This window comes from Platalea leucorodia (assembly GCF_965183815.1).
Source record: "Platalea leucorodia genome assembly, chromosome: 2".
NCBI classification, from domain to species: Eukaryota; Metazoa; Chordata; class Aves; order Pelecaniformes; family Threskiornithidae; genus Platalea; species Platalea leucorodia.
Genome location: NC_138824.1, coordinates 95,454,564 through 95,742,921, shown reverse-complemented (window position 1 = coordinate 95,742,921; position 288,358 = coordinate 95,454,564).

Sequence of the window (288,358 nt, the reverse complement as noted above, 5' to 3'; positions counted from 1 at the left end):
GCACAGAGAGAGAAGTTTTAAGTAGAAAGGAGAGCAAAACCTTCAGCGTGTATTGAATCACTACTGTCATTAATGATTTTCAAAACTGAACTTAAAATTAAATGTTTTATGAATTAATGTGAGTTATAGTCAGTTGCTGGCATATCATGAAAGAATAGAACGGTACATATGAATTGAGTGATATAGAATTTCTAAACAATGCTTGAAAATTCCTAGTTATTCTCTGTTAAAGAAACAAATTTCAAAGTTTTTATTCCATGGGAAAATTTGGAAATTCTATTTTTCTTTCCCTTTGAGAATAAAGCTCCATTGAAAAATATGGAATTTCCCATGAAATAAATGCTAAATTTTGAGAAACTTCAGCTCAGAGTTTGAAGGTGACCCACCGAAGAGTTTAGTTTCCTGCTGGAAAACAGGAGTTGAGTTCTGAAATCTGTGGGCTCTAGTAAGAGAATTCTCATCCGGCTGAAAAAGAAAGGAGAAAAGAGCCGTGGTTGAGAACTGGAACATCCCTGAAGATATCTCTCAATGTGCCTGCTGAAAACTGAGCTCATCCTGTTGTTTAGGTTTGGAGCCCAGAAGTTTTGGTTCGGTGTTTGTGGCAAATGGAGGCTATGACACCCATGTCAAAGTCCTACTGGCTTAAGAGAGAGGGTGCTTGCATGGGAACACCGCTATCCCAACTGATTTAGGTTCCTCTCAGCTTCTCCGGGCATGGCAGCTCCTTCACAGGAGTCTTAAAGTTTGGCAAACATCTGCTAGATGTGGTCTGAGTGCATGTGATCCTTCCTTGGTGGAGGGAGGGGACACTAGATGATCTGCAGATGTCCACCCTAGCCCTGTCTTTCTATGAATTTATTGCACATAGGTGGGGGCACAGGGAGCAGACAATCTGTGGCCTCTCAATGCCATGTTGTTCTGTGGTGCCTGTTACTGTGGCTGAGTTAGACTGGATGACCCTGGGGGCCCCTGCCAGCCCTGTATTTCTGTGTTTTTGTTGGAAACTTGTTCCTTCAGACTGTTTCTTCATCAGTATTCTGGGACGTTTTGTCCAATCCTGCTCATGTCTTCTCCCCAGGAGTTAATAAATAAGTTACGCATGTTAGTATGTATAAAAGGAAAGGAGACCTTTGTGGCAGTGAAAAGGTGAGATGTCTCTGTAAAAGACTTTTTAAATTCCATCCAAATATAGCACAGTGTTGACAGCTCTCGTGACTTCACGTGATACGTATGATGTCAGCCTTGGTGTCATGCGATTGTGTATTTTAGCTTGCATTTACACAAGTGAAGGATAAACACTTAGGTTTTCTTGAAATTATGAAACATAAGGGCTCCAAATTAAACAGCAAATAAAAATAGCCCACGTTCCCCTCCAAACTGTCTTGGTTTGCAGTCAGTGCTCCAGTCTAGGGGAAGCTGCTCTGCATCACCGAACCTGGGGAGGCAGTTGTAGGTGCCAAGGGAGGGATGCTCTTCTCCTGTCTCTTTTGTACTGAGGTAATTCCTCTGGTTTTAATTACATTTCTCCTTCTCCTGACCCGCGAGATCAGAACTGGAACCCCAGTATCCAGTTGCAGAATGGCGACATACTGAGGAAATTGCAGCCTAACTGGTTAATCGATATAGTAATTCTATATCTTATACATTTATCTCTTCTGCAGTACTGACTAGTACAGGAATGTGGGGAAAAAAAAAAAAAAACAGCCCTTGGGTAAGAAAGTGAAGTTTCACATTTCACACTGCTTCTGAAGAGCTTCCTGGTGCTCTGCTGGCAACAGAATTTGCCACTCTGCTACTTCTAAATGTAAGACTAAATATGCTATTAGTGGTGAGCTGTTATGTTAATTAGTTAATTATATAATTGTTTCTAATAGCCATTTCTATTGGTGCAAGGTAAAGGGATTTACATTGAGCTATGCGTATTTATTTACAAATCTGGAAGAGCGGAGGGTTTCCACCTGGATGCATGTTTCTAATTGGGTGGATTTTCCAAGAACCTGATTTATGGAGAAAAGATGATGACGATAGCCTTCTTTAAGCTTTTTCCTTTTGGGAACCCCAAATCACTAATTACTTTTCAATTCTGCCTGTTGATTTCTTTATTTCTGTTGGCCTTTTTTTGAAGGGAACATAAAATAACTCAAGTACATTGTGCTTTAGTGTTTGTAAGTGATTATACTCCTGCACTTAATTAATGAGAAATTAGGGTAAATAGCTCTTACTGATCAGCATTCATTTAAACAAATTCCTGGCAATAATAGAGGCCAGATGAGGGGGAGAGAGAAAATTGAAACTATCTGAAAAGTGTCTTGCTGGGGCAGCTGCTTTCCCAGAAGCATGTATTCAGTAAAAGCAGCCATATTCTATAACCTAATATATGCTTCTTATAGGTTATTTATTTGGGAAGTAGAAAGTAGGTTAATTTTAAAAGGAAAACCCTGTACTGAGGAAGTTAAAGTCTGCTCTTACATCCCTATTGTGTGTCACAGCCTCGCCTTTTCGTCTTCAAAATTTGGCTGATCTTGCAATGTGTTTTGCAACTGGGCAGCTTGAATTTGTGAGGGTGGGGGATTCCTCTGGAGTTTGGGTGATCGCAGTGGGTGTGTGATTCCTGCACGAGGGGATACAGGGTAGCTCTATGCCGAAGAAGCACAGAAAAGCGTGTATGTAGCTAAGAAGTTTTACAGATTGCAGGTAGAGGAATAACGTTAGGTTTTTAAAAATACTGAAGGTAGCTCAGGTGCCTCAGTTCATTATCTGGTGCTAAACACTTATATAGCATCACAGCATATGATGCTCTTTATATGTTACAAGAAAAAATATCAGCACCAAAGCATGCTACTATCTTCCTTTAGTGTTTTAAATTTCGCCACTGGGTTTTTTTATAAGGTTCTATTGAACTGAGCTGTATCTGAACAGCACAGCTAATTAAGTTATCCCTGAAGTGTATTCTGGCTCCAGATACATGCTACATTCAATAAGTTCACAGCGTGTTCTTGAAATAAATGAAGTAAGATTTCTGGAGTCTACCTGCTGAAAAAATGCATTATGCATTGCCAGCTAGCTCTACCAGTCGGATTTATGTTGTTCATATACGACTTTGTTTGTCTCAGTGTGCTCTTACTGTTTTACAAAGTAAATTGCAGATGTCTGAAGTTTAAAGACCTCCCAAATGCATGCTGATATGCAAGAAAATTTAGGAGAGAAACCAACACAAGTGGGCATTTTAGGAACTCACTGCTGTTATATCACTGAATAAAACCAATTTGATGTCTTTAATGAAATGAGAAAGTCTGAAGGCAGAGAATAGCTGTTGTGTTTACACTGTGGGAGCATTGCAGAAGCTGTCTGTTCCAAAACTCAGGGTGCAAATTGTTTTGCAGCTAAGGGTCAAGAGGAAAGTACCCTCTTTTTCCCCTCTCCATATCCTGCAGGACACTATAGAAAAATTAAGTTCATTGCGGGGGGGTGGGGGTGAGGAGGATTAATCCTTTCACAGAAACATCTGGAATTGGTAAATAGGTGAGGCAGGACACCCTCTCAGAACAGAGTATGAGGGATTTCCACAGTGGAACAAACCATCTTTTATCCTTTCCTTTCTCCTCTTCTGAGCTCTTTGTTAAGAGAAAGATTTTAAGATCTGAAACATAGAAAAAGTGTGTCTGTGCTTAAAGGGGAGGTTTGAAGTAAGAACTTCTGCCAAAATGAATATTATAGACCAGACAAAGGATTTGTTTATTCAGGGTGGGATGAAAGAAGAAAATCTGTATCAAGGGGCATGAGACCATTTGATCTTACTTGGGAGTAAGAGAAAAATAAAGTGGAAGTTTCTTCTAGGGAGTAGAAAAGCAGGGGAAGGAGGGAAGAGGTTGGTGTGTCTCGAAGGATGTTTCCCCAAACGCAAGTTAAAAATGTTGAATAAATGACAGATACTTGCTGCTTACTTGGAACTAACACTTCTTTTTGTCTTTATTTCTCTGTAATGGCTTTCAAAATGCGTGTAACAGATATGTATTCAGAAGTGCTGATTTTTATAGACCCTCATGTTTCCTGGCTGAGAAGTTATTTTAGAGCAGAAAACCTGAAACTTCTCAAGTCTCAAGCAAATCAGACCTGTATATGAGAAACTCCTCCAGTGTGGTAATTCTACATGGATTATTTGGCTTGTGCTTATTATGATTTCTGCATGCTTTTCTGATGAGTTGAAACAGAAGAGATTGATTCTGTGGAAACACTCTCTTCCAGTAGAGAGTAATCAGTCTTTGTAGCTATATACCCATTATGATAATTTTCCTGCAGGGAAATGGTTTGTCTTGATGTTTTTTCATCAAGGCTAAGTGGGAGGAAACAAACTGAGTCTGTCTCAGCTGACGTTCTGAACTAACTGAAACCTGCATACCAGACTTAAGGAATTTATTAAATGCGACTTGTGTGGTATATACTATACTTTTAAGCTTCCTGTGTATCTCCTGCCAAAAGCAATTTCAGCTGGAGTACTTCATTTCAAAGACTTCCCCCCCACCCTTCTTTTTAATGTATCTGTATTTGACAGTGGTATTATTTTGTAAATATATGTATGGGTTTAGCACAAACTAAACCAGAACTGTCTGTGCTGGAGAAGCTAGAGTTCTCTTTATACATCTGTTAAAAGACTTTCTTTCCGCAAGAAATTATGAATTTGTTTTCTGCTGAAACTCAGTGTATGTGGCTTCAGTGATAAGTTGACTTGATTTACTTTAGATTTGTTAAATAACATTTTATTTCTATTGAGATTGTAATGTTGGATACAACCTGATTCTTTCTGTGAATATCCTGTTCTCAAACTTCTATCAGCATGTTTATTATAAATTACTATTATCAAATTAAGCTGTTACAGTTTAAAAATGTCAAAGAAGTTTTTTTTCTTTCATATGTAAAGTAAATATTGTGACAGCTGTCTTACCCCCGCCGTCTTCATAATCCTTCTTGTGGGATTTCATATTAGTGAGATTTTTCTGCCTATAGGTTTGATTTCATAGATGTAGGGCTGCCTGGATGTCTGACTGCTGCTAACTGCCTGGGCTTATTACTGTTAGCTTGAGCATAACATCAACCCATAAATATGCCACCTCTGTGTGGCAGCTGACTAGGGCCAGGGCAAGAAAGTTGGTGCCTGTCTTCAAAAGACCATGAGGACATAAACACCATCTCTCACGAACATCTGAACCACTAGAGCATCTGCTCTAAGACCCAGTGTAATACACGCCCCACAGCTTCAGCTGTACCCTTTGCACTGGGTCCAGGGTTTTCTGTTTGATTATTGACACGGCTTTTGTGAGCCACTTCAGCCCAAATGCCAGCTAGGATGTTTACCTGCTTGAGATATGGATGTAAGAAAGAAAAATAATTCTCTAAAGGGTTATCTGATGCTTCAGAGACCAATTGGTATGATACCAAGAAAGGGCAGTTAGCTGTAATTACTCCTTACCAGTTCAGGAGAGGGTGAAATCAAATCTCTGTTTATTAATCACTTTTTCAATATTGCAGTGAAGTGTGTTCTTATTTTGATGCCTATGAGAAGTGCTATAAAAATTGAAGAGTATTTTGTAATCTCAGAGATATTTCAAGTCTCCATACACATGTATAGAAACAATTTGTCTGTTTCCAGGTGTGATCCCATTAGATGCGATGGAGTACCCACTTGCAAGAAAACTGGTCATTTCAAAACCAGTGGAGAAACAGGAAAGGGGTTCAGAATAAAGCAAACAAAACAAATGAAAGGATACAGCAGCTATTTCAAAACTGCAGCTAAAAGTAAATTCCTGTTCTGACACAAGTATCCAACCTAGTCGGTCTCAGTCTGGGGGGCAAGGAAGGATGCCGAGAACTAAAAACCTGCAGCGGTTGAAAACCAGAAGTAGCTAATAAAGCACAGTTATTGGCTGTGGTTTGTTACAATGCTTTAACACAAAAAAAGGCTGACCTGACAAGCTAAAATTCCTTTAGAAACCATCTATAATCTTTTTACATTACCACTAACACTTTGCAGCACTTAGCTAATAATTAGGAATTCCTCTGGTTTTCACTGTCACTGTATGAATCATTTGGTTTAAATGCGGATACCTTAAGTAGGTCTGAACGATTCTGCTGGAATCAGCAAATTAACTAGACCATTTAATCTTCTCACCCACGTTTACATGGCTATAGGAACTGTGGTACAGACATTTCGAACGTTAATTGGAGACCTGTAAAAATGAAGGTTCCTCTTACTTTTGTAAAGGTCAGCAGAATGAATGGTACAATTCACATCACTTGAAAAAATGAAAATCATTTTACAAAGTGTCAGAAGTGAAAAAATAACATTGAAATGAATAAACATGTGAAGGAATTAAGCGAAATGGATACAGAATTTGCTTTGGGAATAGGAATGAGCAACTAGTGGGATTTGTACAAGGAAATCTATTGAAAATGAGGAGATAAATCTAGATTGGGGAAGCTAATTCTGAATACACAATTGCTCTGTAATGTCTTTTTTTTTTTTTTTCTTTATGCATATGTGGTCATTGGTCAACCAGCATTTTTAATGAGTAACAGCATATATTACACACTTTAAAGAATCAGTGGTGAGGCACAAATAAAGTAAACCCTATGGCTGTACTCTAAAGGTAAAATATGTTATACTCGTAACTACAAAGTGTTACATATCCCACCACTTTTCCACTGGTGATAAAATAGGTGGGCTTGGCAACTGTATCAAATAATTAAATGTAGGATGCATTGAATTATTTAAGTATCTACTTGAAAGTAGTTACCATTCTGTTGCTTAATAGGAAAAAAGAACTTTCTTTGCTTATCTTCTGGCAGGTCCCTTTGAATGTTGCATTTCCCATAATTTTCCTATTTTACTAGTTTTTTAATTTCTTACTTGAAATGTTAGTTTCTGTTTTCTTCTTTTAGTTTTTCCTCCATGTAACTGCTTCAGTGCCACTTTCCTCCCTCCCTTTCCTGTGCTTTGTGCAGACCAGTAAGGAATCACTGTAGGTGGCAGAGCTGGCTGCTTTGTGTGGAAGGAAATGCTGTGGCCACTTTATGGAAGCAGCTTACGTTTCTCACCTGAGGGGCTACCAGTGGTTAAATCGGTTCCATCGAGCTGCCTATGGATTCAGAGGCCTGCATTTAGTCAAAGTGCTCTTAACCAGAACCGGCATTTAACTTTCTTGCTTATTTGAAGTCTAAGACTTTGAGGCCATCTGCTCTAAATGAACCTGCCGATATCATTATTAAAATATCAGCAAGGGATATCACTCAAGACTGGAGTGCCCTTGCTCTAGGTCTGTGAAAACACTGACAAGGAAATACTCCCTGCCCCAAAGAATGAAATGGGCAAGACAAAGCAAACAGAAGCACCTGGAAGGGAAGGAACTTGGTTGCATTCACACAGAGAATCAATCCTTGGCAGACCTTGAGGTCTCTTGAGTTTTGTGTGGTTGATTTTTTTTAAAATACATGCAGCAGTGATTTGAAATGGTATCCACAATGTAAGAAATCCCGTTTTATTTCTGCTTATTGGGCTATAGCTGGAAATAGCCTTTCTGCCATATCAAGGGATCTCACGGACCTGCTGCAGTTCATAAGCCCTATCACCTGCCCTCTTCCTTCACCTACCCTGTGATCTAGGCAAGGCATGAAAGAATAGAACATTTGTTACCTTGGATCAATAGCCATTTATCACAGACAAATGAACTCCAAAGGGGGGGAAAGTGAGATACCTTACAGTGGCCTAATTTATAGAGATGGTAACTCTTTTGCAGACCAGGAATTTGGTCAATTTCCTTTAATAATGAACAGATCCAACTATAAATCAGTTTACCTAGTGTCACAGATAGGTAAGAGGAATAGAAACAGTGGAGACCACAAACGTACTGTGTTTTTATACTGCTTTTTCATCTGGTTTCCAGTTACCTTTTTTGCATATTTGTTTCCTCACCCATCTTCCTGTCTGCCATGGTGGTATTTTGAAGCACTACTGTACACCTTTGTGTAGGAGGCCTCCACTGAGGTGAGTGAGTGGAGCTGTAGAAGTACCACCCAATCTGCCTTCTGCTGGAACGCGCAGATCCCACTGCCTTCAGCCCGGCTGTGTTCCCTTATCTTTCATACCTGGCACCCTCTCTCCACAATTATGTGGAAAAATAATCATTAGTACTGTCAGGATTTATTTTTTTTAATTTTGGGCCAAGATTTGCACATGTAAACTTAGGATTTAGAAGCATTTGCTTTATAGTGATTAGGTCCCTGTTTCGAAAGGCACTTTGGGGTCTCGCTCGTGGAGAAAGCCATGGGAAAGCCACTGCAGCCTGAAATGACAGCAGTCACCAGCAAAGCTCAAGGCATTAGTGCAGGTTCAGGGACTGAATACGTGTCCATACACCATGCAACCAGTCCTGCAGCATAGACAGCAAATTGCACCCTGGATGCAGTATCAGCCTGGCACTGCCCCAGGGCTCTAAGCAGGACTAAAGAGACCAGGGCCAGTGCCACGGTGAGATGGATATGTTGATGCTTGTCCCATGTGTTGTGCACAGGCTGCCAGGCTGAGGCCCTATGCACACTCCCGCACTGCGTGGCAGAGTCATGCTGTCAGCCACCTCGCTCCATGTACCGTTGGCTTGGTACAGAGTCTGAAAAGGGCTTCCTGGCATCTCCAGGGGTTCCCTTGGCCCAGCAGGAATGTGGCTTTGCTCACCCCCCTTACAGCTCAGCCATTACCAGCTAAAATCAACAGTTTCCATTTTGCAGTCAAAACAGAATTTGGGGATCACTTTATGTGGAAATCTTCATGTACCATCTACAATACGTAGGTTATATTATTGCCATGAACAAGTTAGCAGTTCTGGAAACAACTGAGTACTAATAGCAAACTAACCCTTAATCAAACATGTTTTGCATTGTCGGGGCTCATTAGGCTCATGGTGGTTGAAGGGGAATAAGGCATCTGCTTCTAGTTTCTTTCCTAAATCTATAATAACTATTTTAATGTATGTAATCGTGATAGACCCTGTATTGTGGTGTTCAGTCACATCAGCTGACTGGTTCTGCCTGTTTTACAAATAATCTTTCTTTGGTGAAATTATCTACTTTTTCTACATAAGTATGAGGCTCCATCTGCAGTAGTGGATGCATTCAGGCATTGTAAAATGTGTAAGTGACCGCTTTTTAATTTAGTAGCACTTAGAGGTCTAAGTTAGGGTCAAAGCCCCATTGTGCTAGGCACTATAAAAACTCACAGTAAGGGAAAGCTTGACTGGAAATTTCTCTTATCTAAGTATGCAAGAAGAGCCAAATTTAGGTGAAATAGCAGGGCAGAGAAGAAAAGCCATGTCCAGGTTATGTCTCAAGACAGTAGAAGAGATAAGAAATTGAACTGTAGTCCTTATTCAGTGTCTTATGCAGAAACCCTGTTGTTTTCAATAATTAAACTATTAAAAAGTAAGATTAAATATTTAAATGAAGACAAGGAATAAAGTAGAACCGTACACCCCAAATCACCTTTCTGCTTTCCGCCGTGCTCTGGGCTTCTCTTTGCCACTGTTTGCCTGGTATTTGGGCCCAGAGTTGACTTGGGGAACGTGAACTTTCACTCTGCCCCAGTTATGGGCTTTTAAATCTTCCTATTCTTTCCAGCATGGAGACTTTTGATTGCCTGTGCTCTTCTTTCTGGTGGGGGAACTGACTGCTGTTTCGTCCAAGGACACACGTTCTGCAGGGCTTTCATGTTGCTGACACATCTTGCTTCTAACTCAGAGCAGCTGGAGTGCTTTTACCTGGCCTTGGCATTTTCCACAGACTGCCTGTCTACGTGCTCAGGCTTGGTTGTTTCCACTTTCCGGTTACCCTCACTTCTAACCCTGTTGCTGTGGCTGCCTGCTGTAACCTGTGTCTTGCTGCAGACTCACCTGGCACCTTTTCCATTGCGTGCTTGCTGATCTGATAGTTGGACCCAGGTTTCCCATTTTTGTGCAGTGTCCTGGGGCTGGAGCTCCTTTGTTGTAGGGAGGGTGATTGTGTTTGGGGCTCATTTGGTGCTGGATCCTGGCCATTGCTTACACCTGCGACTGCTGCTGCTGAGGGACAAAATCCTGGCATTGCAATCCTAGGGCTGGGTTGCCCCAGATACCCCAAAGAAGGGACCACAGCCTAGGAGTGCTGAGTTAAGAAATCCTTTCAATAAGTTATAGTTCGTTCAGGATGACTCTCTCCTGCCTTTATTCCTGCCTCTGCCTCTTCTGACCAGAGGAGGTAATTTAGGCTTCTTGCCCCTGTTGCTCACAGGCAGGGTATTTTTCCCCTTGCTTTTTGTATTGCTTTGTGTCACTTTGTGCTTTGTACTGTGACATCCCCACTCTCAGCCAGTCGCAGGTCCTTTACCTTGTTCTGTGCAAGTGTCTGTGCATAGCATGATTTTTTTCTTGCAACAGTTCAGCTCCTCTTGCTATCTGCGTGCCTTTCCCTTGGGTTGGATCTCAGCTGCCTGCTTTACAAACTAGAAACCTCTCTTGTTGGCTGGAATAAGTGAGCCACAAATGTGCCTTTCCTTTATTAAGGAACCTTTAACATCTCCAAGTTACATGTTGGTGTGTGAGTTCTTGGGTCAATGAGCATGCAGCTCATATTTTGCTGCTTAACTTCTAGTTCAAGGCCTCTTCACAGCCCTATTCTGTCACAGGAGTCAGAGCAGTGCACAGTTGGCTTTGTGTTAACTCCTGGCAAGAGCATGCACCTTTTATGACCTTTCTTCCCAGCAAGACAGCAAAAGCTCCACCTTTCTTTTCTCTGCCCTGCTCCTTATCAACAGGTTTGTTTATGGGCTTTATTGTTACTCTTCAGTGCTTGTGCAGGTTTGTAGACTCAGAAATGTAAGCGTTGCTTTGTTTGCCTGTTTAATCATAAATTCTGTCCTGGTGTGTGTTCTGCCTGGCTGACCATTGGCGCTGTGTTTCTCATACATTTATTAAGGAATAATAAAAGAACCATAGTCTCTGAAACTACATTCACTCCTTGCCAGGGAAATTATTTACAGAGATGCTGCAGGTGCTGCTAGCTCTCCATTTGAGCACACCCCCCACTGCCCCCCCCGATTCCTTGGCCTCTTCCATCAAACTTTTTTGTTTAGGGTTTTACAGTTTTACAATATAGCAGGAAAAATTAAAGGGTCCTGATGAGTGGGGTCCTTACCTACTGTTTACTGTTGCTCCTTCCTCTCTAAGGCAGAAGAAGGGCTGAAACTACACATCAAATGGTGGCGTGATGGTAAAAACAGGGGCAGGAATACAAAGCAGTGAATGCCATGCAATGCTGACTACAGTGTGAAGATTTCCAGGGTAACAGCATTGCCAATGCCTGAACTAGGAACCCGAGGATTTAGGAAGAAAAAGGTTCCTCGGTAGCGGATCATGATTTCCCTACGTATTCAGTTTCTTGTGCTGGACTGACAGGTGCTTAACATTGATAGCACTAGTAGGAAATCCCTAACTATACCCTTCTTCATCTACAATTAGACAGACTATATTTATTGCTGGTCAAGTAACTAAAACAAAATAAAACCCTTTGTGATTACTTATCTCTTTGAACAACAATTTTTTGAGGTCAGATACGGAGTAGGGTGATAGACATCTCCATGAGCACTATCCTTACACATTGCAAATCCTGAGGGCTTCCTTCCAAGAAAGTATCTCTGGAGATAGACTGCTTTTTTTCTGACTCAGGAGACTTAACTATGCTGATCTTTCCACTGATGGCATTTTAGATTGGGTTCTTTTCCCCATGCATATCTTTTGATATTTGCGCGACATCTGCTAGTACAGAAAACCAGGTGTGGTGTGACGAAGATAAGGACTATGTTACTTGACAAGCTATATAATCTTAAAATCTGTCATAGGAACGTAAAATATTGGAGTTAAAAGATAGACTATTTGTAAGTCTGATTAGATGTTTATGTTTTATTTAGAATAAATGTTTGGATGTTTTCACAAAATGACTGGAATTATAGGCATTCTGTTAAACTCTTCGGCTCTCCCACTTGATTGCTTCATGAAAAGCACCAAAGTTTTTCCAGTGCATAAAATGATAGGCTTTCCTGTTGCAGCCACGTTGTGCTACACTGCTCCTCAGACAAGTCAAATCTTTGGGAAGCGACACCCCCAGCAACTTCTTCACTGAGCACATGCAAATGTTGCAAAGAAATTTCTGTGCTGTGTGGTGGTGTTTTTTTTTTTTTTTTAAGGCTGGCTGAGGCATGAGATGGGCTCTGCTTTGCTGCTTTTCCATCTGGGAACCTCAAACATATTTCTAGTCGTTGTGCTCCTTTATCGTATCCACTCTGTCTGATCATCTGCCTGTGCTTGTTGGGCATGACGAAGAAAGCTTGTTGCTGGCAACAAGTGGTGACAGGTCAAGGCCCTACAAGACCACTGCATCACAGATCTCCAGTGTGGTCGACCCTGAGGGAAATGGTCCAGATGTCTGCCCTGAGCATGCTCTGACAACTCTCTGCGCTAAGTCCTCCAGGTGGCTGGCTTGAGCTCTGAGATGCCTCCTCTGCAAATGCTACCGAATCCAGGCAGAGTGCAGGGAGATACGAGATATCTGTAGCTTTTCTGCCTGGCATAGGCTGAACCCTAGGCTTCATTATTGCCCCTTTGTAAGAGCTCTTAAAACCCTGATGATGTCCTGCCCAGCGTGGATGCCATAGGCAGACTATGTGGCAAGACACAGCTGATCAGAATCGAAGGCAATCTTCTGTGGGAAATGGTCTAGAAGCTGGTTTGCCTTGTGTCCTCAACAGCCCTCTACTGAAGAGGGTGTTTGCAGAGATGAGCGTGTGTTGCTGTTACTCACTGTGCTCACACACTCACCTGAGGGGTGGGAACACTCACCTGAGGGTTTTCTGAAACGGAGCTGTAGTGGCCTGAAGAAATGTAAGAGAAGCGGTTGTTAACATTACAAAGCAAACTCAAAGTGTAATTTCTGTGACTCTGACTTTGCCAACTATGAAGACAAGTGTGTTCTGTGACCGGACATGTATTCTTGCATGGCTTCAAAAATCAATAGAAAAGATGGTGTGGTTTCACAAATGAAAAGAAAAGGGTGCTCTATAAAAAGCAGACAAACCAAACGTCAGGGTTAAATCTGGGCTCTGAGGGGGTAAGTCAGGTGAGAGGGCAGCTGAGGCTGAGCTTCTCAGCTTGCCGCACCGGCAGCACAGTTTGCACGCTAACAAAACGTTTTGCTCTGCATATTATGCTGGTTGTGCCAGGCTCTGCATCTCATGCTGGTTCCCCAGAACAGCAGAGACACCTCCCTGGCATCGTCTTGGTACCAGCCAGGCTCCCAGCAGCAACGGGAGGCAGGAGCAGGGGTTGTACAGGCAAGGGTCCAGAAGGATGCAGTTATCCTAGTTCAGGGCATGTATGATCTTAGAAGTAAATAGAAAAGATTGCATTGTTTACTGGCCTTTTTCTTTTTCCTTTTTTTTTTTTTTTTTTAATGTGCAATTTATATCTCTTTTGGAGTCAGTCCCAAATGATGGGTGTTTAGTCATTTCATGTCATGCCCACCTGCTATTTTCAGACATTTCAGAAAATGACTGGTTTCACAATAGGATTGCAACATATGTCAGAGAGGGACAGGGACATTAGGATAGAATTGAAGAGGGAGGAAAATATAAATGCATCCAGAGCTGTTATTTCATGTTAATAAGCAGATGTTTTTTATTACGTAAAGATATAGGGAACTGTGCAGAACTTGCTCTCCTCACTCATTTTGTTGTGCTCCTATTCTCCAATTTTGCTTTTTGTCTGATTGTTGCATCTTCTTGTAACCAAGACTGTGTATTATCCTTGAGGCACCATCTGTTAACTTTGTATCTGTATGACACACCACCATGGGACCTGGCACTCACGGTCTCTGAATGGTCTGATGACACATATTAATAGTCTGATGCAATAAGGTAGTTCTGCAGTTCCTTAATACTCCTGGATGCAGAGCATGAACACAGGGAGCTCTTAATTGCTCTTCAGGCAACAGGAATTGGTGCTGGTTTGGAAAAACAGGTGAAGATTGTAATAAGGCACTTGGATCGCTACAGAAGGTTTCTGTTTGGAATGTATTTGGAAAGCGTATGTTTTCTCATGTAATGCAGTCTGAAAATGCAGTTCTTATTGCTCATTTCAGCTGAGTTGGAATCTGATCCAGCTGTCTTTGAGTTGCAACTGGATTAGCCCCTAAATCAGTTATACCCCACCTTTGCAGTGTGATAAGAATGCTATTTTCCCTGATGTTTTCAGCCCATCATCAGTAATTCAGCATGATCTTCTATGAAGATATGGCAAACTCAAATTTTCCCCATTACAATTTAGAAATGGCCTCTTTAAGCATGAGCATTTTTCTCAGACCATATTTCTTGATTTGCTTTACATAGCCCAAAACGCAAAGCCACAAAAGAGTAATCAGCAATATTGGGTTTTTTTGGAGCCCATATTTGGTGTGATTGTGTATGCCAGCATCCTTCTTTTCTACTGTGCAGTAGAGCAGAGATGAAGCATACCCAAAATCAGGCCTACCAAACATCTTTTCGGTATTTAAGGAGAAATATATATTTTTAACAAGTTATGTTTTCTGAATGAAAGCTGAATTCTGTTTGCTCCAAGCTTTCAGTTTTCTTTCAAAAAACCCTGAACTTAAGCTACGAAAAGAACGAAGCAGCATTGTCAGTGCCTGTAGAAAGAAGAAAATAGGACACCACTTGAGGGCAGCAAATAATCAGCTTCTCTCTTTCACAAGCTAGCAAAGTGTCATGAAGATACTTTGTACTTTTATTTTGCATTTGTCTTGTAATTTTTTACTTGTCTTGCAAAGAGTATTGTTTCCAAATAATTGCACTGATAGAAAGAAAAGTAATATCTGCAAAAAGAAAAAAGGAGGTTTTCTTCTGGGTTTTTATTTTTTCTTTGGAATTCAGCAAAAATGCAAAGATGCATGGAATTTTTTTGAAGGTGGCAGAGAAGGGGTCCAGCCGCAGAAGCTCATTTTCACCAAATACATCCTCAGAATATGACAGAATTTGTGCAAAATCTTCACTCTAGAAAAAGCGGAAAAAACATATGAACTTGACAAAATGTATTTTCAGTCAATATAAATGATAATGTGAGATCATGTGACTTTCAGATACATAAAGGATGAAGACAGTGTCAAAACACACGTTTGAGGATGTCAGATTAAATCTGCACAAGAACCTTTAATCCTAGCATAGACTAAATTCTTATAGCACTTGATTTCACAACCATATCTTTTTCTCAAAGAATGCTCAGTTTTAAAATGCAGCAAAATAATAAAACAAAATCCATCATCTGGAACTAAATTTATGCTTTCATGTTCCATTAACAGCCATTTCAGATGTAAAGCAGAGAATTTTACTGATTGATGTAACAGATTGATCAGCCATGAGGTTATTTGGGAACTTGATGGATAAACCCATGTTTTGTTGTTGTGCTTCACAGTCTGATGATGATGGAGAAATACCGGGTTTCAGTCTAGGTTTTTACTTTCTTCCTAGTGCCATCTTTCTTCAGCTGATCCATTTTGCACCTTCTCTTGTGCCAGCTGCTGCCTTCCCCATAGCCCTTTCATCCTCATTGAATGTCTGTGTTCCTCCATTCCGCAGTTTGGGCTGCTACCCCTCAGCCCCTCGCTCCCCTTTTGTCGCTAAGCCTCTTCCTAGCTCTTTCTCCATGCCAGCTATGCTGCTTCTCCTCCACGTTGCTGAAGCATGAGAATCGGGGTGGGGCAGAGTGCATTGGGAGGCACTTTTGGCCTCAGCTCCTCTGCCCAGTGCTGCAGCATCCTCATCTTGTTGGAAGATGGTGTGAGCAGGGAAGTTCTGCTCAGCCCCATCAGCTGTGAGTGTGTGTGTGCTTATCTTGGGACCTCAGGGTCTTGTACAGAGGAACCCAAGGGGATTTTCACATAGGTTGTAAATACTAGCACTGGTTTCACCCACATCTTTGTTGAACTTCTAATCTCTGGTAAAAAGCACAGAATAACTGGAGAGTTGTAGTTTTATGGTGGTATTTATTTTAATGTTGAGGTTAGAGAAAAAGTGAAGTTGATTTACCATTTTCAGAAACGAGTGAACTGTATAAGCTAACTAAAAATATATCCACATACAGAAATAAAATTCAAATTCAGCTTAATGCAATTCAGCACAGTAATAGGCAATTTCAGTGTATGTGAACAAAGCTAGTGAGATTTAATTGAAGGCAGGCTTATGTAACGGAAAATGTAAGAGGTGTTTTACCTGTAGGTATTGTTATTGGTGTTACCTCTGCTCTGTTTGTCTTGTCTGAGGTTGTGTTGTCCTGTGGACATACAGGAATATTGGAAGGGAATAAATGGAAGAATGTCTCTGTTTCACAGATAGGAAAGCTACTGCTCAGAAAGACTGTTGGTCAGTTTTCAAGATTTGGCACCACTTTTAAGCTTTTAAATTTTCAGCTTTTGTTATCCAATCTGAGAGAAAGAAGCTGTCTTTTCAGAGTGGCTTTACATTTGTCCCTCCCACTGAAAGTAAACTGGGGGTCCCAGTCCGCTTCTCTAAAAATCAGGTCTTAAGTGTTTCACATGAAGTCTGCAAAAGCTGGCCACTACTGAAATGTTGATTTTTTGCCCTATGTTGCACAGGACATCTGTTTCAGAGCCAGAAATATAGATTGAATCTCAGGACTTCTACACCTTTGGTTCAGCCACATGACCATCTGTCACTTCTGATTCCTGCTATGAAAAAGACAATCTAGTTATCTTTGATGGAATAATTCTGAATTTGCAAGCTACATTCTTCTCCCTTTCCCCAGTTAGATTTTCCTCCCCTCATTCATACTGGAATTTCTATTTGAAGGTTCAGCCTTGGATAAAGCTAAACCCAAAGAGAATGATCCATTTTTAATCACTGTCTCCCCATTGGATGTGATATAAACTTGCAAAACATGCTAACTCCTCTCACCAAAGCAATCTTGACTCAGTTTCAAAAGGGAGAGAAATCTGAGAACAGGTGAATTCTTTGTCACTTTAGATTTCATTAAGGATGTGCAGAATTTTTGCTCCATTTTAAGCTTGATATATGTTTTGGAAGATAGAAGATGTATAAGGAGGGGCTGGTTATTTTTTCAGACATGTCTACATCTTAACTAGCATCTGCATATCATTCCAAGACTGCTCTTTAATCTACTGGGTTCTCACTCAACTTTGTTTAACTCTCCAAGGCAAAGTACTCTTTCTCATAGCACCATTAAAAACATGACTAGATTCTGTTTCATAATGAGGAAACAAATCAAGTTTCTTTGGAAAGAACTATCTTCATCCTCATCTGCGTAAAGATATGTTTCCTGAGATCATAATGTGTTCAGTCTTTCACGTATACGTTTTCATGGAGTAAATTACAGATAAAAAGCACACGATACATCAATTTCATCATTTGAGTGGCCTTATTTTTCATGGCTGTAGGTGAGGGAATGTCTCAGGCAGCTCCTTCCATCCAGCTATTGTTTTTCCCACCCATGTATACATAAATACATTCCTGAAGCACAAACTCAATTGTGTTTGTATAGTTCAGGACATGTCTCCGCTGTTAAATTTTAATGAAAATATGATTGAAATTTTGAGGATTAATGATCGCTTGGCAAAAATTCAGCTGATATCTACTTTATCTGCACCAGTTCTTCCAACCTTCTTTCTACAATGAATAACTAAAAAGGACTGAGGAACTGAAAGCTGTTTCTAGGATACAATGTGCAGCACTTCCTACTCTTGGCTCACTCTAACTTCAACCTCTCAGCTCTGTCATTTTTTTCTGTCTATGAATTTAAAATAGTTTTTGCCACCAGATAGTGAGGTAAAAGCAATAGCATTTGTCCCAGCTGTGGGTGGGATCACCTTGCTACCATGGTAAAATTGAAGGGGCTGATCTTCACGAGAATTTTGCAGTAGGGTAATTTCCACACATTACTTATCCTGCTGTTTGGAAAAAACCCTTTCCTGCAGTGAGTTCAGAGGTTTTGTGCGTGTATGCGAGCACACATATGTCCCCTATGCAAAGCGTGGCTTCTCTGCGTTGGCATTCCAGCTGGCAGTTCCTGGAAAGCTGTCTGGAAAGTCACCATGTAGCCCCAAAAGCTGCTGCAAAAAGGAAATGATATGGCCTCCCTCCTGCCGTTCGTACCTGTACTAGCCTTTCTGTGCTCCAGTGCTTGCGCATGGGCAGAATGAGCAAGAGGTCGTTGCCTTTTTGCTATCCTTCTTTGAGGGGAGAACAAATTCCTTACGGGGCTGCTTTCTTTGGGCAGTCCAGCTGAGGGGAAGAAACGGTCTTTAAACTGTGTCGCTGCAGGCTGGTCTGGGTATAAACACTTTGGGTACATTGATCCATTGTAAACTCCTGGAACAGGAACAGGATGCAGGTATAGCGGACAATTATAATAAAACAATTGCTACTCTATAAACAGCCAGTTTACAGCTTTCTGGTGTCCCCGAGTTATAGGTGTTGGTTTCATGTTCTTGGCAGCCCTTCACTCTGTAAGTCAAGGTCCCTCTTTTTGACCAGGACCTGGCAGGAGGCTTGCAGGTCAGTGGTAAAGGGCTGCTGGGGAAAAGCTACCCTAAAACTGGAAAACTGAAGAAATTTTTTTTGTCATTTAGGTTTCGGAGACAAACCCCCCTTGCCAGCATTTTGCACTTGCTGTACATGATTACTTTGAGATTTAGAAAGCAAACAAACAGTAATCATTAAGAGCAGTTTATTAAATGAAATAAATTTCTCCTTGTGCCGTTGACTAAAGAGCAGGCAATTTAGCTGTTTCTAATTATGGGATTATGCCTAGATTTTTTCTAAACTGAAATGACAGTTTATATACACTTTTTTTTGAGGTATGCGTGTACTTTTCAAGGATTTTACACAAACGAGCTCTTTTACCTCTCTTCTGTCCACAAGTGCCACCATGTGCAAGTGATTGAAAATGGTGGTGTAAATCTTGGTGCTGCTTTTAGCCAATTGCAGAGGCTTGAATACACGGTACATACCCACAGGCAGTGATCTGCCCTGGTGTTCAGCAGAGGGGTGTTTTTTCTCAGCCAGTTCAGGCAGGGCAGATACACACATTCAACCCAGGCCCGTGTTTGGGATGGTGAAATAAAATAGTTCCCATAGTTATTCCTAGAAGTTAATTAGCTGTGACAGTGGGAAAGTGACAACCTCATGATTCTTGGATATTTATAACGAGGCTGTCACTTGGTAGGTTAGTCAGGTCATAGAGGAGACAAGTGTGTGAAGTCAGGTTTCTGGCAGGACACAGAGCTGAACCTGCATCGTCGTGCTTCCTTGCCATTGCTTAGATGTTGGCAGAAAGGATTTGTTGGTGCAGTGTCTGTAACACTACACCAGCCTGTGATCCGTATCTTTGGGAAACGTGGCTTCATTGTGCTGCAGAGCTCTGTAGGTGCACATGCATTGCCTTCATCACATGCCTTTAGAGTTTGATCTGGGATTATTGAAACCAAGGCATCTTTTCTGCTCCTGCTTTCATGAGTGCAAGGTCAGACTTCCAGGGACAAAGCAGAGCTGTGGCATAGGGAGGACACAGAGGACATGAAGAAATGCTGTGGTGCACGAGGACGCAAAGAAATGCCCTTGGCATGCACGGTCTGCTTCGGTGGGTGCTACAGCGTTCACCACACCTGCACCGTAGTGCCCTTCTGCACCATGCACTGGCTGCTCCATGGGTGACATAGACAACTGGTTTGGGGTCTTTTGCCTCTACTCTGTGTATTTAGCAAGTGGCACTGCTGCTATTGTGCTTCCGGACTTACCGTAGCTATGGAGTTTCCTAATGCAGGAGGACATGTTTGAGTTTGTTTGACTGTCTATTTTTACCATATAATCAAGGCTTAACGTGTTAAATGTGTTCACTGTACACTGGTAATAGCACAGCCGAGCATGACTTTTTATGACTACCTAGAGAGCTGCTCAGGTCCAGAAAGGCTGCTGGGAATATTTCTGAGAGCATTTTTTGTATTTTTGAGAGTTAAAAGAGCAAAAGAGTTACACCAGTGGAAAAAAGCTCTCAAATTACATATTTTGTGCAAATCACAGGTATTTTATTGGTAATGATAGGCTAACCTGGAATAGATTATTTCAAAAATCTCTCTCATTCAGAGTACCATTTATTAATGTTGCTACTGCTCAGAAAAAGAGAGATCTCATGTTGAGAAGTATATGAGTTACCATTGTGATAAGGAGACACCATAGAATTCGGTTCATTTTTGTCTGTCTGTCATTCCAGTCCTTCAGTTTTAGTAAGAAAAACTATCATACAACTTTAGCATGATTTCTAGAGTGTCATTTCTCTGTGAATATTTCCTGCCCATAAATAGTGTGCCAGATTTTGTAGTGGGTTTGTCATCTGCCCAATATTCTTCAGAGAAAGCAGCTGGCTTCCCTAATTATTTCTTCTTCTAATATTGTTTCCTCAGAGCTAGCTTGAAGGGGGAACAAACCCCAACTATATATAAATAATCAACTAAACCCAGACATTTCTGTCAAAAAAATGTAAAGCTTTGGAACAAACAAAAATATAAAAATAGTTTCATGCAAATTTCTCTCTAAAAACTGGCAAGATTTCAAGAAGCGTTTTCTGAGAAATATTTCACTGAAAGGTGGGACGCTGCTTTTTTGCATTGCTACAAGCCCCCACTGGAGAGCAAAGCTGGGAAACTGCCAAACATCTCATACCTGCTGTGACAATGGGTAGCCATATCAACACACACAAACCCATATTTAACTAAACTGTTCAATTGAATTCTAATCTCCAGCTAATCGCTAAGCTTAAAAAAAATATCTCCCTATTCATGTTTTATTTCTAAAAAATACCTTTATGATGTAATGGAAGTGAATGAATGGATGAGAGACTCAAGCACAATATGCTGTCTACAAAGCTAAATGAGCTACGGGGCTCATATTCTATTAAATATTTGACCCATGAAACTCTCAGTTACAAAGAACCTTTAAATGGAGATTGGGAAGTCACTGAAGGGCCCTTTTAGGGATCCTCAGAATAGAAGGTGATACAGAGAAGTGTTTTGGTTTTGCGCTATGACATGCCAGGAAGAAAGCACTCCAGGCCTCCATAAGCCAGACAACGGAATGAAATTATAATTGGAGAATTACCAGTGGTCACTGTTTTGTGCATAGTAGGTATACTTTATGTTCAAAGCAGAACTGCAACCTCCTGAATGAAGTGTGTGTGAGTGTTGTAGGGGATAGGGAGAGCTTTCATCTTTCCTACCTCAAGACTATATGCAGAAGAAATCATGTCGTCTCTGGGTCTGTACATCAGACTTGGCATCTTCTGTGTGACTGGCAGTATCCAAATTAATTTCTTCTCAGTATTTCTTAATGGGGGATATTACAAAAGTGAAGAGGTGCTCCTCCCTTGACTTCTTTGGGACATAATTTGAAGTTAATAATGGGGGAAATACAAGGTTAAAACACACAGTCCCTAAGTCAGGACTTGTAACACAGCACCTCATCATCCTTCACAAGCCTCAGTGGGGTACCCTGACCCAGTTTTACCCAGGAAGCACTGAAGTTCCCAATAAAAACCACTTCTGTGAAGAAGATGCCGACCTGTTACAGAACCAAAACATAATTTCAAATGAGAATGCTGTTGAGCAAGTGTAAAGAATGAGACATTTGTGTACAGCTGGTTCTCAAGCACAGCCCCTCAGGTCTCTCATACACCAGAAAAGTGTATGAAAACCAGAAAGTCTTCCCTGGACCTCCTTGCTGAGTTTCAGGTGCTTACCTTCTACCCGGGTCTCAATTTCCATTTTTTTGCAGACCTGAACATAAGGGCAGTCTGATCTGTGCTAACGTTTGGTTGGGGCATCCAGCAAAACTCTCTGTAAGTATGATGGCTCCTTTTTGCTGATTTTAAGAAATTCATTGCAGGTGGCTCATTCTCATTCTGTTTTTCTGTGCTGCACAGCAAGGCTGGGCATATCCTTAATTTAACCTGGCAGTGAGAAGTACAGGCATGTACTTTTCACTGAAGTGACTCTCCCTGACCCAGGTTTTATGCTTGCGTGGAAACCCTGTCAGTGAAAATAATTTTCCAGTGTCTTTCCATTTGTTGTTATTAGACTGTGTCTTCAAATCTCCACCTTTTGAGTGCAAATAGGCCAATGTGACCTTCTTACCAAATGATTATTGAAGACTAACAGCTAACAAAGTGTTCTAGGAGGCTATCAAATGTCTCCAAGGTAAGGCATGCATAAAACATGAGCACATAGTCGTAAATAACCAGGCTCCTCTTCATTTATTTTAAAATAATGCCAGTTGTTTAACTGGTTCGAAAGGGTTACTCTTTCACCCTTAGCTTGTTCTGAGCACCGTGGGAAAATGACATGAGCACTGTTTAGTTTAAGGGACGTAGTCATGCAAAACCTTTGCTTTGCTTGTGGAGGAAGCTGGAGTGTTTCAAGAAATAATGAAGGTGTGAATCATCACAATTCTGAATTGCCTGATAAGAAAATCTTTTAATCTCTTGTAGTAATGTAAGGACTCCAATTGCTGCAATTCTCTCTATAAATTGAGCAATAAAATATGGAATAAATCATTGCAAAAGAATCCAGGATTATCAGCAGTCTCTTCCTTTGATATCAGTATTTCTGAACGGTGTTCTTTAAAGGATTTTGCTTGTTAGTTTAGTTTTAGGAGACAAGTAAACTCATTAGTTCTTTTTTTTTTTTTTTTTTTTTTCTACTTTATGGTCTGTTCTTGGCATGCTTAGAAAACATTTGAGCTCAAACAGTTCATTTTCAGTTGTGCCCGTTAGCAGGAAGGATTTCCATTTTTCCAAAACAACTTGAGAAAACAAGGAGGACGAGATAATGCTTTCATTAAAAGTATATCCGAAGGATGAGGGGTTTGGTTGCTTACTTCTTTTTTTTTTCTTTAATATATTTTAAATGGCTTTCAAAATCTACCAAAGTATCTTCAGTTTTATATGTGTGTGTTCAGTCAAAAAACCCTCAGGAGTTCCCTTTTGAAAAATATTCTCATTTCTCATTGTTTCTGGAATTTGGCTTCACGTGCTCTATGTGATTTTTACATGACAACATCTATGGTCTTTTACCAAGGTTTTATGTTTTCATTTATACAAAAATCACACAATGCAGTAGAATGTCAAGAAAGTGAACAGCTTGGTAAGATTTAGGCTTTTGAGGTTCCTTTTATGATCAAGAAAGATATAAAATCATGTAAATCACTCAAATTGGAAACCTCAGAACCTAGCTTTGATATATGACTCTTCTCATAATATACAATAAGACTTTGATTACAGCTTTATCATTTCATTTATCATTTCCTAGGCAGCAGCTGCCCATTGGCTAGAGAGGAAATCAAACGTTTATCCACGGCTACCTTTGCCTGTGGACGGTAAAAAGGTATTTATAATATATGACAAAGTCCTGCCATAAAAGATTAGAATAGTGGAGCTAGACAGGAAGAATGAACTACAGCCATAAAGAATAAAATTTAAAATGTTTGGGTCGGATTCTGTTGTGATTTGTCCACCAGCTCCGTGCTCAGGCTGTGGTATGTCCCGGCAGCCCACCCTGGGTAAGAGCTACAGAGCACGGCGCAGATCCTTGCTGGGTGCCTGTGAATGTCCTCCATGCACACCGTTTTCAAAAGGTGCGAGAAAGTGACAAAGCAGTTTTTGGAAACAGCATGTGCATGTGCATTTTGGATGTTTTTTTTTTATCACTGGAATATGTTTTATAAATATTTGATGAATGTCTGAAAAACTGTGAAAAATCACATTAGTAGTAAGATTGCTTACGGTGCTTTAATGTATTTGGTCTATTTACTTTCTACAGAAAGTTATTAAGTAAAATACCTTTGTGTATGGATTAAAGATATGTGACATGCTCTGGCTAATTGTCTAGACGTGTAGCTCAGACAAGAGGGACAAGCTGCCTAGCCCCTTTCTCTGTCACCTCCCTCACTTCATACAGCTGTTTACAGCCAGTAATTGGCTTGGGAAACAACATATAGTACAGCCACTGTTTGTATGTCAATCATGAGTGATTCCTTTCCACAGATAATTCCCAAACTGGCTTATGAAGGTACCAAAATAAAGCTACTTGAGTGCTTGTTTAGCCCAAATTGCTTCACTTGCTGGGCTTTGGATGCTAGAGGGAAGAAGACAAGTGACTGCGAGCTGCTGGGGGGTGAGTGGAGAGCAAGTGGGTTGGTAGTGGCATGGGGAGGCCACCTCTGCCTGAGGTCCTGGTCACGTCTCTCGGGACTCAGACATAAGACCTGTAGCAGGCTGAGTATAGTGTCCCTAGGTGGCCGAGAGAGGTCCTGAAGGGGAGCTGAGACCCCTTTGTAGCTGAATAAGGGGATCTTGGTAGGTGGTGAAGGCACACCTTCAGGAAGAGGTAAGAGGACTGAGGATATGACAAGGAGTAGGTGAAAGACAGCATCTAGCTGTTTTATGTGCAGTTCATAGACTGAACTGGAGGACTTGATGGGCCTGAACACTTCTCACAGCCTCCTGAAGTGTTGAGATGGGGAGTATGGTGATGGACCTGGGAGGAAAAGGGTTAGCTTCTGCGCAGATCTGCCTGGTGGTGAGGTCAGCTGGCCATATCTGGAGCTCTGTGATGCAGTAGTGAGGTCACCTTGCTGTTCTCCTGCTCTGGATGCATTCATGACCTCATGGTCCCTGTCATGTGGAGCAGTGAAGGAGCTGCATTGCTGCAAAAATGATACGGATGCCTGTGCATGTGCGTGACCATATTCTAGCTATAATGGGCTTTAAATATCATCTGATTCAGACGTAATCTAATACAGCGTTTTGGGCCGTGTGTGAACTGCTTGATTTCCCCTTAGGTTTCTTTAAATATGAGGCAATTGCACAGAAATCTAGAGATAACCTAGTGTAGAAAACTAATAGAGATGCTTCTGTTGTTCCCTTGCCATTTTTACTTCCTTTCTTTTTCTTCGAAACAACCAGTTATTTCCCTGTAGAGCTATGAAGTACCAGGAAGCAAGAACCCCCCCCAGACAAGCAAAGTCCCTTCTGCAGAACTACAGGAGATCACATCCTGCAGAAAGGTTAATGAGGAACTGAGACTTTTGTGTGTCAGGATAAAGAGAATTGCTTGCTTCCCAGTGCATGAGAAGCATTCGTGAAACCTTTTAGGAAATGGCATAATGTATTTTTAGTGCAAAATGAAGCCAGAAAAAGGTTATAAAAAGCTGTACCGTCAGTCCGGGATTTGATACATCAGACACACAGCAACTGCAGGTTTCTTGCTTCCTTATTTCATTGAAAATGGATGCAGAGGACTTTAGAAAATATCCTTCTTTTCTCATTTCCCCATCAGGCTGTCCCTAGAAAATGCACGTCAGCCAATGTGTGCGAGCCAAGCTGGTGCTGGACACTGGTCCTGCTGGACACCAAGCAGAGAGCACGGCACAGCCCTCCCTTACCCACCTCTGAGAGGACTCTTATGGCTCAGTGCCCGTTGCCATTTCCCTGCCTCCCTCTCCTGGCCCACAGCAGCCACTTCCAGGGCTGCTACTATGCACACTCAGAGATTTTTTTTTTTCCCCTCAATCTCTGTATTTTAATTACATGTCCTCCATTTCAAAAGGCTGGATGTTTTGAGATAACAAAATATTTCTACAGGTCATGCTGCTTTCTCTTCCTCTGAATTCCTCTATTAACAGAAAGCTACTGGTTTCCAGAAGGAAATTGTCGTGATTTCTTTATAGCCTCAATCTGTTCTCACTGAAGCCACTGGCAAACCTTCTGTTTATTTTTCAGGGATACAAAACTAAGCCAAATGCCATCAGGCAGACATCAGTGCATATATCGAACCATGAGCAAGGCCTGGGGAGCCTAGTTAAGTCATTCATTAGAGCTACTTTGAAATTCCTCACTACATAGGTTTGGGTTTGGTTTTTGCCAGAAATACTAGCTCTCTGAAATGGAAACATTTTGTGGCAATGTATCAATTTCTGCTATCTGGAAGGTTATTTTTGGGTCCCAGGTGAAATTTTATGAGGAGAAAAGGAAGCAGAGAAGGACTTTTTATCTGTGATACTTTACTGAGCAAATGTAGCTACCGTGGCTTCTGGGTTAGAATTGTGTGCAATTGTCTGAACACATCTGGGTAGATGGACTTAGCCCTTGATTTCTAAATGTCTAGATTGAAAGGCACTTGAAAGGGGATTGGAAGGGGGTTGGACTGGATCTTTAAAAAAAAAAAAAAAGACTGGATCTTTAAAGGTCCCTTCCAGCCCAAACCATTCTGATTCTATGAAGTATGTGTGTTTGCAATGTGTAATTACTAAATTCCTATTTACATCTGGTTATGAAAAATAATGTTGGACTGGAGAGGGCCATCAACCTGGGGAAAGTAAAAGCATCATTTAAGCCCACTTTTTTTTCTAAGGAGTTGGATTCCACATCGTGATGAAGTCTGACACTCCCTGACACAGGGCACAATGTTAATTCAATACTCAGAAAGCAGTTAGAGGCATCACAGAAGATGATCTTGTCAAGAACTATAAGCAAAAACTGCTTTTAGTTCAAGAAATTGCTGGAAACTGGGAGAGTATGTTGAAGGAATACCATGCTATCTTCACCTTGTTCTCACACCTTTATCTAGGCACGTGGTCACCGTCCAAGCCAGGATGTTGGGCTGAATGCATATTTAGTTCACTCTGATACAGCTGGGCTTTTTATGCTATTTTAACGAAAGTTTACATGAAAGCACCAGAGAAAATCATTCCTGTCCCCCTTCAGCTGTTCCTGCTCTCTGCAATTAGTACTGTGTGTCTGTAGCTGCATCGGCTTTTGCAGCTAAGATCTTCCACAAGGCTCTGAACGCATCAGTGAAGGAAAAATTATAAATAGAGACATGAGAAGTGCTGAGACTGGAACAAGACGAAATACCCATTGACATTCCACTGTTTTTGATCCATCACTGATGATAAACTGAACTCAAGGGTCCACATTATTAAAGGCATTCAAATACCTAAAGCTCACCGAAATCTCTGGGAGTAAAGTATCAGAATATTTTTATAATCTAGGTCATAATAAAGCCAATGAATAATGTTTGTGTTAAAATCAGAGGGGTGATCTGGTTGACATTCGGGCCTGATGGGAATACAGCAAAGTAATAAATACTCTCAAAATGTTTAAAAGATCACATGGTTATCTTGCATTCGAAACATCACTATCTGCTTACCTCACCGTTGTGTTGCATTGTCTTGATGTCACAGGCAGTACACGAGCATAAAAATGAAGTAACTAATGATGAGTCCTTCCATTACTCTTGTATTCCAACACAAAACAGAGAAAGATTTGCCTTGTATTTTGATTACAGTTTTCTTTATAAGTAGAAGATATTCTAAATATTATTAATATTAAATGAGCTAGTCTGTCCAACAGCATAAATATTAAATTCCAGGTTTTTTGCTTAAATCCTGAGTCCACATCAGTTGTATCCATGGTGATAGTAGGACTCTTGTTCTGATTCCTTTTCAAGTCAGTGTTGTGATTCTTAGTGATTTTGAAACTGCTTTTCAGTAATTCTAAAAATTAATGGTTAGGCAAATAGCCTCAGCTTTGGCTCAGTCTTCGGTGTGCATGCACCCATTATTAAGTAACAATCTACAGCAGCAAATCCTTTCATTATCGTTTGGGTTCTTGTGTTGTGTCTGTAGGGATAGGATAATCTATTTGAACAAAATCTGGTGATATTGCACCAAAGCTTGCTACAAGTTTTATTGGGAAATATAAAGGTCAAGCTCTTTCTCTGTAGAGATTGCTGTCTGGTATAGCTTCGGTAGTAGGAGTGAGCAATAGGAATGAGGGAGTGAGGTAATAAATCAGAGGAACACTTGCTTCAATAGATATCTCTCTTACAGTAATTTGCTCTTGGTAAGATATTTAGGGTTTGTTTATCATTCTGTCTTTTCTGTGGGTGTGCAGCCTGGAAAATTTAGGGGAAAAAAAACATAGAGCAAAAAGATGGGACTATAGAGAGAAGGCAGATTATATAGATGGGGATCCCCATGCATATGTTGCAGAGGAAAGGAGTGAGGAAGGCAGGTGATGGTAGTGCAGGAAGTACAGCAGGGTGTGCAGAAGCAATACCATGGAAAGCAAGTGAGAAATATTCTCAATTTTGACAGCTGTGGAGTGGGAAAACTCTGGTTGGCCACCCCACGCAAGGGAGGACATGGAGGATTATGCCAATGTGACCAGCAAGAGCCTGGCTTAGCCCAGAGTGTTGGACATACCAGTGGGAAAACCGGTGCGTGACAGCTACAGCTCTTCCTCTTGGTGTCTAGAAACTTTTCCCAAAGCTTGGACTGAATCAAATTAATCCATGTCTGATAGGAAACTTGAAAAATCTTCCTGGTATTCATGAGGAACTGCAGGTTTCCAGAAACCCTGTACTGCTAAGCTCAGCCTGAACAAAATGAGGAAGTGCTCCAGAGATTTGCTGTACTGTGCCCTTGAACAAAAGTGAAGTTTAAAAAAGCTTTAACAAACATTCGTGCTTTTCAAATGCTTATCTGGAGCTCTCACCTCCCCCTTAGCTGTATAGACTGAAGATGAGGAGGGAGGAGCCTGCACTGTGATTATTCCTCCTAACAAGGACACCTGGCTAAAACGATTCTTGACTGAAAGAGCCCAGTGAAGGGTCTGCGCTGACGCTACATGCATGGTTTGTTATTAATATACATTAACAGTGACTTACAGTTAACCTGAAGTCTTGTTTCTGTGATTGTGTGGGGCTTTTAAAGTTTCAAGTATACAGCTGAATGTTTTCTCTCTTTCCTCTTCAAGTGAACGTGCAAAACGTTGGACTCTGGCTGTTCCTCACACTTGCTGTGAGTGAGCTCTCCTCCGAGTCAGTGGTGACAGAATGTGGTCCATTTTTTAAATGGGGGTTTGCAAACTCAAACACATTCACAAATGTTCAGTTCAAGAGATTCCTCGCATTCCTGCCCTGAATGGTCTCCAGACACTACGAAAAATACAACTGGTGTGCACTCCATATGACCACGGTTTTTTAGTTTGTTCATGGGAATGCCAAACGATAATCACTGTCAGCCAGTTTCACAAATGGCTAGAAATTATTCTCAGAGAAGAGAGTCAGTGCTATCAAGCTAGAAGGCATCTAATACATCTTATGCTACTTCTGATGCACAGTGAGATGCAAAAATATCTCTCTTTTTTACAAACAATTTGACTGATGGAAGAGATGCTTTTAAAATTTGCCACTTCAGTTGGTGGTGTTGCAAGATCTTCTGGAGGACATGATCAGAGTTCGAAATGAATTTGATCAGACAGAGAGATGAGTAGGTGAATAAACAAAAGGATGTTCAATGTACCCACTGAGACATTTAGGAAGGGGAATACAAATGCCAGGTGGGTAGTATCTGCTAAGCAGTAGTATGGCAGAGGAAGATTTAGAGGTGAGAGTGGAACCATAGTATGTATTAGTCAGCAACATGGTATTGTAAAAAATGGAAACGTCACCCTAGGCTGAAGTTGAATTTTAAATAATTTGGCAGTCTTAGAAGTCCTTTACCAGTAATTCTGCGATAAATATCTCATTTAGTCTGATGGCTACTTATTCTTTCAATAGCTGCTCCATTTATTTTTACAAAGCTAACTCATTCATTATAGCTAGCTCTTAGTAAAGTGAAGCATTCAACTAGGTAGGTTGGCTTATGACAGTCAGCTTAAAGAAATCTCCAAATTTGTTTTGAATTAGTTGATACAGGCCCAGTGCAACAGCTTATAAAGCCCATGTGTAGCGTGGAGTGCCTTGTCTCCTTGAATTTGCTCTGTGAGAGTGAATTGGTCAGTGGAGAGAGACATGCTGCTGCAGAGGACATCCCAGGGAATCTTCCTAGGACTCTTGTAGACTATGGAGCAGCCCAAGGAAACCCACCCAGGCTAAGGTAATTTTTTGTGGCTGCATCTATCCAAATGATTGACTGACATAGATGGCTGATGAACACATGATTTGTATATTGAATTCATCTGAATTCTGCACTTTATTAGCAGCAGTGTGGACGAGCAAAGAATGGTCTTGCATATAGACTCTGTTTTTCTTTTTTCTTAAAGCACAAGGAACACAGATAACTTCCTTAGTTTCCCAGGGCTTTCCTTATCTATACGTAACTCTTTAGCTGGTACACACTTAAACAGAAAAAGCTTCTTCCCTGTGTGCTGTGTATTGCACAAATTTGCCGATAGTTTAGCTTTTCATTTTAGCTTCTCAAAGCTTGGTTTAAGCCCTTCCACATTAGCACCACAATCTACTGAAAACAATGAACCCCGTGACAGTTACGAATGCACAGATGACTTGATAGCCAGGCCACATTTAAGATATGATGGTGTATCATTTGCCTGAATTAGTGCTAGTGATGGAGTTGTATACCTAGCTGGAGTTATACCACCTTAAGCAAGTAAAAGTGGAGAGGAGAACAAGATAACTGGTGGCAGGGTTAGCTAACATGACCTGTGAAGAAGGCGGAAGGAACTAGAGTTGTTCAATCTAGAGAAGAGAAACCAAAGGGGGAGCAGAAGTTTTAAAATATGAAGACCTTTTTATAAAGGAGATGGTGATCAGTGGTTGCTCACAACCGCTGGAGAAAGGACAGGATAATAGCAGCTTGATTTACAGCAAAAGGAAATTTAAAGGTGGATTTCAGTGGGAGCAGAACAGCCTGTATGATGAAAGAGTGGAATGAATTTATCTGGGCGGTCTGGGGTCCCTCTTAACGCTAACCTCTTCCTTTAGGAGTTTCACAAACTTCTTTTAGATATAACCTATTAATATTTAGTCCTGACTCATCACAGGAGGGCTGGGCTGAATTACATACTTGAAGTCCCTCATGGCCTTTAATTTCTATGACTCCTTCATTTCTGTTGCTTGCAATAATGCTGTATGTCTTCAAACTTCTTGTAGATTTGTGCACACTGAAAAGTGATTCCTTTGCTAATCTGAATGCATCGTCAAAATTAATCAAAGCATGGAGAAGCAGGCTAGCTGAGTGAAACATTCAAAATCTAGTAGCTACTACATCTTATCTGTCCGTGGACACCCTCTGTGTTGCAGCCTCTGATCACTGCTTTGTTTGCAGAGATGTTTGTCTTATCTGGAAATATCTCCATACTTACTCCATACTTGATGTTTATAAGCAGAGCAGATGTACACACCTCCTCATACTATAAAGTAATCTGTAAGGCTGGACTATCTGGTCTCATAAACCAGAAGCTATAATCAATAATCTGCTTTTTGAAGTTGCTGCATGGGTCAGCTGTAGAATGGTATCTCCCGCTGAAGATAAGATCTCACACTGGACCTTCTCTGCAGCTGTAGTTAAATGTAACAGGCAAGGTTTTTTACTTTTTTTCCTCCTTTCTCTCGTACAACCACATACACAGGTAAACAACACATGAGAAAACAAATGGAAATAATTGGGATAAAACAATCTGATATAAAATCATTACCAACAGCCTCGGCCTCTGCAAAGCTTTAAAAGCATTTCTGACTGCCTTAGCTGAAAAAAACCCCATCACTCCAAATCTTGTTCCTGGTATTTTTACCTTAGTAACCAGGAAGATGTCTCCCAGAGAGACTATTGCGCTTGTTTTTCCTACCAGTAGTGCACAAATTACATAGACCTACAGCACTTCTGTTCTAAAGCATCGCCTGAAGTCAGAAACAGGACTTAATGCACAGTCCCCAAGGAAAGTTAAAGGCAGGGGTGGGTAGCTCTTGAGATGCGTGGAGTTCACGGGCAGTTCCAGCACAGATGTTATGCCTCGCATGTGACTGGCAGCAAGGTTTTCTACTGAGTGTCTACAGGGTGAAACCCATGCCCAGGTGTGGGGGTAAGTGAGCCAAGCGGAGCAGCTGAGGCCCACGTCCCTGGTCTGTCCTTGAGCCCCATCTCACAATGGAACACCAAACCCCCCAGGAGCTGCTGTCATTTCCTGCCTCCACGCTGTTCCCAGGGTTTCCCAGGCTCGCCAAGGTATAAGAAGTGTGTCTTGTGGCTTTTCTTCCTTAGAAGAGAAATGTGAGATTTCTCTGACCTTTGGAGAAAATTATGGCTTCTCCACAGAGTGTAGCTGGTTGGAATATTCTTAGGGTCTGTCTTTTGGTTTGATCTTCCCAAGATCAATCAAATCTCTTCTCTGGAATTCAGTCCTTTCAGTCTGCAAGATCCCTGGCCAATTAATTCTTGAGCACTTTATTATTACACTTGTCTGAGCTCAGTAACTATTGAAAATTCTCTTGGTATTTTGGATAAATTGCAAATACTTTTTCCTTATACTCTGGAATAAGCATGCATTATCCCTAAACCAGAGATTTCTTATATTTTTCCCAAATGCAAGTTTAATATTTATTGAAATCTTCTTTTGATTAAATGCTCTGAATAGTGTATCCACAAGACTAATCGATATTTTAAATGCACTCAGACATATTAGCTGCTTACTGGTTATACAGAGAAATAATGAACTTGCTGTATGAGAAGGTAAAATTCATGAATAATTCATAGCCATTAATTTATTCAGTTTTGCCTTTTGAATTGATTTGGCAATTATTCTTGTACTGCACATCATTTACAAATGCTTAGGTATAAATATTTACAGTTGCAAATTTGTGGTCAAATCATTTCTCTTCTCTGATTGAATGGCTTCTGTAGCACACCAGGCAGTGCAAATTGTGAATTTTACTGTTAAACATACAGCTCAGTAGAATGTGGGTGCTTGAATGATCAAATAAAGTGGATATATACTGACTGTAAATATGGTCAAACTGATGTATTTCAAATATGAATAAATATTTGCAGACAGGTTTTTCTTCATCACTTACTGCAGTAAGAATGAGGGAAAGATCTTGTGCGTCGTGCTGCCACAGACAACAAAGACCAATGTCCTTTGGCACTGATATTTTCATTGTTTATTCAGGTCTTCTCTCTTTTTCCTTTGTTTGCAAGTTTTTTTTCCTGCTGATTGTGTTCTACATTTTTCAAGGATGATCGCAACATTTCGGAAAATGAGAATTCACTCTAGATGTGGATGACTGGCAAAAAGCCCTCTGTTTCCCTTAACCCCATGGTGAAGCTATGTAGCTAGAGGATCCACAAGCAGAATATTATGGATCTGTGAGGGAACTGATGGTCTGAGTGGAAGGGCTTATTCACAATGGCTTACTTCAGCCAAAGGAGACTTGCCTCCTAAACTCCCCTTGAAGTTATTGGAGAAAGGAAGACTTCTCTAGAAGATGATTCAGAATGGGAGCCTAATTTTAAGTGCTCTGAATCACTCTGCTAGTCGTCTTATTTTGAACAGTGCAGTTTATCTTCCCTCCCTTTCCTACTTGCTGCCCTGATTGATGAGTCAGGATTTATGCAGAATGAATGAATTTCACCTTTTGTGAATAAAGCATAGCATTGTAATCATTTAAAGCACTTGATTTGAGACTAAAGAACTAGTGAAAGCATTAAGGTGCATTATGTTATATATTTCTTTCTCTGAACACTTAGAAGAACGTTGACAAATTCCAGCTTTAAGCATTTAAGTCATTTAATACATTGCAACAATTCCAAGTCACTTAATATGATTTTCAGTTTTCTTGAAGTACTCTAGAAAATTATTTTTCTTAAGTTCCTTCACTTTGAAATGCTTCCACAGACGTACTTGAGGCTGAAAGTAAAGTTAATCCATTTACAGGTAGCACCTTCAGAAAAGATCAAAATCTGTGAAACTAAAAACAGTTTGTTCTAAAGGAATAAAGACGAATGCATTAGTATCTGAAGCAATCCTAAAGTAAAATTAGGTATTTGGTTGTAAACACGTTTGAGAAATGAGAGCATATGCTCAGGCGGTCTTAAGGCCAGGCCAGTGGTAGCCTTAGGACTCCTGTGTAGGAATGTAAGGGGTGATCATTGTGTGCAGCTCATGAATGGGCATGAAACCATGTTCAAACTTTTTGTGGCTATTCTCCTGGGATGAAGTGCTGTTGCTCACAGCAGAGCTTCATGACCACTGCAAAACTGCTGAAGCTGCCACTCTCAGCTCTTCACTGCTGCACTTGGGAGCAGCATCATGGGGCTGTGTGAGCACCTCCCATCTGGGTAAGTGCCAGGTCACCTTGCTGAGCTGCAGCTGGCACCCAGGAAGGAAACTCCTGATCAACAGCCTCCATGTAGACACAGGGCCTGCTGTAAGTGCTGTCCACAACCTTGCTCTCCTTGGTGGACCCTCTGTGTCTTTTTCTGTGTGGCGTTGGGGATGCACAGTACTGCAGATGTCATTAGAATAGAACAGAATAGCTCAGCTGGAAGGGACCTACAATGACCACCTAGTCCAACTGCCTGACCACTTCAGGGCTCACCAAAAGTTCAAGTATGTTGTTAAGGGCATTGTCCAAATGCCTCTTAAACACTGACAGGCTTGGGGCATCAACCACTTCTCTAGGAAGCCTGTTCAGTGTTTGACCGCCCTCTCGGTAAAGAAATGCTTCCTAATGTCCAGTCTAAACCTCCCATGGTGCAGCTTTGACCATTCCCATGCATCTTATCACTGGATACCGGGGAGAGGAGCTCAGCACCTCCCTCTCCACGTCCCCTCCTCAGGAAGCCATAGAGAGCAATGAGGTCGCCCCTCCGCCTCCTTTTCTCCACACTAGACAAGCCCAAAGTCCTTAGTCGCTCCTCACAGGACATTCCCTCCAGCCCTTTCACCAGCTTAGTTGCCCTCCTCTGGATGCATTCAAGGACCTTCACATCCTTCTTAAATTGTGGGGCCCAGAACTGCACACAGTGCTCCAGGTGAGGCCGTGCCAACGCTGAATACAGCAGGATAATCACCTCTTTTGACCAACTGGTTGTGCTGTGCTCAATGCACCCCAGGATGCGGTTTGCCCTCTTGGCTGCCAGGGCACACTGCTGACTCCTATGGAGCCTGCTGTCGACCAGCACCCCCAGATCCCTTTCTGCAGGGCTGCCCTCCAGCCACTCCTCTACCAATTTATACTTGTGCCCAGCATTACTATGTCCTAGGTGCAGGATCTGCCATTTCAACTTGTTAAATTTCATCCCATTAATCGTTGCCCAATGCTCCGATCTATCTAGATCCCTCTGCAAGGCCCCTTGTCCCTCAAGAGAGTCAACAGCACCTCCCAGTTTGGTATCATCAGCAAACTTGCTAATGGTGCATTCAACCCCTGCATCCTCATCGTTTATAAATATATTGAACAGAACTGGCCCTAGAATTGAACCCTGAGGAATGCCACTGATGACCGGTCGCCAGCCAGATGCAGTCCCATTCACTACAACCCTTTGAGCATTGCCCTTCAGCCAGTTCTTCACCCAGCGCACTGTGAACCCGCTCATCCCACAGCTGGACAACTTGTCCAGAATGATGCTGCGAGGGACAGTATCAAAAGCCTTACAAAAATCCAGAAAAACTCCATTCACTGCCTTCCCTTCATCCACTAGGTGGGTGACTTCATCACAGAAGGATATCAAACTAGTTAAACAGGACTTTCCCTTTGTGATCCCATGTTGACTGTGCCCAATGACTGCATTATTCTTTAAATGCCTTTCAGTAGTACCCAGTATAATCTTCTCCATGATTTTTCCAGGAACTGAGGTTAGACTAACAGGTCTGTAGTTCCCTGGGTCTTCCCTCATGCACTTTTTGTAGATTGGAGTAACATTGGCTCGCTTCCACTCAGTAGGGACCTCCCCAGACTCCCCAGACCTTTGGTAGATGATCGAGAGGGGTCCTGCCGCAACATCCGCTAGCTCCTTCAGTACTCTGGGATGAATCCCATCAGGCCCCATGGACTTACGAACATTCAGCTGATACAGCTGGTCCCTTACAATTTCAGCATCTAGGACACATTCTTCTAACACATCAGCATCTTGGGACAACCACTGATAATGCCTCTGAATTGAAATTAGGTGACTAACAAATGCTTCTACAGATGTTGCATGGTGCATCTATGTATGGTGGCCCCCTTACAGGACAGTTAGGATGGATGTTCCACTCAGGACATCCAGCTGCCAGGGGCTGCTCTGCAGGGACCTCCTGCCCCAGGCACCTGCAGGTGGTCCCACTTCCTATGCTAGTTGCCTGCTGCCATCTGCCGGCTTTTTTCCAGTGCTTTTGTCACCCCTGTACTCTCTGGGGACTTCATAGGACCTCCAAGCACCCTTCTGAATGGCTCATCATAAAATGACTATTTTAAATACAGTTTCCATCGTGGGCAAGGTCCATATGGAGTTTGCTCCAGTTTAGAAATGCCAGAACACGGGGAGCTCCTTATGGCTGTGCCAGGTGCCTGTAGCGTGTGTGCACTTCCCTTCGGTCACAAACATGAATTCAGAAGAGGGGAGGCCAAAGGGGTGTTGCACTGAGGTGAGAAATTCTGTGCCGGTGGGTACTGTGACAGTATGAAGGATGCTTGAACTTGGCTTTCTGCTCATGATGTGGTACGTTGTGGGATAGTGTGCCTGTGATTGACTCTTCCACCCTTGGGTGAACAGACAGAAATGATATTTGCTTCTTAGTGTAGTGCTAAAATACCTTTGTAGTTTCTTCACATTTTTATTCGAAAAGTAGGAACAAAATTCTGCTGTCAGTAAAATGAATTGTCAGAACAACTGCATGTACTGAGTTTAATTTCATTTAATATTTAATGACTAGCTAGCTTTTCCTGGGATAATGATTTCACAAAAAGAGAAAGATCAGAGCAGACCTCCTGCGAGTGTAGCACAGATACAGCAGGAACTGCAGAAATACAGGGTCAATTCAGCAGAATGAGATTCTGCTATCAGTAGTCATCGTGGATAGCACTTCACTCCTCAAGGGTCTGCACTTGGGTCAGTAGGACTGCTGTAGAGGAAAGGACACCTTCAGTATGCATTAAGGCACAGAATTTGACCCTAACTGCAAAATGCTCCCTCCCTTGGTAAGAATAAACTGGACATGGTTTAAGGCAATTGTCTCTGTTCTCCTGCTTTTTATGAAAGAGGGGTGGGATGTCTCCTCCCAGGTCTTGCATATCACAAGACTGTGCTGTCCAGCCCTTTCCACAGTCACATGAATTCTTTACTCAGCCATGTCATGGTGAGGTTATTTTATATAAAGAGGACTTTTCTACAATAATGTCCACAACGTGTTTGGAAGAGCAAGCTGCCTACGTTTCTGTATGGCAAACTCAATGCTAGATACCCTTGACCATCAAATAGTGTCTGTAGGGTTTTGACATCAATGTCAAAAGTAATATTTCTACATTCAGTGGGTTGGCAGATGTAGGTGTTGGGGGTCCACACAGCAGAATAGGCACTGATTTGTTTTCTCACAGTTGTATTGGCTCTGTAGTCCTAACAGTCTTGTTAGTTCTTGTCTTTGGTATCCTCAGATGCATTCCTCTGAATTTTGAGAGTTAGAAGAACCATTAGATACAAGGAAGGAACAAGAAGACCCACAGCATATGTTCAGTCTGCAGGCGAACAGTACTGCCTGTGCTAACCCTACTCTATGTGTATAAAGATGGTCTGGGAAGCTAATTATGACAAGCAAAAAAAAAAAAAAAAAAAGAAAGGACTGTAGGCATTTGCTCAGATGACAGCAAATGCAGTTGGCAGAATGACTGAAGCTCGGTCCCTGTAGATTCCCTTCAGGATATGTAGCTTTCCTGACACAAAGTGAGTGGGCTTATTAGGTGGATTCAATGCCTTTAGAGTCATTTTCTACCCATAGCCAGACTAATACCTGTGTTCTTCCTCTTCCTATTTTTTTTCTGCCATTGGATAGGGTCCAGCTCTATAGATCAATTTGTTTATTTGTGTTTTTTTTTTTTAATGACGGATGAAGTGACTGATAATGTCACCACCACCTTGTGAACCCGAGGATAAATTCACAGGCTGTTAGCAAAAGCACTGCCTGATGCCTGTCATCTGTACTAAGCAGGCATTGCTCCCTCCTCCTGAACCTCTCAGGATGGCTTGAGGCTCCTTTTCCTTTAATGTTTTATTTTCCACCGAACTGCACCCTGTGGTTAATTTTCCCTCTTTGCAGCTTCTGCTCACCAGCCTGCACTGTTGTGTGGGTATATTCCACTTTCACATCTCACAGTTTGACAAGCTCAAGGCACAGTGAGAAACAGTGGCACAGATTTTAGAGAACCTGGCTACTTTCTCTCCTGGCTGGCATTAAGGAGCAAATAACTGAAGATTTGTACCAGTTCATTTTAAATAAATCCCAAAAGATTTCTGAAGACATAGGAAAGATGGTTTTCAGGTATTGTCCTTGCTTGCCTACCAGATGCCAACAGGGGGAGTTTCAGCTCTGTCTCAGATTTATGCTTCTGACAGTATCCTTGCCTTTAGTGATATTGATCATGAGGGATAAAAGTTATTTATTTTCCCACATTTCAATAACATTTCTTAACGTCTCTTTCCTTTAAAGAAACACTTCTGTAGCTCTTCTATAGATTGAAAATGAAGGCACAGTTCATATCTCTTGCTGAAATCCTTTTAAAAAGAGACCAGTGATGGAATGATTCTACACCTTGCTTTGCTAGAGTGAAAGAAAACTAATTTGCCTCTGAGATGAATCAAAACCAGATTTTAGAAAACTATCTCCATTTCTCCCTTCCCCCTGAAAACCCTGATGACTGAGGCCTAGTTGACTTCTCTTGCTTATTTTGTATAAACTAAGATTTGAATGATAAGATCTTAGAAAACCAAAAATCTGCCTCTGGCCTATCAGTTTAAATCAATTAATTCATAGCCAGATAGAAAACAAATGTAGAAAAAGTATCTCCCTTTGATTTGTTTGTTTATTTGTTTAAGGAGGAAGTAAATGGGGAAGAACTTCACTTGTGAGGAGGCAGAACGACGTCTTAGGGAAATGAGGCTCTGTCCTTAGAAGGGGAATGTAAGCCATGCTGGCGTAGAAATTAATGGAGGAAAACTTTTTGGAGAGACATTTTGTTTCTTTATAAATAGGAGAGAATATGTCTGTGCAATGCTGCAGTCAATTCTGCCAGGTCCCAGCAAATGGCAGTTTCGTTTCTTTTCACAAAATTTCTCATTTATTTCTTATGTGAAAAATTGTTTTTGAAATTGTCTTCAAAGAACAAGGACTTCATCTTTTCTGTAACATAAGCATGATATTTTTTGTTCCTACTGAAGAAGATACCTTCTGTATATTGAGCCTCTAGGGTTCACTCAAGTTGCATTTCAAGCATTTTTTGCCGCCATCCAGAGCAGACTTCAGCTTCTGAATGTGCTTCATTTTTGGGTGTGAAAACATGAACAGATTAAATTCAAAGCTCTTCAGGAGAAAAACTGAAATGTCCTGAGTCATCTAGTGAGAGTTGACACTGTCTCCTCTTTTCAAAGTCTTTTTACCTCTGTCTCTGAGCTGCAAAACTGTAGCTGCTTTCATCCATGACGTCTCAGCTGGCAGGGTCCAGAGCCATGATCTTGTCAACAGAGGCCAGGGTGGAAGAAATCTCCCTTAGGCAGTCTGTTCTCTTTGGAGAAATCCTGCAAAATTGACTTCCTCCTAGTTTATGGAAGGAGCGTTTTTAAGGGATTAAAAATTGTTTAGCTTCCATTTGGTATCTGAATTTTGAATTCACAGGCTGTGTCATTCTCTCCATACCCACACACAGGAGGGCCATGCTCTGTGTTATATACAAAACTGTGTAAGTAAAGATGTGTATATATATATATAAAAACCACTTCAGAAATCCAAATTAAAACTCCTGTCTATAGCAGCAACGCTCATCATTTCATTCAGTTCAGTTTCGCAGTCAGTTTAAAACCTTTTTAATTAGTAGCTATCAGCAATTTGGTGAGTAAGTTGCTGGAGTGGAGAAGGTTAATGCTGTAGGTGGGGGGGAAGGGAATCAACTTACTGCTGTAGGAAGTAGGACATTTTTCTTGATTTGATGAAATTATGTTGGAGAGCAATCCACTGTGTCTTGATATTGACATAATTGCGTTGCATATGCTGAAACGGCCCTCTGTAACGGGCTGATCCTGCGCATGTACCAAAGGGCAAGGATGGCCTGCTGTGGCTTGCTGAGATGCTCTGTCTATTCCCATGCCAGCAGCCCAGCCAGAAGGGGTGAATGGTTCCAGGGGTATTAGGAGGGGTGCCAAGATCAGTCAGGGCTGGCAGATTTTACTGGGACAGTTGCAATACTGCAGTAATACATCTGCTTGGGCCTGGCTCTTGAGTAAGAAATGGAGAGTAAAAGTAATTCCCAAGGATACTGAAGTAGGTCGTCTTCATCACTGACTGTGACCCAAATATCTCCCCTGAGAATGAAGCCTCATTTCACACCCTAGCCAAACAGCATGAAGACAGGGCTGGAAACCCTTCCGTTTCTCCTGTTACTTCTGGTTAAAGCCCAGACTGGTTGTTCAGACAACTGGCAGAGAGTGAAAGAGAGGAAAGACATGTGGATGTAAGGAGGGTGTTTAGATCAATAACTAAGAGAGGCTGTGTCACAGGACTAAGGCAGCTATGCAAGCTTGCATGGCTATTTCCACTTGCTCTGTCCTCATACCTCCTCTGAGAGATTTTTGTCCCGAACGCAAGGGCTGTATGTACATTGCAGGATACATTGCAGCGCACCACACAGCCATGGCTTCTGGCCACATGTCTGCTTGTGGGGACATGCCGGCTTGCACCACGCCGGTGTGTGCCCTGCTTTCCTTGAGAAGGAAGCCCGGGTGCACATGAGCAGGGAAGGAGCTGAGGTGTAGCAAGTATGGTGGTCAGGATGGCTGTGGGATCAGGCCCGCAAGGTGCACTGGGGAGTTCACCGTCCCATAGGCAGCACGCAGCCAGAGGTCATGCCGGGGGATCAGGGCTGCAAGTGCATCAGTGCCCAGTGAACACAGCTTTGAGGCAGTGCTCTTATGGCTGCATGAGTGGGGCTCCCAAGGCTATAATCTGTAATTGTGGGATCTGGTCTGTGTTCGGGAAGTGTACAAAATGTTATGGCTGCAGTAGGACATGAAATATGTTTTCTGTGCTTTTGACCAAGAAGACAAAACTGGTGGCTGGTATATAAACACCATATAAGGCACTGAGGATCACGCTGGTGTTTTAAACAAGATAACTGAGTCAATGGGTAGGCTGCTGGGTGCACCACGTGCACAACTAGCTTTGTATATAACAAAATCAAAAGCCTTGTGAAAGAGTAAGTAGGAAAACTTAATTTAACTTATAGTGTGGAGGTGGACATTTGAGGTAAGTACATTAAAAACTTCTTCCTGGTAAATTAAATATCAATGGAAAATGGTTTATGTCTCTATCTATGATTTCCAGGTAGGCTTATGTGGACAGTAAATAAACCAGTTTGCTTTTCTGGAGTAAGGCCAAGATGCTGTCAAGGACCATATATCTTTTAGTCAAAAGTGGTCTAAGATCTCACTGTCTCTAAAAAGAGAAGGGATGTCTACAGAGGGAAGTGGAAATATCTGCAGAAGAATTGTTGTTTCCAAGAGCTGTGTGTTTAAAAAACAAAATCCCATGAAACGTTGCCAGGAATGGCAGAGGAATGAGAGGCAATGCTATAGAACAAACCAAAACAACAAATAAAGAAGAAAGTAAGAGTTGTGTCTACCATGAGCTTAAGAACAATAGCACTGAGTCAAAACCTGCTGGACTCAGTTGGGAATGCTGTGGTTTAGCTAGCCCAACTGAGCTGAACTGGAATGCTCTTTTTGTCTTTCAACAAGCCTGTAAAAGTTGGCAGAGATCTGATCAGCTGTTCAAGCCCTGCTGAACAGCCCTTGGAGTTCAGCTCTTATATCTGGTTAGGGGCCCAGCAGAAAAATTAAGAGTCAAGCAGGTTGTAGGCTTAGCTGGTGGTTGTGTTTGAGAGGTGTGTGGAATAAGATATTTTTTCCTGCATGGAAGAAAAATGTTTGTTGCCTCAGAAAGATGTGTCCTCATGCACTCTTCTTTTCTGAAGCAGGGGCTTGCTGTGTAAATAGAAATGTGAGCAGTTGCTTGGGGAATTATTTCATGCTTGTGATGTTACGCAGACTAGCTTAGCTCTTTGTCTAGGGGTGCATGTCCAAGGCAATTCAGGTCTATCTAAGTCAGAGCTATCACGGTTTGGTCCTGAGCCTTGCTCCCTCTCTCCTTGCCAGCATTGATATTTGTCTGATCTTGTCATGAGCCAGTTCAGGGAGCTAAACTGATTGAAGACTACTGCTTTTTCCTGCAGAGTTACTTCTTACCTGGTTTAACTCCCCGAACCAGCTCACGGCAGGGTCATAGCAAGGCCTAGTACTGGCATGCAAGAGCTAGCTGGAATTTGTGGCTGGGGTGAGAAGGAAATGGCAGGACTTGGGTTAGTTGAGCTCTTGGGGAATCTCAGCCTACAGCAGTTTACCCTTCCTCCTGCTCCACTGCATCTGCTTATAGACCTTGAGTTCCCTTGTATGTTCTATATCCAAGTTTATCTGAGTATGGACTCTTTAACTGATCTGTAGTGCATCAGCATATTGCTGGATCTACTTTCTCCTTCACTGTACTCAGAAAGGCTGGACTTTGCACTCAGCAGCATAATGTGTCCACCTGGTTTTGTGAAATGCTGTGGGTCCTAGCTTGGAAGGCTTAAATCCCACCGCCCCAACAGCTCCCACTCAGGTCAAGGCAATGAAGGCTTATAGAGAGGTACAAAGACACACTGCAGTGCAGCTGGGGTGATGCTAACTTAATTTGGGCGTATCTTGGGAAGGCAAATATGTTGATGTAAATGTCTCGGCCTCATCCTATGCTGGCTGGTCCTGAGGTGAGGTCTCACCGTCCCCAACCCCATGGGCTTTCTTCTATGCCCTTCACTTGGCTGTTTTGTAGCCTGATGTATGCTACACATTTGGTGTTGGTGGAGGCAAGGCTGACAGAGGCATGGAGAGTTTGACTGCATGTGCTAAAAGTGCTTGTGGTGAATCTTAGTAACATCACTCATCCTCTGGGCATAGGTAGGCTATGCAGTCACTTCCATTTTATGTTAGGAAGATGGCTATGTGAAAAAAGCAATAAGGCTCAGTGTGGTAATGATTTTGTCCTGTCTTCTCCTTTAAGGGGCCCAGAAGTATCAATAAAAATGTGCACTTTGGGATTACTAGTGGGAAGCAGTGCTTCAGAGCATGGTCTCAAACGGTGCCCCTGGGAACTTGCCTTACCAAACGATGCTGACTCCTTCAGCTCAAAGAAAGTCGAAGTATTTTGAAAATTTGGCATGTAAGTAATAGTTGTAGTTGCTGCAGAGATATTGAGCAATTGTAGCCAAGCGTGGGAAGTGGCCTGTGAAATCATGAAAGGTGGGGAGAAGACCCAGGAAACAATTTCTTTCCTAAGTATGGGTTCCACATTTTGTGGAGGCCTGAGAGCCTGCCTGTAATTTCACCTTCTCTGACAGTTTGACTTTTCTTTCCACTTGCTGACCATTGTCATTATTTTAAGCTTCTGTCTCTCATATGTTTGCCTTAGCAATTTCTGTTAACTCTAGCCCAGCCTACATGTTTTAGCTAGTAATGGTTTCAGATGGAGGGACGTGACCTTCCTTCCATAATGTTTTCTCAGTGTTCCTTTGTTGCTGGGTATGGGATGCAGGAAATATTTTCTTTTCCTCAGAATGAGGCTGTAGTTACCTGAGGGTTGAAAAAATGAACATTGTAATTCAAGGCAATAGCACACAGCAGTGAAGAATGTAAATGGTGCTTTTCACCTGGCCTGGTTTCTTGCAATCCCTTTTTCACCAGGAGCAGACAAATGACTATTCCAATAATTAAAAGGAATACACCTGGAGAATTAGCTGTATAATGAATGCCCCAGAAGCTGAAACTTCAGCTCTCTGATTGTGCATTCAGTCCCTACAGGCCTAAAATGCAGAAGCCAGATTCCAGTTTAGAGCTGCTGCTTTCGGATGGCAGCATGAGCTCTGCTACCAGCACCATTTAAAGAACATCTTCTTCTTATATTAATTATCCTTTTCCAGTGCACACCTTAAAGTGACATTTAATGGGAGCAAGAATAGGGCAGAAATAAATGCTGAAATGTGATAGCATGCATTTTATGTGGATTATCCATGGTCAGAAGAGGAAGTAATGATCTGATAAAGGTTTCAAGTTCTAATATACCTGAAAAAGGCAGAGAATAACTCCCACAATGGAGTTATCTATGGCTTTTCTTGGTCATATGGGAAATACGTAGCTTCTATGCCCCTAGGTGATAGGACAAAATCTAGAGTAGCTGTACTCCTTCATGTATGAGTAAACTGGCTGTATTTCTCTCTTATTCAGAAGATATTCATCTTGCTCTTTAATCTTAGAATATAACCAGTGCTGAATCTCAGAGAAAAGGATTGAAAAGGTTCTTTTTCATGTTGTACAGCTTTAGACACCCTTTTAGGAACAAAATGACACAGCAAAGTGTGAAGTAACAAAGGAGTTGTAAGCACTGGCCAGCATGTGGAAAGTCAAAACTATCTACAGCTGAGTAACATTCTTATTAGAAATGAAGGGCAAACAGGAGTATAATTGATTATTGCCTCTCTATGCGGCTTCAGAGATCACATAATCCAAAGTTAAAAATGGCATGCATGTGTTCCCTGAGATACTCTTCAGAATGGAGGGTCTATATATCAAAACCTTATTTCCTGGTAATGAATTTTAAATAAGTGCCCAGGGCATCAGGTCACTGATGTTTCCACTTTGCAAACTGGGTGGGCTATGAAAGCCCCTAGAGCCCTTCAAAGGCGCCTTAAAAAAGATCCCTAGCTTTAACTGACCAAACTTTTCAAGAAAAATACCTGAAACAATTAGGAGAATGAAAACCAGGAGGTCAGATTACTTGGCCCATGGCTGAGGATTTACATAAATAGGCCTAACCTTTGACTTGAAAATAAAAGGTAAGTACAGAGCCCTGACAGAACAGCAGGTCATTGGTATTTACTCTGTAAAGTACTGCCTCTGATGCTATGACAAAAATGCCAGGAATTCCACTGATCACTGTGTGCTGATAGGGCTCAAAGGTATGCAGCCAGCTAACAGAAACCCAGCCTACCTGACTGATCGAAACTGCATTGCTCCCACGCATTTATAACCTGCAATCTGTGAGCGTGGGAAAGTGTGCAAGGCCTTAGACTAATTCCTGAGAAAAAAAAATGGAGAAAGTTGCTCTCTTTAACAGTTTTTTGAGTGTTTTGTGGTTTGGGCAACACATCATAAAATTAACAAAAAGTCTCCAAGTGAGCATCTTAAGATGTTTTCTTCACTGTGCGTGCTGCTGTTGAAGAGAATCCAGAACTGGTGTTGCACGTGCAGGCTGAGATTGGTACCATGCTCAGCATCATACAGATGTGGGACTTTGTCAAAAATAATCTGTGCTTACAAGCAGTCTTCAACTGTCAAAATGGTAACAAGCTGTAGGAAGCCAGTATCCTGGCTCAATTTTTAACTGATGAAACTCTAGGCAGTAAACCAACAGGAGAAATTGTATGCTGTCTGTTTGTGTTACATTTTGTCGAGCAATGGCTCTGCACACACAGGTCAGAGAGGGAAAGGTGAACCAAAAGATTTTTTTTGCAATTTTATGTCTAGCACTATAACAAAAATGTTCTAGATATTTTTTCTTTTCTACATGGATAGCAGAGAAAAGTGTACCTGTGAAAGTGGAAACAATAAGTGCAAAGTTTTTATGTTTATGTTTTATAGAGAGACATTCAGTTTCCTGTTCCAGTTTGAGACACAAGCACACATCAAGTATCCTGCAGGCTGTTTCAAACTTGTTTCTCTAATTAATCAGAAATGATCCATTACAGAAAACCTGCAGGAATGTCAGAGATGGATGCTTCTGCTGTGCTGTTTTTGACTTGCTTGTTGCAACAGAGGGGGAAGCTGTTAGTGCCTGTCTAGTAAATTATTGAAGGATGGTGTAAGAGGGCCTGCCGCCTTCCTCTTGAAGGGCCAGGAAGCCTGGGGCTAGCCAGCCCTGTGCTGCTTTCCCTGTCTGCTAGACGGCTGTGGGATTTTGGAGGGAGGTGGAGCAATATTCCACAGCTGGGGATTGATCAGGGGAGAAGACGAGCTGGCCCCGTGCCCTGGGCGCTGCCTGGCTGAGTCCCGTGGTTGGGAAGCTGGGCAGGCAGTGATGAAGCAGGAGGAGCTAGTGTCCACTGGAGGATGGTCAAGCAGGGTGTCCTGGTGAGGAGCCTGTTGTCAGTCCCCCTGTGCCCAGTGAGTTTGAGCACTGTGCGAGGAGAAGCCCAGCCCAGGCCCCCTCTCTGACCAGCATGACCTTCACAGGGTACCGCTGGGCACATCTCCCTTCCCTCTCTGGCCAACAGGCTTGAACCCAAGGTATGATTTTGAAGGGAGATGAAACGCGCTTGAAGGACATCCAGTCTCTGGAGGGTGTTCATGGTGACCTAACTAACTAACACCCCCTTTGGCGTTAGTTCTGGTGTGTCCCCTTGCCAGGCTCAGCTGCCTCCTCCTATGACCTTGCCTGCCCTAGGTCTTCCTGGGCAGAGCGGTGGCCAAGTGTCCCCTCCTCTGAGTCAATTCTGTGATTCCCCCTGTGGGAAGTGTAGGCCAGTCTGCTTTTGCCTCTGTGTATAGTGGTGCTGTGTTGTGCTGGCACTGTTTCACTGATGCACTGGACTCAGGCACTGGGGCAGAGTCATTACCTATCAAGTCCCGTACTGCACTATAAACTGCTTGATGTCTTGCATGCTGAGCTGTGGCTATCTGCCCTGCTCTGTCAGACCGACTGCATCTGGCAGAAATGGATTTGCTATGTATAACTGCAAGGTTAGCCGTAGTGAGGCTATCTCAGGGAATTGAGGGCAAGAGTTCATAAACAAGCCATTTCCAAGAGGTGTGCAGTCCAGGACAGGGAGCTGCCACTGGTGATAACGCTACCTTGCAAAATGATGTGAGTGAATCCCTGATTTGGGGTAAATAAGGAGTACTTCTGCCTTGCTTGGGGGTGAGGAAAGGAGAGTTGGAGGCCTAGACAATTTCCCATGGCCTGTCTTGCTCATTTCAATCGGCGTTTTGGTATCTGCTGTGAACCTTAAGAGCGCTTTCAGTGCTGATCTTCACAAGAGCCTGCTCTAAAACACCTCTGGACTTTCTTGATTTTTCAATCTCTAACCATCGTAACTGCTATTTAACCATTTTTTCCTCTAATCACCACCCCATGTCTTTGAACACAACTCTGTCTAGTATTGAGTGCTCTCCCTTACGTGGGTAACAGTGCCAGGAGCATGCCATCACAGCCCCTGTACTAGTAGCTGAAAGACTTTGTACGTGGTCTTGTCCTCAGCAGCCTCTGTGATAAATGTTGTTCATGTTTCATTCTGAGGCTGGACAACCTTTTTCTTCCTTCCCTTTTAAACTGGTATGTATACAGTTTGGGTTGCAAAGTTTGCTTTGCTTTTGACAAAGCAGTTTCCCAAGTGTAGTTTGCTTAAAGACTTCCTCCATAGTCAAAGAATGATGCACATCCCGTCAGCATGGTGGTGCAGACCCAGGTCCATTCATATGCCAAAGAGGAACAGTGCCTGCAGTCCTTTTGCCTCCAGAGAAATCATATCTGAGAAGATATTTTTTCTCTTATTATATGATTTTGAGATGGTTTCAAAATTGTGCATTTGGGAACTCTGTGCTTTAAAGAAAGTGACCAGGCTTTTTTTTCCTGAGCTCATATTCCGTTTCTGGTTCCTACATTGTAGCTATAGGAGAATACAACTTGGGAGGAAGGTGATTTGCTGGGGCCATTTTGGCAATGGCAACAAGTTGCATATAGGCAGTCTATATACTAGGGCCAATGCCCCCTCTCCTCCTTGACCATGCTGTTTCCTAGGTTTTTTTAGTGTGCATGATGCAGACCATGTCACCTCCTAACTTGAGCTGTAAAACTGTGGGAGGACAGGATCAATCCTTGGGGGATGTCTGTGGACAAATTAATTTTGTCCATATTGTCATCTCACTCCTGGTCTTCAGGTTCTCGTCAACTACTCCTGTTTCTCAGGCAGTCTGTTAAGAGCTGCATCCTTTGTGGACTGGCTATCCCTGCAGAGTTTGCTCACAGACTGCTCTTGAGTACTCTCAAACTGAAATTTTGGGCAGTGAGATAGATTTTGTGGAATGATGAACTTTGTACCCCTGCCTTGACCAGTAGGGCAGCAGCCTTTGGCTGTACTCTTCTTCTGTTTCTCTTTTTATTAAAATGTCCTGTATGTAAATCCTCTTACCCATTATGCCGTCAAAAACGTGTTCTGGCTTCCTGTGAAATGCCTAAGGGCAGTACTGGATTAATCCGTACATGATCTCTGCTGGCAGGGGACTTTTTATTATTTTAATTGTTTTTATTGTGCCACTCCATTCTTGCAAAAACACAGGAAAATACCTACTATGAGAGAACTTTCAAAACATTATGCTGCCATTTGCTTCCTTCACATAATTAGCTGCTTCTTTTTGGACCACTTATAAATGTGGCATTCACCTCATTGTCCTGTAGTGGCTGGGAAGTTCATCCATGCAGTAGCTGTTTCTTGTGGCTCTGTACCTAACAGAGCAATGCACCTCCTTTTTTACCTCTGTTTCCTGTCTGCTGGCACTTCTCTGCCTCCTGGAAAGTTATCTTCAGTCCCTTCAGTCTCCTCCAATACTGTTTTGTCCCCAGCCAATATGTTCTGTGCCTCTCTCCCCAGATAAAACCAAGAATTTGATATAATTTTAACTCCAAGGAGATTATTTTCTTCCCCAACTCTCTATTGTTTCAACATGTTATTTATTCCTCCATTTATCTGCTTTCTGTAGTGCCTAATAAGGGTAAGACCGTCCCTGTAAATCCCAGATCAGTCCAGCTTACCTTCTTTTGTCTATAGATTTTCCCTCAGACCTAGCAAGACCACAACCGAGACCACAAGTTTGAGTACCTACATCCACCTGGAAGTTAAGGTGCCCCTTTTGCTCAGGTTGGTTGCCTGTTCCTCTCCAGGCACAGTGCTGTCCCCAGATCTGGCAGAGGACTCCCTTGAGTGGTACTGTCCCCCTAGGTTGCTGTTGCACATGTTCTCCAAGCATTTGTAAACTCTCCCTCAACAGCCTCGTGGAGTTCAGGCTTGTTAGTTTGCTTCCCACTGCACAGAAGAGCTATTTCATATATTCACTGATAGCTGGGAAACATAAACGTTCAGAAGCAAAACATTACTCAAAGTCATAAGGAAGGAAGGCTGCTTTGTAAAAATCTTGTGTGGAGAAGCCCATTTTCTCTTGTGAAGAGCTCTCAGGCACCATATCAAGCTTGTGTTTTGCTAAAGGAGGCATCAGCTGAAACAGCTGGAGCCAAAAGGCTTTGATTCGTTTCATTTATTTTTAACTTTCCCATTAAAATGCCTGAGGGGAAAAAAAAAAAAAATTACTTCCTTGGAGAGCCCTTCAGCTCTGAGAAAGATACCTGCTGCAATCTAGAAACAGTCTTGTTCTGGGAACAGCCCAGCCAAGCACTGCCCGGGGGCTGTAGTTTGTTCTTTCTTTCTTTCTTTATTAATTTTGACCCTGAACATAGCCACCTCTTTCGAAGGCTGCTGTCGTGGGCTGGGTTTTTTTAGTGAGGCGTGGAGCGGGCTTCAGCTCACAGGAGCGGAGCGCAGCAAGAGCTGGGAGAGCCTGAGCGACGGCAGCCTGGGCTGCGTCAGTCGGACAGTCACAAGGATGCCTGTCATGTGCTGCTGCTCAGACAAAGATCCCTTTCTTTCCATGCCTGGTGGGTTCTCCATCAACGAAAGGACCTTGTTCTACAAACAGAAATCAAACCTCCGTAATTGCAGTGTCACTGATAAAACATGACTTCTTTACCAATTTGTACAAGCACTTTGACCTCTTGCCTTGGTGCCACAGACTTTGAAGATTTTTCGTCTCTAGCTCTTTTTATGGTTTTGATGGAAATGCTGTAGGAAAGTTTATTTTGGGAGTATTTTTGATCTATCTCAAGCAAGAAGCTAAGCTTGTGAACTTACAGTCAAAACTGCTATGAATTGTGTGGAGTGATTGTTAGCTCTAAATAAAAATGATTTCAGGTTACGGTTTACTTTTCATTTAAATTTAGAACGACTTTTGCATGAATAATCAGTGTTATGTGTTTTCAACAAAGATGAGAACAAAATTTCAGTTCCACACAGCTTCCATTCCTAAAAAAAGTGAAAAATTTAAGTAAGAAGGCTGAAAAAAAAAAAGCGTAGTGCTGAATAGGATGGCTAAGCAGCTGTGTTATTTTTTTTCTTCCCCCAATTGAATTATTGCTATAACTGTTCTTTCGAAGTTAAGATTTCACTGGGGGAAGGAAAAAAGTTTCTAGGTTTCACAGCAGGAAAGTCTTTAACAAGAAGTTAATGTAGGATAATGAAGGGGTCAGGAAAACCGTAAGCACAAAGGGATTGTCCAGAAGACTGTGTAGAGATAAAAGTGCGAATAAAGATACTAAAAAAGAGAAGAAACATGCAGCAACCAGTTGAATTGTAACCTAGCTGTTCAGTGACAAATACGTACTGTATCCACCATGGCATATTAGCCTGGGCACAGTAATCAGCAGCAGTCATGGTCACCGTCCCAAGTTATCAGAGGGAATGAAAATTTCGTGTTTGTACACGTGTTCTTCTTTAAAGGGCAATATCTTACATGTGACAGGATTTAAAGACTACAAGATACACGGGAAAACAATACTGTTTAAATAGCTGAACTGAAAATGAAGAGAAGCAGGTATTTGTGGGATTCTGGGATTGCACTTGGAGTTTCTAATATTTAACTCCTGCAAAAGGGAGGTATATCAGAGAAATGAACTGGGCTAGCAGACCAGTTAGCTTTGCTGTTGCTTTTCAGTCAATAGGTCACTTCCCTGGGTTACGGGTTGTGCTCTGCCAAACAGCATGATTTTTTCGCTGGTCCTATATCAATGAGAAAATAATTTTCTGTTTCTATGATGTCATAGGTCATCAATAAAATAAGAAATTATTAGATTCTTCAGTACTGCAAAATTGCTGCCTTTACTATTCTTAGAATATTAGATTATTTTAAAAATAAACTAGATCTTCTTCAAATGTATTAAAACCCCACCTCAGCAATGTATTTTTGCAAGGGATTTTATAGAAGTTAGCTTCTGAATTACATATGAGATGCTGCATACTAACTGTGCTGGTAGTTAATTCAGATTTAGTAACTAGAGTGTGATTTTGCCAGTTAGCTCTGTTTAGGGTCAGGCTGGGACACACTGAAGTATTATGGCCATAGAGACTATTTCATCATACAGAGGTAGGTACCTCTCTGATCTCTGTAGTTGTGTTTGCATTGATATCTTTAACAGTGAAATAACTGTCAGCTTTAAACACTGCATATGATGGACAAAAGTCAGCATTCGTAGCATTGAGTTCCATGAATAAATCTGTATTGCTGCCATGAATTAAATGAACGATTAGCAACAGAAAAACGTTATTTCCTCTGCCAGTTTCTGGAGATTTTATTATTCTCTCATAGGATAAGCAGATACCATGTTCCTTATTTCAGAGAGAAAAGGAATGTTTTTATGTGTGAAATGTCCTCACTTCTCAAGAAGTAGATATCACAGGCTAAAGTACCTGAACACTAAGGAAAATAACAGCTCTCACCTTTCCTTTTGCCCTCAGCAGAAATGAAGTTTTGGCTAGCTACTGGTATTTTGTAGGAATTATGCCTGCTCAGTTATTTATTTTTATATTGCTGCAACTTTTTATCCTGATTCCTGCAGAAGCAAGGCTTATGCAATCCTGCTGCGTATGCTTGTATTTCCATCACTTCCACACCCCTGAAATCTTTTGAACCTATTGACAAACTTCAACCAATTGATCTCTTAAAGAAAATCAAGTTCATACAAGTTTTGCGAAAATAACCTGCCAGGTAGTGTTCTCACAGAGGGGTAGGCTGTAGTGTGAACAGGCACCATTTCAGACAGCAGAGAACCCACTTGTAAGAAAGTGTTTATTTATAAACGCCTGTCCATGGGGCGCATTTCAGGGAAAGCTTGTGCCGTCTTTGATCTGAAGTCAATCGAGTCTGAGGCTCAGGTCTTTCAGGAGCCAGGCTTCATAGTACTGATCTCCACAGCACGTGGGGATGCTGCTTTGCAGTAATGATTTACCAATTTACTGGCATTTAAAGCAAATGTTTTTAAAAACCACTTAATTTTCCATTTCTTTTCCTTTCTTTTTTTTTTTTGGTAAAGGACCAACAACTGCCCAATAGCTTGTCTCTTAAGACCAAGACTTTTTCTATCACCCTAGAAGTCAACTCTTGAGCTTTATCACTGTCACTTTTCTCCATGGATTCTCTGAGTTTAAAGTTACAGAATTGCCGAAAGAGATAACAGAGTGCAGAAGGCTGAAAAGTGGCTAGGACGAACCTCCAGGGACAAAGTTTATCTGTTGGAGCATTTCCTGTGTGTACTTTGAAACCTCTCAATTTGACTTGATCAAAGCACGAGCCGACGCGTTTCAGCTCCCTACTGAACAAACAAATTTACTGCTTACCATTGTTGCCACCTCAGTCTTTAATTTACTTAGTAACCCAGTACATGTTAAATGAACAACCTGGTTATTACAAATGCTAGGTTCTGGTCTTAAAAATAGGCTACGCTTTGCCTGATGTTACATTACACAGCACGTCACGGACTCTTTCCTTCCCCACCGTCCTGATGTAAAAGGAAGCTTAAGCGATATATAGCCAGTGTGGGCAACAGTGGCCTCTTTGGGACCACAATATCCATCAGCATCTGATGGATTTTTTTTAATATCTTGGGCTTCCTCCTTTCTTTTTCATTAACTTCTGTAGGCCATATGTGGACTGAGAAAATAAATGGTGGTGTTTTCAAAATGCATTAGTTAACTCACATTAACACATTTCAAAGCACAGTTTAGCACATATGGATTAACAGATCATTTTAAACATCAGGTTTTTTGTCAACAGTAGTAACTAATATTTTTTTTTATGTTTTGGTAACTGGGATTTTTTTTTTCCCCTGAAAAAAATCTTAATAATAACAATAGTAAAGACTATTGCGAGGTGTTGCATGAAGGGAACATGGCCAGACAGCCTGGCTCGTAGAAGATAATGAGGTACAGTGGCTGCCTTTCTGTTTTTAAACCAAAACAATTTGGTGAGTGTTTTTAAATCGTGTCTACAATATTTTAATCGTTTTCCACTTACTTAAAAATTTTGGCCCATATTTTCCAGCCTATGTGGCCTTATTTATTCTCAGGGAAATTGAGTCCAAAAGTTATGATTTCCTTGGTAACTGTTGTTTATCAATAGCGTGTTCCCCTGGAATAAGAGCCAGTGTGGTACTTGAAGGGAGGCTGCTTCTTTTTCTGGAGGCACCTGCAAGGGCAGGGACGAGTGCCATGCATTTGGTGACATTTGTCCTCAGTTCTTGAATGCTTTTCCTGTGTGACTGCAGAACCCCTGAACTAGAGAATTGCTCCTGTCCCTCCAGGGTGTATGTTTCTGGGTCCATAATGCAAACGTCGAAATATCCTGGGTTAGAAAAAAACAATCAGTCAATAAACCAGCCTCCCAAACCAGCCTTCCTCCCAGAAAAACACTAAAAGGGATTTTTACTTGATATAGGTAGATACAGATATAAACTATTCTTCAGCACTGCAACCCATGGTTGCCTTTGTTGACTGGCAGTTTCTTTCCTTCTTTCAAGCAAAAATAACTTCTTCAAACATTCTGCAAGCTCAGATATTAACCATAACCAGTTTTTATTCTACTTCTGTGCTATCGCTCATTGAAAATGCAAAATGCTTAGACAATGTAGGTTATGATGGAAATGTTCAAAAAAAGTGCAGTGACATGTCTCCTCTTAGAATTAATGGGACATGCGTGACGATCTCCTGCACAGCTTGGTAAATGTCACTCAGAGACTTCAGAGCATCTATGTAAGAAATGACAGGAAAGCCAGCCACATATGGCACTGTCTGCTGACACAGATCATCCTCCACACTCAATTCAATTAATAAATGTATCATGTCTTTTCCCATAATAACCACAGACTAGGGATAGTTGAGTTTAGGGTTTTGTGAAGCTTGCAGATGATATTTTGGTTTTGCTGGCTTGTAAAACTATTTCAAATCCACAAAATTCCCTCACAATTTGGACTTGCATTAATTATTTTTTTCCTCTAATATTATTAACTTAAACAAGTTAGATGACTTGTTTTTCCGCCTAAATGAAGCCTGTGCCAGACATAGAAAACTCCTTGCCTGAAAGATGAGTTAACACAAATGAATGTCCTGCATTTTATTATTAGCTGTAATGAATTAGCTGCAATTATTGAGATAATCCAAGATGTATCATTTTGCCACCCTGCTTTTAAATTTGCCAAAGGAAACTTTGGTGTAACTGGTTCTGCCATTTTCAAGAACAAATTTAGACAACAGAGCAGAGTGGGAAATGTTCCCGTGCTATTCTGGGATGAAGCAGATCTCTAGAAGCATTCTCCAAAGGGGGAAAAGAGCACATTTGTTCTGGACTAGGTTATAGCCTCGTGCTTCACACTGGGACTATTGGAGAAACAGGTTTATACCCTTCTTTGGCTTGAGCTGGGTTTCTCATGTGCCAGGAGGGATTCCCCTGACACCAGTTCATCAGCTGCTCTGTGATAGGTCTCCTCGAACATCTCTGGCCATGTAAGTTGTTTGCGCTTCTCTAAAAGATGTTGTCTGTGTGGGTGTGGGTTTGAGGAGGACTCTGGAATGAGGGAGACTCAGATGCATGTTCCTGCTCCAAGTGATTTTATTTATAAAAAGTGGCAGCTACTCCAGTGGGTGGGCTTGGAGAAGATGCCTTTTCCTTTCCCTAAAATGATGCTGGTCAAGAGCACACCTAGTCCTGAAACTGAAACCCCTAGTCCAACTCTGGCAGAGTAGATATCTTGGCTCCTGGAGCAACAGAAGCTGTTATTTTTAATGAAAGTTTCACTTTAACAGCTGTATTTCTGTAAGAATCTCTATTTTTAACAAGTCAGCATTTTGTAACAGGAATTATTTTGTAGAAATTTCCATAGCAGCTCTAGAGAATAGGAGGTAGAACGACCAGTTCCTTGGGCTGCTCTGTGGACTTGGACCTTCTCAGTCAGTCTTTAATAAAACTTCATCCCTGTGGCTCCTCTTCTCAGCCCAGCTGCTCTTGGCACAGATAATCAGAAAAAACCCACAGCTGATGCTGTCTGGAGCATGCTGCTAATTGCTGCAAATGCGCTTGCAGGTATTCCTGACTGTGCTGAAGCAGCCAAATGATTCAGGGCCCTTAAATGAGTAGGGCTGCATGGAGGGCAGTAGTCCAGAGGTGATGTATCCTACATGGGGAGCCCTTACACTGTGGTGTTTTTTTTTTAAAGCAGAATGGAAACGAAATGTTTTAAATCCCCTATAAAGGAGTGGCCATTGGGTGCTCAGCTGTATTGGAAGTCCTGTCTTGATGGCAGTCTGGTTAGATGGCTGGGAAGTGGAGAAAACCTGCAGATCTCTGGCTGCTAGAGGAGTGGGAGCCAGGATCTGGGGGCCTTTCATGCTCCTCAGTCTTCCTCTGCTGGATGGATATTACTTACACTTTTCTAGACAGTTTTATGGGTGGGTAGAGACAAAAGGGAAAACAGACAAGAGAAAAAAAACTAGCTATTTCTGTGACAAGGCCACCTGCTAATCTCTTCTCAGGATGGTGGCCTCATTGTGGGTACTGCTCTTTTCCTCTACAGACAGCCAATGTTTCAGATGTCTGCAATTTTCCAATGATGAGTTATATTAAATTCAGACACCAGTTTTAGTTTTAAAAAATTAATCTCTGCAAAGCATCTATGTCAGGAAAACTGCTGTCCATTAGTAGGAAATTATTCAGAAAAAGGAAGACGATTTGCTTATTTGTGTAAGAAACTGCTGTATAATTAAGTACAGATATAGGTCAGTAAAATAAGTTCTTTGATCTATTGCTACAAGGAATCAGTGTAAATACGTTTCCTGATAAGAGTTGCTACTGCGTAATTGCATTTTACAAACTGCATAGTGTGCTATTACTCAGGAAATGTGTTTACTGATATGCATGTCTCCACTCAGCCTCATGGCTGAAAGGTTTGCTTTTTCTCATATTTATAGTTCTTGCACATTTTTAAAGAAGGCGATTAAACTTGTGAAGGGATGGAAGAGAGTATAAATAGGGAAAATTGATTCTAGAGCATACAAAACCACTATTGAAATAGAGACCAGTTGATTGTTTTTAAACAAATGTAGGTTAGTGGCATTTGAGATTAAATTGCAAGACAAATATTAAGAAGGATTAATTTATGCTGTCAACTCTGACTGTTCCAGACTTCATCCTTTTGTTAGAATAAATGAGAGTATGACTCCATCACAGCTGTAAAAAGGCTTGCTCTTCATGGAGTTTTGTCCTATTTTAGGGAGAATAATACTCACTGTAGAAACTGAGCCCCTCCAGAGCTTGCACAAGAGCTGCTAACTGAATGTCAGTGGTATTGAATGTTCACTAGTTGCTCACCTAAGGATAGAGTTGTCTTGGGCTTTAGTGGGATTGCTGATATAGGAAGATGGGAATCAACATAGTGTTGTTATAACTCTAACCATGATTCCCTGTTTATAGGGATGCTGCCATAGTAATAAAGGGTATCCAGGTAATTTAATTCTTTTCAAGCTTGGGTTTTAATCACTGCGAACCTACCTAAGCAACGCCTGCTGGATAGAAGTTGTTCAGGTAGGCAGGACTGAGCTCATTAAACATTGTCTCAGCATGAAAATATGTATATTAATGTACAGGTTTAAGTGAAGCCATCTCATAATTTTTTAATCTAGGGGATATGAAAAGACCATTGTCTAGTTACAAACAAGAGGGGCAGAAAAGTGGTTGCATTTGTATTTCTTTGTTTTCAAGAGCACATTGTTGAACTATCAGAAGCAGAAAAGTGCTGCAGGATAGGAAGGGAGCCCTCACAGAGCAGGAGAGCATCTCTGCACTCCGGTTACAGAGGCTGTGATTTGACTAGTTGTGGGCTGCTGAAAAATCCCACTTTGCTGAGGCATGGTATTCATAACAGGGTAAACAGTCCCTTTCAGGCTGGAGTGGGATGTCCACCGTTCTCGTGGTCTGTAGTAGGCAATAGAGGAAAAAACAGTGGGTCGTTCCTGAGAGAGAGGATGTGGTTCTGGGTTCGTGGCGAGGGTGGGAGGCAATTCCCGCATCCTGCCTTATCTTTGGGTTCTGGAGCCAAGCATGTTGCTATGAACGTCATGTTTTCGTTAATAGAAAAATGATTTGTACAGCTTTATTCTCTGCAACAATTTCAGGACAAGGCCTTCCTGAGGGAGCATGGGGAAAGCCCTTGCTTTTTCTTAAGGGAGGTACAATATGCAGTCACGTGCAGGGCAGCCTGAAACCAAAATGAAATTGAAATCCGGTTTGTCTTTGCCTGGTTGCTTTGGAAGAGCAGTGGGAGCCATCATCATGTCCTCCATGCTCAATGCATGGAGAAGGAGGTGCTGCAGTGTGGTTGGAGCCCTGCTTTGGGTGTCCATCAGAGGCCCGAGTGCTGCCTTAGGGAGCAGTCATGGTCTAAAGGGCCAGTGGGCCTGGGCTGAGTCAAAGCTATGGTGCTTAGCATACAAGTGGCACCATTCCTTTTTAGTTATGTTTTGTGCAAAAGTAGGCTGTGGTTTACATGTAAGTCAACTACAGAGCAGAAAAAAAATTATTAGGAATGAGAAGGCCCTCCATCTCATTCTTCTTGCTTTTACTGGAATGGAGTGAGGTGCTTTAACAGGGTGGTAGGATGTCCTTTGATGACGGAAAACTCTATAGGAGGCAGCATACTCTGGGGGATGGTCATGTGCTGGTTTGGGATTTAGGTGTGCCTTGTGCTTTTCCATGACTTTGCTGCTCCTGACCTCTCTCCTCAAGATATCTCCCTTCACTTCTCTGGAAACCAGTACCTTTGTGTGAGTGTGAAATGGGGGCAGTAATATTTGCCTTTCTTCCTAACTTACTTTGGGATCTACTGGTGGAAAGCATTTGCTGGGACAGTCTAAGTTCCTGATGGTAGTTCAGGTTATGATCAGGTTCTGCAAAGCTAGAAATGGTTGTTGCTGGTGTTGTCTTTGGTGTGTTTATAGCTCCCAGAGTGTGCAGAAAAAGACCTTCTCTCCTGTCGATGTTTAGAGGTATGTAGGATTGGCACTGCCATGGTTGTTAGGAGAATAGTTTTCTTTTTTACCCTCTGCATCTTTTTTTTTTTACTTTTAAAATATCTTAGAATATTGAATAGGAGAGGGGGAAAGAAACCTATAAAAGAGTGCACTAAGAATATATTTTAAGCAGATGCCAGGAAACGACAATGTTCAGGTTGCACACAGAGTCTGAATTTGGCTCCCTTGTGACAGTACAGTCTCTAATTACATGAACAAATATCATTTTCGAAGTCATATGATATAAAAATATGGACTATTTAAAACCTTAGATAAACATGAAAGTCCCACCAATTATGTTACACTTATGCTGCTTTATTGTCAGAGTGGTCCACTTTATTTTTATTGTCTTGTGGGTATGGTACTCATTTTCTACAAGAGTTCATTGACAGTACAAGGGGTCTGCAAGTGAGTGGAAATGTTCCTGACTGCAGTGCTGTCCTGAATGGGGATAGATGTAAGAAGATGTTGAAATGCTTTCCTGACTCAGGCCCATGAAGATTGCTAGCAGGGGTCATAGCTGGAGAGCAGAGACCCTTGGCTGGTAGGAGGATGTCCCCTTACCTACTACAAGAGCAGGGCTTATCTTTTTCAGATTTCTGAAGAGAAATCTGAAGGGATTTCTGAAGAGAAATCTGAAAAAGGGGAGTAGTCTCTCCCAGACAGAAAATTGTTTTCCTGATCTGCATGAGGCATCTAACCTGAACCATCCTATTTAGGGAAGAGAAACTGGAAGAAAGGCTCCAAAGACTACAAGATAAGACAACCATCTCAGCTATCGATAAGGTACCTGAAAAGCACAGAAAGGAATTAGGTATCTGCTACAGACAGCTGCATCAGGCTTCTCCTCCCTCTCCTCCCCAGCAGTATTACATGGAGGAATTCTTCCTTCTGTACAAACAGTTTTTCTAGTACTTGAAGGCATTAATGAAGGCTGAGACCTTTAAGTCCTGTTTCTTGACTGCTCCTAATGGACTGTATGAACTCAATCACATAGTTTTAGTTCCCTAAATTTCAGTTTATTTATCTGTAAGACGGCCTTCTATATTATATACCTCACACAGCTTTGTGAGGACAGACTTTATGTAAAGCCAACAAGGATCTGCTGGGAAAAAAAGTGGTGTAATCATGACATATTATAGTTATTATCAGTTACCATTAAAAGAATTGTACTTTTGCATGTGAGAAAGGGAAGAAGGAAAGATGCTCATTAGCAGCTTCCTTCCTCAGGCTATGAGCTTCCATGGGCTCCTCTCCGATAAGCATGTACACAGCTGCAGTCCCACAGCAGCCTAAGCTGATGTAACAGCTCTGCTGCAGCGCAGTCCCACTGTCTGTCCCTCTCCCACAGTCCCTCTCCATCCCCTACGTTGGCTCAGATGTTCTTTGCTCCTTCACAGAGTTGTTTTGAGGTATTAACCTGAAAGAAAACTACCTGTTACTTTTTTTTTTTTTTTTTGTGGGGATGGTTTCTGCTGAGGACTGCTCTGAAGTTTGGCAGGACACTGTCAGAGGGGCCCTGGAGGTGCTGCAGGAGAGGGGCAGTGCTGTGGGGCAGAGGGCAGGGCAGCAGAGGTGGCTGTGGTGGCTAGCAGCCACACTGATTGAGGCTGCCAAGGAACTGCAGCCTTCCCCTCCGAGCTAGAGCTTTCTGTTGCCGTGATAGCTGCTGCTGAGTCTGTCTGTCTTACCATACAGCCCCACAAACACTGGTGTTACCCCAGCTGATGGGAAGTGCAGGGATGAAGAGGAGTCATGGGGAAAGAAGAGGAGTGAGGATGCTATAGATGGGACTACAATCAAGAACAAGTTCAAGAGAGAGAAATAGGAGTCATTATGTAGAAAATGTTGGCTCATGGCTCAGTGGCTCTCAAGAAGTTGACCACACTAGGATTATTAGGAGAAGTCTAGCTAACAATCTGAAAATACCACTTTCCCATAGTAGAAAGTGCCTAGTTTGCTTACCTCTTAAACTGCAGAGAGTTTTGGTCCCTCCTCCCTGCCTCAGAAGGGATGAAATAGAATTAAAAAAGGTTCAGAGAAGGGGCAGTGAGGATGAGCAAAGGTACGGAGCACCTCCTCTATTGGCAGAACCTAAATAGAATAATCCCCTTTTGAGTTTGGAAAGGAAAGGCCTGGCAAGGGCAGAGAGGGGCTGTTGGTTTGTGGTACTTCATGAGATCATGAATGACACAGTGAGTGGATAAAAAGAAAGCAGTGCTTCACTATTTCATGCTAAAAAAGGTGGTGGACACCTTGAGAAGTTATAAAGACAGAACAATTTATGTTGGAAGGGATGCCTGGAGGTAATCTGGCCCAACCCTCTCTCTAAGCAGGGCCAACTTAGATCAGGGCTTTGTGTTGCCTGATTTTGAATACCTCCAAGGATGCAGATCCTACAGCCTCTCTGGGCAATCTGTTCCAGTGTTATCAGTCATAAGATTTGAAGCAAATTAAGAAAGTGTTTTATGCATTGTATGACCATTGAATATGTTTAACTCATTACTTAGGATGCTTTGGGGTGGAAAGTCTGAATTGCGTCATAAAATGACCAAAATCCTAGAAGAAAGGCACTTCCAGAGCTATTAAAACTGTGAGCACATCTGGCTTGAGAACTCCATAAGCAGCAGATTGAGGGAAGGTGGGAACATAGTGTGGGGGGAATCACCACAGTTTGCTTGTCCTCTTCCCCTCTTCTCCTCCAAGGTACCTACTATTGATCACTGTCAGAGATGAAGTACTGACTTTGATGGGCCTTTGGTCTGCCCAGCATGATGGTCTTTGGTCTGATCCGTGGGTACCTAAGCCTGACAACACATCAGGTCAGGTGAAGATTCATTGGAGCCCTTAACGCTGCCTTCAGTTTCACAGAACAGCTGCCCAGGCAGGTTCGGACCTATTTCCATCAAGTATTAAAAGTTGGTTTCATAACACGTATTTTTCTGTCAAACTTTGTGAGTAAAACAGTGCAGGAAGATGTCGTGACTAACGCAAAGCTTTTTATTCAGGCAGCAGATGAAGTGGGTTAGTTTTAGAAAGGAGTAGGAGTCAGAAGAACATTCAGCTTAAGCAGACAGACCAACCCTGGTTAAACTGAAGGAAAAAGCGGTGACACTGGGTCTTGCATATCTGATGTGAAAGACTAGGAATACAATACTGGATTTATTGTTCGGGTTATACATTATCCCAGAATACTGTGGTTTTATAGTGGTGACATCTGACCAGTTGCTATCAAGACAACTTGAAAGTGCCGCACAATAGGAAAACTGTTCCTTTCTTGTTGCAGTTATTTTTATTGACGAGCTTTCAGACACAGTGAAAGAGTCCACTGCTACACAGCAGCAAAATACCATACAGAGCCAGTCAGAGTAAGATTGAAGGTATGAACAATAAAGCAAATTAATACCCTGCTGCCTCTCTGCACACATAGCTGCTTATTCAGCCTTCAAAAATAAGTAAATAAAATGCACAGATGTTTGGATTCAGAGGTAAGATGATCCCATAGTGCAGGGACGTCTCCCATTTTTTGGGAGAGGTGGATGTGGGGAGTGCTTCTTTCTGCAGCATGTCGTCTGCAACACTCACGTCAGACCCCTCCTTTCCCACTCATGAGTTGATAAGCTCTTTGTTGCAGAAACATTAATTGATTGCTTGTGGGGAAAAAAAAAAAAAAAGAATACATTGAGAAGGAATGCACTGCTTTATTTTTTCTTCCTGTAAAGTGCTTTCATTTCTGGTGGTTGATTATTGAGAAGAGCAATGGTGTGATCATGGACCCTGGGCAAAGTCTTCCTGGTGTCTTTGTCTTCTCACTTAATTTGTGCTGTTCCCCATGCAGAGCTCAGCTACAAAGGGAAGCTCTGCAGCAGCCAGGGTGGAGGCCTGGGCTCAGGATGGCACAGAACAGGGAGTGTGCAGGGCAGAGGGCTCAGCGGGCAGGTCCCGGGCATGGGATGAGCGTAAGGACCTGTGATGGGCGCAGTGCCTGGATCTGCAGCTCCGACTGGAGAGGCTTAGTGTACCCAAGCATGCCGTGGCCAGGACCCGGTGGATGGCCAGGTGGGCTGCGCTCAGCCAGGTGCCATCAGAGCCGCCAGCTACATCAGACTACGCAGTGTCTAAGCCTATTTACGAGCAAAAAGATACCCTCCTTTCCCCTCCCCACGCACTTGGGGAAAGGGAGAAAGCATATACTGTGCATCCAGTGGGGGGTCTGTCTCAGATGAGTGACTCTGAAGCCAGTGCCTCGCCTGGTGATGGCAAAGAAAGAGCAAGCCCGCTACCCAAGCTGGCACATGGCAGGGATGTGAACATGCACATTATTTTGGTTTTGCAGCACGTATCTTACCCAAGCCTTTTTTTTAGTGATCTCAGTAAGAACAAGAGAAATGGCAAAGCTTTTAGTAAGATCAGTTTCTCTAATGACTCACCAAGTGCTACAAAGTCAAAACAGGTTGCTTGTGCTTGAAAGGTATAAAACAACCGTGTCATTTTTATGGTTACTGTACAAAACACTGCATATGTGCACGCAAGGGAACATTTTAAAACTTCATATGGCTTTTTTTTTGCAGCTAGAGGCTCCTTTCTTCTGGTTTTTATTCATGTGTCATGCTTTGTATTAAGCGTTATTGCTTTAGCAATTAAGCTAATTTCCTCACTGCACTCTGCCAGTCAGTGTTGCTCTTTTGTATTCCTAAAAGAAAGGAGGAATTAAGCTGAGGTACCAGTGGCCCAAACCAGTTCCCTCTACAGTCCACCGAAGTTCTTCCATTGGCATTAGCAGGGGCAACTAGTTCTGTGAGCATTGGGAAATGACTAATAACTATGTCTCATGTCCAAAAAAGACTTACAAGTCCATCAACTTTCTGTTACATAAAATTATTTTCAACAACAACAATACACCTACATTTCTGTAATGTCTTTCATTCCAAATGAAATTTCACCACCATAGTGTTTCAGGAAAATGTGCCTTTTTTTTGTAGTCACACAAGATTTGACAAGAAAAATATCCCTTTCAGTGAAGTCTGACAGAAAAATGAAATTCCAAGGAAATAAAATATCTTATAATGCAATTAGAGATTTTTACAAAAAGTTTTGAGAGAGATAAATACTCTCATTTCTTCGGAACAAGACAGCCATCTTAGGATTTTCCAGTAGTTTCTCAGTCTCTATCCCCCTTTTTTTTTTCTTTTTTTATTTTTAAGGAACAGGAAGCATCCAGAAGTATCCGATCCCCTAGAGGATATAAAAGAATATAAAGAGTAGCATGTGATATTTTCTTGGGTGGAGAATAATTCTTATACATCACATTCCTTTTGCAAGTTACGGTATGCCTCTGCTACAGAGCCTGGGTCGGTCCCAGGATGGTTAATCCAGGCCAAGCTCCCACTTCCACAGCAGCACCTCTACCCAGGCCCCCACAGCTGGTGTGGAGCTTGCCCCGGCATGCTGGTGTGAGCTGCAGACAGAGGATGCTCTAGACAATCCCAGATTGTTTCTGGAGCTGCCTGAAATGGACTCTGAAGGGAGCTTATCTTGTAGCTCCCCTCAAGAAATAGCTCACATCACACTGGTTTGTCATTGTACAAAGGTACGTTACAAAATTCCCATTAGGACTCAGTAAGGGGTAGCATACACTCTGTAGCTGAAATGGTCTTTTTCCTCCTCTTCCTCCATGCTGGGGAACTGTGCCAACTGTTTACCTCAGGGACTTGTTCTTCTTACCATCCTGGTTACAGTATGAGGATTGCTGTCTTGACGATGGAGATAAAGTCCAAATTTTAACCACACCCTTCCCTTGCGCCACTGGCTTCACAAGGGCACCTCCCCACCCTGTGCTGTCACATGGGGAGGTGGCATAAGGACAGGTGGAGTTGCATCACTCTTATATGGATCTGTGGAGAAAGCCAGCTTCTCTGCCTTTTTTTCTACACTGTTGCTCTGTGACCTGCATGAGCTGTCAAGAAAATGGAGGGAAAGAGTTAACTGTGATGGCTTATGGGAGTGCTTTCCCAGCTTGATGCAGGTATTTCCTGCCCAACAGCTCAAAAATGGTAATTCATAGAACAGGATGCACATTTCTTTCTGCTTTCTGCTCATTAAAAAGTCAGTGATGACAGACACAATCTCCAGGACAGCTGCTCTGTGCCTTGCCATGGGTCTAGCCTGCCTCCATGCGGGAAGGCTTGGTGCTGGTGAGTACCAGCGCACTTCTCTGGGGCCCAGCCACACTCATTGCAGGGGAGAGACGAAGAGGTCTGGATGGCTTTTTGACCCTCCAGTCCCTCCTCTTGTTCACATCCTCACGTGGTCACAGAAGCCCACAACTAAAGCAGTCTTCGAGTTACGGGAGAAACGTGCTGATCTATGTCTCATGCAATGCCACAGAATGGGGGAGGAGTTGTACAGGCAGGATGATGGAAAGGTGAGCTCGCTGCCCATGGATGACTGACCCGCACCCCAAACTGTCCCAGGACTGTCCCAGTAACTGCTGTAGGCTCGTGCAAAGATGGCTTTCTTGTCTTCCTCCAGGACTACTGAGCTGCTCTACTTCTTCGAGCTTTTTAAATTTGGGTTTCCCCACAGCCAGACCTTTCTCAAGCTGCTTAGCTTTTTTTCCTAGTACACCCACATAATTACTCCAGCACAAAGAGTGGGCTTGTGAAGCAGCAGCATTTTGAAAAACCACAAACTCTGATCTCAAGGCAATCTTTCCCTCCCACTTCCTCCCCCTTCAAGCAGGGGTGTCAGCCGTGCTGTTTCTTTCAAACTTTCTCTGAGTCATCTCATCAGGCAGCTTGTAAATACTTGAATGCATCCATCAATGTCAAGTCCAAGTAAGTAAGTAGCAGCATATGCTGTGCAATGGAGTTTCCCTCGCTCACATTTGTCTCTTTTTTGGAGGTGCAGAGAATTTAAGGGTGGCCCTATCTCCCCGTAACATCAACATACATACATAGATGTCATCAAAGATGTTGTCTCATCATGAGAACAAGACACAAGATACAAGATGAGCTTTGGATAGTTAAGAAAAATTACACTCTTCTGAAACTCCCACTACTGTATGATCCAGAGTGGAATGCCTTCATGCAAGATGCTCCATTCTTTTCAAGCCTAAAAACTAGGAATTAGAGACTCTGAGGAGCTGCAGTACCAGCAGCCCTTTGAGAATGTACCATGGCTAACCATTTTGGGCCAGCTGGTCACAGACTTATGAACTGTTGCTAGAAAAATATTATCCTTTTGTATTACAAGGGTGTAATTTGCTGTGTCATCATTGCATACCAAAATCTAAAAAGCAGAATGTGATTCAGAGGGTGTATGGAACAACCGCCTCCTCAGAAGGAGAAAATCTCTGCTGAAGAGCAGTAATGCTCCCAAGTATGACTGATAAACATGTGAGTTTCGTCTTGAGCTAAATGGCAAAACATGGACCCTGCACCAAAGCTTTGCTCAGCATGGGGCAAAATTCACTGGTTTGTCTGCTAGCAGGCTGGTTTATGGTAGTGAAATCATTACAGTGGGAAGAAAGGAAAAGCCTTGCAAAATTTCTGAGTTATACCTCCCAGATAGCTTGGAAGGAAGGTCTGGTGTCGTCGTGATATTTGCCTAATAAACACAAAATGATCAATTCAGGTGGATGAGTGTACTCTCCAATATGCACATGTGTGCAAATATGCTCCTCCCCAACCCTCCACCCCAAATAGGTAAGCTACGTGTGAAAATTACACTGGGAGCCAGGAATTCAAGCTTAGTGCTACCTTATGGAGTAGTCTGGGGGAAAACAGCTGAGCGAGAAGAACGCTATTCTGCAAAACGTGAGAGAAGATGCCCTGAAAACTCTTCCTCCCCTCTGCTACAGTCCACAGTGAGAGCTTGGCAGGAGTGGTGCTGTAAGGGGCATCTCATTTGTATGTTATGCTTTTAAAACATAAGGCATCGGGATCTCTGGATTCAGTGGCTTGCCAGACTAAGATACTGGTCAGGGTGAGTACAGATGGTAGTACTGATCCGTAGGCAATTTTTCCCTACCATGACCAAGGGACATTTCAAGCATTGCTCTTCCCTCTTGTTTCTCAGAGAGTGCAAGTTGAGAATCAGGATAATCGCACAGCAAAAATGCTTTCCATCTCACTCCTTTATTTACTTCTTTTTCATGATTTCCTTCCACTCCCAGGTGAAGGAATGTAGGCTGTTTGAAGAGCTAATCTGCTGGGGTGGGGCATTAACTTAATTTGAAGCATTGCTGAATATTTAGTCATGTTCTGTAGGAGTATTAGAATCACAAAATTCTTGGATTCCTAACAAACTGTGCACGTGTACACAATCTCCAGAAAGAGAGCAAGTGTTTAAAAACAAGGCTCTATACACAATTCTAAAGTAATTTAAATATAAGATATATATATATAAAATTCAAGTTAAAAACATCTTGCAGTACATTACTGACAGCTTAAAGTCAGACACCAACTGTGATGGCATAGATCTGTAAGCTGCTTCAGGGAAAAATTGCTAACTAGTATAAATCTGATTTTAAAATAAAGATAGCACAGAGGGAAATTTGAGTTAATTTAAATAGGAACATGTCATTTATAAACAGAAGTCTCTTCCCAGTGGTCAAATTGGTTAACCAATTGGTCAAATGGTGGTTTAGGAAGGTAGCTCTCTTACTGTTAAAACCATTAGCTTGTGCTGTGGCACGTGGGCCCTTGCTTTTTTGACTAACGTCTTCAAATTAGGATGCTTCTCTACGTCTGCTACTGGCTATAGCTGGGTCAGAACCAAGTTTCTCTTCTCTTGAAGATTTTGTGATTTCAAAAAAAATTTCACATTTTGGACAAAGATGAACATGAGCCCTTAACTGACTATTTCATCCAATGCTTACAGAAGTGTTTTCAGTATGGAATCACTTCATCTCCCATTTTTAGCTACCATGAAAATACAATGTCTTTCCACTGTTCAGACGTGGAGTGCCTGTCATTGCAGTGCTGATGAGACACCGATGGACAAGCTCTTGGAGGCTTGTGAAGGCTGGCATTAGCTTTCTGTGCCATCCAGTCCACATACACACAGATGGAGATCACCAAGGGAAAATCCACTTAATTTTTCTCAGAGTAATAGATGTACATGTTCTTTTAGAAAAGCATGACTACCTGATCAGGTGATGGCTTTATAAATGGGCCCATTTCTGATCCTGCAGACTCAGACTAGAAATCAAAGTCACATGATATATATTGGAGTGATGTGTAACCAGAACAAGACCCATCATTTTCAAACCAGGTCCACTAAGGGTTCACAAATATTAGCTTCTTGCTCTTTCGGTACCAGACCTCAGAGGATGGCAGAAATTGTTTGTAAGGCACAAATATTTGTATGGTGAATATACCTTCGCTGTGTGAAAAATGAGCTCAAAGCTGATGCTGGATAACAAATCTGGAATCGACTGATTTATCCAACTTCCACGTATAGTTTTCCGGCTGCAGCTCCAGAGCCATAGTCAATGATATTTAGTCATCTAACTACTTCCTTGATAGGCATAATGAAGTAATTAGCTGTCTAAGCGCTAACAGATATACTTGCCTCTATGTGCCCACAAAACTGCTCCTTTGAAAGTCTAAACACAAACCTGGAGGTGACTTCGGACCTTAACGCTGTGTTCACAGTCAAAGTGAGGCAAAGACATCTGCTGTGTCAAAACTTCCCCTGACTTCCATTGTCAAGGGCAAATTGGCTTGCAGGTCTTAATGATCGTTACCCAATTCCTAGTCATTCACAGTGGTTGAGATGCAGCTCTCCCACAAAGCCACACAAGCATCATTCACTCTTACATACCATGTTGGCTTCAACAGCAAGGTACATCTCATGCCCATGACATGCCCTTTGTATATGTTGTCTATGAATAATTCAGGACATCTCCAGACAAGTTGACTGTTTCATTCCAAGTGAATAAGCACCAGCAACAAATCTGATGTGAAAGTGTAGCAACAGACTGCATAGCTAGTGTAAAGCAAGAAAGGTTTCCATGGACACCCTTTTGCTCTGATAGGCGGCTTTAAGAGAGAAATACAGTATTAGCATAGTGGTTAAGGACATAAGAGGAGACAGACTGTTCCAGAAAATAGCATGCATCAATCGTGTTCGACTGGTCAGTTGGGCCGGCATGTTTAATGAGTGTTGGAGGCAGTTAGTGATATAAAAGTTGCACAGTATGCCAATCCCTACAGTCCTGGGCTGGTCTGAGCTTTGCCAGGGTGCTGCACCAATTAATTGCTACTGGCGTCATGACTCGTAAAACTCCTCCTGTGACATGCACTGCACTTTTGACATTGCAGGTGTGCCAGCTGCTCAGAGCTTGGGTGTCAAGTCACTCTGTGCAGGACATGGACACACAGATAGACCTATGCACACATATATCCTTTGGGAGTGGAGACACTTCATTATAATTTTACATTGTTGCTGGGTATTGATAGTTTGCTGATTTTTTTTTTTTTTTTTTTTTATTTTATTTTTGGCCAGAAATTGTACCAACCAGTTCAGAGACTTTTGTTAGAAAGAAGCAGAAGTTTTGTGACAATATGTTTGGCAAGGATAACACTCAGCAGATTTCAAGGACATTTTGACAGGAAACTTTAAGATACATTGTCAGTGATGTAAGGAGAAAGAATATCCTCTTATTAACGTGTATCTAGATTTTGTCCTTGATTGTTTGGTTAATGATCCTAGCCTTGTTAGCTGCTATCAGGGAAGATCCAGCAGCTAGAGATCTGAGATGAAGATGATGAAGAATCATGGATTTCTAAATTAGAAAAGTTCAAAGGTAGAAACAGGTAATAAGGAAATAAAAAGAAAAATCTTTGTGATCATCATCCAAACTCTAGGGGGAAATAAAGAAATCTGCTGTAGATAGGAGGTACTCTTCATTCAGCCCTTCAGGTCAAAGGGTTTTCTGAAGTTTCCCTCTTTCAAGAGAGAAAACAAAATGAGCATGGTTTAGGAATATGCGGGAAAGCCCTAAGTGTGAAGAGGAAATGGGAAGATTTGGAAAGGTTGTGGTATTTGGGTCCTCATTGGCCTTAATCAGTGGGGAGGGGAATGCAGTCCTCTGGGCAGCATGACTTTTTACCCTGTCAAAACTTGTCATACCTAAATTACTCGACTATTCCTGTTAAGCTTGTCCCTTGTACTATCTGAGTAGCCAAAAGCTGGGCCAGATTTATAGGTGGATTTGTGAATTTCTTGGGCTTCAGGGCTTGAACTTTTAAAATCTTTTATTCTCATGTTTTTCAGCACAGCTTTTCTCTTCTTTCCGCTCTTTTCTGCAAGTTCTCTGAGCAAGGATAGCCTCCTGCTATGCTAATATATCCTCCCTGCTATGATGGGTCCTGCTCTGGGGCAGGGGTGCCTCTCTTGCACAGAACATATCTAACTTTTTACTTTTACAACCAGCTTCTAAAGGTCTTGGTTGTCTTTTATCTGTTATTTAGGTAAAGAATCTACAGCAAAGAAGTCTATAAGTCTTTCCAGTTATCTGCCAAACTAATTGAAAAAAGACTCATTAATTTATTTTGGGTAATTATTACACAGTGAATAATGCAGTACGTCACTACAAGCTCCTGTATAACGTTTTCTTGCGTTATGGATTGTTTCCTAGCATGCCTGCAGCAGAGCTGTTTATGTTGTTTTCACTTTGTAATTTTGTGCATGAAGAACTACAATAAACATAATTAAAACCAAACTTCCCTATCTCTCCTCCTATTTTTCTTCTCGTGACTCTTCCTTTCTCTTAATCTTCTTCATTTTCCTGTTTCCTTTCTCTCAAATTTTTCTTTCTTTACTTTCCCTGCTTTGTCTTCTGCTTCTTCTCCCTTCCCAGTTCTTTTCTGCCTTTTTTGTATTCCATGTGTTTTCAGAGACCTCAAAGGGCCTACACTTAGCATAAGCTGGGGTTTCCAAAGATGACAAGTCTGTGGGCAGAAGCCAATAAGATTTGAAGTTGAAACACAATCATAAAAAAGATCTACAAACTCTTGCAAAACTGGCTTGTATAGACTCATACCTGTGAATGACATATGAGCAGACTGTCTACATTGCTTGTATTTTCCATTTAAGGTGATCAAATGTCATCTTTCCACCATTCATCCACCTGTCTTATTTCGTATTGATCAGTGCTCTTCTTTTTAAGGAGATAGTTTTGTGATATGGAAAGCAGAGCTGGAATTTGTTCCCTGAAATGTTCTTTCTGCATCTGGGTTTGTGGATGGAGCCCTCTGTTAGGGGTCTAGACTTTAGGGCTCTCCAGGCTTTGCTGCTGGGTGATGCCAGTTCGATCAGTTCATCTTTGGTCTTCTGCTCTCCCATCTGCAAGATGGACATACTGACTTCTTTGTAAATTACTTGGAGACTACAGATGACAAAGGTCTTCACTGTAAAAATCCTTTCTTCTTTTATTTACACTAAGAAAGCACCAAACAGTTCTTGACGGGCTTTCAGTCCTTGCACGCAGACCAGATGAAAGCTGATCAGTGTAGTGAGAGGGGTGAAGAGTTTTCCTTAAGATTTAGCAGTTCATCTGAACAATGTGCAGAAGCTGATCAGCATTACCAAGTGGGGTTTTTTGAATTACTTCTTTCTCTGCATCTCAGGAAATGCCATCATATCTCATTATGCAGTTTCTGCTCACTAAGTGGGAATAATTGGCTGTTGGAATGACACTGCCTTAGACAGGCACTGTCCATGATGTTATGACAGAAAGCGTATCCCTTTGTTAGGAAGAGATAATATCCTGACTGTGCTTAACACCAACATTGGTTTGCATTTTGCTATCTTTCTAAAGTGTCCCTGTAGCACTAGCTCAGAAATTTTGTCTGGCCACTGGTAAAGACTGTAGGATTTGGCTTTTAATGAAGATGATAAAAATTTCACCTTGCTGTCTTTCAGAAACATCATATTTGCGGTTTCAGGAGAATGTTCCTGCTCAGCACAGGTTTTATCCTTATGAATCCTGTTCTGACAGACATAATGAAACATAGATTAATGCTGTCATTCTAAAATGCTCCCTCATGCACCTTTTCTCACTTTGCATTAAAAAAAAAATTATCTCAAGGTGTAGAACAGGATCATATTTTGTTCTTACAACTGCATAGCATCCAAGTTGTTTTTAATATTATTTACCAAAGAAAGAAAGGTTAGTGTGTCCCTCCTCCCGCCTCTGTGCTTACTACTGTTTGCAAAATATCCCAAATGAAGAAAGAAATCTAACATCCAAAAATTCTCAACAGCCATCTAGGCACTTAGTAGCTACAGAGGGGAAAGTGTTAGCCTGTTGTAAGCTAAGAAGAAAAGGCAGCTGTTCTTAGGCTGCCTTCAGTGGGCAACCAGGAGCTGCATGGGCAGAAGCAGTCATATGCAAAAGCTTCCATTCCTGGTACACAGCAATTCCCGACACTGAGCATCAATTTTTCCTTCTTTGGAGAGGCAAGCGGACCAAAGGGTATGATATCTGTGATAGAGGAGGGTGATATTTTATGATCAATTAATAAAGTAGGTCACAGAGGAAGTTTGTTCTTTTGTCCATGTACTCAGGCAGTGCTGGAGAGGCCTTTGTAAATGTACACATACCTGAGTGGTCCCATTTGGAGAAAGGAGCATGGTTTTCCAACAGGCTGTATGTGACCATGTGTAGATGAGGACAGTCAGAAAAAGCAACATGCAACCCAGTGGGACATATCTCTTCTTCTTTATGGTGGTATCTAGTGGAATACAGCCTTGGAAAGGAACTTTTTGAGTCCAGTGGTCCACTTAAACAGTATTTTCCTGGATATTTTTCCAAATGATTAATTTGGTCAAGAAGACAGTCAGCCTCTCTTCTGCTCATAGATAAATTCGGTTTTATGCAGCAAGTCATCACTAGGTACAGCTTAGCCCGATTGTTTATTGGAGGGGTATGATGAAGGTGAATTAACAATTGGGACTTTCAGATACAACTATGAAGAGAACTTGGAAAATACGTAGACGGCTGGGAGAATTAAATCCTATGTTTGCCAACAGCTGAAATGGGCCCACTTACAGGAATTAGCACCAAAAGATACCTTGCTTTTTCAAGTCCAGAATGTCTGCACTTGTAAATTACATGGTACAGGTGGCTCAGCATAAATACAGATGCCACTATTTTTTTAATGCTGTAGACATTTAAAGACTCTTGTAGCACCAAATGCAGCAGCTGTCTTCACCTGACAAATTTTTCTACCTGCTTAGTTGGAAGGATCCTTGTTCACTAGAGGGGAAGAGATAGGGCTTAATCCAGACTTTGTGGAAATCGGCCCACAGACTTCCCTTAACTTTGCTGGCTCAGGCCCCTGGGGACCACACGACATTTCTCGTACGTCTCCAATCCAAACCAGGGGTCTCGGCAGTGAGGCAGCCTACAGGGGTGACCCAGGTTTGATCTCACACTGCACGAAGGGCAAGGCAGCTCTCTGTTTCCATTTTAATTGTGTCAGTGTTGAGCCAGGGCTCACGTCTGCTTCCTCTCTCACCCCACAAAGGGAAAATGTGTGCCAAAATGCTTCCTGTTTTTCACTGCCAGCTGAGTCGTGCGCTTGGGGTGAAGCTCATTAAGGCAGTGTGTGGCATTAAAAAACGGCAGCCTCCAATAGTGGAAACAATCACGTTTCAGCATCCTATTCCTGAGTGGACTCAAGTGGGAATCAGGCTGCAGAGCACAATCAGTCCAGAAACAAAAATTGGAAGAGGGAAGGCAGTCACATTTAGTCATCTAAACTGGGGAAAGTGGGCATGTATTCCTCATAGGCAGTGTAATTGTTCTTTGCTTCAGATGAAGTAGGAAAACGAATCTGATAGGAACACCTAATGGTACAAAATTGCTTGTAGTCAGAGGGGTTTGTCTTCTTTCCCATAGTATGAAGGGGTTGTCCATTTTGGCAACCCTTTTCTGGTTGATAGTGCCAATATGTATTATAAAAACATTATCCTGTTAATTAACCTTCTAAGAAAGAAACCATTTCTTGACAAAAGCACACATCTGTGTCCTTACCACACTTTTCTGCACTTTATTTTCCTCAGCTGTGATGTTTCTCCCTGCCTCTTTCTCAGCTACCTTTTCCTAAGCCCTTTCAGTCTAAATTGTTTGAATAATTGCTGGTCATTTCGTCCTATAAGGGTTTATTTTTCTCCCAGAGCAGGTTACAGGGCTGTTATGTCTAACTCCAGTCTCACAAGTGGAATACAAGACACAGAAAAGCTGTCTAGTGTTTCAATCTCTCACCCTTCTTGGTGGCTAAAACAAGATTTCATAATAATGTTTATGTTTAGAATTTCTGCAGTAATAAGCAGATCAGTATCAGTGCGTATGTAGTGAGTTTAAAGAGCTGTTAATAGACAGTTGGATGGCTCAGGAATTTAAAACCTTCATTAATATGTCATCAGTTCAAAGTCAACTCAGTTTAGCGGGGATCCCTGATAGCATCAGTATATCCTTTCCAGATGAAGCAGGTATGCTTGTCCAAACTTAGAATTGCAATTCCACAGAAAATTCAGAAATTGAAAATTTTTCATTCTAAACTTTCCTACAAAACAGCATTTTTTAAAAATGGTCTTTGGTCTACAAACATTGCTGTGTTTTAAAGGGAACATCTAAAAATGCTTATCTATGGGAAAGTTTGAAAAATAATAAATGTGGAAACAATTTTGGTTAATGTGTTTTGAATGTCCTTCTGGTTTTGTTTGTATACAATTCTTTAGGATGAGGGGAAGGGGAAGAACTGGTTACCTGGAGTATTCCATTTAGGATGTCCTAATAATTTGCTAGTGATCTTGTGATCATTTTCCACAGCCACCAGTTGTGATCTTGCAAAAAAGACTATAACAAACAAGCAAGGAAGGAAAGAAGGAAGGAGTGAAGGAAGGGAGAAGAAAAAGAAAGAAAGAGAAAAAGAAAGAAGAAAAGAAGAAGAAAGATACAACACAGTGTTTCTTTAACAGTGTAAATACAACACGGTAACTTTCCGTTACAGACTGCTTTTCCCCACCAAATGCTCCATGACGAGACAGTGGGTCTTTAAAAATACATAATCGTAGGTTTTAGATACTCTCCTGACGAGTCTCACCAAGCAAGGCCAGAGGGCTGGAATGTAACTTTTTTTTCTCTTCCCGTTTCCACCAGCATCAGGAGAAGCGAAAAGTTATCTACAAGTGATCGGTTTCTGCCTTCCAAAGCCAAGTGAGGAGTCTAGAGATGCTAGTTCTTTTCTTATCTGTGAAAAGTCATTTTGCCTTTATCTGTGTTGCTCTCCCAAGGGAGGATTTTCTTAATGAATTGGATTCTGGAGGGTGAGAATGGGTAAGATAAGGGTGAGGTAAGTCCAGTTTTCAGCTGGTGAAGTGCTTGGGAGAGTGGTTGTATTTACTCCTGTATTAAATATGGAGAAAAATTCATTGTCTCTTTGATTCTGCCAATGTCAGTTGGAATGTAGGTGCTAATCTAACATAAATAACAATAAAGGAGGCAATTTTCTTAAACCACAAAACTTGAATATGGAAAATCTCCGCTTTCATTCCTGAGAAATCTCTCTGCCTTTATTGCTTTTTTATTGAAGATTTCCTAAGCTATGGCTCTTTCCTCTAGTGCCATGGTTTTCAGCTCTTTGTATATGAATGTTTCATGGTCCAGAAAGCATTTCTAGGGCTCAGGAAAAGGTGAATAAGTAAAGTTCATATATGCTCTAGAGTGACCTATACACATGAATAGTTGTGGAAAATTGAAAAGGGTTGGACATCCATGAAGCAAAAAATTGCACTTGCAGTCACTGGATCTTGGAATCTTGGACATGGATATCTGGGAATGATATGTTCAGTCTAAAAGACTTTCCCATAAGCTACTTTACAAATAAGTTGAGATGATGTAGGATTGTTTCATGATACTTTTTAAAACATGCAATGAACTGATAAACTGATATTCACTTCAAACAGAGTATCTAGGAAAGCCAGACAAGTTTGGAATTTCGTACATACAACATGTAGGTCCTGCTTCCCTGACGTGAGAAGTTTTTACTTACATACTTCTTGAGTAAGCATGGAAGGAAAGATTTTTTTTGCCTTAGAAAAACTCATCGTTAAAGACAATACCCAGTGAACCGAATCACTTGTTAATATTCTTTCAAAAGAATGAAGTAATGATGGAAGTGCTTCATTCCAATGATCAGACTGTAGCTTCCTATTTTTCCTTTTGTATTTTTCAGAGCTACAATAATCGCATATTTCTCCTGGTATGGTATCTGACATCAGACTTAGCCACACACTCTGAATGCTGGGGAAATTTGATGGGTTTTGGTCAGCTTCTGACATTCTTCCGTATCTTGCTGTGGGAATCAGGCCTCATCTCTTCCCTGGTAACACACCTTACGGGAACAGGGACCAGCTGACCTGCGTGCTTCTGTATGTAAACTGTTCCTTATTTGGAAAGCTTTGTCCCATTGGTGAAAGAGACTTTTTGGCAATTATGATGATGATTACTACTACTACTACTATTAATTTTTTAGAAACAGAAAAACTCTCCACCTTTTCTGCAAGGCTGTAGTTTCACTGTGTCCAACAAAGTACTCACATTTTATATCATCTGAGGGCCTGAATCAAAACACCCTTATACTTATGGTTATGTAGTTTACACCCACACGTGCACGCATACATGTGCACACACACAAACAGATATATAATCATATTCACATTTAAGGTGAATCATGGTGTATATAACTAGAAATTACTCCCTTTCCCAGTGGTTTTAACGAAGGGAGACAAGGAATGAAAATCATTTTCTCTTTGACTATATCACATCAGTGGTAAATGTAGAGGGACAGTAATAAATTCTTCGTGTTAAGCTCTGCATCTCCAGTGATACAGTACATCTGACTGAAGGGAGTAATTTAGGGAATGCCTACTCTTCTTCTTTGGAAAAGCCAGCAGTCTGTTCCTGTTGCTGAACTCTGAGTTCACCCACAGCAGGAGGCAGCTCCCACATGAGAGATTATGATGACGTGGGAGATAATTCCCCATCACTAATTTCTAATTTATACTAAACAAAGAGAGATAGAGCAAGGAAGCATATTTGCTTCCACAGCACAGAATTCTGCCTTTCCAGGTCAGTGTAGCAGTGTATTGGGGTGTAGCTTTAATGCAAAATCCCAGCTTTAACTTAAAACTAACTTCACTTTCTGGGTCAAGAGTTTCAGATTTTCAGATTGGCACCTATACAAGTAGCCTGATGGCTGGAAACACTAAGAGACAGAGATGCTTGAGTCAGTGAGAGTTATATGCATTGAACATCTTTGGAAATCAAATTACTTGTGCCTCTCTATCCTAGAAAAACATGCACATGTGCTTGATGCATGAGCAGTCTTGTTGATGTCAGTGGGGCAGCCTCCATGCATACAATGAAATATATAAATATTTGCAGTTGAGACAGTTATTTTGTTATTTGCATGTCTTGATCTTAACTTGAAACCAGTGAGGCTTGAGAATATTGTCTTTGCTTCTTGTAAGAAACGAGGCTAAAAAAATCTTATTGAAGTTACTGTTTATACTGAAGAAATGTCTGAGTAATCTCAGGACAAGGTAAAATAGTTAAAGCACACGTTATCTTAAAGCAACCAAATATCGTAGCCAAACTATGAATCATATTTCAAGTTCAGCATCTTAGAACTTACAAATAGCTGCAACTTCATCAGAAAACCAGCTGAAGCTGGAGATGGTGGCACCTTGGAGAATCCTTCTGTGACAAGGAGGTGATATTTTCTAGACTGCAGCGTCACTTCACTTGCTTGTTATTTGCGGATGCCCATAGCTGAGGCAGTATGAGTCACCGAGACACAGAAGTGTCACGGGAAAGTTTGTATTTTCAAAGGAACCGAGTAGTGATTGCAAATCATTGTGATTGTGCAAGTATCTCTGAATTTCTCACAACTTCATGAGTGCAAAACTGAAGATCACAGGAAGGTCTGAACTGGAAACCAGTTATGATGTCACTGGACACATGCATTTAGAGAAAATGGTACTGTGTCATCAGTTCAGTCAACTCAGTTTACCAGGGGTCCCTGATAGCATCTGTCCTTCTCAGATGAAGCAGGTATGCTTTCCAAACTTGGAATTGCTATTCCACAGAAAATTCAGAAATTGAAAATTTTTCATTCTAAACTTTCCTACAAAACAGCATTTTTTAAAAATGCAGAGGATTTGAAGATATTCAGTGGAGCATCTGCCTTACTGGATGCAGCAGTGGGCACATATCACTGCTAAAGTGACATGGCAAGGCCAGGATTGGGGCAGTCTTATGCGAGAAGTTATTTTGTTCCTTCTTTTCTCAGCCTGATTTTTAGCTACACACAACCAGGAAATTCAGCAACCTCCCTATCTTATATATATAAAAATACATATATACTGCAGTTTGTTTTGGCGGCTGTAATACCATGTGCTTGAGAATCTCAGCTGTGAGCATCAGGAGTTTCCTGCATGGCAGACTTGTGCACGGAGAGTTTTAATGAGCTTTTGATATGAAAAAACTGTTCCTTAAATCCCTGCTATGAAGACAGAGAGCATGAAGCACAAATACACTCTATGTGAAAATTATTTGCCCTTATAAAGTGAGACCTTGGCTTTAGTGGCCAAAGGAATGGTTTGTACAAAGGCAATCCAGTGAAAGATAGAATGAAATTCTGAGTTCCCTGTGGCTAAGTCTCTTTGGTCTCAAGGACATCCTTAAGTGGTAATTACAGAAAAGAGCTCTCAGTGATTGTTTCAATACCTGTGCAACAGAAAGTATATATCACAACATGTTTTATTAAATGCTCCCTGGGTAATATGTGGAAGTTAACTTTGCAATATGAAGGTAAAAGTTCCCCTCCTGTTTGGAGGGTTTCATGAAAAAAAAAAATGGATCTCCCACTGACAATTTCAAAGACCAATTTAAACAATATCACACTTTTGTTTGTTTATAGTAAGGCTCTTGTCTAAACTTGAAGATTCAGAGTTGTTTTGCCCTGGAGTAGTTTTCTTGGCACTGTTCATAATCTTTTAAATTCCAAGGTAGATTTTGGAGGAGAGTCAATGTATTACTTCATACGAAAGCTATTATTCCATATGAATAATTAGCACTCCATCCTGCAGGACGATGAATGTGAGGCTTAGTGCTGAGCTGCTGCTAGGAATGCTGACTGTGGTTTTCATAATTTGCAGTCCAAAGTGGAATAAACTATGGGCTTGGGCTGCCTGAAACATTGTACCCAGGTACATGGGCTGCTCACTGAATGAGTGCTCTTTGGAAGAAAGCCGATGGAAGCCTTTTTGTGCATATGGATGTCTGTCCTCCCTGACACGGGGTACATCTGCAGGAAGAGCAGCTTGCAAAAGTGAAAATGGCTGCTGTGTAATTTCTTGCCTTGTGGAGGATTACAGCCTGTAATGTGACTAGACCGCGGGCACTCGCCCACCGTTCTCCTGTCGGTAGCAGTGTCACTGCAATTTTTGTCCATTCCCAAAGAGGTCAGATCCTAAAATGGTAAAAGGCTGATAGAGAAGAGCAGGATAAGGCAGATTTTGTTTACATGCTATGCTTTTCAGGTTGTCAACCCGCAGTTCTCTGTGCTGTGAGATAATTTCTGCTCAGACTTACAGGAGCTTCTTGTTATCCTGACTAAAACTTTATTTCATCTGTTTTCTGAATTAATCTGTCATAATGATGTAGGAATATCAGTTGGTTGCTGTAATCTACATAATACAGCCTAGATGTCTTTACAGATGATTAATTCTAGTGTAAACCATTTACCTCAACACCCATGTAACTCGTATGTGAGATACTGATAGTGTTGGACACTTCTAGAGCACGGGAGGCTATTGTATAAAGAATCTAGTACACAAACCTAAAATATTGAAAAAGGTAGTGTGTTGTTGGTTATGGAGGTGCAAGCAGTCATAGCAACCTGCAGAAAAATTAAGCCATCTCTGACATTAAAAAAATGTGGTTATTTCTAATGGCAGGCTATGAAAACAGTTTTAATTCCAGGACTTTTCAGAGTGCTCCCAGGAGTTTGAAATATCTCAGGAATGACATTTCCACACAAATTGTGGAACTTGTTTATGAGAGTCTAAGGTTCAGACCACAGGTATTTGCACATGACCTCAAAAGTCAGCGAGTTTACTTGTGAGACGACAGGTAAAATGAACACTTCACCATTGATCTGAGCTATTTTTACCCAATGTCAGATGTTTTCACAAATCTTGTCTAATTAGTCTTTCTATTTTTTTTTTCTCTGACTTGAATATTCTGGTAAAAATGTGGAGTCTCAACAACGTCTAGCTGTTTTGGAGAACAGAAGAATAGGAATTTGCACCTAGTGAACGCTAAACCTTTGTACGCACACTATGGTCATATCACGTTTCTTCCTGAACAGGCATGTTTTGAGAGAGGGAGAGTAAAAGAGACGCTTCATTGAAGAATTTCCAATTTAAATACTCCTCCCTTTATGCCACTGGAATTGAATGCTCGGCATATAGTTTTAATGCCAGAAAGGACTATTTTTGATCATCTCGTCTGACAAAAGCCATAGATTTTTATCAGCTGGTTTCTTCATTGAGCCTCTAACTTCTGTTAGTAGGGTACACAGGTTCAATTTCAAGGCTTCACCTGAGAAAGAATCCAGCGTACCCTTGAGCAAGTAATTTGGTTGAAGATCCTGACTGTCAGGAATGCATGCCTTTGCTCCCGAATGTAGTTAGCATACGCTCCCGAATGTAGTTAGTGTAGTTGCCAGATGTTGGATCTTGCTCTATCCTTTTCCATTACTTTAAAAAGCCCTCTGCTATCAGAGGTATTTACAGACCATGTTCAGATCACTTTTTACCTTTGTGGGGATAAACTAAACAGACTGAAGTCCAGGAGTCATAAAATGCCCCCTCACAAAAAGCTTTAACTTTAGATTGTTGCTCCCTCTGAAAGGTGACTGTAAAAACAGTACTGTGGAGTTTCATGTTTATGACTTTAATGGTTTCTATATAAAGAGCTTCGGCTTACCCGTTAAAATGCAGTGTGACTGGCTGCCAGACCTTTCGGTTTTATCATAGTCTCCAAGGGAAGTTGAGATTTTTGCATCCTGTCCGTCATCACAAGCAGTAAACACAGATTAAATCAGAGCAGGGCTTGAAGAGTGGTGTCGAGGTCCATGGCCTACCTCCCTCTCCCCTTAGAGGAAAGGAGTCACATGCCTGGTGAGATCATGCCGTCTCATGTCATGCGGTGTGACTCGGAGGGTTCTCAGTCCCCCCCTCTCCTGGGTCCCTCCTTGCCCCCTGCCAGCAGGAGCCATGCCCACTCCAGCATCTTCTCTGGGTCATGCTATGCCCTCAGCTACCCCATGTGATGGCAGCGGCGCCGTCAATACCCTTCATTGGGTCGGCAGCGAACGTGGCCCCGTGAAGCCGGGCGGGTGGCCCTGTTAATGAGTCACAAGATGGAGCAGAGGTCTGAGCTCACTACTTCAGCTGTGCTAGCTCTCCCCTGCAAATATCAAGTGAAGCAGTATGCTGCTCTCCAAAAAACCCATAAATGTCCCTTCACACAAAAAGTGGCAGTTTTGTTCAGTGAGAGGATTTCACTTTTACACAGTCATTTTTTCACAGCAATGCTGTCTTTTGAGGCAAAAGAAACCTTTTTTTTTTTTTCCCTCTTGTTGCAGTTGGTGGGTGTAAGTAAAAAGAAAATTCCATACTTTAAAGATAGGAGTTACTAACACAGTCGATTAGATTGGTGACTATAGGGAGGAAAACCTAAATACAGAAGGAGGGAAAGAAAAAGGGAAGAAGAAATGAAGGCAAGCAACAAATGTTAGAGGAAAGAATACACAGTGTTTCTTTTTCTCTCTATTATTCTTTCTTCCCACCGCTTCTTCCAGTTTAAATCTTTCCTTTGGTTGTAGGCACCAATCCAGCAACTATACAAAGCAAGTAATTAATGCTATGTATGGAAATAGCGTTATTAACTTAAGTGACCACAGTCAAGATCAGATTTCTGTTCCTTTTTTCTATAATGTACATGTAGAATTATATTTCCCATGATGGAATATTTCTTTTGCAATTTGTTAATTGCCTTTTTTATTATGAAGAGAATTTGTACTCTGAGAGCTACAAAAGGGCATGAGGTTCCAACAGCACTTAGAAACACAGTCAGATCTGCAGCAGGAAATAAAGAGTTGAATAAAACAATCCCCAAATGTTTTCTGAGCCTGGAACACAAGCTATGGATGTGTCTTTTAACAAGGTAACTTCTCCCTAAACGCATCCACGCTGTCAAATAGGTAAACCTCAGACTGCGCCCACAGCTGAGGAAATCCAGGCTCTTGCCTGTTAGAGATGCACATGCCAGACTGAGAGATGCAGCAAAAAACACCTCCAGTTGTCTTCTAAGAGGTGGGGAGCTGGATGCTAGGTCTGGGGAAACTGCGTAATTCCTGGATTTGCCTCAGTTGCAGGGTAACAGGTGCAACACCACTCCTGCTGGTCTCTAAAAAATTAGCTAAAGACAGTAATGCTTTTAGCCTTCTTCCTAAAATGCTGGGAATTCAGGCTGCAATGTTCTAGGCTGGGTAGCATCAGCATCTTTCTTCTGTCTGTTGTTTTTAACATATGGAAAAGAGACTTCCAAATACATTTCACAAGCTGTGTCTTTTCCATTACCATTAATGATATTTAATTCCTGAAAATATATGTCTGCTTAAATATTTATTATAAATAAGCCTGCATTATAGAGTTATAGTCCATTTTAAAATGCAGATCATCTCTAGAAAAGAGATTTAATACAGATCTTATGCAATATTTATCAATTAAAACTAGTTTCAGGGAATCATAGTTGCATAATGATTTATAAATAAAAAATAATACTGGAGGATATGTTTCATTTAAACTATTTTTTTAAAAATTCAGTTATATCTAATATTTTGGTAGTTAAATTGAAATCCTGCTACATAATTTACATCTGAGAACTTAAGCTAACGTCTAATTTAATTTCATCTTCTTCAGGATAGATATAAACTATATTCTACATATTCATAGGAACATTGTATTTGTGGGATTTGTTATAATTAACCTGGGTATAAGACATGGCATAAGAAATACAGGTGTGGTAGTCATCAGCAATTCTCCACCATGGCTAAAGTCTTCTTGGGAAGAGATCAAGAATGATATGGATTCCTTAAGAAGACCAGAGAGACAGGTCTTCGGTATTATATCTTGTAGGGCCTCTCCTTGCTCTAGCCAGCACAATGCCACCACCGACATTTATGTACACTATTTTCTGAAGGCCATGCATATTTTTTGCAAGTGTTGTCCAGACCTGGCCCTACCTAGACTGTGAGATCCAACGCAATTCTGGTGCCAGGCTGTATTGGTTCAAAAGAAAACAGCAGTTCTTTATCTTCTGCTGATGTCTGAAATGTTTGGTTGATATGGCCAATCTAAACTGAAAGAAAGCCTTCGTAGGATTTACCTTCCTGTACGTTACTATTTAATAATTTAATAATTTTGCATTGTATTAGTTAACTCTTCCCCCATCCCCCCCAAAAGAACACATTAGGAAGTTGATATTAGTATATTGTATTCATAGAATATTTGAAACTTGCTGAGCCTTCAGAGGATCATAGTGTCTTAAATGCCTTTACAGATTTAGAACTATGCCTTGGTATTGCTGTGTAGTTCAGTTTGCCCTATTTTCCTGTATCCCTCTGTTGTTTCTTATCTCAGTCTTACACCGAAAAACCCTTCAGGCACAGGCCAACTTTTGTGTCCACAGCAGGGTAGTCTTGCACCATGAAGTCTCAATGATACAAATAATCATAGCAAAAGGCCATTGTGATCATCTGTTTAGGTTTCCTGTAGTAACACAGGTCTTAAGTCTTCTTTGAATTGATTCTTGTTTGAATTACAATGAGTCTTTTTGGAAAAAAAAAAAAGTACCCAATTGTGATTTAAATATTTCCCATGATGGAGAATCCATCACAATCCTCTGCAACTGATAAATGTTAATTATCAGCACTTCTATCAACCATTACCTGTTAGTTTAAAACAACCACAACAAAAGCTACCTGTATGTTTACTCAGAATTGCAGGTGAAAAAGATCTTTTCAGTTTAGTAATCTGCAAGGACGAAGGTATCTTCATGCCATGCCCCTCCATCCAAAAGGATATCCTATTTCTCCTTATTTCACCCCAGACACATCGAAGGGTCCTTGGGGAGATTACTTCTCTAAACAGCTAGCAAACAATAGGACTGAACAAACAACTCACAGTGAAATATGTAACACTCTGGATTTCACTTTTTCCTGCTGCAAAATGTCCATGAGCAGCTCATACATTATTTAATGTGGCTCTTCAGAATTACTCCATGGAACTGTACGTTTGTGTGTGTGCGCGAGAAAGAGATTATTATTCCTTCCCAACAAATTGCTTGGAAAGTTCCCTGTAAACATTTGGGTCTTGAGAAATATTAACTATGATGGATCGTATCAGTATCTTGGTATTATTTCTGGACTTGACAGGTACTATCAGCAGGTAGAAAGTATTTGGACTTTGGCTCTGCCATGCAGGCACATCGTTAGAAAATTCAAAAAACTGAAACAAAACAAACCAAATCTCCTCTTTCTGGGCCAGTCAGGCCTTAACTGAGACATCATTATTACAAATCTTGTGTTTACTGGTGAAACCTGTGGACAAACCATGAAATGGACGCACCTTACTGGAGTCAGGCCGGCCCTGGGCACCTGCAGCATGTCTCCATATGTCCCACCAGAGGTCTGAGACCACTCTGCCAACAACTGCCTTGGTAAGGAGAAGTGGGTGACAGGTTCATATTTCACCTCTCCTCTTATCCTCCACGTAGACACGCACGCCCCGTGGCTTCACAGCCTTTAGCAACTGGTAAAACCTCAGGTAGGTGGTATAGGACAGCAACCCCTGTAGATACCCTGGTCCACCCGCTGCCTCCAGCTAGCCAGGAAGGGACCGCTCCTCAGTAACAAGAATGTAGACTGGGTGCCTGCCAGGCAGAGCAGCATCTAAGATTTGAGGGCATTAAGTAAAGATTGTTTTTTATTAACAATCCTCTGTGAAATAAGAACCTACTTTTTCTGAATGATTGTTTGTTTGTTTTTAAGTACCTGAGACTGAAATGCAGCTAGCAGCCATTCTTGGTATGGCTTGTATTATGAAACAAGAAATTATTTTAATTGCTCTAGCAATTCCCTTCCCATTGCTGTAAACAAAATTATTTCCTTCAGCAGCAGTCTGACTCACGTCGTACTCGACAAAAGAGCTGCTTGTTCCAATCAGGGCTGGTGCAAAGGCTGCGTGGGGGCTGTAGCCTCTCCCCTCGTGTAGACTGCAGAGCACTGGCTGGGTCTGCAGTCAGCCAGGTGATGCTGCTGAGGCAGGGCCTTCTTGGCCCTTTGCTTCACCCCGTTCTCACTTAACTCGGTTTATACAGACTCTGCTTCTCTCCCTCGCAATGGCATTTATTTACAAGCCATTTCAATGTTTCATGTTTGGAAACAGTTTTAGCATAGGGAAAGGCAAGAGCACTGTGCTGGAAAAGCTCTGAGAGCCCTGCTCTGTCTGAATGATTTCTAGATTGAAGTACCTTTGTGAGGTTTGGAGTTTTTTTTCCTTGAGCAAGTGCATCCCCTGTAAAGGAATTAAAGTCAAGACAGAGAAGCAGATTGAATCCAAAGGAGTAGGAAAGGGATATATTTTCATGGGAAAATCCTGTGGATTTTCTCTTCAGATGTGCTGATCTATAGATTGATGCACTGAAGGCAAGACACAGCTATTATGAAAATGCAGCTCTGGCACTGCATAACCTGCAGAACCTCCTCTGCTGGTGTTGGCTTTGAGCTTACAACTTCAAAATTATTGATTCAAACATTTTACTATTGATTGCACAATTAAAGTGTGAGTGGAGGAAGGAACATGCAGCCAGTTATGGTAGTCAGCTTCACTTTATATGACTCAGAGACACATTATTTATTTGTGTTGCTGTTGGATGAGATTGAAGTGTGTCTTTAGACATGATTTTGGCCCTTGGCAAGTAAAATGCCTTGGATGAATATCCAGTCTTAAACTGGTAGCACTATTATATGAAGACTGCACTTACTCTTTCATCTTCTGAGTGCTTATTCATAATGCTGTAGTTAACTAAATGCCTGTACCTTTCTCCATAAGCCTGAGAAGTTTGTATTATTAATAAACAAGTCCTTCATTGAGCCTTTGAAAACTCCTCTATATATTCAATGCTCAGGTAAAAAAGGGAGACGTGAAGAAAGGTTTTCCCAGATGTTTCAGGGTGCAGAAATGACATCATGTTTTTTTTTCTTAAATTCATAATAATTTTCTGTAGGCTACATTCTGACCAATATACAATTTAAATTGTGTTAAAAAAAATAGATATTATTTAAGAGACACAGTTAGGTTGCTACATACCTGGAGAAGTATCTATTTTTCCTTCATGTATGTCTCATGGTGTTAGTGGAACTGCAGAAGTGTAGGGATGCCCCAGTTAGAATTTGCTCATAGACTGAAGAAATCCTTTGATAGTGATATATACACATTTTAATTAAGTAAAGAGAAATGCCTTGGAACTGATTTGTGTAGTAGATAATATAGCGAAACTAGACAAGGTACTTCTCAAAAGTGTGTAGTGAGTATCTTTGAATCTGATGGCAGCAAAAGTAAAATCTTCCTGATGCAGTGGAAAGTGATTCAGGGAGCATTTGGGAAAGAATGGAATGCAGATTCAATGATGACAATTATTTTCTATTAAAATGAGATATGAGAATGAATGATAATTTTTTTGTGTGTGTCAAATTTTATTGTCAATGCCAAATAAGCTAGAACTGCATGAACTAAGAATTCTTTAAAAGGTACCTCAGGTAACTCACAATATTTACCCAGGCATAATCTTAGCAGCATTTTCAGTTGGGATATAATACTGGTTTACTGTGGTAGCTGCACTTATTCAGCCTGAGATAAAGCAGAAGAGATGTTATTTATAATAACTCCTTCCATTAAACTCTTAGCTTGTACTCTGTACCACAGATGAGCGTCCAGCAGTCTACATAGTTCAGATTACTAACCGTTCAGACACCAGTCTGGGCTTCGTCCCATAATCAATAATCATCCATCCTTCATTTTTATTGCTACCTAAGCACAACAACTAAATAGATATGGTGAGAGATGTATACCACTATCACCACTAAAACATCTTTGTTCGACATCCTGCCCATGACACAGCAACACTCCCTTTTTTCTTATCCTTTGAAAATGCTTTTGAAAAGATTTGCTATATTGATGAAGTGGATTTGCCCTTAAAAGCCTGCAAACCGTGTTGGGAAACCTCGTGTAGCTAGTTTACAGAACATTTTTTCACTTACTTATTTTCTAATTGCATATAAATCACAGCTGAAAACTTGATGTGTAGGTCTGAACACATACAGCCTCTGGAAGATGTGATCTGAACTGAAGATTGGATCAGATTGCGAATTTTGCAAAGTTTTATTGTTTTCATATCATAAAATTCTGAAGCCAAACATGCTTACCTTGAGAATACTCCAAATTATGTGGGACAAACCCATCACTAATCAAAACCTAGAATTTACAATCTATTACAAAAAGAGTGTAAGAGTCTCTTGGTATTGGTATTGTTGGTATCAGGATTAATTATTCAATAATTAATTACATTCAGTTTATATTATTAGCTTTTGCTTTCTGTTCTTCATTTGTTTGCATACCTGTGCCAGCTCAGGTTATATAATTGGTCATACAGATTGCATAGGATTAAGTTTCTTCATTTGGATTGCCTGATGCTTATGAACAGGAAAATTATGAGCAAAACACTTTTGGCTTTGAATTTTCTGATACACAGTCCTTTGAACTAAGATACGTAATACTCTAGGGATGCTGAGAATTCTTAAAAAACACTTTGCAGTTTTGAATAGCTGGGGTAGTAAATAACACAATCCTGTCATTAGCCTTAATCCAAATTAAAGGGAAATATTTTTTTCAAATATACCAACCTTTCATGGAAAATGAAATGGCATTTTGGTAGTGTTGCTAATTTCTAGTTAGTGACCAATAATTGGAAATCCTAATTATTCAAGGTTGCTTTTTTCTATATTCAGGATGTTTATTATGAGTTCACTGCTTAAGAGTTGTGCAGGAATATTTTCTTGTCTTTAATGTAAGTAGTCTTTCACCTCCTGAATTCTGTTCAGATTTCTGAAGACCATTTGCTCCTCGAAGGTGAATCCACGCAGAAGCATGGACTCGATTGCATGTGAATAATGTTGAGGGCAAAACTTGACCTCAAATTTTGATTTTGTTCAAAACCAAAACCCAGATGAGAACACCAGATTTTCTCTGTTAAAAATGAGCAGTGTTGAGAAATCTAAGTTACTCAGGTGCATTTGAGAAGTTCACAGTGCAGTCAAGGAAGATAATGTAGTTTTCAGGTCTGTAGGTTTAAACCCAGGCAATTTAAAGGAATGTTGATTAAACTGATCATCTTCTAAGGAAATATGCTCAGTAGCTTCTCCAAAATGAAGATTCAGCTGGCTTATCAGACTTTCCAGTAGATAACTATCTACAGATCAAGAAGAAAAGTTCTTTTATCAGCCTAAAATTTAGGCAAATAGGACATATTGGCAGTAGGGAAGGGTTGAAAGGCTTGTGCTTCAGTTGAACTCAAGATGGTCACCTTGGGGCTGTTCACAGCAGGCCTGGGTTACAGCAGTTCCCATATTATTAAAAAACTATAATCACAGATGGTTGCATTGCAGACATCCAAAGTATCAAGGAGTTTATGTCACTAAACCTCACACCGTAAGTACTTCTTGGTAGAATTTGGCATTTTAAAATCTTGGATATTAAACGTAATAGATAAACTGAAATAATTAAAACATGCTAAGGAATTCAGGATTCAAAATAACTCAGTTCATTAGGATGAACTCTGCCTGGCACTGTACAGATTGGGCAACATGGATTACTATTCCTTATTTATTTTCTGAATATGGTCTGAATATGATCTGAATTTCTACAGTAAACTCCTGAGTTAGGAAGAATATTTTCTGTTTTTGATCAAATTAAAATCACATGTATACGCCTCATATTTTGACTGGGTGTATTAAGCATTCAATTTCCAGTTAATCTTGCACATCAGAGCACTTACAGATCATCTCAGATATGATGGGAAAAACATCAGCTCCTGGGTAACCGAAACCTGTCCCAGTCAGGTATCTCTTCCTTCCAGGCTCACTGTATCATGTTTCTACGTAAAGAACAACATCCTTCCTGGAATGCTCCCCCTTAGGGGGAACAGCAAGGAAAAAAAAAACAGGGAACTTGCATGTGAGACAGTGGTATGTCTTTGATTCATTGATCCTAAGGAGGGTGCTGAGACATCCTCAAGAATTCAATGGCTTTGGAATCTGAGTTCCAGCTTGCCAGTGGTTTTGATATCCCCAAACCATAGAAAGTTGAAGAGTTCTTTTTTTTGCTTTTTTTCTTTTTTTTTTTTATTTTCTGGCAGTGAAAATGTTGGTTTAATGTTTTTCATTTGGTTGGGAAGAACAAGAATTAGTCCTCCTCTCAATAATCTTATGTTCACCTACATTATGGCAGTATGAAGTCAGTAAACGATGTTGGTATTAAGAAACTGAATCCTTTTCCTTTCCTGTATTTGGATCATCTGTGGATTATATCCCTGCAGCTGCACTGAGCCCCCAAAAGTCCATAAAGCTGCACTTAGTGTTTCCACATGTCGTCTGATTGCAGGGTCACCTTAAATGTAAATATATTAAAAAGAAGATTTCAAGAGCATGGCCTGTCACTCTTTCCTGTAAGTTTAGAAGATAATCATATTCTTCTTCTTTTATTCTAACTGTGCTGATATAACTTAAGATTTATTTTGAGCATAAAGTCTATCTTAAAAACTTCATTTATTTATGAGTGATGTTATAAAACAAGTAATATTTTAGCCTGGAATGTCCTTAAGCATGTTGAAACTGTAAAATCCTATTCAAGCTGTCTCTTCTTTACTTCAGTCCATTGAAAAAAACAGTGTCTAAGACTTCCAAATACTGACAGAAGTGCTTGTTAACTTCATAGAAAACATCCAAACAGTTCCTGGAATTTTTGCCTTGGGGAAGCATTTGTTTTTCTTGTTTGGTCAATTAAACACTGCTTTTCCTAAAAGGGGGTGTATTGTAACATCAGACATGATAATAACCAGAAACACCAATGGGTTGTTGCAAAAAGTTTGGGTTGGTGTCCGTGTTCCAGCTATGCGTTTGGAGAGCTCAGGCACTCAAAGGATGGGAAATGCAAATTAAGGATCTTCTGCATAATTTTCCTTGAGATTATTCATACTGAATAGCTCCAAGCAGATAAAAAGCTGCTTTCTTATGAAGACGATAGTGCTCTAATGGCAAGGAGCAAAAAACTTAAGCTATGTGATTATTTTTTCAATGTAAGTAAAGGGAATTTTAGATAGAAATGCTATAAAGAAGTTATCATGGTGCCATCAAAAGCATTGGGAAAACTTTTCTGTTGAAAAGGAATAGATGTAAAGAGCGTACAAAGTCTTGAGCTGGATGAACACTTGGAAAGTGCTGATTCAACACAAATTGGTAAATTTGACAGAACACAGTGATTTCACCAATATCTTCATGCAAAATTTTGTTTTATTTCAACACAATTGAGATACATCACGTTCACTTTATGTTTTATTTTTCTGCTTACATTTTAGGTTTATCTTTTTTTTAACATTAGAATAGAAATGTCAAAATGATATGAAGCTGCAGTGAAGCATTTTTGTAAGTCTGAAGTGAACCATTGATGTTAAATTATTTCTCACACAAAATCAAGGATCACAGATTTTGAAGCCTTGGACTTTCCCATGCGGTGGGTCTCAGGTGGGAAATCATCTCTGTGCTGCAAAGCTTTTAAACACACACTTAATTCCTTGTCTGGGAGAGGAAGAGTTTAAGCATGTCCTTAAGTGCTGTGGTTATCTGAAGGCTCAAACAGGTGTGTCAAAGGAGTTGTGAAGGAAACTCAGCTCCTGAGAAAAGTGGGATGGATCCATCTCAAGCAGCTGTGGGCACCTGCAGCGCAGCTGCCTAGGGTTCCTGCATGCCTACTGGGTGAGGAGAGGATGTTTCACCTGGCTGAAACCTCCGTGATAGAATGAGATAAATTGTGCCTGGGAGGTTCCTAGCTGTTTTCTAAATTTCACACAAAAAAGCCCATCCAGGAGGGAAATCTGCCAGGTAGTACACAATCTGTTTACAAAAATAGGTCTTACAAAATTTTACAGATGTATAATTTCAGATGGCGTGTTTCCTTTCGTTGGTACCATTTACAGATACTGCCTTCACAGTCACTAACACGTCAGGTCAATCCAGCATTTGCTCTTTTCAAGAGGTCTGGTTGGAGAAGTGCATTTGAGGAGATCTGTCCTGTTCCTCTGTCTGTATGTGAATGGCTTTTTATTGTGTCACCAATTATTTAAAATAAAATATAAGGTGTATTCGTCAAAGTTTCAAAATAACTACTGGTGAGCTTCCTCTTTTGATTTTGTACCTACCTTCTTGTCCTCAATCGATTATGTTAAGGATGGAGTTGGAGATGGCTAGAAGAATAGCCATGTCTATGCTCCCTTCCCCTCTCCATTGGGCTGGTGAGCACATACAGAAACCCTGGACTGCAGTCCCCAGCAGGCTTGTGGCATACCATAAGTAAGTAGGACATGTTAACTGCAATTCTCTCACAAAGTCCTTATTAGGCTAAACCAGCAGATTTTACTCTCCTCCTTTCTCCAGTTTGCTGTGGGAGTGTAACTGATGCGCCTCATTAGAGTTTGAGATTGTGTGAGTAATCCTATTGTTTCTATCGTTCTGTGCAAAGTGTGTATAATCACCCTGCTTCCTCATGATGGTATGAGTAACCTCATTTTATGACACACTTTTTCCATATTCTCTATTTTTTGCTCTTTAACTTGTGATTCTACTTCTGTAACTTTGGATTGATTCAGGTGAGGGAGGAGGCTGGGAGGTGGGAAGAAGGAGGGATGCAAAGGGAGAACAAAAGCACTTTTCGTTCCCTCACCTGTAACCCTTAAGGTTCAGTTTGACTGTGGTCTAGAGATCAGACGATAAGCTGGAGGAAATCACACAGACAAAATTCACGTGGCTCAGATAGCGTTGCCTCAGAGAGTAATGTCTCTGTGTTGCTACATGGCAGAGTTCAGGTTTGTCTTCTGCTGGGGGCCTGGGCTGCACATGCCCCAGAGGAGCCCGGGTGAGAGAGTTTGCACCCTTTTTCATGGGCAAGTCTGACACGACTCGGCTTTGGAGACTAAGAGGGTGCAAGGAGCTTGTGCATGGGCATTGCAGACCATGCCCTCTGACAGGGTGCCTCTGGGAGTGCAAGGGGAGGGAAGGGAGAGCCCTGCACCTGGCAGTCACTCCTTCTCCCGCAGGGAAGTTCCCTTCTGCCCTCCGGCTGCTGCTCCCTAGGCTGGGGGTGGCATGGGAGGCGACCTGAACCACCGTCACGCAGCTTCATCCTCCCTTTCCTGCTTTGTGTGAGAGCCAGGGAGGAGGCAGGGTGGCAGGGATGTTTCTCAGAGCTCCTTCTGAGTGAGCGTGCAGCATCACCTGGCTTGCAGGGTGTGACTGCCGAGGGGGGTAGCAGGGTGCCTTGTCCTGTTCCTGGCGGGTGGAAGTGGTCGCTTGGTGAAGGTGTTACCATCCTAGGGGCCTTATCTGTGTTAGCTCTGCCAGTGCTGCTCCCACTGGTGGAGCCAAACCACTGAAATGGCAAACCTGGGGCCAAGAAATCAAGTGTAGGCACGGTCTAGAGTTTGTTTACAAGAAGTTTGCTACCTAGATGACTCATAGTGTAATAAATTACTCTCTTAAAAGGGTATACAAATCCAGCCACTGGCTGAGCATTGTTGCTGTGTCCTGGCTAATTCCATTTAAGTGATGCTAGTCTGTCCGTCTGAGTCCTTTCCTTGTCCTCTGCTGCTCTGCTCAGTCCAACACCTTCCATCATTCACCATACAGATGTTTTTCTTTTGAGTTCTTTTGAGGTCTCAGTGAAGAAGGACCTGAAAAACAAAAACTTGGACTGGCTTTGGGCACAAGGATAGCGTTGCTCTTTACTAATGTCTAGCAGTTACCTGAAAGCAGTGAGCATATTTAACTTCGCTTCGTTATTTCAGATGATACATTTGTTTTCCTCTTGCCGCATATGCCGTGTTCTTGCAGCTACTCGGTATTCAGTAATGCCGGCACATCCAGCACATTGTAGTGCTTTTCTCAGTGTGTTCCTGTGTTCATGTGCCCCAGCCAGAGAAACAGTCATATTGGGTTCTACAGTCACATGTAATTTGCAGTATCCCTCTGCCCGTTGTTTCCACCAGTACTGCGTCTGTCTCTGCTGCAATGTTTTGCTGCAGGAGATTGGCAGTGTTGTTCAGAACATTTCCCAAATGCTCAATAAGACTTTCTGTTTCTACAATTTAAGGTTTGTTGTATTTCCTGCGGATGAGACAGTTCACAGTTTCTCGGAAGCGCAGGGAAGCAGATATATGCAAGTCTGAGGGAGAGAGGAGGTTAAACATCAGCCACTGGATTGGTGGATTGGCTTACTTTACTTCCTTCTTAATATGTGGACATAAAACAAAATCTTACATCTTGCACTTTGACATTGTTGGCAAACATCAGATACAGACCAACACAAAACCAACAGGAGCACATACCAGGAGCCAGTCCCACAAAAATCAACCTTTTTTTACCTTGCTGCTACAAGACCCCAATCCTCATATTGTTAAAATATTTGCCTCTCTTCTTTCCTCCACACAAGGTTAGCCCATTTGATAGATAGTCCATTTCTTTTTAGTGTCTACTGACTTTGTGGTAACACTTTTATTTGCAGGATGAGAGGGGAGGAAGACCACTGGTGACTTTCCTGTTGCTACTCATTTTATGCAAAATTTCTTCAGATGCTATAGCAATGGGTGTCTGGACATCTTTTCTTCTGTAGTATCCAGCATGGAAGGGCCTTGATCCTTGTTACCCATACAGTAGATACTCATCATTAGCAATGTATCAGTGCTTAGTTGACCTTAAATGATTGTTGTTGCCACTGGCTGGATCACAGAATAAATGGCAGGGAAAGAGTACCCTGGGCAAATATTGATTGCTGTTTCAAAATATTGCCAGAAATGAGATCCACAGTAACTATGCTAAAACATTACAGTACAAGTTGGTGAGACACCATGTTCTGAACTGTTTTCAACTTTGTCGAGAAGATTATTGATCATTTATAACCAAGGGGACTTACTTTCCTAAGTGCTCTCGTTACACTTGCTGGCTCACCTACAAGCACACTAAACTGAGTATACTTTGTCTGGGGAACTAAGTGGTCTCAGGTGTGCCTTGCCCTTGAATTGAAACCGCCTTCTAAGAGATTTCCGCAGCCCTGACGTCATCAGCAGAGAACAGAGCTGTGTTGGAACATGAGGGAACATTAGATCATGGAAATTAACTAAGTGGAAGGACTTAATCTAATTCCTTCATTCCTACGTTGTTTTATTTAAAAGTCATAACAAATTAGGAGGACTATCTAGTGTAGGGAAAAAAAAAACCTTACCCAGAACAAAACCCTAAAAAAAACCCCGGTAGTTCCAGGCTCATGATGTCTTTGCTTTATGTTCTGATGTGTCCCTACTGATGTGATTTTAATATATACCACGTATTTTTCAGAATATGCTCTCCACTGTCTTGCATGGAACCGTGGGTTACTGATGCCACTGAAATGTGGTAGAAAACAGTTTTAAAATTCCTGGTAAAAAGGATTGTGCTGGATATGGTCATAGGCTAATGAGATGATCCAGAAGTGGTGCTGATGATCTGTGATTTCGCTATTTTGGGAACAGATATCCTGGGAGCAGGGCTGATAGAAACAGCTGTAAATAATAGAGCTTTTATTTTAACAGTTAATGAAAGATGATATAAGGCATTTATTGCAAACTGAGGCTTGTGAACACATTGGTTGTGTAACAGTTCTGACACACTGGCACTGATTGCAGCGTTAGAGCATCCCTGAGTCTGAGGACTGATTGGGGCAGTTTCCCAGCTGCCCTCAGACAGATGGAGGAATGGATGGATGCCAGACCTCTCTGCATTTTCTCTACAGGTTTTATGTGACCCAGCAGAGCCTTACTGAAACAACAGGTCCTGTACCACTCATGTAATAAAGGCTAATGGGTTTGTTGCTGAAATTTTTAGGTTTTCTGTGTGCAGTTTGTCGTGGTTTAGCCCCAGTCGGCAACCAAGCACCACTCAGCCGAAACCAGGACACAGTTGTAAGCATCCCATTTATCCAACAGCTGTGCTATTGTTCTTTATGACCACTGACTTGAATGAGTTACCAGGAGCTTTTTCAGAAGGGGCTCTTTGCTGCCTGTGGCTGTTTTTATCTATGCTCTTGTGTCCCTCAAAACGAGCTGGGCTTTAAAAAGGTGTGACTCAGCACAGTCGTGTCATGTCACTTATTATTATTTCTTGCTGAGAGCCTTGGGCATTACCTCAACACAATTATGAAACATGGCCCTATTGTGGCTAGCCCTGTACACAAATAAGCTGAAGGGTAGTCCTGTTACAAATTGAAAAGTACAATGAGAAATACCAGCTAGAGACAACAAAATGAGTGCAGAAAAACAAGATAATATTGTAGCTATCAGTGGTTGGGTTAGTCTGCAACTGCCACAGCTGAAAACACAGGATTTCTAGTTTGCAAAAAGCTCCTGAAAAAACAAACAAACAAACAAACATAAACCTTACACCATATTTATGAGTCAAACAGAAACAAAAGTTTTGAAGTTGTGAACTAATTGAAAACATGGTTGCAGAATTATTGAAATAGGGTACTAGCAAACCTGGACTTGCATCTCATGACCCTTGCTGCTGAAGAACAGGTCTGTTTCTGTGGCTGGTGGTTGTGCTCCCAGTCCTGTCCTTCCCTGACAGCACACTTCTGCAGACTACTTCATGGTGGGACTGAGAGTGTGCTGAGCCTCAGACCAGCTGGCTCACCAACATGTCCACTGCTCTGGAGAGGACTCTCAGAATCCAGCCCTGCTCCCATGGGAAAGTACATGGCCACCAAAATAGACCCCATTAAAATAAAGATTTCAGAAATTTCCAAGCTCTCTGTTGCAGAGCTTGAGCTCAGTTAGATTAAGAGCTCCAGGACCTTTGGTTTGGCTCCATGGATGACTATCTCCAGGCAGCATATCTTGAAAGGACTGGAAACATACCTTGGACCCTTTGAGCACAGGAGTCCCTGGAAATGTGCCAAGGGTCCAGGCAGAGTCCATGTGAACCGTGTCTTCAGTCTCCCAATGTTCACTGAGTATACACTATCTGGGGGTTCAGTTCACCTCTCGCTATTGACAGAGCTTTCCTCTAGCAAATCTCTGACGCTCTTTAATCATAACATGTAAGTGTCTAACCCCTGCCAGGTGTCTGATAGACCTTGTGGCTGCAAAATGCATTTGATTTTTGGGAAGCTTTGAAAGGGCAGCAGTAATCCTGCTTTGTATATTTTCATGAGAGCTCCATTAAGACTTAAGGGCCATATTTGATGAGAGAGGCATGGTGGCTGAGGGAAAATTAAATTGTTGGGTCAAGAAGATGGGTTGATGTAAGCATCAGCAGCTGGGTGCCACAGAAATCGTGAGAACCCTTTTCAAGATCCTGCCATTCACCTAATGATCTATGATCTGCTATCTAGATTGTGGTATTTGTTCTTTTTGTTTTAGCTTGGAAGGAAATAATTAAAGGTCTGAGTATTAATGTCAGCTGACAGGTTTCCATGTCTACCATGGTCTTTGAGTCCACTCAGATTTGAAATGTTTGGTTATCTCTCTGCAAGAAGGTGGTACATGTCCAGGAGCGGTTGTATTGTCCTTCTGGTCACTGGTTTCCTTTGACAAACTCCAGCAAGCTAAAAGGTTTTAATGCCCAAGTCAGCACTAAGGAAAAGAAAAATCATTTCAAAAATATCCATTTCTGCCCTGCTGAAGAAAGCTATACCTGATGTAAGGGTATTGACTTTCTCTAATTTTATTTTTTGTAGCTATTAGTATTTACATTGCGAGATCACTAGAAATTGAGGAGATACAGGATTTGGAAAGAAAAGCATAATGATTTTTGAATCTTCAGATTGAGACATACAGGAAACATGCTTCGCAAATAGATATCACATAGTACAGAAAAGATATAGGTAGAAGATGATATTTCACTGGGACTGAGAAATTTTGTATCCTTTCTTAGAGCCAAGGAAAAGAAAAGGAATGGCGATAGTGGAAAAAGCAAAATAAAATAGCAACTCCTCTCCTCTCCTGAATGTCCCCTCTCCCCAAATTCTTGTTGAAAAGGTTGGGTGTGAACACGAAAGGTGTGATTAGGCAAAGTAGGCATTGAAGCGGCATTGAGATAAAACAGTTCACTATAGGAAATTAACAAATCAAGGTAGAATTAACAAATAAAAACTCACAGGGAATGGCAAGGCCAGTGCAGTAATCTACATATGGAAAACCTCTGAGTGAAAGGGGTTGCTCACAGCAGGTAGAGTTGAACCATGGGGAGGAGCATAGCAGGGTCCATGAAGAGGCATGAAACCCTAGATCAACTCTTTTTACTAGTCCTTTTCCAGTTTAAGTTAGTCTTGTGGGACATAGGCAAGGAGGGTTTGCCAGCTGAGGGATGAGGGGTTGGGGCATGGCAGCAGGGTGAAAAGCCAAAGCCCACAGCCACCCCAGGCACCTGGGTCTCTCTCTGGGCATCAGCGGCCACCATGACCAGCAGCCTCTTGTCCACCTGCTTGCTTCTGCTGGTTCCCTTTCCTGACAGGTTGCGGAGCTGAGCTACTTTCTCAGGGGCCACACAAGGCTCAAGAGTCAATGCAAGAAAAGCTGCAGCTATCACGGTTAGGAGGGGGAATTGGGAGTGCCTTTTTCAAGCTGTAAGACTAATTTTATCACTAAATGGCTGCCGGGCAACAGCTTGGACTTTGAATGCATTTAATCCAAACCATACAATCTGAGTAGAGCTCAGAAAGAGAAGGGGACGTGAAATGGACATTACAAAAATAACTTAGGTGGAGGGAATAGAAGAAACAAAAGAGCACAGGAGAAAGGCCTGATTGGTTGCCCAATGTGTTTTGAACACCTAAGAACATCCATGAGCTCATGAAAAGCTCCTAACAAAGTCTGCTTTCTGTAGAAGTGAATTGCGCACATTTCTGGCTGGTAATATCTGGGCTGGGGGTTCTGTGTGAGAGCGTTGTAGGAGCTGCTAATGTCACTGGGTAAAGTGTGGCATACCGCCATCAGCCATTCATGAGAAACAGAAATAATGTATTAGGGTTTTAGTTAGTAGGCAAAAGGAGGTGCTTGAGTATGTAATTTTTACATCTCTGTATAGTATGACACCCTTTCACATTGATCTGAGAATACACAGAGCTTCCCAGTAAACAAGTTTTTCCCTGTGATTATGGCTTTCTCCTTTACAGTCCTCCTCCCACCTCCCTTCAGGTATTCAAGGGACCAGACCCTGCTTCTGCTGCATAAAGCTGTTCAGCTGAAGTCTGTGAGGCCATGCCAAGTGACCACAACTGAGTATCTGTCCCACGGATTGGTTTTTCTTTGATTAACAACCTGGCCAAATTTTTCTCCCCATAGTCCCATATGTAGTTCCTGGGAAGCTGAGACACCTGCCTGCGTGTGCAAGGCAGGCAAGCAGAAACTTGGCCAGGACTGCCCTACTCCAGTGTCTGGTAGATGGCTACCACAGTGGTGGGCTCCACTGGAAACAAATCATGCTGCTTTGTAATAATAATACTTTTAAACAGAGCATTAGAAGGTGACAAACCAAACTTGTAAGTCCTTTAGAAAAGCATGAAGCTCTTTTTTGCATCTTCCCCACTCCTGTATAAAATGCCAAACACATTTCTTGCTCCTCTAGTGTTGGGAGCTGCACAGCCTGGAACTAAGGCTAGATGCAGATGGGGAAGCTTTGCTACCACGTGCCTGCAGCCCTGCAGCTTGATCAGGGCTACACACAGCTGCTCGGGGACATCTGGTCCAATGGCCCTGTGGTCCCCCTCCCCACCTCCAGCCCCTGCATTGGTTTGTGCTACTTCTGTCACTCCTCTTTTGCTGTTTATGGCATGACCTAACGAGCAAGGCTTGTTAGCCAAGGCATTGCACTTTTCCCACTCTTGACTGTACGCTTCAGAAGACTGAGTTTAACCTGGTGCTCACTAGCACACATATTGTCTGCTTATTTTCTGGAGCTGTACTTTGGTTTGTTCCCTCTGTGTTCTAGCTGTAAAAGCTGTAGAAACAGAATATTACTCCTCATCAGGATGAGTTCACATGTTTGTTTGGGAATTGATTCAGTGATAGGTTGGAGTTAATCCCCCAAAGTCCCATATCAGGTCTATGTACAAGCACACCAGTTCCTCATGAGCAATTTGAAGCGACACAGAACCGCTCTATGCTACACTCAGCTGGCGATGTTGCAAAATGAAGACGTAATTTAGCAGCTCTTCCTGAAGTGCCACAGTTCTTTTTTGAAAATAGGAATAAAAATTTTGCTATGACTCAACAAAGTATGAGCTGGTGCCTGCCCTGCTGAGGACAGCTTCTGAGCAGGTCAGTGGTTTCCAGGCCAAGTGAAGGCTGCAGCAGAGAGGCAGCCCCCACTGGTCCATGTAGGAACTCCAAGCAGAACATTACTGCTTATCTTCCAAGCAGTGAGCTGAACCAAGCATGCAACAAATTTTGTGTGGTTGGCTGTGCAGCCTCAGAATGAGTATTTAACCTAGGGGAAAAGGCACGACAATGTGTGTGTGTTGGGAGGGGAGGTAATTATTTTTACACCAAGAAATACAGTGTTTGGAAAGAAGTGTTTGATTCACATGGTTTTTTAGAGTTAGAGGAAGGATGTTCATTGTTTGGGTCCAGGGAAGTCTATAATTTTGGGGTGCTATTCTGAAAATAAAAAATGACATGATTAGTACAGGGATTCTCTATCTGCCTATCCATAAGACTTAAGCATACTTTTTTTCCTACTTAGCCATGCATAGGTTTTTGTGCTGAATGGCTGCTTTCAGGGGCCTGATGATGCCAAGGGTCTAGGCTGGCTGTCCTTTTCTCTCCAGTTCATACATCTGGAGAAGTCCTGTCAAGAACTATACTGTGAAAACAATAACATTTTAATATTAGATTCATCACTAACAGCTTATAATTCATGTTATGACAAAAAATGGTTCCAGATAATTTAGCAAGTGGCATCTGTGTTGTTGCCAGCTGCAACTGGATCTTGTCTGTCTCCCAGTTGGGAACTTTCCTTTCAATTGATACAGTAGTTGAAATAGCTGAGACTCAGCTCTAGATAACTTACTGTTTTCTGGTTATTTTAATGCTGGCTGATTCTCCTGGATTCCCTACTCTCCTTATTAATTATACATTGAAAAGATAACAAAATATTACAAAGCACTGCCATGTCTGTGGAATCCAGCATATTGGATTTTTTGCCTGGAGTGTCAAGCAAGATTAATTATTCTGATAATAGCAGGATTAATCCATTCATCCCATATAGTAAAAAGAAGCTGTTAACATTCGGACCGAGTTATTCTTGGTCTTGAGAGGCGCAAATGGCAGAGCTGGCATTTAGAGGGAATTTGTGCCTTTAAAAAAACCCCTTCCCCTGTTACCTTCTCCTGCTTCTTGGGCCAAATTCTTGCTGCAGGGCTGGCTGTTACCATGGGGGCAGGAGGCAGCCCTGTGGAGGGTTGTGTAGGTATGAATGTTTGGCAGAGCCCTTGAATTTTAGGTTGATGGTATAATTACGCCATCATTCAACACACACACAGAAAAAAAAAAAAAGTAGTTATTTGTATTTTCTCCGATTGCCTTAGTTCCTCCTTTCCTATGGTGAGATTGTCAAGATGTGTTGCACAGCTTTTGAAAGCTAATTTGAGGTCAGACAGTGAGTCAAAATTGATTCTTGATTTTTGTCAACTGTGAGCTGCAGCCGAAGGGTCTGATTTGGGAAGAAGGTGAGTGGCCGCGCTGGTGTGCTGCCCTCGCTGGTGGTTCCAGCTGTCAGCATCTTCTGGACCAGCGTCCAAGTTTCTGCATTTCCTCTGAACTGATAAAACTCAGGGGCAGGGTCCTTTCAGCTTAAACCCCGCGTGTTCCAAAATTTCTTCTATTTTAGTATTACCACAAAGGAAAAGAAAGTTAGATATCTGGAATGCGCCCTCATTAAAAGGAGGCTGGTAACCGGCCAGCTGCACGACCAGAGCCCGTCTCAGCTCATGCATTTGTAACCAAAACACCTCAGCTTTCCGGAAGTCTCTAAATGGATTGCTTTCAGTCGGGGCAGTACACAGACATTATAAAACCTGCAATTACTTTTACTGTAGGGCCATAAAATATAGATCTGTTAAAGTCTGGGTGCAGAAGACACGGGCGTCCTACAGTTCCGACCAGCGCAGATGAGAGTCTATTATGGATGATGAAAACAAGGTACTAGAAAATCCATTAGAGCTATTTGTTGCCACTTGCAATGATAGTCCCTGTAACCACAGTAGATCAAAGCATCTCTGGGACTTCATTACAAATTTCTCATATCAATACCATATGCTGATATAAATAATAGCATAACAAAATCAGGGAGAAGAAATTACATTGCATTGTATGGTTTAGGGATTTGTGATCAATTATTTAGCATTTATATCAGAGAAGCACTTAATGTTTTCCATTGGGGTGGGACCCTGTAATGCTAGGGACTGTGTACATATTGAGCGAATGAAAATCACTGTCCCAGAGTGCTTTGACCATCTAAATTGGGTTAAGGACATATAAGTGTAAAATGAGAGAGTAAAAATGATTAAACTCCTCTCTAGATACTGCCGCTCTGGGATTGAAACTATACTCATATCCAGTAAGAGAATGGAAAGAAGCATCTGCTTTTGAACTCTAGGAAACAGCAAAAAAGAGACCGACAGAAACCTGCAGTCACTGTGTGTAACACAGCTCTTTCCCCGTGCTGTTCAAAGCCCCCTCCATTTCTCATATGCCATCTACAAACAGAAACAAGACTGGCTGGTGTCTCTTCTGGAAATAACGAGGCTGGCCAAGAGTGGTTCGTGAAGAGAAGCAAGAACAGCATGTTTTTGTGGTAATAAATGGAACAAGATTGTCGTCATGCTTTAGACAAGCGTCTGGAGGGAAAACCAGCCTCGCTCTTCCTGATCTGTCAGGAGGTTTGTGTTTGAGTTTGCAGGCTCTATGAGCTCAAAACATAACAAGGAGATATGAATCAAACATGCCAGTAAAGTTCAGTGAAAGTAATATGAACCCAAAACAATGATTTCCCCCCCGCCCCTCCCAGCTCTGTTTGCAGTATGTAATTATCATGAGCTGGTTGGCAGTCCTGCAATAATTAGGCACAACAGCATGAGTTAGGAATGTATCATCAATCTTAGCTTACAATTTCTTTGCTTTTCTTGGTTTATGCGAACCTCATCATACTTAAATAGTGGTACACATCTTTGTGAAAAATGTTCAAAATGAAAAAGTCCTTGATATAAACTATAGTGGATCCCTCAATTTCTAGCATAAATAGGCAATTTGCAGTTTAGAAATCTAAGATTCATACAACCTTTGTTGACATAGATGAGCAGATATATCTGTGTTATAAGTCATTGGTTTGAAAATAATTTTAAACAATAAATCTGAAACCCAAACTTGTAAAATGCTACATTTGCAGGGACCGCTTGTGTGGGTGCAGTTCAGATAATGAGGGCAGAGACTCTAAGTACCTAAAGGATGTGAAGATCCAGTTTTTACTCAAGGTGGCTTTGCAAATCTCAGCCTGTTTATTCAACATATTCACCTCCATGCATTTATCCATGTGAAACAGATGTGTCAGGGAAACGTGTTTCTGTCCTGAAGGGTGATACTGCTGTAATGAAGACAGCTTTTCAGGAGTTTTCTTTTGGGATGCATGTGGGGAGAATGGAGTGACGCTCTGGTCTTCTGTGGACTTCAAATGGCAGAGCACTGTTTGCCTCTGTCCCCCACCCCAGCAAGAAAGTCCTGGAGCCCTTCTCCAAGCTCTGGGCAGCTGGAGTTGATGCCATCCCAGCACTCCTGCCTGGACCGGAGCAAAGTCTTAATACAAGCAGCAATGCTTGTTCCTGACTCAGGTCCACAGTCTTCCTATCGGCCACAGGGGCTGGTTGGCCCCAAGACAACCTGCAGCAGCTGATCGTCTACCCTTCTTTGAAAGTCTGGATTTTTTGTATCATCTTCATTCTTTAAAAGGAGGAATGGAGGTGAGTATCCTAATCTAACAAACAGAGCCTTTGGGGCAGTTGCTGTTTCTATTTTGATCCTTAATCAGTCCAATCCTGGAGAGGGGCTAAATACAGTCTGTCTACATTGCCGGCATATATATGGAAAGCGGGGTGCCCTACAAGTGGGTGTTACAGCATTATGTCAGTATTGAGCCTTTTTCTCTTCCACTTTACCATGGAGTGGTACCAGAAAGGTGGATTTATCAATTATTTACCATGAGGCTATAGATTAAATAAACATAGGTCCTCCTTGCTCCCACCAGCCTGTGACTATGGGCTCTCCAAACTGCTTGTCTGCATGCCATATAGCAAAGCCAAAAGGCAGGAAAGTTTCCTGTCCTCACACTGTTGGTATGATACAACCAATGCTTGTGTCTCTAGTATCCCTGAGAATAAAACTTATGAGGTTTAGCTGAAACTCCTGAGAACATCCATGAATGTAGCTTCTGAACACCTAAGTTGCAGCTTTTATGTGTGTGTGTGTATCTGTGTACCTATTTATTTATATATAAATATAAAAAAAGATTAAAAGTCCTCTTCAACTTCCATTCCTGGAAAATGGAATATTTCCATTGGGTTGAATAGGAGAGTAGAATTAAGTCCCAGTTTAGGAAAGTGCTTCAATCCGAGCTTTGAGGAGGTGACTTGTCCCAGAGACTTCATTTAAGCATGTCAGCAAAAGCTTTGCTGACTAAGGACTTCCACAGCTCAGCTGGTGTGGAGGGCAGCATCCAAGCTGGATGCTATAGGATGTTGACCTCTCTCAAGAACCCCGTGCAGCAGCCAACCATCTGCAAAACATGCAGAGTAATCATAATAATTCCCTTGGCAGCCTCTTTCAGAGAGGAAAGGGAAAAGAAAGAGTAGAAAAAAAGAAGGAAATTCATTTTAGTTAGCATTGAAATACTCCTGTGATTATTGCCTTCACATTTTTTAGTTTGGGGCTATATATTAGAACATTTCTACTCTCAACACCAAATGTTGTAACAAGGTCCTCAGGGCTAATGAGTGGTAAGAGGGGAAAAAGAAAACCTGTTATACTAGTTTTGTATTCTCTCCCATCGACAAAGGTAAATCTTGATCCTTAAGGGGAAACGTGTTTTAGGGGTAGTTAGCATTATTCACTAGTTGCCACAAATAGCTTTCATGTCTTATTGTAGGGATGGCCAGCCTCCCTGGCCACATGAGCAATATACCAAAATCTTCATATGCCTGAGAGCCTGTACATGCCCCAGGATTTATATGAATCCCTTAACTGGGGAAGGTACAAATATTAGAGTTGTGTCTGTCTTCTTTCCAGTGAGCTTTACTAAAGCTTTTTTTTGGTTAGTTTCTATAGGGAAAGAGGAAGGGAAAGAAGGTTGTGGGTTTTTTCTTTTCTTTCTGAAGCACTGATATATGCGATACACCAATATTGCTATGATTGCTATACACCTGATGCACTGAACTTGTTCACTCCTCTGGAAGCGCTGGTAATGGCAGTTGTTGTTTAGCTGAATGGCTGCCTCTGGTGAGTGACTACTGGGTAATAAGCAGCATGATCAGGCCAAAGTTGTTTTACGTGGAAGGCCTGTTTACACAGGAGAGGTCAGAGGGTGGTTGTGTCCCCATACAGAGACAAGCCTGTGAGAGTCCGTGAAGCTGACTTTAAAGTAAAGGCACGCTTTAGCAGGTTCAGTTCTGAAACACATTGCATGTACAAATAGAGGAACAGAAAGTAAAATGAGAATATTTTTCACGTACCATGTGTAATAACCCTTTAAATACTTTGTGAGCCCTCTAGTGGTGCTCTCCATGCCCTGGAAACCTCCAGGAGCCAGCTGGAGCCAGGTAGCCCTTTTGCCCATCCCATTAGTACCAACACTGCTCTTCAGGGTTCAGCGTGCACATCTCCTTATTTCAGATTACTATTAAAACCACAGAGATGAGAACTTTATTTCTGCCTACCCATGATAAAACATTCTTCAAAACATAAGGGTGAACTCGTTGAAACCTGTTTCCCTCTTTAGTCCTCCCTGTACAATTTTAGTTCATCTGCAAGAGATGTCTGTTCCTCAGTCGATGTCCTGGAGCTCCCCGGGTCCCTCCTCGCAGCTACTGCCACACTCCCATGGCATCCTTCAAACCTGTAGGTGCACACGCTGTACTTCTGCAGAGGTGACATTATAACGAGCCTCTGTGCTGCTGCCTCTGTGGGGTGGAAGCCATGCCTGCCTGCCTTGCGTGCGGTGCTGCTGCCGGCCAGCTCGCGAGCCAGGGCCGTGCGAGGGCTCTGCTATCACAAAGGTGTGTGGCTCCTACATCCCAGGCAGCCGTGGTGGACAGTGTAGGCAACATCATGCCTACCATGGCAGCTACAGGTCCGGTTTTCAGCATGCCATGCTATGTAGGGTTTGCCAAAGCAACGTGGTAAGAATACAGTGCTGCAAGCACGAATTCACCAGAGAGGAATAATTTGGCTGAAAAATCCTAAACCCATTTCTGAAAGAGCTCAGCTATGGGATTTCTGTGCGGTGAAAAGCATCACTCTGCTTTTATTCTAAACACAGTTTGGAGTGCTCCTTTATTTTTCAGAATTGACTCATAAAGACTACAGGAGGGCACCAATTAGTGAAATAAACCTCTAATCCTCAGTGCAGTGCCTGCTATAGGACTGCTGTTTAACAGCCTTCTTGCTAATCAATTCTCTTCAGTCAGCTAAATGCCATAGATGCTATGTAAATAAATGCAAGTTTAAGAGTGTTCTTCAGTGAGCGGTTAAAGCTATGTTCCTTCTACTCCACCATAAAATCAGCATGCATGTTAACAGATATCTACTCCACCTTGTACAAATGACTTTTCTTGTTCATTTGATTGCTGCAGCTTGGGAAAAACAGAAGCAGGGAACAGCAATAAACTGCCTGTTCTTCTTGGGCAACATTTTAAAAATCTGATACCTCAATGGCAAATAAGGCATAGGACAAAGATGCATATTTTAGAGTAAAAATAATGTCCGAAGTATAGGTTGTTATTTTACTTCTGTTGTAAATTTTAAGCCAGACTGCCATCCTTCAGCTTTCTGGATAAAAGGTCTGCTCCTCATAGCCTTCTTCATGTGCAATATTCATCTGGAGGAGGTTTTTTTTTTCCTTACAAGTTGATATATTAGTGAAATACATAATAAGTGTAGTTTGAAATGAGGCGGTGTGCAGAATCCTAACAAAGACAAATGAAAGCCATGTCCGTCAAGGATGATGGCAAAAACCACATTGTCTTTAATGAAACTAGAATTTCACTCCTAGTGTTTGGTGTGTCAGTGAGCAACACGTTTTAACTGACAAAACTTTTTTCCTAAGCAGGGTCAAAGAAAGCTGGACAACAGAGTGTTTTTGTCATTTCTCTTCTGTGGTGTCCTGAGGCAAGAGCAGTGATGCTCAGGAAGGGATAATCAAACACTTAATAGTTTCAATACTACATCCTAGTATCCTTTAACACAGAGACCAGTCTATTATTGCCAGGAGAAAATGAAGACATGAGGAGATGAAATGACTTGCCCTGAATTATCCAGCAGAACTTTAAATAAAGCACAGGTCTTGTGTGTTCATGGCATTGAGCAGACATTTAAAACAAAGTCAGTAAGATGATGCTGTGTCCTGCAAGTTTCACTGAGTTGCTCACATAACATTTTTAGTCTGTCTTCATGCTAATGTTGCATAATAAATCTTGAATAAATTTTCTTTGAGTGTCTAGCACTTAAGAATTTTCAAAAGCTCCAAAGTTCCATTATCTTGCTTGTGCAAGAAAATGTATCCTTTCCTCTATTTTTGGGTTTTGGGTTTTTTTTTTTTTTCAGTGTGGGTTTTGTTTATCATTTCTTATGATGCTGTGTGATACATATCATAGGTGACTTCAAACATTCATTCTTTTTACAGATAAATGATCTTAATTATACAAATTCCTTCTGTATAATGGGAACTTATTAATCTAGCAATGTCTTATACATTAATAGTAACTAATTTCCACATATATTATTTATCAATATTTTAGCACGTAGCACAGGTGATGAGCATTTCTCTGATTAAAATGGTGAGTCAACTGAGGTAAACAATACTGACAGACCATACGCATCTGAGATAGGACTGTTGAAACCTAAGAATTTCATAAAGCAGAAACAAACATACCACATTTTTTACTCTCCAAATGGTACCAATGTAGGAGCCACTGCTCATTTTCTCCTGTGCACACAGACACACAAAATTTTCAGCATTTTATTAAGTATAGAGAATTGAACCTATTGACATACTGCATGTGCAAAGCACTCATGAAATCTTTAGTTTAATTAATAGGCAGTTAAATGATTTCAGAATATGTTTCTAACAAGCAAGATTGCTTAAAGAAGAATCCTCCTGAATTCAGTAACAGAAAAAGGTGGTAACTGACCCTGCAAATTCAGCCCAGTGCAAACTAGAGGATAAAAGACTGGTTATGTGAAAAACTAGAATTGAAGAGAACTCTGAGTGCTGCTGAAATTCCAAGATAGTGAAATATAGCAATTTCTTTGGAGAATATTTGAGAAGGTTTTTTTTTTTTTTTAAGTTTATTTCATTTTTAGTATGAGAGGCTCAGAAATTGGATTTTTGGTTTTCTTAACTTATCAAGACCCTATCCATTTAGAAAAACATTGGGGCTTTCTCTCTTCCTTGCATTGGGCTGAAAATATACATGTTTAGCATAAAACAGCTTTAAAATATGTAGCATATTTTCCTGCCAAAGATCTGTGTCTGCTGTTACTAGGGCTAGTGGTTTGTCGTAATAAATCATACAAGTTGTCATGGGGAAAGTGCAAGGCAAGCATCATGAGTGTGTAGTAAAAAACATGGATCATTTTATTTAAATACAGATATTCTTTATTTTTAAATACACATATTTAAAAAAAAGAACAATTTTGTTAACTATTTAATTCAGTGGCAGCAGTAGCACAGAACCATTATTGCTCCCTCTTCGTTTCTGCTGCCCTGCCTGTGTGGAGGGAATTGAGTGTGTAGTTTTGTGGGGCTGGGGGTTTCTGCCTGTGGTTCACAGACTCCTGAGCTCACAGATGACTTCTGCAGGGGCTGCCAGGAGGCGAGCCAGCCAGGCAAGCCCCTGGTCAGTGGGGTAAAGCTCATCCTACCGGCCTTCAGCCCTCCGATGGAAAACTGTAGGGATCTGTCATGAGACAAGCTGAAAATCATTGATATTACAGATTTTCACAAAGGCCACCTTGTCCCTAGGGGAAATAATGTCTCTGGGCTCCGTTCATGATCACAGCTGAGATAAGGGCGTCCTCAGTCACTTGCCCAGAGAAGTCCATTTCCCTCCACTGATTAGAGAATCAACCCTGGTGGATGAACCTCAAGGAGCTAAAATTTGCCTTTATTAATTTTGCCCCCTGTTAAGCTCCTCTCCATCCAAACCACAGGTGTCACAGAACCGGAGGGAGTACCTTCATATTAAAAGCAGCTCTGTCAAGCCAGCGCCCACCTTCCATTGGAAAAGAAGGTCCTGCTCCTTCTCCCCTGCGCCCTTTCCCCAGCTGCAGGTACCCTCCTCCCTCCTCATATTGGCTTTGGCAATTGTGTGGCCTTAGGGCGAGTCAGCTCAGTTGACAGATTGACATATCTGGCAGCAAACTGTTCTTTTATTTGCATATTTATTTATATGCAGTGTTAGATTTCCACTGGGTCAGTTCTCTGAATTGATTTGCCCCAGGGCTCTCTGATTGCTAGAGCCATCCCAGGGATGGCTAGAGCACATCCCAGGAGCGTGTGGCTGGGGGAGGAGAGAGGATGAGGAGCAGGATCTCCTCCCTCTTCCTTGGCACGACTCAGCGAGATGTGAAACCATAACCAGAAGATGAAGGTCAGTGGCAGCTTGATGTCCTGCACACTCCCATCATGTATTTCTGTCCTGTCCTTGCACCAGCTCTAGGGCTCAGCTGCATGGGCAGTGAGCCGGCTGCAGGAGATGACTTTGCAGAAAGCCCAACGCTTCTGAGTTTTCAGCTGCATTGGCAGAAATGCATTTCCCTACTTGCTGCATAGGCAGGCAAGAACCCACCCACCCTGGTGGAAGGGAGCAGGCAGGGCAGGAGCATGGGACCACAGCAGATAGATAGGGCGCAGATGGGCTTGAGCTACTTTGGAAGAGCCTCTGCGATATCTGGGGGAAATCATGAGCTCTAGCTGTGACATTGCATCCTTGAGAGCCCCCCTGAAAGTGTTCATGGTGTCTCTCTTCCCACATCATTCTCCACATCATTCTCTTCTTAAGAAACAAATGTCTCCTTATGGTGAGAGCTGTGGATTGATTTTAAAACACATGAAGCCAGCTGAAAACAAAATGTATGCAACAGCTATCACAAAACTGCAGCTTTAACAGGGATGGCAGCCTAGATGTCGAAACAGTGCTGAAAAAAGTCAGATGCACTGCGGTGGCAGTCGTCAAACCCTGACATGATGGGAGGTATCCTTTCTGTACGTACACACACGCATCCCAGAAGCCAGAACTGTCTTTCTGCATCTGGCTTCTAAAAACTTACTTCTTATGCTACACATATCAATTCAGTTTTGTTTTCTTCTCTATGATGAGCAAATGTTAGCATTTGGGTTTAGTAAGCCACAGCTGTGAGATACCTCTGACAGGGAATCTGCAAAACCAAATCCCCCAGTCTAATGAATATTCTCAAAACCAAGCAAATTGAGGCTTCTGTACGCTGGATATCACACAGGCTTTCACAAGATGTAAGGGACTGGCAAAACAGAACAGTAAGTTTAATTAAAAAACAAAAAGCAACTATGAAAGCAACTATGACAGTAGCTAAGAGTACCTAAAAAAACAGAGAATAACTATGCCTTCTTGAGATATGAAGGATTAGCTGTTACAGGCCTGATTTATCACTGTATTATACTGATTTTATGCTGGTGCAAAAACAGGATGGTAGAGCTGTGCTGAATATCACTAAGTATGCATCCCTTTAGGTTCTGTCATACGCTCTCACAGGCATAAAACCAGCTAATCATTAGGCAAATCAAAGGAAAACCTACTAAAAATGAAATGGAAGAAATGTCAGGTGCAGGGAAAGACAATCATTATACCCCTTGATCAATGCAGTTTTACTGCAATGATCCGGCCTGAGGGGCAACAGAAATTTATTGAAAAGCTAATTTTCAGTAAGATAAAGACCTCTTGCAAAGCAGCATTAAAATGTCTTTGATAAGTAATTAAACCAGGCTGAAAGTTTCTCAAATACTCCACAATTAAATATACACCTTACATATTTGACCGTCACTATCTTACCGTGTTATTTAATGCTTGCAGCTCTTTGAACCCTGTTCTGTTATTATTGGGCTTGTTGTACAGTACTTTATTGGTTTAGGAGACCCTTTGATTCACAGTGACTTACCCACAGAATAATATCCTATTCAAGAGAAACAAGCGTGTGACCCTCTCCATAACAGCAGCATATTCTGAGTGGATATTATGTCACATGTTGCAAAATTTATATTCTTCACAAGGCCTATGTTTCATGTTGTGAGAATTCATATTCTTTAAAATTACACACGAGGCTTTCTTAAGTGCAAAAAGCATTAGGAAGTGCACTTGAAAACACTCCGAAGTTCTGGAAATGCCAAGGAACCTCATTTCTAAGCGTGTTTATTTGAACAGAAACGTCAATACGCAGAAAGATTGCTAGGCTAGAACAATGCAGGAAAAGAACTTGCAAAAAGGGGGCCAGCATGGCTGGGATTAGCGTATTGTGAGAAAAGTACACCTTGCGTGGTAGCAGGACATTCGAATGATGCAGTAGGAAATGGCTTCGTTTAATTATATCTATGATCTGTTACTTTTAGCTATTTAAAATATTGCAAATGTATTCCTTATGCGATTGTTTCAAAGAAATATTTGGCTTGCATTCCGTCAGTAATAATCAGTGGTAATGTTACTTTTACAGTAAACGTACATGAAGTTTATGAGCGACTGCACAGTGGGACATAAAGATATCTATTTGGCATTTCCAAGTTTTATGAGTTTTCTCCAGAAGAAACTTCTGAGAAGCCTATTTACCCGTGTAGATATCTATATACACTCATTTACTGTAAGTGAAAGCAGATTTGTGTCATCTGTTACGTTTATTTTGATTGACTATAGATTGTTTGCCCTTTGATTGCTGCTAATGTTCTGTGGAGCCATTTGTTTTCCTGCAGAGTTAATGGTATTAAAGGAGAAGGTATTACCTTCTTTTTAGGATGAATTACTTTTAAAAGTGTTTTTGTTTAAAAGGGGAAAAAACCCCAAACAAACAGATTGCCCATTCTCTCACCTGTCCACTTTAGGAGTGTGCACAAACGCAGACACCTGGGACATGGGGCTTATTACAGATTAAGGGAGAATATTTTTGCGAGGAGCCCTCTGTTAAATTATTGGCAACAAATCACTTGTCTCTCAGGACACATATCACTTGTGTTTCTACTGGCAAAAACTGGAGGGAACCTGGTCTAAATTTATCTACTATTTATCCTGAAAAGTTTTAAAAAAGGCTTAATTGTGAAGGGGTTTCCAAGTAATGACTTGTGGCTGGTGAACGTATCCCAGTCCAGGGAAAATAACTGTTCTGCTGCATATTTCAGAATCTTTGGGATTAGGAACGTGGCTGGTGGAATTTATGAAAAGAAGTGTAAATAAACACATCGAGATGTGATCATTTGGAGATTGCTTCTCATAATTGCTCTTTCCCCTCCTCTTGCCTTACTCTTCCCCATTGCGCAGCCCCGACTGTCTTCCTTTTGCGAAAGCGAGGCGGGCTGGGGAGCCGGTGCAGAGACCTGGGGGCTGGCTGCTGGCTCACCCACAGTTGGGATGGGCTGGTCCCACCCCACGTGCTCAAAGGGCTCCAGCCTTCCTGGAGAACCCTCCAAACACACCTTCTCAGGAGAAATCAAAAAAATGAAGGCTCGGGGTTTCATTATCTGTGTTAACCGAAGAGAGATGCTCTACCTGCTGCAGACGAGGGCTTCATCACCCTACAGCGCTGCTCTGACGATGATCTTCCTTCATTTTCTGTGGAGGACTTTGTGGACAATAGGCTGTTCTCCACCTGAAAAATGGAAGCAGCTTTGCTATTCATCTTTCCCACCAGAGTTTTTCAATCGCAGGTGTGCTGCAGCAGCACGGGAGAGCTTGAAGAGTCCACTGCTCTCATACCACAGAGATAGAGAAAGGCATGTGGGCTTGAAAAGCCTTTCAAGAGACTCTTGAACCTGAACTTGGTTGCCTCTGTGCCTATTTTGAATGAAAGCAAAGAGCCAATCAGTCCTAATGAAATTGGTATTGCAGCAAAGGGAATTTAAATCCTAAGCGTGTTTTTCTTCAAGACTATGCAGACTTTTCCATTTGGTCACTGATCTGCCTTTTAATTCCAGCGCTGTTGTAGGAATGTAAATTAGGACTAGCAAGGAACAAAATGGCTTATGTTCCTAAGTAGATGGTTAAGTTATGGCTGTCAGATGTAACTTTTAATTATCATTGAGGGAATAGAGTACTAACATTTTTTCTTTTGTTTCAGACTGTAATTATCTCATTTTACACCTTTATGGTCATTTCTTGTTTTCACGAGCAGATTTTGTGCAGTCCCTCATACTGTGTTAAAAAAGAATCTGAAATTACTAGCACCATAATTAGGACTGAAACTAGGAACAGCTTTTCCTAATAACTGTGGATATGATGAATAATTGTAATTTATGTTGGCTTTTTATGTCGCCATGAGTTTTACAAAAAGCAAACAAACAAAAACAGGTCAACAACCCCATGCTTCCTTTTTGCCAAACCTGTCCCCTCCCCTCCTGGTTTCTGTGAGCTGTGGCCACACTATAGGAAAGCTGTGGGCTGAGCATATCTGTCTATCAGGTGTTTCTGCATCTCTCCAGAGCATAACATGGGCATGAACTACACTTACCCGTCCTCCTTCTGTGCCACATCCTCAAGCAGTGTCCTGACACAAGAAGAAAATTGCACGTGTGCAGAAATGAAGTGGTGCCTCTCCTTCAAGTGGGGCTGAACTCTTTACTTTTATTCCTCTTTGCCTCATAGGAGGAGAGAAACCTGCAAAGCAAATGAATGCAGCTTTTAAAATAACCATTTTAAAGCAAGGCTGAAAGGTGCAAACAAGCTGGGCTGACTTCCACAGAAGAGAAAGGGAAGCGAGCTCTGGCCACTTTCTCCTTCTGCCTTCTCCTGTCCTGCAAAAGTGGCGCTGCGTATTACTGCCTCCCGCCAGGCACAGCTAGCCTGGCTGCCTGCAGACCCCTGGTTCAAGGGGGAAAGGAGCCCTGTGCTCCTGCTCAGCAGCTCACAAGGGTGTAATAACTGAGCTGGCAAGTTCAGAGGACCCAGTGGATGGGAACCCACAACGCTGAGTATGTTGCGGAGCTACAAGAAGCCAATGCAGAGATGTTTGGCCTGAAATCCTCCTCGCAAAGCATGTCTGCTGGGAAAGGGTCCACTGCAACCTCCCTGACTTCAAGATACTGCAAAAGTGCTGTAAGCAATTAAAAATGATAACAGTTTTTTCAAAAATAAGTGTTTATATTGGGGTGGGTTGCAAGCTTGCTTTTTTAGACATAATTGTATAACAAACCAGATGTTTCATGTTGCAATCACTTATCAAGAAGCTTGAGGTCTCATGCTGCACTCAGGCAGATCTTAAGGCTTAGAGGTTTGGGACCATCTGGTAGAACATCCAGGTGTTGTCATTCTGTCCTTTCAGTGATGACGCAGACATAAAAAAATTCTCACTTTTATGATCTTTCTTTTAGTTTGGTTTACATTAATATTAACACACAAATAAAAACCAGAAAGTTATTAGCTATATTAACATATCATTAATACCAGTGTTGAATGACTAAGATAAAAGTGCTTTGTCTCCTCCCCTGCATTTCCAAGGAATAAGAAACTGGTAATATGCCTGAAGACCCTCTTTTAAAATGTTGCTTCACAATCACTGACTAGAAAGATCAGAACATTTCCTGAAATGTTGTGGTTCGCATAAGGTCACAGTAAAGATCAAATGGAAAAATTTCACCATGTACCAGTTGAGATATGCGAGTCTTGACCACTAAATTTGCTCTTTTGTCATCTTGAATATTTCCTGGCAAAAGAACATAATCAAGATACCTCTACATATTTTATTATGCATATATCTGTATTTATATACATACCCATATATATAGTAAGTGCAAAGATTTTGGTTTTTTCAGATGCAACTGCAAAAGTGGTTACTTCAGAAAATTAACCAGTAATAAAATGTTATCATTTTTCTTTGCAAGACAAGAAAGCATGAATAAAGATTAGATTTAGAAAAACAAAAGTTCACCTGGAAAAACGTGCCATTACAGTAAGCACTAACTGTTGTTCTTTCTCACAGCGCGGCTGGATAGTCACCTACAGCTACGGTAGCGTGGCAGGTGTCCTTGAACACTACTGAGGTCTGCATGGTAATGGCTCATACTTTTCTCAAAGCTTAACTGAAATATATAGGAAGGAAAATTGAATAAAATAAAGGGAATATTGGAGTACCAGTCCTAATAGAGCGTTGGAAGCCGTAGAGTTACAATGCGTTGTCTGGCTTAGAGTGTATCTGAAGTTCATCTGAAAGTTGGAAGGGGCCACAGGAAGTCATCTAATACACCTAAGAGATAACAATGTAAATCAGTTTTTGTGGCAATTAAGGTATGTGTAGTGAAAACAGAGGCAGATGCATGTTTAGATTAGTGAGCTACGCTAGGTATGACAGGTGCTGAAACTTCAAGGATTGATTGCCAAATTTGTTGTTATTCACATTCAGGGCAAATATTTGGGAATATCAGAAGAGTCATTAACATCCCTTCTCTCAACACGTACCAGTGTAATGATTAGCAAAATATCTGAAAACATGCTATGCAACCCTCTGTAGAACTGGCTGCTGACGTGACCCAATAATTTTGTCTTGCATTTTGTCATATTTTGTCTTTTATCTCCTAGTCTCCTAGAACAATATTTTCCACCTGTTTTCTCCTAATCCTTGATGTTGGAGACTAAAATGAAATACATGATGGAGCCTTCAGTTCTCTGGGTCAGTAGGAATATTCACTTGTTGAGAGTTAATCACACATGAAAGAGGCATTTTGAACGGTCATTTTAACCCTGCAATACTCTGGCACTTACCAAAGAAAACTGTATTGGCAAGGATCAATGTTATTCACAATGTTATCATTCCTGCTTTGTTTATGGCAAGAACCTATGCTTATAATTTATCATAGTTCACTTCTGAAGTCTGGTGTTGTCATGCAAAGCCAAACAGAGCAGATGTTGTTATGATGATGATGATTAACATTATTATTGATGTTGTTTATAAATTAAAGCCTGTTTAGAGAGCAGTTACATGCATGCTTTAGTCCCATGGAATGGAAAGGACCGCTGAGCTACCCATGCTTGTTTAAATGCTATTCTAAATAGGGATGAACCTGAACATACGTTTAAGTGCTTCACTGAACTGGAGCTTAGTACAGATATGGAAAGTCTCATTTTCTTCATGGGATGAACCTTTGTTCATTGCAGCTAGACCATGCAGGCATAAATCATGCTGAACAGCCGAAGAAGTATCTCCCTGCATAAATTCCTGGATTGCTTAAACTTAACACCTAATTACAGAGCTGGTGAACCTAGATACACTGAAGGCGGTTTGAAAGGCTGCCTGAAACATCATGGGTTGAGATGCCTTTGTCGGGAGCATTGTGCTGTGATGTGTAACGTGGGTAGATTCCTGTGGGATGTTGACAGTTTGTGGGAAATGCATGTAGGAGGAACTGGGTTACGAAGACCAGGGTTTTAAAATATTTTTTTTTCTCTCTCATTGTACTGTTTGTGGACTTGAGGATTTTTGGGGGTTTGTTTTGTTTTGTTCTCTTTTTAAGGTAGGGGGAAGGGAGAGCTGCTGATTTTGGAAAAATCTGGCCAATACATGCAGCATGTCATGAGTCACTTGTTCCTGGAGGTTCAATATTTCACTGGTCCATCCCTCCCAAAACGACACTGGTCAATGCTCCTGAAAGATCTAATGTTTCTTTTTTGCTCACGGTATTTATATGGAGTGATAATCACTTGATAAGCCATGGATTTATGTAATAAATTAATTAGCTCTGCATTTCCTCCACTCTCCGCCTGCCAGTCTGTCTTTACTGGGACTTGTTCAGTTTTTTTCCAAACGGTTACAAATAGCTCTCAGTATTATTATTTTCTTTTAAATCATTTGTCAGGAAAATGTTTTCTCCTCCCCACACCAGAAGTGGATTTTCTCCTCGGTGTTATTCTGGCCTGAGGCATAGGGCCGGCACGATTCAGGTCTGCATGGGCAGTGGGTTCTCTGCACGCAAACATGCAGAGTTTAAAATTCATTGGCTTGCAGCAATGCAAGGATAGGGCCAGAAGCTTTGCCATTGGAAAAGGGTGACTCTTACCTTCATGAAGAACTTGTGACTCTTGCATCCAATATCATCACGGCATGAGATATCTTATTTGAAATAGCAATGCCATTTGTTACAGAAAAACTATTTTCATGCTATCCTCCCTCGCGTACTTCCTTTTTCCTCTTCTGACTGTATGCTGGAATTGGCATATGATATCAGACCAGGATCTGTTTAATCTAAAGAGGGTGTATATAACTTTGTGAAAAATATTTCTTGAACTTAATGAATTTGCATATTCTGATTTGCTTTATAAGTGTTCAGTCCATTTTAATCCTGCTAGAACAGAGTTCCAGAGAGTAATTTTGTATTTGTGTTGTGTGAAAAAATCCAGTCTTTTATCACTTTTTATGGATTTTTATCATGTAATGTTTCCACTTTTTGAATGAGAGAAATGTTGAATAGGAGCACAGGATATTTCATTTGTATTAGAGTCATCATATTGCAACCTCTAATATATTCCTTCTTATTTTGTCTTTAAATTAAATGGACGTAATTCTTTTTATCTTTTCATATAGAAAATTCTTCATTCCTCTACTTCTTTTAATTATTTTTATCTGAACCCCCTCTGTTACTGTATTATCTCCTATAAAAGCACTGACCAAAACTGAACGCAGCATCCCAGTTGGCGGTGTATTATTCATTTACCTATCACATTACAGTGTTTCTAATGTATTTTCCACCCTGTTTCTTACGCCTCATAATACATCATTTGCCTTTTTTTTTTTTTGCACAGATGACATACTCTACAGAAGCTTTCCTGCAGAGCAGTTGTCCCGAGTGATCCAGCCCTTTTCCGGAGTGTCACAGTTTATAAGTCAATAAAGTGCCTGTGACTTGCCAGTCACTTCTTCTAGTGGTTGCTGCTTTTTATTTATCAGTATGTACTGGGCTGACATTCACCTGACCTTGTTAGCGTCCTCCCCGTGTTTTCCCTCAATTTTCGCCAATACTCTGTGTGTGTGTGTTCTGCAGATGCTCCCACATAACCACATAGCCCTTTCTTGGGTTCATTCCCATTGACAGCCCTGCTAGAAGATATGAGACACTCTGCCTCAGTTTCTGTCAGGCCATCTAGGTTGTTTGTTCTTACCCTTCATTTCACGCCTCTACGCTGTGCTCCAGTTGTTAGTGCAGAGCTGTTACGGGAGCTCATGCAGGCACATCCGAGCTGCCTTTGAACTTGTTAGCTCAGGTGAAGCTGGCAGCAGTAGGTAGTGTGGGAGGCTGCGAGCCCTCCTGGTTTGCACAGCCTCCGTTGGGTAGCTGTGATGATCTCTGTGCTGATACACCTACCCTCCTGTGGTACGGGAACTACGCTAGCAAAAAATGACTTGCGTAAAGCTCCTCAACCTTCAGCCGCACCTCTGAGTGCAACTTGTTCATGGCCTTCATATCTCAGCCACGAGGAGGGCTTCTCCTGCATCCCGGTCTGCCTCGCCTGTTAAACAGCCTTTCTGGAAAAAAAAAAACTTTATCAAAGGCTTTTTGACAGTTCTAGTGCATTATATCCACCGATTCCAGCTTTTTATAGGCCTCTGTCTAACAAAACTCATAAGCAGTTGCTTAGTATCAAGCTACTGCCAGTGGGATTTTTCCTATGCTCAAATGCAAATGCGTGCTCCTATGCTATACGCAGCGACGGCTCTCCGTTTAAGTATTTGGCTGAAGAAATAGGCTATTTTATGGGATGTAAGTCTTTACACTTTAATTTCTAAAAAGCTGCTTTCTGTAGCATGCAGAGCAGGTACAGGTTCCATGGTCCTGTGCTACAAAGCCTACTCACTGATAGCTGGAAATATTGGCTGCACTATCTTTATAAACTCATGCCAAAAGAGCATTCAGATTAAGCAATAATTTGAGCAAGATTAAGAGGAAGGGAGAGAACACACGGCCAGTTAGTCACCAGAGGTACGCACGTATGCATGAAGTAAATCCCCAACCTGTTATAGTAATGCACTTAGTTACTGGAAATGCAATACGAGCTTCATTTCATGAGCAAGGATGAAAGAACTTGTTTAACCTTTGTACAGCATTTTCCACCCACACAGAAAAGTGACATCAGATGCTTGGTATAGGTAAAAAACAAGTCAGCATTTGGGAGACTCCCGAACAAGAGACAGAGATACCTCCTTACCACTAAGTTTGTTTACTTCACTTGCTGCATGCTTACGGTGGGTCACTTGAAACTTCTTGTTAGTTATTTCTGGGTCTTAATGACTTCGACGCAGAAAGAGAACCCTTCAGCCCTGTGTGTAAAGCACTAGACATGAAGCACTTGCTAGAAGGTATTTTATATTCGTGTATGCAGTGTAAAGTAAGGCTTTTGCATTTAAATTGGGGAATATTTTACTTTTCAATATGCTGCTGATCGAATCATTGGCACTGAGGAGGGATTTTCACAAGGTCAGTCATTAGCTGGCCTTTAAGTGAGAGCATAAAGCCTTGGAATAGGAGTTTAAATGAGCAACACTGAGACAGCTAAGTAAGACACAGCCTGGAAGTATCTACCTCTGTGCAACACCTGGGTGGACTTCAGTCCACTTCTAGTGTCACCTAAAAAGTACTGTAGCATTTCTGACTTTCAAGATTTCTAATCTTTGCATCTCCACGCTAATGTTTTGTGTTACTTTCAAAACAGGTTGGGGCTTAGTGCCTGCATGTCCCAGCATACAACAAGAAAGGATTTGGTTTTAATTGACATTTTTGACCTATGTGAACACACTTATTCCTCTTTCCTCCCTCCTGCCTCCCCCCGCCCCCCAAAAAAAGTGTTTGAGAAATAAACTTTGAAGGCCTGGGAGAAGTAGCATGTGTTTGTGAAGGGAGAAGGTGGGGGTGGCGGAGGTGGTGGAAGGAGTTCAGTTTGTCAACATGACAGCCAGGAAGCAAGTTATTTATAACGCTTGTGGTGGAGAGGGGGCCAGCCCACATGTTTTTAAAAAAGAGTTTAACTAATCGCATGGTACAGCTAATTCTGTTATTTGTAAATAGATTTCGCTTGCAGCCTTGGTGGACAGAGGGAGAGTGAAAAGAGGATCCTGGTACAGGGCATGGCTAGTCTGGCTCAGCGCGTCTACGCCTGGGTGCTGCCTGCAGGCCACTGCCCAACTCGCTCTGAACTTCAGCGATGCTCCTGCAAAGGACTTTGCTGTCCCTAGAGAACGCAGGAGCAGAGGCACGCAGGAACTGACGCTTTCTCAGAATTCAAAAATCCTTTATTTAAAACATGGCTCTGACAATGCGCAGCCTAAATTTTGAACGAGTTCTTAAACCACAGAATATCTCATTTTCAGCTGGGTTTCATGACTATCAAAGAGGAAGTTAACTGTGAGAGGCATATGACCATGAGACTATACTTAGCTGGACTGACATCAAAAGAAGTGAATTTTGGACACACAAAGATTTTTAAAATCACTGCTTCAGTACAGCCACATTTAGAATTTATTTTTTCTTCTGTGTAGCGCATACAGTGAGTTATTCTTGTGGACTGAACGACACTCTAAGTCCCATGATGTATGCATGACACGGACTTGACAATGCTGCTACATTCCTTCAGTTCAACAGCCGTGTGAAGGATGTATCATCCTGAGCTAAAAAAGGTCAAAAAAATAACTTTATCTCAAGAAAGATAGCCTGTAATTTAATGCTTGGCCACGCAAACTCAAATCACATGTGTGTGTGTTTGTATGTATATATACATATACATATGCATACACACGAACAGATATATATACACACAACAGTATTGTATTATTCAATGCAGCTATATTTTAATTCCATTTTCTTATAGTAAAAAAAAAAACAAACACAAAGAAGTTCTCCTTTTTTTTCCTTAAAGAGCAATAAAAGACCTAAGCATATGATATAGCAGATTAAATCTTGGGGAATATGCAAGTATTTGTACCTTATTTTTATACTTAGAAAAGTAGATAGAAGATACTTTTTTAATTAAAAAAAAATAGATAAAAATCCATACTGAGATCTAGCTTGTTAAAGAAAAAGCAAGAAAAAAAGCTTGTTGAAGGCAAGAAGAGAGAAGTTGCAGGAGGTATTGCTGTAGCAACCTCTGTGACTTACATCGATTTAGTGGTTAGAAAATTAAAATTACTTAAGGGTATGCCCTGCCCTTCTTACTTTGTGAGTCCTTCTGCCGGGATCCCACAGAGCCCTGGCAGTGCAGCGGTCGGAGGGCCAGCTGGGGACATGCTACGCACCCTAGTGCAGAAGCTTCACAGGTAGCGTGGAGTGAAATTTCTGGGTAAAATTCTGGTCCTATTGAGGTTGGCAGGTGTTTTGCGACTGGCTGCAATGGAACCAGAATTTAATCCTCTTTCTCCAGAAGGGAAGCTAGGAACCAGAATTAACACCTAGGTACAGAACTGCAGCAGTTTTATATTTTTTAGTATCAGGGACCTGTACTTGGCCTGGAAGATCACAAGATGAACCAGGAAAGGAAATGATGGAACAAAAATCAGTGGCTATTTCACTGGTTTCCTGGTGTTCCAGAGAGGCGGGAAATTAGGATTGGTGGTAATTTATACATACCTTGCTGGTAAGATTTACCAGAGCTTTCCCACACCTGCGATTCAGAGAATGTATTAGTCAACTTTTGCTCTCATTAAAACAAAACAAAAAAAGGCAAAGCAAAACAAAACAAAAGACATCCAAGAGCCAACTTGGAAAGCTACATTTTGAAAGCAAAAAGTTTTGAAAGGAAAAGATCTTTTAGAAGACAAACACTTCAGTACCCCAAAATGCAGGACACCCTGTGCTCTTCCAATACTGCATACAATGATGGCAATTGCTGCACCCTCAGCATCATCGTGAAGCATCTTAGTTCATAGGCAGCAGAACATGACACTGGTACGGCACTAAAAGGGGCACTTACTTAAAAGTTACAATTTGCATCCAGTCTGTGAAGTCTTACAAATAGGAAAAGATTAAATGGAATTCCCATTAGATTAATACTTATATGAAAATATATATTTTAGCTAGCAACTCTGTTTCACTTCTCAGGCCAATTAGACAGAACAGAAACCTATTTAGGGATGCATAGAGAGAGAAATTACATTTCCATTTTAGTAATAATAACAGACCGTACAAACTTCCATTTCAGCTGTTAGTTTATTTTTTTAGTCTAATATTTATATTCCTGAATAGAGACAATGTATCAGCAAAAGCTGTTCTGGCCCTACAAAATATAAAGACTGGCTCTCCTAAATTGCAAAGGTGTCTGAGCCTATCATTCCTCACCGGAGGGTTTGTTCAGCGTAACATAGTGTAGCTCTTCCCAGTGGACCATAAATAATGTTTTCTCCGGGAAGCACAGGAGGTTTCTTGACCTTAATACTCTCCCACATTTATGTCAGGCTAATCTCTATGCTATGTCCTTGTGTTACCTAAAATAAGTGATAGCAAGCAACATCTTCTGCGTCTCCCAACTATAATTTCTGGCTGATAATTTTCCCAAGAATATTGGCAGTCAAATCCCAGCACTCCTCTCCGGTTCAGTTGTAATAATACAATTTTACACACTCAGTGTTGGATTGTAATTTCTTGGGATTGTACCTATGTTTTGAACCATGATCAACAAATGAGAAATTGATATCATCTGCAGATACTCTCAGTCTAACATGTTGCAATAGCTATGGCTAATTATTGAAATTGGTTGCAAACAATTTTATAGGACTTTTTTTTCTGTAAATTTATTTTTAAATGATACATAACTATCTTAAACTGGGAAAAGTGTTTAAACCAGCAAGCAAACTAATTGAGACAAATGTCTCAAAACCATGATCTCTTTTCTAGGAGAGGAAATGCTATAGTAAGACTGGCAGTGGATGAAACCTTATAAGATTTGTACAACTTACTTATACCGAAAGCCCATAATATCTTTAACAGCATTAGTCAATCTAATTGAAGCTACTATGCCCTTTGTAGACTGAGTATGGATCCAAACCAGAAATCTGTGCTTCCCAAGTTTCAAAGAAGTTTGGTTTCAAAATTCTGGTTCTCTATGCATTTTATGGACTTTGAGTAGAACTGGATCAAAAATTCCAGCAAGAGCAGTTTCAGCACCAGCGATCCATACATGAAGCTGCGTGCTAGCATTGATCAGGCTGTGTTGCAAGTATTGCGAAACTGGAATATTTGTTTTGAAATAGCCCAGATCCTGAAGCTGGAAAGTCTCAGCCACTTCTTTTGGTTAACAAATTATTTCTAGGACTAACACACTAACTTTTTTTTTTTTTTCTGTACAAAACGTGGGCTTGACTCATTAATGGAAAATTATAATTAGCCTCAAATTCATATTTTCTCATATATATATTTGTAGGGCAGAGGTGGCATTTAATCAAGAAAGGAAGCGACCAGACTTTTTCATTCTCAACCTACCAAGCCGTGGTGCTCCCCGGCTGCCCTGCAGGAATTTCTCACGTCTCCCATGCACCAGGCAGCAGCAAATGAGCCCATTAGGTAGCTCTTCCTGCTCAGGTGACCAGCTGGGTAACAGTTAATCCTGACATTTTAAACAGAACCGACAATCCAACAATAATCTCTACAGCTGTGAGAGAGTTCATTATGTCAAGGGACTGCATCTACAACGCACAATGGAAGTGAATCTAGGGAGGCTTTGAATAAAAAGGAGACTATGCTGTGTATAGGGACAACGTGGAAAATCAAATGGAGTTTGGAGCATGAAGGCTGCCTTTCTGTAAATATGAATGTATGAAAAGAGACTGTGGATGGAACTGAATTTCACCAGGGAAGTGGATTCCCCATGTGCAGGCACTGTGGGCTAAGCTTTGCTATCAGACTTGGATTTTGCCAAAATGCAGCACAGCGTGAGGAAGTTTCAGGCAGAGCTGTGATACAGAGAAGTAACTCAGGAGGCCAAATAAACTAAGAGAGTATTAGACACCTAGAAAGACCATGTTTTTGTTTTTGTTTTTTTTTCATTTAATGAATCCTAGAAGACAAACTTTCTGTTCAAGGTCATCTGTCAAAGTAGATTTCAACCATGCCATGCTGTCATGCTCGGAAAGTCCTCACCTAGATGTTGGTTGATTGTTAATATTAAAAAAGGTGGGCACCCAGTAATGGGCTGCAGGGCACAGGCTAAAAAACATAAATCAAAACTATATAACTATATATTAGGCTATTGGGTGAGCTGTACAGCACCCTGGTGTTGCATGACCTAGCCGAACGAGAGATGCATGCAAACAAAACTTGCAGGTAGAGTCCTTAGAAGGCAAAGAGCACATTAAACCACATCAAGGCCTCTGTGAGCTACTTCTAAAATGTTAACAAGCATCTTGCTTAAAGAGCAGTGGCAATGATAAGAGAGACAGAGATAGAGCACGTAATTGGCTAAAAATAATTTTACTGCCTGAATGCTCTTTTGAACTGCTTACTATAGCTTCACAGCAAGTTATTTGCGATTTCAGGCTGTATTTAGCAAAGTTTCATTTGAAACAAAAAAAGAAGAGCAGATATAATCCTGTATGTCTACTAAGTAAATAGTACTAGCTGACAAGAGGAAAATATGACTGGGCCAGCAGCGTTACCAGCTTTTGATCTTTTGGAAAAACTTAGAATGGATGAAATTAGAGGGAGGGTGCGAAAGGTGTCTGATGGTTTGTTATTGAATGGTGGGTGGGCGGGTTGTGGTAGTTGTTGTTTTTAAATTGTATTAATAAAATCGTTGCAAGCATGACTCACATGGCAGCTATCTCCTTCCTGAGCTAAAAGGAAGAAAGAGAGCCAGTCCCACCTGCAGCCCATCAGCTCCCATCACAGCTGTCCAGGTTGGTGGGATACAGGGTTGCAGTCCCAGGTGAGATGCTGAAGATGAGACTCTCGGAGGCATCACAGCAGCCTGGCTTCAAAACAGACGGTAAGCTGCAGTATCTCACTGTGCCAGAGCTGTGCTTGCAACAGGCTTCTCCTGAAGAGCTCGGACCTCCTCGAGCTGAAACAGACCCCAGGTGATGGCCAGGGTGTGCCGCTGGTCCACGGCCCTGCAACGCACGGCTCAGCCCTGCCACCCTTTCACCCCTCTGGCCCAGGGTTTGCTCCCCCAAAGCGGGAAGATCAGATGGCCATGGTGCCCTGTGGCTCCTGAGACATAATCTCCCCACTTTGGATCAGCCAGGACTATGCTTTAATTAGACAAAGTAGGATTGTTTGAAAAACTCTGCAACACGTTGGCCATGGCTGATGTTAAGAGAAACTAGAGAATTACAAGACGGGCTCTCACATAAGGCTTTTTTTAATTGCTCCCTATGCAACCCAGTGCCTTCAGAGAGTAGCTGTGCTGTTTGTTTACTATTGTTATTAGCTTTTATTAGATTCAATGCAACGTAACTCAGAGTACCCCCTGTTTTTCAAATTCTGGTTTGATGACATTATTTGTACTGAGGAAAAGTTCGATATATTGTAGAAATTATTATAAAGTAAGTTATTATATGATAAATTATTAAAATTTCTTATAGAATATTTTAATAAATAATAACCAAATGTTGAAAAATATTAAATGTGAATACTTTTGCAGCTGGCTTGGGGAGTAGCAAGCAATTTTAGCAGCTCTGAAATGTTTATGCTTGTGGTATCTATAGGAAAACTGTGGATTTTTTCAATACAAACTAAGCAATACCTTGATTCAGACAGAGTTTTGAGGTGAAGATCTGGAGCAATTCTAGCAATTGGTTGACACTGCATCTACCTACCACAGTAATTGGAATACTTTCTTTTTATAAATGTTACAAAGCTATAGAGATTAATGATATTAGTTTGCTGTGCAATTAAATAGCTAATGTCAACATTTCAATTATCATCATTAGCCTTCAGCCTGAACACCCTACTGAGACAAACAGGATCAGCTTACAAACATGCAGAGGGCCCTCGCTTCAGCCTGTCTGAAGAGTTGGGCATAATTCCCTGTGCTGGGCTCCTAATATCTGGAAGGTTGCTTCCATCACCACAAAAGGCAGAGTCTGAAATAGGATGCAAATGATGGTTTAGTTCCTGGTACAGTTCCACTTTTTCCCACTGCAAACAATTAAAAAAATTTCAGGTGCTGAGAGCTGTGATGCCCAGTTGTGTTCACTGCATTTCTTCAGATAGGACTCACGTCCCCCTGTTGTCGCCTTCTCCCCACTCTCACTAGAAACTTTCTCCTCCGTGCCTGTACTGCCTGTTCCCAAACCTTCTTTGCTTCCATGTCTTGTTGCACATCTGCAAGACCAGGGCCCTGTCCTCCTGCTGCACCTGCTGAGTGGAGTGAGGCTGCGACAGACGTGCAGCCAGGAACGTGCATCTCCTGCGGGGGGCTTACCTGGGTCCTGCAGGACAGCCTGTGGCTCACAACGTGGCCCAAAGCCACTGCCTCTCCTCTGCTCTGTGCTATGGTGTGATGCATCTCCATGATCACGTCTCCTAGCCAAGCAAAGGTGTGGTGATAAGGATGGTATTCAAGGTGGGGGAAGAACAGCCAACTGACAAAGGGGAAGGTGGCACATCCAAAGTGGAGTTGGCAGCTTTGTAAAGAGGCACAGGTGACACCAGTAATGTAAATGTCCAGATGGATTACCCGATACATCTCAAAGTTTTCCTCATGAAAAGGCAAGAAACACTGGTTTCAAGAACGGAGAATTTAAAGCAGTTTCATCCTGTATGGTGAGATTATACAGTCAGGAAAGCAGATGCAAAATTGCAGATTTTTATAAGGTACCTCACATTTATGCATCATATCTGATGCTACCACTTGGCTTACACGCAGTCCAGGTGGTCTTCCCAGCTATGAAGGTACCGTCCATACAAGAGTCAGATGGTGGACCCACACACTGAACTCTGCCCGAGCCTGCAGGCAAACCTGTGCAGGGGGACTCAGTGTGGCTGCAAACCATCCTCATTCAGGATGCCTGCCACTTTTCCTCTTCTTCTTTATCTGTGGCTTTTTTTCCTAGTTCCCCTCCTGCGGAGATGGGATGAACATAGGCTGACTACATTTTATGTACATTTTAACAGTGCAGGACTGGGCCATTTGGGAGATTTTACTACATTACCATTGCAGCCAGCTATCTATTACGTGATGTGAGTAATCCAGATTGTCTATTGCTGGGTGAAGAGATGGCCGGCACCTCCGCACGAACAATTTGGGTTCTAGCTAGCCTCCTTGGCTCCAATTTAAAGCCAACTACGGATGAACAGCGTGGCTGCCTCTGCACTGTGCTTCCAATACTTGCATCACCCCAGTGCACAACTTGTCCCAGTCCCTGATCCTAGACAATGGGGACTTGATTGTAGCGCAGATTTACACTACAAGCGTTGCATTGGCAGGACTGCCAGTGTGGAGTATCATATTCAACATGACAATAACCTTTTTTTTCCCCTCTCTCTACCTTACAGGTATTTTTCTCATTTTACAGTCTGGCAAAATTGATGCAGAGATAGTTTAGATGACTTATACAAAGTCAGTCATCAGGAGTGTATCAGTCAAAATATAGACTAAGTTGTCTGAATGCCTTTATAAGCAGCTTTTGTCTTGTATTTTGGTCTGACTTAGCATCATCTCACATCGCAAGGACTTTTGAGTGTATACTGTCTTGAACAATGCATGACAGTGGCTGTGTGACATTTGCCAGACCCCTGAAAACTTCATGCAGAAATCTAGTAGTGATTCTGATGTGCTTTTATGTACACATCCAATCAAACCTCGCTTTAGTACACAGTCACATTACACTAAGTCAGATTTATCCCTGTCATAACTCTGCTGGCTTTAATGAAGCGGCACCAAAACCTAGGTTTGTCTATGAAATTTTAAAGCAAGTTTCAGAAACACAATTTTCAGCCCATGTGCAACTATTTTCCACAGTGGAAAGAGTACATTATTTGGCCATTGAATGAAATATAAACACCAACAGTTTGAGTGTAATGTTGAAGAAAGTAAGGGTTTTTTTCATCTGTTCTCTTCATGTCTTGAAGGAAAGTGAACTGGCTGTGTTTAAAAATGTGGCCAAGGACATCCAAAGAGTAATTAAGTAACATATAATATACCTCAAGAAAAAAAAAATAGGACATCTTCAGCATTGCTGGTGATATTAAAAATACGTATTAAATATTTCAAACTCAGATATGAACTTTCTTTTTTTTTTTCCTTAATTTCTTACCTGTAGAGAACAGTAGAAAGACAAACCCATGTTTTTAGACTAGAATTCACTCTAAATCCAGGTGGATTTTTTTTTTTTTTTTAAATCTGACTCAGGTTTATCAGAACATGGCAGAAAAAAAAATCCTGTCAATAGCATTTTTCTTTGCGAGGGCGGTCAGGATGGCAGAAATTTCACAAGAACAACTGGCATCATCAGATTTCCACCTTTCAATTGGTTTGGGGCCAAAAGGGTCATTGATTTTTCAGTTTCTGCTGGAGCTTGTAAATAATCATAGTGTCTTTTTTTCTGCAATAATAAAACTAGTGTGATACTAATTAGATACAACAAAACTAGTTCTGATCAATTTTTAATTTCTTCATCTTGTCGTTAAATATAGTCATCTCTATATTTTGTACATTCAGTCATATCTGAACTCAGATAAGATATCTTTAATGAAATATTAAATAAATGACAAAGAGGTATGGAGGATTTTTTGCGTGCTATTATGAGCGGTAAAAACAAAGCAAATTGGTAAATGAGTATTCAATTCCTCTATTTAAATATCTATAGAAAATAAGGTAAATAAAAATATATTTGACAGTGAGTATGTCCAGTGGGAACACTTCCTTGTGTTTTACTTTATAGTGGCTAAACATTAAGTCAAGCCTTTAACTTGAATTTAATGTATTAAAGCAGTAACAATCAAGGCACAAGGCATTTCCTGGGAATTAATGACTGACTGGGAGAGTTGAGGGGCCAATGAGAAGCTGAGGGCCATTAACCTCAGCTAGTCATTAATTTCCCTGAAAATTCCCTGTGCTGAAGTTGTTAGTGCTTTTTATAATCTTCTTATATATTAAGTATATATATGAAGATTTTCCCTCCTGTCCAAGCAATTTTTAAAAAGATATCATAGGAAGGAGACATTTGGGCAATAATGCTGTTTCCCTTGGCTTTCCTGATAAATTCCTGATAAATTAAAAAAGAATGGCAAAATTAAAAGAGAAACAAGTCCAAACCATTTTAGAAGCAAAATATTAATTCCCTAAATGCACACTGTAAGGTTTGTTTGAGAACTCTAATACAGTCATGCACAGGGAGTGAGGCAGACCATCAGCTTCTGCAGTCAACAGTACCCGGACGGCTACAATGGAGCTGCCAGCAGCAACGTGCCTCCTCATTTATTCCAGATGTTCCACAAAGTCAGGTCTCTGATGTCCCCTGCCTCGACACTGCTCACCCCCGTTCATTGCTCATATCTCACTTTTGCACGTTTCCCCAGGAGTAGAAGATACCAAGACCCCTCCAAATTATTTTTTAACACTTGGAACAGAAAATGTTGATGCAAAATCACCATTTGCCAATCACAAGCAGGTGGAGGGAGGTGATCCTTCCCCTCTGCTCAGCACTGGTGAGGACACACCTGGAGTTCCCCAGTACAAGAGAGACATGGACATACTGGAGAGAGTCTGTTGAAGGGCCGCGAAGATGTTTAAGGGACTGGAGCCTCTCTCCTATGAACAGAGAGCTAGGACTGCTCAGCCTGGAGATGAGAAGGCTCAGGGGGATCTCAGAAATGTATATAAATAGCTGAAAGGACGAGGACAGAGACAGGCTCTTTTTGGTGGTGCCCAGTGACAGGACCAGAGGCAGTGGGCACAAACTGAAACACAGGAGACTCCATCTGAACACCAGGAAACACTTTTTCACTGTGAGGGTGACCAAGCACTGGCACAGGTTGCCCAGAGAGGTTGTAGAGTCTTCATCCTTAGAGATATTCAAAAGCTGTCTGGGTACGGTCCTGGGCAATGGGCTGTAGATGGCCCTGCTTGAGCAGGTGGGTTGGAGAAGATGACCTCCAGAGGTCCCTTCCAACCTCAGCCATTCTTTGACTCTGGGCAAATCAAGAGGTTTGACCACAGAAAAGTTTATTTCTCTGGGCTCCTCAGGAAATCCTTATGAGTAAATGCCCAGTTTCCAACACATTCTAGTCAGACAAAGTACCTGCATGGTGACAGACTCATAGAATCAGATACTAAGATATCCCATTGAGTTTAAAACCAAAAAGGAACAGTTGTGATCCTGTGTTCTGACATATGATATTATGGTCCTATGTGTGCTTGACAGGTCATCTTTGTGCATTATTAGTTGTTATTAATAAAGTTCATTGCAGTAATATCTCAGGGCCATTGGGGAATGGCATCCTATTGTGTCAAGGGAACAGAATGGACTGCTAGACATTCCTATGGCACTGACAATCTTACTTTTCCTACACTGGTTGAAACCATAAATAGCAGCTCTAAGGAACAGAAATAGTGATGGCATTCTTTGTCCAGCTTTCATTTTTTGCCCTTGATGGTATTGATTTAACCTTTATGAAAATTAATCTCAGGAGAGGAACAGACCCTGAAGATTTTACTTTTAAGACTTGCAATTTCCAAGAGCAATTGCAAGTTGTTGCTCTTCCTGGGTTTTTGGTTTGGTTTGGTTTGTTTTTTTTTTGTGGATTGATTTTCTTATTTGATAAAGCGGTTACCAGCCAGTGCCTTGTAACTTGGCCAACCTGTTTTCAGGAGTCATTCATTCATCTTATAACCGACAATAAAATGTTCCATCTCCTACTGCAGCCTGTTTAAAAATCAGTCATTGCTAATAACAAATGAAAACTCAGCATGTGGAAGTGTTGGAAAAGGATGTTGAACCACGTGTAGGGAATTTTATTCATCTTGATATTTTTGTGCACCTGTGAAGTAATTGGGGCACATGAGTCCATGATTAAATGTAGGTGGTAAAGTAATTTCAACCCTGTATTAGACCTAGTGTTGAAATTACCCTTCACATGAGGAATACCCTCTATGTTAACATATTTAAGATATAACCCTTCAGCATGGAGAAGAAAAAAAATCCACAATTAGGAAAAGGCCACTCGTAAATCTGAAGCCCAACTTCTGTTTAGGTAGCATTAGTACATGTTTTTCCATCGGTATGCTGATTTTCATCATGAATGCAGCCCTCACAAGCAAGCAAGGAAATTAAATGCAACCTTGGCTTGACCTGATCAGAAGCAAAATAGGAGATACCACCTCTCTCTTTGCCCTGTTCTGGCTGCGAATAGGAAGAGGAAGTCTAAAGAGGATCCTAAACCAAAAGCACCGATACAGACATTCAGCAGACTCCGGGGAAGTTGTGACCCAAGTCACAGTCTGAACTTTGTGGCTGATGTTTCCCACTTGAACAGGCTAAATTAAAATCTACAACCCAGCAAATGAGGTTGAATTGTCAGAGAGGAAAAGACAATTCAAATATATACTGTGTTGCCTCAAACAGTGGCACATAATCCAGTATGAAACTATAAAAAGCTGTATCAGTGCCTTTTTTTTTTTTTTTTTGGCAAAACACCATATATTTGACAAAACTGTTTCCACTAACCAAAACAATTGCCAGTGAGGAGGCTGTATTTTATCATTTGAGATGCCACCCCAGCTTTTAGAGTTCTATTAGATTGTCTTGTCTCAGTGTTTGATATTTATTCTTATCATTTAGGAGCATCAGATACTCATATCTTGGAAGATGTCTATTGAATGGTGATAAGTGTTTGGTACTCTCACAACAAGTGATATCACTGCACTGGAGTTAACTCAGTTTCACAACCTGCAAGTTCAGAGCATTATCACAGAAAGAGCTGGAGTTTTATTTATATTAAACTGACACATAATTAAGTTTGGCACTTGCTTATATAAAATTTAGGATTTCTCTAGTGCTTTCCCTCCAAGATGTTCTACAATTCTTCCTTAGGCAGTTAACCACGATTATCCTATTCATTGCTATTATAAAATACTCACTTTATAAATGTATATATTGCATGGAAAGTTAGAGGCACAGTCATTAGAAATAAATTTTAAGAAAATATTCTAAAGGCTTATAAAGAGATCCAAACTGTTGGAAGACAATCAGTCCACGAATTGCAGTGTTATGAGCTGCAATGACTGCAGAGAGCAGAAAGAGGGGCCCTGTAACTTCTCTTCCATCTGGCTATGGAGTTGCTAGTGTAACCAGGCAGAAGGAGATGTTTACAGAGAATTGCAGTGACTTGTTAGCATGGCAGCTATTTGGTTAATGAATTAAGACATTATATTGATTTGCACAGCAGTTTTTAGAAATACATGCCAGTTTTATTGCCACTGCTTTTAATAAGCAATGGTGCCTCTCACTAGGTCTGGTCCAGGGAAATGGTTGCGTTAGGAAACAGGTTAATAAGTGCAGAGATAAACATCATTTCAACTGTTGATGTGGACAAAAATGGATATATTTCCAAGGGAGTTATGTGGTCATGGCCATCTAATTTGTAAATCCATAGTTAGCTATGATCAGTTGCAAAGTAGATAAAAAAATCAAATGATTTCCCAGTTTGCCAGAACTGAGCTCTTCTATTTTAAATGAAAAATACATGTTTTTTTAAAACCTACCTGTAAGCTGTATTGCTTTTTGGCTTCCTCTTAGAGATGGTTCCAGCAAAACCTGCATCTTTTTCTGTGAAAAAAAGTGACTTGAGATCCACTGAAATCCACTGGGAGAAGAGCATGGTAAGGGCTTGAGCAGAGCTATGGTGAAGACCATTCTAAGAAATAATATTGATTCTACTACATGTGTTTAATTTACAAGCTGCACTGATCCTGAACCTGTTGCATAGACTGCAAAGGAAACACTTTTAAAGGACAGCAGATGAAATAGAAGGGTTTTACTAAACGATTGTGTTTCCATGGAATTGACACTCTAGCCTTACTTTGCTCGAGATGGATGGTTGCTAGCATGGTCATATTCATTGTGAAGAGACCAGAAATAGTCAGTAATTAAGAAACTGATATGAAGGAAAATCTCTCTTTCTTGAACAGATAATTGCAGAGTTTGTATATCTGAAACAATGAGGTTGGAAAGATTGTAACAACATCAAATCGAAGCAGCCAATTTCACTAAAGCCTCATCTCTTAAAATGTTGCCCAGGTTTTTTTAACATTTTATGACTGAACATAACTCTCAGATATACTTCTCCAAAGAAGGAGAAAAAGGCTTTTGAGGGTCCTATTAATAGAAGGATGATAATTTAACCTGGGAGGAAAGATGTAACGTGAGGATATTGGTTGTCGTTATAGGCAACTGTTATTCGTTCCCAGTGATTTCAGATAAAGCAGATTCTTCGAGGGAGGACTTGTTCTAGGGGAGCTGATCAGCTGCTGCCTTCTGGGGTTTCTAGCCCTGGCTGGAGTCACAGCCTTTGTAGTGTCATTTGCTTAGACATAGTATGTGTGATTACAACATCTTCTTACCCTTGCAGAGGTCTGGCCGCACTTCTCCTACTACCACCCCGAACCATTCCTTCCCACTGCTGGCTCATTTCCTTTGCTCTTCCGAATCCCACGTCAAGGAACTTAATCTCTTCTCCACTTCTGCAGTTCTGTGGGGTGAATTTCAGTGCTTGCTGGCAAATGAATGTCTCTAGATGTTAATGCTAAATTAAAAGTTCTAACTAGAGCATCAGTTTTACTCTTGACTGCCATAGCTCTGCCCATTTTTCTTTTGTCTCTGATATCCATTTGGGAATGTTGCAGAGCTTTCACAGACGTTCAAATTATTAAAGTACCCTCATTGCACTGTGTTGATTTTCACTATACATAGCAAATTGAAGCAAGAAGAGTGCCTGAAATTAGGATAACTTTCCAGCTGCTTGCAATACATTTTGCAATGCATAGTTCATAAGGGCTATTTAACACAGATTTCTCATTAGCATAATATTCTTGCATGTTAAATGTTTTATATGACATTTTTGCAGCTACTATGGGCAATAAATAAAATGGCTTTCCGATAAGAAAATATTTTCTTGGTAAATGTACTTATGAAAGTGTTTTAACTCCTTACTGCTACTCAGAACCATCATGTGCTATCCTAACTTTGTCTTTGATTGTGCATTGTGAGCATCAAATCGCCCACACTGTTATTCTTCCTCAACCAGCTGTTGGCTTTATTATGCCAAATTCTGGTTTCTGTAGCATAAACTGAAGTCATTCTTTTAATTAGAAATGGATCAAAATTTGCTTCATCACCTCACTGACTCTTCGAAGGGATTTTGCATGTAGAGAAAAAAACCCCATACTTTTCCCAGAAGTAGTTTCTAGAAACTGCCTTGACACAAAGTGAAAGAGCTCTGCGTCAACCGTTCAGACTTATTTAGCCAATAAACAGAAGTACGGTCCAGGCTGGACAGTGGGGAAAGCAGCATTTAAGGTGATGACCTGCACAGCCCATGTTCTCAGAGGTGTAAGCACAGTTGGGTAGCAAGTGAAATAAGGAGCTGGTCTAGAAAAAATGCTAGAGTAGAAAAGCTTTTACCTGATCAGGTCTAGGACGGACGAGATGATAGAACATGGTGTGGCAGATTAGACCCACAAACACAAGATGGTGTTTAATAAGTTCTGGTGGAAGGAAAGTGAGAGATGATTTACCACCACATAAAGTAAATGGATGGTGCATTGAGGTATATCAGTAGGAGTACTGAGTCACAGCTCATCAGCTGGAAAACTGGAAATTTTCAGTACTACAGCAACCCAGCAGTTGCTGTATATATTCTGGGAGCAAGGGGAAAGTGACAAGTAATGCTTTTTGGAGCATATCATAAAAGAAGTGGGTTTTATCTTCTGGGTGTTTCCATCCTATAAGTTTTCCTGTCAGATTTGGGAGAACAGTATTTCACTTGGCTTTCAGTTTGTCTCTGAATCATTGTAACAATGGAATTTATTCTTCCAAACCTGAATTGTTGAAGTAAAAAAGTCAGAGCTGTTCGGGAGGTGGGTGGAAAGGGGGGGGGGGGGGGGGGGAGAAAGAGAGTCTGTACATGACTGATCTAATTTTCTGTGTTTCACAAACTCAAGTCAAATATGATAGCATTTGATTAATATTCGTTGTGAAGTGACCAAATGCTTGTTTTCTTGGTTTGAAATTCAGAATAAAGAGAGTGTTTCTCCTCTGAGGGGCTCGATTTCAGAGCAGCTTCGTGTAAGACCTGAAAGGAGTGATGACTTTTTTTGTAAAGGGAACAGCCTGTGCAGTGGACATGCTTCAGAGAAAAAGACAAGAACTTTCTTCTAGAATTTAATACATTTGTAACAGTTATAGGAAATACCCCTGCAGACAAAACAGTACGTTTACGGAGGATTTAGTGGAAAATGACCGAATTCTTCTAGACTGGAAGCATGTCAGTGTTGTCTCTACTGCTGATGTATTGTTTGAAGAGACACAGTTGGACAAGCCAGTCCTCGAAGTCTCTGGCAGACCTTATTGTAGGTAACTATGGAATTTCAGAGTGATATTTACTGGTCAGTAACTCTTGATATCTGCTGGTTACGTTTAATCGAAATATTGCTGAGGAGGCAAAACTGGAAATCCTATCATAATTTTTAATATGTCTCATGTATTATAAGCTCAAAGAGAAAGAGGGTGAACATTCAATCTAGAGATAAAATATTCTTTATTGCTTATTAGATGTAAAAGCTTGTGCTTTATGTTCAACAGTTGCCTCTGTAAGCAGAGTTATGGCACTCAAGTTTTCAATGTTCACATTGTCTTCTGAATTATTGCACCAGCCTGCCACTAGGGTGTTAGGTTTTGGAGTGAAAGACCAGAACCGTTTTCTTGGTTGGAGTAGAGTCAAAATGCTTTTTCTAAATGCCCGTATCAATTTTTACCCTCATCTCTACAGGTTTATTTATACTTTGAAAGCGTTGTTTGATTTTGATCTTTCCACATTATGAATAGCTTGCAGATGTGCTTATATTTAATTAATGTTTATTAATTTTATGAAGTTAAATTGTTTAAACTTCTTTCAGATAAGTACCTGTCTATGTTGCTATTAAAAAATGCGTGTTATACTTGCTACTTTTACTACATACAGACTTCTGGTTTACTACTCGTTAAATATTCAGATAGTCTGGTGTCTCACTTATGAGACATAAGAAGAGGAACTGAAAATAGCCTTAATTCTGCAGAAGACGAGACAAAGGCAAGTGATTTTATTTTTGTAGCTTACTTCTTAATATCACTAGACTACAGCGTGATACCAGAGTTTGTAAGACGACTGCACGGATTTCTGGCTTACCTTGAAAAGGCTGGGTCCCAAAACATAGAATTAGAATAAAATGTTTGGGAAAGGTAAAGATTGCCTTAGCCAGAGTGGAATCTATTGCTGTGAAAAGAATGAATGTAACAGACTTTTAATGTAAGAATTTGAAAACAGCATCAGTCGGTATGACGCTGCATCAACACACCCAACTCCTCCCAACCCTCTTTTAACTTAGCTGGAGTACTGGATCGTGCTAGCATGTTCTTTTAATGTCAATGTCACAGTGAAACCCATTTGAACAAAAAAGATACAAACCCAATAATTTAAATACATCGTTTGTTTCCTAAATGCAAATACATCAGGCAAAAGCCAGAGAACGAGAGAACTATTAGTAAGGGATGGGCTGTTCTGCCGTTAGCGCGGGAGCTAGGACAGCATGGGCAACCTGAAGTTTCGCTGCCGTTTTAGTTGCAATACGGACATTTTCCTAACGCTTACTTTTACGTATGTACCTGCTGGCTTTGCAAAATTTGTAAGCATTAGGAAAACAAATTTTTGAGAGCCGATCACCTCCAGCTCGGTCATCTCTCGCCATCAGCTGTCAAAGAGCCATCAAGAGCTGGGCTTCCAGCATATTCCTGAACATGTAAATTATCTGTAACGGGCCGAGGCTACGCGCTTACTTCGGTGCCAGAGCAAGGAGGCACCCGGAGCTCCCCCAGTGCCTCACAGGCGCCGCCCTGCCAGGGGGGAGGCGGACACCCCCGGCCCGAGGGGGCTGGAAGCACGCGTGGGAGACGGCCCCGCTTTCGCAGCGCAGCCCACGCCGGCCCCCACGGGGGCGCCGCCGCTCCCGCCCCCCCTTTCCCCCGCGCCTCAGCGCCGGCCCGGGCTCGCCGAGCCGATTTCGGCGGGAGCCGCAGAGCCCCGCGCTACCGGAGGCAGCGCCGGGCCGCCGCGGTGAGGGGGGCGAAGGGGACGGGGACGGGGAGGGCGGCGGGGCGCTGCCGGCGGGCGCGTGGGCGGTGCGTGGGCGGGCGGCTTGCGTGGGCCGCGGCGGCGGGGCGCGGACAGGTGGGCTGGCGGGGGCCGGGCGGGCGGGGCGAGCGTGTGCGAGCGCGGCGGCAGCGGCAGCGGCGGCGGCGGCGGGGGCGGGCCGGCCGTGGGCAGGCAGCGGCTGCCGAGCGGCGCTGCCCCCCGCGCGGCGGCGGCGGCAGCGGCGGCGGCGGCGGGAGCCCCGGCCCCGCGATAAAAAGGGAAGGGGCCGGGAGGCGGGAGGCGCGCGCTGCGGGCCCGCCGTGCGGCGGCACCGGCAGGGACGTGCCGGGGAGGGAGGGAGCCGTGGAGGGAGCGGGGGGCTGTGCCGAGCGGTGAGCCGCCTCCCGCCCGCCCTCCCGCAGGAATCCCGGGCGGGCGGCGCGGCGGCACCCGGGACGCGCGGCTCCCCCTGGCTGCGCGGCGGCGGCGGGAAGGAGGGAGGGAGCCCGCCCGCCCGCCGCGCTGCTGAGGAGGAGCCGCCGCCTCATCCTGCGGCACCGGCCGGCAGCGCGACGAGCCCGGCGAGCGCAGGTGGGTGGGCAGCGCCCGCTGGACCGACGCCGGACCCCCGGCCCTCGGGTGGAGCGGTGACCCGCTGCCCGGCGGGCGGCACCTCGCCCGCGGCTCCGTGTGTGTGTGTGTGTGTGTGTGCTTGGCGGGGGGGGGCGTCGCGGTGAGGGGCTTTCGTGAGGCTGTGGGGCGGTGGGCGTGAGGGGCTTCGTGGGGCTGAGGGGCGGCCGGGGCGTGGGGCTGCGGGGGGCGTGGGGGGCGCGGGCTGTGCGGGAGCGGGGGTGCCGCGGCGGGGGTGGGGCGGCGCCCGGCGCGCACCTGAGCGGCCGCGGCCGGGCTGGGGGGTGGCGGGGCCCGGGGGGTCCCCGCGGGGCCCTGCGGCCGTGGGTGCCTTCCCGTCCGGGGGTGCCCGGCGGTGGCGGCGCCGCGGCAGGGCGAGAGGGTTACCTGGAGGTGTGCTTCGGGACGCAGGCAGCCTCACCCGCGCTGGGGATTTTATTTCTTTCTTATTAAATTTTTTTTTTTTTCTTTTCTTAAGAGCAACTTGTTCTTGGAAAATCGCGTTTAATTTCGGTTTCTATTCCAGCTTGAGATTTCTGGTCGAGGCTGCGATTACTGTTGACGTGGGGTAGCGCAGGGGCGCAGGTGCCCGGGCAGCCGTAGTCACCCGTGCGCTGGCAGCGGCGTGCTGAAATGAGTTAGTTTCTGTCCGCTAATGACTTGAGAGCGCTTTTTCCAGACAGAGACGTAGTGGGAGCATTCGGGCGGCTGCTTCCAGGGGCGATATGAGCAATTCTTAACTGGAAGAAGGGGGAGTGCATGCGCACGCAAAAGCCAGTGTTCCCCCAGAGCTTGTACTCCGAAACTTCGTTACTCGGTGAAAACCTGTTCTGAACACCAGAAAGCTTTGCTTTTTCCGGGAAGGCTTGAATTTCTATTTTATCATATTTTCAGGAAAGGATTTATGTGAAGGCTCTGGGTACTGTGTGTTCAGGTCTTACTTTGATGTAAATGGTTAATTCGGCAGGATCTGTGGCATATTGCTCAAAGTGCAGTAAGCCTGGAATAAATCAAGTGGTTTTCATCGCATAAAAAAGTTCAGGATCGCTTGTAGTTCTATGAGATGTTCTTCCAAATACTAGTGCTTTTTTGGTATGCATTTCTTTACAACCTATGTAAGGTGATTAAGCTGAGTGTGGAAATTACCTCTCTGTAAAACCGTGTTCGTTTTTCAGAATGAAGAGCAAATCAATTTAGTTTTTGTATTCACCAAGTAATTAAATGCAGATGTTATTCCCACTTCAGAAGTCACCTTGCTCTGTCAAGGTTACGATGTGTCCACTAAACAACAAGGATAACATAAAAATCTGTAAAGCCTGTATCTGTCTTCCAGAGTTTTAAATGTTCTCTTGGGTTAAATTGAGTTGGGATTGGCGTTTTTTCTTCCTTCCTGAAATTTATTAAAGAGAAAATTACAAATAATGCAGTTTGAGTATCTTAACACACCTCTCACAAAGGGGAATGCTTTAGAATGGTTGTGTTTAAAAACAAACAAACAAACAAAACCAAACCAAACAAAAAAACAACAAAAAAACCCCAAAACAAAACAAGTGAGCTGAAACATTGTGGTAATGGGATTTGCAGCATAAAATATGGTTAATTTCTCTTGTATGACTACAGGTGGCAGTGTAGAAGCCAAGAACAAAAATTGGCAGAAATTATATTCTGTGTACAAGAAAATGAAGAGTGTACTCATGACTAAGCACAGGAACCTGGAAAACCACAGGTATGTGAAGTGATTCATACAACTGCCTATGGTGCTCCCAGTATTTACTGTATTCTGATGTTTCTGGCCTAATGGGTATTTTTGGACCGATTATCACTTAATGTACTCACAATAAGACCCTAATCAAAATGTCATGGGGAAAAAAAAAAAAATCTATATTTGATTACTAAAAGGAGCAAAAATACTTTGAAGGCAGTATGGAAGGAGAGCTGGGATTTTCCCACTTTTTTATGGTTTATTTTAACTATAAAGAATCAGAGCACTAAGTTGCATGAAGAGGGTTTTTTTTATTCTTTTAAATAAATAGATTTCATATTGATAAACCTAGCAGCAGTTATAGCCCTGAATATGATTGAAATGGAGAAATTTTAGATACAATAGAAAGATTTGCATGTCTGGATGTTTTGGATGTCTTCTCAGTACCATTTTTATGAGCACTGAAGAACTGAAAGAATGAGGAGAATTACAGAGATGTAATTAAGATGTAATTTCAAATAACTGTCCAGTGGTGATGCATATGTGTTGTTAAGGGTTAAATCTTGCAAGATTAAAAAAAAAGTTTTAATCACTATTTTCTATTAAAAAAAAAATAAAAATAAGCAGTACATAATAAGAGCTTGTGATTAGATCTCATATTTCAAAGCAAAGGAAAATACTACATTACCTTATTAATTATTTTTTCTTATTAATTAGCAACATTAGAGTGAGGCAAAGCTTTTCTTGTATGTTTACATCGGTGTGCACAGCCTGTAGAAATTAGTCCGTGGGTCTGCATTCCAGAATTCCTGGGAAGCCGTGGAGGATGGGACAAACTCAGAGCTTGAGGATTTTTTAGAAGTGATGAGTGGGAAGTTATCCTGGTAAGAAGTGTCAAAGTGCAACTATCACTGTGTTTATATTAAATATATTTATACTTTTGCATTTGGCTGTTCTTATTCTAGTCTGAGAAGACTTTTTGTCTAAACCCTTAAATTGCTTCTGAGAGAACATGGTTATACCACAAATGTCCACAGATGACCAAGTCATCTTGTGTCAGCTACCCTGCAGTAACTGGCCTTGGGCACAGTTTTAGTTATCCCCAGTTGCAAAATAAGTTGCAGACAGAATGATTTATTTCACTGTTAGAATGGGCTAAGAGCATACATCCCACTAGGTATAACTAACCAGGTGTCACCAATAAACTGTTAAATTTTAGTAGCTTGGCATCTTGAGATTCTGGATTCCAAATCAAAATGACTTTTTCTGCCCACTGCTTTAAAAAACATCCAGAAAACTATACTTCAGGCGTAGCTTTGTGGGCACCCAAGCCCTGAAGCTGTAAGCTCTCTGTAGAGAAGCTGTGTCTCTGTTGGTGAATAGTAAGACCCTGATCTCTGAGTGGGTTTGTGGGTACCATCATAATGCTTTCAAAATACAGTGTGGCTTGGGTAGAGTACCCTGATGAGCTACCACAGTTCCTAACTTCAATTTAAAAAAAAAAAAAGTGAATAAACCTAGATCTTGAGGGCTGTTCTGCAGGGGAATGCCCTTCTAACCACCTTTGCCTGGCCATCATGTTATTGCTTGTCACCTGTTATTGTGGAGACCCACTCAGGTGTAGGTGGGGAGAAAAAAGCATCAGCACTAATTTCTATACAGCCCTGTAGGTTTTTTTTATTATCTTGTATTGAGCGAAACAGTTAACTATACTTTAAAAACTTACATTAATACCCCTGATAAAGTCAATTGAACTCTTATGTAGTACAGGTCAGCATATGCTTATGGCTTTGTTGAACATTGTTGAGCGCATTGGTTTCTGATAACACATTTAGAACAGAAAATGAAAATGTCATTTGTCATTGGTACAAAATTTTAATGGGGTCTTCCATTACATCAAGTGTTCAAAATATTAAATAAAACTGGTAACTAAGCAGTGTGATGCTCAAGAGTTCAATTTACAGACACTTCTCTGTGCTAATTATGAAGTATTGACATGAATGAATGAAACTACTTGTTAAAGCACCTTTTGCAGTGTATAGCAGTTATGAGTTCACAAAATGATTCATAACATTCAGCGATTTGTGATGAGTTTCTCTGCTATTGCTGGAGATTACTAAATATCTAATGTATTTGCTCTACACTGGGTTACTTTAAATTAGATTTGATGGTGGAAAGGGAAGGAGAACCATTTGCTATCAACTGAAAAATCAGGCCTGTTTTGTGAATCAGTTAGTCAGTATTGAATTTCTCTTTACTGTATAGTACAATTTACCCTTTACAATAAAATACAAGTGTTTAATCATCTTGCCTATAAATACAGCAGTGACAGTGTGTGTGTGGGAAACCCTCAAGGCTTCTTTTGTGTTGAAAGTTGTGTACATTATAACTAATAAAATATAGCAGACTTGCTGTAACTGAGAGTAGAATTCATAGTAAGAAATCTAAACTTGGAATCTAAGTGTGTAAGGTCCCATCTTGAATCAGCAAGTCTTGGTTATATAGAATGCTATTTGATTTGATGCAGGATGTATTCGTAAGTACAGCTCCCGTTAACAGTGCAACAGATGCTGCATCTTGGAAAACTGTCTTGAGCCGCTTCTTTGAACTGAAAGTTGTGGCTGGTTACATGTTCTGCTGTCTTAAGAAAACTGTGTTTAAGGGCTTGCACAATCAGTCATTTCACACTATCATAAAGATGGATGTGATCTGTTAGATTACAAAGCATGATTGCCTGGCAGTTATCGGAAATGTCTGCTAATGATACCAGGGTTTTACACAAGAAAAATTAAACTTTCTCACTCCTTAATACTTGCATAGGATTGTCTTGAAAATGGTTTGTGGGAACCTAAAGAAATGTACTAGGCTCATGGATTAATGATGCTAAATGGAAGACAGAGAAATGAATTTTTTTAAAATTTATATTTATTTATTTTGTGAAACATTAACAGGCACCAACCAGTCCAGTATCAAAGGCAGATTTTTAGAAAACCAATAGATCATCTATCAGGAGGCTGAGGATGGTCTGAATCAAAGTCGCGGGGGGGGGGGGGGGGGGGTGCAAAGTGAAAACTTCAAGTGGAATACACTGAGAGTAAGCCTAAAACACAAGCAGTGTGTCTGAGGCCATTTAGCTTAGACACTTTGGCTTCAGGCTAGAGGTTGATACGAGATCTCCACTTAGAAGAGAGTAGCATTTTCTTAATCTCAGCAGTATTAATACAGCTGTTAAACCATAGGGATAGTTATGACATTGCAGGATGCCCATTGTAGATTACTGTAACTGAAGTGGACTCTTGTGAAAGTCACAACATGCTAAGCATATGTGTAAGGAAAGTATCCTTAATTAGCAAATGTGTAAACTAAACCTCCAGGCAGGTAGTCCCTCTGCTTTCTTTGGGCAGGCTGACATTGGGCTTCTATGAGAAGTAAGTCCTAATGTAGGAGGACATCAAACCTGTAAAGGAGAAATGGTCCTGAAATTGCGTCCTGCAGATGAGACCTTGATCTCAGGTGATGGCCAAGTATCCTTTTGTTCCAAGAATGCCATTGCATGGTGTTGATTCTAGATGATAGGAAGACATCTTCTGCCATGGTGGAGTCACACTCTGTGATGCCGGAACAGAGCACATAGAAACCTTCCAACTACATGCCAAGGTGGCTTTCAACAAGGAGTCTAGACTATCTCTTAGTGCTGGAGAAGCTGGTGGAGAAGTGCTGGTGACATAGAAAGGCTAGCAAAATAGTGCTGGAACCAACATCTGAGTCACTAGATAGAATGTTAAGAATAAAGACCTCTGCAGCATCAGTCTGTACTGTAATCCCACTACCCTGCATGAGGAGAAGCAGAAAGGGCACACAGGTCAAGATGACACAGCCTCTGGGGTTGAAGTCCTTAACATTGCTGCACATAGGACAGAAGGTGATGAAGGTCATGTAGAAAACAGTGAAGAACTGCCTGAATAAATTAGGTCCAATTTAGGCAGAAGCACAGAAGAACAGGCAGTCAGACCGAAACAGAAGTGTTTCTATGCCAGTACTAGAAGATAAGATGGAGGGACTGAATGCCTAGTTCTAAAGTAAGTTATTGACAGTATAGGTCTACCAGAGAGAAGGCAGCTAGCAGGACACTCCGTAGGCTTTCTATGGAAAGCCTGGTTAAGAGGAACAGTCAAAAGAGTAAAATGCTTGCAGCCATTGTGGAGAGACTTGGAACAAATGCATATCCCCTAAAATCTTTTTAAAGGATCAGAGAAGCAGATGCTAAAAAACAATTAGCACAGTTGAGCAGGCTGTGAGGAACAGAAAGATATCCTTCAAAAACTTATGTCTGGAAAAAAGAAGGTGAAAATTAGACAAATTAAACATAAAATATACAGTAGAACAAGTTCAAGCCTGGTAAGTGATTTGTAAAAGGCAGAGAAGCTTGTCATAAGTACTCTTTCAAAAAACATCAGAAACAGGAAGGCCATTGGGCCAATAGATAACTAAGATCTAGAAGAGCTCAAAAAAAAGATTGCACTGTAGCTGAAAGAGCATGAGATACTCATGTTTGCTGTGCAGGAGCACAGATTTCCAAACAAAATCTCTTCTCTGCGGGGAGAGAAGCACAAGGTTCTATTGAGGCACCTGTTCCAAATCAAAGTCATGCTGGGACAATTTTTTTAGAACAAAATTATAAAAATGAGTTACAGCAAATTGCCAACTCTGGATGCACCCAAGACCTTTAGAGCATCTCTCAGTGTAAAATTGCTGAACTGGTACTGGTGGTGTTTAACAGCACGATAAGCAGTGAAGCTGAGGGTGCCAAAGGTGATGCCAGTTTTTAAAAAGGCATGGCTTTTTTCCTTTTAAAAAGCCTGTAGGAAAGAATGGGACAAGTATGAGTGGTGTTCATACCAGCCAATTTGCTGACAAATGTAGTGAAGAAGAAAACTAATGGATTCATGGACAACTTTGATATACCAGGAAAGAGTCAGAACAGCCTCACAGGTCTGGTAGAGTTCTTTGAAGACATTGTGAGGTTGTGAGTAAGTGTGATCTAGCTGATGCAGTACGCTTGGGTTTCAGAACATCTTTTTGAGAACTACTCACCAAAGGTGCTGAGCAAAATGAAACTGCTTTGACATAAGAGGAAAGTTCTCTGCTAGACTGATAGTTGGTTAAAAGATGGGGTAGGAATATATGACCTGTTTTCACAGAGGGGACTGAGGTCACCGATAGACTTGTTCATGGATCTGTGCTAGGTTTAACACTAGTCAGCGTATGCATTGGTGATGTGGAAGGGTGAGTGCAGAGTGATTCTAAGTTGATGAGGGTAGCAAAAATGAGAGTTGATTATGAAGAGCCAAAGAGGGGTCTTGTGATGCTTAATAACTGGGGATGAAGCTTGTTGCTGATACTGTGAAGTAATGCATATAGGGAAGAACAATCCTGCTATTATTGGAACTGTAAACTATTAGTGCCAAAGGAAGCGATGTTGTGGAGAGCTTACCATGGTAAATCCAGGCATTGGTTAAGTGTTCAGGACTGTTCAAAAAAAAAAAAAAAATATTAAGGAAGAATGGCCAACAGAACAGAAGTCTGCTGTGCCAGTCTATGAATCACCTGTGCTTTTGCCTTGACCTTTGGGTGCAGTTCTGATCCCCATATTTAAAGGAAGGGTGAGGGGAAAAAAAGGAGAGATAGTAGAACTAGAAATGGGTGGCAGTCATGATAAAGAGCAATTAAATAGATTAAGAATCTTCAGCCTGGCAAAGAAATAGCTAAAGATGAAAATGATAAAAATCTATATAGGAGTGTAATGGAAAAAATGAACAGGGGATGCTCATTAACTGTCTATTGTAGTACAAGACCCTGAAGGGATCAAATAAAATAATCAAGTGATAGATTCAGAACAAGTAAGAGGTTGCATTTTTTTTTTTTGTAGTGCTTAGTTTATCTGTGAGCCACTGTACATACTGAAAGTTTATCTGGATGTAGGCTTTCAGTGTGAAGGCATCACCTCTTGCTTAAAGAACACAAAGCCCAGTCCCTGAAGGGGAAGGGATCCTGAGGTGCATCCCTGCAAGCCTTCCCTGTCCTAGTGCTCTTCCCCAGACCTCTGCTCTCAGCCTTTGCTAAAGACACAATATGAGGATAGATGTATCTTTGGTCTGACTGAATATGGCTATTAGTATGTAAAATGAAGACAAATTGCAGTCCCCTAAAGAAAATGCTGACCATATGCCACTCCAGATGCATAACAGAATTATTGGTGAAGACAACGTGTTGAGAAGGACAAATTTTTTTCTTGGGCCTAATAACTTCCCAAAGAAAAAAAAAAAAAATCCATTTTCTTTGAAGACCGTACCAGTCCTCATTATACCGTGTTGATATGTGAAGTTTAGCGCCTATACAAGGGAGCTGAGATTCTTTCTGAGGTGTCAGTATTCAGCTTTAATTCTGTGCTTGCTCAAAGTAAGTTGGGCATTTGTTTTTCCTTGCAGTTTATCTTCAGATGGACTGAATTAAAAACCTAAATGCAAAAGTAAACTGGAAAAGTTGGGGACAGGCTTACCCATATAATGAAATACTTACCTGTATAATAAAATGAAAAGTATAGTTTTTGAGTCATGAACATGGAAGATGAAATCTCTTTTCCTATAAATATGTTAAGATTACACCTAGGTTCTTCCCTTATCCAAACATATAAAGACTAAAGCTATATAGACTTGGATTGAATGAGGACTTGGAGAAAATAGGTCATTAAAGGATGACTTGACTGTTAGACGTGAAAAGGGCATTTAAATATTAAAAGGAGGTAGAAGTTATGAAACAATAATTATGTAGTCATCCAACCCAGTAACAAATGAAATGAAAGAAGAATCTCCCAGTGGTAAGGCTCATGAGCTTGTGTGAACAGAACCAGCCGTGAGGTACAGAATCAGCGCAAACACGGTGCTACACCCTATAAGGAGTTACAAAGGTTAACTCTAACCCAGGAAAATTAGTCGTCTTGGGTTCTTGTGGTTGGTGCCAATAAATCAGCTTCTCCAGTGGGAGATACGGAGCACAGCAAGCTGGTTTCTGCTCTGAATTACCCTCTAGAGGAGGCTTTCTCTGTCCACACTGGGTACAGAGTGACAAGGGAGGCAAAGACGACTGGCTTCCCTAAGTCAAAGTTGGCCTTTGAATATACCCGTTCATTATGTTAGCATCAGACCTGATTTTTTTTTCTTAGAGGTTTTAGTAGGTCACTTTTTTTTTTTCCCAGTGGTACTAAGATAAAAATACATAGCAAGACAATACTAGCTAAAACCATTTTTAAAGGTTTCATGAAGAAGTGCCTATTTCATACTTCTTTAAGTTCAGGTTGTCCCACAAAGTTTTCTATGCTTGTCTGACAAAGCTGAGAGGTGAATTAAAAAATGAGACTAAAATATTTTTTTGTTTAAGAAAAAAAAAAGTAAAATCAAATTTTTTTCTGAAATAAAAAGATAAATCATGCAAAAGGAGATCATATGGAGTTTTTTAAATTACAGAAGTTAGGCAATAGAGCCTCTTTGAAAGAAGGGGTTAATTATGTACCCCAACAAACACTCCCAACGCACTCTTCTTTCTCAAGAATGGGAGAAGAATCAGTCCTCTCATTAGCTCAGTTATTTTGATGATCTCCTTGAATGCTCTTTAAAGTTTTCCTATTTGTTCAACAATAGCAAAATGTACTTCTAAGAGTAATTTTTTTTCATTTTAATTTCCTATAATGGAATATGATACCAAAGGGAAAAAAAGTATAAGAAAAATCTTGTTTTCCTCTTTTTTTTTGGTAATTAACATATTAGGTAATGAAGCTGAACCACTGGCAGTCTGACATTAAAGGAGATTTCGGTCGGTACAGATGACAGTAAGTTTTAATTTATTTCTAAAAGTAATTTTGTACCAGACACCATGGAACAGAACTTCACTAGTAACGTACTTGGAGGGTTAGACTTTCGCATCTATTTAAAACCATACTTTAAACCATAATACATGGTCTTAAATAGACAAGAAAATGCACCAGCCATAGCGCACTTCTCAAGTGATATTTATTCCAGTGTTATCTCAGGAAGTGGACACGGCTGTATATTTTTTTTTTAATTGAATGAAGTCAGTTATTTGGAAGCTATTTCAGTTATACTTTTGTAATGCAAAATTCTCTGAGAAGATAGGTTATATATTTCAGTGTTATGAAACTTCTGCATATGTACAATATTTTTTCCCTTTTTAATATCAACTAGACTTGGTGTATTTCTCTTTTTGTTTTGAGGAGGGTGGCTGGCTCTGTAGTTATTCTGTAGTGCCTTACAAATAGTTGATTGTACTTGTTAGTTTTTTATCTGCATGGTTCTTAGTGTTCCTGATAATTGAGGTGGTTGTGCACTGTATAATGAAAATAATAATTCTGAAGTCAAAATGAAAGTCACACGCTGTCCTTGACTCAGATTTCAGTTGTATGAAGTCTGTGTTGCTCACAAATAAAGTTGTAAATTCTTATGAAACCTTCGATAAAATGGAAGCCAGAGCCCAAAGCAAAAGAAAAAACTGCTTATCAGGCCTCTGCTGAGCCCAGTGGCCGGGGACAGACATACTTCTGACATCACCTCCTACAGCCTTGCATCCCGCTGGCTCCTGAGAATGCAAAGAAATTGCAAGACCTCTAATTTCAGAGGCTGAAACTGTTGGCAATTGCTTTTTCTCCTTTTAGATATGCCGCCTTTTCTGTTTTTGTTTCTCTGTTTTTTCTTTGCTTATCTGCGGTTTTACCTTTAATCATCACCCAATTACACAAATGTTATAGATTTTTTTTTTTTTAATTTTGACCTATCTCAGTGTTTCCTGAAACTTGTAAACATTGTCTCCCTCGTTCCTTTACTCTGTGCACAAATAATTTCTGATTGGAATGAATATTTAACAGCCTATTAAAGATACAGACATAACAGTGCTATCTCCATTGACCCAAATCTGCTAATTTTTTGAAGTTTAAAGAAGTTTTTATTTTGCTTGTTCAGTCAGAACAAGCTGGTCTACCCCAAGTGGTAGTGTGCTGCATCAGTTTTCTGATGCCAAATGCCTTGTGAGGGTTACTCAGTTTAACACATTTTAACTCACCAGATAAACATGCATGTGATCAGTTACAGAGACCAAGCCAGTACTGGTAGCTTCTTAAACCGTGTTATCTCAAATGCTTGCCAGTGTGAGCATTTGCATGTTAAATTAGGAATCTGTAAAGGTGTAAGCTTTTGTTGAGTGTGGTGAAGATGCTTTTGAACAGGGGGGGTTCTGTTGAACGGCTTGTGATTTCTAAGACTGTAGCATAAGTAGCTCATAAACTCTGTTGTACGCTTGGTTTAACGTAAAATGTTCCTGGGAATGTGGTTGTTGGAAAAAGCCAAAGACCAAAGAACTCAAAAATCTTCTGATTTCTCCACATTAGTGCCAGTGATGGCTCCACTCTCTCTTGCTTTCTGTGATCTGGTTCTTTGCTGTGCAGTTTCTGCAGTGAGTGAAAGGCAAGGCTGCGCACCCCACAGAGCTGCTAGCCTGAGGGTTAGGTTAGCGTCTTTAGAGATGTGGGACTGGACTGTGACTGTGCTGTGGCCACAAGGGTGTCCTGTCAGGGAAGTACCTGAGCTACTTACCCATCTTTCCCTTCAGACCATTTGGAAAGAGTCTCGCTTATCTGCTGAAAGAATGAGCACAGGTACCTGACCTTGGGAGATGATTCCAGTTTCTGGATGGCAGGTGGAAGTAAGGCCCTAGCTTACAGCACAGGGTCCAGACTAAGGCAGGATTAAGATCAGTGTCTATCTACAGCTTGTAGATGGCGACTGAGAATGGAAAGATTAAGAACAGAACTGTAACCTCCCTTTCTACTTGAACACTGGTCTATATGTGAATGTTACAAAAGGAAAAATGACTGGTTAGGTGTAATTTTGTGAATCCAAAAAAAATTTTTTTCAAATACTGGGCAGTTGAAGGGAGAGGATCTGATAAAATCAGAGATGTATTTCACAACTCTGCCAAATGTCACTTTTTAGCTATACGTTTAGACTCCAACATGCAAAAGTTGGCCCATTCCAGCACAGAGCCACAGAGTTTTCACATGAAGTGGGACATTATGACTAAGGTGGATGGAGATAAGTACGGAAATAAGACTCTTCAGGGCTTGAAGTCTTGGTGATTTCTGTAAAAAGTTCTGTGGCATTTGCTCTGCATCTCCCCACCCCCACCCCCCCCCCGCCCTGTGCTCTTAAAATTGTTAAATCAGGACCAGTTTCTTTTGGATGAAATACACAGCCCTATTATTGAGAGAATCTTCTATTTAAAACAATAATTTTCAAGTTTAAGCTCCAGTATTGTCCTACAGAGCCAAAAAATAATTGCAAGAATTTCTTGCAAAAATATCTTGTGAATCTTTCCTTTCACAAAGTCTTTCAATGAAAAGAAACTTTTTTAAGAAATTTGATTTTTATTTTTTTTTTGGTGGTTGTTGCATAGACAGACCTGGAAAATTTCAACCTAAAAAAGGATTGCTTTGCATTTGTGGGGCTGGGGCATGGGGGAGAGTGATGGTAGTGCTCATAATGAATTTTGAAACCTTCAGAAGGTAGCAGTCATTCCAATAAGTCTGCTATAGGTCCTTTGATTCAGCAAAACTTAGAAAGCTCATAAGAATTTTAAGCCAGATGGACTACTTACTTGCTTAAATACTTTGCTGAGCTGTTCCTAAACTATGACTGGTTCAATAATTACTTTGAGTTTGATTTCATTTTAATGATTCAAGTTGGAAGAAGGTTTTGTCCCACAGAAATTTCCTTTTGTTTTACTTTTCATTAATTAAGTAATATCTTGGGACATAGTGAAGAGCTGATCAAACCTATGGACGATATAAAGCTGGGAAGCTGAAAGATTCTTAGGGAGTTAGAATTAAATCAAACTTAGCTGTGAGGCTTTTGGGGAGTGGTATGGTGTAAAAAATGAAGTTTTAGAAAGAAAAACATGTAGCCATTATCAAAAGCACAGACATTAAGTAACTTGATGAGCAGTGGCACTTAGGCAAGAATTTTGAAGCTAGCAGTAGAGATTGAGTTGTTCAGTGGGAAAGAGGAATTTGTGCCTAGATTTCATGACCATCAAGTTCTTTACATTTAATGCGATCAGACGGTGTGACAAAAATTTATCAAAAGGTCTAGGGAATAAAAACTGGAAGGTAGCACAGGCAAAAGACATAATGGCTGAATAACTAAACAGATATTATTAAAAAGGTCCATTTAACAGTCATTTTGTCAAACAAGTCTTGTTACGTGATTCCTGTTTTTCATCTGAATTTTGACCGCTAACTGCTTGCTGAGGGTTTTTTTCCCATTATTGTTCAGTGGTCATGCTCTGTCAAAATATGTCCATCTAATTGTCCACATTTGAACTAGGGAATATTTTATTCAGGAAATGCTATGGATCTTCAACCCTCAAATTTGGAATTTTATACAGAAGTGTATCAGAACTAATAAAAAGTTTTGTCTCTTAGACAAAATGTTTCTGAAATAGCACAGGACTTTCCTTGAGTGGCAGTTGTGTGTTTTCTTGGTTATGTGATGAAAGAAACGCTGCTGCGTTGTTATTAAAGTTCATAGATGTTTTTGTTGACTGCTCTAGTTGTCTCAAATGTTCTTTTACCTTTTCCATCTCTGGCCTGTATTACTTTAAGACCCTTAGGAGGAACCTTCTCTTCTCTTATTTTACAAGCTGGTTACCATTTAGTCACCTAGGTTTTCCACCAATTCTACTGATAAAGACATTTGGCCTGCATGACACCTTGAAAATCTAGCACGTTTTTTTCCTCTTGCAAGGCAGTCGCTTTACTGTGATTTTTTTTTTTTACACTGAATGTTGACATCGCAAGCTGGTTTTACAGAAATGTTCATTATTACCATCCTTTTCCTCCCCCTTTGATAAATCCATTTTATGGAAGTATCCCTTCTGCTGTTCTTGCAGTCCTGTAAGTGAAGGGTGGAGGCTCCTTTCTGACTCCTGTAGCTGCAGCAAGGCTGGATTTGATGGCCACTGTTGAAGAGCTAGATCTCCCTGCCCATGGTAGCTGGATGTATCAGGAGAGGAGAAATAAGATGAATGATTGAGAATTACGCCTTTTTGTTAGGTTACAGGGTCTGGGTGTTTATGTTGGCTTAAACTGTGTACTTTTGATACAAAATACACCCTACAAGCATTTCATTGCTTGAGTTGTGTCTCCATTTTTAGTGACTGTTGAAAATTAGAGAATCCAAGCAGTTTAGCTGGGATTTTCTCAGGGTGCCTCTCATATAATTAGGCTTGCAAATACTTGGTGGCTGGTATCATTGGCTTCCTAATACAGTCATTAATTTTCATCATAGTTCTAAAAATATCTGTCCTGTTTTGCCATGTAGCAGACTGTATTTCTGTCTTACCTGAATTGAACAGACTTCTGAAGCTGGTACATGGCCAAAATATTATGTGGTGCTGTTACAAATTTGTCACTAATGAATTAATTTTAACTTAAGAAATTTAGTTCTTGTAGTATGTCCCCATCTTTGTTCTTGTTCTGGAAAAAGTTGAGACTTCTATGGAGGCAAAGCTACTCTGAGACTTCGGAGGCCTTCTTCCTTATCCCTTTATGTGTGGTTCCATGAGATCTGCTTCCAGTCTATTATTAAATCAATAATTAGTGTTTGCTACTAAGGATATACATGATGCTTCACAATGCATGGATTTTGGGGCTTTTAGAAGAAAATGGCGTCTCTGCTCTAAAATAGCTTTTTGTAGAATACAAAAGACAGTAGACCACAGATGAAGTCTTTGCTGTGTTCTCTTTTGCTTTCTCTTAATTCATTATTTTCTCTTTCCCATCATGTCAGCTATTAGTCTATCTAATCTCATTCAGAGAGTTTACCTCAAATGTATATACTTGTGTATTTTAAAGCTAAATTCCAAACTCACATTTGTAATATTGCTGTTATTTCTATCTCATGCAATGCATGTAGAAACCCATTGTTGTAACCTGAATGATAGGTTGATTAACTTAATTGCATTTCTCAGTTTTTCATGTGAGTGGGTTTAATATTTGCACTTCTTGACTTTGCTATTCTTTTACAGATTTTCCCCCCCCCCCATATTTCTGCATGTATTTTAATTTTCTATGTTAATTTTTCTACACATACTGGGAGGGGATTGAGGATGGCGGAAGTGTGCGAAGCTGTGCAGAGAACCATGGCCTTGTGAGGCATAGAATTAAATTGTTTATTTGATGTTAATAATTTGCTTAATACTATACCTAAAATATAAATTTGGAAGAAGAATGTGGGGAATTCCTTTAAAAAGTGACACAAAAGTAGGAAAGAATGTTAACAGACAGTGATTAATTACTTTATTGCAAAAGGGGAGCTTTTTCTGTCTCTTCTTGGTTTGAAATGAGTTGCCATATGTTGAGAAGGTAGAGACTTGCAGAAGACTTTCCTGTCTTACTAAGTTGTGAGATCAGGAAATAACTAAATTTACCACGGGGAGTTTACCTAATTAACCACAACCTTTTACTAGTATGTTCACTTTGTCCTCACATACAAATTTTGAAATAAAAATGCCAGTGCTCATGTGTCACTGATGGGAAGTAAAAGGCAATATTTTGGTCATAATTGGTAGGAGGCGAGACTGACATTCACATGAATTTTCCCCAATTACAGAATGAGCACAAAATATTTCATAGAAATTAAATTATTTCTTAAAATTTCTGTCATGCTAACCTGGCATTTGGAAATGCTTGTGCTTTCCCACTCTTAATGCTTAGTCTTTAAAAGCGGTCTTCTTTGAATAGGAAAAACATTATTTGTTTAAAATGTTAAACATTTTCTTTAGATTACAGTCTTCAGGTTTAGCACAGCCCTCAGAATCTTGTTTTCAAGGCCAGAAAGATCCTCACACTATCTTTTAAAACCTCCTGCATGCCAAAGGACACGGCAGTGTGCTCAGCAGTGATTCTGCTGTGTTCAATATCTTGCAAAAACTTAAGGGGATGATGACAGAGAATCCATCACTTGGCCTGCTACTCTGTTCAAACAAATCATCCTCACTGATAATGTATACAGACTTAAATCCTTAAGTCTCACTTGAAGACACTTTGTTTTTATCCTTTAAATCACTTGGCGCTTTTTCTATTTCTTCTCCACTTTTTCAGCACCTTCTGCACAGAGTTCCAATGTCTATGTATTCTAGTATTAATCTCACCATATGTAGAAAAAGCAAGATCAGCAAGCTTATTTCTGTAAAGTGTCTAGGATTGCCCTAATCCTTTTTTTGCCATCACACTACCAGCAAGACACACGTTAAGTTATTTCTTCAGTGATCTAACACCTCCATGAAAGTAGGTGCTGTCCAGGTTACCGTCCCAGGTTTCAGACATGCGCCAACTTTCTGTGTTCTTAGAGAAGTATGACCTTGCATTTGCATTACAGTTGGCCCTTACTGTGTTATTTGTGTATGCAGCAGGGAATTTGAGGAAATACCAGGCCTGACTGGAGATAAGTCTGCTTATAAAGGGTATCTGAGTCTTGTAGCACTCCTTTAGACCTGATTCTACTGTGTGAGCCTTAAGACGAAGAAAACAGTCCTAAACTGTGTCTTCTCTAACTCCTTGCATTTTGTAACTATTTAAAAATGAGTCGTCTACATGTGTGCTCACTCACCTTTAACATTACGCTTTGCAATTAAGTCAAACTGTACTTCCCTCTTACGTAGGGAAAAACTAGAAAAATTTTCCTTTTTTTTTTTTTTCCTACAAACTCTAGGAGCTTTTGGGAAGTCCCCTGTTCCCAGCTTGCCCCTCTGCGATCTGTTTCCATCTTTCTGTTAAGTTAGATTATTATTTACTTTTTCCTAAGCTAGGGGACACCCACACAGACTACTGTCACTTTCTTCTGTGATCTTGACCACCTGCAGTCACATATCTGAGGTGCCTTTGATAGAGGGTATGGGTACTAGCCTGGCTGACTGACTGCAAAAGCAGGTTTATCTGGAGACCATGAAGGAATGAGAGCTGCAGTGCTTGTCATTCAGGCCCCATTTTGCCTGATGGCTTGCAGTCGTCAGTCTCCTGACTGTGGGAGGGAGAGAGTTAAAATGCCTGTTTGACATTTCATGCCTTCTGTTCATATCTGATACGTAGGCTATGTTTGGGATGCTGTCTTATGAAGTAACTCCGTGGTGTCCGGTGCCTTGTACTAAACCAAGGTTATGCTCTGTATTTATAGAGCCACTTTCTGGAGCCTTTCAAAACCTGCTCAGAGCTGCTTAGAAGTCAAATAACTCTCTTCTAAAGTTCTGGTTTATTGAAATGACTTTGGAAATGTAATGTCATCTTAAATTAAAGCCGGCATTCATCTCTTCCGCAGGTCCTTCACCTCCTGGTTGATCTTGGCACATCTTTCTGAAACCCGTCTGGTAGTTTGTAACTAGACACAGGCAGACTAAACCAGGCCTTCCAAAGCTCCTTCTCTCGTATAAGTAGTCTAGTATGTCCCCCTGACACTGTTGTGGATGATGGCAATGGCAGTGGTAGGTGAATAGATACTGGAGACTCTTAACTGTGCAACATCCTAGAAGTCCTAGCAGAGCTGCCTGACATTTGGGAGGAGATGCAAACAGCATTTCTTCCCTTACAATGTGATGTGAAATGTTGGCCTTTGCATGAATAAAGTTGGAACTATTGATCTGTTTTGGACAACTGACAAGAACTGTTCAGCTTCCCCCACACATGCACCTTCTGTCCACTTAAAACACTTTTTTTCAGCCCTTTGCATGTTGCAATAATGATCGAGTTTGGCAGCCATGGTGTGTGGTGGTTCCCCGTAACAAGTTACGCTCCCAGAAAAAGGACTGTAGAGCTCCAGCCTAAAGACTTTTTTTCATATAAAAATGTGTTCTGTATTCCTATCCAATATAAACTACGCTAGGGCTGTTCAGTTGCTGAAGTCTATATGTGGCTTGACAGGACTGTTCATGTAATCCTCTTTCCCAAAGGCTTCTTCAATGCAGACAGTGGGTTTGGAGATAGTGGTCTGTTACTGCCACTGTTTTCCCTGCAGCCCCTCTGTTGTCACTCTACATATTGCTCCTCAGGAAACACTATGCCTGCCTATGGGTTGTCACCACCAGCATAATTCAGTTTGTGTGGGTCCCTTATCTATGTGTGAGTTGTTACTGGGGATAACTGAGGCTGCTTATAAGCAGTGTGAATTATCTAAGCAGTAATTGCCCATTCCTGCCAGTTGTCTTCCCATCCCAGAGGGTAGATGAGGATACACACTGTTGTGTAACTTATGTTAAGGAAGTCTCATGCTTTGAAGGAGCATCCAGGATTTGCGCAGACTGTGTTGTTCTCATGTGAATTTGTGCTGCTAAGATGTACAGAGCCCCAGTGTGTGAATGAAGGGTGATGCTGTTGGGGTCTCGCAAGACGTATGCGGGGCTGCGGCAGGAGCCATAGCGTCGTGGTGTTTGGCAGTGCCGTGTCGTCACATCTCTTTGAGTGTGGAGTGGAGTTTTGAGAGGCTGGAGGCATTGTCTGTGCTCCTCAGCCAGTCCAGTTTGTTAGGTGGCCATGAACACCAGTTCTTGAGGAAGTGCTGGAAACTGGAGAATCAAGTCATAGTGGGAATACTGGGACTTCCTTATCTGTCCCTTGAAATATCAAGTCGCTTACCCTAGCAAACCGTTTTTTGGGTGGTTGGGGGAATTCAGAAACCTCACACATGCTGCATTTGTGCTTTTTTTTTTTTGCGAAGCAAGAAACTGATCTTGTCATTGGGAGCTGGGAAGGGACAAAGACAAATGCACAGCAGGGATCCATCGTGCACGGCATGCTCAGGCAAGATGGCCCCCAGAGTGACACTAAGCAAGGCATAAGGTCTTACAATCTGGTACGGCTTGGGACTGCAGCAGTACTGTCATTGTGTAGTGGGTCTTCCTCTTTTACTGTATAGTTTATCAGTGTGTATGAAGATGGGTAGATTGCCCAGCTATAGATATACTCAATTTCTAGAGGAGAGGGCAGTGGGAAAGGATGATAACAAACAACGGAGTGAGCATACGTGATCAACTCCTGCAGTGTTAAGTCATAGAATAGCTTCGTTTTTCACAGAATGCTTTGGGATGGAAGGGACCTTTAAAGGTCATCTAGTTCGTCCCCCTTGCAACTGGAAGGGACATCTTCAACTTGATCAGGTTGCTCAGAGCCCTGTCCAGCCTGTCCTTGAATGTTTCCAGGGATGGGGTATCTACCACGTCTCTGGGCAACCTGTTCCAGTGTTTCACCACCCTCATCATGAAAAATTTTTTCCTTGTGTTTAGTCTAAGTCTACCCTCCTTTAGTTTAAAATCAACTTCAAAATAAAAGATGCAGACTTTGAGTTATGTTACTTTGAGTTTTTGAGACTGAAGTATGCAGCATACTAAACTTGAAACTAAAAATGGAGTGGGGGTGTGAAAGCTCAGACATTGTTGTGACGGAGGTCAGGTCCATCTACAGGCTATTCAGGCCTCTGAAAGCAGAAAACCATCTGAAGAGAGTTGAATGGGTTGCTTCAGGTAAAATTCTGTAGACAGTCCTTGTATATTTAAAAATAGTGAACATGTTCATATTTTTCTGGAAAAAATGAAGAGTTTGTTTCAGAGTGAAGTATTTAAATTCATAGAAGGGGGGAATCACACTATTGTATACATTATGAAAAACAGGGGAACAATGTAGATCTGTACTGCTATTCCCAATAGGGTTTTTCTTTTCTGTGTTCCCTAGTACATGCTAAAAATATTTTCAATATCTTAACATCTGCATTGTTATGAAAAATGGCATGCCTTTGTTTTGCTTTCAGCTGTGTCATTCTTGCATTACATTTTGTTCCATGTGCTCTCTTCAGTTGGGGTGTGAAGTCATTTTCTTTTGTCAGCTGTAGACTCAATTGCCCTGACTCCAGAACTGCACTGTGCACCACTTGGAAGAAGTTATTTCTTTTGTTCTGCCTCAAAAAAACCCAGTGTCTATGTTGAGGAATATGGAGTTACTTAATTGTGTAATTACTTCTGTTTGGCAAAGAGGGGCAGAAAATACAGTAAAAATAAAGGGAGCTAAGCCCCTTTAAAGGTAGAAAGCATGAGGTTGAAGAAACACTCACATACCCAGTCTATTTTGCATACTACTGTATATTAGCACATCTAATCTTAAATGCACCAGCATGTTCTATTGATTCCATTTGGAGGATGGGATGCATGGATAAGGTAGACCCTCTCATGCTCATCCATGCTCCTGGCAGGCTCCGAAGCAGCATGCAGCAGAGGAGGATGGGTGAATGAAGGTTGGCTGCAGTTCTGATTTGCATGTCAAGTAGAAACAGCAAAACGGGCAAGAAATAGGGCCAGGCTTGCTGTGAACACAGGAAAAGGAAACATTAAGAGAGACTGATAATGAGGACAGGATGGCAGTAGGTGAGGGACAGCCAGGAGGAGGTCATTAGCTGTTGGATGCTGCTGCTTTCCAGTACACTGCCTGGAACACAAGATTCCTGGGTTCTTCTTTCTCTCCTAGTCTTGGGCACTGCAAAAGATGATACCCACACACTGGTTTTGGTTTCTTGATTAACTCAAGCAAGAGAGCTGAGTGTTAATGCTCTTACTCTCTCTCGGGTGTGCAATTGTCAGTAGGTTGCCACAAAAAAGGAACTTGATTGCCTGGTTTGATTATTTCTTTCCCTCTAAAGGTGAAGAAACTTTGCATGTACACAATGCACTTTAAAAGACATATTAAGGGGGCAAAGCCAGGCCATCAGACCTGAGAAATGCTGAAATCAGGGTTGCATGTGCTACTTTAATTCTGCTTTCTTGGATGTATGCATTGGTGCAAAATCTTCTAATAAATGGTAAGTATTGTTTTTTTTTCCCCAGTAGAAACATGCCTGTGATGAAATGATGGTGTTTATGGGATGAATCTGGGATATGTAGTGGGTGAGATGATCACAGATGTTCCTGAGATGGTTTGCGTGCACAAAGCTGTAGCAGACATTTGGCTGCCCTAGGCAACCTCCTCTTCCCAGGGGTTCCTGCCAGGTGCTTTGATCTCCAACTTCCCTCTTCTGGGCAACAGCACTCATGGCAACAACAACCTCTGGGGCTTACATATGTTTAGTACCTTCCCTTAGAAAATCCCTAGGGGTGTATGGGGTTTCCCTTTTTTGTACCCTTGCAGTGAGCCAACAGTATGGCAGCAGTTCCTGGCTTCATACAAGCTTCCCATGTGCTTCAAAGGAGGTGCTGGGCTGTGCGGGTAGCCTTCATTTATCATTTTGAAGTAGCCAGCATCCCGCTAATGGTGTATGTGCTGTACTTTGGGAACATCTCATCTCTAAATTTCTTCTTGTCACAAGAGTGGGAAAGTGTGAATGACATAGGGCATTGGACAAGGACAGAGGAGGGTCTTACGGCTAAGACATCAGATGGTATGAGAGCGTGCTGAATTCTGGCACTGCTGCCTGTACCACAGAGTTCCTGCATGAAGCTGTCATTTTGTGGCCAACTGCTCAAATGCTGGTGCGTGTCTTGTTTTCTGGATTTCCAAATCAACTCCAGGGCCACATGGTCATTCGAAGCCAGTATTAGATGATTTGTCGTGAGGAATTCAATAAAAGGCATAACCCCTATTAAAGAGTAATAGGGAGTGAGACTTAACTGTTGAATAGATTATGTGAGACTGGAAGAATCGGACAGTCTGAGGTCTGGAATGGTCTAGTGTTTGAATTTGCAATTTCAGGTCAAACACAACTTACTGGGATTTTTCCTCCCAACTCTTATATTCCCCAGAGAGTGATGTACTTAAATAGAAGTGATTGAAACCAAAAAGGCAATAGATGTGTCAGTTAATCTATAGCTCTTTTCTATATTAAGTTAGTTTTAAATAGCATTAAAGGCTCAGTTTAGCAAAGCACTTAGTAAGGCATCTAACTGCATATTTGAATTGAGGCCAGGATTGATAAACTTGGATACTGTGTGATAATGCATTCGAACAGGAACACTGAATCCACAATGGTTAATGTGTATGTCCCAAACAGGGCTGTATCTTCCTTCAGCTGAGATTCGGGGTTGCAAGTTTCAAAACTGGTTTATTTTTGGGTTTGGTTGACACATTTACAGTAAGAACAGGATACAAAGCAATTTTTTTGGAAGTAATGTATTTACAAGCAAAGAATATTCTCTAATTTCCCCAAATACCTGCTGTCACAGAGCTCACTCTTGTTTTGATTTCTTTAGCACTTTATTTTTTCCAGTGGTTATCGGATCACTTGCTATCCCTGTACAAGATCCAGTTACAGCAGATTTTCTGAAAGAGTGTTCTGAGACTTCAGAAAACTGCAAAGGAAAAACATCCTTTAAGTAGACTAGCATTAAAACAATACTCATTCTTAATTTATGGGGAAGCACTTAAATTGTGTCTGAAAGGTCACTGTAGTGAAGCCTTTACAATTAAAAATAAGAGACTATTCGCAGTTTTAAAGAGTACAAAAATATTAGAAAGAAAACTTTCATGACTTCTAAAAGATAACTCTGAACTATTTAAAAGATAACTCTGAGCAGTTATCCTCTTAAAAGAGGGGATACATATTAAAGGTCTCTAAAACACATGAATGAAGAACAAGAAAGGGAGACTTCATGCAAGGAATAGTGTAATTAAGGACCTATCTATAGAAGAGGTACAAGATGTACCTAAAATATTAAAAAAAATTTTGCAGGCTTGCTAAACTCATGTCAACCTGAACAATCATAAGCAGAAACAAAATTAGAAGATATATTGTTTTCACCTGACTTTCTAGTGGAAAAGTATTGACTTTGTTGTTGTTGTTGTTTAATTTCTGCAAAAGTTTTAGAAGTTATTTCTTGTGGCCTGGGGAAGAGCATCTTGCCCAAATGTTGTTATTTAAAAATCTTGTAAATCCTTTCATAAGTGTATAGGAAATAATAATATATTTTAAAAGTGTATTTCCCTTAGCTTTGTGAACAGACTTACAATTTCAAAAACTAAAATGAATGTCAATGGCTCTATTCCCTTTAAGTCTCTCTGTAAATCAAATGAAGAATCAACAAAATGCCACACTTTTCTAAATGAGGATGGTGGCTTCTAGAAAATAGTGTCTTTAGGGTATGACAAAACTTAACCAAAATGTGTACATTCAAAACGAAATAGCTTTTATAGCAAGGAAGAGTATATTTGATTATTTTAGAATAAAATGTAAAAGCATTTGTTGCTAATAGACTGATGAAATCAATACATTCAGAAAATCCTTGATGGGATAGAATGGTGTTTCCCACTGTATCCTCATAAAAAGAAACAAAGCAAGTAACGTTTGGTTTTCATGATGCATTTGATCAACATGTTAAAAAAAACATGATTTCAATTAGAATTTAATAAATCTATTACCACCTTCATTTATGGAAAAAGAAAATGAAGTTATCTCCTTTTTCACTTATAATTTGCAATCCTCAGCTGAAGGATTCTGTCTGGAAATCCTCCCACAAATTGAGCATAACAGCTGATAAAGTACAAAGTAGTATTTTACTGTACAGTGATAGGGCACTTTTCTACTCCGCTAGTTATAACAGTCTTAATTTTGAGGCTCTCTGGGGATAAAATTACCATTTCTTTTCTGTATTCCTGCTAATCTTTTAGTGATCATAGCTAAATCATAGGAAACACTAATTTCAGGTTTTCACCTTTTTCTTTAAAAAGAAAGCCTAAGTAAATTTTATGAAGATTATTCATAAATATATGTCTCTGCTAGGCAAAGTACCAAAATAACAAAGTATAACTTCCTTTTGTCTTTTTTTGTAGACGTTATTATAAAAGTAATTATATCACTTTATTTCCTTTTCCAAATCTGGGCTCTTGTTTTATTTTCTGTATGCACAAAGACCTAACTCCTGTTTTTAAAAACAAACAGGCAACAATGATGTAAATTTTTTTTTTTTTTTTTTTTAATCAAGAATGTGATCCTATATTGGCCCATCTGGCTAGGGTATATTCCTCTAGCATGTAGCCCCATCAGGCTGATCATTGTGGAGGAATTGCATGTGTATGGATAGATGAAGCATCCATAAATTAGAATATGCTTTAACCCAATAACATATAAAACAGTAGGCACAGAAAGGTAATCTGTAGTCTTCCCTCTCCTTCCTGGAATAATCAGTCTATAAAAATTATTTTTCACCATTGTCGTCTTTTGTGGCATTTCAGACTCAAAAAAACCTAGGTAGCTGATATTGACTTAGTGACTAACCTTTTTTTTTTTTTTTGCCAGCTCTTGCAAATGCATTAGGCCATTTGAATATTTGTTTGATATATATCCCATATGTTTTATATATACGTGTGTGTATTTTTTATATATATATAAAAAATATATGGGATGTGTGTGTATATATTAAAAATGTATAGGGGGTGTGTATGTGTATCTATATATAAAAATATATATGGGATACGTGTGTGTGTGTGTATACACACACACACATATATATATATGATACCTATCCAGCTTCGTCCGGTTGTTTCTATCATTGTGACTGCGACAAAATGTTTTTTCTTCAATGGTAATGCCTCTCTTGGTAGGTGGTTTGTAACTGTAGTTGTCTTGTGTATCTAATTGCTCTTGTGGAACTACCCCTACAGAGAACATACTAAGGGAATATCACTGGGTGATTCATATGAACAAATAAAGAGCGGGGATAAAATTTTGACACAGAAGTCAATGGTAAAAGCCCTATTGACTCTAGTGGGATGAGAATGTGTGGTGAGAGGATGTACAGTAATAAACTAGCGTATTAAATCACCCCAAATGTACTTTGTGCTGCTTCACCACGGTTCACTGACTGTACCTTACTCTTCAGCTTATGAAAACTACTTCAATTAGTAGCAAAATTCAGATAAATCTCAAAATAGACTAGTGCTTTTGTTGTGATTATTATGCAACAAGTTAAAATACTATTAAAAACATGTTCAACAAAATCAACCTCAGTTTTTTTAGGACCTTGTGCTGTCATGTGCTTTTACTTTTTTGGAAAAAAGATATTTCTCTTCAGTTATAGATTCTACAATAAAGTAGCAATCAAGAAGAACATTGATAGTCAACTCAGACTTGAGAAACTTAATGGCATTACATGATGAAGAGCAGTGAAATAATATAAGGAATAATATATACATTATATATATATAATATAAGAAATCTGGGGCTGTTTGACTTGGACTTGCTGTACTTCTGGTGCACGTCCTTCTGGAAATAACTACACATGTAAGTCATGATAGTATGGCTGCTTACATGTGTAGTGTTAAAAAGTTATGCGCACGACTAAGATCAGCCCTCTGTACCATAGTCGTCAAGTCCTTCAGTGTGTACTTTGACTTCTATGGGCTATGTGAGGGCTTAGATGTCAAAATTAAATCATATGTCTCCGGCCTTGCAGAATCTGTGCTGCGTTTGTGAACCTGAAGTTCAGCTGGTCGAGCATAGATGGTATAGCTGCTGTTCCTCTACATGACTTCAGTTAAAAATGGGGTAGGTTTGAAGCATGAACCTAATGCTTTGTTGCAAGTTCAGTGAATAATAGGGAGGTGTTACGAAGCTGCTTATTACTTTTTATCTAAGGAGAGATTGATGCATTGCTCTGTAGAAAACAATAAAACTAGAAGATAGCATCTAGAATATCAACATCTAGTATTTGTGATACTAGAATATCATGCACAGTAGTGTTATGATTTTAAATACTCAGTTTATTCAGAACATGTGTATTAATCTTGTTTTGAAAATGTAAAGCCACATCCTTGGTAGTTTACAGATAGGCTAATTTTGCTAAGAGTTGCCAAGAAGTTAACAGTTTGGACCAAGGATTGCTGTGGTTGCTATGTGCAAATGCCTAGAACAAGCCAGCGGGAAATAATACCAGGGTGGGAAAGTATTGCTATGGTTACAGAGTATTTTCTTTAAAGGAGAGGTGGATAACACAGCAAGAATTGCTGAAACTTAGGTAATATCGTATTATACAAAAAGCAAAAAGACTGAAAGATAATAACTGTCTTGTGCTCTTAATGGCATTTTGTTCATTTCCAGCAAAGAGGGATTTTTTGTTCGTTTCCAGCAAAGAGGGATTTAATTAAAGTAGGAATAATTTGTGAAAGCTTTGTTAGAAAAATATACTTAGCTTTTATTTTTTAAAAGTGGAATGCCAGCACAATATCTTGCATATTTTGGCTCTGTCTCTTTGTTTTTTTAAAACAAAAAGTTTTTTTTTTTTAATCAAGTGGTTTGAGTTCTTTTAAAAAGAATAAAAGTGTAATTATACTCAAATAATTTAATTCATGTGAACTTTTTAAGTCAGCTTTTCAGTACATTAAATACAGTAATAAAACTGCATTTTGCAAAAATATATTTAATACAAAATGATTACAAAATACAGTAAAAATTGTAATAAATACTAAAAGCCTGCTTTAAGTGGTGCTGTAAATCCAAACTGTAAAATTCATCTAGGAAACATCCTTTTTCACTTACAGACATCCTCTAGAATTTAGTTGTAATCACCTCTGTTGGTTTGATACTGAAAATCAGGAAGTAGAAGACCACTGTGCAGCTCAGAGTTTCCATTTTTGATATTTGAGAAGATCCTCTCTTCTCCTCTGCCATGTTTATCAAGAGGTACAGTGTGAAGCATCTAGACGGCATGGCCTGGACCATGCCCATCTCACCCTGCCCCACCAGCTGTTCAGAAACGCTCTGCGGGGAAAGGTGGCGCTGGGGACTGAGCAGTCCAGTGGGAGGGAGAGGACAGAGCTGTGCTCTAGGACCAGGAAAAGGGAAACTGTAAGAAGTGGCTTTTATTTTTTCATGGCTACTGTACTACATTTATCCATCGCTCTCTAATAGCCATGCCTCTGAAAGCTGTATTGCTTGACTGCACTTCGAGGCCCATCACTGCAGTTCAGTTGAGTCTGGTTGATGGAACCAGATGTACATGACAAAACTCCTGAGCTGCATAACTGTATGGAAGGTTTACACCTGATCTTGGCTAACGTGCCAGTTTCATTCCTTGTCCGTGCTGGAGGGCATGGAGCAGAATTGATCACGCTGGGGGGGGTACCGGATGGAGAGAGGCAGAGACAGACAGTATCTCTGCTCACAGGAGCTTGGTCTCCTTTAGAGCATGACTCCACCACACCACATAAATTGTCCATGTCGCATCTCTGCCTTGGGCACATTTTGTTGAAGGTAAGAAGGGGGAGGATTTAAATTGTCAGGTAAAATACGTTCAACTACTTGTGACTGTTTTCCATGCTTTTATTGCGGTTTTGCCTGTACTATGAGATAGGCATTTGAAACTTGGAGGTGAGGCACTACCCTTTTACTTTGCTCTTGACAAGTATACCTAAACACGGAAATAACCTGCTGTACATAGTAGTGCAGACCCTGGCTATTTCAGCTGAGGTCAAAGAACCTCTTTAAGATAATCTTATAGCTTTGCCAGAGAAATCCTGATTATCATGCAGTGGACACATAAGATGGACTGTGAAGTACAAATTGGGGAAAGAATGGTCCTGATGGATACTGAGTATACAGGGGCTAGAGTTCATCTGTGTAAGAACACTGAGACAAGGGCCTTGAGGAGAGAAGTCCAGGACAAAGACCTGAGACTGGGGAGAAGCAAGGGAACTGAGGTCAACTGGGGAGATGGGGGGTGGCCACTTGGGCAGGAAAATAGGTAATTTAAGCAAGAAGTCCCAAGAGGGGTATGTTAGCTGGGACTTTGAAACCTGATGGACTCGAGACTGGGATGAAAAGAGGAACTGGAGACAGTGGAAGAGCATAATAGTGATGAGGGCCAGTGCTTGGAAGCTGAAGAGTGAATGAAGAACAACTCTTGTAAGGAAAAGAAGGGTGTAAAAGCAGAAGACGTCAAGGCTGAGGAAATGGGCCAAAAGTTGCGTGCAACTCAAGTACACTGATCTCTGCTGTGAAGAGCCAAAGATTTCTGAGCATGGCCTACCATGTCTTCTTATTTGTCAGATGTCATTTGTAGCTGACCCACTGTCAAAATAATGGCTTATATGGAAGAGAGCATCTTACTGCTGTGGTTACTCCTGCCATTAATACAAATGATAGAGGTCTGCAATGTGGATCCAACCATTCCATGCTGTGGTCAGGCCACTTTCCTATGAAAGCATTTGTTCTACATTTTTTTTTCCTAGGGCTTTAAAAATATACTGAATAAGAATACATTGAATAATAAGATAGTGAAATCATGTGCTAAAAATTAACCAAAGTTGGAATTAGTTTTGGCAATGCTATATTAGCTCACTGTAATTCTGGTTGTATAGTCATGATAGTGGATCTAATTGCACATTCAGGTAATGCTTATTCCAAGGGACTTCTTCCTCCACTCACTACTTCAGGTGGATTTGCATGGGGATGCATCGAATTTGGAAGCTACAGACCCTGAAAGATGTGTGGTGAATGAGAGAAGTTTGCAGAGAAAGAATGACTTAAGGGATGGGCAACTGAGTGCTGCCCTGGGACTCTTTTCCTGCCTCTGTCATAGAGGTCTGAGAGACATCTTCCATCGAGTCCTTCACTGCTGTTGAAAAGATGGTTTCCCTACTCATTTATGCTGTTTTCAGAGCGTCTGCTTGATTGTTGGCAGTGCTGAGCAGTCTTTTCTTTCAGTGAGGTCAATGGTAGCTGCTTTTTGAAGGTGTCTGACTCCTGGCTGGAGACAACTTACTCAGAGATGATTGCCCCCTAGCCAAGAGCCATCAGAGTGTCTTGCTGTGGGGATGGCTGAGGTGGTTTTGAAGCAGCTGCTGAACGACTGCAGTTTACATCTCAGCCTGTTAGGTCACCTGGCACAGTTTCTCATTTTCTTTGCTGTAGCTTTAATTGGATGACCACAGTGAGAGGTGCTTTAAGCCTTACTCTCTTTACACCTCAATTCCCCAGGTGTGAAATGAACATAATTCTTGTTCCTTTTTTCATAGGGAGATGGTGCTTATAAATATTATGGAAGTAATTTTCACAGTATACATACAGTTGTGATAAGCCTATGAAGAAATTTGCACTCTCTCTCTTTCAAAGCTGGAGTTGAATAGGATACAGCAGGAAAGTCTATGGCCATATGGTGAATGGCAGAGTGAATCAAAAGTATCATTTTGCTCATTGAACAAACAGCTAATGATCTTGTGCACTGAATGGGATGAACCTGTACAAGAAAAATAACCCTAGGTTTTGAACAATAACTGAAGACTGTTATCATGGTGTGTGCACACATAAAGGAAGATGGACTTAAGGTTGCACAAGTGTTCATCAGTTTGGCCCCATCTGCCTTTTGAGTGCTCAACCTCATGCGGTTTAAGATAGCTTTGTGTGCATCATACATTTTTAGAAGTACTAGTATTTTACCGACCTGTATGCCTCTTTACCTTGTTAATGATTACATAAAAACATTAAGTAACTGGGAATACTAATTCAGTGATAAAGTTTACCTTATATAAGTTATTAAACAGAATTCTTAAAAGCTGTTCACCGGGCCAGTCCACATGTACCTCCATCTGGCTAACAACCTGAAAGACAGATTTAGAAACTGAGATAATCTCTGTAAAAATCATGGTTCTCAATCCTATTGTTAGGTGCAATGGAAGACTAGCATGAGCAAACTTTACATTTGGTAGGACTGAAAACTTCTCTTCCTTCTCTCTGTCCTGTGCTTCCTCTATACCCTTGCTTGAAAGCTAGCTTTCACTCCGTTTGCCAAGGTCCCCCCCTTTCTTTTGTTTTCCCGTGATTCTCAAATTAATCAGGACTTGATTTAACTAGTGACATGCTATTGAAAAGTTAGGCTTCTAGCCATGAAAACTGTGAACAAGCTATTTGAATTTTAATTAATGCCTCACATTTGTAGAGGATAAGTTTTTGAAATAAGCTGTTGAAACTTTTTAGAGGGAAAAAATTAATGGCAGTTTCTTGAAGATCAGAGAACTTCAACTCTCATTTCTTTTTTTTTCTTCTTTTTAAAGACAGACAACTTTTTTGATACAATGCAACATGCTTTAAATTTTTGATTGATAGAGCACCAGTAAAAGCAAGTGTAGTTCTTGTGCAGGACGTCACTGCTTATTAATTATACCATTGAATAGCTATAAGACAGCTTGGTCTAACAAGTCCAGAGACTAGGGTGCTTCATTGCTGGTCATCAGTCTGTGTTTATGCTGTTAAATTTTTGATGTCCTGAATAATCCTGGTGAGATTAACACTGAACAATAGATAGAGAGCCCCTAAAATCATCCACCTTCTCTTCTACTGGGAATCACTGCAGGACTTTTCATTTTGAGTATAATCATTGCTTCAGATCTCATAACAAGATACCAGTATGCTGAAAAATACTGAGCAGATGTTCCTACAGACAAATACAAGACTAATATTCTCCCTGTTTTTGTATACGTGGAACAAATATTCACTTGCATAGGAACAGTCCAGGTATGAGAGAGATATTTTTGTCCTCCTGTTTGTGTACTTACATACAGCAGAATGAGATTATTCACAGGCATGTCACGTAATAGCCATTAAGCCCCTAAAAGAGGCTTTAAGGATATCCATTCATGCCACAATCACGAAAGTAGTATTGTATATCAAACAGAAGATCACAACACCAAAAGCCTGAAACTACAGCATGCCATGATAACACCACAGAAGAAATGAGAGTAATCATTGGTATTGTGTCCCTTGATTGGCCTTTCTGAAGAAGCAGAATACATGCCAGTATACTTGCACTGCTGCTAGTCCCTGAGAAGTCAGTTCAGAGCTCCAACATCCCTGTGCCTCTCTGAGCCAAGTGGTCAAGTTTGTCTTTTCCTTAGATGTGTTGGTCTGGAGCTACTTTTTGTTGGTTTTGTATTGTCTTTTTGTATTTTTTGTTTGTGTATTGATGGTAAAGAAAAAATATTTGAGGATACCTTTCCCTCTTTTTTTAAATTGAAAAGGTCATGGGTCTGTAAATATTTCAGAGTATAAAACAGGAATTGAAACCATGGAGGACACTGGAAAAGATGCAAGGAAAATCCAAGCATTGTCAATGTTGTTATTTTTGTGTGTCAGATCCTATGAAATTTCATTGGTGATATGAGGCACGGGTGTGGGACCCTGTTATGCTTTGGCTGATTTGCTTGTGCTGCCAGTATCTGGAGGGTTCTCTGTGAACTTTGTGCTATAATAAAAGGCAGGAGGTCTCCCAGTTTGTTTCCCTTTTTGTGTAGTGGTAAGATGGCCTAGATTTGCCCCTGTTCCTTGTTGAATTATAAGTCGTTTCTAGTTTATTGCTGAACATGATTGCTCTTGCTTTGGGACAGACAATGTGTACACTTGTGTGAATAGAGAGATGTTGTTGTCTTTTATGATGGGAAGGATTACTGCAGTAAGAAGGAAAGGAGGAAGTTGGTTGCAAATTGGAGCACAAAACTTGAGTCAACTGATTCTTTTTCCCTATCGCTCTCAACTTCTGTCTTCTCTGGACTCTTTTGTTGTTGATTAACAGCACAGAGGACTGAGTGTCACTTTATACACGTCTCACCCAACTTATCTATGTGCATGAACAAGAGTCACGCTGTCATTTGGGTGCTTAGGTTGGATTTCAGTTGCCTACGTGTCATTGTCTAGTGCTCTTCGAGGTGCTGCAGCGTGTCCCAGGCCTCCGCTTGGGGCATGCAGGTCTGGTGCAGATCTTGAGCCCTTTGGAGTTTGGAGAACTGGCTGCAGGAGGTTGGGGGAGACATGGTACCAGAGACATGAACTGAATCACATCCATAAAATCTGAAGAGAATTTGTTACCGTTTTTGTATCAGTGAAATTGTTTGTTTTGTAACTAGCTAGCCCATTTGGCAGTAGATTGTCTGATAATGAGATGCAAAAGAAAACATTTTCTACTCTCCGTAGCTGCCTAAGACAATTTGACACTTCAGAGACTGCAATGGGATGCTACTAGTTCATCAAACTCAGAGTGTGCTCTTGCTGCTTCTGTTCTGTTTAAAAGCACCACGAGAACATCCTACAAACAAATACCTGAACAACTTTGCTACTTTTAATTATGTAAATGTTTTAAATATTCTTTTTTTCTTCTCTAAGTTCTCTATTCTAAGCCCACTCTCCTAAAATGCTGAAAAACTGTGGAAGTAAAAGGCAGAAAATGTCAAGGTAACAAAAAAGAACTGTCACTAAAATCTTACCTCTTCTACACCAGGGAATAACTCTGGTATTTGAGGCAGAGAAGAAGAGAGTAATGAACTTGAGGGATTCCTTGTCAAGGAGGGAAGGAAAGTAAAGCCTCTTTCATAAAGTCCAGCCTGTAGTTCAAAGTAAGAAACAATCGTGTTAATGAAAGCAGCGTGCACCTTAGTCAAAGTATGCAACTTTTCATAACTTCTTGAAAGACCTGGACCTCTGAAAGACCTGCATGGGCAAGTGCCAAGTCCTGCACCTGGGGAAGAACAACCCCATGCACCAGTACATGCTGTGGGCTGCCTGGTTGGAAGGCAGCTTTGCAGAAAAGGCCCTGGGGTCCTGGTGGACACCAAGTTGAACATGAGCCAGCAACGTGCCCATGCCTTGAAAACGGGTAACGATATCCTGGGCTGCGTTAGGAGGAGTGCTGGCAGCAAGTTGCAAGAGGTGATCCTTCCCCTCTACTCAGCACTGGTGAGGCCACACCTGGAGTGCTGGGTCCAGTTCTGGGCTTCCCAATACAAGAGAGTACATGGAGCTAGTGGAGAGAGTTGAGTGAAGGGCCACTAAGATGATGAAGGGACTGGAGCATCTCTCCTGTGAGCAAAGGCTGAGAGAGCTGGGACTGTTCAGCCTGGAGAAGGGAAGGCTCAGGGTGGATCTCGTCAATGCATTCAAATACCTGAAGGGACGTTGCCAAGAGGATGGAGCCAGGCTCTTCTCAGTGGTGCCCAGTGACAGGACCAGAGGCAGTGAGCACAAACTGAAACACAGGAGGCTCCATCTGAGCATCAGGAATCACTTTTTCACTGTGAGGGTGACAGCACTGGCACAGGTTGCCCAGAGAGGTTGTGGAGTCTCTATCCTTGGAGGTATTTAAAAGCTGCCTGGATCTGATCCTGGGCAGCATGCTCTAGGTGGTCCTGCTTGAGCAGGTGGGTTGGACAAGATGACCTGCAGAAGTCCCTTTCAATCTCAGCCATTCTGTGATCTTGTAGTTGTGGTGAGATGCCTCCTCTATCGTATTTCTTTAACAATAAAGAAGGTGGAAATTACCATTCTGTGGCCCTTCACTACTGTTGTGTCTGCCTCTGTTTATTTAGCTCTCAAAATGTCTTCTAAAAGTTATTTTGAATTTATGACATTAATTTATATTAATGTCTAAAAGTTATTATTTCTTTTAAAACCATAGCTAATAGTTCTGCTGTTCCTCTGTAGTACCGAAAGGTCTGTGAATAGTTCCTGTATTTGTGCTGCATTGCACTCTGATGCTTACTGATACAAGCAAACAACAGCTAGTATAGCAGAACACGACTGCTCTCTGGAACGTAAGTCTACTCAATTTACAGCCTCTTAGAAAACAACTATGACCGGAGGCAAAACAACTACCTGAAAGGAGGCTGTAGCAAGGTGGGGGTTGGTCTCTTCTCCCACGTAACAAGCGAGAGGACGAGAGGAAACGGCCTCAAGTTGCGCCTGGGGAGATTTAGACTGGATATTAGGAAAAATTTATTCACTGAAAGGGTAGTCAGGCATTGGAACAGGTTGCCCAGGGAAGTGGTTGAGTCCCCATCCCTGGAGGTATTTAAAAGATGTGGTGCTTAGGGACATGGTTTAGTGGTGAACTTGGCAATGCTAGGTTAATGGTTGGATTTGATGATCTTAAAGGTCTTTTCCAACCTAAATGATTCTATGATTCTAAATATCAAAACTTTCTAAATGTATCTAAGCTCCTAGATATAAATTTGTATGCATTGTCTGACCAGACTTTTGGCATGGATAAGATGGATTATTCTTGGATAGCTGGACAGTTCTTTTCCCTCTGATTTCTTTAAACTTTTCTTTTGCACTTGATTGTTACCTTACCATTACTTTGATGTGTATTTATATATCATTCCATTCATTCTTGCTTAGGGCCATAATGCAGTTTCGAGACAGTCATGCATACTGAACAATGTACCCATCTGATCACTATTACTGTACCAAAGTCTCCTTTGGTACAATGCTACTGCTCTGTCTTCCCATCCAGCTTTCCTTGCTTGTCTAAGTAGCAAAATGCTGATTAAGTTCCTTGTGCTTGGAAATTTTGTCCTGCTTATGGACATTAAGACTTTTTTTTTTTTTTTAACCTATCTCCAGGTAGAAGTAGTGGTAATCTTTCTCTTCTGACACTGTTTTCTCTGAAATAATTTATTTGATGCTCTTTGTTCTCCAGAACACCCATGTTTAGGTCGTGACTCAGTAGTCTGGATGCCCTGGTGGAGGTTGCTAGTTTGGTGGATATATTCATGCTAGTTTACATCAACAGAGAATTTTTCCTGTATGCTGATTCAGGACAGCTATTTTAAAGAAAAACTTTGAAATGTTTGTAACATTTCTTCTTTCTTTTACTGTTTTTTTTTGTATGCAATTTAAAAAAAAAAAAAAGAGCTCTCATGCCATCTTTGGAGGAGTTTTCTAAGTATTTTGTGGTTTTTCCTCCTCTTTCTTCCTGCTAGAACTTATCAAACCATTAATGGTTATTTGTGCTGAAATAGTCTATTAGTTACAGTAAACCTGTTCGGTGTGAGCTGGGCTACATTAATTATATCTAACAGCCAAGTGTAGGGTTTTTTATATTTGTTTTATAGTTCAATTCTCCTCATAGTTCCTTGGGGATTGCAAACTAAAAATATGTTTAACTGTACAGATTGTTCTAGTAGCTAGAGAGCATTTCCTTATTCCTGTAAGGACTTGCTGTGGGAGCAGCTCTGAGTTGACTGAAGGGCAAATTTTTGGCAGAACAAAAGCCTGCCGTCTGATACCAGATCAGGAGACCATCTTTCTCACATAGATGCTATTGGAATCAAAAAATGTCCTTTTGAGAATTAGAAGTCTGAAAGTCACAATCAGAAAAGTGGCTACCAAGGCTCTGCAAACAACCTGAATGTTTTATAAAGAAAAAGCCCTGGAGCATCAGTAAGTTGACCAGTGACAGTGTCTGGTCTTGCAAAATTACACCTGACGTTATCATTCCATCCATGATGTTCTACCTTGAGGACATGTTTTTATATCTCGGTATTAATAGGCTTGCTACCACATAATCAGCGAACTTGTTGCAGCGAGAACCTTGGAATAAGAATTGCCTTTGAGTTCATCCCAGTAGTGCAAGACAGTAGGACGCCTATAAGGGACCCACATAGGTAAAGATATTTAGGATGGCTTTTGCTCAATATTATAGAATGCTGTCCCTTTGGCAAAATGACTTAGAGATACAGTTTCTTGAATTTCGCTGTTTTAAGAACTAGATGTTGCTTCAAATGAAATCTGAGAACTTTATTGATGTTAGTGTACCAAATTTTAATGTCTTGAAAAGTTTGAAAACGTATGTTATAGATAAATCTCTTTCCAGGCACAGTATGTGCTTTTCCTGCAGCAGTGAAACATGAACAGATGTTCTTTGCTATTCTAACCCGAATTCCTTTAAAAATGTTATTCAAAACCTAAGTTTGTAAATTATTCTGGTGTAAAGTTGCGTCACTGGATGACATTGTTTCCCTGTCCCTGCAGGATAATACCTGTGCACCACAATCCATTTTATTAGGTTAAAACTTGCAGGACTGTTGAACCTTGTGATGCTTGTTAGTATAAAGCAAGGAAGTTATTCTTTTTGTTGGGCACAGGACTGGTAACCAGGGGATGAAGCTCTGTTCTTGCCTCAGTCTCCAAGCCTTCCTGGAGAAAATCATTCAGTCTTCTTGAGGCCTTATGTTCTGCACCTATAAACAGGAGAAAAGTTCTGCAAGTACTCGCTCATGAGTCCTTTTAATTCCTGAGCATTGTCGTGATGCTTTGGCATCCTGAAAAGGAAGATACTAGATAAAGGCAAAGGACAGATTGCTGTGTTCTTCCTTTTCAAGATTCAAAAGCACAATTTGGAAAAGCCTCTTGAAATTTGAAGTCCTGTTTCCTTAATATATCCATCATCAAACATAAACACTTCCCCCCCCCCCCCGGCTCACTTTTCAGCTTTCATTTCTTACTCCTCACGGAAATCTCCTAAAACTGGTCCATGTGTTTCTGCTAATTACTACTCTATGCCATTTTAGAATAATTAAGTAGTTAGAGGAACTGGGCAGTAAAAGGCGTAGCTTTTGGACAATTCATGAAATAGTCGGTGCCTTTTAATGGTAGGGTACTCCCTCTGCTCATGAATTATTCATTTTAATGCTTTTGTTATAATGGCGACAGTGTTCAGTCGCTGAGGCAGTTCTGGATGGCCTTCCTCTGCTGAAATACTGCACAGCAGCAGCTACCATTTGTTTTATAAACTAATTCATCTACGTTGATAACATAGTGAGTAAATGTATTTTCACAATCAAGAAAATGAGAAAAGGGGAAGAATGACAATATTATAACTAAGAGGGTCTGTTTTGCTGAAGGGTTCAGTTTGTTTACTTTTCTGGGAACTATTTAGGGAAATCATTTAAAATAAATATTTTTACAATTATTGTGTTTAGTATTAGATGCAAATTACATCCGTAATGTAAACAGACATTAGTGTGTCTACTCTGTATAGCATTGTGCAATAAAAGGCAATTTAAAACCACTCATTGTACATAAATACATCAAGTTTTTCTTAAAACTAATGTTTAAAGGTCTCTTTGAAACAGTTTTTAAGATGAAACATAACATAACCACATAACCCACACAGAAAATGTATCTGAGTCATGTGCGTACAGAAATAAAAGTTTCTTTGTGGTATCTAGTATCAGTCTTTCATTAAAGCATGGACTTTCCTAAAGAGAAATTCCAGTGCAGACGGTTAAGGGTTCTCCCCCCTCTTCCCCCTGCCTCCCTACACTTTTCTGACGCTGACTTAAGCCCCTCAGTCTTGCAGGGTGCATTAGGGACGGTCCCCGCGCAGAGCGGGGATTTCAGGGCTGGGGACTCGGTGGCACTGGTCTCGGTGGACAGAAGCATGTGCTCCAGTACAGCGCGCTCGCTCTCTCTGATGTGATGTAAAAAGGGGTGTTTTCTCCTAAGCCATATATGTACTCCTAAAATGCCTTCAAGCAATAGATAAGTGTGGGGGGGGGGACGGGACGGAAGCAGTGAGCAGATAGATGAGAGATTAGGTCATTTGGATTAGGACGGAGGGTTTTTTACGCTGAACTCTTCTCATTCCTTGCTGATCAGATTCTCCGCGTACACGGAGGGCTGAAACTGTGTAAGCAGAGAAAAGAAAACTCCATAGATGGATATAGTTGCAGAACTATAAGGAGCACTGAGGAAGAGAAAAGTCTGAATTGAAAGTATATGTGGTTTCGGGGAATCTGAATCATGCAGTATTACTTTCACTTTTTCTAGGCTTGTATTTCCTACGAACAAACCATTGGGGAGATAGAAGTTCTGATTTAGATAATGTCTTGCAGTCTTTGGAATAACACATTCTGCTGGAGGGGGAGTCCTTTTGGCAAAGGTCGCGCTCCGTGAGCGGAGAGCTTTCCCTGCTGCCCCCATTCACATTGTTTCTGCCAGGAATGTCAACTTTGGGCCTTTTCCTGTGAATTTTTCATATATTTAGGTGGCTACCCCACGTAAAATGGAAGCACCGATAGGAACCCCTCCTTTCCTTTTTCCTGTAGCTCTGCTCAGACCATTCTCTGTTAGCATGGTAGTGGTACAAAGTGTGTGGTCTTTCAGCTCTGACTAATGCATTTTGTGCTGTGTGACTGAAAATGCCTCGTAGTCTGCCAGGGCTGACTGAGGGTTGTGGAATGTGGTGCCTTTTCTCTGTTTCTCTCTGATTTTTTTTTTTTTTTTTTCTTCTCAGTAGAAGTGTGTAGGCAGCTTGTTGAGAAACCTCGAGATGCAGGGGAAATGCTTGTACGTTGTGGAATGCGGCTTCCCCTGGGAGACCCCGGCCGGGCGGGCAGTGAATGAGCAAAGTGGAAGAATGAGAAAGGGAGGAGGTTGGAGGCAGGGACAGATAGGAAAGAGTGAGAGAGGAGGAAGGAAGGAGGTGGAAACGGAGGGGCCCGTTTCACTTTTTTCTGAAGCAATGACAGCTGGTTCTGTCCTGCCTCACATGACAAAGTGCTGTGGAGAGGAGTATTTAAGCTGGAAGCCAGGGAGCAAGGGTGGTCAGCTGATTTTATTTTATTTTTTTTCCAGGCTTTAGTCAGGTGATTGCTGATGACTAGTCAGCCCACCAAGAAGGGACTTCAGTGCACAGGTAAGAGAGAAGCTGTACACTCTTACATGCAACTGGAAGGTCCGGGGGGGAGGTAAACAGCCCCGACATTGTTTGAATAGTTTAAAAAAAATATTCCTGACTTGCTTGGGTGTGTAACACTGCGATTGTCTCTTTCAATGCTGCTACTTTTGCTATTCAGTCTTGTTCTTGCATTTTGTGTTTTTTTTTTGTTTTTGTTTTTTTTTTTAAAATCTGTCTTTAATTAGAAGCTTTATTGGAAAAAAAGACCAATTGTGTGTTGCTAAAGATAGTCCTGGGTATTGCATGAATGTTGCATTCTGTTACTTTTTGAATAAAATAACTTTCCATAATGCAAGTGTGTCAAACTCATATTTAGAGGGGAATTCCCAGATACTTAAACTATGAGTCATAAAAAGTTAAAGGACCAGTACAACAGTTCAGGATAAAAACTCCGTTCAGCCTCGGGTAGCTGCTTTTGTATGTGTTGGTAGTTAAATATGTCTTAAAAAAACCCCAGAGATGTACAAAAGCTGAAGCAGTTACAACTCTGCTGACCATAACCCAAAACATACGTAGCAGAGGCAAAACAGATGACTGGGGAGAAGGATTGTTGGAGCGCTCTCGGTTTCATGCATCTTTTCTTTCATTGTTTGTATCCAAGAACCTGGTGAAAGAGTCTCCTCACGTGCCGAGGGTGCTTCAAAGGGCTCTGACTCCCTAATTCCTTTCATACAATGTCTTAGAAAGAAAACAAAACAGAAGACCAGTAATAAGTACACCTACTATACGTGAAAAATTATTAAATAAAAATACCTAGTGAGTGTGACAGATAAAAGTGGTTTTCAGCTGGTTGTATGCCTGGCTATTGTGCCACACTCCCTTCTCTTTAAACATAACTATGTAATGTGTTCTTCCTTACCATTGCTTCTCTTTTCTAAAAGATCTCAGATACTCTCTGAAATTTTGAGTGACTCATATTAAAAGATACGTTCAAGAGTTTTTAAGATGAAACAGACAGACAAGTGTTCCCAGCGCCCACCTGTAGCTCTGAAAAACTCCTCGTGGTCTAGGGTTGAAGACGACTTTATTTTGAAAAGCTGTCATACAAATTTCCACATTTTACTGGTAAACTTATTCCTGTCTACTATTTTGCAGTATTTGAATAAAAGCTATTTTGAGACTTACTTTTTCCTATCAGTATATGCAGTGTTTCATAAGAAGCTGGTGCTGTACACAAGAGGGATAAAGACGCATGATTTTCCAATTACTTTTAATTTTGCGATGTGTCTCTCTTCTCATTGTTAAAAACGTCTCTACTTGTGACAAGCTGGCTGTGGGATATTGGTATTGTCTTATAACAACAGCTGATGCTTAGATGCTCAGACATACTGAGGTTTAATCTGGGGGGAGGAGAGCCTGGAATGGGGTGGTGGGAGAGGTGGAGGACTGTTTCTGTTGACTTCGGTGGACCTTTATCACACGCAAGCCTGAGGAAACACCCAGCTTCGAGTGGTAGACTGGGAGGACGATTGCAAGAAGCATGGGAAGCATCAAAGAGGTTGATAGTGGTAACAGTGTATTTACAGAAAGGGATAAGAGCTGTGAAGTTGGCTTTCGTAGTAGATCATGGCGCAGAGAGAATTCTTAGGTTTCTAATACTCTTTGGCAATAGTTCTCTACTAAAGGATTTCAAGACATATTTTTCCCTTTTTATGGGATGGGAGGAGGAGAGGTTTCATGAGGTGAGGAAAGATTGGTGAAGTGAAACAGTGTCAGGCAATAATGACTCTGGTTAGCAGAGATTGCTCTGAAGAGACCGGTCTGCTTCCCATGCGAGCCAACAACGAGGCACTTGCTCTTCAGTGTTCCCCTTCTCAAAGAGAACTGGGAATTGCACAGGCTTGGGGAAATTAGTTATCAAGTCTGAAAGTACCCCAAGTTCCTGTAAGCCGTTTCACATTGGCTTCATCTTAAGCAAAGTGATCTTTTATGAATGGATGCAAATCTTCTTATGTTCCGTGCAGTTGTCCTTAGGGGAATTCCTGGCAGGTGGGCTTGTCCGGGCTGCGCGCTGCAGAAACGCTGTCGGTGCACGCACATAAGCAACACGGTTCATGTTCTTATATATGGGCGCTACTGTGGCGTGAGAGAGGATTGGATGTGTAAAACTGGAATGGGTAAATATAAAACTATACTGATTTCTTGTCCTCATTTTTTTCATCTAGTGTTTTTGTTGTTGTTGTTGGCTTTTTTTAATCTATGGGGTTTCTTTAATTTCTTGATTGTCTATGAGCACTAGCATCTTCAAACTCCTGGCAAGGTAGTCTGTCTAGTTCAAATATGTCTCAAAGATAGCAAATATTTTAATTTCAGGTATATTTCTGCCTTTTCATTTGTGTTTTTAGTATGTTTGCATCTGAAGAGAGGGGTTTGTTTGAAATACTTCAAGTGCAGTTCCTAGATTTCCACTTATTGACCTGAGAATGTCTCTTTCAAATAACTTCTGACTTGTGATCACTTTAGGTCATGTTTATTTAACCCTGGCATCGTCTAATGATCATGATTGCCTTGAACCTAAGTAGGAAAAAATAAATAACTTGCCTGCAAATGAGGAACTGATTCTGTGTATATGGCATTATAAAGGGTAACAACTGTGGTATTTAATTTTCCTTAGAGTAGTGGAAGAAGAATTAAGAGTTCAACAGCTGTACTGAGTAAACTTGCAAGAGCATGAGCTCTTAACACCTTTAAATAGAGACGCTTACTTTCATAAATAAAATTGGTTTAAGAATATCAAGGAAAATCTCAAGAAAGAATAGCTGCATCACATTATTTTAATGAAATATTTATTATAATGAAGTGTTTTACTATGCATTTTCTCATAGTTTGTTTGTATTAACTTTGGAGGGCAAAGACCACAGATTTCTTTTGTTTGTTTGTTTTATTACTGGATAAAGGGCAGACCCTGCTGTTACTCATTTTAGTAAGATCTCTGTACATGTATTTCAGGGCTTGACACCAAAAGAGTCATTACTTAACCCAGTTGTGTTTCAGTTGGACAGTGTTTTTGTTGTTTAAAACCAAAACTCTTCTTTCCCCTCTTTCCTATTACGAGCAGACTTACGAGCACAGACATCAGAAATCTGGAATAGGATTTTCCACTTCTGAGGAACTAAGAAGCTTAGACCTTTTTGGTATTATTCACATGAATGTCTTAGGGCTCCAGTTGCATACTACAACTCGAGTAGCCTCGTGAAATTTTACTATTGCCAGGCAAAATCCTTCTTGCGTCTTTAAGATCCTCTTAGACGTATTATTTGATAGTTTATTGCCCTGTTTTAATTTTAAAATAGTCCGAAGGCTTACTGCTTTAAGTCGCTGCTATTACAGCAAACTGAGTAGCGCAATTATTGGCTTTCCCTAATGGCCCCGAGGCTCCCGCGGCGCTCGCCGTACGCCGGGGCTCGCAGCGGAGCCGGGGGGTCGCCACCCGGCGGAGGGCCGGCAGTACTGCACCGCACCGGGATGGGGATCGGGATGGGGATCGGGATGGGGATCGGGATCTGCCTCGGCCCCGGCCCCCGCCGCCGGCAGCCTCCGTCCGCCGGGGGCTTTGCAACTGCAGACTCATGTGCTGGGCTTCATGCCTTCCCCCCCGCCCCGAAAATGAAAAAAGAGGCTGTTAGAGGCAGCTCTAGCAAGTTCAGCATTCCTCTAGTTTCTCCCTCTCCCCCGACATCTTACGCGTGTTTTCTGTATTAGTACAGGTTACGTGATACAGTATACTGCAAATGGTGATTAATTGTGTGCAAAGTCATACTAAAAAAAAATCCACCTCAATGAAAACTGATATTTTTTCCAAAACAATGAGAGAAGTCTCTGTATTTACTGAAATGTGACATGACTGTTAGCAGTCTTGATGCAAAAGCATACCAGCAGAATAATTTTTAATATGGCTGGGTAACTGGGAAGTGCTGTTTGTAAACTTCCCAGAATCTGTTGGACTACAACAAAATATTAGAAATACCTAAAGCTTCCTAGATCAAGTGTTTCATGTTAGTATTTAACAATCAATATACGTGAGCTATTTCCCAAATCGATTTTGCTTTCCCTCTTAGCAGCTGAGAAGAAGAAAAAAAAAAAAAATCTCTTACGACTATATGCATTGATAGAAGTAAAAAGCTTCTAAAATAGTTATGAGCTCTGACAATTAATCACTGTATCTGATGAATGATTATTCAGAAGTGAAAGTCCTGCCACAACATGCTTATGTTCCAATTGAAAGCTGTCATTGCAGCACATGCTCTAAACCTCAGTTACATGGACTGAATATCCCGTAAGCTCACCGTGGGACAGGAGCGAGCAAGAAACTATACTGGGTATTAAAATGCCTCTCTACATTTGGCGCATCCTAAGAATAAAGTGGATTCTCTATAAAATGCAAGAGCTAGATGTAGGGAACTGCTTGCCATGGGACTTGTCGCTGGCAGCTTGCCATTTTTCCCCCTGCCACCACATGTACCACTTTGACCAGCGACAGCAGATTGCGCTCTGTGGAAGCTGATGAGAAGGATTTTTCTGAGCCTGAACACAGAAGGTGCCGTAACAAGCATCATAAATGTCCCATGTTATAAAACCACTAAAGACGAGTACGAAAAGAGTTTGTAAGTGATGCTAATGATGTGAAAACTTCAGCAAAATCAGGGCTCAGTATTTGCTCGTGGAAAGCAAAATAAGACTGAAATGAAGAAAAAAATGGTGCGATTTAAATGAAGCAAACTGGGTCTTGAGAAGTTTGGGGTTTGGGTTTTTTTTCCTTGTTCATTCAGATGATAGCTAGCTTTACGGTGAATCACCTTTTCTGAGGAATTTATTTGTGTGTGCGCTTTTTTAAAAATAGTGTTATGATTTGTCATTTATAAGAAGAGAATATGGGTAAGCCTGAAAATGGTGACCTGCAACTGAGTTTGGCAATCAGTTACATCTTAACAAGAATAATTAGAAAATCCTCATTAGGGGTGCTTTCCCAAGGGCGGTATTCTAAGCTCTTCAGTATTGCTGTGTATTCTGAAGCTCATATTTAGTTTGTTATTCAATCAAAATTCATACCAACAGAAGCCACATATTATGACAAGTTAATATAGTTTGTACTGTGCAGTGCCACTGCTCAAGATGTTGTTTTCCTAAGGATTTTTTTTCCTTAAAAATATAGAGGCCTGTTTTTATTGCACATCTTCTCTTCTGTCATAGTAATAGAAGCTCAAGACCCACTTTTCTGAATGTTTTCTCTTTGTTTGTGTAATTATTAAATATCTGAGTGTGCACTGCATAATAGAAAAGTTTTAATCCTCTAACCTCTACATTTTATCTGTGATACAAATTTATTGCTCTTCTCCGAATAAGACGGCCCACTGCTTAGGAGCTGCTGGGTAGGAATTGCCGCTCTTTGGAGCAGGGTACACAGTCGTGTTCTCCCTAAATCTACAGAAAGTTTGCTCATGAGGAGGGGCCAGATCTGAAGTGTTGGAATAAATCTTGCAAATAGGCAATTATGGGTTTAATTGTCTTTTAATCCATGTGTGCTCAAACTGTATGGTTTGTTCTGAGCAATGGCTACATGGGATCTCTTATGGACCACTTCATATGAAAAATTTATAGGACTGTGTATTTTTCCAAAGAATATTGAAGAAATTCCCTACATTTAAAAGGTCTCCTATAGGATGACTCCTTTACTGAGCGCTGTTGCGAGACCTCTGAAGATGTAATTGAAAGAGCTTTCCCCATAGCCCAGCCTGTGCACCTTCTCACTGAATTCCTCTTCCTTTGAGGAAAAATGAGCCACGGAGTTGAAGCTTTTTTCACTGAACCTTTTGCAGCTGTGGGTAGCGGCCGTGCAAACTGTCGTCTGATACGGGACCTACGTTACGTGCTAAAGCTGAATCTTCTCCTTAATTGAAGACAAAGCTCTTTTCAGAACTTCTCATCAGCCTCCGAAAAATGCTTTGTAGATACCGATGTAAATGTTTCCTGAGAATAGGGGGGGAATCCCCCCAAAAAACCTCTCCAGCTGGAAAAAAAGAGTTTACCCCAGCAAGTTGACATGGGAACTTACTGACAGGAGGTGGTGGCTGTTGCGCGTTTGGGGGTTTATTTGGTTTTTTGGCCTGGTCTGTGAGAGGCTTTAACGCGGGCCCTTGTCGTGCACCAAGCCCGCGGGGGGGGGAACTTCCACGCTGCCCCTGCCAGCCCCCTGGCAGCGGGGCAGGCCCAGCGCTGGGGGCCGGGGCCGGGGCCGGGGCCGAGGTCGGGCGGGCCGGGGCCGGGGCCGGGGCCGGGCGGGCCGCGAAGCGGTGACTGGGCGGGGCGGCCCCCTGACAGGATGGCGGGGGCAGCGGGCGCAGCGGGCCGGGGGCGGAGGCTGCGGCCCGCAGGGCAGCCCCGGTTTCCACCGCCTAACGCGGCGGGCTGGCCGGGGAGGGCGGATTTGGGGATGCTGGGTGTGCGGGGTGCGTGGGCGGCGGCGGCTCTGACAGGGCGGTGGGTGGAGATTACAGCATTTCATCTGCTTTTCCTCCGACACCTTTTAAAGACACAGCCCGCGGCGCTCCTCGGGGGGCCGCGCCGAGCGCTGCCGGAGGCACCCCGCAGCCGAGCTCGAAATTTATAGCTCGCCTCCCTGTAAAAACAGGAGCAATTCAGGGCAAAATCTCAAGGTTCTCCGCATTAACCCGCCACCCCCCAGCTCCCAGGCAGAAGCGGAGTGTTTCTTTGGTCGGATGCTTTTGATTTCCCATTGACTTCATACAAATTTATGTCAAAGTACTTTCTGGAAGCAGAGCCTTGTAAGTGACATCTTGGGGTAAGAGTTGTTCTCTTTAGTCTCGGCCAAGGTGGAGAAAGACCTCTGTCCTTCCCTTTTGGTTTTCTTAGCTCTTCTTCTGTCTTGCTGCAGCTATGAATGTAGTCTGTGTTCAGTATTTTTGCAAGCATTTGGCTCAAAAGTGGTGAACAGCTTGTTGTTACTGGTGCCTGTTTCCCCCTGAAGCACATCGCATTTTTTTAATTTAAAGGAATAACAAGAATTTGCCTCTCGCTAGTAGAAAACATTTGCCTATTTAAAGTTCTCCTTTCAGTTATACAAGTGCAAAATATTATTAATTGCCTACTCTTCACTCTTTTTGTTCTGTAAAAAAAGCTTAGGAGCTGTTATAGATTAAATACTTGTCAATTTATTCAGTATTAGTACTGCTTGGGTTTGAGAAAATACAGGCATAGAGTGGGTTACAGTTACTCATGTTATTTTGTTTTCCCTTTTTATTAGGCTTATTCTTCAAGTAATAATGTCCAGTTAGTCAGCTACTGGGTGGATAGGCTGAATAGATTCCAACTTTATAAATGTTAATGGACGTTATGTCCAGCCGTGAGTAATAATGGATGACGGTATAGCATTCAATCAGAGAGGACACCTGAACCTCTCCAGTACAACTCTGCTAGGTACTTTTGGGGAGTTTTCTCAAAAATAGGAGACGCATTTCTCAAAAATAGGAAAGAATCTGGTAAATGCAAAAAGCTGCTGGGGGAATGCAGCTTTGTTTTTCCAAGGAAAACAGCAGGCGAGGTCTTAAGAGATGGCTTCTCCACCTAATTAAGTGCCTTGATATGTGTGATACCATATCTTCATTTTGAGATTTGTCGGCTTTCTGCTTGTGAAAAATCTACCCTTAGTCTTCAGCCATTTTGTAACCATTACCTTATTCAAAAATTGAGCCCTGCTATGGATCTTAAACTAGAAAAAGTGAAGCAGTTGTGGACTGATACTTGCAAAACTGAATGAGGCAGCAGGAATCTTCTAATCTTGTAACTGTTGAGTTAGTATGAATGATACTTGTCAGATGTCCCTGTAAGTATGAGCTGACGTTTATTTATTCCTTGCTAATTTAAGCACAAGCATTGTCTCGTAAAATTGTTTAATCCTTATTGGAAAAATATAGGCACTTTATCAACCAATAATGAGGATGAGAATTCATCTGCTCTTTATTTTTTAATATAGTTATTTAACACGTACATCTGACATTTGGAAACTTTAACTGAAATTAGTCTCTCTTAAATGTGTTTGTCACTAAGATTTAAATGGGTTCAGTATATTTGTTTCATGTAGTGGAGGAGGAGGGGAAGTAACATTTGAAAGTTATCACCGCTTGCCTGGAAGTATACAAATGCTACCATATGTCCGGAGGTTTTACATCATTTATTAAGATGAGAAAATAACCTAATCGGTCGTACTTTGAATAAGACTAAAAAAAAAATAAAATCTAAAAATGAAGTATTATTTCTCCGAGAACAGTATTGTGCCGTCCATTCAGTGTCTGAGAGGTAAGAGTGATCAGCATTGGCTCTAGACACAATATTGCAAAATAGCAATACATCAGGTATTTTTAAGCTACTGTGTGAACAGGAATACTTTAATGTACCAGCACCACTTGTCTTTCAGACCTGACTGAGCAGACAGATTTTAAAATAAGTTTGTTATAGTATATTTTTAATCTAACCTGCTTCCGAGAATGTTTATTTGCGGAGGCGTTTAAGTGGTCAGCTGTCCTGGACTTAAATGCAGGACAGTTGGAGCTTGCAGGAAATCAAAAGATTCCTGGGCATGGGGTGTACTCTTGCCAAACCTTGCTGCATCTGTATCACAGGAGGGCTGCTGTGGGGCAGGAAGGTGGAAGCAGAATTCTTGGTCTGCCTAAACGTGCAACCTTTCTCTAGGTGCAGGTTTTGAATCTGTAGCCAGCATGGCTTTCATGGCCACCGGCGTGGGTGAGCACCAAGTATTGATGCTGTGTGTGCAGTGATGCCTGGAGTTGGCTTTGGGAGGGATTTAACTGAAGGATTCCCTTGTGAAAGAGAGGGATTTGGGCATCGGGGGCAGGGAGCATTCAATAACAGAACTGATGATGTCCTTAACGTGAAGGAAAGAAGATACGCTGGTAGCTCTTTGCCTGCTTTTGAAGGGTTTTGTAACTGTTTGCACGCGTTTTCCCAGTGGAGGTCTGTGAATGAGATCTTTAGGCAGTTGAGCAAACAGGGAGCTTAAAGAGCTTTGATGAGAAGTTACCAAGGTGGTGCTTTTGGGAGTACTGGCCAGACAAATGCTTCACAGATTGTACAGAGTTCCCAGTGGCTTAAGAAATGATTCAGGTTTGTCAGTTTAATTGCAGTAACAGTTGTGGCACGGCTCTCTTTAAAAAGGGGGTGGGTGCATAAGAGAAAGGAAAAGTTAGGGGTATGGAAGCAGGGAATTCATCCTTGCAAACCTGTTAGGTACTCCTGGAGCTTTCTTTTTTTGTCTTTAGTTGCTGCTCTGCTGTTCGTGCTCTCTCCTACACGCACACACATCCCATGCTGGTCCTTCCTCTCCAGCTACAGGTTGATACGATTTCCATAGGAGTGTTTCACAATTGTCCCTGAGTGTGGGGGGGTGATAATCAGACTAGGGATCTTATCTTCCAGTGCCGCATTTGCCAAGGCTCTCCCTGAGAAAACCAGCAAGCAAGGACCTAGCCAACCCAACCTCCCATACAGTGGTGATTGCAGAGCAGATAGCATGAGGATAAGGCAATCTCTGCTCTTTTTCCAAGCCCTTCCTAGCCAGATCTCCAGAAGATTTTCCTTGGGACAAGATAGCTGGCTTAGAGCAGAAGATTTAGTATTGCTGGAGTGCTTTTTGTTTGGAAGGGAAGATTTCTGTTGGGCTTTTCCGCGTATGTGTGGAGTAGCTCTTCAAGATGTCATTTGTGGTCATTTTTTGCTAGCGAAGCGGTTCTACCAGAGCAGATTTTTAGCCATAGTCATGTGTCATAGAAGTCAAGGCATAAAATGGTGAGATGTACCCAGAGCTGGCTGTTTGGGCAGATAACAGTAGGCCAGTATTGTCCCTGGTTAAGCGCCTGATTGCTGGGCAGGTCTGGGTCACCTGGCAACCCTGGGTTTGGTTCTCGGTTGGCAGTATCTGCAGAGGAGTCTGGGCTGCTTGTGGAAGCTAAGGACCACAGACTGGGAAACTAAGTGTCTGATCTCTGTGCTGGAGGAGGCTGGCTGTGGCTTGGATTAAGGCTGTACATCTCTCTCCTCTAGGTGAAGCCTGCTTGGGAGATCTCCAAGCCAGGCTCCCCACATTTGGTTGGGCAGCTTCTTGCAGGTATGATTATGCTGGCTGTTTTGAATACTTATGTGATACATAGGGGTTGGAGAGAGTGGTATTATAGACCAGGCTCTGTTTCACTGCCTTGTAGGGTATGCCTTGGCAGTTTTGGTCAACATTTTTCAGGGACAGTCTGTGATGCGCAGCTGTCCAGACCGCCTCTGGTGCGCCCTGTGGGGAGGAACCAGTTGGATCCTTGACTTCCCATCTGTCTTCCAGTTGGGGCACTCTCAAAGCGTCTCCGATTGTGTATGGTCAAGGAATTCAGCCTTGACAAAGTTGGTGGGAGCATGTTAACAGGGTAGTGAAAATGCAGCCCTGCTTAGCAGGATGTGGCTGTTGCTAGTTAACTGGTCATAGTGAACAAAACTCTGCCACCCTGCTGTTACGCTTTAGTGTGCAATCTGCTCGCAGTCCAAAATAGGCCGTTGGATGAGTGAACTGATGAATTACTTTGGGGGAGCTATAACCCTCCTCCTAACCCTGGAAATTCTGCATGCAGGAAGGGGATCCCCTTCTGAAGTCCCTGTCAGCTGAGCCCCGTATAGGTGGCGAGAGTGGTGATCCCCAAGACTTGAATACACCCATGTTCTCCAAGGGGCTCCAGTATTACCTGCTGCAATAAGCAGAAGGATGGATGAAGAGAAAGACAGGAAACCTGTTGTTATTTTCGATGTGACATGAAGCTCTTTCTCACTAGCTTTTGGCAAGCGAGAACACTGTGTAAATCTGGAAATAAAATTTATTTAAATTGTCCTAAATAAAAACGATATACCCATCAATAATAACGTTTTGATCTAACATCCAATATTGAGCCAAATTGGAAATTTGTGTATTAGGAAGAAGTCTTACCTTAGCAGCTCTCCCTTTCTTACTACTCTTTTTTTTTTTTCAGCGTGAAAATCCTTTCAATTCTAGTTTTTATGAGAAGTATAAAATACATTTCTTATCCATGCACTCCATGCAAAAGTACCAGTGTGTTGTCAAAGTCACAGCGAAGTAACTATGAGATACCTATACATTTCACGTGACTCCAGATATGGAGGAATTCCATGTTGGCCGAGCAATATAACATTTCTCAACCGTTGGAGCAAGGGAATTTTGTAAGGGTTTTTTTATTTTTCCCTCAGTAATAGAGCTTGATTTGTTTGAACTTTAATCGTTGGGATAAACAAGGGCAACTGGCTACATCCCATTATTCAGCTTAGAGAATTTACATAGAATTACTGCTTGTAAATTTTAAGTGATGTTTAGATTGTTAAAGAACAAAGTGATTAAATTACACGATTTGGATCCTCTGAAGTTTTTCTAAAGATCTGAGTATTGTTTGGTTTCAGTACGCTTGCTTTAGTGTGTTGGTTGGGGTTCTTCATAAACAAAATACAAACATTATCTTTATTACTCACAGTGCTGCTGCATACTTGCGGTTTAGGTTTTGCCAACTATTTGCAATGTATAGCCACAGACTGTCTGGGTGGCATAAACAAAAACAAAGTCTTTCTGTTCCTATCAGGGCTTGTTTTTTTCAATTAGGCACATTAGTGTATCATTAGGTAGAGAGGTAAGAGTACGCCTCTGTGTGTGACTCTTCTCTAGTCTGAAGTGGCAAAAAACCACATCAGAATAGATTTACATGCATCTTATTAGCCGTAAGCACCCACAAGATGATTAATGCTCTACAAGAGAGACAGACAAGACCGTCTCAGCCCCAAGAAGCTTACAGTCTAACACTGATAAGACTTGCCTTGTAATTTAGGAGGTGTGAAATTAATTTTGTCTTTATTAGTACTGTGACCCTCCTCTGGATGTAATTCTGGAGTACAGAAACCATTGTATGCATGTGAATTAGCCTGCAGTGGCTTCGCTAATCCATGCAAATCAAATGCCTCCTGTTAGCTGTGTATAGCGTGCAAGATCAGAATTGCCTCTCTTCCATTTTAAGACCTCTCCTGGAACATGCCTTAAAACAATTTTCAAATAACAAGTTTCAGGAACCATGGGCTAATTTAAATACTCACATGTGCATTCATTTCTAAATCACCAAAAAATCATAGTCCTGGACTGCCTTTTAAAGTTAACAGGGCAGGAAAAAAAATTTGCAGGGCAAATTTGCAGGAGGGCAAGCAGTAGTGTGTACCCAAAGCTGTGCTGTGCCTATGAGTTTTGAAGGAAAAAAGCTCTATGTTTTATTATGAGTTTAGTGGTGTGTTATGTTCTTGACTACAACTGCAATTTCCTCACACTTGTTCACACACCGTCCCCCCCGCAATCTTCCTATAGTTTTCCTTCATAGGATTGGAGAAACAAAATATATTATCATGGAGGACTGTGTGCGCTTTGGTTTTGATCACGTTCCCATCCCATGCTTCAAATTGTATTTGCAAGTGTTGGCATTTTCAAATGGAATTTCCCATCAGTTTTTCTTGAACAGTTTCAGCAATTCTAGAAACGCACAGGATGCGTGACTTTTTTGAAAGCAAAACAGAATTTCAGTTTTCAATAACTACTTTCAGAAATATCTCTTAAGCCGTTGAAGTAAATAAGTGTTAGTAATGTATGTACTAATTTAAAGCCATTGAGTTTACAGAAGATTTTCTACCAAAATCTGTGGTGTTTAGATAAATCCCTAATGATTTTGCTAAGTGCGTAAGTTTTGGGTTTTTTGTTTTTTTTTTTCTGTACTTGGATAAAAATTACTCCCTACCGTTAATCTGGTTTTGTAGCCAAAGTGGCTAGATAGCCTTTTGAATTTGACATTGAGACAGTTGAGAAGAGCAGGTAGCAAAGATACGTTCTAGCAACTAGTTTAAAGCCTCATAGCTAAAATACACAAAATTATATTATATATAATAATACTGCTATTCAAAACATGATTAGTATCTGGGACCAGGGCGTGGGAGCTTTCTCCTTAGTGGCTGGGAATGTTACTGCTCTGAGCTATATTGATACAGAGTGATTTTTTGCCAAAGAAAAGTGTTCTTTTCCTTTCTGAAGCTATCTGTCTAACACCTGCAAGAAACGGCAGCTATTTTCTATGGTAAGCTGGGAATTAACTTTACTAAGCGGCATATATCTTCTGGAGGAAAGTTAGCAGTCCTGCTAACTCTGCCATTGTATGCCAAAATAAGGAGCTGGGAGCATTTGAGGAGTTTGGTTTATGCACAGTAGCTGAGAAATTATTTAACCAGAAACGTAAAAGAAACCCACTTGTGGTAATCTATACTGTTGCGTTATAAATAGTGATGACCACCGATGAAGCACAGATAATGGTAAAGATGCTGGTTTATCCTTGAATAAGATATATTCAGCATCTTCTCTGGCTAACTTCTGACAACTTGGATTTTGTTGCTACTTGGAACTTATTCTTCATTGCGAGTAAAAGCTATAATTAGGGAATATCAGTGAATTTTGTCTTGGGGAAAGTGGGGGAGAATTAACCTTCCTTGAGATTGTGAATATAAAGAAAAATTTTCTGATATGCTTATTATACTACCACACCAGTAAGCAGTCCCAAAATACCAGTGGCTACAGAGTGGCACTGATTTCTTTGCAGGAGTTTCTATTGCTATGTTTTCAGGGGCTTTGGAGGTTTCTTGGAGAGTTTCTATTGCTGTGTTTTACAGTGATTCCAGTGGATGCTGTTGTCTAGTAAGTCTTGAGTCCTGAGTGTTTTATGGCAAAGCGGTCTTCCGAGTTATTTTGTTCCCCCTTGCACATGTCCTGAATGTGAGGTAAGACCATGAGATGCTTTTAAGGCTGTGATAATTCGCGTGAGATGTTTGAATGTGCCTCTCGCCAAGCACCGATAAGTTGAGTGGGCTTTCCTACTACCTGGCAACTGACCAAGGCTTGGATGAAACTGGCTACTGAGTGATATTGAAAAAAGGGAGGGACAACTTCCACAAGGTAGCGAGGAGGCTGTCTGGCCAGCAAACTTAATGTTTGCCACAGTCAAAGGGAGCCTTCCAGAAGGAGAGTTGAGGGAATTCTCACGTGCCGTTGGCCGTGAAACTTTTTGACCACCTGTGAGCAGACTGTCTGTCCGCCAGGTCTCTAACGCGCCCATTTAGTTTTGGTTTTTAAGTGATAGATTGACTGTTCCTGAAGACCCCTGGGAGACATCAACAGGAATGAAGCTGGCTTGGACGCCGGCATGAACACCAATGGGGTGGCGTCAGCTGGCCGCAGGCAGGAACCCCAGCCATAGCTTCTGCCGGAGCTTGTGACCTTCGGCTGGTGTGAGAGCAGGGCGAGGGTAAGACCTCGCTCCAGAGCGGGTGTTGGCTTCCTGTTCACAGGCCGGTTTGAATGGGGATTGTAAAATACACGCACGCACACGTTATTCCTCTTGGGGCTTGGCTCAGGTTACCCAAGAGATCTTCCATTTTCTTCCTTCCTTCGCATACACCACTGTAAAGTCACAGCAGCTGCGGAGGTCTCCGCAGCAGTTTTCTGTCTGTCTGGGAATCACGTCTTTAAGGCTCGTGGTTTAGCTGACTTTCTGAACGCGCTGTATACCAGTTCTTTCTACGCAAATTTTTGCCGGGCACGTGCAAGAGAATTACTATGGGAAAGATCTGGAGTTGTTTAGGGAGCAGGAATTGATTCCAAATGATGTCTTGCTGTAGCTTTATTGTGTTTTTCAGACAATGAATTAAATACCGTTTTCTCCATACTAGGAACTTGGAGACAAAGGCTCTCTACCTTTTTAGTTATCAAAATTGGTCATTTCTTGCCTAGTACAAGAAAAACATATATCCTTGGTTATCTATCTAGCTAATAATTCAGAATGCATGGCTTTGTTTCCAAGTATCTATGTTGGCCTCTTTAGAAAGAGGTTTTATGTTCTGAGCCCCTTACAGTTTTCCCAGTATCGTGTACTTAAATGGCTATTCCAAAGTGCAAAAAATGCAGTGTCTAACGCACACTTTTCCAAGATTTTATCTCACTCTCAGAGGAAAAGACAATTAAAGGGCTATTGAGTGTGTTTCTGTTTGCATTTTTCATTAAATAAGTTGTTTTTATTAGAATGCCTAAAAAAGTGTCTGGGCTAAAGTGGTAAAGGATGTACTCCATGGACTTTCATCCTCAAGCTAGCCCCAACTGATGAAATTACATGTGGTCTAATATCTACTTTTCATTATTAGCAGCAGTTCTTTTGCCACTGAAGCGAAAGGGCATCTAACAGATGAAGTAGGATTTTGTTTAAACATGCTAATCTTTTCCTGTTACAATAGGAAAAACTTAAAAGGAAGAGGAAAGTAATTGAAAGGTTTTAATTCCTGAGAATTTTTTTAATGGATTACATTGATTAACAAAATTGCAGCATCTTATGGCAGGAACTTTTTAGAAGAAGGCAGTAATTGTAATTAATTTTTAGTCTGTGCCACATATTTGATGATAGCTCTGATTCATGCTATTATATTCTCTCTTCCTTCACCCACAGCAAAACAAATTTAATTTGATTCATACCCTTAAGAAAAAAAAAAAAAAACGCAAAATTACTCACATGGTTATGATTCAGCTCTTGGCATAAAACCCTGTCCTCCTCCATCCTCCCCTTCTCCCACCCAAACCACCCCCACCCTCACCCACTGTATATTTATGTCACTGTAGTCTGAAAAAGTTGAGTAGCTCTTTAAAAACAGAGCAAACGAAATCCTTCTTCAAGCTGCTGTATTGCTTATGTTGATACGAGTCTAATAAGACTTCCTTTTCACAAGTGGTATGGAGGCAGCAGCAGTACTCTGTTTTTCATGTTACTTTAACAGACAACAGTACTGCATTGGTCTTGAGATGTGCTTGCTTTTAGCAGTTTAGCAAAGCTACAGCAAACAATGCTCAAATTGCTCAAGTTCTTGTATCCATGAGTCTGTCTTTCAAAAAAAAAAAAAAAAAAAAAGATTTTTGAGGAAACCGTATATAGGGACTCTTTTTGACATGGAGTACCAGAAGAGTTTACTTTATTATTTTTGTCTTTTTCTTAATTAGTGTTAATGATCTCATTTTTAGACCTTACAAGCTTTTCCCCAAGAAGAGATAAAAGGTGCACTGCTTTCATTATACAAATTTATAAGCAGTGTGTCCTGTTTCCTACAGCTTGTGTCAGGTACCTCTTTGTGTAGGTGATGGCAATCTTCTGTCTTCACCTGCCACTGGAAGTACAAATGTTAAGGTTCAGATTGTATCTGACAAGCCGTGGTTCCCACAAGCTGAAGGCTGAACACAGCTCAAGTTCTGTGATCAGACACCAGAAGCATTCAAAGGAGATGTTTTATACATGAAAAAGAGATGTTTACGGGGATCTGGTATGTAGAGGTGATGCAGTCCAACAATCCTGGTGGAAATTAGAAGCAGCTCAGTGCCTCTGGAAGTTGACATGTGTGTTTATGTACATAACACTGAGCACAGAGAACTTCATGCACACTGATGCTATGAAGCAGTCACAGCAGGTACCACAACTTGCATGAGTTGGTGGGAAGGTGTATTTTTAACCAAGCACGCTAACGCAGCCCTTCCACACTTACTAAAAGAGACAAATAGGTGGTACCTTAAGGGTAGATATTGAAGGGGATTTAAAAAAAAAAACAATCCCAACAGATTCTCAGAGCCTAGATCACTTGTTTACCCAGAAAAGATTAACTTATAAACTTACTAGTTAAACGATGCATGCTTCATTAGCTCTGCGCTTACAAGCTTTACTTTTTCAATAAAGGCAAGAGAGACCCCAAGAAAAGGAAAGGGGGTCTACAGGGGAGAAAAGAGAGAATTCATTTCTTCCTCCTCTCCCTGACATCCTCTGTTTCTCTATAGGTACTACAAGGAAACTATGGATATATACACACGTGTCCATGGTCTGTGACTGTGTACCTCGTTCACATGTCCCAGTGATGCTGGGTGCTTCCCTGTGGGCTGGGCTCGTCCCCTCCGGCAGAGGAGGGCCCTCAGTGCAATTAGCATTAAGGGTGGTGTCGGTTTACTGTGGAGCTCACTCCCTTCCTGGGGCTCTGAAACCTCGACTGGATCAGGCTCTCTTGCCTGTGTCGGCAACTGGATAGCCCCTGTGTCAGATACCGATGACAAACATCTTAAAAGGAATCAGGCAATTCACCCCTCATGTTTGGACCACGATACAAAGGTGAGAAAGTCAAAGGGAAAAATAAGGAAACTTCCATATCGGGAGAGGAGAATTGCTGAGTATGGCAGGAAACAGGCTCTGCTGGAACAATAAAGAAAAACTACTGAGGAAATAGTCAACAGAGAAAAACGTAGGAGAATAGGTGGGTGCTTTTGGCTGTGAGGGTGCATGGAGTAGGATAAAGAGAACAGTGCCTTCCCTCTCACATTCCTCGTTCTCTCCCTTCCTGGTCTAATTGGGTTTCTCTGTTAAAATCAAGTACCCCTATCCCAGAAAGTACAACGGGCAGAATTCAGCTGAACTTCAGTCATGCTTGCGTAGCCAAGTGCTGAAATTAGACCATCACTGCCAGCAATTCAGTGATGCACCTTTCTGTGTTCCTTTTCTGCAGTAGGACAAAAGTTTCAGCCTCTGAACCTAATCTCTCTAAATAAAGCTAAAATGCTGTCAGCATAAAATGTACTGACTTTCCCCCAAAAGTCTTTCTCAACAATGCAAGCACATCTCTTCCCATTAGACACCAGCTGCTGTCATTTTTGAATGTTATGTTTTAGCCATGTAGAAGGTGACAGCAGATCATCCAGCTCAGCAGTAGGTTGGAATGAGATGCACAACGTGCTCCAGGAGATGTGGCGGGGGACAGGGAGCCAGGAGCTCCTTAGGTGCAACCCAGTTCCTGATGGAAACTTCTGTGATGTTGGTCAAGTCATTTTAAGTATTCCTGGCCTCTGTTTTCTCATTTTCTAAAGAAGACTAAAGTCTACCATTTCACAGGGATATTATGAGGATTTACCTTAAAATGTACTTCTGAGGTATTTATAATGGTTAATCAGCTTTTCCATTATGGAGTACTTATGTTATTTGGCTGGCGTCAGCCGCACGAATTCACACAAATGCTATACATAGAGTACTTTGGTGGAATATTTTGTGTTTGGCTCATCTGAGTCATGGTTTCCATTCTAAAAGAACAGTAAAATAATTTGATTGTTTTAATCTACAATATTTTCATGAAGAACCTCATAATAAATGCTTTGGGAAGAACTCAGATGAAGCGTGATAAAATCATTAGGCTTAAATATCTCATCATGGTCGAAGGCAGATATGACTGCTGTCTACTAACAAGCTGCAGAATGGCAGACTGGGGGCATTTGTGGTATAGCACAGGAAAAGGAAAAGAAGTGTTTTAGCAAAGAGAGGACAATGCTGATCATTTGATGTTGTGCCAACAGCTGGCCCTGAATAAGTTTAGGATGGAAATTTTGAAAAAAGGTTCCAAACCATCAGAAGTGACTTCTGGAACAACCTTCCAATGGCAGGTGCTGAGGAGAAGCTGCAGCTTTTTTCAAGATGGAGATACGGTCACATTCAAAAAATCATCAAAGAGATGTTGGCTGGTTAGCTTTCCGGTCCCTAATTTCTTCAGCTACACGTGTGGTCCTTGGTCTCTTCTTCAATTCTGTTATCTATCATTGAATTTCCAGTAAGAGTGGGCAGTTCATCTCCCTTTTTTTATGCTAGTAGAAAACCCATGGCCATTTTGAGAGAGATTTATTCACTGTCCCTCAAGAAGATGGAAGATGTAACTCTCCATAAGCTCTGACTATCTGTTACTTGAAACCACTTACCGGCTTAACGCTCATGACAGTATAAATACTAAAATTTTGAAGTATTCTGATATCTTTATTCTAATCAAATCACCTCAATCAAAGATAAAAAATACCACCTAAAGGTTAAAACGTATGATCATTTTCTCAAAAAAAAATTGCAATAGATGAAAAACCGATACTGAGTTATATATGCACACAGTGCGAGTGTGAAATTTTTATTAGGTCATCTGCCTTTAATTAATCATAACATTTTTTTGTTATCCTCATGCTATTCTAGGATAGGATGTTTTTGTCATTTTATGGTTTCATTGGGCTATGGAATATTCCAAACAATTTGAAAATGTGGTTAGATTAGTTTTCCCTTGGGTTTGACCTCAGTAAACTTATCTTGCGGTAAAACTAGATTTCTTTGTCTTTATTGCATTTATTACCTCAAGACAGTTGTTGTGCTTTTAATTAATATAACGTGAAAAGGGGAGGTGTGTGGGGGGGGGATTGGGTGTTTTCTGTTCTGTTGGGTTTTTTCCCCTACCCCCGAGAGCAGCTTTGAGTCATTCCTCCAAGAGGTCCTACTCCCGTGGCTAAAGAGGGCTGTTGTTCTGTGGAGCAGGAGGGTGGGGGAGAGGCGATTTGAGTCATCTCGACTGGTTTGTCCTGGCATACGTTTCCTGCCCATAAACCGGGACTGGCAAGAGCCGTCCGTGGCGGGCAGCCTCGCCGTTGTTCCGGCTTGGCCTCGGCCGGCCGCGGCCGCGTGCCGCTCGTGGCCACGCGCCTTGCGTTAGGGTAGGAAAATGGAGATGAAGCGCGGCTCGGGCAGGCGCTGAAGGCGCTCGGAGGTGTTGGCCTGTGTTCCTTGAGGGCTTGTGGGCAGGTGAGGCTTTCAATATTGCTTTTAAGCAAGAGCCTCTCTCTTACATACTATTCATCTCTTCTCACGGCGATTCCTCAAAAGGAAAACGTAAAGCGTTAGGTAGCACGGGCGCGTTTTTCTTGCGGGAGCCTTTTCTGGCAGGGAGAGCCGGTAATCGCTAATTGTTCAACGCCTTTCAGTAATCCCTCCTGTTACCGACTCGCACGATCTGCTGCACGCCAAAGTTTTTCAGCGCGGTGCCGGCGCACCGGTCACCACCAGCCTCTGCTTTGCAAGCCGTTTCCAGCTTGTACTTGAAAATATATATGGATACATTTAACAAACGGGGCTTCTTTCCGCGGGGAGGCGGGCGGTGCTGGTTTTCGTTTTTCTCCCCGCCGTCCAGCGCCTTGGCAGGGGGAAGAGAGCGAGGCGATGGCCGCGATGGCTGTGTAAACCCAACCTCGGGGGCGAGGATTAGCCTAATGTGCGCCAGACATTCCTCCCGCGGAGATGCTGGCCGGTGCTGAATGCGGCCGTGTCTGTGTGAGGCGAGGGAGTTTCCTGCTTTAAATCACCAGCAGGCTCCGGCTGGGCGTTCCCGCTCCCGCTCGCTGCCCTTTTTTCCTTCCCCCTCAATGAGTGTCCTTTGTGTAACCCCGCTAATTCAGAAAATTCTCCGCGGTAATTGGAACTGCCCCGTCACGTGGCTGCCGCCCGCCGATTGGCCGCCCTTAATTGGCGGGTCGCTATAAGAGCGGCGTGCGGCGGCGGCGGCCGCGCAGCCCCGCTCCGCTCCGCTCCCGGCCGGGCCCGCGGCCGCGCAGCCCCGCTCCGACCGCCGCCGGGGCGGGAGGCGGCTTGCGGGCTCCGCCGGCGGCCGCGGGGCTCTGACCGCCGGGGGGCGGCGGGCGGTGCCGGCGGCCGCCTCCGCCCTCCCTCGCCCTCCCTCGCCGCCGCCCCGGCCCCGGCAGCGCGGCCGCCCCTCGGCGGGGCTGGCCCGGCCCGGCGGGGCTCGGGGCTCGCAGGAGCCGCCTGTCATCAGGAAGCGCCGCTCCGCTCGGCACGGGTGAGTGGGGAGCGGGTGGCGAGGGCGGCGTGGCCGGGGTCGGTGTGGCCGGGGTCGGTGCGGCGGCCGGGCGCTGCCGGTGAGCCGCGCCGGCTGGGAAGCGAGCGCACCTGGGGGTGGGGGGGCGGGGGTCTTCGGCTCCCCTTTCCTCTTCTCCTCTCCTTTCCGTGGAGGGGGAAGTTTCCCCGGCGTTTCTCGGAAGCCTGTCTGGATAAAAGTCACTGCAGCACGTGTGGCGGCGACTTCCTTGTGGTGGTGAACTTCTTCCCCCTTCCCTAGACGGGGCGAGCGTGGATCGTGGCGCTCAGGTGTGGGTGGGGATGGGCGAAGCGCTCCGGTGTGCGGAGGTCGGGGCTCCTGCCCGGGGGAAGGCTGGAGCGGCAGGCTGTGCCGGGTTTGCCGAGCTATTGTTTTTCATATGTGGAAACTGAAGTGGCTTTAAATCACTAGCTAGGCACGTTCGTGGCAAAATCGCTTGCTTTCTGCATGTTAAAACTAGATATAACTTCCTATGTGCCTGTTACTTAATTTCCTCTTAAGTATTTAGAGAAAAAGAAAATTGTAGTATAGTTCAGAGACATTACTCTCTTCAAGGTAGAAACATAGCAATATTCAGAACGTTGGTTTTTATGAGACTCCTGAATAGAGCGTGATCCTAGAAACTCTAAAGAAACCAAATTACCGTGTGAGTGGATTTAAAATGTTTCTTTCAATTATGTTTCAATAGGGTACGTTAACTGTTGCTGTGAAAACTGCCTGCATGTCATGAATGGGGAACAGTAGTGCCTGTAATAGATTGTAGACCTTAGGTATTGGTCAATAAAGTAATGAGTGGATATATAATGTGGAAATTGGAAGTTATGTTTCAAATCTGCTGTTGACTTTGTGAGCTTTATTTTTACTTTCTTTTTGAGCTGCAACTTCTTCAAGATGCATTTAGAAAGCACTTTGGTTACAGGTTAAAAGGTGTCATCCAGAGTAGGCTCTTCTCAGTTGGTTCTGATGCAAAAAACCACTGATTTTCTTATTTTTAAATCTCTGGCTTTCATCTCTCTCAGTTCCCCATATGAAGATTTTTCCAAAAAGGAAAAAAAGAAACTAGCTAGTGTTGAGATTACATTTCTGTCATGAAGCTTGTCTTAATTGTTCAAAGGCCTTTCTCTCTTTCCTAATACAATTTTCGGAAGCTGTTTGAACAATGCCGTATATAAAAATAGAGCTCAAGGTTGTTGTGTAGCTAAATTTATTGCAAAAACGAGTAGGAAATGTCTAATAAGAAAAGCAATAAAAAGAATAGATTTTGAGATAAGCATGTCTTCTAGAGGCAGTATGCCTTTGCAAATCGGGAAGAGCATGACCCAGCTTCTGCTCTCGGAGTCTCCTTCTTAGCTCAGGTGTGGCTGGACACCACCTGAAGAAAGTGCTCTCTTCTCAGGCTTGAGCAAAGGGCTCCGTGGTCCTGTGATTGTGGTGGGGCTGGGGAGCAGCTCCCTGCAGCTGGGTACGTTTTTACTTATAGATTTACCAATTAAAATTCCAGAGGAAGAATTCATAAGGTTAGCATTCTTGCCAGAGGTCCCCCCGCTCCCTTCCCCCCACTCTCCCGAAAATAAAAAGCACATACTACTCTGCTTAAATACTCAAAGCTTGAAAAAAACGTAACTGCAGTCGATTTGTTGTCCATTAATAAAATGATCAGCCACCTCCCACTGGGTTTCACTCACCTGTTTTGAAATACTTGTATGAGGTGAAGGCTGACTGATTTAAGCATAAACTGAAATTTCGGGAATTAAATAAACATGTTCCAGTCTAATTCTGTTTAGATCATGTCTGTTACTTGTATTTTGGTTTGTGTCATACTGTTGACTGTTCCAGTTTATTCATTAAAAAAAAACCCTTATGTTTTGTAGTATATGATCTCACGCAAAACCACATTTTATGCTCATTCTGTTAGTATGTTTTTGCTGTCTGATTTTTGTGAGCATATGCAATGAAAATATTTGGTCTGAAAAGAAAACACTTAAAATTACAAAATGCTGGGAGGGGGAAAAAATCTGAAGTTAAAACTGCCACAAGTAAATTTTGCTATGTATCATAATGACTTTTTATTAATTACTGCAAGTGGTGGTGCTTGATGACTGATGTAGAGAAGGGCAGACATGAGAAAGGCATAAAACCAGCTTTTTTTAGGGCGACAGTTGTAGTCTGCGTCAGCTGGCATCTTAGATGCTGAAAGGGTTACGTGGCTGGCTCGCTTCTGTCCCTGGCTTATTCAGTTGTTTAGTAGTGCTTCAGTGGCGGATGGATTCTGTAAAATACTTTATGTGGATGGCAAGACATGTGTGGAGATGCTTGCCTGTGTGATAACAGCAGCGCTGAATAGTGTTACCCAGAATTGTCAGATAACAGCAAATTCTGGACTCCTTATTAATTTTGATATTCTTAGACAATGTGCTGGTGCATGTCACGCTTCTCTCCTGTTTCACACATACACACACCCACCTCCTAGATACAGATAGCTTTTTCCAACCAAATGGGTTTTTGAGTGAGGGAGATCAGAAATCATTCGAATAGCTACAATGACCTATGGAAACTTCCAATGCACGGTGTGTGCCCCCCCTCCCCGTAGCATCTTGAACTGGTTAGATTACATAGGTCATTTCAATGTCTGAATAGATTGATTCCTTCCATGTCCTGTCCTGTTGTCTGTCTGTCTGTCTCCCCCCCCCCCCCCCCCAAAAAAAAAAAACCAAACCCAATGTGGCAGCGGGGAATCACTTTTGGTAGTACTATGGTTCACTGCATCTTAGAACATTACTCTTTCCCCTGCCCAGGAATTGTTTTTTTTTGGGGTTAGCTGTTGTATGTCTAATAGCCTTAACTTAGGGAAAGCGTTTAATAGGCAAGGATACTTGTTTCCAATCTCTGAAGAGATGTTACATTTATTATGTAGTGAAGGGAAGAAGGAGTTGCCCCTTAGTTTACTTATCCTGACTGCAGTTCTTTGAGCAGCAAGATGTTTTTTCCCCTTCATATTCTTCCCGTGCTGAGGTTTGAAAACTGAATTCTTTATGTGGAAGCCATTCTGTATAAATGCAGAAACATTTTGTTCACCCATCTGTAACTTCAGTACTGCAGGTAGTTCTTCTGTGCCTATACCTGTTAGAAATGCAATGTAATATGACTGAAGTTGTTTTCCTGAGGGGGTGATCAGACTATTATGTCTGACTTGATTTGTTCTTACAAATCACTTATCACAGCAAGAGCTGAAAATTGAACTGATGTTACTTGTTTTCTTGGGATTGTGAGAAAGAGGAAACACCTCTCAAGATACATGCGTAAGAGACATGGCACATGTATAGGCTTGTGATAGGCTGTTAATATTGCTTTAAATATCTTGCTGAAAATTCTCAGCACCAAAAAAAAAAAGTTAAACCTAAGCTACTGGATGGGCAGGCTGAGGTGGAGTGCATATGTAAATATGTCTCCTACACACATGATAAATGTAATTATAGTGGCTTCAGTTCATAATGCTAAAACATCATCATCAACTCATTTCTGTGAATATCTTGTATTGCTCATAAAAGCTGATGAGCAGTAAAGATTTAAATAAGTGATTTACTGGTACAAATAGCAGTATCTTAGAAGTTCAACAGTCACAGGACAGAAAATCTGCTTTTATGGCTCAGACGGATGAAGCAAAGTTTAAGAATGAATTGACTTAAGAAACCTTACAGAGTCACTGCATGGCTTTGAAGCTGATGATGGAGTGATGACCTACAAATAGAAGGCGTGAAAATGAAAGAACTCCATGGCACATAAGAGGTTCTCTGGATCATCATCCTACCCAAAGGGTTAGGCTAACTCTTTTTAAACAAATCCTGGTGGCTGTATTTCTGACCTGTTCTTAAAGGTACCTGACATGGGCATATTGTGCAATTCCCTGCAGGAAAGCTGGCCTTCTGTAGGCTTGCCTAACAACAAAGATACTACCTAACCTGACTACTCCTAGTGGTAAGTTTGAACAGCAACTATTTGCACAAGGAGAACAATTTATACCTCCTTTCATGCTGATATGCTTGTGCACTGTTCTATCTCCCCGCTGTCTCAAAGAATCAGATCATCTTGTTGCCTAAATAGAGCTTTGGACAGGTGGGACTGAGTATGGCTCACAGGAGAGCACAGTCTGTAATCTCCTAGAAATTATTCTGTTTCTAGAGAGTCTAATTTCTTTTAAAAGGTGAACATTTTCTATCTTTTACTATAGTAAACAACAGCTGGATAGCACGCATTGAGTTTAGGGAAGAAGCTGTAGCTGTTCTTTTTAAAAAGTATACTATATTGGCACAGCTCATACTATGTTTTGTAAGATGGGGTATTGAACCAGGCAAACTGATGATCTGACAGAATTATTGCCTAGAAACACTGAGCAGGCTGTATTTTTCTGAAACGGAAATACTCACCTACTTCTTATATACCCCTGTTCAGATTCTTACCTCCTACTAAAATGTGCTTTATATCTCTGTTAGAGCACATCATGGCTGATCTGTTGTAATGTTCACTCAAGAAATAAAATAAGTTTTCTAGGCCAGAGTAGTTCTGTTGCAGGTCTTTGGTGTTACCTTACTGATCACACTCAGAAGCCATGCTTTTACCCTAGTGTCATGTGTGCATAACTTAAAATATTTTTGCATGACATCCAGCCATGCCAAACTCTTGTTAGTGCATGCATCCATGTTGATAATTTCTTGATGTCTCCAAAGATCTTTGTAGGTGAGGGAGGAAACACCCCCCCCCCTTAGTTCTGAATGTGTGAATGCTTATTTGTTACAATACATGCTTGCTTTTAGTACTAGACAGTGATGCAGCTCTCCCAGTGAATCTGCAGATTGGAGTTATTCTCTACACAATGTGAAGTTAAAGTCAACAGCTTGAAAAGAATTATGTCGGCCTTCTAATGGTCATTCTAAACTCCATCTTTATAATAACTGCACTAATGCATGTGTGAGTATCTTTGTGCAGACTTTTGGGTTCCTTCTCACCCATTGGCTTGTGCTATTGAAAAGTTATGCTCTGTAGTTATTATGTGATGAGATTTATCTGTTTCATAATCATCTTGAACCAGATGTTTCACTTTCCTTCACTGTCAGAAATATCTACTATAAATAGGTGCATAGTGCTGTGCAGTTTTGTAGCTGTCTTGGTCGTGGTGAAACTGTGTGTTTATAAATCAGTGCTCATTTTAAGAGCAACATCTGGTCTAAATTTTGTAGCCAGCTGTTCACACCTTAAGGAAAATGTCACAGGTCTGGATGACTTGTGAATAATTAAATATTTGTATTTTACTAATCTTTTGCTGCCCTTGCCTAACAAGTGTGTGGTTGGGCAATAAACATGGAATGGTTTCTATTAGCAAATGTTGTCTGTATCTTCACTGACAATACTTGGAGTAGTTGTGGTTTTGAGGGGCCTGTTTTGCTTTGTCTTTTTAATTTGTATTGGGGGGGCAGACATTAAACAAAACCCTGAATAATGCCATTGAAAATATTTAAAAGAACAGACTTATACTTTTATAATGTTTGTACACAATCTCACCTTAAATTTCAGACTTAGTTAAAAGGTATGGTATTGTGATAAGGAAGGTTTGGCATTTGGAGGTATGCTTCACAGAATGTGACTTGAATGCTTTGAATGGGAGATGATCATGTGAATATGAACATACGATAACATTCCTGGTTTTATAAAAAAAAAAAAAGGGAGATATTTGCCAGTATTTACCTGCAAGCACAAAGGGGGTGTTTGTGTGCTAGCAAATTGGCAAAAAAAGGGTGAAAAATTCAGGAATATGATGAGAGATGAGATACTTGACCATCCTGATTGCTTCAGAAGGCATCTAAAGAAATTGAAATAATTGAGAATTTGGTCTTTTTTGAGCTATTTCCTTAAATTAGTTAACACATGGGAAGATTAAGCTTCCAGGCAAACCTTGCAAGTTGGAAAAGTTCTAGCTAAGTTCACTAATTAATAAGATGACAACCTTCGCATGGGGGAGATCCTCATGTAATGCCAACAAATATTTAACTCTTCAAACCAATGGCCTTAGTTAAGCTTCTGAATGAATTCATGAGAGGTGTAATATGTAAATACTCATCATTTATGGCTACAGTTGTGGTACCACTAATCACTTATCAGTGCATAATTCTAAATCAGTTGAATGTGCCTCTTCAAAAGCTTGAGGGCATTTCATTTGGTGCTTGATAAAGCACTGGCTTCTCAGTAAGTAAATGAGAGTAATAGTGTTCTGCTGGATACTGTTTGTGCTTTGAGTATATGTGCTAGTGGTAATCAGTTTGCACTGTGGTTACTAATGAGCCTCAAAAATGAAGTCTGCATTTAATGTAGTCCCTAGTGAAAGAAAAAAATTTTATCAATAATTGGAGTTTCTAGCTTACCTCTAACGATAGCAAAACCAGCCTTTAGGATGCCAGCTCCCTAAACGGGCAGGTATTTTGTCATACGAAATGACATGCGGGTGAAATGCCTGGTGTGCCTGGCGGGGTTTGGCGGGCGGCAGCTGAAGTAGGCATGCTGCGGCACGGGCTGCTCTGGCTGAGCTGGAGCCCTGGCTGGGAGAGCTCTGCCCCTCTGCTGAAATTCCTCAGGGGAGGACGGAGTGGACGGGAGGCCTCCCTCCCCACAAGCAGCTGTGGAATGAGAATGAAATCCAATGTTTATTCTTTCTTCCGGAAACTATAGGAAATGTAGCGTTCGTGCAAGTTGCATAATAGTATTTGCAGTTGTGATAGGGAGAGCCTGAGTAGGCTGCAAGGAGGGTGAGGTGTTAGAAACTCTGATGCTCCTGGAGAGGAAAAATTGCAGTATGGGCTATGAAAGTATTAAATTACTTTATTGGGGAACTGCCCTGATCCTTGCTTAAGGGAATTTTTCTTCTGGTTTCTGAGCATCCTTAAAAGGTTTTTGACCTCTGGTTAGTAGGTGCCAGCTAAACCATGCTGCAGTGCAGCAGCATTACCACTCGGGAGTAACTGTTAGTGCAAGTAGACCAGAGGATGTGCCCTGTGGCTTGGGTGAGGAACTGGAAGTCAAGTGACTGGTGTTTCCACTCTGCTGCTGGTCTGCTGCCTAGCGTAGGCAATCTTTTGGTGGAAGTTGTCTGTGATTTTTCTTCTTGTCCCTTTTTCTTTTAAGGGAGTTGCTCACTTGAATGCTACTAGTTGTCCTGTCTCCTCTGCTGTTGTCAGCTCCAGGAGGCTAGCTCTGCTTTGTAATGCTTGGATGTCTGAGAGGTTGAAATGACTGATGATACCAAAGCTCTCCATCTTCACATATAGAACACAGAAATGCTACCCTTGATCAAACAGGTACAATGTGAGTGAGGCTCTTAATAGTAGCATTGCTTTAGCTGGGTGATCACCTGCCTCTCTGGAACTGCTTAAAACTGTTAGTTGAGGAATATCAAACAGGTCTCATTAAGACCTTCTGTAATACAGCAGCTGGGGAAGGCAAAAAAATCTCACTTCACATTCAGAAAGCCAAAGTGCTTTCTCACAACTGGTTCATGGCTGTGGGACAAATGAACCTCTGGGACTGTGTCTGAAATCCATGTGTGATCTTAGTGAAAGTACGCTGATGTCGGAATGATGTGCAAAGTTGCAACTGCCTTCCTGGTTTTGTTCAGCCATTTTTGGTGGGCAGAGTGATGGGGAGGAATGGTTCACTTCTGAATGTGAAAGGCAATGTCTTGTCTTCCAGTAGCTACGTTAGTAACAGCAGCAAGGCTGCTGTAGGAGATGCCTTTATGTAATAAAGCCTGAAACGTACCACATGTTTCTTAACTAAACCTCTTATGACTGTTATCCTATCTAGATGCCTCTTTCTTGGAAATGATGTATTTTAGTTATATAGCAAAAATTCCTCTGAAAAAGATAAGTGCATCATATAGTAGAAAATGAGTACAGAAGGTGGCATATTTGAATAAGAAACCTCTAATTGCCTCTTAACTGTGAAGTACCGTGGCATGTCTTGCTCTCCTGTTAGTCGCAGAACATACCTGCTAGATTATCTGATCTGGTAGGGAGGAAAAAAAAAACCTGTATTGACAAGCTGAGTGCTGTGTTTTCCCCAGGAGTTTCTGCCCAGAGAGTTGCATGTTGTAGCCAGAATGCCCCTCGATAATGTGTAACTTCAGAGATTATGACTGGTTTGGTTTGGGTACTTTCAAGATACTTTTGCTGCCTGATAAATTGGCCTACTGGAACTTTCTAACTTCTTGGCTGAGGTTAGGAGCATGTAGTTCTGTGGTGGAGGAGCAGTATGCAATTCAATACCACATAAGTACACATCAATTAAAAAGTGCCTAGATATGGGCAGGGAAGCTTAATCAAATATTCCTTTAGGGGGGAAACCAAAACACTTCTACACTGTTGATAAAGCTGCTTCTTCGTGACAGCCTGGGGAGCCAAAACCACTGGGAAGACTATTCCTGAGATGTCAGGTTAACCTTTTTTTAGTGGGCTGCATTCAGAAGCCTAGTTAGATACTGCAGTGAAGGTGCTAATGGATATCCTGAGCAGCACGGTTCTGTAATCAGACTAAAGGTGTTTTCTTCCTGGAATGCAGCATTTACGTTCTCTAATTTGTTTGGTGCAGAGTTGCTTCTTTGGCATCTTGTGCTTGTAAGTGCAATTTTTATGGAATTTAGGAGATAGGTCTTATGCTTTTGGGATGTGCTGGTAATCAAAAATTGTTAAACGAACTGGTTTAGCAGACACCTTGATTTAAAAACAACACACCCACTTCATTGTGGTGCTATTCAGGGAAATGATTCAGTGCAGTTTCGGTGGGTTTAAACAATGGCTTAGTGGCACACCTATTTTGTAGAAAGCTGACTTTTAAATGGGATGCCTGTTTTCTGCAAGTCTATACGTAGCTAACGGCCACAAGGTGATACTTCGTAGTACACATGCCCTGTACAGAGCCTCCTTCATTGCATGCTATTTTCCCATGCACTGAAGATTACCAAGTGGATTGGAAATACTGGAATGATTTGTTGGGTCCTTCCAGTTTCACTTTCAGCACTGTTTCATAAAACATAGTAGCACAGTAAAACATAACTAGGAATGAGTTGATTCACACACAGTATGTACAGTCAAGTCCGTTTGAAATGGTACACGTGATTGGTTTGTTTTTCTTGCACTCTATGCCCAGGTTGTGATAGCATGCTAGCTCATGTATCTTTATCTCTTTGTTCATGGCCAGTTTGAGTTGCAAATAGTAAAACACATTGCAGAGAGCTCATGGTCTTGAGCTCAGCTCAGTCTTCAGTTCTGTGCATAAATTCGTGTTCAGAAACAGAAATAGTAGAGCTGATACTGACAGTGAGTGGCAGCCTGTAGTGATAAAGATGCCTTGTGAGCACACCTTCATGCAGAGCGCTGGCATGTCAATGCAAAATCCCTAACTGAAGTCTCTCAGATACAATGCGAGTCTTGACTGCTTTATCCCTGCCCGCATGCATCTCGGGCACACATCTGAGAGTGACTGTGCAGTGGATGGGTACTGTACAAATGAGTCAGTTCCTGTTCCTTTGACTGAAGCTTCGTTAGGAGTTCTCAAAAAAGTATTTCAGAATGTGGATGTGGTCAACATAGTCATTTTCCAGGCATCTTAAAGGAAACCCACATCAACTGTGAAAGTGAACTTTGAACTCCTCTGTCCTGCCACTAACAGAACTCGAGCAGTGCTGGATGGGAATACTTGTTTGCTCCAGTCTACGTCTTCCCTCACAGTTTGCACTTCTTGCCCTTGAGATTAAGCGTTCAGTTATTTTTTCAAGAGAATTTCCAGTGATGTGTATGTATGTGTATGACTGATTCAGTACTCCACTGGCGGTATGTCAGCTAGACATGTAGTTAGAAACAGCTTCTGACAAATCTTAGGCCACGTTTAATTGTTCAGCACACTTAAGTAATACTGAGAGCAGTTAAACCCACCAGAACCTGTAGTGTTATTTTCCAGTTGTTATGGCAAGATGTGGTACAAAACACTTTACTTGTACTGCGTCTCCTAGGATTTAATATATAGCTTTGGCTGAGTAGGTTCTCCTGAAGGCATCAATTATTAAAAGGGGTCTCTTTTTTTGATATGTCAGATGGATTACTTTCACTGATAATGTTTGTCTTTTACTCTGAATCCTTGTCTATTTACAGTGGCTTATTGTTAAACAACCTTGCCACAGTCTTCCTGTCTTATGCAGTGAATTTTTTGTACATATAGTACTTGTGATTATGTATATGTTATGCAAGCTATGAATATACCAGGATCTAGGCTCTGAATGGCATTCTCTCCTAAATGACTGTTTTAAAACCCTTCTTCTAGTTATTGATGTGTGCAACTTTGCCATCTAATTGTTATCTTGTGCTGATGTTTGTATTCGTATAGTATGTTGGATTTCCCCGTCAGTTACTCAGTGATGCTGCATGAGGCATTCTGCCAACAAAAGGGAGATGTTTCCCCAAGAGCCTTTAGAAGGCTACTACAGTGGGATGGTAAAGCAAGTCTCCAAATGGCAACATATACTTCTTAGAAGAAAATGCTACTATACAGATGATGGGGAAAAATGTTTTGAATGTGTGTTGGAAAATAAAACTCCCAGGTCTCTTATCTGGAAACTTGCGCATTATATACAGTGCTAACTGTGCTGTATAGGTAGAAAACAATTAGAGTGGAAAAGCTGTGTTATCCATAACTCTCAAGTTTGTAAATGAGTGACTCCGCTTTATTAGTAGGGCGTTCAGCCTTCCTTACAGTCTTTGACAGGAAAAAGGAATTGTTCCTTGCCTTACTTCACAAGTTCACAGCAGTAGTTGTGAATCTCTTGTGGGCAGAGAGATAAAAAGAAGACAGACTTAGTCTGAAGCTCATCATGCCATTAGCGGACATAGAATGGAAAGTCAAGAGTGCCTGTCATCCTTGCTGCCTATCAGAAACATTCATGTGCATGTCTCTGTTTTGAGCTTTCCCCCCTCACCTTTAGAAAAGAGTGAGGATTAATGAGACTGGCTATTTGATAGTGGTTCCTGTGTTACTGCTGTGCATTACAAAATATCAGGGATATCTAGACTTTACCAAATGGCTTATGGAGACAAATCTACCTGGTGTTTTTAAAATATGCTTTAATAATAATTAGAATTTTAAATGACTGTTACACTACAAAGACATCTTTCCTTTTTATTCTCTCCGTTTGATATTAAGAAAAAGTATACAGTGTGAGATCTGAATTTAATATGGCCACACTTAAGTTTTGTTGATGTCATCTTGACCTGTAATAGGAATCTAGTTCTAAAGGTTTTGCTTCAAAGATTAAATTTAATTGCAGTAATGGATCTGACACATTCCTCGCTGTTGTGTAGTTTATTTTGCAGTGAATGTAACTTTCCCTCTTCAGGTAACCTTGTGTTTAGATAAACTACTGTGAATGAATATAGAACTCTGCCACTTGTCTTATGTGCTTATTGCAGAGATTGCTACTGACTTATTTTTTAAAAAAACAAACAAAATGTGTATTGACATACTTATGTAAGTATGTCTTGCAGCTGTAGAGAGATGGAGACCACCTCACTGGTTAAACTGTCTCTTTTCTGAAGTGCAATCTTCATTCACAATACTGACGCAAATGAGCATGTGAAATGGTTGGTCTGTATCCTCTGCTTGCTAATTCATACTTACTCTTAAGTCGGTTTTGAGTTTTGTCCTTTTAAGATGTTTATAGTGTTCAGATGTACACTAGGTTTTTGGTTTGGTTGGTCATCCTCACTGTCCTGCTTGGATGCTTGGTCTTTAAAAATCTACCTTTAGAGTATGCTCTGCCATTGTTTCTTCATGCTGTATCTTTGGTAATAAAAAACACTTTTGGGTAGAAAGTTATTGAGTTGGAGTAGGTCTGATTCAAAAAGGCCTTCTTGTTTAATCTAACATACTGTGGATAATGCAGCTACTTGAATACCTTAAAAATACTTGAAATAAAAAAAGCAAACAATCCCATAGAACTCATAAAACTTCCCAGAGGAATACCTAGGACTTGCTCATGCTCTGCAGTGGTATTCTTAGAAGTAGGAATAGATAATACTTGCATTTAAAGTTTGATGTCCTATTAAGCAGATGAATTTGACAGTGACTAATGAGTGAGCATTGCAGTAAATCAAACTGGATTAAAAAGGTCAGGTATAGCTTATGTTTCCTTAGCATAGCCTGTAGTCACAGTCTGTTTTGAGTTGATTTTTTTAAGTATATGTTAGGAACCAGGAATAATGGCGTCTCAGCAGAGTTCTCCACTTGGAGACTGAAATCCTCTCTGTATATCATGGGGACTTCACACACCCTTGAAGCGGTGCTTATTTGGACCAGGTCAATCATGAGGAGCTCCAGTTAAGATCTGCTGTTGTAATGCAATGTTGATAACTCTCCAAGAAGAGCTTCTCAGATTGCAGAATGAGTTTAATCACTGTCCACCACTACACACTGTATTAGTGGAGCATTAACTTCAAAGTTTAGGTAGCAGATACTGCTTAGTATACAGTTCAAAACTGAGACCACCTTGCGATTGGTGTAGTCTACTGTTGTCATAACCTGAACCTGTTAGCAATCCATACAAGATTAAATATTACTGATATTGTACTATTCAGGATTTCCCTTCTAAGAGTCCTTTTTCAAACCCATTGGTATGCTAGTCCTTATTCGTTTCTCAGTATTGTAAATTTCTGTCACCATAGTCTCTGCCTGCCCTGAATAAATTTGCCTTCATTCTAAGATCACCTTAGCAAAGGACAGTATTGCTTCCCATTTGTCTGTTGTGGATACATTTTTGAATCTGAATATTCCTGAGATTCTTGAGGTATCTCATCCCAATGAATTGGATACTCAAGTGAGCTACTTTGTGGTTCTTTCCGGTTCCATTTTACACAACAACAGTCCTTGGTTAATTTTTGTCTTTTTCTTGGAGGTGGTCTAAAAACAGTTCATATTATGGAAAAACTAGAAGATAATCTTGGCAAAATTCTGAGTAAAACAGCCTGGAGATTATCTACTGTGGGAGAAGATGCTTCTCTAGGTGGTGCCTCCCTTATTCTGTTTCATGGTAGTTTTATCACTTGCACAAAATATTTCCATGGGTACACTCTTCTCTTCCAGGTTCCATATTTCCCGTTTTGAGAAAGGGATAAAGTAAAAGTGAAATCCTCATACTACAATGTGGTCGCATACTTTTTGACCTATTAAGTTTGTGGCTTTATGGTTTTTCTTCAGTATCCCATTTTTCTCCCTCTTCTAGTATTAGGTTGCTAAACTATGCCAAAGTCATCTTTGGATGTTACAAGTAGCCTTTAATTTATCAGTAGTAGTATTGTCAGCATCTCTTGCATCCTTGAGACTTACCCAGACTTTTGTGCCTCTTTACCTTAGTTATTCTGACATTTTCTAAAAGCTTACTAATTAGCGGTCAGTACGTACAGAGTGCTTTTGCACTGATGGATGCAGCCACTTGTTTTGCCTACCTCTTAATTGTCTGTGTAATGTCAAGCATGGGGGCAGTCTGGCTTTGACTTGCACGTGTCACTCAATAGCCTTATTAAACAACTCAGCTGATGGCCCATGTAGTACAGTCCCAGATCCAAATAGGTCTTTCTGCTTAATTGCTTAAAGATGGTATAGTAGTACTGACAGCCATGTCTCTCTCCTGCCAATGCACTTGTTTGTCCATATTTACCTAATCTCATCACTCCAGTGCAAGTGTGTATGTGTCTGTATATTTATAGATGGGAAGGTGGCAGTGGATCTTCATTAAATGATTGTTTCAGTAAGACACAATCTTCTTGTTTCCCTATGGGTCCTCTGTGTATTTTAAAACCCCTGTGCTGGTTAACTTGTAAAGCTAGATCTGTGTGACTTCTTCCACAATATGCCTGGGAGTACCAAGTTGGAGTGAGAAATTTAGTATCTTCAGAAGCATTTATCAGCTTTGATGCCACTGTGTCCCTTACACATCACTATTTCTGCATTCTTTTAAGGTAAATATAGAATATTGCTTATCTAGAGCTGTGTGAATTGTTGTTTGTTTGTAACCTGTGTGTGACTCGCTGGTATGTATTACTTCATGCAGATTTAATATCAGTAAACATTAGCCGTGGCTCTGTAGAACAGATGTCTATTTTGGGAAGCTTCTTAGTACATTGTACCTGTTGCTCTTCTGCTGGGCATTTTTGTCTTCACCATTTATGGTCTAAAGGAAGCAAAGTCATGTGAGGTGTGGGATAAACACGCATTTAGGTCTCTGTGGCGTAGTAGCATGCTGTTGTCATGTGATAATCTCCAGGCAAGACAAAATGTGTCCCTGGCTTTCAGATTTCTCTTGTTAAGAAATCTTTACACTTAAAGAATTATGATCCTTATTTTTTTGTTGTTGAGGTGCTTCATCTACTAAATAATTTGGAGAACACTTATCTAGAATACCTATTCTGGTTTAATGTCAAATTTTCTGAAGACCTTAATTGCACCTGTACTGTAATCTGGGAGTTATGTGCAGATTTCCAGGCTTCCTGAGGGCTTTAATACTCCCTAATGATTTTTTTTAGATGTCCACCTTAACACCACTTAAGATGTATGTTTTTGTTGAAGTTGTAGACTCTGCATTTTCTTAATTTATATGTGGATAATGTAACACTCAGACCTTCCTAACATGTGTAACTTGCCCCTTGTGTTTCCAGAGTAAAGCTTGCTGCTGTGTAAAATAATGGGTGTGACACCTTGGGTGGACTTGTTCTCCTTTTTGTTGGGATGGTTCTAGCACTTACAGGGGGAGGAAGGTGGCTGTCATCTTACTGCATGTCTTGGAGAGAGAAAGCGAGTCCCTCTGAGTCATAAGGCAAAACAATGCCCAAACCATGCCTGTAGTTCAGGTTCCCTGTCTTACAGGCTTACAACTAATTAGTCTAAAACTCATATCTAGGTAGTTGTTGTAGCTTTCTCCAGCTTACCCAGGTCCACTTGCAGGAGGCAGAGTTCCCTATAGAATAGTAATGTGATCAGAAGCAGTTTAACTTCACAGATTAATGTAGTAAACTTCATATTGCACTTGGTTGAAAGTGGGGTGTGGGGGTGTGCCTACCTCCCCCAGCTGAGGCCACTTCACAGGAAAGCAGTTACGAGGAGAAGGTGGGGAACAGGGCAGTAAATGAATTTATATTCACCACCCTCCTATTGTGTATTAGGGTGTGAGATGGGACCAGGTGGCTTTGTAGCATCATCTCCATAATTGAATAATCAAGTACCTGATATTGCAAAGTTCAAGTAACATATGAATGCTGCTCTCCTCTGAAGTGAGTACTAACTGCACTTGGAAGAGTAATTATCTTTAAAGTAGGTCCTTGAGGGAGTATTCAGAAGGATCGCACTGTCAGTGCTGGGAATTAGTCTTAGGAATTGTTGCCACTCAGCTTGTTATCTGACTTCTGGATCAAACTTGTCTCATCCCTGGCATGCTTTCACTTATTCACTAGATTGCCATTTCACGTTGATATCTCCTTTCCCTGATATTCTCTGAGTATCCAGCATGAATAAATGACAGTGTTACTAAAGATGAGGGCCCCTATTTTCCACACAGGCTGGGTACTATGCAAGTTTGAACTGCATGGTAGCTTGAATTGAATTGCATAGTAAGGACATAGCAGGCCTTTCAGAGCCCAGCCATTAAAGATTACGTGCTATAGGGATATTGAGAAAATCTTGTTTGAGTAACTTCAGCCAGCATCAGAATTTAGTAGTATTTAGTCTTAATCTCAGATAAATCATATCTGCACTAAAAACACAGTATTTTGTGCTTAACCCATTTAGTTTCCACTCATGTTTTAGTTGGATTGCTAGTCAAATTGTTAATATTTGGGATACTGGGGGTGTGCTGTTGCAAGGTGCGTGCATGCTGTTTAGAAAGGGAAAATTAAGCTAATTAAAGATCTGATAAAAGAATTCTTTGACACTTTTTGAACCTTGCTTAGCATCTCTTGTACAGCAGTGTTGATCTGCTATGAGCACCATTTGCCTCTTAAATGGCTGGGTGGGCCTCTTCCATATACGCACTATACCCTGATGTATTCCCGTAATACCCATGTGCAGAATGCCTGGCAAACCTATTGCACAGGCACGGGGGCTACTGACAGTCTGTGGCTTGCCCTGCATGGGTCTGGGTTAGAGAGAGGAACCCAGGGGCACATAGGTTGTGGGGGGGACTGTGTTTTTTCACTTTCCCTTCCCACCTCTTTTCTGCTTTGGCGATCTCCTGCACTGTAACCCTGCCTAATGCTTAGAAACACTGGTTGTGTGTCCATGCGAGCCTATCTAGCTTGTAGGCGTTTCTGTAATACTATTAGTGTGCAGAAAGCTACCTTCCATATGTCTTAAAAGAACTGAGCTGGAATCCTCTGGCAAAGTGTTTGTTTAACACCATGGGCCTAAACAGAAACTTCGCTGGCACTATTTGCTGTCTTTATATAAAATTACCTTACTGCTCATAAAATTGTGATTTGGTGAATAAGTTAATTCAGTTTCTCATATTATATTACCATCCAGTGGACAGTTACAACGCACTGGGGTATGAGCACTTACTAACAATAGCTGATAACTGAATCCTACTTGCTTGCAGAACAGTGTGGTCCTGATGCAGCCATTATAGAAAGGAAGTTCATTACTTCTTAGCATACAGAAGCCTCTAGGTTAGGAACCTTAACTCATGGTTATACCCTTCTGTGGAAGTTTTGTGCCACTCTTCAAAGTTATAGGCTGTTATTCATTATTCCATCAATTTCGGTGAACAGTTTGCTTAACTCCATGTTAAACCTATTTTACTTATGCCTATATAACTTATTTTGAGTTGATCTGTAGGGGGTTTTTTGCATGCTAGAATAAATAATTATTTACAGCATCCCTTATGGTTTTTTACAACTAAGCCAGTTTCTTATCTATTTGCATCAAATCCTTCAAAGACTATGTCTGCGAAGTCAACTCAAAAATAGGTCCTGGTTAAAGGTAACTGTGTTTGCATTTATCAGCAGTTAAGTTTTAGAAACAAGCTAGCTAGTTGGCCTCTGAGAATGCAAGTAGTTTTGCCTTTAGGAAGTTGTTTTAGAAGGCTGTGCCAACTCTATGCCTCCCTGGGCTTGCTCATACTGGTGTTCTCTGGCAAAGCAATTTAAAAAACGTCTTGGGCAGGATTTTCATAAATGCATTCAGCCCAATCAGAAGCTTCACTTAATGGAGCAATGTATAAATAGTGCGGAGAGTCAAGTGACCATCAGCTGGTCTGAATGGGTTTGACCACTACAGTCACAGGGTCTGAGGTATGCAGGAGCTGGGATCACTGAAAACATGCTTTGCTGTGGAGATATCCTGGCTCTGGCGTAATTATGTAACTGCAGAGGAATTCATGTGCGTAAGAATGTGTTTTAATTAGACACCTGTATTTAATGTTGGTTTTGCCTTCTGTATCATTACTGTGGTCTTTAAAAAAAAAAAGTTACTGCCTTGGCTAACTTTCCCATTTCATTAAGTAGCACGTATTGCAACGCATAGCTGAACTTCACAATTATGTATTTCCTTTATAAAGTGTATGCCTACTCGGTTGAAACAATGCACTGATCTGTTTTACTGAATTCAGAACTTAAGACATAATGGCTCTTTGCCTAAGTTCATATTAGGTAATTACGAGTTCTTGGCATGCTTGGTAAATACTGAAATTCTGTTGTATTGTGCATTAAGCATGGAGAAGTTGCAGTGCCACTGCACTGAAATATAAGCATTTTGGCTGTCCCTGGTGATGGCTTTATTAAATCTCAGTGAAACTGTCAGCTCTGAACTTGCAGAGATGCTGGCTCACTTTCTGTTTGGGAAGTTACTGAAGCCAACATCCAGGTAATGACTTCTTTATTGAAAGCATCCCCCTGCCCTACTGACAATTGTCACAATATGGATTCTAAGCAGACTAGTAAAATGGCACCTATTTCTTTGTTTTCAGTTCGCTTGACACCTGTGGCAGCACACTCCAGAACAAAAAAATTTTACTGAATTCAGTAACTTCATGGGAAGAACTATTGTTCAAACCCAAGTAATTGGTATTTCCTTTCTTCCTTCCCCACTTTCCTTGGTCTTTATACCAAATAGCTTTCCCCCTTTTTGTTACAGATGTTAATGCTGGTCAGTGCCATCCCTATTGTTGTAGCGTATTAGCCCATGATGTGACTCTTTTCCACAGCAAGGTGGTTGATGAGGACCTGTTTGTTCTCTTTCCTGTCAATTCAACAGCTAGGCCTTTGATTAAAAAATTGAGTTATTGGCTTTATTCAAAGTGGAAAAATATGTGGCATATGTATCAGTTACCTTTCTTGCCTTGATTGATCTACTTAAAGATTGTTCAATCATATTAAATGTATCTTGATTCAGCAAGTAAAGGTAGGAGTCTGTTAAGGGGTGATTCACAAGTGTTCCAGTCACCTGCCTTTGTATTTGATGCACCACACCCATCCAGTAGGCTTTTCCTAATTTTTACTTGATCTGGTGATGGGCTCAGTTGCCTCGTGCGTTTTTGGCAATAAACCTCCACATTAGTACAGTTCACCAGTGTCAAAAGCTTCACCTGTCAGTTTTATAGGTGACAGATGGTGGTTTTTTCCTCAGTAACTTGGTATTTCTTGTTTTCGTGAAAGCAGTAAGACTCCTGTGTGCACAAATATCAAACCCAGGCACTGCTCAACTGGATCTGAGGATCCATGGCCCAGGCTTATGGTACAGCTTGAGACTTTGTGTTAGAAACATGTGAAGAGCTCCCCCATCTCTGAGGTGCTCACAAACCACCTCCCTTTCCTTTTCTTCAAGAGCTCTGAACTTGAGGTGACGAACCCTTCGTCTTCTGGGGGAGTTTGACTTATTCCTGTAGCGGGCGCACATGCACACCCCGCCGCTTCAGCGCTCGGGGGTAGCTCAGAAATGCCGCGTGGCGGCTGCCCCTCGGCATTGCCTGCCCTAGAGGGAGGGTGGTGTCCAGGTTCGAGGCTCTGCTGCTCCTCCCCACGCTTCCCTTACTCCCCTTATAGTTGTAAGGGGCCTGGTTAAAACTCACCAATGACCGAATAATTGATAATGTAATAAATCAGAAGTGTTTTCATTAGAATAAAAATTTCTAATTTAAAAATAACATTTGTAATGCCAAGAGTCTTGTAAATCTGCTGTCTGAACCTTACAGCCTCTCCTTGAAGACACAGTGACTGTGCTTTCTCCGGCTTATTCCAGAGCCTACTTGATTGAGGATCAGAGGGGAGATATTCCTTCTGACTCCCCTGACTCGCCACAAGCCAGAAATACCTGTGGTGGAAAAGCTCTGTCCCCGTATGGGACAGGGTAGGATGAACCTTGCCTCCTGCATGCTGCTACGCCCTAACCAAGAGGGAAGCTGGGAGTGTTGCTTGCTCTGAGATTGAGGATGGCTAGCCCTGGGCTGGAGCATGGTGGGCAATAAAGTACGTGGTTATGTTGGCTGGTCTTGAGGAGGACTGAAGCCAGGGAAGTGTAAAAGTGTTGCCTGCAAAAGGAGGGAGAAGTGCATGGGTTGCAGTAAATGAGTTGTGCAAATCGCTGAGGTGACTTCTCCAGCAGAGAAATGCCAGCATTCATTTCCCAGCTTCAGTGCTGCTGCTCTCGTGCTTCAGCATTACGTACATATTCCTGGGAAACTTCTGTCAGTTGTGCAAGCTCCAGAGGTTAGCACAGGTACTGTATAGGGATTAAATAATGTTGATTCATGCTTAATAAACGCTGTTTGTGAAACTGTATTGTGGAAAAGTTCAGCAGGGCATGCATGTACCTCTTGTGCTTCTCTTACAATCGGGGTGTAACAGCAACCACTCTTTCCCAGAAGTATTTGATAGTTCCAGTTATTTCCTTTCCAATAGACCAGTCTTTAATCACTGATATTATTGCTATAATCTAGTCAAACATTAGTGGTAAAACTGCTCTAAAAAATTAAATCATTAAAAATACATACAAATACTTACAGTCAGTTATGGTTCTCTGCTTAAAAAAAAAAAACACTTTGTCAGGCCAGTGACAGTGTTAAAATACTCTATCACTGAAGTTGAAAGTCATGCCAGTTCCCAAGTGTTTTATTTAAACAAATACTTGAAGTACTTAATGAGCAGTTCTAACTTGATGGCCATTTTTTGTTTGTCTTCACTGATACTGACTTATTTCTTGCAATGTAAAATCTTAACACTTGAAGACTTCAAGGAATTACCCAGAGTGTATTTCAGTCACTATTGGAAGGCCTAGCTAGGCACGTATCCATTGGGATTTTTCTCAGATGTGCTGCACTAAGCTATAGCAGTTCCTGAGCTGGTAGAAAGGAGCTGGGATTCCTTCATTTGACATCAGAGATGAAAGGATTTCGAATCACCATGAATGGGAGTTTTTATGTGAAGACTCAAAATGCTGTACTGTTTTCTAATAAGTTATCTCTCAGCAGCTCCCTTCCTCCTCTCTGCTGAATTATGTAGGAATTGTACTTTTTCTCACTGCAATGTGGGATACGTTTCCCCATTTCAGGATTACCTCTGTGCCTTTAAGTTTACTTTTATTTACTAAACGCTCTTTCTGAAAGGGTAAGAACAGCCTGTTTTTGAATAATTCACAGCTTCTTGTACAGTATTGTTTGAGGATTAAGGAGAAACTTAAGGTGACTTTGGTTCTGCTATTATTCTGTTTCACATTTGTGAGTGTTTGTTACTATCTGTTTTTGGGAGCAGGTCTTTACTAATACATGGGGATGAAACAGGTTATTTCAGAATAAAGATATAAGAACACTGTGAGTACTTGTTAATTGTAAAAGCTAATGACTGCATACCTGAGGTAACTCCGTTCTGGCAACACTCTTTTCTGTTTATTGTCTGCAAGAAATCTGTGTAATACCAACTGTAGAAAATTCTTTAAGAAGGCTTATCTACAGAACTTTCATATACTGATTTATTTTTTTCTAATTGTTTCTGCAGGTCATGTCGGATTAATGCTGTGGATCGGTCAACCCAGAACCTGTAGTTGCCCATCAATCGCTCAGTAGTCAGTGTAGATTCTGTCTTTACAATCAGCAGCTACATCTGGCTACTGGGTCTCTGATGACATCTCATATCATCTATCTAGACTTTTTGTTGGATATTTCTTTTCTCCTGGGTGTAGAGCAAGTTCACAGTGCTAACAAGTTAACGTCTGAGGTATGGCCCCAAATAAAGGATTGGATAATCTGTTGGATCTACTTCACACTGGGAATCAGATTAAATACCTGGATGTTATGTATTGGAAAGCAAGTCTTTTCTGCAACCTAGTCTTGGGGCTTGTAGTAGTCAAAACTGATGAGAATATTTGCAAATTTGAGCTAAGAAGATAGTTGGACTTCACTCTTTTCAATGAAGAATCTTTAACCTCTCCTGCAAAGGATAGGTTTTGAAACAGGCATCTTGCCGATTGCATGACTACTACGTGTTAAGGGAGGAAACATACTGTGAACTGTGATGTGCACAGCTGGTTTTTATCGGTTGTATGGGAAGACTGTCCAGGTTTGGGGCATGAACCTGGCATACAATGTAGATTTCTGTGTTTGTTAAGCAACAGCTACATTGTCTGCTGGGTTTCCAGCTGCCTGGAAATACAAAATGGAGGGGTATCTACACTTTCTGGGGTTTTTTTTGGTCACGTTACCTCCCTTATATCTCTGAGGAAGACAACACAATTGAGGTCCAATTGCTGCCTCCCCCTCTGTTCTCACACAAGGGATCCAGCTGGTGTCAACTAGAGCTCGGAGCCAGGGTAGGTCTGAAACTAGTTAAGAAAATAAAAAGTTCATGGAATTGGAGTGTTAGGATACCTGAGCATAGGTAGCTCTCAGGCAAAAGCTAATGCCTGCTGCCTGCATAACCATTAGTTTGCCTTGCTATGGTGCTTCACTTTTTTTTTTTTCAGATGGAGAGCTATATATCTGTGTGCTGAACAGTTAGGGAATTCTTTTTTGTGAAGGGAGTAGTGGGGAGCTATTTATAGGTCTGACTTTTCTAAAAAAACATGTGCTGCACATAGCATGGCTTATACACAGAAAATGCCTAGAAATAATTGGGGAGGAATAAGATGATGTCTTGAGCGCTGATACCAGCTGGATCTCTTGTTTCTTGACCAGCACCAAAACTAGTGTGCTTCATTTGTGCACTGTATCCAGCCATGCAGTGACAAAACAGGCAGTTTCAATTTGAGAAGATTAGGCCTGGAATAGCAGGAGACTGTTGTCCTTTCAGACCTGGACTACAGTCACAGTAGTAAATGGGGAAGCTTGTAACAGCCTACGTCTATACTGTTAACCCTTCACTGGCAAGCTCCGCGCTCTTTGCGCTTTCACCATGGAAATCGGGAGAGTTGTGATGGCTGCTCAAAGAATGAAGGAACATATGACTTGGCTAAGCTTTTCTGTCTGTTGGACTATACATGCGTTGTTTTAGATCAGCAGGCATCCAGAACTCTTCCTCTTGAAAGGCAATACTTCAGGTGGCAGAAGGGTTCCTAAATGAGTGCTGCTGTTAAAAACTGCTTTTGTTAAAACAAATAAAACTTCTAGCGCAAAGAACTGTGTGTCTCTTCCTGTTTACGGTATCAAACCAGGTTTGCATCAAGTCTTCGAAGACCTAAGGAATATAAAGTTGTTCGTTACGATGTCTAGCGTACACAGCCCCTCAATACTTGCGTCAGCCCGACTGTGCTCAAGAAATACGCATTCACTTACGCATTTCTACATTAAGTAAAAATGTACAGACAATTGCCTACAGGCAATAGTTGGTGCAAATAATCGCTCCCCATTGAAATAACAACTGGATTGTCTATATAGCTTTGAAAAATGCTTGTTATCGTTGAACGAGTGTTTGTCCTTTGCTCAATATGTAGTTTTCCTCAATGCTAGTTTGCTGGCATCTAGGTCTCTGACTTTGCAAAATTGGTAAAGACTTAAATATAGCTGAGTCTCTTAAATTAACTGGCACTTTCTCAGTGCTGTTACTGATGTTTCATTCCATCTAGCCTCCTGAGTCTTGACCAGCATATGCACAATAGTCATAAAAATGGCAATGTATTACTCTGCAATGTTTCTGTGGCTCATTTAGCTTCAACAGTATTAAGATATCAGCAGCTTTTATAGCATTGCTTTGTTCCTGTGTTTATAGTTGTTCAGCTCAGCTTTTAAGGATTCATGTCAGAATAAGGTATGTCTACCCCAACTGTTTATATGGCAAGCACCATAAAGCAATTCAAAAGCAGATCAACCTAATGCTTGGCATCAAGCCCCTCTCCTATTCAGTTTCACTTCCCCACTGTGTTTCAGTTAAACTTACAATGTTGAAATCCCCTTTGTGGGCAGGTACTTCTGGTTCCTCTTATTTTTCTGTCATGCTACTTGCTTTTGTATACAGACACCTTACAAAAAAAAAAAAGCAAACACCCTCCTCTGTTACCTTATTCTGAGGTTATTGCTTTATTTTCAGTGTCTAGTGTAGCTAATGGAAGCATGTAGAACTAGTTACTCCTCCTACTGTGATATTTATGTTTTAGTTTTGTTTGTTCTCTTCTATATGTATTTCAGTGAAACTGGCATAAATAAATGCCTATCCCTTCCTCTCCCCCCTGAGGGTACCACTACTATTCCTGATTAAACTGCTGCTAACAGCAGGCTGAAGTCCTGCTTCAGTGAAAGCAACTGGATCCTGTGATATACTGTTTTCCATATGTTCAACCTTACGGGAGGCCTCAGAGTTTCTATTTTATAGAATCATAGACTCATTTAGCTTGGAAAAGACCTTTAAGATCATCAAGTCCAACTGTTAACCTAGCACTGGCAAGTCTGTCGCTAAACCATGTCCCTAAGCACCACATCTACATGTCTTTTAAATACCTCCAGGGATGGGGATACTACTGCTTCCCTGGGCAGCCTGTTCCAGTGCCTGACTACCCTTTTAGTGAAGAAATTTTTCCTAGTATCCCATCTAAACCTCCCCTGGTGCCACTTGAGGCCATTTCCTCTTGTCCTATCACTTGTTACTTGGGAGAAGAGACCGACCCCCACCTCGCTACAGCCTCCTTTCAGGTAGTTGTAGAGTGTGATAAGGTCTCCTCTCAGCCTCCTCTTCTCCAGGCTATTCCTCACAGGACTGGTGCTCTAGACCCTTCACCAACTTTGTTGCCCTTCTTTGGACACTCTCCAGCACCTCGATGTTCTTCTTGTAGTGAGGGGCCAAGACTGAACACAGTATTCAAGGTGTGGCCTCACCAGTGCTGGGTTCAAGGGGGAATCACTTCACTGGTCCTGCTGGCCACACTGTTCCTGATCCAAGCCAGGATGCCATTGGCCTTCTTGGCCACCTGGGCACACTGCTGACTCGTACTCAGCCGGCTGTTGACCAACACCCCCAGGTCCTTTTCTGCTGGGCAGCTTTCCAGCCACTCCCAACAGTAAACTTGCCTGTATTTTTATGATGTTTCTGTGCTGTGATGCTGACAAGTGCGAGGACTGATTAGTGTGCATGCTGTTTCTTGGAAGGAGAAGTGAGAGCAAGGCTCTTGCCTGGCCAGAGCTGTCCTTCTTATCACAGTATCTCTGAAGCCAGGTCAAGGCAGTAAATGGCGAGAACATAACTGCTGAATTACTCAGCTCTGTCCCTTCTCCAAAAAGCAGAGCTTGGAGTTTGGCATTCAGGCTTGATTTTTATTTCCTGCACTTTTCACTAAGCAAATAGTGGGAGCTAAGACAACAGGGGCAGTTGGATCTGTTTTCACTAAGATTGGAGAAGATCACAGCGCTTTCATAATTTTGTATTTTCTGTTGTGTCTCAGTTCAAGTAATACCTTCCCACACTGATATTTCTTCCAGTCTTCTGACTCTCTCTTAGAATTGACTTGAATATCTATTTAAATCTTAATACCAGGAAGAACAATATTTTTACTTTCTGGCTCCAGATAACTACTAGGAAAGCCTCACTGCCTACTATTTCTCTGTTCTGTGAAGGGTACCTCTGTGAACTCTAAGCAGTATTTTCTTGGCTATGTTTATTCTTTCTGTGCAAATCAAGATTCAAAGAACTGAAAGGACGCATCTAGTCTGACCTTGATGCACTTACAGCACATGCTGCCCTATCAGTACATGGTAGTGACAAATACATTCTGTAAGTTTCTTCAAAAAAGCCCTAGAGTCATTAAGTTTCTAAAATTGCAATAACAAATTTAAAACCTAGGCGGGGAGGGGGAGGGGACGGGGACCAAAAAACAAAACCCTTCTTTAAATAGAACAGAACAGTGAATGGGTTGCTTTAATTGCCCAGAAGTGTGAATAGTCATTCTTAATGGGAGAGCTCTGTCCATTGGGCAGATGGCTTGTAATTAAACTATGGAAACCCTCTGTAATTTGGACCTCCCCTGCTGTCCTGAATAACTGAGCAGATTCTGTGTCTTATGTGCAACTGCTTTCTGGGGCTGTTTGGTTGATGGGGGCTGATGGGGCTGTGGCTGTCTTCCCAGCTCTGCTCAGCACAGAGGAATTCCCGGAGGAGCTACCTGTGGAAGGTCAGGGCAGAAGGAAGGTGCTGAGGGTTTTGGAGCAGTCTTTTTGGAAGCCTTCCAGCAGGCACCTTTTCTTTCCCTCAGCATAAGCAGGCAGTTTTCCAAAGGCATAAATACACCTGGGACTCCTCACCAGAAGTACCCTCTTAACAACATACTTTGGTGTCTGATTTGAATAATGTTGGTGTGCTTGTGCATTTTTACTCCGTAAATACCCTTCTGGCTTAACAGTGAAAATTTGTCTTCTGAAGCAGTGTTTCAGGCAAGGTGGACAGCCCTGGGACCTCCGTATTGTATTCCTCTGGGCCTTTCACATAGGGTCATAACACAAATCCTGTAGTGTAGCATAGAAGTGCTTATACACAGTGCTACAGCATTCGTAGAGCCTGTCTGCCTTTGGGTTGTCTGTACTGTGACATGTTGGTTTTTACAATAAAATGGAAAACTAGACCTTGGTTGTGAGTGTATGCAAAACAAAGCTCCACTAAAGAGGTGTTGAGCTTAAGTGGTCCTTGGCATTGGAGAGCCCCGTGACTTCTGTATCTATCCCGTCCATGGCTAGCCGGCTACTCGTAAAAGCACTTAACCAAAATTGTAAAAAGCCTTGAGATCTGGTTTAATATTGATATTTTTCGATTGATGTGTGGCTTACAGCTTCTAGAGGTAGCTCAAAGAAGATGCTGAATTGTTTTAGGAGACGAGAGGACTGCTCTTAATTTTAAGGAAGTGGCACCACCGTTGCTTGGCTAATATGATAGTTGTTGTCTACTATACAGCAGTCGGGTTTAGTATGAAGGCTTTGAAGAACAGTTGCTGCTCCTACACATTAACAAACTTTATCCTTTTAAGTTGGCAATTTTTCTAGCTACTCTTAAAGTTTTGTTCTGTAGGTTGCTAAGTAACACCCGCACATACTCGATCTTCCATGTGCTCTGAATGCCAGTCTTCCATGCAAAACACCTTTCCAAAATTAGTGTCTGTCAAGCTCCTGAAAGGTAGTGGTGCTGTGATTCAAGTCAATCATGTTGCCTGCAGTAGGTGTTAATTCTCCCATCTAAAGACACTTGCAGAATCACTAATATGGTGAATCTCCAATTCTTTTTAGCTACAAGAAAACAGTATCTTCTGAAACACTTACACGGTAATTCCAGAAAGAGAAGTAAATTGTAGGGAGCACACTTATAATATCAGTTTGTTCATCATGGTGATAATATAGCTCTTTAAAGCTTAGGTTTTTTTAAAATGCAGAGTTCTGAAGGGAGCTGGGCTGAGCGATTAGGTAGGTAGTTTTCCTGTGCACCAAGGCTGGCCAACCAATACCTGGATGGGTAAGTGCTGAGGATTTTAGGGAGGGGCAAGCATTGGAAAGATGTGAAGGGAAGGGCTGAGGAAGAGTATAGGAAACTTTTCCTTTCTTTTAATCTGTTCTGTCTCATAGAAGGAAGGATCTATACCTTCCCTTCCCCCACCTCTAGAAATTCAGTATACTGTTCCACTAGACCTATGTGCTATACCAGACACTTTGGGTATTTTTCTTCCTTTGTTCACCTGTATTTGTTCCCCAGTTGTTTGTGTAGTCTGGGCAGGTGCCTGTTTTGAGAAGAGCATCAGCAGCTGAACAGGGTGTCATGTATGCTGAGACCAGGAGGTGCTGTTACTTTCCTTGAGCATGCCTTTTCTGTTTCATGAAGTTCACTTGGGCAATACACACACACAGAAGAGTCTGTCATGTAGACCTACACAGAGCACTGAGATGACTCTGGATAACTGCAGTCTTTCCAAAACATGCACTTAAAAGACATTAAACCCCAGCAGCACAGCCAAGAATACCTCAACTTTGTAGCTGCAGCCTTTCCAATAAGCAAAAAATGAATGAACATAAAAATAAACAAACCTGCCACTGCCTTTTCTTTACTTCTATAAGCCTAGGCAACTGCTGCAAAGCATGGCGGCGTTGTTTGTCATGGTTACTACAGAACTGATTCATGAGCTGTAGGATTAGAAATTGCAACAATCCTTCCTAATGTCTCCCTTTCTTTACTTGTAGGTAGATAGATTAGCTAGATAGATAAAAACATGCAAGTAAGTTGTACCTGTTGTTGAATGGCCTATCTGCGTGCTTTGCAGAAGGTTCTCGATCCTTTCTGCCACATGGTTAGTCCTGGGGCTGACAGCTTCCTGAGGGGTGTGACTTCGCTGCTGATGTTTAGCTGTCAGCGATCGGTACAGCTTCTGCCAGCGTCTTGCATCGCGCATTTTGGGTGCTCTTTTGTGCAGACCTCGCTCGCTTGCTAAATGGAACTATCAGCACATTAAGTTGTTAAACTAAACTAGCATAGGCATTTAATCATGCTTGGTTAACTGCTTGTGGCTTACCTGACACAATAAGAGAAATATAACTGAAGTCCTGGGTTGGTCGCTGTATGCAACAACAACGTGGAAGTCGCTGGAGCTTCCCGAGCAATAAAGGATGTTCATTGCGCGCTGTATATATATCCCACTGGTCTTGTTACCAGTGCCCTGAAACTTTTATGCCACTCTCAAAGGCTAGTGGTACCCCATTTTTTTCTTCACCTACAGTGGATAATGATGAAAAAAAAGATTTGGGGTAGTAGTTAGAAGGTATTTCAGAAGCCAAATTTTCACAGAGGGTTTTCACCTCAAGTGAACTTTCTAGTAGTTTAGAAAGACATGGATTTACATGGTGGAATAGGCTGCCAAGCTTCTGGGTTTCTTTGTGTTTAATAGTGTTACGAAAAACAAAACCCGTCCAGTGGCCAAACTCCCTTCAGTTCTCCCCTAACAACAAGGACAGTGATTTAATGTGCTTTCTTGGATCCAAACTTCTGCTGTGTTGCGGGACCACAAAAGAAAGTTGCTGTCCAGGATACATGTTTCGAGTGTGGGGGATCTTCATCTGCCCTGTAATGTCCCTGTTTTGTGGATGGGAAGTTGAGGCACAATGAAATTAAGGGCCAGCCTTTCCCCTGTCCCCCCTCCCCAAGTGAAAATGAGGTTTCAGTGGAAGTGTCTGAAATGCTGCGTCTCTCGAGCAGCTTCTCAGCCCTGAGGGAAGGAAGGCACTTCTACAAAACCTGCAGAGAACTGAGAGTGAGTTTGTTGTCTGTATCTAAGAGAAGTTGGAAGGCAGAGGATGGGATCTGAGTTTTGGAAGGCTTTGGATGCTGATCAGAAGAGAGAGTTCTTACCTTTAATGCCACAGCCTATACAAATTAGACTACAACCCAAGGAAATCGGAGACCCAAATTCATTACCTGCAGATTGCCCTGACGCCTAGGTTTTAGACTGCTTGGCAGCAGCAGGGTGCATTCCTTTATTAAAGTAGCATTGCTCTGCTGCAAAGATATGGAAGTTCATACATCCAAAGAGTAGAACCACAGCTATGATTTGGTGGTCAAAGCATACACGACTGAAATAGAGGGTGGCTTGAGGTAGAAAACCTGCTTCCCGAGACTGCTAGGCATGTTGCGTTAAAGAGCTATTGGATGCAGCAGCCCTAGGAGCAGGATTGTTGCAATGGTGTTTTGCTTCTCAAGGACCTCCTCCTAACAGTGCATTTTGTTTTCACTTCTGTTGAAGGATGAGATGAGCTTGGTCCCAGTGTTTGTAATGAGAGGGCACGGGACTGGAATCTTTCTTTGCCTCTGCTTCCTTGTGGTCCTCTGGACTTCGCTGCTCCCTGCCCCAGAACAACCAAAGTGAGAGTACGACAAACACACCCAAAATTTGGGAGGTACAAGAGATTGAACCTGAAAATTCATCAGGTTTTTAGTCAGTTAAAAAACTAAGTGAACAAGAATATTAATTTTGCCAGTTTCTTATGCACCACAGAGTCTTGAGAAAATGCAATATGAAGTTTTGAACTCAGCAGGTAATGCTGCAGGACGTTCCCAGGCGCAGCTGATGCTTTGGCTGCTCATAACTGGGACCCCAGGAACTCTTGTTGGAGTTTAATGGGGTGTGTTGTACAAAGGCAAGCACCTATATAGGTATTCATGATGTGTAGTGCTACCAGAACAAGAATATAAACTCCCTCAGAAAGGGATTTAACTGCAGATAGAGACTTCCTTGAATGCTGTGTTGACATTCATTGTTTATCTGCTCAGACTAGTCATATTTGGAAACACTGTTCTATTCTGACATATGACTTTTCCCAGGAGCAGCAAGGCTCACAACGAAGATTTCACAATAAAGAAAATTCTGTTCCTCTGTGGGAATGTTATAGTAAAGCCATGACAACTCATTTGGCACAAGATTGCTTTGTTTTCAGTAAGGATTCCCCCTTCCCCCCATCCTTACACATTTTTGATGTGTTTCCATGTGTTGGGGTTTTGTTTTGATTTTTTTTTTTTTTCCCCCCAGGAGGGTGGGGGTGGATCATTTTACATTTAGCCTCCCGGCCATCCACTTAGAAACCACGCAATAGGTATGAAGAACCCGAGTCCAGGCTTGTGTGTTTTGGTGTCACCACCAGCAGTGGAATTGCTTCTAATTTATGACCACATCAACAAGTTCAGCATCAGGCCCTTAGGATCTGCTCAGCTGGTACCGCGCTGAAGTTACACATCCCACTCCAGGCGAAGGAGGGGTTATGGTGCAAAATACTGAGAGGTGACACAAACACATAGGTAATAGCTTAAATCCAAGGTAGCAATTCCAAACCTGCGTGACTGGAAAGGTTGATGTATCTGCCGTCACTAGTGAGGCCAGTAGAGATGAGACACCAGTATCATTCCCTGGCTCAGTGCTGATGGCACGTTAGTGCAGCGTATATTTGGAAGACGATGATACTTCTGGGGGCTGCAGTTCATGTGTCAAATCTTTTTGGACTTCTTTTTTAACCACAGGGCATACTTTTGAAGTATTCTGTTACACCAGATCTTTTTCCAAAATACCAAGTTAATTAACCAGATCACAGTAAGTTACACTAGGGATGGCAGTCTCACAGATGAAAAGTCATTAGGCTTTTTTGCAGCCTTTCCTGGAGTTGAAGTGGATATTTTGAGCAGAACAACACATATGGTGAAATCTGGTCTTCACTGTAGTTCTTGGAAATTCTCTCCATGATCACAGTTTGCACCCACCTAAAATTCCTAAGTTATAAAGAGGGCGGCGTTTTCCTTCTTCAGTGTTTACTGCCCCATCCAAATACTCTCACTATGCATTTTGGGGCTGGAGGAGCTACTTTCAAAGAAGAAAGGAGAAAGACAGGAGGTTTTCAAAGATGTGACTTTGTGAGGACAGAAAATAAAATCACGGTGGCATTGCCAACACCTCTGAAGCATTTCTGAAAAAGCTGGTAGGCCAGCCTTAGTCTGAATGTGTTTGCCGCATGTTGCTGAAACTATAGTTCAGGTTATGTTGCTGTTACTATTATAAACCCTAGGAAGTGGGTGTTTATAAGTGCAGTCAACATTCCCTCTGAGCAGAAAACTGGCCTTAAAAGGGAGTTGTCCCAACAGCAAGAAGGATTATTTAAAGAAAAAGAAAATGCTGAATTTTTGCTGTTCAGAGAAAGAAAAAGGAAGCAAAACCAGGGATGGAACATTAAACCATTGCCCACACACAAACATTTTTTTTCTTTTCTTTTGTGGCTTTTATCCAAAAGATATTATTCAGTAGAGCCAGTGATAATTTGTGATGGAAAATGAGTGAATTGCCTTTTTTGCATATTTAACTAACTGGTTTTGTTTAATTAGGAAAAATTACAGTGGCACATCAGCAGAAAAGCATTGTCACTGGTAGCATTATAAGTATTTTACTGCTCATAGTCACTAAAGTCGAGAGCAGGCTCTTAATATATCATTTGCATCTCTATTTTGTTCAGTAGCACCCTAACGCCTTGCTGCTGCACCAGAGAGAGGTGGTATGAGTATGCTGAGGGGATATCCACCCAGCCTGCCACTCTCGGAGAGAGGGATACTGGATCGTGGCTGGGGTGGAAGGCAGGAAGGAGGTGGCCATGGACAGACCTAGAACTGTAGGAGCCTACTGAGACAGCTGCCTCTAAAAATAGGTAACCACCAAGCAAGGTTTACTGTCACAGGTTTAACATTGGCATGGATTACAACACAATCTATAACATAACAAGGACTTGTAGTCCACCTAAACCCTGCTTCAGACCTGGCTTTAATTAACGTTGATAATAAATCACATGCTTTCCAGTCATCTCCAGTTTCCATGACATCTATTTCTCTACTTTCAGGTCTGACACTTTCTGCCCCTTCTAATCTTTCTCTTGTGCCTTCCACACACAGGGCTACTCTTAAGGAACTTATTGTCATCAGACAGAAAGTGAAGCTGCTGCTGGGATTTCTCATTCATGACTGGAATTTCTCTTTCCCTCCCCAGCTGCTGTTTATAGCAAGATGCTGGCACTTTCTGTCTGCTTCTCCTGGGTTCCTTGACAAATTGGGTGCTTTCAGAAAAATCAAGTGCAGCGTTCCAATTGCGTGGGTGTGGGTGTGCACATATTTATCCATCCAGCTATCACTGATGCACGTGTACTGTGTGACAGGATGAAGCTGAGGAACATCTGCCCAGGATAGCTAGCACTCGAGTCCTGTATAGTACGTGCCTTAAAATCCCAGAACCTGTATTACTCTTAATGTAAGATCTTCTCTCGAGTGAAATTTTTAAAGAAAAACATGCTTTGAGCTCTTTGGATTGTAAAGCATGAAGAAGCTTTTTTTCCTTCTGAGACATGAAACAAAAAAAACCACCTTCAAACTATAACAGCATATTTAAAAATGTATTGAGAAGCATGGGGAGGCAAAGAAATGAGACAAGAATTTTGCAAGGATTGCTGCAGTGTTGAAGGGCTACAGTCAGACCCTTTGTACTGCATGGTATGAAATGCATGCTGGGCTCCTTGTGGCTGTGGTTGCAAATCAGTCCCTCATACCCTACCTCCTGCCATTTCAAATTGTGTTTGCCGGTGTAACTTTTTTCCCCCAAAAAGAGGAGAGCAATGGCAGCCTGTACTCACCAAAGTAGGTAGAGCATTCTGCAGGGCCAGCTCTAGCACCATGCCAAAGCTATAGCAGGCTCACATCTCAGCCTTACAGTGGCCTCGTTGTGCTGTGGCTGCAGTTCACTGTGCAGGATGGTTCTAGCAGACAGGACAAAACCAAGGTGAAATACACCCAGGGTTCATAGCTGACGTAGGTAAACTGCTGCAGTTAAAGCTAATTTGATGCAGCATGTCGCTGTGCCATCTTTGTATCACGGAGCTACCTGGCTACAGAGTGAAGCTGCAGTTGGAGCTTTTGGATCAACCTGAAGGAGCAAGAAACAGCCTTTGTGCCTGTGCATTGAGGTTTCTGTCTAGGTTATTTTAAGTTTTATACACTCTTTTTTTTGTTTTTTGCTAGTCTGCTCATCACAACAGATCATCATTTTTGTTGTTCCCCCAAAACTGTGAAAGTACTGGGAAGCCAAAGGATATCATTGAACAGAGAAAAAGTCACAGGCAAGAAATGTAGAGAAATTTAGAGCTCTGAGAGTATTTTCTCCACTACGTATTCAACGCGGGGACATTAAGGTGGAGAGTTTGGGGGAGGACTGCAAATTTCCTGTAGTAACTCACAAGGGGTGAGGCTGGAACTGCTACATCGTTTTTGCTCTTTTATGATCAATTGTGATGTAAATGCTGATGGCTGCTTAACAGGCAAAACAAAGTAGGGAAATGATGAGTCATATGTACTCATAGCTTGTCTTAACAAGTAATGTGCAAGTCAAGTTTCATCTGAGGCAGAACTTTCACCCAAGGATTGTGTTCACAAGGCAGGGCAGCGGGAGGCTGATGAGGGCTTTGGATTGGTGTCTGTGGACCCCTCAAGCAGATGATTTTCATGATACCGAGACGGTCCAGGTTCAGCACTGATTGTCCTAGTGACACTGAAATTCACGTGACAGTAGCCCTCATTGGAGTATGTTGTGAAACATGGGGTGGAATTTTTCTATTGCTCTGCAAGGGCACGATCATATTTCTCCTGATGTGGGAGAAAATATCCTCCCTATGGAGAGAAAGCACCTACAGCTCTCTGGCAGTTGGGAGGAACTGGCTGGCTGCCCTTCCCATCTGAGAGATTTAAAGATTCAGTCTCCCTACCCTCACACCGAGATACCTTAGGAGGCTTTCTGCTCCCGTGAGTGCAGCTCAGATGGCAAAAGCGCCCTTAACATTTGCCTTTCAAAGCATCATCTAAATTATTTGTCTCTTGATTATCTTATGTGCTATTGCAATATTTTTTGGTTTATTTCCTTTAGTAAAAGGATTTTATTCAGCAGCAGAATACTTTCATTCTCCACAAAAAGAGGGATATCTGTACTGGCAATTAAAGACACAGCATTTGTTAGGAAGCTGGTAGCACAACTCCCAGTCACTTCAGCACACCCAGGAATGAAACCCAAAGCACATGCAAATCACTGCAGGTATCTGTAACATCAGTAGCATGAACCTAAATTGCAACATCCACAGCAAACGTACCAATCTGTAGCTCAGAAATATTGTCCTTTTCCCTGCAGCTGTTCTGAAGGCTGATGTGAAGCCTGGCCCAGGCTGCCTGCTCTCAGCTGCTGGGATGTTATTGAAATAGGTGTATGGGAAACAAGTCATGGTTGTTCAAACCAGCCAGAAATTGGGGGGAACCAATTTCAGAAACCAAGGTGCTGTGTGCATATATAGCAAAGGCACAACCCTTTGAAACTGTGCAGTGAAAAGGATACAGTTAGGAACATACTGCAAAGGGAACAAGCACATAGTTTTGCAGTTTTGAAAACTACTGTTTGAATAAGTAATCCAGTTCCCAATTCAGAACTAAAATAGCCTTCCTGTTAGTGCAGTGCTGCAGTCTGTCACAGTTGGCAACGAGAGTTTTCCCTTTCGGTTGACTCTAGGTTTAAGTAATAAGAATATGCCTGAAGTGCAGCTGCTCTTCACAAAAGGTCTTTTTTGCACATGATTTATTAAAGGGCTGCCCCATCATTTCAACATTGTACAGTTACATGTTTTTGTAAATGCCACCTAATACGAGGTGCCATTTGAAGCGCAAGTGCATTTTCTACCTGAGTTTTGGCAAATGTATCTTGGGCATCTGCTCTCACTCCCAGAAAGTCATTTTGTATTTAATCACCTGGCTAATAAAGATTAAAGGTCTGATTCAGGTCTTTCTTACAACTAGTGACATAAATCAGTAGGAGCATTACTGACTTCAGGCTTTTATTTACTTCGGATTATATTACTAATGAAAACTTTAATATTACTTAATGAAAGCAGATGCCAGGTAAAGCAGTGGGAAATGTCCTATTATTCAGTTAATAGGGCTTCAGTGAGTCAGTCAAAGGCTGCCGCTCCTGGAACAATTTAGAAAAGGTTGATTGAGGAACCCAGGGAGGTTTGGATGGACACAGTGTCGCTGAACAAGAACGTACAGTCAGCCAGCATCGGCCAGCAAAACGCTGGGACACGCGAGTGGCAGGGAGGAGCTCTGAACCACATCTGGAGATTTCTGTGAACAGGCATTTCGTGAGACATAACTGCAGTGACGACTGTGGTACAAGAGACCAGTTTCAAAAGGAGCAGGAATAATCAAAAGTGCAGCTGATCCCAAGGTGAACCAGGAGCAGTGCAGCAAGGAATCTCAGCCATCAGCATTCACATGTCTGAAATAGAGAAGTTCTCAGGAAAAATTGCAGATCAATGTCCAAGCAATCCTGTGCATGGTGTATGAGTTGCTTATGAAGGAAACCAATTCTTTTGCTGAATTCAGCCGGACGTGCAAAACAATCCATCAGATTTGGAATGAGCTGTTGGATTGATTAAACACAAATGTAATTAGCTCTTTCTCTTTTGCTTGATGCTTATCATTTAAAATGATGAGGAAGCAGGAGAGAGCTCTCCTGAAAAACTACTGTATTACACTTGTGAAAAATTCATGGTTGTTCTGTTTATAGACTGCTCCGTAGCTGTAATCTCGAGCAACCAATAAGGAACTTTACCATCAGCAAAGCTAAATATGAACAACCTAGTCATTGTGTCTTAGCAGTTTGCTTATTGCTGTAAAAACACAAAGTGCTTGGATTTATTTATAAAGGATCTAGAGTGCACTACGGGCTCCTGTGACTAAAGGAGCTGTCCTCCAGTGTAATTTAAACTTCCTTGCTCATTTGTAACCACAACCACAAGGTTAAACTGACCTTCTCTGTTCTTCTGAGTTTCATCCCTGAAAAATGCACTGAACTCCTACCCCTGCCAAAACTAAGGATGTTCCTTTCACATCAATTTTAAGGCCAATACGGAACCCTGTCCCAGGTATGTGACTAAGTCTTAGTCATGTAAACAGAAGTTTTTCATCTTGAATAAGCCACTATGTGTTCTTCCTTCTCTCACTATATGACAGGTTTCTCTCTTTAAAACTGTATCCTAGCGGTATGAAAATTAACATATCAGCCTCAATCCTTCCCAAGGACACTGCAAACACCCAAACCAAAACAATGACAGGCTTGAAGGAGGTACATGGTTCTCAGACTACTACAACAGAGAAGCAGAACATCGCATGGGATGTCAGAGCAGGCCTCGTGAAGGGAGCCAAGAGCTCCAAAGAGAAGGCTTTGTCCTCTCTGCTCCTTGAGTGTCCAGGATCTTCCGGCATGCTCTTCTCTGGGAAATACCAATTCAGGAGCATCTGACCCAGTGCAGAATTTTTGACTGTGATTGGCAGTGAAGAAAGGTGTTTAGAGAAGCTCAGAAAATGAGATTTTAAATTTAGCATTTGGTAAACACTGCTCTGATTTCTTACTCTTGAAGCACTGTGCTGTGGGACTAGCATCAAAGGTTCACTAATAAATCAGTCCAGTGGTATCCTATTCCCAAATAACAGGATTGAGTTGCAGTCGAAAGTTAGGTACTGATGGAGACTAAGCCCTGAATACAAGTTAAATATACGCATATACACACGCATATATATCCTTAGAGAAGAAGCTACTCTACTGGCTGCACTGACATGTCTCATCTAATGGCTGTCACACAGAAAGGGGAAATATACCCATGACAAACAGGCACATATTATTTATTTTCAGGCCCCGTGATGTAAGACTTTTTTTCAGGCACTATCGCACTGAGTTTCTCTTTCTCGAGTTTCTTTTTCCTCCAGAAGAAAAAGAAACTTAGCAAGTGCTGCAAAGCACAGTCAATCAATGCCTGGATTGTGTCCAATTTACTCAAGTACATGAGAATGCATGGGAGAAATGGGTTGATTATTAAAAAGTCAAACCTTATAGAAAGTAAAGGAAAAATATCAGCAGCTATTTTAGATGTTCTTCTTACTTACTCTCAGTCCTTTAACGTGATTGTTTAAAGGCATGTTAAACTAAGTGTGAAATGTATTTATCAGTTCCATTACACTGCCAATTTAGTGTCAATAGGAAATTCATTGTATCAGAGACAAGATCTTCATGGGTTTTTTAAAAGAATCTGCAGCAAAAGCGTAATCCATTGCCATTCAGAGTGGTGAAGAAATTTTAAAAAAATTGAGACAGAAACGTGAAATGCCGAATACCTATGTTAGTGAGCTCTGGTCTATGACTTACAGCTAAAACATCTGAATGTAAACAATCTTGAAATATCTCCAGGCACCTCTGTGTCCTTAGAAGGTACTTCATATATGTCACTCAGTGTAGGAGAGCACAAAAAGTGTTCACAGCACCAACCTTACCCTGTTCTGCTAGACTTGCTCTCTTAACATGAGCAATATGATTGTTTTTCATTCCTCGTCTTTCTGGTGCCGATTTCATAGTTAAAGCAATTAAGGCTACACTAGGTGGGACAGCAGGGACCATTCAAAAAAGATAGATAGTCTAGCTATGAGTGATGCAATAGGTCCATTTATCAGCCTCAGCCTTGGTATCAAAGGGGATAGATAAGGCAGAAGACAAATCATGGTCCTGCATCTTCACTTCTCAGCTGTGAGCTCACAGCTGAATTTTTGTCTACATTTAGAGAATCCAGCTCCTCTTGGCAATGTCTCATTCTTGCTCCATCCTGCACCTTGCCTGCTAAGGTATTACTGCACTGTGCACTAGCACGGCCATCTTAGCTTGAGCTAGCCACCCCCAGTGACAAGAGCATCAAGGTGAGGCCATGCAGGCTTCATCACAGGCTGCCACCAGAGTATAATGATGAGAACTTGCATTTTTATTGTGAACAGTGTATTAAAAGCCCATGCTAGTACATCTTCACCGCTGCTGTTACCAGCGCTAGCTAGCATAGATATGCTATCCCTTCGTTTTACTATGTAGATAGATTCTTTCCACATCTCCCTTCCTCCCACTGGCCCTTCCATAACGCAGTAGGATTTTGTCACACTCTAACATATTTTTCTCCCCATCCTCACGTTTTTCTTTGAAAACTCTCATCGCAGGGAGTGGTGGTGCTGAAGCTTAGTGTGACACCATCTGTTTAGCAATCCCAGCCTGGTTTCCAATAGCCCACCTGAAATGCACGGTTACTCCCAGCCTTTCCTTCTGCTGGAGCACTGGCTGAGCAAGCCACCTTGCTTCTTGCTGGTGTCAGCAACCACAGCCTCCCCGAGCACATCAGCAGGGATAAAGTCTTCTTTCACAGCCAACACTTGCAGAGTTTCTGTCAGCTTCTACAGAGCCAAGATTTCACCCAGGATATCCCTGCTTCCCCCACGAAGTATTGCATAAGCACACATGTAATCCCAGGGTGGGCGATAGGACTGGTTAGTGCAGGAACCCTCTATGGCCACATCTGCTTTCTCCAGGCCCAAGCCAGGCTGCATGCACTGCAATGATGTAGCCAAGTCTTGCGTGGTGTGGTCTAGGGCAGCAACAGCAGAGCAAATTTTGCAGATCAGCAGCTGGATGTGGCCCTCCCGTTAATGGGCCGGGGGGATGGAAGATGAGGGCTATGCAGCTGCTACAACAACATGAGCCCCAGGAAGCATGCGATGCATAGAGTAGTGCTGAGAGCAAGGGCTCCTCAGTTATTCAGCTCACACAGCGTAAAATAAACCCCAGGGACATATAATATGGCCTTTGCTAGGAAAGGAAAGGAAAAGATCAAGAACAACAAAACCCCCACATGCTAAATATCTTCTACAGATTCCCCCACAGCCTGGCAAAGCACAGTGCCAAACTGACCCACTAACCACAGCCAAACAAATCTCCAAGCGCTGGGCACTAATTCGTTCTGAAAAGTGACTGCTCCTTCTTTAGGAGCAAATATCCTTCTTTCCCATTAATGCTCTGTTGTTGGCTCCATCTTTTGCCATCATACACCACAAAAAGCAAGCAGGAAAAAATAAATCTCAAGGAAAAGTTAATAGCATGATATGCTAATGAGCAAGTGTTGCTGAGAGTGTTAGCCCCACATAATAACTACTGACCCGTTTGGGTATATTTTCAATCGCTCTTTCCTTTTTGGTGTTGGCTTGTTCTGCAGCTTCGGATTAAGCAGTTGCCTTAAAGCCTTCATTTTAAAGCATGCGTTGCACTCACCCATCTGGCAACTTTATATTGTATAATACAAGGGAGCACACAGTATGTGGCATAAATTACAGACAAGAAGAATGCGACAGCACAGCATGTAGGGTAAATTAAAGCAAGCATTCTTCACGGCCCATAGCAGAGAAGGACAGAACAATTTTGCATCATAAATACAGGAAAAACATGTGTTTTAAAATGAGAATTAAAAAAAAATAAATAAAACAGATATGCCCTCGGAGGCAGGCAGCCTGTTCCTAGTGGCAGCAGCAACCATGCAAGACCACATAAAGGAGTAAAGAAAGGGATAACGCTAGATAACGAGAAGTAACAGATTGCAGTAGGAGGACAAAGAAAGAAACCAAATGCTGAGATGGAGCAAGCCCCACTGGACTTTTAAAAACAAGAATGCAAACTGAAAATGAAAGGAGCAGAAAGCACACACAGATCTGAGGATGGAAGCCATTCTGGTTGGTTTTTGTGGTACGAACATATGTAATGCACACCGTTGGTTAGTAACACAGCACTTAACATCAAAGGGTTTATAAATGGTATCTACTGACCATGGCCTGAACTCAGCATAGCCCCAGAAGCCTTGAGTTTCTGCTCTGAAGATTCAGCAATGCTGACCATCCTATGCCACTCTATAGCCTCTGTACCGTCGTGTGGGCACACGCGCGCGTGCGTGTGTGTGCGAGTGTGTGTGTGCATGCGCACATAGGGGAGAAGGAGTGGGACAAACTGGGTTCCTGAGCAAACTCTGCTTGCTGGCACATGCCAAAGAGCAAACTCTGTGCCTGACTTGTCTAGTTCTGGGTATCCTACTTGTTGTTGTAGGCAAAGACCTGATGCTGGCTCCAGGATCCTTCCTCGAGTGCTTTGCTGTCACCAGGCGGTTAGAACAGGTCGGGTTTGCAGCACACCAGAGCAAGGGACATAGTGCAGAGAGCGACGCTGTGGCATGGAGCTGTGACACTGCACACTCTGCTTTCTCCTACTCAGCACTGAGTCTGTAGAGACGGGACAGGTGCCACCTCCCCACATGTGAACTTCCATGGCTGCTTACACCAACCTAGGGCAGGGCTGTTGCTCTTCTGCTGTCCCGCCATGGCCCTTCCCTCATGCCAGCATTGGTGCTCGTATTGCTTCACTGAGTCACTTCAGGCAGCTAATTCTGCTAAACTAACCTTACCAAAAAAAGGTGATTAGTTTCAGATCAATCCTACTCTTCCTCTTGCCGGGATGCAGTTACGCAAGCCGTGAGCCAGCTTAAGCCACCGAACAGGCAGTTGGAGGTCTGGGTTGGAGGTATGGGACCGTGGCAACATCAGTTTAGATGAGGTTAAGCTACCATGGAACAGTACTCCGGCTCTGTTTTCCTTTCCCACCCTGAGTTGTTTTTGTCAATTTAGAGTATGTTTTTCTCAAGGCAGGGAGTGTTTCCCATTATGTGTTTGTGCATTGCCTAGCAAGTTGGAACCCTGATCTGAGGTGGAAACTTGAGGCCCCACCATAGTACAAATAATAAATGTAACACACAGTGAAGAACAGATGCATTCACATATGGTGTATTATAATTCAGACAAATAAAAATTCTTATGTTGTATGTTAAAATCATTCTATATGTGCCACAGTTAGCATAAAAACTGAAAACAAAAACAAAACCATGAAGAGTCAAGGCATCTAAGAGTACATACCCTACTTCTGCATCCACACAGACTCCTCTGTGCCCGTCCTCATCACCAAGGAAATCATCATGCAACAGTGTCCTATAACTTTAGCGTTGCCCTGGTTGTGCTGTCATTTTTTTTAACATTAATTTCAGCATTCCTTTCCAGCCTAAGCAGGCATCTCCCTAGCCAGCTGGCCCCTCGACTGCACATACACACATGTGGGGCTATACACAAAATGTCTACAACTAACTTCTTCATTTTGCATAACTCCAGAAGAGCACACCATTTTTGTCTTTTCAAGAATGTGGTCCCTAATGGCAGTGTCGTCCCAGGGCAGTCTTGGTTTCATTCCCACTGGACTGGGTGTAGGGATCATTGTGACAGAGGGTATTTTTTCCTACGCTGTGCTGGCATTAGTAATAATAGCAGCAACAGCTATTTGCAAAGAGGAAAGTTATTTGTGGCAATCTCTGGAATATAGTATTATTTAACTCTTTTGGAAGAGGAGCCTTCTGATAAATGAAAGAAAGAATTCTTAGAGACTTATAGCTACATCATAGTAATTCTAAGCTGAATTATTAAGATAAGTCAGGATCTCATAGGCTGAGAGGTGGAAAAAAATCTTAAAGCATGTCTTTAATATTTTTTTTAAATCAGACAAATTCATACTTTGCTATGTCAATTTTCAGAAAATTCATTCTGTACATAATAAGTAAATACTGTAATTTTTGGAAGGTTGCTTTATATGCTTTAAAAATAATTAAATGGTTTAATTCCTGTTTTAAGTACCAAATTCACATCAGGCTATAAAGTCATGAGCTTTGCCTCTATGATAATTAACATTCATAAATATAGACTTAGCAAGGCTGCCTTTCAAAAGGATGATGCATTTCAGGAATACAAGTTTACATATACAAACTAGATGATACACCAAACCCAGCATTTCTGACTTCTTGGCACTAAGATTTACCAATTTGCATCCTTGCACTAATCAATGAAGCACTAAGAAAAAAAGCAGTTTGGACAATTGCCAAAAGTACAATACAAGGAAGCATGAATCAAGGCACTAGTCCCCTATGCCAAGCGTTCATTAGTAACTAATGTTAGATTGAAGTGAACCTTTTTACAAGCAAGAAAAATAGGCAATCCTGGAAATTGTTTTACTAGCAGCTCTTTATCCCATTTTTCCTTTCCTTGGCAACTAGAGGAAACACCGTCTAAGCAATGCATTTGGCACCAAAGTTCTTATATAGTTTCCATTTTACTAATGGATTTGAAAAATGTGCAGAAAATAATATACATAGGTAAGATGCATAGTGCCAAGCAAAAGTCATCACTCCTCACCAGCTGTTGCCCAGAAGCAGTACATTTAGTTAATAGGTATTTGTGATTGGCTTCTTTAGACACAAAAACTAATATTTCTGCATCAGTCTCAGCTATCTGCTCAAGAAATCCGTTCTAGCACTTAGATGTCAAACACTGATCATACAGTGGATCACAAGTAGCAGTGCTTGGACTTAAGCATTGGTGCTACAACTTGACAGTAAGATAGAGCTGAAAAACATCTAGTATTTTTGCATTCAAACCAAACTGGTTCTTGCCAATGCAGTGAAAATCTGTGGGATTAGGTAGTTGAAGAAGAGGGCCAGACTCTCTCTAGCCAGTGTATGAACTCAAAAGTTTATTTAGGTTGGTGGAGCAGTGCCAGTTTACAACAGCTAAGGATCTGATCCCCACAATCTTTTTCCTTTTAAAACAGTCAAAATTGACCAAGATAAACTCTTCCTAACAAGTCCTAAGCTACTGGTTGCCCGAGGAAATATTTTTAAAGGATTCTTGCCCAAAACATGAATATCTCAAAAACTAACTTCTGGGCACATATTTGATGTATTATTAGAACTGCTGAACATCCTATATAACATGAGCATGTCCTGCATCCTATGTGAAAAACCATGTCACCTGCAACTTTCTGGTACTTTTGCAACAACTGCTCAAGGGGATTTGGTTTTGGGTGAGAATAGCCAATGAATTCAATTATGTGATGTTAATTAATTGCTATATAATACTGTATATCATCACTTCAATGGTGGCTATATGCCGTATCAATGGTATTACAGTAAGAATCACCTAGACTAGTGAAGAATGAACTTTGATGAAACTGAGCAAAGTGCAGCGATGGTAGAACTGGACAAGTGCAGCGATAATAGAACCAGAACTGGCTTCAGCATGCAAGAATCCTACACCACACACACCATCTCTCCTGCCCTGAAGGACTGTTATAACAGATGGAGCCCAAAGTCACGGACTAAATGAACTCAACAAATATTTTATGGGGAAGGCCCATAGACTAAGGGAATGATATCTGTGTGTATATATCAAAAGACAGGAAAAATGGTGGTGATTAACTGGAATGTATTGGAAAGTGTGGGACCTGGGCGTGAAGTAGATGGTATAGAATTAGTGGTGGATACAAAAGGACTGGTGTGGTTTAACCCAGCAGGCAGCTAAACACCACACAACCATTCACTCACTCCCCCCACCAGTGGGACTGGGGAGAGAATCAGGAAAAAAAAGTAAAATTTGTGGGTTGAGATAAAGACAATTAGACAGGAAATGAAGGGAAAATAATAATAATAATAATAATAATAATAATAATAATAATAATAATAATAATAATAATAATATAGAATATACAAAATAAGTGATGCATAATGCAATTGCTCACCACCCACCGACTGATGCCCAGCCAGTCCCTGAGCAGCAGTCATCACCACCCGACCAGCTCCCCCCCAGCTTATACACTGAGCATGATGTCATATAGTATGGAATATCTCTTTGGCCAGTTTGGGTCAGCTGTCCTGGCTGGGCATGAGAAGCTGAAAAGTCCTTGACTGTTGTAAGCACTACTTAGCAACAACTAAAACATCAGTGTGTTATCAACATTATTCTCATCCTCAACACAAAACAAGCACTAAACACAATCCAAAACACTGTACCAGCTACTAGGAAGAAAATTAACTCTATCCCAGCTGAAACCAGGACACCAGTAAAGCAGTTATCATGCACTATTGAAAGTGCTAGCATGGTATGCTAGATATATTTTTCCTGGATTCTAGCATGTAAAACCTGGCAACTCTACCTCAGCAAAGGACTGCAGGTTCACCAAAGCCTGCAGTATATCTGAGCCTTAGCTCTGCTTAATATGGGGAACACCATGGTCACCACCTTGGGCCTCTGTGGTCTCCAGCAGCACCACGACAGTACAAATGACCGTGAACAGCTCACTGAAGGCCCGCAGAAATTGACCTCCTTGCTTCAGAGGCATTCCTTATGGAGAACAGACTTGACCGGGCCTGTCCAATGTCACCTTCTCCCTCTGTCTCCCCACAGTGAATAGTGGGATGGATTAGCGAGAGGCCAGGATGGAAAAAAAGCAGAACATAGTCTGCTCTGCAGATCCCTGGCCAGTTACTCTTCCCATGCCATAGAACAGGGTAAGATAATTGATGTATGGCCAAGGGGAACACCAAAGCAGATGTACTTCTGAGACAGGGCTTCTGACTTAGGTCCCTCCTTTCTTCTCCAGCAACACATACTCAATAGCATGGTGGGTGCTGGTGGTATTCTCTTATGCTGCTTAGTTCCTCCAGAACCATACATCAGCTCTTACTTACCTTTCTGCACAACTCCATTCTCTTTTCTTCATGTCTCTCTGCACTCCTGTTTGGACATCCGTACTCTTGCAGTGAAGACTATCACCACCCACTTGTCACTCCCTCCTCTGATTTTCTCACAACCATCTTTCTACAGTGAGAAGAATATGGTGTCTTGTGGGCTCCAGCTCCCATCCAGCTGGCTTTATCCTTTTTAATTTCTATTTCTCTAATGATCTTAACTTCCCCCCTCTAATCCTGGAGCCCTTTTTTGGACTCAGCATTCATCACCATGAGAAAAAGCAACAACAAAACTTTCTTCATCCCTTTTCTTCCATTTGCACACAGTCGGCGGAGCTGCTTAGTGCTTGCGATCTGGTTCATTTGGTGAACTCCTAATGAGTCACTGGGAGTACATGCCGCAAACCTCTGAAGGCATCTTAGCCACGTGCTGACCTGCTCCAGCCCTGTGTAGCTGGTGGGGTCTCATGGGACTGCAGTGGATGAGTCCACAGTCAAGGAGTCAGCAGCACAGTGATAGCTAGGAGGAGCCGTGGTTTGGCGGGGGCTTCTTCCCTGAGGATCCTTGGGTGGCAGCAGCTGGCTGGGCACTGAGCAGTCCCACTGGCCCTGGGGTTGCGCTTCATTTTACTTCTGTGTGTGCAAAGGCAGAGTCAGTCTGTCTGCGAGCAGAAGAGCAAAGAGCCTGAATGCGTGCATGTGGAGAGGGCAGGAAGAGAAGGGGATGTGTGTGGAGAGGAGTCATTTGAAAAAAGACCTCATAACCATGGTTATGTGTTCGTACACATGTGGATCTGTAGGAGAAGAGAGAGACCAGCTTGTTGAAGTGATAGAAAAGTTTTGTGATTTTGATTTCGACAGTTTTTCTGAAGATAGCTCACTGCTTCTTGAGCAGTTCACAGAGTAGCTGAATTATTTCTTTTCCAGCGTAGCACTTTGAGAAAAGCCTTTCTGAGAATTTTTATGATATTTTTCTACTCACTGTGGTATTCACAAATGTTAAGGGAGGTGGGAGTGAACAGGCCCTCTAAATCTATAATCACTGTATGCAGTTACATTAATGAATGTCACCATTGATAACTACTGTATGTTATATAACCAACCAAGCATTACCCAAACACAGAGCATTTTTATATGACCCATCAGAGCTATAAGGAGACATTTCAGTGCCGGGAGTATGTCCTTCACTCCCCCCTCCAGCCAGCACTTTCCCAACTCCAAAGGTCCTTCTGGCCACCACTCCTGCCTGCAGTTCCTCATCTTGGGTTGCAATCACAGTGACAAGAGCTGGTACCGGTCTGTTGTGTTTTCTCCAGTTCAAAGTGCCCCTTTCACCCTGCTGTGCCTCTCCTGTCCATGCGGGCCTTGCATCTTCCTGTAAACTGAGTCTTACCTCTCCTGGGAACGAGTCCTTGGTCTTGTGTTGCAGCCTATCTAACTTGAACAAGTTCTTTTTGCATGTGCTCATTGTGTGACAGAAGACATCTGAAGTATCTTCCAAAGATGAACAATCAGCCTCTTCCACTGTAGTCAAGGGGAGATTTGCCAACAGCTGTACAAAAATTGGGCTCAAACCCTCATCTGAAAGACAGATGAATAAAAAACGCAACAGACATTGCTGCTGAAAATAGATAATTTCTAATTCCCACAGCTCTCTCTTTGTGGTTTAAAATGAGCCTTTCTGCATTAAGACTACACTTCAAACCAACAAAATTAAAAAACCAAATGTTCTTTCTGAGTGTTGTTTCAATTACGTTTCCATGAGTGTACGTACTTTTGATGTGTGAATTTTCCCATTAGATTCAGATTACTTTGGTTTGGACACCATCAATGAGGCATACCTTGTACAGTGGCAGTGGGATTAGACCTCTCATTTTTACATCTGAGGGACCAAAGGAAATGAGTCAGCAAATTGGACACGTCCTGTCTGATTGCAAAACTGCTGAGCATTATCAGTCCTTGGGATTCAATACCTATCCCCCCATGCCTTGCAGCTCCAAGTCAGGCTGCTAAACATTCATGGTTTCAGGGTCATGAATAAGCAGGTAACTTGTGTTACCAGCACAGGGCTTTTTGCGTGGCCCATATATGCATTTTAAAGACTGACTGTTAGTCATTATTAAGAATATTTATTACTCCTGTGATCGAATCAGCTGCTGCCCACAAGCATTAAATTTATGTAATGGATTGCTGTTACTAGCGGTTTTTGAGTTAAAACAGACACCACAAAGGTTGTTCTGGCCACAGAGAAGCTTGTGGAGGAAAGCAGAAAAAGATAACTTGGAGGAGTAAGATTTGGGATAGCCTCTCAAGAAGCAGCAAATCATCTTACTCCTTTTCAGGGTAGAACTTGACCCATTTATTGAAGGGACTCTGTGTTAGTACTGCCTGTGGCTGGACTCAGTGGTTCAGGAGTTTTCTTCTACTTCTGTGTTCCCTGACTTCCATCTTAGGTGTGCTTTAAGCCTACTTTGTGCAGCAAGGAACCCAAAATGGGCTAAGATGGACTAAGCATTCATTTTGCTTCTTTTCTTCATGCTCACCTCTAACGTTCTTCATCTTGCAATGGGCAGCAAGTGTGAACCATGTCAAAAAAATAAAATGTCAATATGGAAATAATACCATTTCTCAGGGACACTGTAAAGAGCAGGAACACAAACTTAAGTCTCAACAGCAATGAGTGTTCCTAAATTAGTCTTGAAAAAGTGCATTTCATCTAGACAAAATGCATGAAAAGTTACAGATTTTAGTATTATTTATTCCTCTCCCCTGTCAAGTACATACTGCTTTGCTGACTGTGGAGTATAGCTAGGTAAGGAAGGTAAGTTTGCTCTAAGGAAGTCACAGTAATTGCCCCTATATTTCTGTTCACCCACTCTCCAGTTTCTGATGTCCAACCCCTCCCATTATACTATGGCTAAACGAGACTGAAAATCTATTCATATCGGATTTTGCTACTGATTTGGGTTGGAACAGGATTTCATCCCAAGAATGCCCACAGCCTGGCAACCAATAATGACTAGATAGCCAGTGCATCTGGGGCTTTCACCTACCCTGGCTCTGAGGGAGTTAAAAATTTGTATACAAAGAAACAAAAAGAGCTGCTTAAAATTTGATTTCCAGTGAAAATCATCATTTACCATATGGTAAGGTATTTATCCCAACTACATGTTGTTCAGTAAATCATAGAGTTTTGCGGGGGGTGGGGGGGAAGGAAAGGGGGTGTTGTTTTGATTTTAAAGTTCTGTGCTGCAAACTGTCTCTGTAAATTGCTGTCATCGCAATGGCTGTGAACCAGTCTGCTGTGTAAGTCTGATTGGAACAAGCCACCAGAAGCACTGCCCTTTTTCCTCCCCCTCCCCACACCCTTGCTGTGTGGATGACAAACGTGATCGTCCTTCAGAGCTGGGCTGGACGCTGGGACCTTTCATGCACAGCACCGCCTTACCTGATTTTGACAAGACCTGTCAAACCAGGCACACGAAAGAAAGACAGACAGCTAATACTAGCATTTTCAACTTTGTTACTACTTTCAGTGGTGAAAAGCAAGTTCGCTTTGCAATAGTTAGGCAACTCAAGTTGCCAGAAAGGCAAATATCCAATATACACCCACTGGCCACCTCTACGGGGCTCTGTGTTGTTGTTTGTCATTTATTTCTGTGGCTGGTACTAATTTTCAGTTTGTCATCCTTTGACTCATAGAAATTCTTCCTCTTCAAAAAGGATGCATCTCCCTGCTGACCACGGAAAAAATGTGGCATGCAATTCAATCCTTTCCTGATAGCACCGGAGACGAGGAGAGGGCAAGTTAGAACACCATGATGAGGAAGTTCTGTCATTTCCAGAAGGAAGCATGATTCACCGTGCAGAGCATTTTTGGGAGCCTGAATCAGAGCTGTCGAGGAAGTCAGTTCTTGGACAGTTTAATGTTTAGTTTAACTATGACTTTACCGGTGAAATGTGTGCCTCTCCCCACAGCCGGTGGGTACGGCAATATCAGATTACATGCCACCAAGGAGCAGGCAAGAAGATTGCCAAGGAAGTGGCTTTCAAATGTTTCGGATAAAATGAGAAGTGCCCCAGAAAATCTGTCGTCTGCGGAGCAGAGCGCTCCTAAAGCAGCTTTAAGGGAGAAGTATTTTCTCACACTTTTCCCCAGCACAGTGCAGGCAGTGGGAGGGACCTGCAGGGTGGCCATAAGAAGACTGCAAGGGGAGGGCCGTGCAGCGAGCTGCAACCGGGCTCCTTCCCAAAAGGTCTGGAATTAGCACACTAGCGGAGAGATGGCTTCATTAGTCATGGCACAGACCTGCTAAGTAAAGCTAGGCACAGAAAGAATGAGTTATGTGTTAGCTGCCAACAGGCTGCAGGATAAATTCAAGTTGTTGTTTTCAATCGCCTGTTGTACCCTAAAGGATCACAATTTGATTAATGTAGTGTCCCCCGCTCTGTCCGTCCCGTCCCCCCCCATACATACATGCCATATTGCAGGAAACAAGATTAGACCAGAGCGTCTTCCCCAGCTCTTGCCTCCCCACCTTCCTTTCTCCCACACAGGAAAGACAAAGACTTATTGGCAAAGTGCTATACCTCTGGGAAGGGTGCTCAGTTCAGGAACTCAGAATATTCTTGGTCTACCACAGGTCTGAAGTGCTGTCCGTTTTGGAGCAGGTGGCCAACAACGCCTTTTGTCCCCAGGCACAGTTTAATAAAGAGGGGGGGGGGAGGAGAAAATCTATGTTATTGTATGTGATGATTAGCAGACTGTTGATTTCTTTGTGTCTCTGGGGGAACGTGTATATCACTGGGGTCGAGCAGAGGGAACCGGCTGTTAAGATATTTACTGTACAGAAGTATACACAAGCACCCAAAGCATAGTGCTGGAGGATGGTGTTTATGGCCCGTACATTTAAACAAATAGAAACCATCCTTCATACTCGCTCTTTGCACTCTGCTGCACAGGGATTTACATTTCTGGCCTCATGGCTAAGGAAAGAGTGAGTATCAGGGAGAGGCAGAGTTCCTATAGGATGTGAGAGGAGAATGGGATACGCGGAGCATGCCTACGCATCCCTCGAAGACGTCACTCTATCTGGGAGCCAAAAGGTAAGGGAGTGGGTTTGCTGACTATGACACACGGTGGGAGGAGATCTGAGATACAAAGGAGTCATGGGTGTGAACCAGGAAACAAGCCTGTGCCCACCCAGCTTTTTTGTTTGCTTGAGGAGGATGTAAAATATGCTTACACCAGTTGTGCTCCAGCTCCAGTGCTAATTGTTAACAATAAAAGGTCACCAGAAAACAATTGCTGGGAACCAGAATTACACAAGGGGCCTGGGTAATGTGATCACTCCTTCGCGGGAGAATGCCATCCCGCCGGGGAGCGGGGTACGGGGCGATCCTCGGGAGGGCCTCGCCAGGTCAGACGAGGAAGGGAGGTGCGCACTTGTGTCAGTCAAACCTCTCCCTGCCAGTTCCCCACTCCTAGATGGACACGCACACACCAGGCAGTCTCTTTCAAGCTTATTTAGCTCTTATTTTAGGGAGTCTAAATGTAAGGTGAACTGCTCTTCTTTTCCCTATCATCCTGGGAGGAAAATATTGTCTTTGACTTCCCTTCCTACAGCAGAGTTGGGGCTTTGAGGGGGAGTGGGGGTAGGTTTGCACGGCAGGAATGAGGACGGCTGTCTGGGGGAGGACTGGGGTGAGCTGGAAGGCTGCTAGCATAGCCCAAGGGAAAAAGAGGGAGGTACCTCTCAAAGTATCTTACTGCCTCCCAAAATACGTCCATACTTCATGGGTGTGAGTACTGCTCAGGAAGAAATTTCTAAGCTATCATTAAATTCGTCTGCATGAGCGTCAGTAACACCAGCGAGGGCTGAAAAATCCTGCCAGCATGTTGGGTAAGTACTTTGGCAACTCATCCCATGCTAACTCTGTGCTGTTATGGCTCTCTGGTCTACTTGCGTATGTCTACTTGTGTGGTCAGCACACCATAGGCTGCTCTCTGGCCATCTTGCTACTTTAACTTTCAGCACTGAGTAGAATTAAAGGATGTTTGAACCAATGAGAGATGCTTTTAGGCCATGTCCGTGCTGAGGAACAGCCTGACTGTTGGACAGAGGCTGAATCCAGGCCATTCAGCAGTCAGTAGCAGGTACAGCTGCAAAAATGCTAAGCCCGTGCAGAGTTGGAGGCACTCTGGAGCACCCTGTGACTGAGAAGCCTGAGCCCTTGCCTGCCCTGCCTCTACTCCAGGTCCACACAAGTGCAACTATTCCCAGATAGTCCAAAGACAGGTATTTACCTTTTCCTATACCTTGCCCTCTGAGAAGTTGTATGTATATCTAGCCCACCCTCACCTGAAGTCCTGGACCCTGAGCTTTCTGTAGCTGCGTCCATCCAGAACAGCAGAACTTGCTCTGCTGCCCCCACAAACACTCCCCTCAGCCACCACAAACCCCCTTTCAACCCTTCATGTCCAACTCCTGCAACCAGACTTTATAGCCAGGGAGAGATAACACGGATCGTGGGACAGATACATGTGAAAAGCTGTCTTAAGGGGACAGTGCACAACTGTTTTCCCTTCCTCTAGTGACTGCACATGCCTGACCCCCCCCCATGCAATTTTGAAGCTGTTCTCTTTGGTGATGGGTCTCAAGTCTGTTAAAAAAAGCCACTGTCAAAAAAAGCCACTGTCAAAAAAAACCAGCTTCCCAAAAACTCTATCAATCAAGCCTAGAGACAGTGGTAAGGATTCAATGCTTTGCAAAGAAAGGAACAGATGACCAAGTAGCTGTTCCATAGATGTTCGGTACAGATAAGTTTCTCAAGAAAGCCACAGAATTAACAGGCAGTATAGCAAGATGGGGGGTAATAAGCTCTCAAGACACAGTGAGACACTATGAGACAGGTTAGATGATTTATGTGAGGAGAACTTGCTGAATTCTCAATCCTTCCCATATGCAGTTTCCTCATGTGAAGGATTTTGCTCTCTGCAGGCAAGGAACGCTCAATGAGTGCCAAGGGGCATCATCTTGCCCTGTGTGGCTGTAAGGAACAAAAAGGGGAAGCTAAAATGAGATGAAAGCAAGATTAGTTTGGGGCCAGGTTCTCACTGAAACACCGTAATTGTAAAAAGTGGAGGCAAGAAGCCTATAGTTCCCTTTGAAGGAGTGCCATGTATGTGCTAGAGACTGCTGAAGCATGTCTGGTGTCATGCAGATGCTACATGCAGGTCATACAGTTTGAGGGCTGTGGTGTGCCCAGTACCAGTGCTAGAAAAGTAATTCAAGAGCCAAAAGACTCTAGGTGACACTGATATTTTGACTCTCCATGAATTTGGCCCCATTGGGTTCAGTTTGGTCACAGCACATAAGAAAGGTGCAGATAATCTGGGGAGGGTCCAGAGCATTGTAGCAGTCACCACAGCTACATCAAACATTACCCATGGGTGGAAGACTGGACAAAGTGTATTTGCTTACTGTAAAGAAAAAGAGATGGAGGGGGTAGCAAGAATGTCTTTAAATATCTAAAGGGCTACTGCAAATAGCAGGTGAATTTGTCTGTGTTAGCTTGTGGTGAGCTGGAGAGGTAGGGAGAGGCTTAAATGGGAATAGGGAATATTCTTACTAGACACCAAGGGAAAAAAAATCCAGCCTTTGTGATAGTAAGATTATGAAGCCCTGTAATGGATTGCCTGGAGAAATTCTGCAGTCTCCAGCACTGGATGCCTTTAAGAGTAGGAAGACAGCAGCTACGAAGGAGAAGGACATAGCTGATGCTATCACGGACAACCTCTCGAGTCCTTTCCAGGTAGTACACAAGTACTACAGCAAAGAAGAGGAAAAAACTATTTTCCAAATCGTCCCTCATTCATTCCTGTTTCCGCATGTATCACTTTTCATTCCAACTGCATTAAAATGCACAAAATCATTCCTCTGTTAACATATACCTGTATAGTAAACCCATGAGTTAGGAAAGAGTAGACCTTGTGAAAACAGAGGATGTGAAAAATTTGTACTTTCATTATGATGACCAAATCCTCCTTTTTCATAGAGCGGGTCTGATTTTGTTCATTTGATCTTAACAAACAGAATTAATGGTTACTGTTTTCTATAAAATAGAGCTTCCATTACTGACAAAAATCATTTTACAGCACTCAGTGTTCAGCCTATAAAGTTTAAAAGCTGTATGAGGAGTTTTACATTTTGAAACATTTACTTTTTGGTGAACTATAAAAATGAGTCTTAATGCCCAGATTTCTGAATCAATAAAAACACTCAAATGTCTTTGTCAGCAGGGTAGTGAAACTGAAGCCAAAATGCCACTAAACAAAAGATAAAATCTTGGATGAAATGCCCTGGCCTTTACTGGCATTTGTGAGAAGTGCTGCCACTGAATATAGAGATATGAGCAAAAAGTGAGTCCTGCCATCATGTCTTACCAATGGGTACACCAAGTGAAACGGGCCCTAAATAGGCCAGTTAAAGTAGTGCAGCGTTTGCTGTGTGCAGTGGGGCTTTTAGCACATAGTTTTGATGAGAAGATCTTTATGACAGTAAGTGTAGATACTTATTGCTATACTTAAGGATGAATTCCAGCTTTTGTCCTAAATCCTGCCTCCTTCTCCTCTCTGCTACATTTTTAGCTGCTCAAAACTTTTGGAAGCAATTTCTTTTGTGATTACAATTTTCACATTTGCTGTTAGCACTTCTGTGGTTAAAGAATCCATGTTAGATAGAATAACCTTTTTCTTTTTTAATTATATGGATATCCATTAGGTGTAATTTGAAATGCAGCCCTGACATAGCTCGGAACTAACAAACTAGACACCCTAGAGGGATCTGAAAGAGACCTGTGAAAAAAAATCAGGCCTCAGATAACAACTGGATCTGTAAGGGTCCACTACTCACATCACCTTTTATGGGCTCAAGGTCCACGGTTGCAATAGAGATCTCAGTGAGTAATCTAAAGTTGGAAGAAAAAACCTCCACGGTTCAGGATGTTAAAAGCACTGATGTCCTGGAAAGTGCTAATGTGACTGTGGATTTGAAATCTCATACTTCTTGTTCCAGAGGGCTGTGTGCATGTGTGTGCTCTGGTGACCCTTAGGTTTGGTCCAAAGAAATGATGCCCCATTCCAATGGTGTTCATAGATCCTGCAGTCTCAGGTACCTTCATGTCAGGGGATTCAGGGGACAAGTTATTTGAAGCATGATGATTAAACACGGCTTGAAATCATGATTGGGGAAGGTACACCTGCTCAGCTTTGGTTTTTTTGTTGTTTTTTTTTCCTGCTACAAGTAGGTAGTATAGTCTGTGCTCACCAAAAGCAGCCCTAGCCTTCAAGCACTGTGTCTGAAGAAAAGCCCCTTCAGTACCTGCAGAGCTGGACCTTCAGCAAAGGGCAAGTGTCCCCCCCACAGCAGAGGCATCAGCGAGAGCCTCACAGCCAGGTCTATGCAAAACCAGCCCCCATTTAGAAAAAAATCATTCCTGGAATGTGAAGTTTTCTGATATCATACAGAGCCTGAAATATAGTCCTAACTTTTCAAGGGACAGGATTTCAGGAGCCTGATAGAAAATAAATTTCTAGCTTTGTAGCAACCATTGTCTACGTCGTAAGCAGTTATTGTAAGATAAGTGTCTTTGCTGGGGGGAGGGGGGGGGGTAGGGTTTGCAAAATTTATGTGACATATAAATGCATTAGGCATCTATAACTCAGTGTCACCTGTAAGTGGAAAGCAGCCTAACCAAATTCCCCTCCTCAGGGCATAGCTTGCCAAGTGTACTGCCTGTCCCATCACGTGTGCAAATCTTCATCGTCAAACAAGAACTTTCTCTGGCTAGAAAGCAGTAGCTTGTATTGCAAAGCATGCCAGCGTATGTCAGCAGTATTACTCCCTTGGCATTGCTCCTCCCTGTTAATTGTAGAATAGAAAATGTTCTTCTTCAGGCTTTTCCTCTAACTACCCCAGTGCGAGAGCCAGAAACCGTGGACATTTGTGTGGAGGGAATTTGGCAGCTGAAACGCATGGAAGCCTGGCTCTGGCATGAGCATTTCCAAGAGCAGCATCTGGACCCCTGGTTAGCTTCCTGACTGATCTCCTGCCTCAGACAGGAGGCCAACCACGATAAGTGCACCAAACATAAGGGGGAGGGCTGGGCAGAGGCTTGGACATTTCTTATAGTTTTAAAAATAGCAGAGCAAATCCAAAGCACATTGGCAGACCGCATGTAACTTCAAAACTCAACTGGAAAGTGCCTCCTTCTGATGATTGTCTTGCAGATTATTCCCTGGGTTGATTTTCTGCCTTCCCAGCAGCAAAGCCACAGCTGCAACCTCACTTACACAAATGGGTGAATTCGGAGCTTAAACATGAGTGCATTTCTGGTGCATAGTGAACAGCTTCCTGGCTCAATTTACTGGGGCATCTGTGTCAAAACTACTGTGATGTTTGCAAAGTCCGTCAGCAATTTGGTTGTATGGGGAGAGACGGTAGTTTTTTATGTGCCGTTTTCCGTGTTCCTACATTCAAAGAAACTTTATACTGGCTTTCCAAAACAAAACAAATGGAAAAAAGGTCCTGTTTAGGTTACCTCTCAGCTGCGCATATGTATCCATACATATGTGTGGGGGTGTGTGCACATATATGTGTATAGGAAAGACTTCACTGGTGAATGGGAGTTTAGTCTGTGCTGACTCATAGGCTACAGATGACTGCAAAGTTATTAGGTTCTTCTTTCACCCAAACAAATCCAGCTTCCTGACTACTTGACTCATTCATTGGTAGGTGTTTAGACAAAAACATAGTTTAACGTTGCTACCTGTCCATCGACCTACCTAGGGATAGCTCTGTGTAGAAGGAGAAGCCAAAACACTAAAGCAGAGTCTAAAGCAGGTGGCGGTACATTATTCCAGTATCCCATTCCTGAATAGGCCTTCTACACCCCAACCCACGTGTGGTCTTCACCAGCACAGTGTCTGAGCATTGATGCATGAAAATGTGACAAGGCTTCTGCAACTTCTCTGGGATCAGGGTCAATCACTTTTCCTGCACACCAACACCCCATACATACACAGATGACAACATGCAACTGCTTGCAAACTGCATAAACATCATCTAGCACATCCTTTACACAAGAATCACCCACTTCTTCTTTGATTGGCCATTTCTCTTTTCATCACAGGGAAGACTGACATTTTCTGAATAATAAATACAAAGTACTTTGCAAGTGGGAAATAAATGGCATCAGATAAAAACTCTTGGTTGAACAACTGATTTCTCTTGTCCTTCTGCTGCTCTTTCTTTCCATTACCATTTTTACCCTGTCATTATAGTCTAAAGGTGAGGAGAAGAACAGAAGGATAACAAAAAACAAATGCTGTTATCCAAGAGGTACATTGCATCCCGAGACTCCTCAGCACAAGCACAAACGAAGTTGATTTCCTGCCACGACAAGGTAGCAAGGAGGTGAGCCAGAGGAGGAAAATGAGCTTTTTACAAAGAGAACCTTGTCAAAGACAACTTTATTACCAGACACAAACGTAGGGAGTTAAAAAACTTTTAAAAAACTGGTCAGGTGCAGGGTAGAAGGATGAAGTCAGGACTTAAAAGCATTCCTCCAAAATGTGGCAAATAGATTGTGAATTCTGATCATGTCTGGAGCATCGGCAGGCGACTAATTCATCTGCAGCATGGAAAGAAGCCTTTTTAACACTGTCCATACGTAGGACATACCACTACTTACAGGAAACACTGGCATACTTCAGTCACTTGGCAATTCTCATCAGGCCATGAAGGTATGTTAGTCATCCTCTTATTAACAAAGTTTTTGATACTTCTGCTTTGCACTAAGCAACAAAGCCTTTGTGTCTCAGAGAGACACCCCACCCCACCCCCCCCCCTTATAAATGTCGTGCAAAGACTGAGACTGTAATATCTTAAATTTTATTCCAGGTTTGTCTGATAAGTGGGTGGCAGTAGCTAAAGGCCAATTTGTGCTTTTCCATCACACTGTCTAGACATATTTGCAAGCACTACTTTGCCTTAAAGAGGAAAGAGTATATCATATATTACACAATAACAGGTTATTTTTACTTGTAATGCGTTAAGAGGCTGTTTTCAATCAGAAACCATTTGATATGAGGGTATGTTCTGGACAATAAATGGAAAAAGTGGAGCATATCCTTTTTTTTCTTTTTTCACACAGCAGACAATACCCATACTTTCCATATAGACAGGAAATGGCTTAGGTTTATATATAGAAATACAGTATATTTTATATGCATACATAATGTATTAATTTATTTAAAAACTATCACTGTATAATTGGTTGAAGCTGTAAAATTGATATACACCTATGTAAATACTTTAGTACAGCCCAGAAAAGACAAATCTGGAAACTTTAAGAGATGCCTTCCCATCAGGCTCTGAAGACATGACATGCACGGTGCGAGGGTCGTGTGCCATTCAGCAGTTGCTCAGAGCCACCAAATCTGCTCTGTTCAGCATCTGTGTGCCGTAACTGATGGTCCCGCTTGGCTCCCACAAGATCTTCTCAAAGGTGTATCTTCTTACCTCCTCTTCATCCCACCACTCCTAACAGGGTACAGGTTCTTTGTTCTTACTGGCACTGCAACCAGCAAGGCTGGGTTTGGGGCCCAGTTTGTCTTAGGGCTGTGGGGGTCCCCAGTCCCATTCCCCCTGGCTACCTGGCACCTCTTTTGGCTGGGGCTGTCCGCTGTCCTCTTCTGTCCTAGTATCTGGAGAAGGTGCCCTGCATTTCTTAGGAGTGGGGCATCTCCATAGCAGAGCAGTCTTCTGCAAGGCCACATACTGTCCATGGCCATCCTTTCCCCGGTGGAGGGACACATAAAAACACTTTCACAGTTCCCAGCTGGCAGCATGGGTTTTTGTTGTTTTGGTTTTTTTTTTCCTATCTTTCTCTCTCTGCACCTGCAGTTTCCTGAGGACACGGACGTTGGCACGGCGGTGATCTCCTCCCGGCTTGCTGGAGTCCAGGCCACGTAAGCAGTTAAAGAACCTCTGTTTTACCAGAACTGTTCTGCAATTTAACAGAGCTAAGTCACTTTTTGACTCTGTCTTCTTGCAGAAGATATTTGGATTGTTTTAAGATAATTTGCCACTAGGCTAAGAGACCAGAGGTTAGGAAGGCTAGGGGTTACGTGTTTAAACCTATGTTCATATTAAATCGGATGAATTCCTGCTCACCAGACTATGATCCACAGTCAGGTATTACGGTCAGATTATTTAATACATTAGCAAAAGTGAATTTGATGGACACAGTCACCAGCTGGACTGTGATCTGATAAGGCTGTCTCAGAGAAGACACAGTAATAGTCCAGAAAAAATATATTTATTTCTTTCAGACACTGTAAACAGATCTGTGTTTACTTTATTCCAAAGGGCTTTTTTTTTCATGTGCTACCAACATGTAATCTTTCACTTGACTTTTAATTTTGTTTGTTTGCTTGTTTTTACATATGCTAAAACCCTTAATGGAATTCTTCAGTCTTGTCTTTCATTTCAGGCAGATAACAAACTTGAGATTCTTTTTAGATTTCTCAAGCCCCACATGGCCTTCTTGCTCTTTTTAATACATTTTTTTCCTCCAACTGTTTTTTAAAGAAGGAAGGAAAAAGTACAGAGAGAGTACTAGGCTACTTCCAATTACAACCATTAACGGCCATGGTAGGCAAAGTTTCACAAATCCTCTTACAGATAAGAAAATAAATCTCTCTCTCTACCATCAAGCTGTGGCGTAAGGACTGGAATACTCTCTAAGCCATAAAAGTTGAACTTGGAGTGAGGAGAACTCCAGCCGTCACCTTGCATATTTCATTTGTTACAGGCCATCTGTGTGCATCATCAGGGATCTCAGGAAAATATTACTCAGCTGTCTTTTATCTCTGTCTAGTCTAGCTGGAGCGTGGGTAGCAGAACACAAAGAAACAGGTTCCTAACTTCAGTCTGATGATAAAAGATGCTGGTAACCTAATAGAAGCAAATGTTTTGTATTGATTAATAATACAGGGCTATAACCTGCTCAATCTGCTGCGCACGGAGCACAGTTTAGAAAACAAATAATGAGTTTCTTCCTTCCTAATAAGCTCTTTATTACTTGTTGAAGTGGAATGTGAGAGTAGAAGGTAAAGCTCAGGTATCAAAAAGAAGTGGTGATGACGGGTTGAGGGGGGTCACTTGTGAAAACAGTGGAAATCAAATCAATTAGGCCTGTCAGCTGGAAAACATCATGAGGAATTAACACTTGTTTGTCTGGATTCCTGCAGCCTGAGCAAAAGGGCACAAAAAATGTATTCAGGTAACAAAGAAAGTGCTGTATAAAAATTGTGATTTAACTAAAAGAAAAAAAAAGTATTATGTAAAACTTACATCTACTGACAAATGAAATAAGTAAATACGATAAAACTTTAAAGCCAGCAATACACTTTTAACCTTCAGAAGAAAATGCATCTACACAGCAACAACGGACAGAGGTGTAGGTACCACCTCTGTAAACTTTAGGGCTCATAAAGAGTAGAACCTGGCAGGGCGCTGCTGAAAGTCGTGAGATTTTGCCTGGTTGCTGTGAAACTGAAATTACAGCTGGTGGCATAAATTGAAAAGGCATGCAAAATATCCAGGGAATATTTGGATCATGGGGCTACAAAGGAGGGAAACCTTGGGGGCAGAGGCATTCAGGAGTCTTTGGATCTCAACCTCCTCTCTGGTTTATTTTGTTTTCTTTCACTTCAAGCTTGAACGATACTGAAAGGCCCTTCCCTCTACTGTGAAAGAGTCATTTTTTTTCATATCACACTCCAGGAGAGCAAAGATGGTGCCAGGGCAGCTACAACCACAGCTTCTGCTGGATCAGTGCCTGTCTGAGGAAAGTAGGAATCCAGGACTACGGTCTCCAAGGTCTCTGACTAAACTCATTAAAAGTTGGACACAAATATTAAGCGGTGAAATGCATTGGCCCTGATCCCTTCTCCTTCCCTAACTCTGGCAGGCACCAGGGAGTGCCCCCCAGCCCCTGCCCCTGGGGCTGCCAGAGGGGCGACCGGCCCGGGAGCGCGGCAGGGATGCTCTCCTGCATCAACCTGGACCGCGCAGAGCACAGACCAGGTTACCAAAGCCAGGGGCTCGAGGTTACCCGCACACGAATTCAAGCCCTGGGCTGCCAGACAGGCTGGTTTCATGGGTGCTTTTTTGTTTACTAAAACAGATGGGGCTAGTGAATTACTTCTTCATCTTTGAAATTTGTATGTACCATTACTGATTTGTAAGTGCTGTTTTTCGATGTGAAGTGGCTGAGGTAGCACGTGAAGTCTGACTGGATTCCAGAATAACAAAAGCAATTGTTCTTCCCCCGTTCTTCTGTTTTATATACTGGCTACGCGTACACATTCTTGGCACACACCACAGTTTTTACAGTGCACAATTTTTAATGCAATTAGAAAAAGAAACTATTTCAAATGACAGGAATAAATTAAAGGAGTGGCTTGAAGCTACAATTGCAAATGGCTTAGTACTTTTCATTCAGAGGGAAGTACCTCAGGAAAAATATTTCTTCTGACTGCCTAGCAGCTTTTGAATCATTCTGTCCAGTGTTTCAAGTGTCTTGGCCATCTCTAGCTGTAGTTTGAATTATTTTATTTGTGTAACTGTGTATAAACTTTTTTTTTTTTTTTTGGCTATAGTTGGATGAAATAATAGGAGAGAGAAGTGCTGTTTAACTTTTTCTTTGTTATTCCAGGCATCAAAAAACCCTGGTCACCCCTGCTTTCACATATTTTATTTTACAGTGAAGTTGGGATATTAAGTCAACCAACTTACACATTTCAATGTAAGTAAAATATAACGAAGCAAGGGCTAACTTGTGGCCCTTTACAGATCAGTGGTAGGGAAGGTGTGGAAAGCTATTTGGAGCTCCCCTGCTCACCCCTGTTAACACATGCTGTTTCCTTAAGGAAGCGGTGATTACACCTTGTTGTTGGCAGTGCAAAGCTTAGTGAATCGTTACATTTTCACTGTGGAAGAAGGGAATTTCCTCTTACTTCTGTGGGCAGCCAGCCAGTGAAAGGTGATGGGAAATACATGACATCCTGTTCTGCCTACTTTTCATCTTTCTTGTTCACAGGCACATTTTGAGCCTGACATGCAGGTGTAATTAAAAACAGGTTGATGCCATGCACAGCTCAGCAGATGCACGCAAAATGAGTACCTGCTGTGACTCCAAGTACATTGGCTTTTATGAAACAGCCAGGCATTTGCAAATTGTCTCTTGTAACTTCAATAATATCAACATAAGAACAAAATGGATCGTGTGGCTTTCACTAACATAGATCAGCTCAATGGCTAACACTTTTCTCAGTAGTACTCAAAGTAATGTAATGCTAACTATTCATGCTGATGTTTTTCAGAGAAGTTAACAGTATTGTACTCGTACGTGTCACACTTTTTAAAAAAAAAAAAAACAAAAAACACAACAACCTTTTCCTACATTTCCTGGGCATGCTGCTTACGTAGGCAGAAATGCAGCATCTGCATTCTCCAGCTGGCCACTGCTGTGCACCGGGGCTGGAGCTGGAAAGAGCTGGTGTGCTGGTTGTCCTCCTTTGCCATGGTCTTTAAAAGATGTCTCTGAGGAGGATGCAGGTCTCCAGCCTACTCACTGGGGGCACATACTTGGCATTCCTAATGCAGCTGACAGACCTTCTCTTCCAAAAGGGAGCCAAAATAGGAGAGGGAGATGCAGGCAGAGGTGCTTACTCTGCAAGCTACCTTGTCCTGCCCTGCTGTGAATGATGAGAGACTATTGCCAGGAGGGGATTCTAGGTGGGGACACACACCAGAAGTGGCAGAGAGCAAAGGCTGGGACCATGAAATTTGATGGCAGCAGAGCTTTCAACTGCAGTACTTCATATACATGCCACGCTGGCTCCTCCCTGGCAACTGGCATCAAGAAAAACACAGTTAAAAAAGGATCCATCTCTTGTCATCTGCTTCACCAGCAGTTCAGGCAGGTTTTGTTGCTTTCAACACTGGGGTAATGTTGGCTACTAAAATTCTCTCCGCTTTAGTTTAGTGATCCCAGACCATGAGTAGGAGCAGTCATTCACCTCAGATGAGTGTAGCATCATAAATCTGTTCAGCTGCACATTTTAGCTCTGTGGTGTCAGACAGGCATAATTAGAGCTCCAGAGTCCAAGTGCCACCACACTAGTCTTACAGCAGTGCAATTGCCCACGCTTTACGTGAGTCATCTGGTGGGAGAGGAGAATCAGGCCCAACATGTCTGGGCTGAAGCAAAGATTTAATCAAACTGCTCCTTCTAGCTCTGACAAGTGTCTTTTTATGCTTCATGGTATTTAGTTTGAAGTTACCAGTTGGAATTTTTCACACCTGTGGTTTATTTAAGCCCTTATTCTGGTGTAGCTCTCACATTTAAGACAATAAATGTGTCCTGTAGAGCTGTGAAGTATTAGGTGAGGGAGACATTTATGTGCAGGTGATGAGAATAAATGAATGATACATGCAATGCTACATTTGCTATTACTTTCCAAATACAGAGAACTGCTGCCCACGAACCCCCAACTCAGAAAACTGCTGTTAAATGCAGTGAGGAGCGCCTGGCTGGTCCTCAGTGTATTCTGAGTGTGTGCTCTGGCTATTCATGCAAGTAAAATTTTCATACCATATACAAATATTCCCAAGAATGATCACATAGGCTGATTGTGTTCATCAGGAACCTTTAATGAGAGAAAAGGAATCACTTCAATTTAATGCCATCACACCTGAGATCAAATTCTACTTAACAGAGGGGAAACTGGAAAATATTTACAGAACAAAAATTCCAAAAGTAACTACGAAGCCCCCACTAGAAAAAAAAGGCAGGCAGTGTAAGTAGATCAGACTGTAGGAGGACATTGCCATACTTGAAACGTGGAGTTACAAAGTAACCCCAAATCATTTCAGACAGTAGAGAAGGTACAGTGGGTTTATCAAGTTTTTAATCTACAGGTAAGCAGGAAAGGAAATTTTTTAAGCATTAGAAATTATTGGAGCTTTGTTAATCATTCATTTTCAAAACCCCTGGCTTCCTCCAGAAGTTTAAAGTTAACCAAAGAATAAGCAATTGTATCTATTTGAATTACCTTGCTTCAGACACGGTAGAGCTTCCATTGTCAGGGGCAGCAAGAGCCTAACATTTCCAACTTCCATGCTCAGCTGTAACAATTCAAACCGATTATTCAAAAAAAATAAAAAAAAAAAATAAAAGAAAAAGAAAGCAACATATTATATATTATCTTGTTATAACATCTTCTTTCAAGGTATTTCATTCAGAACAGCTGTGGTCCCTACCACTTTCCATCAGCGTCCCACTCATCTCACTTGCATTATCAAGAGAAATGCTTTTTAGAGGCATGTGGTTGGACCTTGCATTTAAACAGGCTTTAATCTCCATGGCCAGAGAAACCATGAATAATTGAAATACCAGAGAATAAATAGTTTCACTAACCATGTTTTGCCTTAAATAATCAGAGCATCTGGTAGATCCACATACATTTAATTAATTTGCTGTTTGTTTGCTCCATTGCATAATTAACTATTTAATTTCATTGCCCTCTGGATTTGCTCACTAATTAATTATCCCTTGCTAATTCATCGATCAGCTGCTTGTGCCACATCTTGCTTTTCTAGCCACCATATTTACCTTCTACTCTATTGCATCATCCCTCTTCCGTTTTCAGTATCTTCCCAATTTTCATTCCTCTTTCTTTCCTTTCTCTGCTGTCGCACACTCTCCTGCCTCAGCAGTGGGCCAGCCCAGACTCCGTCAGGACACAACAGCCCCCCCCAGATGCAGTGGCCATGGCTGGGCACCACGTTCGGGTGTTGGAGAGAGTTGAGACCTCGCTGACAGGGAAAAAGCTATTTGAGGTGTAATGGTCCCTGGAGACAGTACTGTCCTGGTTACAAATAGCTCATTTCCAGTTATTAAGGCAAACATAGCTGGACTGGGGAGACATGATTTAGTACAAATGCAGCTTGCAGTAGTTTGAAATCGGAAGGATTTAATGACTTAGGGTCTTGCTGTCCCTAAGACAGAAACTGCTCACTGGCTGATGTCTTAAACCTACTGTTAATATTTCATGGCATCCTGGAGGTTGCTGAAAACAATGCTATATGCACAATATAGCCAAAAATAATCTAGGAAATTAGATCCTGTGGGTGCACCCAAATCTTTACAGTCTTAAATAAATAACTAATGCCTAGAATACAGATTTTTTTCCTCTCTGCTAAGAACCTGTGTGTTCCTTGTCCAATCTGGGCTCACTTAATTCTCCCAGAAGTCTTTAAAGCTACTTCCACTAAGCATTTTGGATATTTTTTTTCTCTCAAGCTGCTTTTGTGAACTTGTGCTGCCTGTTGCAGCCCGTTCAATCAGCGAGGTTTAGGAGTGCGATGGTGACTCTGAATTCAATCTTCTAATGTTAGACTCTCATTATCTAAGTATAGCCAATACGTTTTAATTTTGTGAAAGCTTGTTTGGATTTCCGTCTGCTCCACTCTCTTCTGGTTTAGATTTCTCGTCTGAATGCTGTCCAGAATCCGGTGCTTACGCTACCATTCACCATATCGTTTTTTGCTAATTGCTCCCATATTTGGGGGAGTCACGTGTGCCAAATTGCTGAATTGTGACTGCACTTTCAGGCAGCTACTAGCACTTCCCCAAAGAGGCAATTAAAACTCCAAACATTGCAGGAGCAGGAAAATCGCCTGTGAGAGGCTCTGGGGGTCATCTGACATTCCTTCAAAAATGTATTTTTTGTTCGTTTGACCTTTTTAAAGGAGGGAATATTTTTACTGCTAAATTTTTGTCTGTCTTTCAGCAGACTGAAAGGCTGTTTCAGGTGATCATTGCTTCAGATGATCAGGCAATGTTCACTTTGACTGATGGCATGAGAGTGGCCGTTCTGCCCTGACGTTGGTTCGGACTGAAGTAGGCTCTTCATCTCATGCATGTGAGGAATGCCACTGATTTTGGCAGGACTGCGTATGCCTTTGGAGATAAGGATGTAACTGCATGTCTTGATGAATTAAGCAATTTTCCTTGAGATTGCTCGTACAGGTTATCCCTGCTCATTGCAGGGGGGTTGGACTAGATGACCTTTAACGGTCCCTTCTATGATTCTGTGATTCCATCACTCTTGGAAAGGGGGCTTAGGCAATTAGATCACAGAGGCTCTGAAACACAGAGCAAAGCAGGGCCTAGTTACTGCTAAAATCTAGTCCTAATTATGGACCCTGCTTTCAGAAAACGTTGACAGGATAGAGCTTTTTGTTCCTATTACCAAATAAAAGGAACAAAATGCCCTAATTCAATATTCTAGGTAACAACAGGTGAACATAGCAAGACTAAGGCAGATGATATTTCTGTGTGGAAACACAAAGAACCTCCTGTGACTGAAGGAGCATCATTAAAAGTAGTAACAACAGTGTTTTCAAAATTAGTTCAAACTATTGGGTCATACAGGAATTCATTTGGCTTATATAAAACAGAGGAACTGGTGGGAAGAAAGAGGGAAAAAGGCTTTCTGCCCTGTGCTGATGAGAATCACAGAATAACTCCACGTCGAGTCCCGCATGTCCTCGGTGGTCTGGGGAAAGCGTCTTTGAGCCCGAGAGCACCCAGGCTGGGTTGTCTTTCTCTTCATCCTCCAGAGGAGCCTCCATTGGCTAAGGAGGGAGCCTAGACACCAAAAGTTAAGGTGTTCATCTGCCTTAAATGTCCACTGAAAGCATCTCCATATGAAGCTTCACTCATGTTTCACCTGGATACATGTTTTTGGACATGTGTCTTCCATTTGAAAACCAGAAGGCTGAAAAATGCTTCTGGGTCTTTGGAGGGGGGGAAGGGGAGGGAAGGGATGGAGGACACAGCTTTTCCAGCATCAGGATCCTTGAACCAGTCCTGCAGCAGGGTCAAGTATCTCTTTCTTTCTCAAGAGCTCATTTTTATGCTGCATTATATTTACCCAGGCACCTTCCTACACACAGGGAGCAGCTCAGGCCTGGAAGCAGCCGTATCTAAGACAAATTTTTCGGTACTGGATAAAGAGCACAATAAAACCCCAACAGCTCTTGGTTCTCTAGTTTGCACCTCAGCAAAATAAGTGTATCCATTCACGCCGGAGGTGGGACCGGCAATAGAAAATCTTTCCATAAAGATGAAGAAAACCTTCAGGAAAAAGGGGAAAGGCTGTTTTTCAGCCAAAGTATTCCACTTCTCAATTTTGAAAACTGGTAAGAGGGAGGACAGCACAAACGCTCAGCAAGTGACAGGGAAGGTGAGGCACTTCAGAGGTCAGGTCATCTTAAGGCAGCAGAAATGTCCCTGCTTGCCAGGCATCAGCACACAGGTGCAGGCCATCCCGAGGTGTCCCCCCATGGCGGGCCGCCGCAGTCCCCAAAGAGGAGGCCAGGCCGGAGTGGCTGAAGTGAAGAAGCGCGGGTGCGCGGGCGCCCCAGCAAGGCTGGCCTGCCCTGCCCCAGGCTGTCCATAGCACCATCGCCTGAGCACAGCCCCGGGGCAGTGCGGGGGTGGTTAGTTATACCCAAGGTCCATGCATTGCTCTCGAAGGGCTAGAAATAACATCTTTTGCAGATTCAGCTCAAGTTTGCCAAATACTTGAGATGCTTCTTTGTGTCCGGGACTGGTTCGCCGGTGACAGGATCAAGAGGAGCAGGAGTGTTCGTGTGCCTCTGCTCCAAAATGGGGGCTCCAAGGTGCGTCCGCTGGGAGCTGCCGCCGCTGCCACGGCCGATCCCTTTCGCCTCTGCCTCTGTCGCCCCGTGGAGGAAATGTCGGAGGAGCGAGGAACAAGTGCGGATTTGTCTGGTTCAGTGGCTTTGAGACAGCACCTGGCAACGTAGCGTGGAGACAGACGCGAGCCTTCAAAAAAAGTTGGCTCTGGACCACGGCGAGCGCCGAGCCCTGCCGGGCAGAGGGGCTCAGGCGGTGGGTAGTTTCCTGAACGGACGTTTCTGGCATAAGGGGAACCTGGCTGAAAACGATTCTGCTTTAAATCGCTTAAAGATATATTTGCTGGGGGAAATAATTCCAGAGAGGGTTGTCACCAGCCCCTTTTTGGGGGGAGGCCTGTCACGCAGGCAGAGGGTGATGCTGTGCATCGTTCCTCCCGGGTTTCTGACAGATTTCTTACCCATCTCTTTGCCTTGACTATTCCCTGTCCCCTGGTCATCAGTCCTGTGTCTGGCTTGTTTTTCCCCACCTCCCTCTGCCGATTCCTTCTTTTTCTGCTACTTTGTACCAGCAAATCAAGGCAGGTGAATTTTTGAACTTTTTGGGAGAAAATGGCCACTGGCACCACGCCAGGGACCTCCCTCACCTCTGGCTGCACTCAATCCCCGTCAAGTCTCTGGTGGTGGTGGTGGGGGGGGGAGCAGCCAAGTGAAATGCTTCAAGCTGTGAGACATTTTCTGTTTACGTTGCAGGCCAAACCTCTTGGATTTGGACCAGAATGGCCACTTTTGTGGAGGCAGATATATCTGTGAAGAGAAGGAAAGTAGCACGTATCCTGGTCACGCTTTTTTCCCAGGGAAAATAATAATGTGAGGCAATGCTCTTTCTGCTGCAGGCTGCGCACTGTCCTGCTTGGCTGGAGGAACGGCTGGGAAAGCTGGTATGGTCCTGTAAATAGGGAGCAGCTCTTGGGTGCAAAAAGTCACCTCTGTACAAATGCTGTGTCGCTTCAGATTTTCCTTTTGGGGGGCAGATTACTCAGAAGGAAGCAGCAAGGCAAGCCCAGTGTCATGTGGAATAGCTGAAATTCCTCAAGTTCCTTTTTGCCAGGATTTCAAGCTGTGAAAGACACATGATCTCCACTGCTTGAGCCTATAACTGAGGATTTTCCCCAACAAAGATGAATAGGTAGCTGTACAATTTTATTTTATTTTTTTTCCTACATCTGCCAAAAGCCATATTAGATTCTGAGTTAAGTTGTTATTAGGTCCTGCATTTGGAAGCAATAACCTCAGATGGGGTTTATCAAAAGGAATATATTACTCCTTACCCTCAGGAACTGATCTGGCCTATGATCACTTTTAGAGAAAAATACAATTAATTAAAATTCTGGCTCCTTTTCTGCCATTCACATTGTCACAGCACCCCTTGAAACTAGGGGTTGAGGTCCAGTGGCCTCAAACCCCTTGTTGCTATATTTGGTCTCAGCCAGGGGCCAGTAACAAGCTGTATCTATAAATCTCTCTTGTATGTCTGTAGCAGGAGCTGCTGTCCATTTTCATGTTGATAGGTAATGAAGTTTAAATACTGAACAGCTTCACACTGGGACTTGCGGATTCATTGGAAATAGATGAGATGGGGAAGGGAGAAGCTTTACTCCTTACTACATCAGTGACTGGCTAATTATCCAGCCCAGTCCATCAGAGGGCACCTAGCTAACTGAAGATGCATTGCCATTTTGGGAGAGAAGAGGGCTGTCAATAAGCTGTGGAAAGGGGTGTTGAAACTGCCTCTTAAATCAAGTTAGAGAGGGAGGGGGTAAGAAGATCTGAATTTGAAAAAAACCTGTAGGACACACCAAATTAACACAGTGTAAATAAAGGTTAGCCTGTTTTGCCAAGAAGGCCCTATGACTTTGATCTCCTTGAAAGAAAACTAAGTGTAATTTGCTTTCGTTTGTCTGTCATCCATGGCTTTATAAACCTTTGCAATTCTTGTTATCTATTCCAGATTTGCTTTTCAAAAAGTATCTTTACTGAACTTAAGATCAGAGTTAATCTACAGATCATTTCCCAATAATTAGCTAACAAAGATATTTCATATAGAAATCCTTCTCACTGTGTGTCTGGACCACCCATACAAAGAGCCAACACCTCTGCAAGTTTCTCTGCAGTATCCGAGGTCTCCACTTTGTATGCCTCTGCTTCCTAGGTGAGCTTGAGGAGCTGATAGTGCAGGAACAAGAGGGGAAGACGTATTTCCTGGTGACCCTGTGTTAACCCAGAAAGACTGCAGGGCAGTAAGGTATATGCCTATATCTACAGCAAGTTTGCCACAGATTTCACTTGGGGCCAGGATTTTACCCATGGTCTGTCAAGCCCTTGTCTGGCTTGTGGACTGAGGGCTTTTGGAGCACGTTTGCCCAGCATGAATGACCAAGTCAGCGATATACTGTTGCCAGCTCAGCCATGGCGGCTGCCTGGGAATGCAGGCTGAGCTGCTTGCCCTTGTAAAAATAGGACAGGTAAAAGCAAAAGGTACTATGATGCTAACGCAGCTTATTTCATTTTTACCCATAGCTTTGAATCCAGCCAATTACAGCTGGTGAAAAGTAACTTTATCACCTCCATTCAACTTTTTTTTTTTTTTCTTCTAATGCAGGTATCTACAGCTTTGTGTTATTGCCTTAATTTTGGAGATGAGAAAAGAGAACAGAGAAGGAATGTCACTTGTCCCTGATGATACAGCCATTGTCAGACCCACGAGGGGGGCTCTGAAATGCCCTGCTCTTAGTCTTGTTCTCATTCCTCTAGGTTACAAAGACGTGACAGATAAGAGTACATGTTCTGTTCTTACACTCTGCATAGCAAAATCAGACAATTAGAAAGACTCTTTGAACATGAAAACTGAAGACTGAATAATCCAGACATGTACTTTCTCCTGTTTTCTTTATTTTTTAATGAAAAAAGTGTTTATTTAAACTCTGAGATAAATCCTGTCTATCTGCCACCAGGTTAAATCTGATTTGATTTCCTCAATTCTTCTCTGTAAAGGCTTTTTTTTCTCAGCTTGTATTACATTGGATAACAGTAGAATTACCATCACATAATGTTAGTCTAAAAATACATGTACCATTATTATTATCAAATAGAGATAAGTGTGCGTTGCCAAGTAAAAAGAAAGCTGTGAAATATAATGCCGTGTACAAGTATTTTTTTCATGATCTTCCAGAACATGAAGGATAGACATGGGCTGCCAGATATTCAGTTCTGATGGATAAATGCAACTGTGGTTTCCATAGCTATGCAAGGTTTTCTATAGCACCCATCACCATGGTATCTAAGCATCTGTTGCTGCTGCTGCACTCTTTAGTCTATGGTGTACTGAAGAGAATTAAAAGAAATAAACAAACAGAAGGTCCTTGAGCCTGGCCATCCACAGTGTGGAGTGACTTGGGCCAGGTTCACTTTTCAAAAGAGATTGTTTGTTAGTTTGTCTTTTCACAACTCCCCAGTTGCTAAGCTTCTTGTTTTGGTGATACCTTATGGTAACCGCATCTCTCGTGCTGTGGTTCAGTGGCTCAGCCGGTGCCTCTTCCACAGGCCCAGGCATACAGCTCTTCAGGACATGACCACTGGGCACAACGGAGACCATAAACAAGATCCTCAGCTATGCACCATGACAGGCTGCTCCATTCGATCTCACTGGCTTCTTCAGGACCTGTGGATCCCAACATCCTGCCCACTTTTTTTGCTATATGCCGGACACATTTTCTGGCAGAGAGTGGTCACGAGAAGACACTTCTTCTTCTGAGAGGACGATCATTCTGCCTCTGAGGGAGGCAAACCTCACTATCTTTGGACGTGTTGGAGCAATGCAATGCCAATGAAGTATTTGTAAAGTGATAAAGTATCAAAGCTCAGCCAGACCCACCATGCAAAGCCACTGGAAATGCACACATAAAATTTTGTGTTTGGCATCAGTTTCAGAGGCTTTTCTTTCCTGGTCTTTCTAGCTGAAGACCTCTTATGCAATTGTCAGGCTTTCATCCTGTCTGCACTACAGGAAGTCTAGGTCTTGGGAACTCTATTTTCCCTATGCAGTTGAGATCCCTCTTTGGAGATTTATTCAGATTTTTCTTTTGTTCAGAAGATTTCCTTTACATTTAATCAGAGAGGTTTAGGTCTTCCTTTTACCAGACCATTGTTTGTCCTCTCCATTTTAACAACAGAAATATTGCTTGGGGATGGTCTGATGCAGTTTTTATTGGCTCAAATATTAAATAATTGGTGTGCTATCTCATCCTTGGCTATACTCCGTGATGATGCAGATGCTCTCTGTACTTGGAAAGCAGTATCTGAACTCGGAGCAAAATCTTCCTTTAATGCAATCCGTACGTTGTATAAGAACATGTACATTGACAACCCTACTTTATGCATTCGTATAAAGAGAATGATGGGTGTCAGCTTATAACTCAGCTTTGCCTGAGACCAGATACGAGAGTAACTAATAATTTTGAGGCAGTAACAGGGCCTGAAGTAACCTGGTCCACAGGTCTTTCTCTGAGAGAGATTTAATACACCTCTGCATGAAGATGCCAGGATCAGGTCTTGGAAGGCTTACAGCCATGTCTGTACACCACTGTCTTTGTACAGCATTGGGACAGAGGTAAGGAGCCCTTCCTCAGGTCACAATTTCACAGATGCTTTTGGACTACACAGACCAGCACTGCTGCTAATGAAGCAGTCCCACCATCCCCCAGAGCCTCTTCCTTCTCCCACACTCTCCTTTTGCTTGAGCTGGCACAATCCTTTGCACCAAAGCGGTTCGGAGAAGTGACAAAGTCAAAACTAACTCATATCAACACTTCATTTTAAACCTGCCCAGTGCCCGGCTCCAGTTCATGGCACAAATGCTTGTGCTTAAGGAAGGAGATGGCATTAGGCAAAAAACTCACAGCTGGGACTGGAAAGCATTACTTCTGACAGGAGCTCTGGCTAATTCCTGATTTAAGTGAATTGTGAAATTGTGGCATTAAGGAAGGGTTAACTAGCTTGTGAGTGCTGAAACTAGTAGGGTACTGACCCTACTAATTGCTGAGCCAGCTCAGGTGTTTCCTCATTAAATTGTTGTGTGAATCCATCTTACTGTGGATCTGCCACATAACCTGTCTTGAGTCCCAGTGCTCCAGTCTTTTCATCCATGGCTTGCAAATTAGCTGCAGGACTTCAGGGGACGGTTCCTGAACCAGCCCTTTTGGAAGGACATCCATTTTAGTGGGGGAAATTACAGCAAGCATTTGTAGGTACCAGGTTTTTTAGCTGACCTATTTCCTCTAGTTTTCTCAGCACATTGTCACTGGTTAAATAAAGCTTCATTAGGAGAGCTGGCCCCTTTTTCTGATTGCAATGTTCAATTTTGTATTCATGGGTTCGCTTACTGTTTTCTTCAGTTCCTAAAAAAATCTGGCTGAATTTGAGGCAGGGAAGGGGAATCTAAAATGCTCCCTCTTAGTCTGCACTAAGAAATATTGTAATCAGAATCAGATTCTAAAACTTCCTATAAACTCAGATGTTTTGAGAAAAGCCTGGAGCCTCTGCTCACAGTCGAGTGGGTGGATGTCCTGCAAGAGCAGCAATTATGGTACAATAAACCAGTCAACGTGTCTTGTGTAATCAGCATGAGTCTTTATTATAGGAATATCTGTGGTGCTGACAGATCAGGCCAAGAAAGCCACCCTTCTCCACACACACACACATGCACGTGTGAGCAGACATGAGGGCTAAGAGGACGCACCAAAATAGCACCCCCAAGCTCCGGCTGAAAGTATGCTCCCTTTGCTTTCACCGAGCACCCACCACAAGGCAGGAGATGGCTGGTTTTGTGGTACAAATGGAAAAGGGACCCAAGAAACACATTCTCTTCCCGACCCTCTGTCTGCCTCACCCAGGGCCAGAGACCTAATGGCTGCACCAGCCGTGGGCTGTGAGCTGGGGGACTGCTGCCTGTGTCTGAGCTCCCCCCGCGCTGCTTCAGCACTTGCAGAAAGAGCTGTCGATAGCGGCAACATCCCCTCCACGCATGTACATAGTACTCGCATCCCCTGGTTTGCTAATGGGTGGGGGCAGAGTTCCTATTTGCCACTTGAAATTTCGCTTAAAACTTGAGAAGAAAATGAGTGGGAGAGAGAGAGAGACAGCATTACAAATTGGCATTTAAATTTGTCAATTAAATCTGCAAAGATTCACAACCTTGGATTTTTGCTGTATCACTCCCTAGTTACGTTCTTTCAATGCCTCTGTCCTGCTTCCTTCTGCAGGTTTTGCAACAGCCTCCTGTACACATGCTGCCTTGCACCACAGATAATTTTCTGGGTTTTATTAGCTTTCCGAAAACACATGGAGCTGGGCTCCTTCACTTCAGCCCCTTAAAGTTTAATAGGGTGTCTATTGTAAAGCTAACTTTTTCATTCATTTGCTCATACAGGGAATATTTCCTTTGAACAGCAGGCATGTTCTGCTAGAAAAATCCCTTTGGGAAAATATGAAGCTTTGAGAAATGTTCTGTCCTCCCTCAAAAAGGTCCCTTCTGAATACAGACAACTTCTACTGCTATTTAACTATCAATAAAACCCCCCTGCTGTACCAGTATCTGCTGAAATACTAAGCTCTGCAGCAATCCATAACTTCCAGAGAAATGTAAGCAATTAACCTGATTTTAATGTTATGCAGGTATGTTACCAACAGTCATCTGTAATTCTTTAAGATTCTTCTCAGTATAAATCACCTCGGAGGCAGGGCAGCCCCTTTTCTAAGGAGTTTCAACAAATGCTGAGTTAAAAACCAAGGAGCAGAGAAATAACTTTTACAAGGAAAATACACCTCAAGATTTATCACAAAAAAAAAAAAAAAAAAAGAAAATAACAAGGCAAAAGCCTTCATTTTAATTTAATTCAAAGTGTAAAAAGGCTTGGTAATATGGTTGCCCAAGAGAAAGACTCCAAAGAAAATCTTTATGGGATATATTTAAACAAACTAAATTGCTTAAGATTGCACATGTTTAACTACATATTTCTGCAGATTTGAAGTCTGAAACGCATTTTTACATTTGAACCCAAATGTTTCAGTTGCTCAGAGACCACATAGGTGCATGGGATGCAAGTGGGTGCTGGGTGAGAGGAGAGGACAAAAGCTTCTCTTTCATTTACTTTCCAAATCCAAAACTCAGGCTTCTGCATTTAGGATCAAAACTTGAAAAGCATTCTCCTACATGTCTGGGCTCTCCCATGTACAATGCCACCAATGCACGTGTTTGCAACAGCAGCACATTAATTCCCCGTGTATGCACCGTTCCTCTCCCATTGAAGCTATCCCCAAGGACCTCTCTTGCAGTGGGAACCAAGTAGGCCAAGCTCTATTTTCAGTGTCACCCTGGCAACTGCTTTCCCCTCCTTCTGGATGTCACATCAAAGAGATGTTCCTGCCACCTCTCAGGTTTAACACGAGCCTTACAGCTGCTGGGGAGGTGTCACAGCCCTGGCCCTGGAGATGGGAGAATACCTTTCTCCACACATCCCTTTAGAAACTGTTGAGTATTTAGCTTCTCACAAATAAAAGCAAGAAAATATGGCCTAGTTATACTTCAAAAAATCAGAAATCAATAGGATTAATTTATTTTTTTGTGATTCTGAGTTCATCTCTATATACTGGGATGCCTGAGGTTAGCAGCATGGCCCACAATTTATCCCAGAAATTTGAATTTGTATTTCTGCAGCTGATAAGTGAAATAGACTTCCCATATATTTTGTTGGAGCACCTATAAGGAAGTCATATTGTCTTGCCAGCACAAATATCCAGGGCAGTGGGATGGGAGTTTAACCCTCCTCCCCCTCCCCTCCCCATGGGAGGCCGGGCAGGTTGCTCAGAGCAGTGCCTGCTCACCCCCCTTGCCCTAGCCAGCCCCAAACACTTCTGTTCCTCCAGCTTTAGGCAGACCACCCACAGCATGCCCCAGCGCTGAGCATCCTCAGCCCTCACTTCTCATGCACACGTGGCAGCAGCAGCAATAACGTCTCTGCAAGTGGGTGAGAAAAGAGGGATTTCCACTGGCGTTTTATTTTGTATTTGTTTTATTCCACTTTATTTTTGTGTTATTGATGCTTCTGAAGTCTCAATCTCAGAGTATCCTTTGCTTATAGAGTCACTCAAACTAGAACATCACATAAGGTCATTCAAAATACCAGGAGTAATCCTGGGTCAATCAAAATCAGAAGCAAGATCTTCACTCATAATTATTTTTGAGGCCAGAGTTGCACAGTGCAGAGACATAGAGGACAACGTACAGCCTCTTCCTGAGACAAATATAACAGCCATTCATTGCGCATGCCTTAAAGCACTTCCCACCCAAGCTCCTCACCCTGTTTTGACCTGGTAAAGTATTATAATGACCATTTTAAAAACAGGGAACCTGTGGCCCATGGGGCTTCCTACAGTTACACAAATTGTCTAAGATACACTCAGCACTGCAAGAAAATACCATATGCCTTCAGTTTTGGCTTTTCCTTCCACTGGGATGTTCTTTATTGCATACCAGAAAGAAAAAAAAAATAGAAAAAAAAAGATGAAAAATGGGACCATAACTTAGGAAAAGCAGTTATTCTCCCAGAACATCAATGAAATGCTCCCGCAGTTCATCACTGGGTCCACAGCTTCCCATCCACCACTACTGGCAGAGGAAATGAGTAACTATTAGGAACTTTAAGAAACTAAACAATGCCAGAGATGAGAAAGCAGTGTGTATGTTTCTTGCTGACTATTTAGGATGGTGACAGGAGAGAAAAGCTCTTCTCTTTTGATCCACTGTGGTCTCTGCCCAAGTTGCCAGTGCCTGGGAAAGGAAAACTGATACCCAGCTTCCATACATCCACCACCGTTAGTCCAGATCTCTGAAGCTGCTTTTGCCCATACGAAGAGACACGCAGAAGTGGGTCAAAGCAAGTCAGGTGGAAGAAGGATGTCTCAGATACCTGAATGTAACTGGGAAGTGCCCAGCCAGTGGTGACTGGTGCTAATAGTGAGCAGGTGAGGGAGCCTATGCTGTGAAGTCCTACTTCTGTGCTCCTTGTCAGAAGCAGTGTTTTAGGCCACCAGAAGAAGTAAGCCTTGTTTTAGGTGGATCTACAGGCCTGATCTACATCCAAGCTTTCATGACTATGGAGGAGTCTCATCTCCCACTCAGTCATGGAGTTTATGCGAGTGGACACAGGATCAGCTACAAGTGCCGTTCTAGACCAAAACTTCACCTCTGTCTCAATTCTGGGAAAAAAAAAAAAAAAGATAAAATTGCCTTTTAGAGAATTAATTCACAGACAGATTATTATGAACCACTAGTGAAGCCAACAGAATTTGAGTGGAAGAGGAGATAAAATGGCAACATTCTCTTAAAATTACTGAAAAAGTCCTAAATCCACAAAGAAATTGTCCGTTTAAAATGACATTTAAGATGCATGGCAAAAAAAAAAATAAAAAATCAACCTTCACTCTAAGCTCATCAATACAGTTTCTCCAGATTAATGCTGATATAACCGAAATCTGCATCCCACCCACGTAAGAAATCTGTAATTAGCAGGTGGGAGATCACACACAGTTTGGTGGAAAATTTATATATATTTAAAAAAAAAAAATCAGCAATGGAACAGAGCTAGTTGATTTCCCATTCTGGGTTTGTTCCCAATAGTACTTTTGCAAAGTTGTGGGTTTTTTCCTCCTCCAGGCAGATTTTTGTTGTGTGAAGCAGCACTACTTCCCCTGGAGTGCACTGCAAAACAGCAGCGGCCGCCTGCCACAAGCTGCTGGTCCGCAGGTCGCTGTTGCTCCCGGAGCACCGCGGCAGTGGGGGCAAGAGCGAGCAGCATCCACAGTACGATGTGTCACGCCTTCACGTGGCTTTAGTGCTGGAGGTGGACAATGTGTGGAGGGACTGAGGAAGCCCATTTTCTTTTGAGCAGAGGCAGCTGGAAGCAGGCACTGAATGGAGAGAATGTTTCTGAGGTGCTATGGTCCCAAAAAACCCACTGAATGTCTCGCAGTATTACAGGATTACACAGAATTTAAAGAAGAGGAAAATAAGAAGTGGAAAAACAGAGTGACTAAAAGGTCTATCAGATTTGACACTCTACAAATATGGGAGAAAACTAGGGGAAATGTAAACCATACTTCACTCTGTGTCCGTAAGCAATGAGCGCTAGTGAAAAAGGACACAGATCTGGCTCCTGACAGTAACTGGGTCTGATATACCTTTGATGTGCTTAACAGTTTCCAGTTTTCTCAGGCAGAGGAGGATAGCAGAAATTTAGCAACCCCATACTCCCATCACAATGAAACATGTCAGACGTTTGTAACACGTTTGTAACACGAAGGTACAAAAATGGAGGAGAAGAGGTTACTGATCTAATGACTAATCTTGTAACGTGGGCTGGAGAGAGGATTGCGATTTAAACATGTGAGAAAAACCCAGCTTCGGGGGTGGTCGGGAGAGCCAACGTCACCTTCAGGAGAGGGTGTCCAGCAGCGGAGCTGCCAGGGACTGCAGATGGGAAGGGACAGTGCTCTGCTGACAGATCTGTGCTTGAGGAGCCGCAACAGCACCACGGCTGTGTGGCTCAAAGGCACTCACAGCTCGGCATCAGATGGTCCTCAGCACAGCACAGGCTGTTAGTAGGTGTAGTGACTGGGCTGGCCATACGGGTCTCTAACTGCCCGTATTAAAACCATGCATATGGTTTGTTTTGCGTTCAGTTTTAGCTAGGGAATAAAAATGAATGGTTGGGAATTTTTCCTGCAAGGGACTTGATTTCAGGGACAGGGAGCCTGAATGAGGTTGCAGACGCCAGACAAGCACTCACATGCTTCTCGCATCTCTCGTCCTCTCTGTGGGCTCTGCTCCCCCTTCTTCTTCGGGAGAGGGTGCACCTTGCAGTTTGGGAAACATTGCTGTAGAATAGAAACTGGAAGGTAGGTGAGGAGCTGGAGGCTGTTACAGAGAGTATTTTAGTTTGACAAGGTAGGAAAAAATGGAGCAATCTGCAGTAATGGCAAGGGAAAGTTTTGTTTTGTTTTGTTTGTTTTGTTTTGCTTTTTACTCTGTGCAACTCTTTTGCTGTTTCATTCAATTCCCAACCTCTCCCTCTCCGGTATTGCTCCATCCCTTCTTAGCCATCCTCTTATGCCTCCCACTCACACATTCGTTAAGGATTAATTATTTCCTTTACACTCATCCTTGCCAACCCTGGCCTTCCCATCATGCTCAGAGCTTTCCCAAGCTCCTTCACCTCTGCACAACCCAGCTTCTTCTCACTTAGAAATCCCCCGTCTGAGAGCAAACAAACCTCTATCCAACCAGCCGTGACTATTTCTTCTTCCCCTCCCCCAGGGTAAACCACTATCCCAACCTCAGAGCTAGACTCTCCCTTGACCTTGACATAGAGCGCTTACTGCTACGTAACCCAGAAAGCCTCACATCCCTGCCATCTATTGCACCTGGGCTCAGAAACCCCTTTATTTCTTCTGTGGGCCCTGGAAAATTGAAGGAAGCAGCAGGAAACCCTAAAACCAGCCTTTATCAGGTCAGTCTGATCTAGCCAGAAGCTGATCCACTCTGTGCCTGGGCAGCCCAAGAGCTCACGGGATGCCCTTACCCAGGGGGATGCAGCCAAGCTGCCCCAAAGTAGCGTGGCCACCCAGACAGCCATGCTGGTAGTCCTCCAGCACTGAGCACACTGCAGCTTGCAGGATAACCACCCCCCAACCCAGCCCACCCCAACAGCCAGAGTGTGGATAGCTGCAGTTCTGGCTTAATTGCTGGGGCTTAGTCCATCACCTGTAATGAACAAACTGCAGTGCAGCTACATAAAATATAGCTTGTGTGTAGGGGAAGGCTGGAGGCAGGAGAGGGGAAAACACAAATCATCCAGGCACAGAGAGGAAGAGATAATGAGAAAAGTAGATATTTATAATTTTTTTCCCCTACAAGAACACCTACACCTTACCCACAACAGGAGTGTCAAACACTCCTATCAGCTGGAACCTCGGATTTTTGGGAGGTGGGATTTTTGTCTGGGTTTTTTCCCTTTTAAAGAAAGTGTTACTCCATGTCACTAGCTAAAACTTAAGGAGCCTCCTGAGAAAGGGGTAGCCCCTCTGCTGCTACCCATTACGAATACATTCATTTAAAGACAAAACAAATGTGTTTGTCTTTGAAACGACTATGACACTGTGAGCTGGAAGAGCTGTTTGCATTTAAAATGGTATGACTGCGTGAAGGGTGAAAGATGTATATACAATGCAGACTAGCGAAGCAGACTCTTTTCTCCTTATTAGGAGGAATTTTTTTTCACTGTTCGGAGCCACGCATCCCCAGGAAAGTGGGTACTGATAGCGTTCTTCCTTTGCGTCCCAAAACGCAGGAGGGTGTTTGCCTAAACATGCAAGCACAGAAGCAAGACTTGTGTATTTTGTATAGGAAGCTGCTTTTGTTTGCTGCCAGTAGGATACACAATGTGCTCTCTACAGGGGATCAAGATGCAGGGCTGTATAAACACTGAGCAGCAATACCTTACATAACTGGCCCTGGGGGAGAGTTACGTGTCATGAGGAGAAACAGTTTTGCCAGGAAAGGTAAAACACGAGAGGCGATGTAGAATTCATGGAAGAAAACAAGAGGCCGGTGGAAAAAAAAAAACACAAACCTATCTATCTGTGCAGATTATCACCAGGCAGACCGCTCCGAGGAAAACAGCCGTGGAGCTATGACTGCAGATTCACAGTCGATTCACTGCTTATTGCAGCAACTGCATCCCTAACCTTTCCCTCATGGGGAATTTGGCCTGTCTGCCAGCACCAGGCAGGCGGGACAGCTCGTCCAACTCTTGCCGTGCCACTCAGGTCCCTTGGTGGACACCAGCCTCTCCCAGATGGGGTTAAAGGAAAAGGATGCTGCAGCGGTGCTGGAACAGGACCAGCTCTGGGGTGGGAGGAAAGGTCCACTGGCTCTGTGATTTGGGGAAAGGGGTTTACTATGAGGCTGGTGGGGGACCTGGGGGTGAGTGGTGTCCCCTGGGTCAAGCGCTGGGCCAGGAAGGACCAGGGAATGCTTGGGGACCTACTAATGCACCCTTGCTCCTTGCCAGGGCACTGCCTGGATGGGGTATGAGGACAAAGCACACCGGGCTGCCCCCAAAGGGCTGGTCAGGACCTCTGTGCTCCTGTGAAAACCACTGTGGACCTACATGTACAAAACAACCCCGTAATGGCATGACACGGTCTAAGTTTTGCATATGTATAAATAGACAGGTCCCCCATGGATGGCTTGGCACGGGGAAAGCCTCTGGAAAAGAAAGAGAGACTGGAAGAAAGAGTGAAATGGGCTTGTAATTTATTGACAACCTAAAACTCTACTTGCAAGAAAGTCACTCACTGCGGGGCCTGCTGAGAAATTTGACCTGTTGTAACCAGCAGCAGCTTTTCTAAACCTGAATGAAGAGAGGACAGTGACAATGTCACCAACTGTCCCAGGGAGTCCCCTGAAACTGCAGATGCTCTGGTCCTCCCTGATGCACCAACACCAGCTTCTTCCTTTTTAAGCCACCCCGCTAATACTTATGTCTGTCTGGGAGAGTTGGGGATTTCAAGTGACCTCTCAGAAGCCTTGTAGGTCACATGGAGAGCAGGTAAATGAAAGCAGCCTCACCGGCACTGTCCATCCAAAAGGAAGAATTTAAGGCCTCCTAGGAAATGAAAACCAGCTCTTCCCTTCTCCAGCTTCCCACTAGCATTGCCTTCAAGGACGATGCCCCTCTATACAGGCATCTTGGCAATGCAGGACATATTGTCAGGAGCTGAAGGTCTTAACCAAGACATCAGTAAACATCCAAGCCAAACAAACTTAACATGCTCTTTGATGAAGTACATTATTCCTGCCACTTCAGTGAGGGTCCTTCACCTTCACTGATAGCAAACGTTTGCTGACAATCACTGCAGACAGAGTTTCAACAAAAAGATGGAAAACGTAATGTAAGCTGGAAGCAGCAGTGAGCTGCCATACTGGGTCTGATGTTAAGCAGGGAAATGGGTTTGATTTTTGTAGATGTCTTTTGCACTTCAGAAAAGTACTGTAATTGCAGATACCAAACTGAGTAAGAAATAGCAGTTCTGCTGCCAGTGCAGACGAAACACTCCCCAAAGCCTGTTATTAGTAGAAAGGCAGTGGCATTGCCAGCAAGATAAAAAGGTCAGGAATAACTTTTAGCCATTTTCCAGTTAAAAAGAAAAAAAAAAAAGTCATTCTAGTCATAGTCTGAGGTGAAGCAGAAGTGCAGATTAGACTAATACCGTGTTTGCACCAGGCTGAGAACGCAAATGCATGACCATTAAGTATCTGCAGAGAAATGAAGTGTAAGGCAGAGGCTGCGCGGGGCTCCCTGGCCCGCTCTGCAGCCCTGCTCCCAGCCCCGGCCAAGCCGCCCCAGCCCGGGCCCTGCTGCTGGGAAACGGGGAGTGCCACTGTCTTGAGTAAGAGGTCTGAGACCTGGACTGAAAGCGCTGTAAAGAGCAGGGGATTTTTAGTCTTGTTGTTGTTGAAAGCAGTAGAGCTTTGCTCAGGGTTCAAGAACAGGTTAGGAAATACTCCAGATCTGCTCATACGCTTTCTCTGTCTGTGAAAAATGCTCATAAAACCCAAAGCCTCAGAACTGGCAGAAACTTTTTTAAAAAAAAAAAAAATTAAATCCAAAAACCCTCAACCCAAAAATCTGAAGGAGATCTAGGGAATAAAAGAATCCCCTTCCTCAAAAGATGCATAACAAATGGTATTAAAGAAAACCAAAAACTACAGAAAAAGATCATACAACAAACCCCATGGAGAACAGATGCCTAAACAGGATTTCTAGAAGAATTCCCATTAGAGGATGGATTTGTAAGAAGTGTTTTTGCCTACTCCTTTGTGGAATTTTTTCTTACGTACAGCCTTGTTAAAAAATTAAAATATGCAATTGACATACCCTCCATCATTCTCCTAAAACTATTTTTTATAATAGCACTAACTGAACCAAAATAACTACCTGAAACCCTAATTTTAGTCAACTCTATAGAACCTGAATTCAATTTGCAATCACAAAAGAATGAAATATTTCATCCTGGATTTTCACCCTCACATTTATGCTTGCAGGTCAGACACAACCATTAATTCTTTTTCAGAAATATTTAAAGCAGTACTGGTTTAAGAGTTTGCAGAATGGGAGCTTCATATACTTTCGGAAAAGGATTAATTGGTAACCTGTAAGGAAAAGACATTTGCACTGCAACTGCAGAACAATTTTCAAGTTCTTTGTAGCATGTAACACTTTCTTCTGGCCAACAAGAGAAAATACTGCAAGCGTGAAAGTTATTTTTAGAATTTTACCTGAAAATCTTGATACTACAGTATTTTTGTCAGAACCTTGATAAAACAGAAGTTCAGTTCTCCTTACCTCATGATTTTAAATATTTTAGAATGTAATCTCAAGAAATTATCACTTCAGATATATTCCTTGATTCCTTAGTGGCTTGTAAAACTGTGTAAAACCCATGCAAATACGACAATGAAACACTGACTGAGAAAACTTCAAAATGTAGAATATTCTTTTAGCTACCAATAAAAACATACAATTATTCTTCCATCTTTATAAAGCACTGCAAATACATTAATAACTTGTTGGAATTACAGCTTTATTTCTATCATCTCCTTCAAGGCAGTAGGGTATGACTGATAGGGAGAAATAAGTGTTTCCTACATTGATAGGAAAGCTTTGCTCTTAACATCATTACATGATAAAATGGAAAAATAATTTATGTAGTTCTATGGTTTAGTGAAATCATTTATCTCTTCCAAGATATATATGATATTTTAAGAGGCTTTATTCCAGTCTAAACAATTTCTGATACAATATAACAGATTACATAAGGTGCCAACACATCTTTAAGGGTCAGTTTTCCTTTTGATATAATTCGCTACCATTCTGTCATTTAGAAAATTCAGTATGAAGAGTAAAAAATATTTGTGTAGCTCTTTGAAGAAAAGTGTTTAATTACCATGTTTTTATCTCTAACTGCACAACTGAGAAAGTATAAACACTATTATTTTAAAAAGTAAAATGTCAGATGCTCAATAAATGCACTATAATTTATCATAATTTACTTTATCATATATGTTATCATAGCATAGCACTTCATTATGAAATAATTTTCCAAAAATGTATTTGATATTCAAATTCAAAACAATTCAATAATTCAAAGTGAAATTTAAAATCCTATTTTTTGGAAAAAAAATCAGATTCTGTATGTGTGGATTTTTTCATACTTTTCCTTTGCAAAATTAATACCATATTTGTTTATTTTTTTCTTATTCCTCCCCTCCATGCTCAGTAACACTCCTCTTTTTTTATTCATAGAATCATAGAAGGGTTGGAAGGGACCTTTAAAGGTCATCTAGTCCAACCCCCCTTGCAGTGAGCAGGGACATCTTCAACTCGATCAGGTTGCTCAGAGCCCCATCCAGCCTGACCTTGAATGTTTCCAGGGATGGGGCATCTACCACCTCTCTGGGCAACCTGGTCCAGTGTTTCACCACCCTCATCGTAAAAAATGTCTTCCTTATATCCAGTCTGAATCTACTCTCTTTTAGTTTAAAACCATTACCCCTTGTCGTATTGCAACAGGGCCTGCTAAAAAGTTTGTCTCCATGTTTCTTATAAGCCCCCTTTAAGTACTGAAAGGCCGCAAAAAGGTCTCCCTGCAGCCTTCTCTTCTCCAAGCTGAACAACCCCATCTCTCTCAGCCTTTCTTCACAGGAGAGGTGCTCCATCCCTCTGATCATTTTTGTGGCCCTCCTCTGGACCCGCTCCAACAGGTCCGTGTCTTGCCTGTGCTGAGGACCCCAGAGCTGGATGCAGCACTGCAGGTGGGTCTCACCAGAGCAGAGTAGAGGGGCAGAATCACCTCCCTCGACCTGCTGGCCACACTTCTTTTCATGCAGCCCAGGATACGGTTGGCTTTCTGGGCTGCGAGTGCACATCCTGGCTCATGTCCAGCTTTTCATCCCCCACTACCCCCAAGTCCTTCTCTGCAGGGCTGCTCTCAATCCCTTCATCCCCCAGCCTGTATTGATACTGGGGATTGCCCTGGCCCAGGTGCAGGACCCTGCACTTGGCCTTGTTGAACCTCATGAGATTCACATGGGCCCACTTCTCGAGCTTGTCCAGGTCTCTACATTCTAACCTCCAGATAAAAAACAGCTAACATTAAGGCATGAAAATTACCAACAATCTTAGCTGGTTTTCAGTGTTAAAAATCCTGAATTATGAACACTCTTAAAACCCAGAAATTCCTGGATCAGGAAGTGTTCCACACAGGCTGGAAAGAAGGGGCACGTAAGGGAAATGTAAGTCTTTTTTTCCCTAGAGTGAATGGACGTCCATTTTCAGACCTGTGTCTCATGTGTTCTTCGATCTGCTCTTTCCTTTATACTTTAAAGAGAAAAAAAGTCTGAATGTAATCTGAAATTGGTTCAGATCAAAACAGGTCATCTATGCAAAGCTGCTTGTACCTTGATGAGGTCCTCCCCCTGTCTCAGCTATTTGGGAACAGTTCCCAGCCTCTCATGCAAGTTGGGGCAATTCTGCATTCCCTATGCCAAATGAATACTGCATGAAGCACAACTTGATGAGAACTTAAGGATGTTTCAAAAACTACAGCAAATCATATATTTTCAGTACACCAGGCTAAGCAAAAGCATTACCTGCTTACATGCATGATGTTAGTGCATGGATGTTGAGGACATACTGTGTTAGCCTTGAGTTGCAAGACTGCTAGCATACAGGAAGGAGAGATTAATGGAAAGGATTTCGTTTACACATATTGGGCACAAAAAAAAAAGTCTTCAGCTAGTAATCTGATTTTGGACTACAATTAAAGAAAAAAGTTACACAAGGGATAGGGAATTTACAGGTTTCATATCTTCGTATCAGTCCTAACATGAATTTTGGGTGCCACGTCTATGCCATAACAGAGAGTGAAGTCTGTAATTCAAGGTAACCAAACATCTTTATGTATTGCAGGAAAGTCTGTTTCTATTAGATGATGAGCACAGAGAAGTTCCTCATAGCACATATGCTCCCTGAGGCAGTATTAATTCATACTAATGACTATTATAGAGTGACTATAATAAAAAAAAATATTACTAGTAATTCATTAATTATTATCTTGAGTGTCTTATTTTGCATGGATGCCAACGTTGTGCCAGGTACTGTACAACACACAGTAATCAGGGAAATATCTGCTACCCTACTGTAACCTACTTAGCACTATATCGATCTTTATCATGCTCAAGGAAGTGGCCAACATGAACGTTTTACTACAGCAGCTAATACCATCAGCTATTCCTTTGTTTCAAGCGGAAGGTGCTCATCTTTTAGCCCTGAAGTTATTGATTTCAAATCCCACTAATCCTGGGTGAGAAATACTATATCATGCAGCAATACTGTCCATGTAGATTTTGTTAGAATGTCCAGTTAAAATACACAAAAAAGACCACTGTATTTCCAATGCTCTCACAAGATTTTAAGCAAACTATTTTAAAATAAGTGTTCTCAAGCACACGAAAACCTCACTTTTCTCTCTCCTCCGCTTTTTAATTTTAAATTGCGGTCAATTATCAACAATAATATGGATGGAGAGAAGTACAAAAAAAGTTTCCTTTTGTATCTATACACAAAATAAATAATATTTTTACTGCATAAAATTTCCAAGGAGCCTTTCTCCGGTAGCATTACCAGAATATTACAGATTTTCTGGTCCCCTCCTGCCTTCACTGCTCTTCTCCGCCTTCGGTGCTTGCAAGCCACCCCTCCTCCAGTTCAGAAGGTAGCTGGTGAGATAACTGTATTGATTTCCTTCACCCCTCCATGTTCTTGGCTCACCTTCTTCCTCCACATCCAACTTACTTCACTTACTTTGACAAGGCTTTGCTGTCCAGCTCTGGCCCCGTTACCCCGACAGGAGCCCAGCAGCAGGGTTAGTGCCCACTTCCCCTCCCACTCCTGTGCCTGATCCAAGTACTTGCACATTTTCCTCTGCTGATCCTTGCATATAGGGAAAGCAAAGCTACCAAAGTCTGTAAACCTGTTAGCTGTTCCTCCTCCAAATGTACCCTGCCATGGTGGTTATCACCTGAGAGTAGACTGTGCTGTTATGTGTCTTCCCCTGTTCATACTCTGCTCGGTTTCATTCACCTGTTTCCGACTCTGAGCATTGCTCCTTACGGGTTACAGCACGTTGTGGCTAGGCACACGGGCAGACACACTGTCAACAAAATGAATGGTGAAATTAGGAAGCAAATAGCTCAGAAATGGACGCTCAGAAGAGCAGCAGCAAGAACTACCTAAAAAATACCTCAGCCTGGACACCTCCAGCTTTCTTACTTCAGTTTGTGTCTTTCCTGGCATCCTTCACCACAAAAGGGAAATGACAAAGGAGCCATGGGCGTTTTTACCTTCCATATTAACCAAAGTGGCTTGGGATACCCTTTTTTTCTGCTTATTAATTGTGAGTGGGCTCTTGCAGTTTCTGTAAAGATTTAGAGAGTGTGACAGAAGATGAGGGTGTCCCACACACAGTGGTGCAGCCTTTCCTTCGCTACTGTCCCTGGAACTGAAGCTGTCCCTGTGCACGAGATGGCAGCAGGAATGAGCTCGCTCTCTTTCTTTGCTGTTGAAAAGCGGGTTTGGGTTCACACTTCCCTCTTGCTTCTTTTTTGGCATCTGGTGCTACCGCAAAGAAAGCCTCGGCAGCACAGAAATCAGGCAGTTTCTCACGAATTTGCATTTCTCATGAAGCTTTATTCCAACACGATCCCTTTATTTATGCAGAAGAAGGATGCTCCTGTAGTTGGGGCTGCAGTCTAGGCCTTCAGAGATGTGCATGTACTTCTGTTTTGCCCCAGGCTTCTCAGGTGTCTAGGGGAGTGCAGTATCACCATGCCCTACCCCTATATGTGCAAGGGAAATAGAAGAACCTTTTCGTACTTCACTCTGGTTTTGGGAGTACAAAATATCTGGGAGCTGCTCTGCTGTCACACAGAGTGCTGTGGAGAGACAGGACTGCAAGCTTGTCACTGGGACTTGCTGGAAATCTTTCCATGATACAAAATTCTTGCTGGGTTCACCTAACTTAGTTGTTTCCAAGCATTGCACACATGCATTTGTGCTCAACAACCTTTAAATGACCTGGAGAGCACAGGTTTCACAAAAATGTGCCTTTTGAATAGTTCTGGAGTGTGGGCTACCACGTTTTACATCATCACACTATTTCTCTCCTGAGGGTGTCAGCACGGATCCCATGGTCCTGGGTCTCTGGCTCCAAGGCAGCATGAATATAAATCTTCCAAACTCCCTGTCTAGGGTCATGAAGCTAGAGTCTAAACCATTCGTAGATGTGAAGGGAAGCTTGCATTCCTGTAATACATACTTATATGTGTATACATATATACCTATATATATATGCATACACCTTTATCAACTGGGCTATGAAAATATATTGCATTATCCTATAAGACTTGACAGTCAGCAGCTGCCTGGGTGCAAGAATCTTTTTTTTAACGTTTCAGAAGGAGAAAACAATTAAAACACATCTTCGTTTATGGGAAATAGCAATAATTTTTATTCCAAACTTCAACATAGCAAAAAACTTGACAAAGCAGAAATCTTGAGTCTCCCAAATGTCAAATATGAGACTCCAAATGCAAGTGAGTCTTTCAAAAGTTCACCAAGGGAATGCCTGGCCACTGCTTTACCTCCCAGTCCCCTGTTTTCTACCCCTTTTAGATAACAGACTGACTTTCCTATTTAGGGTTGAAACTGTAAAGCCGGTCTTTCAATGTCACCAGTCTGCATGCTGAAACCTAAGCTTGTATTTACTGACCTGGAAAAAAAAATCCCCATTACCTTCTGAATCAGCAGTCATTTCAATGCTGTGCAGAACTTGCAGAAGTAGATATACAAAATTTAACACCAGAGCAAAGCACATGAGTAGCAATCAGAGCGATGGAGGGCTGGAACAAACAGTTTGATGAACCTGAAAGCTTCGTTGGAAGAATACTGATAGTCCATTTGCAAGTGGGAAAACTGCCTAAAACTTCAGAGCTGATTTTTTGGGAGATTTGTGTAAAGGCTTTTGTTTGTTTTGGATTTCACTAAAGAAAAATAGCATGTTCATTTGTGTATTTTACAGTCGCTTGTGCAAGAATGAGAAGCGCAAAGCAGCTAAATGCAGCTAAAAAGCACAAAAAGCAGCTAAATGCAACTCGCCGTAAGAGTGTAAGTGCTTTGAGACAGTAAATATATGAAGAAAACTGACAAAATCTAAACATCTGATCTTTTACATCAAGACACTGTGCAGTGCCCATCGTGTGGTCTAGAAGCACCTATACTACTCAGTGGAGAGGGAAGCACATTCCTACGCAGAAATTTTATGCTCTGAAACTAGATGAAACTAGATGATTTCTGGGGTTTAAATAAGTCTGTGTACAGACACCATTCATAGCAAGATCCAGACCTATGACTCAGGCTCCAGGACACTGAAGGGTTACAAATAAATAATGTGAAAAGTAAATGCAGACTTACTAACATGCGAAACCTGAATTCTGTAAGCCTTGTAGACCCTGATTATACCATTCAGTCTCTGAAGTTCTGCTGAGGTTGTGTCAGAATATGAATTTGCTCTAACTTTCTATTTTGTGGACATCCTCAGGAAAAAAAGGGTGAACAGCTGAGGACTGTGGAAGTCAGTGAGGTACCACATTAAAAACACAGCAGGGCAGAAAGATGTAATTTTGTGCTAGGCTGCTATAGCATCTAATCATCCTTGAAATGTCTCATTTCTGTCATGAACAAGTCTACTGTATGAGTGAGTAAAAGAAGTAGGAAGGAACAAATCATTCTAAAAATTCAACGTGGTTGATGAGGCACCATAAAAAGTTCCTCATGTTTAGTATAAGCAAACAGGCATGACATTATGCCAACAGAAGGATGATGAAATGCTCCAACAGTAGGAAAGAACATGGAAAGTCCACCTGAGAGAAATAGATGAAAAAAATGGAAACACAAAGAAATGGGGAACAGAGATGGACCCAAAGGTCCTGTTAGTGGGCTGGTAAGGGGCAGACCTGGCTTGACTGCAGCAATCCTCTTAGCCAGATAAAGTCCTAACTGAATTAAAACACAGAGAGATTGATTCAAATTTTTCATCCCATGAAAAATGAACCCCCAATTTGCTCCTGAAAGGAGGTTGCAGCGAGGTGGGTGTCGATCTCTTTTTCCAAGTAACAAGTGATAGGATAAGAGGAAATGGCCTCAAGCTGCACCAGGGGAGGTTTAGGTTAGATATTAGGAAAAATTTCTTCACTGAAAGGGTTATCAAGCATTGGAACAGGCTGCCCAGGGAAGTGGTTGAGTCCCCATCCTGGAGGTATTTAAAAGACGTGTAGATGTGGTGCTTAGGGACATGGTTTAGTGGTGGACTTGGCAGTGTTAGGTTTACGGTCACACTCGATGACCTTAAAGATCTTTTCCAATCTAAATGATTCTATGATTCTATGATTCTATAAGCAAAATTGCATATGGGGTGAAGCAATGGGGAACCAAGCCCACCTTGGCTACCTTTCCTTTTACCTCCTCCCCATGCCGTTCTCTTAGCCTTTTTATATTAAAAGTTTGAGATAACCTTTGGGTTACCCTTGAGGTATTCCACAGCTGGTGAATTTAAACATGGGGGAAAAAAACAACCTGTGCTCTTGAAAGAGCAACGCAGTTGTGCTGCAAAAGTCAGGTTTTTTCCTCCAAAATGAAAGCCTAGGCAGATCCTCCCCATGCCTGTGAGGAACCCACAGGCTGCCTGAGCACAGTGTGGTGTGACCAAGCCTGGGCTGGTGAGTGGGTCCCTATGGGGTGGCTGCTCTTCTGAGGTGCCCCCAGGCCAGCGTGACTGGGGCTGTGTGGCAGGTGCACCAGGCACCCTAGGGTGCCCCTGGTCCCAGCCGTCCCTCCCCGTCACACTACACCAGCCTTATTTACACTCAGGGCTGCCGTCACGGCTTTCCCTTCTGCGCCGCTGTTGCAGCGGTGTGATCAAACCAGGCCAGTGAGTCAGCTCACGCGGCCGGGGGAGCGAGCTCTGTCTCCTGCCAGCCCCGCTCCCCCTCCCACCCGCACCCACGCGGGCACTCGCTGAACTGGGTCATCCCGGGCCTCCCTGCTTTGCGGGGTGGCTTCTCGGCTTCTGGAGAATGACTGCCTCCTCCGTACTTTAATTCTCCAACTGTTAGAAGCATCTGCCCTTTGCTAGCTCTCGATGTTGGGAGCTCTGGGACGTGAACTCATTTTTGAGGATGAATGTATTCCTCCCTCTTTCCCTCCACAGCTCCCCATTTCTGTCTTCAACCCACCTCCCAAAACCCCCACCCCAAAACACAATGCTCGCAACCTCCCGTCTCCGAAAGAATCACTATAACTCAACTGTAAAAAGGAGGGGAAGGAAAAAAAAAAAAAAGAAAGAAATGGTTTCCATGGCAAATTTGCAGGATTTAATCTCGGCACAAAAAGAAGAATTTTAACATTCTTTCCCTGATTTAGAACATGCTGGATAGCAAATGAAATTGTCTGTTGTGTGTTGGCTTCAAGGGTATTGCACTGATTTATGTCCTCAGAGACTTTGTCCCATTATTTTCTTATTTTGTTCTTATAATCAGAAAGTTGCTTATCACTGCCCTGTGAAGAAGATTAACATAATTTAAACCAAGAGCTTTGTACAAAAGCTACTCAGAAGCCTGCAGAGTTTACTAGGAAATAACCAAGTTTCTAGGGGTTTCTCGCTTCTGAAACTCCCTGTTGAAGCACTGATGGCAATGATATTATTTGCTGTTTGGTTCTTCTAGGTGGTGCTGGATACCCTTGTGGAAATTACTCTTTCTTATAATGCTCCAAAGGTCTTTTCTATAGTGGCTGTAAATATCTCATTTGTTGATGTTGTGACCCAAGACACATTCAGTTTACAGGTGTAGCAGGACAGACTTCAGTGTCCAACGGAACATCAACAGTGTCACACTGCTTTTGGCTTCAAGCACTTCCTTTTTCCCTCCTATGAATTCAATCATTTTGATCTGGGAGGAGAGAGCCTTTCTGCCTGGCACCAAGTTTGCACACTCTCCAGTTTTGAAAGTACAGACACAAACACATTCAAACAAAGCCTGCAGATTATCAAAGATGATTAAATAAATGGATCTTTTGTCTTCTGTTTCTTTCAGCCTGATAGCTGTTCTCAAATGCTCTTGATAAATAGCTGCTGTCCCACCCCTCGGCTCCACCTTCTTCTGTGATTCATACAAACAACTTCAGGGGAGATACCAGGCAGTAAATCTTCTAGATATAGTTCCAAAAAAGCAGCATCCTTACTGTTAATAAAACCACCTCTATACTTTACTGACACTTACATTTCCTAGCATACCACCCTTTTCCTTGAGAAACACTAAAAAAGGGAAACACTAGGAAAAAATCTCAGTCTGCATTAAATTTATGAAAGCGAAACAAGGTTTTGACTTCTGGTTTTCAGTTGGATTGCTTAGGTTTTCTGGAGGGATTTTTATGTAAAAGCAAAATCAATATTTGTTTATTTGTAGAAAACTCATTGAACAAAAACCTATATACTGAAAAAGGTTAATATGTACAGGTAAAATTGAGTTACACGGGACTTGATGTGTTCTTCAACTGTAAGCAACTGCTCCTTGGTCATATAAGAATATACATGTTTCCGTATTGTGCTAACTTCAAATGTTTTCCTTGAGATGTTCACCATTCCTTGAGTGTTGGCCTCAGTACACTGTGTACATATGTATGTCTAAAATGTCAGCAAAAAGCATTAGGGATTTTTAAGGATCCTGACCATACTTCCCCCCACAGAATAACTGCTTACTGCAGACAAGAGAGAATATATATTACAATATTTGTTAAAATTAATCTATACACAGATTTTTTTTTGCTCTCCATTACAATTTCTACACAATGTTCCAACGAGAAGTAGACCCAACATGCAAAACTCAGATCTAAGTTTTGGAACCACTTTGCTTTTATAAAAAAACCCACACAAACCCAAAAGGATTTGTTTGGACTCTCTTATTTGTCCTAAAATACATTCATGCAAGAACTAAAAGGATCTGTCAAACTTTATACTGAGATCAATGTCTGCATTCTAGGACTATTTATTATTTGTGTGGTGGCAGCTGCTAGAGGCTTTGGTGGAGGCCTGGGTGCTTTCCACCTGTGGGACTAATTCATTATAAGCTTATAAAGGCCTAAACATAAGGATCCTCTTGGCATCACCGGAATATAGATAA